The following is a 262,197-nucleotide window of genomic DNA, read 5'->3' on the forward strand; positions in this document are numbered from 1 at the left end:
TGCCAGGCACTGTGCAGATTACAATAGCATCCATAAAACCAGCCCATACCCCAAAACACTTGCAGAATGTTTTTAAGATGCTGTCATTGAGTAGCAAGAAGGGGAAAGGCAAACAGGGGTCAGTACCTTGGGTTTGCTATCTGGAGTGAGACAGCCCCACCCAGTCACCCTCACACCAAAACCTTTGTCTCCCACCTCTCCCTTTCTTTAGCCTCATATGCCAGGTGACACCAGTTATCCTGTTTGAGGCTGACAGAGACCCTTTCCCCATCATATCAGATCACTCAAAGTGCTTGGGAGAGAGAAAACACATCCCCAGGTCTGCACCTGATTTCTGATTCTCCTGTACAACCCCCTCTGGAGAAAAAACCTTGGGATTTGGCATAGGTAAATGCTTCCTAAAAAAAAGCCAAGGACCTCAGGATATGTCATAGGGATGACAGAAACCTGTGGCACAAACAAGTGGGCAGATCCAGTTCCCTGTCTTTAGCTCTATCTGCAGTGGTGCAGTTTTAACAGAATTGTTCAAGCTCCTTCTCAAGGTGTACACTGACAACGAGAGATGAGTTCAACGCTTGTTAATTTTATCACTCACTGGTGGAATGTCCCAATGTCCCAGACATCTTCCAAAAAACTTCAGGAAGAAAACCAAACACTTGCTTTCTCCACTTTCTCCTTAATTCAAATCAGTCACATTTTTTCTTGAGGTGGCTCAGCTCTGCTTCTCTGTGGGTAAGAGAAACTCTTGTAAAGGGACAGAAAGAGGCTTGATGTGTCCTGAGAACTGCAGGTAGTTACCATGCAGCCAAAAATCCTGGGGGCAGCCATAGGAGAACAGCAGGTTTATGCCTACAGCAAGCTGTGGCAGCTCCATCCCAGGAGCCTCAGACATGCCAAGACTGAGCCAATATAAAAATCAGCTCAATAGAAATGTGTCTCAGAGCAGCAGCTCCAGTGCTCCACAGGGGCAAGCAGGGCAGCCACCAAATCCAAAATCCCCTGCAGGACCTATCCAAATGTCCTGCTGGGACAGGACCTGAGGATGTGTAATCTCTGGTGAGTTGCTGAGAGTCCTCTGCTTGTGTGGCCCCTAGTGAGACCCCCAGATCCTCATCCCTGCCCAGGAGGTTCTTGTATACTGGTAAGGTCAAGACTTGGGCAAGCAGGAGCAGGGGCACTCAGTATCCAGCACAGTTATGGCTGTAGCAAGTAAGAGCAAATGTTAGTGTGCTAGACACTGTACATAAACATCTCCAATAAAAAAAAAATCTGAATATATAGGTTGTAAAACTGTATGTAGGACATTATATACGTAGAATACCAAATTCTGCACTAGAGTTCCCCTTAGATTGCTGAAATGTGTCAGCTCCACTGTGTTTCAGACACACTCAGATGTGAGCTCAGGCTGGGATGTTTCCCTCCTACTCGGCAGTGTAGCCTATCCTCAGGGAAGAGTTCAGAGAGAGGTATTCCTCACTGCAGGGAAAACAGCAGTGCATTTTAAACCCACCTCTAAATAACCCTGACAGGCTCTCAGAAAAAAAGGATTTGGTTTTCTTTGGCAGCAACGTCTGCTGCACACCCAGATGCTTTCTGTGCCCACCCCAGCAGGCTCAGCCCAGCCCAAAATCTGTCAGAGTCTCTGACAGAAGCAAACACCAAAGAACAGCCCTTCACTTCTCCTGGAGATGCACAGAAAAATCCCTTCCTCTGCAATGCAAATTCCAGTTCTCTCCACACCTTTCACACGCCCTCCTCTCTGCTACCGTCCCTGAGCTCAGCTGCCACCAAATCTGACTGATGAAAGGTGGCAGCTCTATTATATTAATTCCTTCCAGAAGACAGAAAAAAAATCCTCACATGCTTTTCATATCAAGCACATAGCACATTTCAGAGTTTCTCTGCCTGCTCTGACTTTTCTTCTGCACGAAACGTGGCCATCGAGGGGAATGCTCCGCAGACTGGGAGATGCTCTTGTCAAACAAATGGCAGATTTTCACTTACTGCTATTTTCATATTAGATTAAGATTAAGTATGCTTTTTGGCTGATCCAGTATGATAGCTGCCTGCAGCTGCTCCAGTCTAATGGACCCAAGCCCTGTCTGGGTGGCCTGAAGGTGTGCTTGTAGAAGGCAGCCTAAGTGGTCCAGTACATGAACTCACACCAAAGGCAAAGTCTTAACAGAAAATTAACAAAAGACATACCCCCACATTTTCCCAAAGTAGGAATTTTTTACATACAAATTCTCATGCTGCATAAACTCAAATTAAAACACCTCCTGTAATTGCATCTTTATTTTAATGACAGCCTGCTTTCATCCTCATAATCTGCTGCCCATCGTACCACTATGGATGGTTTTTACAGCTTAAGCACCATCTTGACATCAGGTAATTGCACCAATCTGTGAAAAGTTTCCCCACACAACAGTAATTCCCAATAAACAGTCATTTGATCATCTGTATCTGTATCATTTTCTTTAGTTCCCTTTTACAAAACCTGTGCTATCTTTTGTCCCAATACTGTGCCCTGAGTGTTGGCAAAACCCCTTCACCACAAGATTAATCACAAGGAAAGGATCTGGACCAAAGAACCCATCTTGCCTGATAAAAAGGTAATTTATGGACAATATTCACAATTTATTCAAGCCAAAACACACTCTAGTGTCTTTAGGATTTAGTGTTTCCCCACACTACATTTGCTTTCTAAGCAAGGCAGCTCACTCACCCCCTCACCCTGGACTGGGTCTTTCTTGGAGGGCATCCTCAAGCTCAGAGCCATCTTTTCAAAACCTTCCCCACATTTCTGACCAAGCCTTCTGTCTCCAGAACAAGCTCAGCCACAGCAGAAGCAAAGCAAATGTCCCCAGGACACCCAACCCACGTCAGAAAACTGGCCCAGGCAGCCAGCTTTGTAATGAGCACAAATCAGCCAGAAAAGCTGAGAACACTTGACCGTTGTCTTCTCCACCCTGTATAAAGGAAGGAGCAGAGCTCCCAGACTCCGGTCACAGCCGGGGGACTTGGAGGCACAGCAGGTCCCAGACGAGCCCCAGAGAACACAAGGCAGCAGGATATGGAAACTTCCCTTGGCATCCAGACATGCCTTTTACAAAGGCAGGGGAACTAAGTGCATTTTGCCACTCCTCAGTTTTGGGCCAGTTCCCAAAGGCTCTTTGTGCCCTGCCGGGCGGAGGAAGCCGACCACCCCCAGGAACAAAGGCTGGGGGACAGCCCCGGCTTCAGGCTGGTGCCGCTCTCCTTGGCAGCAGACTGTCCCCTGAAAATCCCCACCAAGCCTTTTCCTTTAAGACTTTGTCCAAAATCCTCTGCACACCATTCAATGGCCTTGGAGCCAGACCCTCCTTTGCATTACTCTACTGGCCACAGCAGTAGGGAATGGCTCTACAGAAATTCCTGGGAAACTGAGAGGAAAAGCAATGGGTGGCCAGACATGCATCACCTCCTTCACAGTTTTCTGGTGCAGGGTCCAGCCCTGCTGCTGGATGTAGGAGTCAGACTCTGACAGAAGAGGATTATTTTGAAATCTAACAATGAAAGACTGTTCTTCTCCTTGCAAAGTGAAAAAGAGAGAGAGAGAGGGAAAATCCCTTCTGCAGTAGTTTCTCAGGCAGAGAGAGAATATGAACAGGTTTTGCAGGAGCAAAAGGGGAATTGGGGTCACCCCGTTACTCTTGTACAATACTTTGCCATGGAGAACAGCTGCACATTTAAAGAGTGATTAAAGTGGATGCACATATAGACATGCCCATTTATTCAGCACTGCTCCTTGGGGCACTGCAGCCTCAAAGCCCACACAGGGGTGTCTCTCCCTCCCAGCATGGTTCCCACACCCAGATGGGCTGGTTTGGGTCCCCAAGCACACAGGAAAGTGGGTCTCACCAAAATGAGCACTCTCCCTCTCTCTCCCTCTCTGTCAGACTGTATCTCCAGTTTCCACTCCCCAGCACAGCAACACCTCCCAGCCCACCCAAGTAGCCCTTTGACTGTGTCAATGAGATCAAAAACCTAGAAAAGGACAAGGGGAACACATTAGGTTGTTTTTACAGCAAGGAAAGACCCAAGTAACTTCACATTGCCAAGATGGCCAGTCAGAGAGCAGCCTTCACCCATTAGCCAGCTCTGCTGGCCTCAGAGGAGAGAAAAAATCCCAAAGCTTTTGGATGACAAACTGGAACATAACTGGAACATCTGCATCTAAGCCAAGCACAGGAGGCAGTGTGGGTGAGCAGAGGACAGGGAAGCACTTGGGGACAAATGTTTCTGCCATGGCTCCAGCACTGCTGTACCAGGCAGGCACTCCTGTTCCCAGGCTGCTCCATCCCAGGCTGCTCTAGCAGGGATGTGTTCTGCTGGAAGCTGGGAGTGACCTCAGCTGGAGTGGGTGCTCACATGAATTTACTGGTTCAGGAAACTCATTCACCAATTTGCTGAGGAAGAAGCTGCCACACTCTCAGGTCATCCAAACTCCTTTGTCAGGCCACTGCAGCATCACATGTCCTACCAAACCCAAATCTAAACAACATGGAAAAAAAATTATTGACAGCCACAAAAGTAAGAGGATGGTAAAGTAATTCACTTTGGCCAGTACACTTTGAGTTTGGGAGGTTATTTCCTTGTTCCTGGGGAGATGTGGTAGTGCGGGCCACACAGCCACACCAGGCAGTGATTACGGAGGGGTGAGAGTTTGCAGCCCTCTCTGCGAAACCTTGATCTGATTTATTTAGTGTATCCTCTCTGTTTTCTATGTTAGGTGCCTGGCATTACTCTGTATTAGGAGTAGCAGTTCAGCCTCTGACTTGGAAGAAGTGGGGAAGACCAGGGTGGTGTTTTTTCCACAGCTGAGAGATCCCACATGCCTGAGGAATTTCCCTCTCCCTCTCTATTAGTAGCAGTAGGAGTGAGTGATGGGGGCAAAGCTGTTATCACATTACACTCTGAAGTGCCTGTGCTCTCTCCCAGCTTTCCCAGTGGATGAGAAGTGTAAACACCTCTCCCTCCCAGCCCGTGCCCAGCACAGGGAGAGCAGCAGCTCCAGCGTGGAGGTGGCCAAGGAGACAGTGCAGCAGGGGCTGGGTCTCCTGCCAAGGGAGTGCAGGGACAATCCAGCACAGTGAAAAATGATCTGAGGGGCTGCACTTCAAACTCCCCCTGCTCTGTCTCTGTCAACTCATTCCTCATCCAGCTGCTAGGAAAATACTCCTGGAGTGCTCAGAGGTTATGTACTATGGTTTGGCCATTTGCCAATTCCATGAGGCTTTTTTTTTTTTTTAATATTACAGCCTTAAAACTACTATTAGGACTGGGTCCTACAGCACAAACCTCATTGCTACAGCTTAGCTGCCAAAACATTGCATCAGCCATCACAATAGCCTGGCACCAACCAGAGAAATACAGCATCTTCTCCTTGTGCTCAGCTCAGAGCACAGATGTCAAAGTCATCAATGGCTGGAGCTGCTTGGAGATTTTGGGATGAGAATAAAGTTTTGTCAAAACATTCTTGTTCCCTGGAACAGGAATTGTTTTATTCAAAGCCTCTTCAGTCTGATAAACATTAGCTTGGTGCAAGGCAGAGGTTTCCAGTAGGTCAGCAATGAGAACTGGGACCAGTTCAAAAGCAGGTGATGGATGCAGGCAAAAGTGCAGGGCCCCAGCCAGCTGTATAATGTCATTGCAATGTTGGCCACCATCCTGATAACAAAGCTGCTTTACTGAGCAGCTGCATGGTCTAGGGACATCCACTTGCCAGAAAAATGGAAATATTTTACTAATGTTCATAGTGAGATCAAAAGCAGACATACAGAAACCAACATTTCTGGCCAAAGAGACAGCCTAGTTTCCAGACAACTGTCTTCACAATCTCAGATCCAACTCTCTGCCTCCAGTCTCTTTGCATTCCCTGCATCCTCACTCAGACATCTCACCTTCCTGAGGATTAATTTTCCTTTGGCTTCCATGCTACTCTTCTGTCCTGTTTCTACTCATACCTCTCACAATGTGTCTGAAGATCCTCCTCACCTCCCTTGTCTCCTGATGAGAGGACCCTGCTCTCAACACTGCCTTTTCCAAGACCACTCCCTTCCCAGACACAAGTTCAGCAACCCCATCCATGCAGGTGGCTCCTGGTCCAGCCCTGACCCCAGACTGCTCAAACAAAGCCATGCTCTGTCCTCCAGCTGCAAGCTTAGACCACACCACTGAGACAGGCTCCAGCCTGCCTCTTCTTTCCACACCAGAGCCAGCAAGGTCACCCTCACAGGGCATTTCCAGCTATAGATTCCCCCCAGGATCATCACTGCCAAGCTGAACCTTCCAGGTTTAGTCCTAATACTGCTACACAGGCATGGCCTTTTCTGCCATTTTTACAGCCAAAAACCTGGCCAAGTTCTCAGCTTCTCAGTTACTGCAGCATCATCTCTTCCATCCCTCACAAATGCAATCCTCTCCCCTCCAGAGCCACTCTGAAGGCTGCTGCAGAGACACCCAATTTGCCTCTCTGTGCCCTCAAAAACTCACCCCAGAGCACCAACGCCAACAGAGCCCACTTTCCTTTCTTTTCCACCCACTCTCCCCCACTACCTATTATCCCTGGGCCAAGACACCACCTCCTAAGAGCTCAGCCTGAGATGCAGCTTTCCACAGCCACTCTTTCAGATGGGTACCCTGGTGCTTTACATGTCTGAGCTGATCTTTCAAGTTCCTCTTTGCTACAACACCTCCAAGAAGCTGGATCCTTCAAAGGTTTCTGCTGGCTGGCATCATGGCACTGATCCTTTCTGCTGCCTGATCTGTCTGTCCCCACCCACTGCTGCTAATGCTGCATTTAGGCTGCAAACTCTGAACCTGACACCAGCAAGTCCTGACTGAGTTAGGAAAATCAACTGATAATAATATCATCATACACCTATTCTGACTGCTGGACTTAATTCAGTTCTTGAAAAAGCTTTAAGACACCTTGTATTTTACCAGCTCCATGGCCTCCCTAAAGCACTCTATGCTGAACACACCACTCTGGTCCCAGGGCAGCTTCCTGGAGCGCATCAGCAGTGGAATCACAGCAGAAACTGTGGACATGCCCACCTGCACTGCACTCAAATCAGGGAGAGGCAAAGCTCCTGTACCCTGTTAGCAGTTCCCAAGTACCCAAGAAAGTCCTACAAGGGAATCCAGCCTGCTTGAGAAAAGTGTTATTGTCCTACAGCTAAAGTAACATTTTATGGGCTTTGATGGTGTGCTGGGCATGGAGTTTCATGAGTCACCACACTTGCAGCAATGTCATTCCTGGGCAGGAAATAATTTGGACACTGCTTTAGGCTGTGTCCAAAACACTGTTGCTCATATTTATGATGCACAGTGTCTTAGTACAACAACACCAGGCATTTTTCAATGCACACAGAGTTGAGCAGAGACCAAGCTCTAAACTGAATTTTTTTGGGGTTGGCACAATTTGGGTCTTGCCAAGCTGTCCAAGCTCAGGGTTGGCCAGTAGCTGTCCCCCATTTTGTGTCCAGGAAGGCCAGAGGTAGCTGTTCATTCTGGCTTTGCATGGCCAACCCAGCTGCTCCCTGCTCCATCCACTCACCATCAGACATTGTCAGCTTGGCTTCTGTGGGACCCACAGGGGCAGGAATTGGTCTGGAGGATGACTGGGGTGGCTGCAATGGCTACACAGTGCCAAGCTCTCTGCTCCTCATTGGAACAAACCAGCAGGAACTGCAGTGCAGAGCTGCACCAGGCAGAACATTTTTGCTACTGAGCAGGTCCTGGCCCTCAGCATGACCCATCCATCCCCCTTCCAGGACCAGGCTGAGTTGCTGTGCAGCCCTGTGCCAAACAGCTGTGTCATCCTGCCCAAAGGCACCTGGTGAGCTCTGACTCACATCAGTTTGTCTGATGCAGACGTGCTCTCAGCCAGCCACAGCCATGATCCTGCCTGGAAGGGCTTTCAATGCCATCAGTCAGACAAGCAAATATGAATTTGGGTCACCTCTGCCTGTAGTATTTTTTCCTCATTCCAAATGCCCTTCTTCTCTCCTTCTCTCAGTCCCAAGGACTCTCCCTCCTTGTTGTTTTAGCAGGACAGGGAGTGCTGGAGCTGCCAGCTGGGTATGTACCTTGGCTGCATCCTGACCTTGTGTTGGAATGAAACTTGTTTATCCAACTTCCTGCAACATCCATGTTTCCACCAGAAAAAGCCATCCAGACTTGGAAAATTGATTTACAAGTCCAAAACCCAAGTTTGTTTCCTGTGCAGGGCTAGTTTGCCTTAGCTCTAACAGGGATGCCTGCTAGACCACAACAGAATGACAGTTAAAGCTGTGCCCTTAGAGTGGCCAGCAAACACTGCAGCCAGCAAATCAACACAGACTTGTACCAGAAATAAATAAATAGATAGATAGATAAATAAATAAATAAATAAATAAAAGTCACCTCAACCTGCTTCTAATTGGGAGAGTTGCAGAATGGAAAGAACTTGTGAGAAGCATTAGGAGCAAAGCAGGGCAGAACAAATGCCTTCTCCAGACACATTTTGGAAAAAATTCTGCTAATAAAGAACCCATGTTATTGTACAAGAGAGTCTCTGTCATATTATTCCCCAGCACCTGATGCACAGAACAGCAAAGGGCCTCCTGTATAAGCAACAACTCTGCCCAGACCATTTTTAGATCATGAAGTTGTTGCTGCTTCTGAGCCTGAACTTCAAAGCAGCCAGGGCAAACAAGGTTCACACAAATGTACGTGCAGAGAAGGTAAACTGCCTAGGAAGCCAAAAAGTAAAGTCCAGGGAAAGGAAAATATTTTATGAGTTTTCTTGTAAAAAGAAACTTGCATGGATGGAGGAAACAATTTGGCATTTAGCTGAAAGACAGCACCAGATAAATGAGAGAGTCCCATAAAGACTTCACCCAAAGAGAAATGACTGCAGAAGGCTGATAAATCACCTCGGCGAAACGAGCTGGGGTGCAAACAAACAGGCAGTGCCACTGAAAGGAGATCAGCATCTGAGTGTGAAAGAAAAAGGCCCCGCACTCCTCAGCTTTCAGACAAGACCAGAGTGTGCAGCCAGCTCTCAGGCAGAGGAGGTGACCATGCCCAGACCCAGGGACACCAGAGCAGAGCCCACATCCATGTATATACACACAGGTGTATTTCCATACCTGAGGAAAACTCACTGCTTTAATCAATGGCACCCAAAATCTGACAATGACAACCTGGTGGGTGTGCAAAGAGGGGCACCAGGTTATCCTTTGGGTTTCACAGTAAACACACAAAGAAAATATTGCACAAGAGCCTTCATCCAGCTACTGCATGGAAATTACCCACAGCTGACACCACAGCTTCTCCACCAGGACAGTCTGAGATGGCCCTTTTATAAAATATTGTCAACGTGCATCAACAGTTGTTCAGATCCCCAAGGCCTTCCACAAACACATTAAGGCTGGACAAATGATGCAAGGTAGATCTCCAACATCCCACCTGCACACCAATACTCCATCTAATGCTTTTTGCCACATCCAGATAAGATCTCTCCTGAATCAGGTTTTGCCAGTGTTTCCCCCTTTTTGCTGGAAAGGGGAGGAAGTCTGTCCCCACTGCTCTCAAGTTGACTTTGAGAAATACAATCGTTTTGTCTCAAATCTCCTCAATGTGTTGTATCAATTCACCTCCACTGCCATAAACCCTGTGAATGGGCCTCGGTGTGTGGGAGACAGACAAATACAGAAGGAGCAATTCTCAGGCTATGAAAGGAAAAGACTTGGAAAGCTCCCAAAAAAAGGTCTCGTGCAGGTCAGTACAGGAGGCTCAGCTCTGCACCATTGAGGGAGGAAGCAGCTTCATGTTACTGATAGGTGAGGTGTGTGAAAGAACAATAAAATGCTTCAGTTGTGGGACACTTCAGGTTACACTGGGACGTTTCATGTCACACCTAAATTAGCACACGTCAGAAGTGACATTTTCAATGGCACTAATGCCACTGAGCTGCTGCAGCAAAAGCTCAGGGTTTTATTACCCAGGGTTTTATGGAGCTCTCGCTTACAGAGAGGCCCCTTTACGCCTGTCTGGCACTGGAGAATGGCCCTACAGTGGGTGCAAACAACATCACATTCATCCTTGTGCCCTCCACACTGGCAGAGGGCTGCAAAGGGGCCCTGTAGCAAAAACAAGACCTCAGTCCAAACCTATTGTCTCGAGGAATTATATAGCCTAAATCGCCAGAGTACATATTTTCTTCCATTAAAAACTAGTTCAGAGCATGGTTTCACAAGAGACAAAACTTTAGTATGTATAAGCTGTAAGATGCTATGTCAGTTTTTTCATTGGGTCATCACAAAAATTTCCGTCCCTTTGTGCAGCTTTGCTTTGTTAGCATGTTTTTAACATTGCTGATGAATCCATAGAGCACCTTCCAGATGTGCAGCTTGGTATTTCAGTTTAGGGGCATCAATATAGGTGGAGTCTTCCAGCTGAACTTGCTTTCCTCCAAATTCAGAAAAATAAAATATACATACACATATATAAATAAATGCAGTAGTCTTCCCTGAGCTTAGGGCATTTCAGATCTAGGTTGCTTCTGAAAAATCAGTCATATTCATTCACACATATACATTCAATTTCTGCTTTCCCAGATACTTCAATAAGAGTCTTCCACCACCAGCCCCAAACTGCCCTTCCTTCCAGGCAGCACAGTCTGCTTTTGGGTAAGGCATACTACTACAGGCAGAGAAGATGTTTTTAGTGTAGCTCCCCCTCCCTCCACACACTCCTGCACGCCCAGCAGTGCTGCTGCCAGCCTGTGCCTTCAGATCCAGATCTGTGAGGACACCAGGAGCAGGACAGGGTGCCCAGCGAGCGTCTGGCTCACAGACACAGCCACGTTTGCACCAGCGCTGGGCTCGGGAATTGGGTTAGCACTGATTGGGGCAGGCTGGCAGGAGCATCCTTTGCTTTACCCATAGACAGGCTGGTCACATGAGGAACAGCTGGAGTGCACACAGAGCCTTCTTTAATTAAAGTGCTACTCGCCATTTTTCTGGCAGCGTTCCCAGAAAAGCAATAAAATGGCAGCAGAGAAAACAAATACTACATAACACACTTCCACTCTCCTTTATGTTCCCAAGACCCCCCCTTCTTCCCCAAGCCTAATCTCCTTACTTTCTTTTTCTTTGTTTTTTTTTTTATTTTTAATTTTTATTTCAGTTAATAACCATTCCTCATTTGTGACAAGCTAGGAAAGGAAAAGGTCAAGAGGGAAGAAAAAAAGGGTCAGGAGAATTGAAGCAGCCATTCACTGCTGTTCATGATTAAACATGTGGAACAATGTACCTGCTTATTAGGACATCTCCTGCTCCCAGAGAACATCTGCAGAGCACACACACCCTTCTCAGAGCCGCGAACACCTCACGGGAACATCACAGCCTTCACGTGCCACTCATTATGGAAACATTCTCCTCTCCCCCCTTTCCTCCCTTGGATCCACTGTTTAAACAAGCTTGGGGTTGTCAACACACCAATAGCTGTTGTCTTATCCCAAATTAGCCAAAGCTGGTTGCGTTTCTCCAACGCAACCCAAGGAGAGAGGAGCGGTGCCTGTCCTGCAGCACACGGACATTTCACAGATGGATCTGCTCCCAGTGAGAAACCTGTGCAAGGATAATAATAGCCACAATGCTATTTTTGTTGTTGCTGTTGTATTATTAGGCTGTCTCCAGCACAGGGCACGGAAAGAAAAACACAGGGACGCACAGAACAAAAATGTGAAAGCAAAGACAGGTACACGTTGCTCCCACGATAGAGGAAATGCATAATCATCTTCTGAAGGAGACCAAGGTTATCAGGGACAGAGGTGCTGAAACACAAAGGGTGTTTCACTGCAGGAAAGCATGTTTGAGTTGAGAGAAATCAGGAGCTAACCCAGTCCATGAAGTTTAACTGGAGTGCAGTGGGAGATGGGGTGTGAGAGCCAATCCTCTCTGAAGGCAAGGAGGGAAGCTGGACCTAAATGAAAAACCAGTCCCAAATCCTCAAACCCAAAGCCCACAATGGAGCTGATCTGAAACAGAGAATGTCGGAAATCTGGATTTGAGGTTTTCAGCTTGAGCCCATCCCTGTGTCTGAGATTTACAGTTTGACATGTTTATATTGAAACAAGATGGCTATAAATACAGTATAAATACAGTATATTTTTCTCCCAGTAGATTCTAAGAGAGGAATGTTTAAAGCACTCAGCAGGGGACTAGCACAGCTCCCAGTGAATTTAATTATAAACTCTCCCTGCTTTTGCTCCAACTAGTTTAGGCTGGGAGTAGTTAGACTGCTTTTGAAAATCCCGCTTTATTTTTGAATAGCTGCAAATCATCTATATTTAAATAGCTGGATGTGCATCCTAAGGACATATACAAGAACATATTTTTTATTAGCACAAATCAGAAATTTTCCAAGCAGAACTTTTTTAATTTAGAGGGTAAGGAAGAGAGGACAAAATTAATTCTGTGCATAGGGGGGAAAATAGCAATTTTGACAAAGCAAATTGATATTGTGACTAACCAAAGGAATTATTTCACTTTATAACAATTGGCCTGAACCATTACCTCTCAGAACTGCTGGCATAGCCTCAGGTGCTGTGGATGGAGGGATGGACCTATTCTCTGCCATGGGCTGGGATTTCTGGCCAGACCACATGCCCAGTCATGCACTAGTTTCATTAGTGCTTTAAAATCAGCCAGGTATCATTTCTGAATAAAAGCAACATGGCTATTAACTTATTGGGCAACACTGGCCTACTAAAGAGTTTTATCAGATCTGTCTGATGATCCATAGCAGGGACAAGAACCTCTTGCAAAATTTTATCTGTGGCCATGTAATCCTGTGTGATTATTTTTTCTCATTGTCTGAGCAGAATTATTTTGTCTCATAAGCATTTCTGGCATTTCACTCTGCACAGAATGAACCAGTTTCAAAAATGGAAAAAGGTGGAAGGCAAAAAAGCTATTGTTGATGTACAGCGTCTTTAATTATAATACTTTACCTTTGGAGAAAACTATTTTTCATTAACTGAACGGGTGGTGGTATATGATGGTGATTAAGTTTAATGGAGCTGAGTCCAAGGTGGGGAAGATAAAGTTACAACTGAGAATCCACTTTAAGTGCAAAGCCAGCTTCTGTTTGGAGAGGTGTTTGATGGAAAACTGCACTGCTTCTAACTAAATGAGGCTTAGATAGGTATAATTTTGTATGTATTAAAATTAAGATTCCTCTAGGTATAAACTAGGAAAGTTTCCACACAATTACCACTCTTGAGGAGCACAGAGAGCACACAGCATAAAGAAAATGTCACTTTTTGATTTAATAAATGAGACCAAACACATGTTTTTCCATTGGGAGAAGGAAATAGAGCCATCAATGAGCCAGGTTTAACCAAAATAACAGAATGAACTTCAAAACCATTCACTCCAGTGAATTATGCCAGTTCCAGTCTAAGGGAAATGTTTTTCTTCCTCACCCTGGTTTTCCTGACTTGGGCTGTCTCTCCTCCTGCCTCCTGTGGACCCTCCAGCCCCTAAGCCCTGGATGGAGACTCAGGGCTGTGTATGAGCATGGCCTTTTCACCCCCCTCTGCTCCTGATTTAATCCAGAGGTTTATCTCGGGGAGGATAAAGTGCAAGTGGGAATTTCTCCACCCCAGGCTCATCTGGAGCCAGCCCCCTCGAGCCAGGCAGTGACCTGCCCCCATCTCTCAAGCACCATGAAACACAGAGAAAAAGGCTCCAACTTCTCCATTAACCATTGTCAGCACAGGGAGCAGAATAAAGCAGGGAAAAGGTGGGGAGGTAATAAACAGACACCATCTCCCAGGGATGTCTTGACGAGACAAATATCAGACGCCGAACAAAATGCATCCCCTCTTAAGTGGCATTTCTATATTTAACACCATCTAAAATGTGATAATTTACACTGTCACAACATGTCTCTTAGAAACAGTCCCATTTTACTTGCAGTCAGCCAAAGTCTGGAACTCAAATTCCGACCTCCTTTCTAGTAGGAAAAAAATAGAAGGAAAGGAAAGAAAAGGAATAAAAAATAAAAGGAAAAGCTAACATCTGGCAGAGCTGGGTATTTATTAGACTTTATAAAACTCCACGCTTCTGTTGTACATAAGACAGGCACAAAAGGGGCCCCCAAAGTGTTATTTCCCCACCAGTGTGAAACAAGTGGCTTATTCAGTAAGTTTTCAAAGAACAGAGGCAAATGGATTATCTCAAGGAGAAGTTAAACACAGAGAAATGCACTGTAGCTCACTGTTGGGTTTAGCTGCCTGCTGGATGTGGAGGAAAGGGGGAAATCTATAAAATCTATCATCGTGGTGTCCAGCTGAGACTTTACACTTCTCAGGGAAATCTGAGCTGTGAAGCACCAACAGCTGCTTTTCTCCCAACTTGTGAAATCACCCACAGAACGAAAGTGTTTTCTTAAGAAATTCTCAAAACACAGCAAAGAGGAGCTCACTAAATCCTCTGGCTCCTGAGGCCGGGTCAGGATGACAAGGTTTTTCCAGCCTAGCTGTGACTGTCAGGCTCAATGAGGTGTGATTTGTGACCAGTGTAGCTGGGCTGGTGAAAGTCCCAATCCTGGGAGAATTACACAGGCTTTTGCTTGTTTTCCTTCATCCACCCTCTCCAAAACACAGGTTACCTGCTCAAAGCCAAGTTCTTCTCCAGGAGTGCTTGACCAGCTCCAATCCAGGGAGAATTACACAGGCTTTTCCTTGTTTTCCTTCATCCAGCCCCACCAACATACAGGTTACCTGCTCAAAGCCAAATCGCTCTCCAGGGGTGCTTGACCAGTTCCCCACTCCCAGCTTTCCAAACAGGGGCAGATCCAAGGTAGGATTGAGAGTCCTCTTCACTTTGCAGCCTGTCTCCTTCCTGGGATCTGCTCCAAGAGGTGTGCCCAGCCCCCAGATCACACACAAACCCAGTGTTTTCTTTGGTCTGTGGGGTGAAAGAAGCACCCTTTAGGTAAAAGTGTTCAGTTGTAAAGTCCAGGCAGTGAGAGCCAGGACCCGAGAGTGACCTGGTAACAAGAGCAATAATGTTCCTACCTAATTCAAAAGCAAAAAAAACTGTTCAAAATTTGGATTTGTGACTTATCTTTTGTCTTGCTGAGACTGAGATGTTTCTGATCTCTTCAGGATGAGGGATGCAAGGGAAGGCTGAGAATGATGGATAAAAGTGAAGGATGAGCAGTCCCATGGGATGATCAACACAGTACTTGGTCCAGATGCTGTTTATAGGGCACAAAAGTAAGAGAGTGGTACCAGAGCAAGGCAGAGCTGCTGGAGAGCGAGGGACAAAGTCCAGCCTGACCATGACACAAGTTCCCCAAACCCTGGGGTCAGCTCAGGGAGCTTAGCTGAGCCCTTTCCTGGCAGAACCCAGCAACTCTGTGCACTGTCTGGGCTAATTAGTTTTTCTTTAGACCAGAGAAATTCTGGCTGCCATTTTCCAAAACAAGCAGGTCCTTAACACAGAGATACCATCAACCAGTAAAATGAGTTTGAAGATTTCTGCTTGGCACAGCAGTGCAACAGGCTGGAGGAGGGAGACCTGATATGTGAGAAAGCAATTTTTTTTTTTCAAGTATACAGGGAAGCTACTAAAATATCCTGCTTCAGCCAACCTGAAACAGTTTGGGTTGCACTTACTGAGTACTCTTAAATGTATAAATAGTTTCAGGGCATTTGGCACCTTTCACAGATTGAGAGACACAGCTGATGTCTCTTCTGCTGCAGCATCTCAGGCATTAATCTCAGTTCAAATCACATCCCTGTTGAATTCAAAGTCTTTTTCCTCCAAAAATAGCCTGATCATGCAGCTACAGGGCACGTCCAGGGGTGGGCACAGCAGGGTATTCCCACACAGGGTAATCAGAGTTTCTTTCCTGAGCTTGGCTCACCAGACAGAGAGATGATCTGCCTCTTCACCCTTCTGCCCATTCATGTTTCACACAAATGGTAAAAGAGATGGAAATCAGCCCAATGCTTCATGGAGGGCAATGACTGAGACCCAAGCCCTCCTCCCAGGGTATGGTAAGAAAGGAGAGGGTCATGACAGGTATTAGTATCTGTTCTGAATGTCCAACCTTTCACTCTTATTTATAGGACTCAATTTTGGTCAAATAAAGCATCCATTTAACCCTGAAACACCTTTTTTTTCTTTTACTCCGCAAATCCCAAACCAGTCAATTTGGGGCCAATCTAAGTAATTACAATAATTGGTTTAATGTTGAGCTATTCACTCAACCTAAAGTAATTTGTTCATTCCCCTTCACCTAGACTGCAGGTTTTACAGCACCCAGCAGGGGTGACACCCAGTCCAGAGTGCCTCTGCAGGGTCCTACCCCCGCCCCGAGGATGGTCCCCACAGGGAGCACCTTTGCTCTGCATCAAGTCGTGTCAAAACATCCAAAGAAAAAGACCAAAATAGCACCCTCAGTCCTTGTCTTACTCTGTCTGCAGCAGAGATGTGCCAGTTACCTAATGGCATCAAATTAACAAATGAACAGGTCTGGTAGACCAATTAGCAGAGAGTGCAAGCAATTTTCAAACAGGCTGCAATTGTCAGCTAATGACCTTGGAAAAAGCTTTTATTTTTCTGGCTCCCTCAGAAAAGCCCACATTTAAATTGTTGATAGCTGCTGAGTGTCACTTTTTGGGCTTTCATGTCATGGAAGTGAGCTGGGTAAAAAAAATTATCAAAAAAAGGGGAGGCCAAGTAGGTGTAATTCAAGCATCATCTCACTGCCTTGCCAGTCACTTAAGAGCACTGCATCTTTGCTCAGCAGGCATATCAGCTTCTCTCTAGGCCATTAACTTCTCAACACCCAGTAATGCACCATGCATCTGCTGGAGCACCACAGGACAAGCTGAAAAATCATCTCAGCTGCACCCTGCTCTTCCAGGCATCACTGGGGCTTTCCTTAGGGAAAGACAGCTCCCTTCTTATGCTTCTCAAGGAAAAGCCTCAAACTGAGTCTTTCCCTCTGCCCCTCCTATTTCTTAAATAAAATCAAGCCAGTGTGTTGACCCACAGATGTCCATCCCCATCCAGGAATTGATAACTTGTCTGTTCCAAAGTTTGGTAACACCTCAGTGCCTCCCAGGAGAATGCAGTGCTGATCACAAGGTGGGATAAGACAGATTTCTGCATTTCACCAGAGCATTTCATGTGGGACCATGCTGATGTGTCACTTCATCTTACTTCATCCTCCCAGGAGCTGCCATCAGTCCTGGGGCAGCCCAGGAATTAACAGCCAGTATCACAGGAGCCCTCTGGGCTGGAGAGGGAAGGTTTCCTCACCCAGAGGAAGCTGCTGTGGTTCTGTTGGAGCCAGCTGAGCCCCAGTGGTTTGCAACAGGGAAGGGACATGACCTCATGAGGAAGCAAAACCCCAAGTGCCCAAGGCATGCAGGTTTTGGTCCTCATTCACATTCCTCCAAGGTGGCCCAGCAAAATCTCAGTAAGATGGCCAGAAACACAGAGCATGTCTTTGGTTGGCTTGGAACTCCCCAATCCCTTCCTCAGGCAACTGGAGCCCATGACTCCCTGAGAGATCCCTCTAAAAAGGAGAGTGTAGAGAGGCAACAAAACAGTCCAGGAGAGCAGAATCACTGCTGGTTATTTTTCTTGATTTTGCCTGTGATTTTGATATATTCCTTTGCAACACACCCATGATATTTCAGGTGCTCCCCTCTCTAGCACCGAACTTTGGCACACCTGGGAAGGTGACACTGGAGTCTCTGGTGATGATCCCTCAAGGGCTTCCTCGTGCTGCCAGTTCCACAAAACTCCCAAGATCTGAGTGTCTTTGAGACCTCCATGCCTCTGTCAGCTGCAGTTGGAATCAACTGAGAGGCTCACCCTCATTAAAGGTCAAGAAGAAAGACTGTAGGTAGATAACTCCTGCAATTGTGTGTGCCTTGTTCCCTTAGGAAAGCAGGTTAAAGATGGAGTAGAAGGGATTAAATTCTCTGAAAATGCTTCAGAACATGCTTTTCTAAGAAATATACTGCATATCCACAACTCCTAACAGCAAAGAGCAAGATGAAAAGATTTTAATGGTAATTTGCCTCGGAGGAACAAATTATGAATTACTTCTGGCTCAGATGCTCCTGAGTAAGGGATCAGACCAAAATGAGCCTGACAAAGCCTTTGTAATTTCTCCCTACTATGAGGTAGTAATAGCATCATCTGTCCTGCAGCATCAGGGTCACAGATGATTGTGTAAATCTATAAAGTAGACAAGCATCTTTCATCTGAATCAGCTACTCTGTGTGCTCTGTTTATTTGATACCTCTGTGACTCAGAAAGCTTAATTCCTATTCTGTTACTGGACCTGGCCCAATCTCCTGTGCCTCAGTTTCCTCACTATAAAATGGGGATATTAGCATCAACACAGTTTCAGAGAGGGCTTGAAAACAGACGCTGATATTAAAAGGTGACCATGACAAATCTCCTGCTGTCACATAGCCTTCATTGTTCCACAATTTGCTATTGCAATGAAAAAAACAGCAATTCAGTACATCTCCACACACAGGTGTTGACAACCTGTCCTTTAGGCACCCTGGGCACTTCCAGAAACAAGAAGAGATCAAAATAAAGAGCAAAAATGGGCTGCTACCCCCTCCTTTAACTCTGCTGTCTTGCAGTAGGAGACTTGAAGGTGCCTGATGCCCTGGGCATCATTCCCAGCCTGGCTTAATCCCTCTCTGAGGGTGTTGGGATGCATCCAAAGCTTGGCTGTGGTCTGTCCTTCTTCTCTTACCGAAGAGTTATCAGGGTTGTAATGAAATTTCCACAGGCATGGCACAGAAATTGCCAGTCCTGGCTCACAGCCTGGGAATCAACACCAAAACTTCATAAAGACCCTCCCAGACTCGTTTTCTCGGGTCTGTTTTGGGCCAGGCATTTTCACACAGGCTCCATCCCCACATCACATCTGATAAGTAAAGGGCCAAATCATTCACCTAAATAAGAAGTGCAAGCCAAGAAGTTTCAAGTAAGAGAGAGGACGTTTTCTGCTGAGATAGGAAGAGAGATGATGAGCTGATAAGTAGGAGAGATTTCACGCGGCTATGAATGCGTTGTGTTTATATGGCCTTACACCATAAGGATGAGTTAATCAACAAGATGTGCTTATATGGCTATCTCTCATGTCCAGGTGGTGATAAGTACATTGTGATGGCTAAACTCTACATCCCATATAACCAGATTAAAAGGCATTGCTTCTTTTAGCAACACACTGTACTCTTTCTGGACATAAATTTACTTTCTATTTACTATTTATTTATCATTTACTTGGTATTTATTTGGCATTCACCGCGTGTGTGTGTGCGACAACGATCACATTTCATCCATTTCTCTCTGTTTGCATGCATGTACTTGTACCCCTACTGCAGACTTATTCAAACCTTCAGGATTCAAACACGCCCTGCTCCCGCTGCTGGAAATTTCACCTGCACACCTCACCAAAAACGCTGGGTTCAGAGCACTGCCAGACTGGGTTCACCACGTCAGGGAAATGAATACCCTGATTTAAGCTCATCATTTTCCAATCACACTTAGCACAAGCCAGGTTAAATTAAGCAAACAAACAACGTGTTCCAAAATTAACCATAACATTTCAGAAGTCCATAGAAACATCCACCACCCCTAAAAATAAATAAATACATAAATAAATAAATAAATAAATAAATAGTCACTTCTTATAGTCACAAGATGCAAACTGAGAATGCAGAAGTGCATTCACACAGTAAGGGTGAGGGGAACAATCAAGAATTAGTGCAGCCTGTTGCTCCCCCTCCTTAAACTCCAGCTCCCTTTGGTCCCAGCACCAGTGATGCCCCACCAAGAGGAGCCAATTCCGCCAATTTTCCCGCGGGGCTGGGGAGAGCTCTGCTCTCTTTGGAAATGCAAATACGCCCTTGGGTGGCCAGGTGCAGCCATCTCCTGTGCTGGGAAGCCTTTAGCAGGTGATTTAAGCGCTGGAGGAGAAGCTGCTCATTCCCATCCGGCGGGAAGCCTTCCGCACCCTTTGTCCCGGGACAGCAAACTCGGGCTCAGCTCTGTCCCCGGGCATGCACATATGCTAATGCTCCCAAATGCTTCTCCTCCGGGCTGGACCCACCGGGAACCTGTCCCTTTGGGATGCAAATGGTCCTTGGAGGGGGCTGATACCCCCATTCTTATCTGGGACAAATTCTCCTGCTCTGTTGGAGATGAATCGCTTGTGCTGGGAAATGTGTTGCAGGTGTGAACACCTGCAGAAGGGTGCCCGCCTGTATTTTCCTTTGAAGTCTATCTCAAACAGCATTTATCATTCATTTACAATGAAAAAACGATTTCTTTTTTTTTTTTTTTTTTTTTTTTTTTTTATTGAAGTCCGCTCGAAATTTCCTGCAAATCGTGGTTTTATTCCTCCTGGCACAAGAAGGGGATCTGCAAAGGGGATGAAGGGGAATTTGCAAAACTGTGCTCATTTTCAACTTTCTTTCCTCAAAAATCTCAAAACTCCTGGCACGTTCTCCTTAGGTGTAATTCTGAAATAAGTGTTCTGGTTTAGAATTCAATAACAGTAAGTTTTGTTTTCTTTTAAGAGCATTAGCCAGGGGTTAAAATGACAAAAAGATCCCTTAAGCAACAGCTTTCAAATTTCCTTTTTTTGCAAGGAAGTATAACTAACCAACCCATTTCAGATAGTGGAATATTATAAATGATGGAGGGAAAATGCACACTTGGGTATGTACATGAAAGCAGTGAGTTGCCCCAAGGACAGCACTGCAAAAGCCCTTATTTTATACTGCCTTTGGCAGGGGGAGAAAATGTTTAAACACATTAACCAATTTAAATAGGCAAAAGGAAGGGAAGTTATTTCCCTTAGAAACGGTAATGCACTGTAAATCAAAGAAACTTTCTGGAAAATGTAGTAGACATGAGATAACAGATAAAAGACAAACCAAAAGAAACTCAACTAATTGCTATAGAAAACAAAAAAAAGTACATTCAAACTCTGTTGTGTTAGATCCCTGTTCCCTGGGAGCACGATTTTCCTTCAAAAAGAGAAAATAAAGGGGCATGTAGATCTGGTTTCTGTCTGCCTCAGTTCATCCAATGTGTGCCCAAAAGATAACCAAGAGAGTTTGGTCTGTGCTGTCATCCATCTTTAGCATCTCAACTAGCCAAGGGGATGCTGAGGATGTCAGGGAAAAGAGCAGCCCTGCTGTCCCACCTTTGATCTTTCATATGTGACTTACACAAATAAAACACTGCACATTAAAACTGGCTTGGTCTTTCCATTTTCTGTGATGGAGAGGCAATGCTGAAGCACAGAGATGGCTGAAAGGAGAGAGAGTGCTGGGTCAGAGGACGCAGAGCTCGTCTGGAGAGATTTAAAGACCATTTTATGAACCAGGCTACAGCTGAACTTCATAGACCAATTTTACTGCAGTACTGCCCACTGAGCCACAATTAGCAGAACTCCTGTGTGGGGTGTAGGTTTCTGTGTCTGCCAGGTTACAGCCCATGATATCCCTGAAAATTGTTGTTCCTCTTTGTTAATGTCTTCATTATTGAAGAAATCCCTGAGAAATATGGTAGCTCAGGGACTAACAACCTGTTCAGCCAGCCCTGATTCAGAAGGGTCACACCAGGCAGAGGAGCTGTGTGGATAACTGTGGGTAGAACCTGGTTCGCCTGCCTCAGCCCACCCTGACAGGTTGCATGTATCACAGCTTGGTTTTGCCTGTCTTCACCTGCTTTTATCTACAATGTGGGAGAAGGATTTGTGATTTAAATGTCTGAGACCATTCAAATCGCACTTACCCCTGCTGAGAGCCTGAGACAGGTGCCAAGGATGCTGTTTGATAGTCAGCAACATCAAGGCTGACTCAGATGATGAGAGAAACCTGTCCTCTGCTGAAATCAATGAGAGCCTTTGCAAAGTGCCCTACAGTTCTGTTTGTGAAGCATGAGACCCTGGGAATACTGTGGGGTATATATATTTTGTTGGCATGTTTCATTATGTAGCCACTTGACATTTCCTCCAGAGCAGCATTGCTCACCAGAACAAAGGTGTCTGAGCACTGAGTCAATGCCAGCCAGCCAAGAAGAGCATTTACTGCCTCCTCTGTCTGCAAGGTTAGAAAGCTGGGAGGAGAAGAGAAATCTATTTGTTCTAGCTGGGATCGTGGTGTCATCACCACTGGGGATGTGCTCAGCACAGCCCAGTCCCCAGAGGTCTATCTAAGGTTAGAAAGCTGGGAGGAGAAGAGAAACCCATTTATTCTAGCTGGGATTGTGGTGTGATCACCACTGGGGATGTGCTCAGCACAGCCCAGTCCCCAGAGGTCTGCTGGGGATGAGGGCTGAACTCTCTTGGGTACCACAGGACAGCGGGAGCTGAGGCAGGTGAAGTCCTGTGACAGTTGAGGTGCCCTGCAGGGAGGAACTGAGGCTCCTTGCAAACCTCTCAACATCTCTCCATCCCTCCATCGCTCACCTGGCAGCAACAGGCCCAAGAAAAACCCAAGAGAGTCAAAGCCAGCAGGAGCTCATGCCTGGGGCTGTGTGTGGAGCAATAAGGAGCCAAGTGTCTGCAATAGCTGCTCAGTAAGTGAGCACCACCTCTCCTCAGCTGAGACAGGCTTCAGTGGAAGAAATAGGTTGTGACAGAGCAAGTGGAGATGATATCATGGGCAATTAGGGTTGCATGAGCAACCCTGAACCTGGCTCTCCCTAATTCTGAGACCTGAGCAAGGCTCTGGGAGCAGCAGTGGGATTTCTGGGGAAGCAGCAGCCCACACTTAGTGTAAGAGTAATCACATGGTGAATAAAATACCCAAATTTTCTGGTTTTTGAAACCTCCTTATTTTCCTCAAAGACAGAGGGATATAGGACTTTCATAGCACCATGTTGCCACATTTATTACACAATTCCTCCCAAAAAATATTGCATTACACCAGGTCACATAGTCCTACAACATGCCAGATAACATCTAAGGCATGGGGCAAGCTGGATATCTCTGCTTTTTCAGCCAAAAAATATGCATTCACTGTTGTCCTAGGGCTTCTTCATCTGCTTGACTTTCCTATTCTTGTCTCAGCCCATAGTCTTCCAGAAAAGTAAAGGTTTCTGGTTAGAGGGGAAGGTTAGTTTGAGGTGTCATGCCCTGGTCTTAGTGCCCCCTGGGATAACCCTGCCATGGCCCAGTCCACAGCCCTTCCCAAGCACACCCAGCTCATCCAGCAGTGGGATTAAAACCCAGAGGTATCTGTGGCCAATAGGACCTTTCAACTCCAAGCTTCAGCTCTGAACAGTTGTCTAAGACTATCTGGGTCTGTGAGTCCTCACCTTTACCCTTCCTCTGGAATGAGGTTTCAAATCAGCTCAGGTTTGTTCTCTCTGCAGACACCAGAGGACCCTCCTCTGCCACAGTGCATCAGGAAAAGAGATCAGTGAAATGGCTGAGACAAATCTAAATACAGCATCCTTCTCCATAAGTTAAATATTTTTAATAGCAGTCAAAAAGTCTAGTGCAAGTCCAGATTGTCTGGCCACCTCTTCCTGTTCTCCAGGCTGTTAAAGCAATGCCTGTGCTGAGTTGAGTTTTACTTTGTTAGCAGTAGCTCTTTCTTTTTTTCCAGACCACTGCTTCTCTTCTTCTTGGGGACATTTGCCATCTGTTCTATAATTTCACCATTATCTGATGGTAGGACTCAATGACCTTTCTAGACTTTAATTAAAGTTTCTTTCTTTTTAAATCATCTTCATCAAATTCATGTTTCCAAGCCACCTCTCTTGTGAATATTTTATCATCCTGACTGGAAGGATTACATGACAGAAATATATTAATTACTTTTTATTTTATCAAACTGATGAATTAATCTGTGATTGGGTATGAAAAGGGTAGAAAATGTCTCCTGAAGTCTACACAGATGTCATGTTAGTCATTCTATGAGTCACTTTACAATTTTTACACTATTTGAGTTTTCAACTGCAAATGCAGGCTTTAGCAGTTCAAACCCAACATGTGAGCACCCAGTTCAGCCTTGTTAAGCATTTACCACACTGAACCTGGATCCTGCACAGAGCAGGGGCATCACTCTCCCCTGCAGAACGTGCTGGAGGTGGTAGAAAGGAGCCAAGGAGGTCATTGCCTACCCCAGGTGGAGGGACCAGGATGGGATCCCCTGTGTCGTAGACATCTTTCATGAAAAATCCTTTCCTTAGGATTTTTCCTCCTGAGAAGCTGAGAGGCCTCAGGAACAAAATGTAAACAATGATTATTTGCTGCTGTGGAATGCAACACGTAGATCTTTGATTGGTCCATGTTGGATGTTTCTAATGAATGGCCAATCACAGCCCAGCTGGCTCAGACAGAGAGTCCAAGACTGCTGCCTTTGTTCTCATTCTTTCCTATTCTAAGCCAGCTTTCTGATGAAATCCTTTCTTCTATTCTTTTAGTATAGTTTTAATGTAATATATATCATAAAATAATAAATCAAGCGTTCTGAAAAATGGAGTCAGATCCTCATCTCTTCCCTCAACCTGAGACCCCTGTGAACACAGTCACACACCTGGGACATGAACTCCAAGTGGGTGACCTCTGAGCAGGGAGATGCTTGCCCAGAGCCAGATGGAGCCTTTCCTGGTGCTCACTGAGGCCCTTTGGCCAGTGCTGCAGGGCTTCTCTGCATGGAGCAGAAATGCTCAGTGACAGGCTCCTTCCTCCACTGTGGAATTCTTTGATGGCTGCTGTCAAGACAGTCAGGCTGAGCTTTAGCATCTCTGCTCCACTCCTCATCCATAAAACAGAAGGAGAAGAGAGGAGCACACTCCTGTACGTCCCAGGGAGCTGTGGATAAACACATCAAACTCTGCCGTGCTGTCAGGCGCGGTGTCTGTGCGGGGACATCCAAAATCACCAGCTTAGAAAGTCAGCCTCTGCTTTTGAGTAATCAGCAGGACAGGAGTGATTAGTGTCCCCCTCTGCTAGCTGCAGACACAGACACTTCCCTCCAGGCTGGGGAGGAAGGGAGGAACCTTGGTTGCTCTGTTTCCTCTGCTGAAGGCAGCAGAGCCCCAGCGATGAACTGTGAGTGCAGGCTGGGCTGCATCTGTTCACCTGCTCTCTCTGCCAGGGCTGCTGCTGCCCCGGTGCTTCCAGGGCACACAGCTGGAAGGGAAAACCTCTGCAGGGGCTGAGAGGTGTTACTCAAATTAGGAGCCACATTTATCATTGAACCACCTGGAATACATTGATCTCTTTATTGTGCTTCCACAGTAGCATTGCACAGAAGTGTCACAAAGTCTGTTTGTTTAGTATTTTGTATTGCAGAGTGTGAGGTTTTACAAGAGTATGGCCAGAATGGAATTAGAGAAATAAGTAGCCTAATGTTCAGACTGATAGTTAAATCATGAAAAAAAGGAACTATTACTCAACAAATCTCTTAGGAAAGCAAGGAGCAGGTGAGATGAGTCCATCCCTCTCTGATCCCAAAGTATTCCATGGTCTCATGCAGCCCATCCCTGCCAGCAATGAGGGAAGGACTCTGAAGGCAGGTCTGGAGCAGTTCAACCTCAGGTGACACTGCATTTGTTCTGTGCCATTCTGTCCCCTAGAAAAATCCCTATGGCAAGGAAACTCCACCTTGACTTAATAGAGGTTTCCAGGTTCACCTGAGGGAAAGAGAAAAAGAAACTAGGAGATTAAGCCCTGGATATTAAAAATGGGGCCCTGGAACATCACAGCAAGTGTCCAGCTCCCTTACACATTCAAACACCACTAACAGAGTACATGCACACCTTGGCATGAAAATGGTCAGAACAGAGCTCAGGGAAGGAAGAAATGTCTTTCTCTGGCAGGGAGGAGCACACCTGAACCCCAAGGAGTTTGTGAAGGACACCAGTCATTTCTAACAACCAAAAGACCACCCACTGCTGGTACACCCATAGAATGCTGGGGTTTGGGCTGTACTGAGCCCCAGCACTGCACTCCTCTGTCTCTGTATCAGCTCTCCTTGGAGAAATCTGCCTTTGTCCAGAGGTACAACTGTACAACTGTGTACAGCTCTGAACAGCTGTGCAGAGGATACCTCAGTTATGCATGAAATGTGCATAAATTGATGCTTCAGTTGGGAGTTTGGCACAGAAGGAGAGCCCTGGCTTTATGAGAGGGCGAGACCAGCAAGGGAACAGAGCATGGGCTGTCTCTCCTCAAAGGCATTGGGCCTCTCAGGGTGAGTGAGAGCACCAGTAGTGCTGGAATACCTGGAATACCTGGTGGTGAGAGGATCCATGGAGGCATTCTGTGTCATCTGGAAGCCAGACTGATGCTAACTTCCAGTACACAACCCTCAGGGACACTTATGTCTTGGAAAATGTAGATGTGAAACTGACTTTAAAACTGAGGGAGCAAAGGGATGCTGTTTTCACTAGAGCAGGACAGGGAGCAAGGATTCCTCTGCTCTCTTCTTTGGTTTCCTCTAAACCATCTGTGCTAATTGCTGAATTGTTTTGTGCCTTGGTTTCCCCTCCACCCCTGAGAAGTGTCCTAGAAGTTCACAGACCCTCAATAGGGACACGATGTTTTCTGAACTCTTCTGGCACTCTAACCAGACAGTGCTGTGCCTGTCCATCTGTCCATCCATCCCTCCATCTGCAGGAGGCATCACTCAGGTCTGTCCCCTTGCTCTGGCAGGCTGTCTCTCTCCATGCACCCTACTGTGCCTCTGCTACTTCCAATTCCCTGTTTCCCTGCCCTGACTGCAGAGCAAAGGATTCCCTTTGGGACTATGAGCTGCTCTGGAAACAAACCCTTCCCCTCCCACGCTGGAGTCTGCCTCACATCCCAGCACCTCGGGGAAATAACTCAGCTCCAGTGCCTGCTGCTCACCTCCCTGACCAGCTGATCCCACTGGTGGTTCCCTTTCTGCTGAATTTATGGCACACTCCAAACATGTTGCACTTGGGTTTTTCCCCTCTTGCGGCTGCAGAAGGAGGAGTAATTGCGTTTGTCACCTCTGAGGGCACACCCAGAGCCCGGGGAAAGTGAGCCATTATTCTCATTTACAAACAGGTAGGTAATCTCTTCTCACACGGCTTCAAAAATCTTTGTGCTATCGGAGCAGGCTGTGCAGATCAGCCGATACTGGGAGATTGTCTTCAGCAAAGCAGTAAAAGCCTTAAGTGCACTAGATTGGTTTTTGATTGACTTTTGGAGGAATAGTATATCAGAAGAATCCCAATATGCTCTCCCTGTGGTACTTTAAGTGGATATAATGGTCAGAACTGACAGACAGTAATGAGCCTTGTAGACAGGGGCAACTATGTTATTTAATTTCCACTAAAGAACATATCTCAGCATGGAACCTCAGGTCTAAGACAACACACAAACACTCAACAGCCAGATTTTGTTTCTAACACTGCTGAAGCACAGGCTGGTGCAGTTCCCTCTACTGCTTAAAATTTGGGGGCAAAAATCCTATATGTCACCAGGCAAGGAATGCAAATAAAAAATTACTTCCTCTTTGGAAAGGCTGAGTGAGAACTCTCTCATACACCCCACTTCCTACCGTCTAATGGCCTTCACACAGATCATTTCAAGCTGAAAATGTGAGATCACTGATTAGTATCTGGGGAATTTCAGCTTGGATGTGGGAGAATGAATCCCCTTTGCATCAAATGTCAGACAACAAGACACGGACACCCTGCAGCCAGGGATACTGTGGGGTTTTTCTTTGAAGTTGTGAGACTTAAGTAGAGTTTCTTAGAGAACATGGGTTAATTACCCTGTTAGACACTCCACACCAGGTCTCAGGAGGGTCTCCTTGGCTTTCCACTATCTCCTGATTCAGAAAGAGGAGAAGCAAATTTTTAAATAACACTTTAATGAAAATTCCGGACGATCCATAAAACATTTGCTAAAATAAACAGCCCTGGTTGGGTGCTTTCATCCACTCTACCAAGATGTAAACAGACTCCTTTCTGACTTGCAGCACTGCTGTTTTCTCATGGTTTCTTCCCAATGGACAGCAGGACACTGAATTTCAGCTCTCTCTGGCAGGGTCAGACGGGGCTGAAGGCAGAGCAGGCAGCTGAGAGGAGCCACTGCCCTGTGCATCCCCATTCCCAGGAAAGAAGTGGAGCCAGCCCAAAATGCCTGCACTGCTCCAGCTCCCAGCCCATGGCAGGGTCTGTGTGAGCTCTGCTCCCAGCAGTGCTGCAGTCAGCACAGTGTCACCATCATATTTTCTGGAAAAAATCCCCTTTCCCAGAATTTCTCTCCTGGGAAGCTGAGAAGCCTCAGAGAAAAAGGAAAACAACATTATCTCATTGCTTCTCCTCTGTTTTGCTTGTGTGGAATGTGTTTGGAGATCGTTTACCCACAGGTGATTGTTTCATTGCATTCTGGTGTGAGTGTTTTCACTCATTGGCCAATTGGGGCCAAGCTGTGTCGGGGCTCTGGAAGGAGTCAGGAGTTTTCATTATTAGCTTTTTAGCCTTCTGTAAGTATCCTTTCTGTATTCTTTAGTACAGTTTGGTTTAGTATTCTTTAGTATAATATAGTATCATAAAATAATAAATTACCCTTCTATGAATATGGAGTCAGATGCATCATTCCTTCCTTCGTCTGGGAACCCCACAAATACAAGAGCACAGCAAACCCTCTCTCCTGAGTCCCCTCCCAACACCTCATCCCACTGTCTGGCAGACCCCATCCACCATCCACCGCTTTTTCTCATGACAGGGCCTTTGAAGTGGCAGGGGAAAATATTACACTGCCCCTGTTCTCATAGTGTTGTAAATAGTTTTAATGGATTTATGACCTTCCCTTCAATTTCTATAGAGTTTGCCTTATGTGGCCCTAAAAGCTGGAGCTATTTTTGATGTTTCTTCCTGGTTTTCTCATATTCCTCTTGGTTGTCTCAGCAGTCACCCCATCGGTCTGTGCTGCAGCCCATCCACTTACTTCCCTGTCCTCTCATGTCCTCTTTTTAATTACATGCAGACAAAGATGTTAAATCTCTGACAGATTTGGATAAAATGAGCCTAAGCCTGGAGGTTTTCCTTTATGGCAGCTACAGCTTGTCCCCTCACCTAAGGTCAGTGCCAGCCAGCAGCCACCACGCCCTGCAAATGTGCTCAAAGTCCTGACACTGTTTGCCACTCGGATGGGGACCAGACTCATCCAGCCTGCTGTGGGAGGCACAGCAGATAAGAGGCTAATGCAAAATCTATAGGAAATTAGAAGGCAGTAAATCTGCTTGTTTAATGAGAGATTCGGGTGCTGAGGCTTGGTCTGCTTTCAAGAAAAGAGGAATTAGTCGCTGCTCAATCCGTCTGCTGCTGAAGCAGAAAGACCAATATTGAGAAAATGCTGTTTGTGTGCTCAAGATGTGTGTCCAAGGGGTTCTAGCCGAAATGCACTGAAATGTGTGGAGCCCTGTGCCAGTGACTGCCTGTGAGTCCCTGACAGCCCTGCCTGGAGCCACACACAGGGACACACTGTCCCACAGCAACCCTCAGCCCTCGTGGATTGGGTGGATAAATGATTCTACATGTCCCCAAGGGAAGGGGGACATATGCCATATATCATTCTATATGTTCCCCAAGGGAAAACATCCTGTCAAGGAACTCCAGTGGAATTCAGGGCAGGCCTCAGCATGGCTCTGCGGAGTGGCCTTTTACTGTGCTGTTTTCCTCACACAGGTGTGAGAAACAACCGCTCACTTTGAAAATTTAAAAAGGTTTGTTAAATTTTAACAAAAGTACAACAAAGGACTGCATAAGGAAAAAGCTGCAGCGCTGGGAACTGCCCACGTGCATACCACAGTGGCTGGTTCATCTTCAAGATGGATGCTCAGTCTTTTATACCCCTGGGGGTTGCATCAGCCAGGCCTGACCCCTCCCAAAGTCTGTCAGTCAGCTCTTCTTTGCCATTTATCAGTGGAGACTGCTTTCTTGGAACTGAGTTGGAGGTCAGGTGTTGCCATGCTGCACCCCCTAAGCACCCCCAAGCTTTTCCATTCCCCACTGCCCCATGCCAGGGACACATGTGCAGCTTCTTTGTACCTGTCCTAGACAGCCCCAGCTGTCTGATGGTCACAGGGGGGGAAAGGAACTATGGGGAGAACAGAGGACATCTAAACTACAATAACATAACTGTATATCACTAAAGCTTTTATTAATATTCACACAATAGTTATCTTTTAATTGAAAGAGCCAATAATCTCATTATCCATCTATAACACAGGCAGGAAGAAGCCAGGTTGTGGCCAGGGCTGGCCATCACCTCAGGGCTCAGCTGCTTCTGCAAGGGCTGAAACCACCCCTGCTCAGCTACAGCTGCTCTGAGGGGTGATGGCAACACCCCAGCATTTCACCCCCTTGTGCCATGTTTGTCCATGTCCTTCTTTCTGCTCATGTGCAAGTTCTGAGTAAATTAATTCACTGGTAGTGAATTAAGGGGTTAAAGGCTGCCTAAGAAGTGTATTTCTAATCCCACAAAGCCATCACAAGCTATTATTTTTCTTCAGTTTAATGTTTTACTTAATTTCTTTGATTTTTTCCCCCCAGGTTTTGCAGCATTCTTTTCTCTCTAGAGATGGTCTGAGACTTGCTGCTTGTATGCCTGGGGATGCACTGGATATCTGTGACCCCACCCAACACAATCCCATCCTCCAGCCCACATAAAAACCCAAATCACATTTGCTGAACTGAGCCAGAGGTGGTAGAGAGACTTTTCTGGTTCTCTGGGGTAGCAGGGGGCTGTGGCAGCTGGGAGACCCAAGAGTCTCCATGGTTTAAATGGGTTTCACTGATCAGACAAGAGCTGCAAAGCCAGCACGGGCAGTTCCAGAGCTTGCTATGACTGTATGTAGAAGATTTAAATAACAAAAGACACATACATAAAACCCCTGGTTGTCCTGCCTCCTAATTACAATCCCAATATCCTAATACCTGCCACAGCATTCAGAAACAAAAATTCACCCAGGAGCAGTAATTCAAGACACTGAGCTAGCTACAAAAATCTCCTTTCCACACTCATCTCCTGGTGCCTCCCCTTCCCCTCCCAGCGGGATGGGAGCTCTCACCTTCCCAGAGGCTTTGCAGAAAACCTCACGGTTTGTAAATTCATTTTTACCAAGCTCTTCATCCCTCAGCACTGGCTCAATGGGCCTTGTCCTTAGAGGAAAGTTCAGGGAAATTAACCCACACAGGAAACAGCTAAGCAGGATTTGTCTTGCCTCTCACAGCTCTTGTTGGGAGTTGAATGACAGGGGAGATGTGATAAGGCTCTGAAAGCTCAGGAGTCTGGAGAGGCTGAGCAGGGACTGATGTCTCATTGCCTTCCACAGCACAGGAACAGGATGGCATCAAACCAGTGGATGAGTGGATGGCAGGTTAAAAACAAACAAAAAAGAGGGCTTAAAAAAACAACAACAGCAAAAAAAAATTAAACCAGCTCTGGGAGTTCCTTGCAGCACTGCCCTGGGGATGCTGAGGATTTACCTGGCTTCAAGGAGAGAATGAAAGAATGAACACATCCACAGCAAATAACTCTGGGGGTGGGTAATCAGGCTTGGGAAGTGCCTGGTAGGGGCTGGGGGTTGTTGAGGGGAGCCCCTCTCTCACGTTTGCTCTGCTCTTACCCTTCTGCTGGTGTGACCAGGATCCAGGCATCCCTGGGGGACCCTGGGGCTGCTGCTGTGTCAGACCCAGCCATTCCACGGGCTGAGCTGGAGCAGCCCCTCCAGAGCAGGCTCTGAGACACCGCAGCACCAGAGGCTGCAGGCACGGGCTGGTTCTTCAGGAGTGTCCACAGGAAGCAGGAAAGGCACAGATCCATCAGATGGACTGAGCAGGGCACAGCCAGGGCTGCCAGGCTGGGCTGGGGCTGCCCCCACACCCAGACACATCCCATGGCACCATCTCTGGCTGGCTCCATCTCCAGCTGCACACTCAAAGGAAAAACAGCATCGAGTGCTTAGATAGTGGTTTTCACGTTCCACCACTTTTTAATCAGTGACTAATTAATTCTCAATGCCCCAGTGAGGTAAATATATCTGTTTCATGCATTAATACATATATATATTATGTTTGATCTTTCCTTAACAAGTCCCTATAGCCCTGGAAATCCACACTGAAAACTGAGAGAGGGGGGTAAAAACAGCATCAGCTTTGAAATCCAAAAGATCTTCATTTGTATGTGAGATTGAAAGTAAAAAGAAAATAGTTATTTGGCAGGTCTGTTTCCACTGAGGGATTGGTTTGCCTCAATTTGTATTTAATAAGTGTACCACCAAAAAGTATTTAATGCATAATGTATAATATAATACAACTAGCACTACACTAAATAATATCCTCTGACTTTAAACATTAATGACTGTGTGTGACTATTTCTTTTGAATTCCAAACTACACAGAAAATATTTGTCAGCAGTAAAAATAAGCTTGTGATGGATAAATAAAATATTGGTGCAATAAACCCGAGCCATGATGTGCCTATTTAAATGCATATATACCTCTGTTTAATGCACAACAGTGAATGCTGTTTTTGGATAATATTCTACTAATGTGTACACTACAATATAGTAATATTCAACATCTTTTTCCCTTCAGCTGCAGAAGGATTGCCAATTCAGTACAACACTTGCTGCTGAAGGATATGTTTATACCTTCTCATTTTTATAACTTCTTGGTTTTATGCAAAGATGAAAGAAATTGTTTCACCCACATACAGACAGGAGATTTCACACCAAAGAGTATTTAGATGACATAAATCCAATTATTGCCATTTTATTTAACTGTAGTTTTTACATTTCTGGGAACTGTGCACTAGGCTCATTCTCTTTACCCAGGGAGGCAACAGCTTTCATGGGAGCCTTTGGGACAGCAACAAACTGAGCTCTGGAAAACACATGGGCATTTTTAGGGCCATGCTTAGATCCCGTTTAAGTGCATTCCTAAGGCTGGGAACACATTTAAGTGCTGTCCTAGCTTGGGCTGAGTTCTCAACTTCACGACTGTTATCTGAGCTGGGACTTGAGCTCTTCTATTTTTATTTTTATTTTTTTCCAATTGGATCTGATATCACGCTTGGCTGGCAAAATAAGATGCAGTACTACAGCAACACACAGGCTTGTCACTCTGATGGTTATGTAGATCAGAGCCTCAAAGTTTGTCCCTCCCAACATTTTTTAGTCCTTCTGTTGTTCAGAAAATTCCTGGTCTCTGGGAAGCGGCCCTGAGCTGTCACAGGAGACCATCCTGAAGGACCTGATGCTTTTCAAGCCAAAGTCACACTTGACAGCACAAATGTCAGCTCACCCACAGCTTTCACATGGGGCATGGTGCCAGGGGCAAGACTTTGGGGCGTAAGATTGGGAGCTCCACACAGGAAAACCGGCCAGAAATATTAAGGTGCAAAAAAAATTTTTTTTTTTTTTAATGAAGTTCTTAAGATGGCCAGATTTTATTAGCTTGGACTGAACTTCTTGGGTATGTTCCAAATTAAAAAAAAAAAAAAATGAGGGGAGTGGAATTCTTGGAAATTCAAGCATGAAATACATGGCTTTGTTTCAAGCTTCATAATGAAAAAATAACAAAGTCAAGTACCAGAGCAGTCAGACTTTATGTTCTCAGTAAAACAAAATATTTTGCTTAATATTTCACCTTGCAAAAATACTTTTAAAAATCTACTTTGAACTGATCTAACCTGAGCTTCCTTCACATTTTGGGCAAAGAACAAAAAATAGAAATCTAGTATTTGTACAGTTCCCTTGTGTTCATGTGGGTGTTCTATTTTGTTCTGACCCAAAAAAGATCTTTCAGTCCTCTGATACTTGGTGAAAGGGAGCACCTGTGCCTCCCACCTTGCTCTGCTCAGGATATGGAACTGGGCACAGGCAAGTGTCTCAAATGTCTTAAAAAGCCTCTAGAAATTCTGTTTCCAAAGAAAAGTTTAAAGTGTGGAACAAGCACAGGTGATGCAGAAATATTTCCTTGAGTGTGCTGAGAGGCTGGAACAAAGATCTGTGGGGTGCCTCTCTCAGCTGATGGAGAGATGGTTCTTTCTCCAGCTCATCAAGGCAGCATAGGAAAAAATAACTAAATGTATAATCTGGCAATCCCTGTAAATAGCAGTAGGTCAAGGACATGCTCGTTTTGGTACAAGGAGGCCTTTACAAGGCACTCAAGTTCTGAATGCTGTGAAAGTGCTGAGTTAACCTATCTGCTGGTAAGTGCAATTTTAAGCCAGGGTGCAGGCATTCTTGTGGCACACAGTTGTCAGGGTGGGGTCAAAGTCAGGAAAAGATGGTTTCTGAGGCATTCAGGTCTGTGCCACTGCTTTATTACATGAGAACCAGTGATAGCTCTGAAGTATGGGCCACATGCTGCTCTCTGTTAGACTGGATTAAATCTGTAACCCATAGGGTGCTAAATCTGGGTTTACACTTGCTTTGAAAATGCAGAGTCTGGTCTCTGCCCCTGCAGAGCGTCAGGAGGTGCAAACACTCAGACAGTCACTGCAGCATCCCTGGACCGCACTGAATGCAGCATCCTCTGCAACTCAATCCTCATTCATGAGCACCCAGCCCATTTTCCAACCAGCCTATCAGAAAAAAATGGCCACAGAAGAGCAGAAGTATTCCCAAACCATGAACCACTCAGTGTTTTCATTTGCTGCTGGGTTGATTTTAATGAGATTTCTTCAAAGAGCTGCAGTGGACACTGTACTTTTACAAAGAGCTGTGCAACCTTCATCACCTGAACTTCAATTATCCAATTTCCCTGGTACCTGGAAAGGCAATGCATGGTAATTACACTGAAAGTTATTTTAGTAACTCAATCATTCAAATTTCGCCAAGCTCCTCATAAATTCAGAGAAGCCAAGGTTATGCTATAGACATGGGTGTGTTCACATGTCAGCTTTAGGTATCTAAAAAATTAAAGACTTGACAGCAATTTAGAAAATGAGTTGCTGGGTTTTTTCAAACCCCAAGCAGATCAAAGGACTGATGCAATTTGGGGAGATGTTGTAATCGTTTACTATTTCAGAAGGGATCTCCTAGCCAAGTGCTCAGCTTGAGGAATTGTTTGGAAATGTACAGGATAGCTCTGCATCTCCCAGCCTCAGAACCAGCACAGAAATATGCATGGGATTTACTGTGACAGGGAAAAAAACCCTTCTCATTTGGAGTTGGGCTAATCTCAGAGCAGGACAGCTGAGGCAGGAAAAGCCATTTCAGTAATGTCGTGTTTAAAAGGCCTGCTCTGACCTTCATCTCTATCTGCTTTCTTGCAGGGCTGCCTCTGAAGTGCTGTACAACATAAATAGCATCTGCCCTGGGATTTTTGCCTGAGCTTAGCAGAAATGGCTCTGGTGGCTGTGCTGCACCTCTCACAGTGATTAGTCACCAAAGTTTTCCAGTTCTTCTGCCATTTGGGGCATATGTTACACTTCTATTTATCCAGACATGATTGGGGAGGCTGCTGATTAGTAGTGACTGAGGGCACTCTTACTCAGCAAACCTGTGTGCCAGATAAAAATAGCAGAAAGCACGTAAAAGGGGAGGATGAGAAAGGGCCCAGAGAAGGCAGCTTTAGGACACAAAGTTTTCCTTCAGCCCCCAAGTCTGTTGGAGTTCAACTTGTCTGCAGAGCCCAGTGATCAGACTGGCAGGGACTGCAAGGACTTTGTTGCTCCCTCTGTAGCACAGGCAGCTTCCTAGGGTGAGTTACACAAGAAATTGCTGTTGCAGGGACTTCAGCATTGCTGATTTGCTCAACCTCTTCTGCACCTTTTCTGATGCATTTACTCTTCTTTAAAAAAAAAAAAGTCCTGGGTCCTGGAGGGTGTCAAGAAGTTTCTGTAACCTATGGCAGGGTATTATGTGGCTCCTCAAGGTGACTGCCTGGTTCAGGAAGAGGCCAGATGCAGGATCCCTGCAAACTTTTATGCACAGCTCAATCTGCAGCTGCTGCAGTTTTCGTAATGCTTCTCCTCAGTTCATCACCTCCTGTCTGATCACGTTTGCACCATCATCCTTTCTCTGCTCTCTGAGTGATGTGGTTGTCACTGTCATATTTTTTGAAAAATCCCTTCTCCAGGATTTCTTCTCCTGGGAAGCTGAGAAGCCTCAGAGAAAAATGTAAATAATAAGTATCTGATTGCTTCTCCTGTGTTTGGCTGCTTTGGAATGTGGTCTGGAGATTGTTTACCAAGAGGTGCATGTTTGATTGGTTCCATGTGAATTGTTTTAGCTTAATGACCAATCAGCATCAGCTGTGTCAGACTCTGAGGAGTCAGTCACAGCTTTCATTATCATTCTTGTTAAACCTTCTGATGTATCCTTTCTCTTTCTTCAGTACAGTTTTAGTATAGCATTTTAAAATATAACAATATAATATAATATAATATAATATAATATAATATAATATAATATAATATAATATAATATAATATAATATAATATAATATAATATAATATAATATAATATAATATAATATAATATAATATAATATAATATAATATAATATATATCAGCCTTCTGAGAACATGGAGTCAGATTCTCAATTCCTCCTTCATCCTTGGCACCCCAGCAAACTCAGCAATGTGGTCACTGAGTGGAGCTGGGGAGCAGCAGGGGTGATGCTCACTCTTCCCTTGCACTGCACAAAATGTCCTGCAGCAAGGAAGGCAGAGGGGGACCTGCTGCTGATGGAGAGGGGGAGGAAGGGAGGGATGCAGAGCCCTCCAGGGATGCCCACATGGACATCAGGGCTTGGTGCAGACACAGGAGCAGGGATGAGTCTGCAGAAGCACAAAGGGAGGCTGATAAAACATCAAACCCTAACTGAAAGCAGAGCATAAAACAAACGGAGTGCCAGGCACAGGGATGTCCTTATTGGCTTTAACAATGTTATTCATTCATTTAAAAGCAAGCACACACACACTTTCCAGCCAAGGACCTCAGAGGGGCTGGCAGGCAGCTACAGAGCCTTCTTGGACAGGGCCTGGAACCAGAGGAGCAGCTCTAATTCCAGCAAAGATTTTGGGACAAATATTTCATGACATTTCCAAGCTTTGTCTGACCTTCTGGGAACCTCACAAAGTTTCTCAGAGCACTGGCAAGGACAGACTATATATTAAAGGCCTTTTAAAAGCCCAGCAATTCTTAGCACATCCAGCAAGCTGCCAGCACCTGATGGAGCAGAATCAACAGTCCTGACTGGACAGTGAAATCACTCAGAAACATTCAGCCTCAGGCACTCACTTGTAACAGCAATCTGGGCACTGAACAATTCAAGCATTTCTTCTCACCACATCTCACATGTTGTACAGGGGAAAAAAAAACAAACCACCAAACCATGAGACATCTTCTTAGTGCAAATCTAACTTGCCAAGCCTCTAATCCAGAGCTCTGGACAGCCAGGGACATAATTTCTCCATAGGGTTACCTAATACACCAGGGGGTGGGATGATCCCACATGTATCCTCTGGGAAATCTTGGGATCCCCATTAGATATTTCTAAATCCATGCCTGAGCTTTCTCTTATTGTTCCTGCCTGGACATAGCAGGGTTTCTAAATGCTCCACACAAGTCCACAGGCCCCTCCTATGATATCTCATCCAGTCCCCTGGATTTACAGTCTCCATCACCCAGACAATGAAGGAGGGGTGAGGAAAATTGCAGAAGTGAGGACTGAGTGAAGATTAAGCCCTCAGTTTTGAAATCCAGTTTCCAAAGTTCCTCCTTCCCATCGGACCCCACAGCTCCAGCTGCAAACAGGGCACTGAAATTACCCCAGGTTTGATCTGGTTTTAATTTAGGATTAAAAGTACATGTATCCAAAAAGGATATCTTTAACCTGGATCAGGTCAGAGATTCAGTGCTCAGTCATTGTCAGGGCAGAGCAGGGCATTGTGATCTGACCCTGACATGTCCCTGTTTCTGCCCCATCCAGACCTGGCCAGATGAGCTCCCCCCTGGAGAACCCACAAAGGCACCTGGTGAGCAGAAAGGGTTTGCAGAGCTAGCAGAGACACTGAAGAGCATGAAAGTACTTTGGATTTCCCTAAAAATCAAAACACTGCTCAGCCTGCTGAGAACATATGTTTGGTTGCTTCCTTCTGCCAAGATGGAAGTTCACATCCTTCTACAGAAAGACCTGGAGCAATGTGTGCCTCATCCAAAGTCAACTGTCATGAATGGGAGCTGGGTATTTACTGCCAAGGCCAAAAGTTCCAGTCCTTAAGCAAACAGAATATGAAATACAGACAGAAAGTGCTCACCATCTCCAGCATGTTTTCAAAGAGCAGTGTTCACTCCCTGAAATTGAGGAGAAATCTCACAAAGACAACAGGAAGAAGTTAATAAAGTTTTTCCACGTGATTTTTATTTGGTGTCAAGTATCAGCCAGTTTGCCCATCTGGGATATTAATAATGCAAATAGTGCTAAAGGTTGCTTTGCTCAGAAAAAGCCACAGGAACTTATAGAGTTCATTAGACTCCCATATTTCCTCTCCTCCCATTTAAATAAAGAGAGGGGACGCCATGCCGTTTCCTTTCACACAAAAGTGTTGGGCTTTGGCAAGGTTTTTACATTATTTAATTAGCCCACTCAAATTTCACTGAATTGGGAATATTCTAGTGACAATAATGTCCCTCTCCAGCTGAGTATCAGAAGGTGGAAAATGAAAAGCTCTGTCATGCAAATGCAGCCTCAGCAAAGTGCCTAAGGTGGTTGGAAAATACCGTTTAGTCCAATTATTCTTCCTGCAATTCTTGTGAATTTGGGGAAATGAAATGAACCCGAGATGTTCCTTTCTCTGAAACCTGCTGCTGCCTCACCCCATGAAAAAAGCCACTCCACAGATCAGCCTTACCCACTGTTGGTGCAGTGCCCCAGGAACCCCTGCAAACACACCTTGCAGTCACCAAAAAGAAAAACAACCAACACAACAGGACCCAAAATATGATTAGCAGACAAAAGCCCTATCCAGAGCCTAATGTAAAATATCCTCCTGCCATTCGTGGGAGTTAGCAACAGACAGATGACTCACTGATTGATATATTATCCTGCCCTGCCAACACATCTGGGTACATGGCAAAGTGGAAAACAGTGCATTAATCTCTGTCAGAGGGAAATCAATGGGAATCAGGCACCTAATTCCCTTAGCTGCTTTGGGAAGTCCCGCCCTTTCTCCACTTATCATAAATCAAATTTAAAAGAAAATCTTTCTCTGCCTGTGAACATACTGCATCTGCCCAGCCATCATCTCTTCCCTCTGAAATTCATCCCTCAGCATCTGCTCCTGGGGCCTGAGGACCAGGTGCCTCCATGGTTCTTTCCAAGGTCCATGGATGATGCTGCAAGAGGCTGTTATGGTTTTGTTCCCTGAGTGAGAGGAGAGAGTCACCTCCTCTGCACCCAGTTTTCCCTGAGCTGGTAGGTACAGGGAAAGCAAAATGAAGGTGACACCTTAAAATAAATATAGACCTGAGAATCAATCATTAATTTTGCAGTCAGGTACCTGCTGGCTGAGCTGTTCTGCTCCTCCAAGCGCTGGAGCTTCTGCCTGCGGTAGGAGCATTAGTCAAAATCACTTTTGTTATTGGCCTGGTATCAGTTCAGGAATTTAGATACATATCTATGAGCAATCACTTCCTCATTCCATGTTCTGGGCAAGATTTTCATAAGAAAAGCTGATTAATCACAGGAATTTGAGGGTAACAGAAGGGCTGAGCAAGATGCACACCAGGTGGATTTGTCTTCTGCACAATATGGAGCTGGGTCCACAGAGTGGCAAAATGTATTCCCTGCTGCCAGGCTGCTGAAGTTCACACCCAAATCTGTGTGTGGTGGGCTGAGCACATGCACATCCCCCTACATTTCCCACAGAGGGAAGAGTTACACATGGAGGAGGTTTCCTGAAGAAGAGGTGGTGTTGCCTTCAGACAAAGAGGAAAGAGATGATCATCTGTCCACCCCCCTTTCCCACACCTCTAGAAAGCATCTCAAACCAAACTATGAAAGCACAGGGCAGCCAGTCTGGGGCCAAGTGGGCTTTACACCCAGCTCAGCCATGTCTACAGAACCCCCCTAGCCCTGCTTCTGCTCAGATCCCTCCACCAGAGAAGATGTGGGTCACTTCTAGCCTGGGCAGCAAAATCAGTCTCCAGTATCCACTGCTGAACAGCAGTACCACCACCATGCTAAAAGCAAACACATTTTCTTTTTTTTTGGGTCCTCAGGTGGTGGTGTTTTGTTGTGGTGGGTTTTTTTTTTTCCATCTTCAAAAGATATAAAGACATTGATTCATGTTAAATTGTATAGAAATAATTCTCCTTTCACAGCACTGCCAAAGTCCCTTTCTGTCACAAAGTCCCACCTCTATAAAACTGTTGGCTCCCTGCCTATTAATTTTCTCCTTCAGAAATCAGGAGATTTCTGAATCAGGAGGACAGGCAGAAGTTATCCCTGCAGAGATGTGAGCTCAGCCAGGAGCAGAGAGCACTTTAAGGCCCCAGCTGCACCCCAAAACCACAAGAGCTTCGATAAAGAACAGTGATTTCTTATTTTACACTCTGATATTGCTGCTGCACCAAAGGAGCAGCAAAAACTTCCCAGACAAGAACAAAAGGCAGGAGAGGAGCAGGGGCATCTGGTGGTGTTGGGGGCAGAGGATGCAGAGCAGCTTTCTCAGTGCAGGAAGGAAATGCTTTGTTCAGAGCTTATGCAATTGAAAATGCAGATTCAGACAGACCCAAAGAGTTCACAGATGCATGTCAGGCTGGCTAAAGCAAAAGGGAGCTGGAAGGGTTGGCTGACAAAGGGGAGTTTGACTACAGTATAATCGATTTTTTTAAATTAAGTTTTCTTTGTGAAGCAGTGTTTTAAAAGTTTACACATGATCCCTTACTATAAATACTAGCGCAAGTGTGCATTAAATGAAACTTACATTTCAGGTGTGTGTGTGTGTAGTAAATATTAAAAATTACACAGTTTCTCTGAAGTGAAATCAGATATCTGGACTGAGATCAAAGGAAATGTTTAGAACAGCTTTTCTTTTTCTTTCCCCTTCAGTGTTTTAGCTCAGCTGGCAAATCTGAGCATCCATCATCGCCCTGCTTATTCTTCCGTCCTGTCTGATAATGCATCTCCACATGGGGATCAGAAGCTGTGGCTTCCCATAAAGCCCACCTTCCAAAAGCACAAGTAAATCAGCCTCAACAAGCCCCACAAGAGCTGCCAAGGAGCAGAAAAAACACACACATGAAAATGAACTAGATCAAATCAGGAGCTGTGCATTCGTTTGACAGGTTGTGTCCTCTGTAGTTAAAATAAACCTTCTGTAGCAGGGATGTTTTCTCTGTAGTGCACAAACATCAAGTGCTAAGAGCATTTCAGTTTATTGCAAAGAATCTGTTTCCCAGCAGCTGCTCCAAATCCAATTGCATTTTTCTCTGATCTTGCTATTTTTGCTTCTATCAGAGACTTTAGTCTCCTGCTACTTCTACAGGATCTTAAACCTGGCTCTGACAGGCTTCAGGAAGCAGGACAGCCCTGAGAAACCCCTGGCAGAGCAGGCCCTCCTCCTGCAAGCTGCTTTCCAGTTTGTTTGTGCTGTTGCTGAGTTAATGAGGGCTTGCAGGCATGTAAAAACCAGTGCATCTCAGAACCAGAGAATCACAGATTGGTTTGTGTTGGAAGGGAACTTAAGGATTCTTCTAGTGCCAACCTTCCTGCTGTGTGCAGGGACATCTTCCACCAGACCAGGTTGCTCAGGGTCACATCCAGCCTGGCCTTCAGCACTGCCAGAGATGCAGCATCCACAGCTCTCCTGGGCAACCTGTGCCACAGGCTCACCACCCTCACAGTAAAGAATTTCTTCCTGCTATCCAATCTAAACTTATCCTCTCTCAGACTGAAGCCATTTCCCCTTGTTCTGTCACTCCATGCCCTTGTAAAAGTCCCTCTGCAGCTCCCCTTATTTAGGCACTGGAAGGTGCTGTAAGGTCTCTCCAAACCCTTCTCTCCTCCAGGGTGAACAATCCCAACTCTCTCAGCCTTCCCTCACAGGAATGGTGCTGCAGCAGAGCAGTGTCCTGAGGGGATCCCAGCTCATCCACACCTCATCTTCACGGCAGAGCTGATAGCCCCTCCATCTTCACAGCCTTTCCTGAGTGTGCAGTTCATAAATTCAGGAGAAAACATGAAATCTAGCACTGTTTTGTTTCCTCGAGCCTCTGTGCTGGCCCAGCCCCAGGCCAGTCCTGTCCCACTTGCTGGCAGAACAGCATCATGGCAAAATAAGGATAAAATGCTTCCCCCAGCCATCTGAGCCTCCTCTGGCTGCTTTCCTGGGGGCAAAGGGATGAGCTCCATCAGAATAACAGTGCTGCCTGCATAATCCTACAGCAGGAGTAAACATTCAGGCTTAACTGTTTTGCAGGCACAAACTGAGCTGGCACAGCAGGAAGATGCTACCCCAGTGCATCAAGACTGCAGGTGGCAGGGCTTATCCCCAAGAACCTGAGCTCCTACAAAAGGAAGATAACCTCATTTAGTGTGAGGATCTTATTGCAAGTTGGGAAACTCCTGTTTCATTCATTCCAGCAAAGTCCCTTTGCCCTCATCCCTTGCAGAGCCTGTGGCAGCACAGGGAGGGAGAGTTCTGGCTGGGATATCACTGCTGGCAGGGTTTGAACCAAAGCTGGGGACACAGCTGCAAAATCAGATGGTGGCTTGGCAAACAGAATTAACTGAGTGTTATCACCTTCCTGGCCTCAGAGTGGCTTCCACAGCACATCAGCATTCCTGAGTTTTATCCCTGCCCATCCACAGCATCTCACCTTGCCTTTGTTTGCCAGCTCTGCTGCCATGGCACCCTGGCACACACCTGGAAATGCCATCAGAACTGAGGAAGCAAGGAAAAGTTTTTGCTTGAAAAAGAAATAAATGCAAAATAGGTCAAGTTCTTTTTAGGGAGGCTTTTGCTCAGGCCCCATCAGTGGCTCCTTCACCAAGTGATTGGTGTGAGGCTGCAATATGATGTGTGCTAGCAAGTGGTAGGTGGGAAAAGAGCTGGCAGGGAAAAAGCCAAGAGCTATAAAGGTGCAGGGGGAAAAAAAGGAGGTGAGATTTCAGCTGTTAACACGCAGTTTCATGTGTGCAAGCAGCACTTGGCACCCACAGTGTGAGGGGTGGGAGTCGTGCTCATTGCTTTCACAGGTCACCCCACCAGCCCTGCCCCTCCACTGGGGCCACAATCATGGCAAAACTCCATGTATAGTCAAGGCAAAGCTCCATGTAGAACCCATGGATTGGGTGCTGCAGGAGATCTGCAGGCCAGAGACCTCCATCTCCCAGGGGCTGGAGCCACCTGGGGTCCCACTGCCCTGGTGGATGGGCCCTGTGGGGACTGGATGCTGCTCCACAGGAGGACAGCTGGCTGAGAAACCTGTGCCCACCACAGAGCAAAACCAGTATTTGATCTAATTAATGCCAAGAGTGATCATGAAAATCAGTGCAATCACGTCCCTCTTCCTGTGACATTGCTGCATCCACTTTAATTGGCTTTTCTGTTGGCCCAACATATCTTGGCTTCTAGGCAGGAGAGGTTTTGCATCACCAGTGCTTGACCCTATTGAAGACACTTCCAGGAGCCAGCCCCAGGCAGCCCTGGAGGTGGGATGGAGGGATGGTGATGCCTATCAGGGGTGCAGGGCAGGGCCCAGGATTGTTCATAAGCGCTTTCATTTTATGTTGCTGCCAGAAGCAATCAGCAGCAGGACAGTCAGAGATGTTGGCATGAACATGTTGGTCATTACATTCCAGACTCATTCTCTGGGATTCAGAGAGAGCAGCCTTTATCTCCCTCTCCTGAATAAACAGAACATAAAACCAGGAGAAACTCCCCAGAATACCAAAAAACCTTCCTGTTTTCAGCCTAGATTACTTCATGGTTAATTTATTCTTATTTATTCTTATGCAACCTTGGGGTTTTTTTGCTTTCTATTTTCCCTGGTGCCTGCCCCTTTGAAGTATTTTTAGACTGAACTCAGATCCCCTCTTTGCCTTTGCTGGGTAAGACAAGACACACTCTTCTGAGTCTCTCCTAAGATAAATGCTCTATTTTCCTACCAGTCTGCTCTCATTAACAGCCACATCTCAGGAGTGACCAGGACATGAGATCTGCTAGTCCAGGGTCAGTCTCACACAACCAACTCCTTCCCCTTTGGGGCTGCACTTCATGGTGACTCTCCCTTGCTCAGCATCCCATGGGCCAGACATCCCTTTTGCAAAAGGGTCCCAGGCACTGGAGTGAGGATAAGGACACAATTTCTGTTCTGAAAGGTGGTCCTGTCACAGAGGCACAGCATGGTTTGGACTGGGACAATAAAGATCATTTAGTTCCAAACCCCCTGCCATGGACAAGACACCTTCCACTTGTCCAGGTTGCTCCAAGCCCCATCCAGCCTGGCTGAGAACACTTGCAGGGATGGGGCACCCACAGCTTCTGTGGGCACCCTGTGCCAGGGCCTCACCACCCTCACAGCAAGGAATTTCTTCCCAATATCTGCTCTAAATCTGTCCTCTTTCATTTTAAATCCATTCCCTCTTGTCCTATCAAGATGCCCTTGTAGAAGGTCCCTCTCCAGTTCTCTTGTAGCCCCTTTAGGGTGCTGTAAGCTCAGCTCAGTGCCTTCTCTTCTGCAGGCTGGACAGCCCCAGCTCTCCCAGCCTGTCTCCATCAGCAGAGGTGCCTCAGCCCTCCTCTAGACTGGCTCCAACAGCTCCATGTCCTTCTGTGTTGGGGCACTGTCCTGGTTCAGGGCAAATTTAGGAGAGAACCCCCCAAAGGAGCTCCTCTAGGAAAGCAGATTCAATCGGCCCCTTCCCACAGCTGCTCCGGGTGAAAAATACCTCCTTGGAGAAAAGTGGAAAAAAACCTGTTTATTAAACAATAAAACCTAAACAATATTAAACTATAGAACCCCTTGCTGCTCCAAAAGAGGTGACAAACTGAGAAAGTCCCTCCCCAGGTTGCAGCTGAGCTCACTCAGTCTCTTGATGATGGAAATGCCATGGCCCAGGCCTGGCCTAGTGGGCCTCAGGTGGAGCTGTGGGTGCTCCTCTGAGTGTTCAGTCCAGAGCAGTTTGAACAGGCCCAAAGAAAAGGGAAAAAAAACCCCAGTCCAAGGAACTTCTTTGCCTCAGCTAGCTAAACTAACTAAAACAAAGGAGAGCTCTGTCCCTCTGTCTGTCCATCCACAGACAACACAGTCCAGGAGCAGGAATGTGGAGGAGTGAGTGCAGTGTCTGAAAACAAACTGCAGCTTCTCCTCTCCCCCCTTCACTCTCTGGAACAAGTCTTAAAGGTGCAAAATTTATTATTCAGCATCAACAGAACAGACAATTGGGGCTAAAAGCATCATAGAGTCAACCCAGGACAGGGCACTCCAGAGCTGGGCCCAGTGCTGCAGGTGGGCAGAGCAGAGGGGCAGACCCCCCCCAACCTGCTGCCCACACTGCTTTTGATCCAGCCCAGTTCATGTTTGCCCTTCTGGGCTGGGAGCACACATTGCTGGGTCACAGTGAGCTTCTTGTCAGCCAAGACCCCAAATCCTTCTCCTCAGGGCTGCTCTCTGTCCATTCTCTGTCCAGACTGAATTTGTCCCTGGGATTTTCCTGACCTTGCACTTGGCCTTGTTGAACTGTGCCCACAGCCCAGCAGGTGACTGGGAGCTCCTGAACCAACACCAAAGCTGAGGAAGGGAAGATGCAGAAGATCCAGGGATGCAACCAGGAACACCCAGCCCTCCTTTCTGCCAGCTGCTGTGACAATCAGTGGTGGATGTCACCAAATGCCCTCTTGCTGCCCCTCAGGATCCAGTCCCTCCCAGCAGGATGCCCCAGGGTTTGCACAAAACTCCTCACCCAGAACCTTTTAGTGGCTGCCCCACTCAAACCCCAGCAGCTCTCAGCTCTGTGGTCCAGTCCCTACACATCTCATCTTCTTCTCTCTATCAGGAGCATTTTTGAGAACTTCACAGCGAGGCAGCTCCATGGTGCTCAGCAGTGTTTGCCTGGGAAAGAGCAAGCAGCAGAAATGGTCTAAATACTTTCAGGCTTCTGGCCGTTCACAGAGCAATACCCCAGGCAAAGAAAAAGATATCTTGATTAGAATAATTATAATTGTCTTTTCCTTCGTTCTTTCTACAGAAATTCCAGTCTAAATTATCATCTAATTTCAGAGAGCTCCATGACCAAGATTATCTATGAGTCATTTGTAATTATGTGCCAGATTGTATTAAAGCATGAAAATACAAAGGTTTCTCATCAAATACTAAGGGGGTTGGGGAAAGAGAATCAAATTACATTGGAGCAAGATAACTGTTCCAGCCACTTTCTGATTCATGGCATCCAGCAAATGCAAAGGAAAAACATGGAGAAAATTGTCATTTTAATAATTGTATAATTGTGAAAACCGACAAATTACAGGAAATCTCAGTTTAAGGCTGACATGCCATCCCCTTCCAGTGCTACTCTAGAAAACACTGCAAGGAGCTTTAGGACTCTCCCATTCTGACTCTGCATGAAATCCCATGGGAATTTCTGCAGCAGCTTCGCCTTGGGCCTGAGTTTAGTGTTAAAAAGTGGATAAAAACTGCCTGTTTAGAAATGCAGCCTGTATCTATTCCAAACAGTTTTAGCTGGGGACAGCAAACACAGCAGCTGTCTTTCTGCACAAAAGAGAACACTCCAGCAGCAGGAAACATCCTGGGACTTCTGCATCTCTCTCTGGAGCCTCCCCAGCCCAACTCTCCTGGGACAGGAGCTGGAAAACTGGGACTCCTCTCCCACATCCAGGCCCCAGCTCTGCAGCACCAGTGAGGAGCCCCAGGGTCAATCCAGACATGCTGCAATTGAAATACCCAGAGGGAAGCAAAGGAGAAAATGTTCTCCATGTGGGAGGAGAGGAAGGAGGAGAGGGGATATTGGAATGAGGGTCATTGGCTGCAGGGCAGAGTTTGGGGTTATGTGTCAAGGGAGACCCAGATGATGGCCTTGACAAGGCTCTAATGTGTTTGCTTCATAAACAAATGCATGCATGAATTATAAAAGAAATATTAACATACTGTAGAACTTGAATGGGACCAATTGTCCTTCCTGAGAGAACTGAGTCCTGTTTTCCCCTTAGTCCTAAACACGGAAAAGTCTCAAATCCCAACAGCCATGTAAAAAGAAGGCACAAGATGATGAGAGCTTCCATGTGACACAAAGGCCTGGGATGAGTGTCCCCACAGATTTTCACACCTTTGGTTAACTTGGATGCTGCCCATCCAGCCAGGGCTCCTGCACCTGCCTGCCACTTTCCATCCAGGGCAGCTCACACCTTCCTCTGCTCTCCACAGCCACAAACGTGGCAGGGAACTCATCCTCACCATCACAGGCACAGCTCTTCCAGAGAGCTGCTTGGGGAGGAAATGAACTTCTCTTGTTTTCCTTGACTTTGCTGATGGCCTCTCACAAACCTGCAGTCGGAGCTGTGCCACAACCCACAGGAATTCCCCATCACCCTGGGAAGGTGTTGCACTGGGATTCCTGCCCTGGAGCCCTGCTCACAGGTTTGCCCAGCTCCAGGGAGAGATCAGCTGTAGGGTTACACAGGTGCCTTCAACCATGCTTGGCTCACACAAGCCAGGTGAAACCAAGTGCCAATAACAGCACTTGTTTACTCAAGCAGCACCATCACAAATCTGTTTGTAAAATCCAGGGAGCAATTAAATTAAAAAAATATTGCCATCTAGCACCCCTAGCTTGCCATGGGAACCATCTCCCTCATTCCTGGGGGTTACCCTGTGCCTTAAGCCACCCCTGCCAGCTGACCCCATGACACACCTCACTGTGGAAAGGAGAACTCTCCACATGTGCCCATAGCACAGCTTTGAAGCCTTCCAGGGGACCTGAAAACTTTGTCTTTTACTCAGAAACTCAGTCCCTTCCAGCTGCCAGGAGATATCCTGCTGTTTTACTCCACTGAAATGAGGACAGCTTGTTCTCTGTGGGATCAAGTGTTTCCTGGAGCCTCAGGTACCTGCCCCGCCCTTCAGTGACCCCCTGGCCCAGGGAAGGGCACTGACTCCCCTTTCCCTTCCCCATCACTCTGGTGTGCCTGAAAACAATGAGATCTTTCAGGTGAAGCATCATTTAAAAAAAGAGTTCCAGAGGCAGATGGAGCAGTCGCTTCTGGAGGGATCAGAGCATCCTGGGGATCTCCCTGGACGGCTCCTGATGAGTCCAAGCTGCAGCACATGGACCCAGGCACCACAGCAGAGAGCCAAGGGACAGGCTGAATGCTGACCCACAGCATTCAGGATGTGGCTTAACTTGGCACACATGAACTTCAGATTTCACTGATGGAGCCCACATTAAACAAGCACAGGCACCAGGATGTGACACAACTTGAGTAATAAAGCTTCAGTGTGGGAACTGCCAGAGGAAGGAGCCAGCAGCAGCATCAATAAATGTGCAGGGCAAACGGGCCAGCTGCAATTTATTCTGCATGTGCTTCAGACATTTCACATTGTCTTCATTCCTCACAAAGTTTTTGTGATGCCTGTCTCATGAGCATGTTCTAAATGCCAAATTTAGCTGCGATAAGCATTGCTTAGCAGCCTTGTGAATGCTCCCCCTGCCTATTGTGGTGGGGAAAATAAACAAATTATTAATCTGAGATATTTATGGTGCAACATTTTACAATGACTAGTCAGCCTGGCTATACATTAAAAGCTCTTTTGTTTTGTTTTGTGGCTGGTTAATAGCAGGAGGGAGGCACTCCAGCCTTTCCTTTCCTCAGAACTATTAGGACCATAAAGGAAAGGTGAGGCAGGTGGGAATGGGATTTCCTCACCTCATTCCTGGTGCCTACAAGATTGACACTCTGTCCCAACAACTCACCAGCAGTTCCTTTACATTCAGTGGAGAGCAACAGGCAGCGCAGGGAGTCACCAAGCTAAGATGGATGGCTTTAAATGAAGGAAAATGTTCCTAGAGAGTAGACTGCCATATGTCTATCTGTGGGTGTGGCTGGCACTGCCACACCTGAGAGCACAGAATGGTGAATTTGGAAGCCAGTGAGATAAAAAGGCCACATGAATGGTGCACAGTCAAAACAGAGCAAGAACATGAGTCCCTGTATGTTTTTGTGTGACCATGGAGACACAGGTCTGCTTCTTCCCAGAACACCCTGGCATGGAAGCCTTCCCACCTGCAAAGGTCTTTCTTCACTCACCTGAATGCAGCGCTCCTTCCTGCCCCTTTGTCCCCTTGCCCATCACACAAGCCAGCACTGCAATCTGAGAGTTGGAAACCGCAACCTCTGCAGTGCCAAGCCTGGCAGAGCTGTCAGGAGTGGGTTGACTGGAATTCTGCAGGAATCACAGAGCTGTGGGGGGCAATTTGCTGCTCATCAGCCCCGTGGCCACTTGAAGGCTGTATGCCAGGGCTGAGAGAAGCCCTCATCATGTAGGGCCTCTGCTGCAGGGGGCAGAGATGCTTCTTGCCTGTCCCTGGCAAAGGGAGGGGTTGTGTTTCTCTTGGCAAGTGACCCTTCTTTCAGGACAGGGCTCCACAGAAACACCCTCTGTTGGACAGAGAAAGCAGCAGAACATGACAAGTTTTGGTCTGTGCTACCAAAGAGCTGCTCAGGAGCTAATGGGGATGACTGCAGGGATGGTGACAAAATGACAGAGGATGCTTCCTATTTGGTGTTAATATCACAAAGCAGGGGAGAAGATGAAGAGCTGGTGCTTCCCTTGATACATCCCTTCACTACTGGGATCCTGAAGGGCAGCTCACCCTGATCTCCACTTCCCAAGCTCCTCCTGAGCAGCTGGCAGGGAAACATTGCTTTTTGAGGAAGGAAACTTCATGACAAGTCTTTGAAGATCACAGGGCTTTTCAGACCAACTATTATTTTCCTCAGGTCTCATAAGTAGATAAATTCTCCTCTGCTGAGTGTTAACATCCCAGCAAACTGTCCTGTTTTCCCTTCTATGCATTGGTCAGGACATATCTAACAAGTCTATCACTAGAGCTCCTACACACATTAGAGATGTTATTTCTTGCTGGTGTATAGTTGATCCTACACACTCTATCTGGAGAGAGAGTGGAAGGATTTCCTTGAGGACCTGTGCTTAGCTGTGAGGCTCTTCCAAATCTGAAAATAAAGCCTTTGAGATCAGATCAGCCAGATCTAGAAAAACCTGAAGGACAAAGGTCCCCAGCAGTGCAAAAAGCTGACACTGAAGCTTGGCCAGATGTGACACGGTCAGCAGTGCAGGGGAGGAACAAAGGGTTGGACAGCCTAAGGAGGCAGCCAGGCAATTACTCATTTAGGAGGCATTTTTAATTGCTTTTGTGAAGCATGATTCATCTCTCAGTATGTGCATGGACAGTGGATCCTCTGGCTGCGCAAATGAATCAGCACACACTCCCCTCTCCCTGCTCCCATGAGGCTGAGACCCTGCACAGCCCAAACCAACCCTGGGAAGAAGCAGGTCTGAGAGTCAGCAGCTGCTCACAACACCACAAACAAGAATTCACATGTTTAAAGGGATAGAAACCCCTCTTGTCATGGACTGGGTGTTGTGGATGTGAACATATTCCTGTGAGGCAGCTCGCACATCCTAAGAGCGTGGCCCTGCTTGCTCAAGAGGGAAATACAGAACTGGAAGAACCATCAAGGCCTTGAAAGGGCTTTTTGTCAGCCATGTTCCTACCTGCTTTCAGCACAAGCATCTTATGCCTCAGGAAATTTAGCCAGAGTGGGATAAGAAGGACAGGTTTTCATGGACAGGGTCTCAGTGCTCTCCAGCCTCATTTATCTCATCCCCACATGCTGCTGGTGCTGACAGCCAGAGATGTCCAGAGGGAGTTGGCACACTGCTGCACTGCCTGTCAGGGGGCTGCCTCTAAGCTTCCCAAAAAAATGCCTTGACTGCAGCAAGGGAATGAGGTGAATATACAAGAAATGTACTGTTTTTCTTGAATTGCTTCAAGTTAATGATATTTTCCTCCCCCCTTGCATCTCTGTAAATCAGCACGTGACTGTGGGACTCAGCAATGTTACACTGATGTAGAACCACACTTGGGAGGGGACTGGTTGGTGTAAATCATCCCTTTCTATTTCCTAGTACATAATCTGGTGCCAAGTTCTGTCAAAAACACACAGAAAACATTCACTAGATTTTTCCAGTGGCAATAGTCTGTCTAAACACAACTTTAAATGCCTGCCATTAAAGTTTTCTTCATCTCATTAAAGAGACTTGCAAAACCATCTGCTAGCTAATGAAGAGTTTTTAAAGCTTTAATATTTTATTTTATAATGAAATATACAAAGGGGAAAACAGGGCAGGTATTTAGAAAGACAATGGCAACAATCTGCTGTTCTTCCACAGAAAGCTGATGATGTTCACTCCCATGGCTAATTAAAGTGACTGAACACTTCAGCCCCTTGAATATTCCTTGTACAAATAATGCAATTCCTATTCTCAGGATACTTGCCTAACACACAGCAACTGAAAGCAGCACTTCCAGGAACTATTTCTCAGCATCCTTCTCTTCCAAAAATACCAGTGACTGGTACATTACAGAGAAGGGCAGTCAACATTTCTGCTCAGGGTCTACGTGCCCTTGCCAAAATCCCTTGGTGCTTCTGGATTCCCTCAGCCCTCCCATTCACTTCCCTGAGTTACTCAGAAATTGAACGAGGGATGAGAAATCCTGGTGAGATCATCAAGGACAGTGATCAGCCAGACTCAGAGCAGAGGCTGGGCCAAACCCAAGGGACAGCACTGCTCTTCCCAGGATCTGGCTGTGATCACCAGTAGGAGGAGAACAAACTGGGTTCATGGCCCTGTGAGCAATTAATGGCAAGGAGTAAGGGAAGTCATGGGGAGCCATCTGAGATGGTTCCACCACCCTCCTTAGCAATATTAGGGAACAGAGAGCCCATCTCAGAGCTGAAATGAGGAGGAATTTCAGGTCACAGCCTACCAGACCAGGTCTCCTCCACTTGCTGCTCGCTTCTTCACCTCTGGTGTGGGACATCCCTGGCTCTGATACCTGGACCAACTGATACTTTCACACTTCATGTCTCACCATCATTCTCTGTTTCTGCTGCTTTCCCCTGCTTTTTGACTCCTTTAACATCTCTGCTCCTCAGCAGTGATTGCTTACTCCTGCTGAGCACCAAGGACTCTGCTCAGAAGGAAAGTTGCAATCCTAAGCATGGTCCTTGCAAAATATGGCAATAAAGGGAGTAACTTAAAAAAACCACATACATCCCACCCCAAACCCCCCCAAGCACTTTCTTGGATAGAAAGCTACCCCATTGCCCTATCAACCAAAAATATATCCAAGAATTTAATGACAGCTAAGCCTGACTCTGAAAGTAGGCCTGAAATTACCTGGCAGAGCTACAGCCTGCCTCCCAAAGCTCTGCTAAATCCTGTAATGGCTGAGTCTTCATCCTGCCTACTGCTGATCTTCACTTGAAGTGTCACAGATAGCCTTAATTGCTTATCTCCTTCTGAGCTTCATAGATTAACAGATGGGACTGATCAATGGGCTGAATGCAGCCCTTGGGACCCCCAAACTCCCTCCCCACACAGTGAGTAATGCAATGGTTCTCCCCACTCACACAAAACTTGTAATCTTCTAACTGAGGTACTGTCACATCCCACCTTTGGTGCAGCCCCCTTCACTCTGTGCCACCTCCACAGGCAGTGACAATACCTGGGGCTGTGCTTTACAGGGCTGGCACTACCCCTGCTGACAGAGACCATTTGCCCACCAAGAGGCCAGGGGAGATCACAAAGTCCACACTTGCACGTGTGCCAAGAGCCCTGGCCAAAAGTTCTTCAGATGGCATCTTATTCATGCAGCCAGCAACTCTGAACCAACATAAATTATACGGGGAAGATGAACAAGATGAAAGATCATTCATCTTACCATAGGCAGAAAACACACTCAGACTCTTCCTCATGGTGCCTGATGGCCCAGAAAGAAACACAATGATTCACATTGTGCTGATTTGCTGTTGGAGACCTCAGAGCTTATGGTAGATCCTCCTGATTTAATGCACCATGCAGCAGTAACTAACAATTTCTCAGTGGCCTTGTGTAAGAGTTTGTTTGAAAGCAGAGAGCAGAGTTTTGAAAACATTTGCTTTAGCTGTATTTTATGCCATGCCAAGCCATGAATCTTACCTGAATGGTGCTGGTGTGTGTTGGACTCTCCTCTGCTGAGCTCCCAGAGCGTGGCAGGAATCACAGCCAAAACAAGGATTAATCTCTTTCCCACGATGCTGTGCTGAGGAACTCTTGTTCAATTACAGCACATCCACCTCAGAGTAAGGCTGTGACCACCTAGAAGGTTCTGACAACCTCAGCCATCCCCATTTATATTAAAAGCAGCACAACAGATAACTTCTCTTTGCTGTTTATTTAGGCATGGCTTGACAGAGTAAGAAGGAGACTTAGCACAGTATCTGATTTACACCAGGACTGGTTTTACCCACAGTACTCTGCTTTTACCCCAGAGCACTTTTATCCCCTCCTTCACTACTGCTACCACCTCTAGAGACTGCTGGTAACAGCACAGATCCTGGAGTGATGGAGCAAAAAGAGCAAAGCTCTTCCTGCCTCCTGCTCACTGCTCATTGCACAGCCCAGTGCACATCATAACAAAGAATATTCCCTCATCTTTCTGGTTTTAATGCAGCTTTTCTCCTTAACATCAAACTACAACCCTTAAACTCACTCTAAATAATTAATTCTTTTTTTTTTTTCACTTGAGAAACAATGATAGCTCACCATCTCTTCTTCCTCATCTGGCTTGGTGTCCTACCTCTTTCAGTACCCTCCAGTGGACTGCTCAGGCTATAAATGATGAATATCATGCAGGATACACCATGAAACAGAAGAGTCTGGAACTCTTTTGTGGAAAAGGGAACAACACTGCCTCACCTCTGCTGCTGCCAAGATGCAGCTTTTGCCCCTCTTAGTCTCTGTGTACAAATCCCTTCTACTTTTCCCACAGAAGAGCACTGAAGAAAAATTACCTGGAAATCAGAGTGCTGGTGCTGTTTCTTTTCATTGCTCTGTTCAAATTACTTTAATTTGCTGTATTTTTCTGCTTTTAAAGAATTGAGAAACTTTACTAGGAGCACTGAGAGCACTGAGAAAGCATTCTTGCTGCAATTTGGCAATAGAAATGGATAACACAGTGATTGCCATCCCTGTGCCCAGTACTGGGTGACTTACTGCCCTCCCACACAATAAAAAATGTACAGTTCAGGCTACAAGTTGTTAAATCCTGTGCTCCTGGAGTCCCACAGCAAGAAGGGAATTTCATTTTGCATTTTTATGAACTGTATGTGCCTCCCTAATTTCCATGAGAATGCACAACAGGTCTTGTAAGAAAAAATAATTACAACAAAGCAACTCACCAAGTAAATTTGTTATGCTCTAAGTCCTGAATTCTCACTGAGCCTCCTTTCTCCTGTACTTAACTCCTTTTGTTAAACAACTACCACTCACCAAGATCACTGCCAGGTATCAGGGTGGGCAAAAAAACCCTGAATAATGTGCTGTAACTCTTTTTATAGACAAGACAGGAGTAGAAAACAGCAACAGCCTCTTCTGTATTACAAAACACGAACAAAAGAACAAATGTGCTATGACCTACTGGTGACAAATGAAGGTAATATAAAGCCTCGTAAGATTTCAGCTTTATTAGCATTATTTAACTTCTGAGACCATTAAAGGAGGCATATTTGATGAATGCAGCTGTGGGGACAGAATGGTTTTGGTTATGAAAGCCTGGTGTGGCACAGAAGAGAAAAATGAGAGGACAAAGCCAAGAGCTGTACAGCTTGGAAGAGCAGAAAAGATGGGGCCAAGGTGGTCAGTACTTATTAACAGCTCAGATGTTAGCAGGGAGAGGGCAGCTGTGATGGACACTGCTGGAGAAGTTCCCAGCTCCCAGTGGAAATGGCTGGAAAAGCTGAAGAGAAATTCAGATAAAAACATCCCAGTGTCAAAGAGAGCAGAAGTGTGCCTTGATCACACTATGGGAACATAGTGAAATGCTGGAATGACACATACTGCCTTATCAAATCTACTGTTAATCATCCTTTTATAGGCTAAAACTTTGCAGGAGACACTCCTGAGGATCCAGCAGTACCTCTTTTTCCAGCAAAAACTAAAAGGAGCAAACACCCATCTGTACAAAGGGCAGATGTGGATTTTTGTCTCCAAACTGTGGCAGCCAGATGTTGATAAAATAACATGATTTTTAACTCAGCACACACCTTATTTATCAAGATACAGCTTTGAGAAACAAGCACTGGAACAGTTCCACTAAATACACACACCATATATTGTTCCCACAGTCAGTTAATTACACAGCTTAGTGGAAAAGCCTCGTTAATGTTATGCACTTTACAGAAAGCATCTACATCTATCAGTGGAACAGTATCTTGTAAAAAACACTTGCCTGATTGCTGTGTCTTCCCTTTTAGAGACAAAAGAAAGCTCTAAATGACAAATCTTGGCCACGACCAACCAATCATGCAGCAATCAAAACTGAACATTTTTAAGAACTAAGACAGAAAAAATCAGAAATCATCAAGAGAGCATCACAGTAACAGATGGGCTATGTAAAGGTTTTATTTTTTATTTACAGCAAATATATTACAGTAAAAAAGGTTAACATGACTCGTGGTTGTGGAAGGATGGTACATATGCATACATCAAAAAGGTTTCATTTTCTTGGCACTAACTGAACTGAATACAAGGATTCAACACAAAAATAAGAAACAGAACTTTTATTAGGCAAACTCTAACTGTACACATCTGCAACTGGGGTTTCAATGCAATCCAAAGAACACAAACAAGTCATCAGGATGGCAAAGATGAACTTTTTTGATGAACATGTTGAACCCTCAAGACAAGGCTGTCTGGCACCATTTAAAAGCTGCTGTACTGAACACACTGATTTTAAAGAAATGTCACAGATGATTAAGACACTGAAAATGCACTCAGCACAGTGAAGAAGCCCATTATTTTCCTTATTTCTTTTTCTACTCCCACAGTACCAGAGTGTTAAAAGGCTGCATGGCAGACAAGCTGGATGCAACAGCTGGAGAATTTTGCCTGTCAAGCAAAGTGACTTGCAGCAAGAGATGTGCTTTCTGCAACAAACCCAATGATACACAGCTTGTGTGGCTTCAAGGAAGAAGATCTAAGAATACCAAATGTTGAAGCCTTATAAGCTCTTTACATCATAATCAGAATCCTGAGAAAAGCAGGATCCAAATTACTCCAAGTGAATTCGGGCTTACTTATACACAACAAAATTGTCCAGATATACCAACAGTAGTAAACAGAGTTAATGCAGTGTTAATCCTTTTACATTTTAATGACTAGCTATAAAACCAGAAACTAGCATGTTCAAATCTGTTTACATTTCCTGAGCTTAGTTAAATGAAGAAGGAATGAACGTTACAAAAATCCCGGTAAGTCACCAATAAATTAAAAATGTACATAAACACTACAGCTTAAGAAGCTCAGAGTGAAGTCTGCCTATCCAATATCCTTTCTTTAGGAATCCTGTACAGAAGCCCTGCCATTAACTTCACCAGCAATATTGAGATGCTATGGAATTGTAGGTCTTTTTTTTTTCCCCTTGCTCTTCCAGCAGATTGCCTGATGGCCTTTCCTAATCAAATCATATGAGAGCATTCAAAAACTGCAACCCTCTACTTGCAGTGCACAAAACAGTGTTCTCAGCAACACAATGTACTACTGAAATTCAGATTTCCTAGCTGCAGTTATTGGGGTGGGCTCTCAGCTCTCACACACACCACCACCACCCTGGCAGCAGGTTTGGTACCCTTTGGGAGAACAAAGCAGGAGACTGGAGGAAAGACCCTCAGCAATATCCATCTAATTAGCCCATCTTAGAGGTTTCTTTAAGAGCCAACATCTTGCATTTGAGAAAAGCACTCGACCTACATGAGTCATACACATGTTTATTTATGTATGTTTATTTCCTGCATAGAGAATACTGTGTACCTTGGAATAAAACCCAAGTCTTGAGAATATACTGAGAGTATATTTGTAGCAGTGCTATGGAAGATTAATTCAAACCCAAACAATCAAACTCAACAGTCTCAAAGACTTGCAGAGCACAAAGTTTGATAAAACAAACCACTTTTTAGAAAACTGTCTGCTTATAGCATACTTCTATTTTATGGTGTAGATAAAAGAGAGGTAGAAAGGTTTATCTCCTCAGTATCAGTTTCTGTGCAGTATTTATAAAATGTCAGAAAAAAAATCTATAGCTTTTCAGTGAAAATGCCAGCTTTTCTCCTAAGAATTATAAGGAATCTCTTCTTTCCACTTAAGTGCTGTAAACTAAGTAACTGGAATCTGGTTCAGAAGAGCTATTCTTTCCAGTAGCCTTACCACACCAATTTTGTTACCAAGTTCTGCTTCTAAGAAGTTATTACAGAAATACTCCTATACAGGGCTCAAAAATCCCTCACAGATACAACCCACCAAGCCATATTTACCAGCCAAATAGCATCAAGTCTGCTCCTTAAAAAATCACTCACTCTTGCTCAACTTGCATGATCCAAGCCACCAAGAGGGACAGAGAAGAATGGAAGTATGGAAGGCTGTGTGGCCCTTCCCCTCTTTAGTGATGATCTCAGATGTGAGCACCATCATCACCCTGTCTGGCAGAGCATCCTGAAGCAGCTTCTCTTCCTGTCACAATCCAATCTCTGTAGCAGGAGGATGGATGGTGCTTTAGTAACCAGCGCTCCTGAAAAAAGGTAGGAAGGAAGACCGGACCAGGAGACACAGCTGAACAGAAACTGTGCTGGTAAGATAAATATCCATCTTTCCCTGGTGTTAAGAGAAGCCTACAGCACTACAGTTTTCATGATTGTCACCAGATAAGGGAGAGAGATGGAAACATCCAGAGTGTGATCCAGAGTGCCGTGCATTTCCCACGGAGCCGAGAGCCTCGGGCCCAGCAGTGCCAGGGGAAGGCAGGTCAGAGGCACCAGGGTGGGATCTGCCCACAGGGGCTCCACTCCTGAGCCCTGCTCTCATGGCACTGCCAGAACTGATCTAGCTGTGACAGAGGACCTGCCTGCTGACATTTCAGGGCACACAGGGCTGGAGCTCCAGCTTTATTCACATAGCAACGACTGTTCAAGGATGGGATTTGAGCCATGAAAGTCAGGCTGCTGCATGGTGACCTTTAATTTACCCAGTGAATGCTAAGCAAATTACATTAAATTAAATTCAGTCAAAGCAGATGCTAGCTTATTTATTAAAAAGCTCAGCTTTCTCTTTCTTTCAACTGGTTTTAGAGACCAGCAGCTCTTGGGAGCAGACCCTCACTCTAACTAAGTCAGGCAAGAGCAGCTCCACAGAGATGGCCTGAGTGACTCTCCTGCAGCAACACCAGCCTAAAGAAGACCTGGCTTTCCCTAAGGATGCCCAGCAACAGCTCATGAGCACAGCATCTTTGCCTCCTTGCTCCCTGCACTTCCTACCCAACCAAGGTGTTCTGCCTCCTTCCACAAAAACCACACCGGACTCACAATGGAAGACAATTCTTCATTGCCTTCTACTGCCAGATATTTTAAGAAATCTATGAATTTACTAATATAAAGAAGTATTTACTCTGTTTCAGAAAACCAGTACTGCTCTGCAAATATATAACTTGTCATTAACTTTTGACAGGGTTGGGTAAGGGAACTCATATACAGTAACATGGTCACATTCACAATCCAGGTTGAAAACATTTCTTTCTGTCAGCTGTAGCATGATGAGACTGACTAATTTTCCTGTACTCAAATAATCAACAGGCCCTGTCCTTCAACCTGCTCCCTTTCAGCAGTATGCCTAAAAGCAGTCACATAAATAAGAGATGTGCTGCTTTCAGCCACACAGGCTTCATGCACAGTCTGTTTTGTCTCTTCTCTTTTGTTCTCTGGAAACATTACTCTCATTAATTTAATTCTCCAACTATGATCCACCAAAATAAAAATAAATTCAAGTAGGAATCCAAACTGGTTATTGCTGGGTTATGGGTCAATGTAAACTGACCAGACCCAATGCCAACCTTGAATTCACTTTACAAAAGTAAGGATTGTTCGATTACATTTGCTGACCATAGACAGCTTCTTTCACTATTCATACAGCTTGAAGACAGAAGATTTGCTGAGAACAAGACACAGTCCATGTCCCCTGGAAGTAAATGGAGCTAATAGCCATCATCTTCATCCATATCACAGCCATAATCTGAAACACACAAAGACAAGGGCATATAAAAATGCAAATATTCTGGGTAGATGGAAGACACAATAGAAGTATTGCTTCTTTAAGGTTGTTTTCTTGCTATGTAACTACAGGATAAGTTTTGCCTTAGGCAAGCATTTTAAAAATCATCTATTTTCTTAGGCCTAAATAAGTTCTTGCATGTACTTCCCTCAATGAAATAAAATTATTTTTAAGCATGTATGTGTAAATATCTCCTCTCACTTGTCACTAGACTCTCCTTTAGGAATACTTGGCACATGTATATGTGAAATACTTGGTTTAATTTAGAGGCAAAGGTGATCAAGCCTGATTGTCACAAGTGACTTGGCACACAGTGGCTGATAAGCAGCAGCATTAATTTACAAGTAGGCACGTTTTTCACTAGATATAGGCACCAAGGAAAAAGCTGGTTTGTTTATATTATTCATGGATTTATGAGCTGAAATTGCAAGGGTTCAGAGATAGCTCAGAGTTCCCATCAACATCAAAAGAGGCATGGAATGAATCCTGACCAATGCATCTGACTCAGATCTCCCTTATCTTCTAACTTCTAGACTTAAAATTTTTGCCCAGATTTCTCAATCCAGTTTTGTTTTCTTAAACAATGCTGAGTGCAAAGACTGTGTGCTGTGTGTCAGAAGGCAAGTCTGTATGCTTCTAATGCACCTCTTTCTCTTCTGTGTGCTTCTGAATGCACTGACACAGATACTTTCTGTTGTGTAGATGAACCTATGGATAATTATTGCATATGAGCACTGAGGAAAGTTAAACTTCATATTCCAAATCCAATACAGGACAACATCTCACCCAAAGAGACAAGCAAATGCTCAGAAGCAGAATTAAGTGTAATCTATAATGATTTGTGTAGAATGGGTGAAGTTCACCATCTGTAATTCATGTTGTTATTCCAGGCAGGCAGGTCTAAAATCCACAGAGAAAGCACCAGGAAAGAGTTATTTGCTGTGGTGAGCAGCTCTGTACACCTGCATCTGAATTCTGGGAATACTCCTTTCCTTTTCCTTTTTATTTTTATTTTTTAACTCTAATTTTTCAGCTGTTGTCCAGGCCAGACAGGGAGTAGTGGAATGTTCTCAGAATGGTTCAAAATTAGTAACATTTACAAAGAAAAAAAACACAGTGACCTTTATTCTATTTTTGTGGGGGGTTTATTAATAAACATAGACCCACCCTCCCCCACATGGATGCCTTTTCTTGGGAACGTTATTCTAATAATAAATGCAGGCAACAAACTGTTTTTCCTACAGTTCAGCAATTATTTTCCAGCAGAGAAATAAATTTAAAAGCAACAGACACTTTTGTGAAATGTATACAAATTGTCCATGAAAGCTAAATGAATAGTGATGGAAAGATTTTTGCAGTAAATAACATTTCACTAGGAAATTTATTCCCATCTTGAGTCTTCACAACCCATAATTAGCAGCTCCCATTTTAAAAATAATTTTGTGTATTTTCAAAGCTTAACTTCTAAAGGGAAATTTTTAATAAAGGATAAATGTGGATGTGTCCAGCTAGGAAAAACCACAGTGGAGAGGAGACTGCCTTTTCCTGCCAGCAAAGAAATCTAATTAAACCAGTGGCTTTGCTGGGTAACCCAAAGAAATTAGCACACATCTGTGTACCATACATGCACCACCAATGCCATTCCTGCACTTGGGGAACAACTGCTTCCTCCTAACACCTTCCCCAGAAACAGAGTGTGATGATTTGTTGTGTTTTGAGCTGGACAGACACATCCCCAGGGCTCACGGACAACCTGGACATCACTGCAGCCTCCACTGAGGAGGCACAAGGAGAAGGGAGGGGAGGCTCAGGGGCCCCAGGCACTGCTAATGGAGGGGTTACTCACCTCCTAACTCCTCAGATCCCCCTAAATAAACCTAACTCTGGAAAACACCCCACACTTCAGTTTGCTCTTGAGAAGATCTCTTAGCCTAAAGCTCGAGATGCAAAGGTTGCTCAGGAGGAGCCTCCAAGGTCAGGTTTCAGACAACGGTGACTCCAGGCTTCCCACAGGAACAGGCAATGCTGAAAAGGCAGCAGGAGCTCTGGGACAGGGACAAGCAGGGGAACCCTGTGTGTCCCCACCCCTGGAAGAACAAAGCCCACAGCAGCAGAGATGGTAACCCCAGCTCACCATTTCCTCCCATTAACTGCAAGGCGCTCATGCAGTGATCTTCATCTTCTTCCACCTCTTCCTCTTCCACCTCTTCATCGGGGTTGTAAGCTACTGGGCCACTCTCCACAAGCACAGCTGCTGGTTTTTCTACATCAGAGGCTTCAGCCTGTGCATTTGGAAAGGTAACCTGCACAAAAGAAGAGAGAACAGTAGAGCAGCCCTTCCTTTGGTCCAATATTTGTACAGAACTTTAGCAGCTTCCAAACAATAAGGACAGGAGAGATGGAAGCTCATGTCCAGTGCTACAGCTTCAGCTGTTCTAATGGAAGTCTGAATGAAAGTCAGGCAAAACCACTCAGTTTTCATTTAGTCCAGAACCAGGCAACTGAAATATCCTGTAATGGTAACAGCAGAACAAGGATTCTCTGGCAAGCCCAAGAGAAGGAGAAATTTGGGAGCGAAGGCTCCTCTGTAGAGTTTTGTGTGAAAACAGTAGAGCTCTGTGGGAAAACTTAAACCTCTCCCACGGTGTGCTCAACTCACATCAGGCCTATTACAAAATAACAACGTTATTGACAATTTAATGGTAGCAAAACTGTACCCTTCAAATCAGAAAAAGCCCAACATGTATTAGTTTTGACAGCTCTGGTTGGATTTATTTGGCGGCGCAATGAGCTGTGGAACAAATAGCACTCTGAAGACAGCACTTAATGTGATGGCAGAGCACTCAGTTGATAATACACACTGGCACCTGTGCCATTACCTGTGGAATTCAGCAGAATAATGATCTCCAAACACTACCTTGGGCATCAGTCATGGATGGGACCTGTTCTGTACGTGGTCCTCCCCAGCTGCTCCAAGGTTAGGCAGGACACAGCATGGAGGGAGAGAAAGGGCAACACCACAAGGGAATAGAGGTGAATTTGGAGTAGGTAATGCTGTCTTTGGTTCACTAAGGAGAGATATGGGAACAGGGCAGGAAGCAGCAACAAAGCCTGTGCCAGCACAGCTTAGGCTCTGCTCTTTCTGTGTAAGCTTTCTTCTCATTTTCCTGGTGTGCTCAGTTTGGAGCTCCACCTCCTTCTCTCATCCAGGGAAGAAACATCACAGGAGCTTTACCTCCATCAGCTCTGTAATAGGGTACTTTCCACACCCATTCTGTACTTGGGACTGTTGGGGTTCATACATTAGAGCCCATGGCACACAAAACCAGCCAATTAGCAACTGGACGAACCTTAAAGATTATCCATGAATGCTGTGTTGTCATGTGAAGAATTCTGAGAAGGGAATATTGACAGTACCTGTCACCAGTCAGCTGTTACCAGCACCAAGTCATCTTCCCTAGTAAGAAAGATGGAAAAGACTGGGACCTCTTCCTTGGAAGGACCAGTGGTGAAGTGCTTCTAAAAATGAATGGTCCAAAGGAGACCAAAAATCCTCAACTCCTCTGGTCCATACCATGAGAAAAGTGCCACAGTGCTCTAGGTTTTAAATTACAGTACACAATTATGTACTGCTGCATGTTCTCCACTTCCACTGGCAGCAAGCTCTGATAAAATGCTGCAGTTTATTTTTATTTATTTATTTATTTACAAATGTATTTACTTGGGATGCAGTAGCTCCCAGAATCCCTGTAACTGCAGGCACTTCAGAGATACACCGTAAGAGAAAATCCCTGTACCAGAAAGTTGATAGTCTAATTATTCAAACATCAAAGCTGCTCCTGAACTTGTCATACACCATGACAGTCAACCTAAAGAATCTGCCTGAGTTTTTCAAAGTCACCTCAGGGTTTGCTCCAACAGCTCATTAATGGGGCAAAAGACACCCATTAATTTTAACAGAAAATCAAGTATTTAGATATTCGGATCAGTCAAAGACAGGTTTTCATTATTTTTTAATGCTCAAATTAATCATATTATTTAGAGGAACTTCCCTCCAGTTTATATTTCTTACCACTGCTTTTACCTCTGTGATCAAATTGAGTCTATCTTGGTATAAGCAGAAATAGACACAAGAGTTTGAAATAAATCAGCATCATAATATACATCAATTTATATGTTTAAAAGTATCCATCTGCTCTGAAAAAGTGGGTGAATATAAAGGAGCTACAATTGAGTCATTATTTTTTAAAATTGCTCCATGCTAATTAAAATGTGACCTTCTTCTAATTATCATGTCCACTTCCAGACTGCTGTACTTCTAAAAATGTGCAGAGTTTTCTAATGAGCATAGAATAAAAAGTGAAAATGTATTTCCCTAGGCAGGATATCAAACTGTTTCTGAAAATCAATGACTTTTAGTCATGTTAAAAAAAAAGGCAGTCAAACAACACCTTTAAATAGAACTTCCTGAATTCACTTCCAGACATCCTGGACTGGAGTTTGGCACTTAGCTTTATGTATGGATGGGCAATTGTCAAAGGTGTTAAACTACCTAAGGGACCTGGTTCACTTTCAGAAGGGTGTCAGTCACACATTCATGGGCAAGAGGGACAAATACCTTTGATATACTGAATTTTTAGATATGCAATAGACATTTTGTTGTATGCAAAATGCCTGTGAACACTCTGTATAGTGTGAAATTAATAGTGAAAGAAAGCAGCCATCATTGTCACCTGGTTTCACTGAAAATAGTAATGATCTGAAAATAATCATGATCCCTTTGGGAGGTGCACAAAGGCACACAAGGAGGGCTTCTGGCAGCGGCCAGGTACCAGCACCAACTTTTCTGTGGCATTATTACATTTTCAAACTAGACAAACAAAGAGTAAGTCAGGCTGTATAGGGCAAGCTCTTTCCACACTGGTCTCTGACAGAAGCCCAGCCCATCCCTGGGGTCAGCTCTGGCTGCACAAAAGTGGAGTTTGCAAAGTCCTTCTCTGTGAGGACAGTCCAGGTGCTGGGAAACAGGCATGAGCTCTGCCCTCTCCTACTCCTCCTGACCATTGATTTGACATGGACCTTTTTAGATGCTTGCAGGGAGTTTTCTCTTTTTTGCTGTCCAATGAAGCATCATGAGGCTGTGCTAATGTTCTTGATGGATAAGTAAGGCAAGTCTGGGTTAGAAAACAGGCAATCTCAGCTTTGCAGTGTTCACAGTAACCAATTTCTGGCCTGATCAGACAAACAAGACTCATTTTTTTTACCCTTATCTACCACATGACCAGAGCCAGGCTGAAAATAGCTTGTGGGAACTTCCAAACTCAACCTCTTGCACCAGGTTAGAGAAGTGCTGGACTTTTCTTACCTCTTCAGTGGCAGCCTTCTTAGCAAACTGGGTTGAAATCAAGGGTCTCAATCTGCAAAGAAAGAAAGAAAAAATGTTGAACATCAGAAAAGTTGCACAAGAGTTTAACACAGAGTATTCATTCTCCTAACAGTGAAAGCACTTTGCTAGTGTTATGTTGTGCAATTACTTTTTTAATGATTTAAGATAAAGAGCAGAGAGCCACGAATGCCACGATAATTAACACACGCATTCCCTTGGAAGAGTCTGTCCCAGATCAAGGTAATAATAAAAGATGCCAGAACAGTAGCAAAACCTCATCTCAAAGTGCAGCCCCAGCTTCTCCCCAAGGTCTTTGAAATAGCTGTGTTTGTCACATTTTACAAAAATCAAAAGAAAACTGATTTTTGGAAGAATGCAAACATGGCAAGACTGGGCCATGCTCTGATTACTGGTCTGCAACTGCTTCTCTGCATCTGATGACACACAGAGGATACCAGTAAGATTATGCATGCAGGATACCATAACCATCACAGGCAAGAAGTGAACATCCAGCTACAGAAATCATAAAAAAAAACCCTGGGGACCCTGAACACCTTGAATGAGAAATGACAGAAATTGAACATAAACATTTTTAAAAACTCTGCATCAGATGTGAAAGAGACCTGTATGTTTGGGGGAGAAGAGCTGGATCAGTATAACTTTACAGCTAAGTGTTAAATATTATTACTTCTGAAAAGCATTTCATAGTCTGTTGTTTCCACACTGCCAAGGAGGCTGTTCTCAATCCATCATTTAGTGTTACTTTCTGGTCTCTCCTGCTCATCTAGATGGATCTAGTCACGAAGAGGATGACTTGCTTTCCACAGAAACACTGCTCAGACAGCTCCTCAAGCACGTCTTTTAACCAAGTCTAGGCAAACAACTTAATGAATACCAATTTATGCCTCCAGAGATACAGTCTTGTATGAGAAGCAGTATTTTACTCTCATTTTTCTCTTAGTCATTCCTCCTTAACACACAGAAACTCGTTGTTTTCCTACTTATTTATTTATTTCAAATAATCAGCAGGAGGAAACAAAACCCCAGAGAATGAGCAGGGGAGACTCAGATCATTATCTCTGATGGTGGAGATAATATTAAAATACAAGATATTAGCTAAGCTCCAGAAAGGTTCAAAAACTGGTCATCTCTGAAATGCTTTGCAGGACCCAAAAGGCATTTCAACAACTCAAGTAGCTGAAGGTGCCTCCTTCCAGCAGATCAAAACAAAAAGAAGCTAAGGGAATGTTTCAGGAGCAGTGCCACTGAAGAATCCAGAACACATTATTCTGCTACAGATACTTCTTGTCATATTACATAATTACAAAGAATTTCAAGAAAGAGATTCACTTGACCTACATAAATATCTATTACTTACAAATCCTGGTCGATTTCTGGGCTCAAAGAGATTATATTTGAAGACATGGACACACTCCTCCCTATGTGCTCAGCCTCCTCTTTCCATTATCTAACCCCAGTTGTAGAGTTTTCACCTTTAAATGCTGTCAAGTCCAACCTGCTGCAAGGAGCAGGGATACCTTCAACCTCACCAGGTTGCTCAGAGCCTGTCCAACCTGACCCTGAATGTTTCCAGGGACAGGGAATCCACCACCTCTCTGGGCCTGTGCCATTGCCTCACCACCCTCATAACTAAAAAGTTTCTTCCTTAATTCCCAAGATTTGAGAGTACCTACCTACTTTCAATCACTGTTTTCCAAAAAATCACCCTGTTTGGATGCTTATAAACTCATGGATGCAGCAAAGCCAAAAGGTTGCATAGCTGAAGGATTCTAATTATCAAACAGGTTGTGTTTCATTGACATGACTGAAAAACACCCAACGTTGGTAAGAAATGAAAGACTTTTATTTTAAATTCATAGTCATGATTATTGCAATTAACATTGTACCAAAGATAGCACCTTTTCCCTCCTGCTACCCAAAGACATCAGACCTCCCTGGAGCACCCTGAAAATATTTCCTCCCCCCAATTAAAATCAAGCTGTTGAGTAAGACTCACAAGGTAATCAGAAACTGCTGACATTTCTTTTAGAGCAAATTATACATGTGCTCACACAGTGAAGAAAACAATCACAGCTACAGGAAGCAGAGTAAACATTCCAGTTTCATTTTAATTAAAATGGTCCCCTAATGAAAATAAAAAGATTCACGTTTATGAAAAGCCTATTTGGAAGAACTTTAGTGCTACATCCAAGAGCCCTTCTATACCATTTCTCAGCAGCAAGGGATCCTCACACCCAAACTGAAATTAAAGCTGTATTTCTGTTCCACGAGAGCCACTCACAACGTGCACATCTTCACTTCCTTACTACAAATACAGCACTGTCATCTGATTTGACAATACAGTTTCTCTCTCAGCATAGTGTAAAATGCATCCAGAAGCAGTGGTGTGGATCCTGCTCCTGCCATGGATGGTCAGCACCTGCTGCAGGCCAGATCCAAGGGTGGATCTCATCACCTGGGTGGAATGGCTCAGCCCACTGCCCCTCCATACTACCTGCTTCCTAAAACACTAAGCCACGACACTGGAAAAAGGTAAAACCATCACAAAAACTTATTTCCCTGCTGAAATAATGGCTTTGATTCAAACTACAGCTATAAAAGTTATAAATACATAACCCCCTTGGCTCTCCTTATGCCTAGGGAGAGCCTTACTATTACTGTACAAAACCATTTAAGAAGGTTTTATAGTCGGGGGTGTTGTTTTGTTTCTTAAATGCCCCAATGTCCTGACCTCCTTAAACCAGAGCAGCTGCTGCCACACCAGCCATATGGAGCAATAAAGTACTGGCTGCCATGGCTACAGATACAGGCTCCTTCTGCTGTCTGGCTGCACCTCAGAGGGTGGAAAAAAGTGTCTTCATGGAGAAGCACGACCCCTTTTGAGGCTGGGACAGGTCTGAGTATTAATGATCAAAAAGCACCTTGAAAAAATAAGTAATTGAAGTATCTTATCCAACTTTCACTGGGCATGACTCAACCTCTATAGAAGGCTACCAAGGGACACACATGCACAGAAGAAAGATCCTGTCCATCAAAGTCCAGACTGAATTAGAGGTTCACTAATTCAATAAATAGCTCAATAAATAATAACAGCCTGCATTAAAGTACAATTCCATATATCCTGAAGTGACAACAGCATCCATTTAAAATGTAATGTTGTGACTGGGAAATAATGGGGCTCCTGGTCTTCCAAAGTGTGTCAGTTGTCGTTCACTATTTATGATGACTTTTAGTTTGGGGTATTTTCCTTTTGAACTTTGCAAATTAACACAGTACCTTGTGGGAGGGAAAAACAGAACAAGCAACTTTCTGAACAGCAATGTGATGCGTAAAAGGGGATAAAAAAATTTCACACAGCCCCAAGTGTGTTACATCCACACTTCAAACTACTTCAAAAATTATGCAGATCTACTAATGCTCATGTCAGCCAACACACATAACACTGGAAGCAGATTATCTTGACATGTTTGTGACAAAAACTAATGGCATGGTACAAGGCATCAGAGGCTGCTCCCTGCCGAATCTGCTCCGCTCTCAGCTGAGATGTGCATGATAACGTCTGGGTTTGTCCTCCAGCTTAACAATTTAAAAGAAGATTCAATATAATAGCTCCTGACAGGGCTGGAGATCACACAGACTGAACTTTCAAAGTGTTTTTCTCTGCAAAACAAGCTGGCTGTGACAAACAACAGTTTTTATTTTGCTTCTTATTTAATAACAAAAGATTACACAGCATAGTACATAAAAGAGAAAGAGCAGCGAGAGGTAATAAACCCACCTCACTTGCATCAGACTGTTCATCCACCAAAAAGTTTGACAATACCATAACAATCTCCTCAGTGCAATCCTACAAGTAATTTGGAAACTCACCCAAAGCTCTTTCCTTACTGAATTTTAATTTAATCCACCCATGTAGGGAACATCTTATTGCTGCTTACCTGCCCATACTAATTTTATACACGGATGGTCCCAGAATACACAATGGGAAGCAGAGATCGAGCAGAGCCCACAGCCACAAGCCTGCAGTGTAATTATGCAGGTCATCCAAGACAACTGCCCATGAAACCTATATATCCATGCACAGGCCTTTCATGTGCAGGGACAGAAAAAACTATTGAGAAATGACTCAACAAGAGACAGGTCAGGTTCTTCACGCTGGCCGAGATCCTCCTCCCACCTGAGGCCAGATGGTTTTGCCTCAGGAGGTCAGTTTACTAGACATCTGTGTGAGAAGGAAATTAATACAAATGTTTACACAGGCTAAGAGTGCCCTTTAATTAGGTACCATCAATGTTATCCTTACCGGAAAGCTGGGAATTACCTCTCTGCAAGGATTTAAATCTCCTCTTGGAAACACAACAGCATCAGGAGACATTGCCTGCTGTCCTGACATTGGGTCAGGACAAAGGGGTGACCCTCCCATACTTGGATGACTGCTGTTTTCCAGAGGGCAAAACAAAGGCTGCAATGATAACCATAACCCTGGAACACTTCAGGGTTTGCACATCCAGCTGTGGATCCCACCATCTTCTACCTCTGCTTCTGCCTGAGAGCCAGATGCTCACAAGAGCCATTCCCTCTGCTCGAGAGGAAGTGGAGGCACCCAGCCAAGGCCAGGGCTGGCTGTGACACCCATGGACAGCAGCATGATGCCCTGAAGACAGGGGCTGGGGGTCAGGGTGCACTGCACCACCTCAGAAGTTCAGATGTAACCACAGACACCATCATGCTCTGCAGAATGACAAAGCACCTGTGATGCTCACACCTTGAAACAATGTGTGCCTGAATGTGAGGTAGGCAGGTGGTTTTGGCTTTCTCAAGACCAGGCTCTGTCCAGCTCACCATCACTGTGAAAGCCCCAAGGAGTTTCCCTAAATTGTTCCCCCAAGTGCCAGGACTGCAGAGACCCCAACTAATGGCAGAAAGAGCATGTCCAAACTGCAATGAGCTCAGCTCCCACACAGCTGGTCCCTTTGGAGATGGCTCAGTGCTGCCAGCTGTACAGATGTGACTGATGGGCAGCAGGCAGGGTGCGAACCCTCCTGGATACCAGCAGACAGCTGAGCCAGTCCCTGTTAACTCTGCTCCAACATCCCTGTGTGAACTCCAACTCCACCAACAGTCAGTGCCTTCATCCTCTTTCCGAGCAAGCAACACCATGTAAAGAGCCATTTCAAGCAGGAAAAAAACAAGCTGAAGTTGACACCAAAAACTAAAGTGAAATGAGGAATTGTTCCCACTTCTGATTCCCACTCAGTCCTCTTTCATGCTGGATCAGAGGAGCTTGGCTTTCATCAGTGCAGCACCAGACAACACGGCACTGAGAACATCTTCAGTGCTAATGAGAGCAGCCTCTCCCAGCAAATGCCTGGAACTGAGCACTGAGGGACCAAAACTCACAGGAGGAAAATGGAAAAACAGTAAGAACCTCTATCATTCACGAAGGAATAGATTTTCCACTGAGGAACTAAGCACCTACATCAGTCACCAGCAGGCTTTTGAAAAGCAGGAACTTTGCTAGTGTGTCGTGAGTTAAACACCTACTCCAGGCTTTTCAGAGAGGGGCAGGGGTTGTAACATCTGTCTTCAGTAACCCAGCTCTGAGTGGGCAATATTTTTCTGCATAGCTGCAACACTTTTTCCTCAGTTAGATGCTGGAAAACAGCAACTTGCTATTCTTCCCACTGACTAAACCAACCAGCCTTTCAACAGCAAAAATGAAAAGAATGACATCTAAGGCCACCTCACTGGGACCAAATGAAATTATGCTCCTGCAGCAGATCCCAAACAATATCTCCACATATCTGCTTCTAAAGGAAATTGCTGCAGACCATGGGAAATTACAATTGCTTCAGGACAAGACAAGCTGACTGATCTAATATTTCTGGTTGACACACCTTCTTCCTGGGTTTGTCAATAAAGACACTGATGAGCTCATCTCTCCACAGGTCAGGAAAATATTAGTTGAAAATATGTTATCCCTTTCACCATGTAAATTTTTCCAGATGAAATGATGGCAGCAAGGCAAATCTGCACCTTGCTGAGAAAAGCTACTTAAAATAAGGAAGCTATGAAGCATTTTAATGAAGGTAAATGAGTAATCATAATGGTCTCAGTTAAGCAAGTCTAATGGCAGTGTCACTTTTAAAACATGGGCGTGAGACAACTCATGTGGTGACAATCCATATGCCTTAACTATCGTGTAGTGCAGTCTTTCAAATGGCAACAGTGCAGAATGCAACTGCTAGGGCAGAAAGAGCCATTATTAGCAGATAAGACAAATAAAAATAAATTTCAAACGGTGCTTGAAACTATAGTAACAAGAAATTTACAAGAAATTTTTGAAATTTAAAAAGTTAAATGAACACATTATCATCTCAACAGAAGGATTATGCTATTGAAAAAGTCTCAGCAGTAGCACTGCCGTCTGTTTCTGGTGCAAACGTATTTTTCTAGACTCAAGCAAGGAGGATTACAGATATTTGCTTTTGGACAAGTGTTTTGATCAATCTTAACCTCATGAAAGCTTCAAATGAGGCAAAAGATAAAAAGAAAACACCTTAGTAACCTGCAGTCTCTGGGAACAATTCATTGAGGTTGTTATACCCAGAGGTGATGCGAGATCGATCGCTGCATCTTCCCTGTTGACATTACAAGGACAAAAATCATGCCAGACAAAAGAGGAACTCACTTCTTCCACACCTCTAGCAGCCTATACCACGGGGCAAACTCAGCTTCTCTCATCCAATTATGGAGGCAAAACTAATACTTCAGAATTCAGGCAACTATAGATTCATACAAGTAGTCCATCAAGGAATAAAGATGGATGACTGATTTTTTTTTTCCTTGTGTCTAGTCTATTATACATTAAAGAACAACTTCACTGGCAGCCATCTGGAAACCAATGTATTACAAGCTTTATTTTATGATTACCAACATTCCCCTTCGTAGCTCATTTCTAATTATAAGCAATAAATCATTCCTTCTTGCTTGTAATTTATAACAGCCAATTATGGCAAACCTCTTATTTAAATAGCAAATCTCACTGTAAAACATCACATATTTTGAGGTATGCACAGAACATCTAATCAGGCCAAATGGTAGAATGATGATTTAATGTGGGTTTTGCAACCACCAAGAAGGCACAAGTGGAAGAATCCACCCTCCCCTGTGACCTGTACACACCAGAACTTTTCAAAACTGAAAGCACAGGCCTCATCTGCCTGACTTGATGTAGAGGAGAACTACATGCAGCAATAAGAGAGCCAGGACACAACTCAGAGAAGGCTGGTGTCAAGGATTCCCTTTACATGTCCGGAAATGAATAAAGAGGCTGTGGCACAAGAAGCTGTAGGTTGGTTAAGTAAGAACTTCTGGGCAATGTCTAGTTTCATTTTAGGAACTAATAGTGAAAGAACACAGCTCTAATATTTAAAAAAAAACAACTCAAGTAGCTTTTCCCATGTCTGGATTTGTGTTTGATATGGGCTGGCCTCCTCACCCCAAGCCAAAGGACTCCCCCATGCACTGCCCAGGTGCTCAACATCACACCTACTCCCTGTTACACAGGTTTTGTAGGTGTTAACATGGAGTATGAGCAAGGCACTCACTCAGATCACTTCTCCCCATCCCTCCCAGCCAGGAGAGAATCAGGCAGAACAAAGGAAAGAAACAGTAGGCAGAGAAAAAGTGTCACCAAATAAATCCAGATTCTTCCTTCGGGGAGAAGCCTTTAATGGTGGTTTGCTATGGCAACCTTTACCAACAGAACACCAGCAAAGAAATGTTGTGGAGGATGTCAGATAAGACCAAACAGGGTCAGTCCAAAAGCACAGGCAAGGACACAGAAAAAAATTTAGTTATATTTGTTCTTCAGTGTAGGTCTGAGTAACAGGCATGTGAGTGCAAACACAAGAGAGAGGCTTCTTATAAATAGCTCTGCTGGGATTTGTCCGTTAGGAAAAAAACCTCACTCTTGTCAGAAAAGTATTTGATACAATTCTGGATACAGAATTTATTACATGAGAAACTGATCTCAGGAACGTGGAAGTGGTTCCCACTGAGATTTTATTCGGTCATCACACAGCCCGAGTCTGTTCCAGCTTCACATTGTGTCATCTGGTAAGCGTTTACAGTAGGAATCTAGGGAACTGGATTTGGAAAAAATCCATCACAACTGACCTAAATCTGATCTGACCTGAATAATCAAACTAAATACCAAATTCAAAAATGGCTAGACAAGAGAGAGGAGCGGGAATTCTTCAGCTGCAGAAGTTATCTCACGCTCTCCTCAGCCATACACTGGGTTAGGCACTCCACTTTTCCCAAACAGCCATGGTGATGGAGGCTATGGGAGCATCCCCTTGTTCCAAAGGTGTCAAAGACAAATGCACAAGTGCTGCAGGCTCCACTGTGCTCCCTTTCCTTTTGAGATACCATCCACTCATGAGAGAACGTGGTGGTGCATTCCTTCCTGCCAGGCTGCATATGATCTAAGCGACACACCTGGAAATGGGGAATGGAAAAGAGCAAGTGAATAAGAAAATCCAAAGAGAATGCTTTGGAAGGGCAGTGGTGACCCTGTCAGTACCACCTGGCTGTGTCTTTGCCACAGAGTCACCCCAGAGGGTGGCCTTGGCTGATGAGGTGCTGCAACATCCACTGGGGAATGTTTTGTTAGAGCCATGGCCACACCAGCCCATCCTACAACCACATGTCAGAGTCACAACTCGCCTTGTCACCAAGCCCTGCCTGTATTGCTGCTCCAGGGGGCTACACTGCCAGCACTGCTTTATTGCTACACACTGAGCTGAGGATGTACAGGTGCAGCACCACCTAAGCAACACACAGCAACTCTCCATAGATGGATCACTATTCAGAGACCTTGCAGTGATGTGTTCAACAAAAGGTTTCACCACTTTCAGGATTCCTTATCTTCTTTTTATGAGAGATCTAAGTATTATTTGTTAGTCTTCTCCACACACAAAGCTCAAAGGCATTTCAACATCTGGTTTACTCTCTCAGCAGTGAGAACAAAAACACTCTGAAGAAAACTAAAAAATCACTGGCTTGATGTCGGTGAAACTTGGGTAGTATTTCTGGCAAAAACTTTGAACAAGGATGCAAAAAACAGCCTGTAGAAATCTGAAGGGAGGGAGAAACAGACACCAAAGCCTATAAATTTCATTTTGAAAATAAGGCGTCATTCTATTATGCCTGTGGATGTGTATCTTCCCCATACAAAGTTTGAAAAGCTTTATATAAACTACACTTCTAAGCAAGCTTGTAATTAGCTAGGGGCAGGCTTGGCTTTAATTACAGCTTGGAGAGGCACACATTATGGAAATACTTAGCTAATAACCACAGCCATGCTCTGCTGATGGCTGAGGTCAGGCCAGCATGTGATTGCCGTGGAAGCACCTGAGTCCTTTGTGTCCTGTGTCAAGTGAGCAGGACCGGTCTGTCAGGGCTCCCTCCCTGCTCTGGCACACAGGCTAAGCCAGGCTTTGCTGGCAGCAGTGCTGAGCTGTCCTGAGTGCCTGCATCTGGCCTCCCTGCTCCTCACAAGAATCCTGTGGGATACTTGCTCTCACCTCACCTGGAGATGCTGTGCAAAAGGAACCTGACAGAGAGAGATGAGACTGCACCATTTCAGCATCAGGCAAGAACAGCCTGCACCCAGTGCATGAACTGGTCAGGCATCAGCATACACTGTGAATACATGCACATTAACCTGTACAGCTTTGTTCAAAGTTAATATGAGGTTGATCCCACATCCCATCCCAAAAACCCAACAGGACAGTCAACAGGAAGAATAGACCTCTAACATACAAAATTCCTGCAAGTTCATACAGCTCTCTCACAATTTTGGATCCAACCTTTACTGGCATAAGAAAGGACCAGAAAGCAAACTGTTCTTTATTCCAACCTCAGAAACTGCTTGCCTGGCAATCTCTACTTGGGTATAACTATGCATGGATAATGAAGTGCAAAACCAATACAAATCACTGGGAAAATGGCTATTTACCATTGAATATGACACAAGCTTAAAATATGCATTGCTACACACTGTGGGTGCTTGCTCATACACTCTGTTATGAACCAATGAATTGCTGAAGTGGGTCACAGAAGCCCTTCATGATCCAGAAGTCCTGTCTCCTTCACAATGCATTTGGTACAGATAAAGAAACGAGTATAAAAATGCAGCCACATTTTTTTTTACAGAAAGAAAATTCCAAATGGAAATGTTATGAAGGAAAATAATAATAATTGCTGTTTTAAAATCTGTGTACAATAAATGCAACTGCTTTTGAGAGATGAGAACACTGCTGCTGATGTGGGGAGCAGACAGCACCATCTTCTCCAGTGTGTGTAAGGTTGCACATCTGTGGTGAACTTAAGTGAGCTTCGCAGGGGAACCCATGGGTAAAGCAGACTTACTTGATAGTGTTTTGCTTTAATACAGCTTAATACTAGTGTTAACAGATAGAATTATCCAATAGAAAGCTCACTCTAACTGCAGGGGAGATGGCTCTCACAGCTGCTCACACTGGTTTAACTGGATCCATTGGAAAACCTGTCCAGGTGAGGACACAGTCAGCTGCACGTGGCTGGTGAACAGGGGGCAGCTCTGGGCCACCAGTCCCTAATCTGGCTCAGTCAAAACAAGCCAGGTCAGCCTGAGGAGAGCTCTGCTAGCTATTACCTTTGAAATTGCTGGAGTTTTCACAATCAGTTGAAGAGCACTTGCACAAGCAGGTCAGGCAGCTGATCTGAGCACGGAGAAGCTGAGTTCAGCTGGGAAGATGTTTTCCTGACCTTGGCTTACAGCCAAGGCTCCCAACTCCTCCTCTGCACCGAGCCCTCACCTGGAGAGGGGGAAAGCTGACCCCAATCTCCAACACTCAGATGGCCAAAATTTCTGTAACTGGGAATCAGCCACTCCCCATCAAAGCAAACATGGCAAAATCCACGTGACGAGATCTATTTAAAAACCTTACTCCACCTCAATTTTTTACTGAGCCCTTCCAAGAAATTGTGGCCCCTTGTGTGTAGTTTTTCAGCCAACAAAAATCCAGCTTCTGAGAAGGGCCAATGTAAAAGCCAGGCAAGCAATTCCTCTTGCTGAACATCCTCTCCTCTACTTCACTGTAGCTATGGAAGATGCATTAAAAAGAAAATTACTGCAGCTACAAGGCTCCATTCAAAAACTGCTCATGCACATCCTCAGCTCTGTGTACACAGAAATACTGAGGGGCTGGAGTTGTCCTTCAGCATTGTGCTGCTCCATCTGAGAGGGAGTCACATAAATGCTGTGTAAGCTACACTCCTACCACAATTACTAAGATACGGGCTGTGAACACTAAAAGAAGTTCAACTGACCATGAAATGTGCAAATAATACAATAAATAGATATTTATACACTGTCTTATTTATACAGATTTCCTCCTTCCCATCCAAGCATTCATATTTTGTCACTGTATTGTGTCTAGTTTTTCAGACACATTTGGACATACAACAGATTTTAGAACAAGTGACAATGTGTAAAATCTTAAACAAATTCTATCCATCTCAAGTAAAATCCCTGCTTTTTCCTTTGTACTTAGCAGAGCTTACTCTCCAACCCCGTCGTGAAATAATTGCATTGAACAGAGAAGACAGCAAATTCCCACTGTAGTTCAAACCCCTCTAAATACTAACCTATGTTTGAAGATCAATTTAAAAAAAAAGTACTTTCAGGTTAATCTTCTGCCTCTTTTTTTTTCTTTTTTTAATATTTTGAACTTCAACTCCTTGCAATAAAAAACCCCAGCAAAGGAACCAATACTCCTGCAGGACCTGGGCTACTTGCAGTGAAGTGCTGAGCAGCATTGTGAGGCTGGGTATGCACAGCCCCTTCCCAGGCTTTGTGCTGCATGCACCCTGTCCAAAGGCAAGGGGCTCCCTGCTGCACACAAAGACCAGGCTGTTTGGGCTGAAGTCACAACTTCAAAGACCAGCAGCACAGAATTTGCCAACTCGCTTGGCCATTCAAGCAAATGTCAACTGAAACAAAAGCACACCGAGGAAAAGTTGTTACCAAAATGCCACGCTGGGAAAATAATGCAAATTTGTATCAATGATCAACTTAGCTTTAACTGAGCCTAATGAGCAAGCTGTTTATGTTCTTTTTTTATTTTTTTTCATCACCACACTCATTTTCCTCTCTAAAGGCATTTCTGAAGCATCCGTTTCAGAAAAAAATTGATTAAAAAAAAAAAAACAGTGACACCTTCCCCGGCTTTTTTAAGAAACTTCAATGCATAAAGTTAGTTTAGATCTCCTACATTCTGTACTTGGTCAAAATATGCAGCAAATGCCTAAGAAGTGCTTGGCCCCAGGGAGACAACAGTCTGCACAGACTCACTGTAACACACGCCCGCCTTTCAGCTGTTTAATCTCCATACACTGGATTTCCTTTATCAGCACCACAGCATCGCTCCACTCTGCCTTAGTTTTTTGTGTCTGCAAAGTATCGTGAGAACATCAATACTTGGCAAGCCAACACTTGGGCTTTTAGCATGACATCACAGATCTCTGGGTTACTTTGCTCCCTTGGTTAGTAAAATGTTACAGCAAATAAATAGTCATATAAAAGAGGGGGTTTTTTGTCGTGTGGGTTTTTTTAAAAATGCAATTTAAGTGCTATATTGCAACATAAACACTTTTTATTGTGCATGTTTTTATAGAAAAAGTTTTATTGAGTAAACTGCTTTAAAGAAACTGAATCAGATTTAACACACGCACAATAGACTTACATTAGAAATTAATTTGGTAGCAATTTATCATCCTTTGGTGTGAATTTTCACAGTCATTCTTAGAGCAAGAATGTATAAGTTCATAAGTGCTATGTTTTGCCTGGCTTCAATGGGGAAATTACAGTTCTAAGGTTCTTGTTACGTCTGGGCTTCTGAGTATTAATAATTATTTGAAAATCTTAATACAAGAGCACAAGAAAGCAGCCTAACCTCTTAAACAAAATACATGTTTCTACCATAAACACATTTCACACAAGGGTGCTAAAACCAATTGCCAACACTGGCAGAAGTTGATCAATCCAATCTGAATTCATTTACTGCCTCTACGTCCTCCCATTGAATTCTGATGCCCATGCAAGCAGTCCTAACCTTCAAATTCCCCATCCATCTCACAGGATAAATGATAAATATGAAAAAATACACTTCAGACACAGCATACAAGTGATGTGGTGTTTGCACCAAATGGCAGCACCACGCAGAGAGCCCGGGAGCAGATTTCTCTCATCTCCCAACAAAAGCAGTCTGGGGAGGTGCTGTCACTGCAGTTGTGCCCTGGGCTCCTGGCCCACCAGCCCTGCTGGCAGCACAGGGAGTGTGTTTGTGTTTGGCAAATCCAGCCAGGAGCAGCTCCCCTCGCCTGCCATGCGCCGCTCCCTGCGATCCCCGCAGCCCCCAGTAACAGCTGCTGGTGTTTAATGCACTTCACAAAATCCATGGGGTGTTCCAGCTCCCAGGAAGCTCAGGGCACAGGCTCTGGGATCACCAATCGCTCTCCTGTAGACATCACCTGAACAAATCCTCCAGGATGATGCAGGAGAGGCCAGGCTGATGCTGATGCCGATGCCTGACTCACCAAACCCAGCTCTGCCCTCCTCCCATTTCCCAGTTTTCAGGAGAGGTCTCCATCAGACCCACCCCAGCATCAGCAACAGCATCTCAGACCCAACCAAACCCAGCTCTGCCCTCCTCCCATGTCTTAGTAACAGCTGTTGGTGTTTAATGCACTTTAGTTCACAAAATCCATGCGGTGTTCCAGCTCCCAGGAACCTGGGAAGCTCCCAGGGCACAGGCTCTGGGATCACCAATCGCTCTCCTGTAGATATCACCTCAACAAATCCTCCAGGGTGATGCAGGAGAGGCCAGGCTGATGCTGATGCCGATGCCTGACCCACCAAACCCAGCTCTGCCCTCCTCTCCTTTCCCAGTTTTCAGGAGAGGTCTCCATCAGACCCACCCCAGCATCAGCAACAGCATCTCAGACCCGACCAAACCCAACTGCTCCCAAATGCTGGTATCCACCTTGGCCAGCAAGCAAGTCCAAGTGTATGCCCTCTTACACAACCAGCATTTTTGCAGCTTGGCTTTTGCTTTCCTTTCCCTCACACATTTCAACAGCACAGTTCAGATGAGAAGATGTGAAAGTCCCCTTACATTTTTTAAAGGATAACAACACCCTGAGTAGGTATCTTTAGCAGCAAGAGCTAAAAAGTGAAGACTCTACATGTCAAACTGCAACTCAAGTTGGCTTTAGTTCTGACATGAACAGCATGCAAGCCTCATATTTATTAAAAACAGATGAAACAAGTCCCAATTCTTTTTGAATAGCAAAACTACTGACGAGACGTGGTGGAGTTTAGCACAGTGGGAGGTTTAGTTGTCTATCACCACACGTTTAAACACTTGAGGTCTCTGCAATAAATGTTGAATTGAATTCACCATCAAAAGACAAAATCCATGTTCTATCTGCCAAAACCTTTAGCAGCCTAAACAGAAAATGTCAAAATTGATTTTCAGGGAGGTATAGAAATAAAAACCAACATTTTCTAGTCTTTAGGGGACAGATAGATAGACAGATAAACAGCATGACAGACAGATGAATTTATTGCTACAGGTAATTTTTTTATTCCTCCTAAGCAAAAATTAGGCTTCAAATGGATTGTTACAGCTAAACAGATTAAGAAAAAAAAACCCAACTAATGAGTAGTTTTATAGTTAAATTCTCTGGTCTGTCACAACCATTGGCCTAGAGGTAGAAAGCAAGCAGACTTTTTTTTCTAAAACACTACTCTTTTATTTGCATTGAGGTTAAAGAGCTTCCTCTGTCCTTGACTGGTGTCAGATATAGTAAAATAAAACCATTTGAAAGGAGAAAAAAACCCAAAACCTGCCCGGAGAGAGTAAAAGTGCTGTTTTGGAGGCTCTTTTCCTCCATCTGCACTTGTCTGACAAAGTCATGAACTACCTTTGGGCTCACTTCACACCACAGAGCTGCTGCTGGGCTTTGTCTGCAGAGCCCTCCCAAACTCCATCCCCCTCACCCCCTGGCCAGCTCCAGCTCTCTCTGGCCAGGAGATGCTTTGCTGGCCATGCAATTCCAGCAACTGGAATTCCCTCTTCTCTCTAAATTTAGCCTGGGTTTAAAACTCCTGATTTCAAGAGTGCAGTGAAATCCAGAGCAAAGGAAACACGAGCCAGTGTCTGTAAACTCTCAAGGTTGACTCCCAGCATTTACTGAACACAGGATGCTGCAGAGGCTGCTGAGCTGATAAGCAGTCTGCTCTGCTCACAGCCAGGCTCCCACGTTTGAGAGGACTGTGAAATAAGCAACTTCATACACTGCTCTAAGTGAATTAATGCCAATATTAGAAAAACTCATCTGAATAATCAGGCTTTGCAAAATGCAGGCCTACTAAGCAGCAAGCTGGACCACTTTCAAAGCTACCACATAACCTGTTTTCATACAACCCTTTCAACATGAAAACTGACCTGCACCCAGCATCAGATTTTAGTTTCCCCCTTCTGTTTGCTACACTAAAAAACCCAAACAAACAAACAAAAACCTTAAAACAACTGCTCCTACTTGAAATGGTAAATCATCTGTGAGAAGGGCCACCAGACTGGGGAAATAATTAGCTGATGATTTGTTTCTTTAGGACTAAACCCACTTTAACAGGGTCAACAGGAGCAATGGTGGACAGAGGTCAAGACAGCTCCACTTCACACCAGCACAGCCCAGGGTTGCAGGCAGGAGCTTTCAGCTGCCCCCATTCCAAAGAGCATGTGACAGCCCCACTCATGCAGGAGAAACAAACCAGCCCTGGTGATTTACAAACTCCTTTTAAGATGTTTTCAAATCCCTTTTGCACCTCTACTTGTGTGAGTAGCCAGAAAAAAAGAAACTTTTCAGGTGCTGACTTCAATGAAGGGAGATGAAACTGGCCCAGCCTGGCATCCTCATCCTGCCCTCTCACCCCTTAGTGGCTGGGACATGCAGCACCCTTTGACTGACACAGTGATGGTTCACCTCCAGCTACAAATCATCCTTGGAAGTGAATAAATGCTTCACCATCACCACTTATCTCTTTCTTCCAGTTCATGAGTGCACTAAGGAAGAAATTTGGACTTTGTCTAATCAGATACAGCTCCAAAAGGAGACAAAGACCTTAATTCACTTCAGTATTTCTGATCTTGTATTTTGACGACACTGTCTTCCAACACAGCACCCCACTTACCACCACTGAGATTCCTGCTGTCCCACTGAAATCAGCCTTTTCCTCAGCTGTATCCCAGCTCTATCATGCCATGTGCTGCTGTTTCCATCATCTACATCCCAAAAGCTTGCACACTTCCCTGTCTGTGGGCTGCTCACTCCACACTCTGGATGGGGCTTCAGCATTTCCTCCAGATCAACACCACTATTTTCTCTCCTGCTGAAACCACAGTAATGACTCCCATTCTCTCATCTGCAGAGGCAAATGGTTCTCCAAGACAGGCCTAATGCCTCCCTAATCTGTCACATGCTGTTCCTCCAAAGCGTGGCCCAAATTGGTCTTTTTGTAGAGCCTCATATCTAATTTGCAGTCCACTATCTCTTTATCTTTTTCAGCCTTATGGCTTTTACAGCTTCTGCTCCCATGTTCCTCTGCATTTCAGATTGTATTTCTTTGGATGCATTAGCCTGGATGTTTTCCAAGATGCTCTTTTTTATCTCCTACTCTCGGTTATATTTTTTTCCTTAGCAGCTCTACTTTGCACAGCCATTTTCAGTCGACTTTGCTGTATGACTCACTTTATTGTCTCCTGCAGATTTCATTAGTGAAGTTCTCCAAGTCATTATGGGGTAGGACTGAATTTGATGCATTGTTCAAGCTTTCCACAAAACATCTTCTTGCAAGTTAGCACCCTCCTTGCTGTTCACTTTGGCAGTTGTGGAACTGCTCCTCAAAAGGAAAGATTTTGGGGTAAGAGAATCTGCCTAAACAGAGCAACTTTCCTAAAGTGCTAGGAGGAAAATGCTAACAGAGGATCTGGGTGTGTTATCACCATTAGCTCCTGGAAGACTCTGGTTTTTCCCATGACCTGTTTTGTTAGGTATTTGAAGGTAACTCCTTGCCAGGAACAGATGGTGTTCAAGCAGACAACTGGCAAAGGATCCAGAAGAGTGCACTGAGATGGTGGTGTGTGAAAGTCTGGCCCATTATCCAAAACAACGGTATGAATACAACAGGAGCTGCCAAAAGGCATTGTTTTGGAAAGAAAACGTATTAAGTAGGACAAAAAACCCCTGTAGGTGACGAAATTTAAGAAACTTTCTGATACAAGGATGGTGCCTTGGCTATTAGCTCAATTTTTGAATTTGTATCAAATAGTCTACAGATGGTTGGAAGTGAGTAATGCTTTGACACGTGCCTGCATAAAAGAATATGATAATGATCTTCCACAGATGTGATGGCACAATTAAAACAGCGGACAAGAGAAGCACTTTTTGAGAAACACTTAAAACCAAACAAATCTTAATGCTCCACCAAATGCCTTCAAGTGGCTGAATAAATTTCCTCCCCGTTTTTACTCCAATATTACCTTACTTCAGACCAAAAAAAGGATAACACAGGAGACCTTCAAAAGAATTACACTATACATTATGTATGGGTTTCAGATAATTCCTGCTAACTCCAAAAACATTTCATTTTCAGAAATTGCATACTTCCCCAGCATAAACATTTCTAATGATGCAAAACAGAATCAGAAGGGATCCATCCCCTTTCTAATGCTAAATATTGCACAAGTAACTACCATCTTTGTAATCTTAATGCTGCATCAACACAATATCCAAAATAGAATACAAAATTGAGAATAAATTGTTAGGAGATTACTCGTCAAGAAAACTATTGCCAGTAAGCTCCTAATAAGACCTGTCACTTTGACCTTCACGCATATTTTTTAACACCTTCACTTGCTGCAATGTTTGTGTGAGTCTGAGTGCAATGAAGAGCCCATTTAGGGAGCAGTCCCTTGGGCATTATGCCTCAGCAAGCCACAACCTTGAAATACCCATGGAACCATTTAAAATATTTACAGCCCCCAAGGTCAAGCTCTGGAGTGCCTGGACAGAAATCTATCACACTCTGAGAAATGGAAACATTTCTGCCAAACCTCCCTCCCTGAAAAAAGCATGGTTAACAACAATGTCAAAGAATTGTTTTAAGCAAACCCAGCAGACACAAGGAAACTCACATATTCTTTCTCATAACTCACCTCTCTGCAAAACACAGGTAACATTAATCTTTAGAATGCCCCCTATAAAATTTAGAAGGAAGCAGTCCTAACCATAAGATTTCATGCCTTTATTTTGAATGGCTGTATTTCTGGGGAGCAGGGGATGCTGCAGGTGGGAAGCCAGGGCCAGCATTACAACTCCAAGTGCCAAACACAGCAGCAGAAAAGCCCCATAAAGCTGTTTACCAAAGACTGCCCTGTTACTCTATTACTCATCAGGGGGCAGTGGGGCCAGAGCAGCTGCTGCATTTCAGGCTGTGATGTAACTCACTGTATTGCTGCAAAGCCTCCCTGAATGCCCTCAGGTGTCATCATCCCTTCATGCCAGCTCCATATTTCTCTCCTATCAGTGCATGTATCTACCATGTAAGGGACATATAGGCAGCTCCACACTGTGCAACATCACAATCCATTTAGAATTCACTTTTTGCCCCTTAAGCATCCCTCCCTGCACATCATCTGTAAATTATTTTGATTAGGGCATCTTAAGCACAGTCAAATGATTTTGATTATGATATGATGTTCTCATAATTGAACAATTCAGGGAAAGTTCCAGTTTTATGCAGGCACCATTTTGAAAGAAGCTGTTCTCTCTGTTCCTCCCACTTAAACAGCAAGTTGATCTTTCTCATCCTAACCAACAACTGAAGGCTACTGAAGAGCTACAAAGCCCACAAAATGATACTTGCATGACCATTAACTGGATGTTTGCTGCAATCAAGGCAATAATTAAAAGCCATTAAAAACAAGCCACAGTCTGACCTAGCATCAGTCTCAATCCTTTCAGGCAATGAGAACTGTCACTAGAAGTGACAACTTTCTGGCTCATCAGGACACTGGCAAAAAAAAGGCCCCAAGAAATCTCGTAATTTTTTTAACAAGATCCTAGTCTATCTCACAAGTGAGGTTTTCCACTGCCAGATGGTCGATAGGAATGCTAATGGAAAGAGTTGAAGCTGAAATAAATCTGCCACTTTTAATCAATCACAGACAACCGTGTCATCAATAAGGGACTCGTGTTATGACAAACTCCCTTAGGTTCTCTACAAGTGAAGTTGATGAAATGCATCACACCTATGTATTCATTACCAATATTGGGCAACTCTAACATAGATGTTTTTGAGGGTTAAAGGTTATTTTTGAGATTATTCTTCCCCTAGCAATGCAGTGATTTTGGATTCATCCTGAAAAAACAACAGTTTCTAAATGTTAGAAGATATTTAGATAGTAAATCAGTTGGGGGAAAAAAAATGAACAAAAACCAACAAAACCAAACCTCACACCACTACAAGCTCAGAAAGTCCCATTAAATTATAGAATCATAAAACAATTTAGGTTGGAAGTGACCTTTAAGGCCATCTAGTCCAATCCCCCAAAATCAGCTACTACTTAAAAGAAATGCATTCCTTATTTCCAAGTCTTTGCCCACACAAACAGGGTGCACTCTCCACTGTTTTGAAAATATAATTATGCAAAATATAATAAAATATAATTATGAAAATATAAAATATAATTATGAAAAGATAACTATGCAATATCGTGACACTCCATCTATGTCGCTTACACTCCGCTCCAACCCTCCAAACATCTGCTGACCACAAAAAACTATAAAGGCAGAAGTCACCAAGATAAACAAGTTCTATTGTGAAAACTGGAAGTACAAAGGGGAGATTCAACAGAGCTCCCACCCCACCAAAGAGGAAGGAATCAACCACATCCCACACAGCCACCAGCTGTGGAACTGGGGATCTTGCTTCAGGAAAGGAAGGGAATGACCAAGGGAAAAAAGATGCCAACCAAGTCTAGAAAATTAGACTTTGCTACTTCCATTGCTGACTGCTTGTTTTTCAGACATATTTTTAACAGAGACTTCCAGATTCAGCCTCAGTACGAATTGTGTCTTTTTGCTTTCACTGACAATTGTCTATCACTGTTTCCAAATGTAATTGCAAAACCAAGACTCTACGATTAGGTGAAGGAAATCTAATATTTTCCCAGATTAGAGGCAATGTGGGATTCAGTTGCTTGAAAGAAAAAATAATAAATGACCAAAGTTACTATAGCACAGGAGCAAACAAGTCATTTCAAATCCATTTACAGAGACACAGGAAATTATAATTAGCCCAAACTTCATAACTTGTCTATCAGTACAGCAATAAATACATCACTAAAGATGCTTCTCCCTCCTCAACCAATTACAAACTCACAGTATCTAACAAACAAAGACCATAAGTCAACAGAAAAAAATGTGAAGGTGGATTTGCAGCTCTCACTGGGAAAAACCAGGCTGACACAGACACTCCTTTGCCTTCCCTTCATCAGCCAACTGAGAGATGACATCTTTGCAATGATGAGCAGCAGAAATGAAGCAGTCACAGTTTGCTTGGGTTTCTTGGTTTTTTTTACATCCCCATCCAAGAGTAACTGTGCTGGACAGGATCACTGGAACAGCATGACCATCCTTCAGTATAATTTTGAAGGAATATCGAACTGTGTCTGCACACAGAGAACACCGTGGATCCATTTTATGAAATAATGAATGCCAGGATGAGTATCCTGATATCTCCAAAATTTAAACCCAACAATTTTTATTCCAGTAATAATACTCTGAAAGATAATATGTTGGAGTTATTATAGACTCCTGCAGCATCATAGATTAGTTTCACAGTATTGATTCTCAGGAGACCAAAATGGCAGATACGTGAATGTTCCCTACAGTTAAATCAGTGAGCCCCTTTCAGCATCTCTGAATTATTTTTCTCTATTTTTTCTATTTAATTTTTTTATGCCTTTGAAGTTCTAAGGGAAAGAAAAACACAGCTATTTTCTCCTCTTCATGCAAAATGAAAGGTTCTTTTTCTAGATTTTGAAAGAACTGCAGTCAAAAAAACCATGTTTAGGAGCCTGTTAGACAGAAAAATAATAAATCACACTGAGATATACTTGGTAAGAGCTGAAGAAAGATCATTAAAAACAAGGGTGATGTCCATCCTAAAAAGTCTCACAAAATAAGAAAGGAAATATTTGCATCAATTGAATAGACAGCATTTACAGTAACTTAATTATCTGAGAAAGCTGTAGCATAAACTGGCAAAAATTCAGATGTTTTAAAGTAGGTTGTTTCACCATTTTGTCCCAAAAGCATGCACAATGCCTGAGTACCTCTACTCAGTCAAAGGGTTGCCTTGTAAGGGACAGAGCCTCACCATTTTGTGTGGTGCCTGTATACATGCCAAAAAATCTCATATACATACCAAAATACTCCAAAATACACATTGCTCAGGGGTGACGGCATGAACCAAAATCCAAGGTCAGTGAGACAAACTCCAGGCCGAGGTAAGTACAGAAAATCTTCAGGTGATCCATTAACAGAAGATTTGGGAGATTGGAATCACAAATCACTTACCTAAAGCATTCCTTATCTCATCTTAATGACATTTTAAAAGCAGCTACATCTAAATACCTCCTCAAAAATTCTCTTGAGTATCAGTGCTTCTGCAGCTCCTGGCTTCAACCCTTTGGTTATGGTGGTAAATTGAGAGTGTTTAAATCATTTCAAATTTACCCTATTAAGTGAATTTAAACTGGAAGCTGGCCAGATATCTCTGGAGCAGTGATGTGGAGCAGAGTGCACAGGCAAGAGGAGCTCTGCTGTTCAGAGTGCTTTAGGAAAAGATAAGTCTTCCAATAAAAGCCTGAAAATCTTCCTCAACTTTGAAAATTACTTGGAAGTAGAGCCTGAAATGGGTCACCTCTGCTCCACTGTGTCTCCCACAGCATATGGCAACACCCTGCCCAGCACAGGCAACCACAGCACAAACATCAGCTCCTAAAACTGTGGTCTGTAGAGAGGTAGGGTATTAAAGGTCTTGATTACTGTGCTAGAAAAACCCTTAGCTATTTCATTTGGTTTAAAATGGGTTTTAAAATGAAATCAGCAGATACTGAAATTGAAAAGAGAGGGAAAGTAATTTAGACAAAAATGCATCGGTTCCTGTGGTTGGCCTCTTACAAGCACTCTGCAAAAGCCATCTGAAGTCTGGACTTCCCTCAGTTGCAAATCCTATCAGCAAATGCTGAACCATAAACTTGAGTCTTCTAGTGTCTGGACTTCACCAAAAAGTTAATATAATGCTGTGCTTAATACCTGTGAGCTACTGAAGTAGTAACAAAATAATGAATATATACTATACTGCAAGCTCACTCAGTGCCTTGGATCTCAGGATTTCCTACTGCTTCATAATTTAAGACTTCCTTAAGCTTTAAGGAGTAATGTTAAACTGTGACCCAAAGCTAACAGAAAACTACAGCCTAGTAATCACTGGATCTCAGAAACGTTGTCAGTTCTCCCCACGAGATAGAAATAAATGCATGAAACCTGCATTTGCCTCCAATGAGTATCTGAAATTTTTTTTCTGTAAAAGCTCTGTGTGTGTGTGTGTGTGTGTGTGTGTGTGTATAACTGCATATGTAAAAATATAATTTCTGTAAAAATCCAGACTCTGGGGATTACCATGTTGAAAGGCAAACTTTCAATGTGATGCAATTATATTTGTCTTTTCTGCTTTTCTGCCGCTCAACACAGGAGTTCTTTATCCACTCCTGGATAAAACACAGGAAGCACCTGAAAAACGTTGGCTCAATAAACCCAGCAAATCTTCCAAACAAGTTTGGGCAAATGAATCCCGGAGTCGGGTTTCCCATCCATCATGTCAGGAGCGGTGGGTTGTTTTTCCAAGGATGGCCAGGCTGACCTGCAGCCAGGGCTGCATTGTTGGTGCCAGCAGGGGAAGGCTCCGGAGCAGGGCCAGGCTGCTGCTTCCTGAGAAATCCCTCCTGAACACAATGGGGCTCCGGGACACAACGGTGGCTACGGCTCCTTTTGATGTTTGGAGTTGTTCTAATCTCTTCAGGTTAGATTAAGACAGAGGCAGCCAGGGTCGGCAAAGGTCAGCGAGATGAGGTTTATTTTTACAGAAACCTTTCCCTTCCATCCAAGATCTCTCGAGCTACTCAGTCATTTGCTATGTAGTTATTTTGCATTATACAGAATTTATGATTCCTTACAGCTTACACACACCACACTTTACATTCGACTCAGTTCACTGGTTGCAAAAATGTCCAAACCTCAGTGGCTTTAAATCCTTAATTAGTCCTTTTTCTTTGTCTTTCTGCCCTTCACAGGCTTCCCCACCCTCTTTTTTTTTTTTAATAGAACACAAGTAACTATTGTCATCTCATGCTTTTAGGTTTGCTACAGCAAACCTAAATTGGTACAGCATTAGGTTTATTTTCATGAAATCTATGACAAGGTCTATCTGAGCCATGCAAGATCAATGCATGAAATCCAGTTAAACCAAATGATTTCATTACCCCACTGCTTTGCTCTTGAAAAGGAACAAGAATGTTTCAAGAAATAACAGGAAAATGAAAATAAGAATGGATAGAAAGTATCTCTATTCCTACAGGGATTTATGGAAATTTAAGGTATATATACTCTGGAGTTTTCCCATGATGAGACTAAAGCTTTCTCAGCAAGCTTCTCTCTTGTACTGTCAGAGTATTTATACTCTGACTTGAAAAATAAATTACATGTAATCTGATAGTAAGGCCCAATAATATTTTATATTCCAGACTTCCCAGGGCTCCAAATCACATTTGGACTAGACCAGGTTGGTTGTAGGCAAAGCAAGCTCTTAACTCACCAGTGCCTTTAGATGGCTTTAGAGGTGGGGCAACAAATGAACATGTTGGCAAACAGCAATTTTTCTGCACTGCCACATCACTGAGAGCCATTGATGATCCTAATCTCCTGGACACTGTCCAGAGGTGGAGGAGAAAGCTCAGAAGGCACAGCCTGACATGAGAACACCCAGACAAAGCCCACAGTAGGCACCATCAGTGATATGAGCAACCCAAGCTGCTCACCCAGACATCTTGTTCCACAAACAATCCACACAAAGGAGCTCACTGTTCTGCTGCTCTGTTCCCACCATATTTCTCTGTAATATTTCAATAGGTATGAATAAAGTGCAAACATGTCTAAGACGTGCTGTATTTGCATATCAAATTTTAAGCCAATATTGCTTGCACACAGTTTATCTGGCAGGAAAAAGAACAAGCTTCTAAACCACCTCCAGTTAAGTAGCACCTTCACAGGCACAGAATTAACCCTTCCATTGACTTACTAAGCCCAGAGTGGATAGTCCCACTTGTGCCTCCCAGAACAGGGCAGCAAGTGACACTGCCCCATAATAACCTGCTGCAATGTTTTAAACTACCCTGATTTCTGTCTTGCTTCTCTTCATCTAATAATTTGATTCATTGTTGACTTTCATCTCTGTTATTAATTCATCAGATGACTGATTGATTCAACTACAGCTTTAATCTGATGATTATCTCGCTCAACTTCAGCAACAGCTTTAGTCAGGATTCCCAATTATTTTGTTTCTTTACTGCTCCACGATAAAATCCATACAGAAGTGTGCAAAGCCATTTTTCTCCTAAAACTACTGTGTTGCCCCTCTAGACAGGCAAAGATAACCTCACAAAATAAATATGCCAGCCACTTCATTCCACTTCCAAATCTGTATGCGTGTCCTTCATACTTCAGATTAAATATCTCAAACCACTCAGATTAAATATGTTGATAACTTCTTAAAAGAACACTATGCTGTAACAGCATGTATTTCTTTCACATAAATACCACATCTAAAACCATTTCAGAATAAAGAGGTGACAGACTACTTAATACATATCTGAATACTGCTATTCTGCATGTGGCCTGAGAGGGCTCTCAATGTCCAACATCTTTCAGTGCTCCAATTCAGCAGGAAGGTTACACTCAACTCTGAGTATAAATAAAGATTTAAAATCTATCACACCATGCCATGCTGTGGGCTGTTACAGCCTTGCTGCATCCTTTAAATTGCCTGGGTTTTGACAGCTGTTGAGCCAAGCAACGCCTGGGAAGAGTGCTCAGGGCCAGAGGTTCTCCACTGCACATGGACAGCAGGTCCTGAGGTCCACACATGCTGTACTCTACTCTGTGTCTTCTCATCTGATCTCTGTGGCGGCAAAAGTGTTCTGTTCATGGGCAAAACTTTGGGGGAGAGCAAAAGATCTATAAGAAGTTGGTGGTTTCCCTCCATCATACTTTGTAGGTGACAAGGAAGGGGCCTGTATGAGAGAAGAGGAGAGGAGCTGCTCCAGAGCAGGTCAGGAAGTGTCCTCGGCTCTGAATATCCCAAACACAGCAATGGGTTTGTTCAATCCATGGTCTTGCAGCACTGAAGGAAAGGGAAAATGCTGGGCAGAGATTTCTGACTCACAATAAATTGGAAATCCAACGACAGAAGAAAAAGTTAAATTTGCTGCATATATCTTCCAAGACCACATGTAAAGTTATCTCAGAATGTTTCAACCTATATTTAGCAACAACTGCAGCCAAGGTAAAATAGAACTCAGTGAGTGCACCAGCAGCATCACTGGGCAATGGAACAGCACTTACATACATGACTGAGTTACAGCACACTGGCTGATTTAAAACTAATTATGTGGATGCTGTTAAATATCACGTGAGCAAATAGTTCTTCAAGTTTTGTAACAAACTGCTGCAATTTTCCAAGCCTTTACCCTGCCATGGGGAAAGAACTGCACTCCTAAGCACAGAATGGTGCCAGCCATCCCATCTGGAAATGCCTGCACACAGCAAGGAACAAGAAGCTTTGTGTGACTGCTCCCCTGGCTTGGGTATTGGCCTTGGTAAAATAATGTATTCCATATTGCAATGAGGGAAAGTTAATATTTTGTTTGGTTGGCTCCTTTCCCTTCAACATTTTACAAATACTCACTGAAGACTCAACTTCTCTGACACATCTAAAACACATCAGACATTCACTTCCCGTGGTTTAAACCGGAAAAATGAGCAGACACACACTGTAAAGATCAACAAGCAGACCCTGTTAGAAAAGGGGTCAAAGAAAAATCAATTCAGAAACAAATCATTTTCCACCCATGAAAAAAAGAAAGAAAAAATAAATCAGAAAAATCTACAGACTGAGAACAAGCATTTCACAGTGCTGAAGCCCTCTCAGCCACAGGACATGCACCTCCAGGGTTTGATAACAAGACACATAACACTTCCAGTTTTTTGTTTCTTCCCACTCTCCTCATCCCTGCACCACATATAACCATGTAACTATTTTTGCTAACACACTATAAAGTTCAAGAGACTGCACATACATATTTATATTGTCTTCCATTAGACCCACTGAGTGTAATTTGGAAGAAAAAAGCTCGCAGAGTCTTTTCTTATAACCAACCTGAAAATGAGAACATAGATAAACAAGGCACTCACAATCCAACTGTCACACAAAATTATCTTCTGGGCTCAAATTGCTCCTATTTGGTTTTAAAATGCAAGAAGAAATTATTTCAGACAGTCACCAAAAACTCCTCTGCATCTTTGCGCTGCCCAGCCACCCTCCCCTGAATTCAACACAGGGATGACTTTCTTGAGTGGGAGGCAGAAAAGAAATATCCAATTTATATTAAGCAAACAAAAAGGCTGCTGTAAAAATAAGGAGACTGACCTGGGTCTGGGCCACAAGGTCGAGCTGGATCAATGCCTTTTTAGTTCTAAATTGAAGGCATTCTAATAATCTGGGATAAATGGCACAGAGCACTGGATTTGGCAGATTCTTGTTATTCCTGAAGCACTCACACAAGTCAAGATGTGTCCTCAACCAATCTTGAAGGGTTTATATATGTATATTTCTCAAAGGTTCTCATAACTCCCAGTAAATGACAGCTCAGGAACACTCCTCTGCAGTCCCAGCAGACAATGCTCCCTTATCCTTATCCTTACACTGAACCACATTCTGACAGCATTAGAAGTCTGTACTATAAAATTTGAAAGCTCTTAATGAATGATGTACAACTAGGGATGGATGATTTGCAGCATCACTGAACTTAAATAAATTGGTACAGGTCACATCAAGGAGGCTTCTTTACATTATTTCCCCTATCACTAAGCTATTTTTTCTCCAACTTTATTTTACAGAGTGAGGATATAGGTGGGTTAATTGCCATCCTGAAATTCTGGCATTTCATTCCAGTATTCAGAAACTAATGAACCCCAAACTGGGATTTCTTAACAAGAATACTCATTTTACTAATATAACAGGCTAGAAAATATTTTAAAAGTTGATTTCTCTTGACTCACTGGCAGAACAGGCAAGAAAGGGGAAATGATTCACCTCCTACAGAAGGAAGGAAAGAACTAAGGGATGAAGGAATGAGTTTTTTTGCTAACCTCACCCTAAGAAACATGACAAAAAGTTCAGAGATGCTGGAATGAGCAGGGAATGACTGTCAGCAGCAGCTCCTGCAGCAGGCTGGGGACACAAGCCATGCCAGGCAATGGCTGGGAGGGAGCTCCCTTCCCAGTGATGCACTATCCATACATGTTTCAGAGTTTATTGCAGCTGCATTTTGAGAGGTACTGAGCCTGACAGATGTAAAATAAAAATGCTATTGTATTGGGGGAATAAGGGAATTGATCCTCAAAATAGTCTGAATAATAAGAATAAACATCAATTCCTGACAAACACCTGACAGCTTCTCTAAGGACAGGTTTGGGAGAGTTGGGGAGGGGGTTGCTTTGTTGAGGCATTTTTTGGTTTTGTTTTGGGAATTTTTTAAAGAAAAAAAAAATTCTTTCCCCTCTTTCTGTCGTGGCTCAGTGCCAAGAGATGTGAATTTCAGGTAAAGTAACAACCTGCTGCATCACTGCCTGGACCCCAAGCTGGCTCCTGCCTCCCAGTCTCTCAGTGGCATTTGCCCAACTCTGCATCCTCTCAGAGAGTGGTGTCACATGCAGATGATGCCTTTTTCCTCCTGTGTCCTCACTTATTGAAGGAGGAAAGACTGCTGGTCATCACATTTCAGCGTTCAGACACCGAAACCACACACTCTCCTTTAAAACATGTTGGGTCAGATCTGTTTCTCTCCCATTCCTGCCTCTGCTTTATCTCTTTATTACAAAAGGCTGCTTAGCTCACAGCAACAGCAGTAACCTGCAGCATTAGCCAGGTTACAACACTACAGGCTCGAGCAGATCCACTCCTCAAATCAACTGTGAACAAGCAAACTCCAGTGTCAGCTCCTTTCAAGGTCACTCAGGAGGCTCTCCCCCGAAGAGCTGACTTCAATAAGGAGATGCATGACTTAAAAGGCAGAACCTTGGAAGCCTTGAACTCATTTTTTTTTTCCCTTGGCTTAGCTTTTTGTAAATAAAATACTAAACATAATTGGTATAAGCTTGCCCCTCTAAAAGTTACAAGATTGGAAAATACTGGTAGGATTTATTTAAAGTGGAGGTACTTATCAAATGTCACCGTTTTCCTGTTCAAAACGAGTAATCATTTTGATTAACCTTTGATTTAAATGATTATATACCACAGCAAAGCAGAAACACACATGAAAATACACTCCAAAGAAACTCTCAAAGCTTAGATCACATAAGAAAACAGTTATGTCCAAGTGGTTAAGAGAATTTATTCCCCATGTACACAATATTCAAACCAAAAGCTGACTCCTCACACTCCCACCATGTGTGCCCAGGAATCCCAGTCTAGCCAGAATCCTGCAGCCAGCATGAGACTGCTTCCATACAGAACACTAAATAATATCAAATAACAACTAAGCTATAGAATAAACTCCTAACTACCATCTCAGCAAGGAATCACAGTATCTTCTGTAAGGAATTTTATTCCAAGTGGGAAATCACTGTTACCCCTTTAGTCACATATAAAAAGAAGGTCTAAAGTAGCACAAGAAAAGAAATAAAATTTAATATCTCACTTTGAGTAAATACACATGAATTCCAAACCCTGTAACAGAATTCAAAGCAGAGGGAGAAAAACAGGATATCAAATTAAATTAGACAAAGAACTAAAGGCAATTCTGAAAAATAAAAATATATGGTAGAAAATTAGAGCATATTAAGATCTCATCTGAAAGGGCCCATTTGTAGAGAGAATGACCACCAAAGCCAGCACAGAAAAGACTCTCAAAAGTTTCATTTCTATCGAACATAGGATCTGTCTCTCTTCAGGAGCTCTGCTTCATCACCAAATGCCAACCTGCAAGGACTGGTTGCAGACACCCACCAGACTCCACTATACCACTTGCAGAGAAGGAACTTTTAAAATACCCATTCCCAAACTTTTAAATTATTACTGCAATGTCATTTTTCTTAACAAAGAAGGTTCTGAACCAACAACTCCCTTCTTGAGCTCTAACTTTTGTAATCACCTGGTTTAACTAATACAAAGGTTTTAAGATGCTTAGGAATCCCTTTGATTATTCAAGCTGAGCTTTGTTTCGTGCTGTTTTGGATTGGCCTCAGTCATTTGGGAAACATGAGCTGATGCTCCTCCCCTCCACAAGTATCAGTCTCATAATGCAGAACTAAAAACATTGTACATGGAAAAAGCCATTTCCTTTGGTTTTATAAAAGCAGTGACAAGACATGGCCAATGGAGAATAAGCATTCATAGAATCATGGAATCACAGAGTATTTTGCCTTGGAAAGGACTTTCAAAGGTCACCTAGTCCAGCCCAAGGCTGGACAGCTTTCACCAGACCAGGTTGTTCAGAGCCCCATCCAACCTGGCCTAGAACACCTCCAGGGATGGGGCATCCACAGCTCCTCTGGGCAGCATTCACACTTGCAGCTGAGTTTGTAGGACTCAACCTTACAGAGCAAAAAACCCCATCCTGGACACCAAAAAGGGACAACTAAAAACAAGGGTGGAAGCTGGGGGAGGCAGCTGAGGGCCTCTCATTGTTTCCCCAGGCTCCCTGGCAGTGTGGCTCCTTGCAGGCTCCTCCAAAGCATCAAAATTAGGCTTCTGCCCATATTTTACTCTCCAGGGAAATATGATTCCAATTAGAGACCAAGAAAGCACCAAGCAATTTATCAGGGTAAACAAGATGTCGCATGCAAGGCTGCAGAAAAGCATCTCATACATTCTCTCTAATAAAGAAGATTTCTCTGGAGTTGTGACACCCATTGAAAACCTAACAAAAATTTAGCTGGAGCTAAAAATTTAACTAGAGCAGGAACTTGAGCAGCAGAACAAGCCCCTGGTACTGAGAGGGCACAATTCCCAATACCCAAATCCCATGGCTCTAAAGCACAGGTGGAGCCATGCACCAAGCTGTACTGGCAATATGGACAGCCAGCAAATACCAGTGAGACTGAGGAGACAATCTGGAGGTGAATTTTCAAATCTAATCAGATCTGAGATCACTACCAAGGGTTTTTGTCATACTCTTAGCAGGCATGATTTGCTTTGCTATTATATATTCATATGGTTTCATTCAGAACAACCTTGTTTCATTACCACGGATTCCACTGTGCTTCACAGTCCTGCTTCATTTCTTCCAAGGCAAATTCTTCAGGAGATTAACCTGACACATTTACTCCCCTGATAATGGATCCTGTCTTTTCTGATATCATTACCAATTTCAAGCACATAGCAAGAAATAGGCATAAAATTTTTTAAAAGTAGTGACTTGAAAGCTTTCTTGTTTCCACATTTTCTTGGTACAACACATTTCACTTTACATGTAATGTTGTAAAATTCAGCTCAAGTAAATATAAAATAAATTATTAAGCTTCTAGCCAAATACTTCCAGTCCTAAAACCCTCTTTACTGAACTAGAAGTGCTCCAGTGCACAGCACAGCTCTAACTAGAGTTCAGATTTTAAGGAGCTTGAAGCTGCAATTGTTCTTTTCTTGGAGTTCAATGTATTATTCTTATGTTTCATATGCACAGAAAACATTAGTGAAGATAAATTGTGCAACTGGTAATTGAAATTAGAGCTGCAACATCTATTATGGTAACATCCACTGTGCCACATCTTCCACACACTGGGAATGAAAAGGATTTTGCATATGAAGCACCAGTTGTGATACTCACTGGAACAAAAATGCAATAAGAAACAGAATAAAATACATTTACAGAATATAAAGTTCCCTAAAATTACTTACATTGTCATTACTAGTGTTCTACCATCTTTACAGATAAATTAAGTAAACCCCCAGTCCAATTCTGGGACATGTGTCTGAGGAAAGTCAGGCTCTTTCTAAAGCTTGAAAAGTTCACAGTAAAGAAACCTGTTCAAAACATCAGCTTCCTTCTGAAAATACAGATGTATATAATATCTGCCCACCTAACAAAGGGAAACCTGCATGATCTTTGGAAGAATTCTTTGAACTACCTTCCTACCAAAATTGCAGAATTTACCAAACATTTCTGAGATTTCAAAACTAGGATTTTTGATAAAATAAGATGTAGATAAAACTATATTGCCTTTGAAATCCAAGTAACCATTAAGTGATTATAGCATCAACAAAGCTCTAATAAAGGGCCACCAACTGAAGACTATCCACTTCAAGCATATTCCTGGGACCTGCTTAGCATTTCAGCTCTTTATAAATGTCTTCCAAATCAACAACTTTTTACAAGACTGTAAAATTTGCCTATCATTATCACATCAGGAAACAAAAGCTTTTCTGTATTTTAACTGATTATCACAGTAACTGCTACTTCATGTGATATTAAAAACAGGAAAAAAACCACAAAACACACAGACATTGCACCCTGTCTGGTTGGGGTACCCATTCTTTGGGGATAATCTAAAGTCTCTGTGTGGAAATAACAGCACAGACTATTTTAGAGCAAAAAGCAATTAGAAATATGGAAATTAATATCAACTTCCTATTTTCAGAGTGCTTCAGACTGTATATGAAGATGATTTCTAAAACACATGACAAACTTGGCTACATCATCTGTACAAATCTGGTGTGGTAAGTAAAATGGCTTAAAAGGAAAGCAAGAAAGATATTTATCTATAAATATAAAAAAATTTCCATTTTTATACCATTACAGGAGCACTGCTTTAATCACCAAGAATGAGGATTCATTTCCCATCCTGTAACTTGGTACTGCCTGTACTGGCATCTTTTAATTGGGATCAGGACTAAAGAAACAGCTCTTTAAAATCTGACCACAACTCCAATGAACTAAAGGACTGGATCAAAGCCTGGTTATCCACAGTAATATTGCACTCAGATGCAGCTTACTAAATATTTAAAATACATAAAGATAAATATGCAGGCCTGTAAATCACTACAAACCAAAACAAGAGATGATTTTTAAGGTCCCTTCCAACCCAAACCATATGATCCTATTTCTGCAAATGCCTCCTGGAAAAAGACAGATTATCTGCTTCATTCATTTTCTAATGAGCAATGTTCAGGAGTTTTATTATTATTAATTGCATATAAATTATCATGATTTTTGTATCCCTGGGAAAGTATTTAGCCATTCACCTCTCAAAGGAACAGTGCTGAACAAAGGCAATGAATGCAAGGCATATAAGAACAATGCAGAACACAGAAATTTATGCATGCCATTTAAAAGGCATGGCATTTAAAAAAATCAAAAGTATGTCATAAATCTTTAATTATAAGGGAAAAAAAAAACCCAACTAATGTTTGTCAAGTCCTTGATAATATTTAAGCAAGAGCACTGCCTACTTCAGGAGTGCAAAATCTTCTTAGCTCACTTATCTGCATGTATCCTCAACCTCCTCTGAAGTGTTCTGCTGCAAAATTCATTGTATCTGAGATCTGCTAATCATCATCAGGAAACTCTGTTATGCATCTTAAGGATGTACTTTAGGCTCTCAAGAGGAAAAATAAATACGTTTTATTAGCTGCTTTTGCAAAATACTGATTTGTATTTATTTAGAAACCTTTTCAAGTTGCACCACTGTTAAATTAAATATTTATGGCATGATTTTCCAAAGGGTTTAACACCTGTTAAGAGTTTTACATGCTGAATTCAACAGGAGTTCCAAGGGCTCAACATTTCTACAAATCTCAGCGGTGACAATGCTGGGATGGAGCTTCAGCTTGGATGACATTGCTGAGCTCTAAAATGCAACCAGGATCCTGCCCAGCCCCTACTTCCCACCCAGCAATGCATTTCAGACAACTGAATTGGTCCTACTTCACTTGAAATACCAGAAATATGACTCATTAATACCTGTTAACTGCAAATAAAGCACAAGCTAAATGCTCTTAAGTTAATCCTCAATGCATCTTCCCTGTCCTTTACCAGTGTAAAATTTACGTGCAACTTACAGGGGAGCCTAAAATCCCCAGTGAGTCAACAGCTGGAAAGCAAAGCTTTTGATACTGAGAATGAGAAGCTGAATGGAAGCTAAAAAATACAGAATAAAGAAGAAAAGATGTCTGATACACTGTAAAAACCTGTATCTGGTGACAGTGGGGCCAGTGTCTTTGGCATTTGGCTTCTCAGCTCAAACTGACGCCTGTGCCTCTGGCCTCATTGTCAAATGAAGTTAAAATAAGGGGTTAGGTTTTGCCATCCTTATTTTCCTCAGCTTCTGAGAGATTTGCACTTAGTATCCTCCCCAGCATCATGTTTTCAGGTACCCCATGTATCCTGTTCTTTCACAAACAGATGTTTTCTCACACCTTGTAGGTGGCTGCTCTCCTGCCCTCCCAGGTCCCTTATCCAGCTCCAACACATGCCTAAATCTAAACAACTGTGCAGAGACAACATTTTATATTTAAAAATTAAATACCGAGATATCCTTGTGGCATTTGGCCTATAATTCTGGCAGTAATAAATAATAAATAACATCTAAGTAAGAAATTACTATATGTCAAAATGATTCAAATGATGATCCAACGTGACTTCATAAACCCCAGACAGATAAAACAGTAGAATATTGCAGATTGGACACATCAATCTCCTTATATGTTTTACTGCACACTACAAATCTGCCCAGCAAGTTCAGCATTTCTCTCATTAAAACAGGAGCTTTCATCACACTATAAAACATTTTCAAATGCAGACCAGAAAACCAACAAGCATATTTACTGTAAAGCTTTGTATTTGTGTCATCAATTAACAACAAAAGTTTGGAATAAAACTAAAATAAAAGCTAATCAAAGCAGCTAGCTGTCAAAACAGATGGGAACTACAGTTTTCAAATCAAGCAAAAAGGAAAAGCTTTCGAACATTTAGTGTCATGTCAGCTCACACAGACAACTTAAAGGAAGGACAGCAAATGTCAGGATTTTATCAAGAAAAGGTGCCCCTGACTGATATATTCACATTTATGAATTTCCATTGATGTTGTGGGTTTTTTGGCTTTGGGATGATTAACCCACACCAAAGCAAACCTCTGAAATGTGAACTATAAATAAGGTGTCGCCATGACAGTGCAGGCAAAATAAATAAAAACAGAGCCTCAGCATTATTTTAGCCTCAAACAAATATTTCAGTCCCTACATTGTCTGGCTCAGAAAGATACATAGACAGTCTCACAGACAGAGATATAAATGAACAATTGCAGTACCTTTTTCCCACACTGTTTACAGGGTTGGCTATATTCCTACTGGCAATAGATTTTCTTCTTGACAGCTTCTTGGTGTTGGTGCTGTCATCAGTGCTGTCATCCTCTTTCTTTGGTGTGTTACTTCCTTTGCTGTTCAGGTCCCTTAGCACATTATAATTAATTTTACTTGAGATTTTCTTCTGTTCTAACATCTTTTCAATTGCCTCTCCTGCTGTGCTGGCTTGAATTGGCTCCCGCTTCTTTGCAGATTTCTTTGGCTTAATTAAAATATAAAATTAGTGATGTAGGTACAAACAAAGTTTCCACGTAGCAGAGGGGCAAGCTGGAGTGCAGCAGTCCTGGCTCAGGTGCTGCTGATGTGATGGGGGGTGCAGGTGATGTGCCCAGGCTAAGCCAGTGCTCCCTCTCCTGCCACTCAGTGAGATCAAAGGGTCTCTTTTCTCCAAGAGATGAATGTTTGCTTTTTTGCCAAATGCCCAGAGAGTTTATTAGAAATTCTTTACTTAATAAAAAGAGAGAAGAAGGATGGGCCATTTTTCATGTATGGAAAAAAAAAGGGGGAGTGATCTCCTGTTACAGGAATAGAGACCTCACAGCATCACTCATCATGGAAATAAAGAACCTCCCCTGCTAAAACTGCCTTTAAAGTGAGAGTGGAGCTGGGTCACAACTCCCCAGAGCACTGACAGCACCACGGAACCGCGGCCGTGTTTCAGACCAAATCTGAAGGCAGCGTGGGACAGGCTCTGCCCAACTCCTCCTCCTCGCTGCCAAGGGCCCAGAGCAGGAGCAGCAGCAGCTTCCCAAGGCTGGGATGCCATGGGACAGGGAGCAGGAGGCTGCAGGCACGGGAGCTCTGTCACCTGCAGCTGCCTCTCCCAGGCACAGGCTGATGCTGTGCAGAGCCAGGCAAGCAGGAATGACAGCAGAGAACCCTTCCAGCCGTGTCCCATGCCTGGGTAGGTAGGAAAAAGAAAACAACCCAGAAGCACTGTTTCTCATTTGGCATTTTCCTATTCAAAGGAAGGTTTTAACACCAAGCTCTGCAGGAGATTTATTTTTTAATGGATAATAGCCCCTCTGTTTACCTACATGGGTCAAGTGCTACCTTGAAATTGGAAAGCACCATATTAATCAAGTTCTACTCGAGCTGTCAGAAACAATAAAAGGTTAGAGAAAAACTCCTGTGTTGTCCGAACAAAAAAGTGGGTGTTTGGGCTACTTGGCAGTGCCAAGGAGTTATACAATTTTGAAAATTGCTGGTAGACTGCCACGTCTGCATAAACGCAGGATGAATGAGAAACTCTGAAGTCTAAAACAGTGTTTCATTGTCTGGTTTTGTTTTTATTGTTGAAATACCTAGGGGAAGCAGGAAACTCTGCCTTTCACATTAGTCAGAAAAAAAGATAGATGATATACACGCTAAAAACTAACATGGGTTTAGCTGCATGTGGAAGATTGGAGTTGTCACTTGCTCAATTACACAAAATACTAATGCTGTAAATCGTGAATATACGGCCAATTAGGCTGCTTTAAACTGCTAAACATGGAGACAGGACATGCCATTTGTTAACATAACCGTTGCATTCTTTATGAAAGGTAGAACAAAATACCCCTTCAAGTGACTGTAACAAGGATCTGTTCAGTTCTTCATAAAGAAATCATTATTGTAAGAGCAAAGAAAGCCACTGAAGTTATGGCAAGTACAAACAAATTCCCCATGCACACGTTAAAAAAAAAAAATCAGACGTCTTAAAACCTGTATTTTAATAAGCAAGCAATTAGAACAGCAGTCATAAATGCAAAGAGCTAGCTCTGACTTTGACGTGCTCAGAATTTTCTCATAATAGCGATTTAAAATAAAAGTTTGGGCAAGAAAGTGTTTTACTCATCACCTAAAAAAATACAGCCTTGCAATTCAGTAACAGCTGGATGTACTGTCGCTTTTGCTCCTTTAGTGGTGACCTGTACCACTATGCCCACACATCTACATGGAGCTGATCAGCAGATATTTCCAAGACATTTTCAAACAGACACAATTAACACATAATTTAATACCTTGTGTTCCTTATAAATCCCAAGTTCTTTCTCTTTTGCTATTCTTGCTTCCTTTTCTGAAAGATGACAAAAGGGTAACCAGCATGAAAATTACACAAGACTGCATATTTCAGCAACACCAGCCAAAAGGCAAATTTCAGTCCTACATATTTACCTTTTTGTTCCTTCAAATAATCTGCATTTTCTTTCATCCATAGCTCTGCTTTTATCTGAGCTTCAGCTTCATTAAGTATATACTAAAAGAGAAAACAAATTTATGTACTTTCAGAAATCAAACTGAAAATCACAGAAAAAACTGAACTGAAGAAACACTGGCAAAGTCACTCCATGACCATTTTTAAAAATACATTAAAAGAAAACATGAGTGATATAAGACAATCAGAGAGTATTTCTAGTAACATCTGAAGCTGGCACAAGCAGCAACAACCTGTTTTCAAAAAACAGTGCTTGGTTTCCAAACTATGATGATGTGACCAAAAACCACCCAGGACTCATTATACATAGTCTGTTAATTAAACAAAAATGATCCTGGTTTTATGATCTCTTTCAGATGATACAAGAGGTTATCATGACAACGTGGTTGTCTGCAAGTAATTCTGTGTGTTGATGGTGGTCTGTAATTCAAAACAGGATGGGAACCATTGCCCTGTGCGACCAAAACAAAAACATGTGTCCTCTGGGTAGGTTTCTGTGAAGCTTTACACTGAGATTATTAATTCAAAGGCCACATCTGTGTGAAGGGAACCAGCTCAGACTGCTGGAGCTTCAGCCCTGTAGATTTCAGACAGCTGGGTTCAGTAACCACATGTAGACGTTTTGCAGTTAACTCCACCTAGTCTCAGGTAACATCTTTAGTGGGAATGGAGCTGTAAAATACATCTAGGACTATTCAGATGAATCACAGAAATAAATAGACAGATAGGTAGCAATTACTTAATTGTAGATGACCTAAATGTAAAAATTAACCCAGTATTTAGCACAATTAGCAATGAAACTGAAGTTCTCTACAGGTGATGCTGTTTGGGAGTGAAGAACAGCAGAATGGAGAAGACAAATGAGGTAATCCATCATGAACAAGACACTTCAGTTTTAAGCAGTGCACCTGAGACTTGCAAAATTATGTTTAAGTGCAAGAAAAGCAATCTGAGGTTGCTCCACTTTTGGGTCTGAGCATTCAAGATTTTCTCCAAAGTAAGATGTACATTTAGGATTTCATAAGAAAAATAATTCCAGTCAAATGAAACTAATGCAGTCCTTCCTCCAAGGGCTAAACAGGAGAGCGAATGGCTGTGCAAGTCCTGGTTTATCAGACCAGTATTTTCACTCTTTCATCTGCTTCTATTAAAAGTGGGCCATAACAGTAAAATACACTTTTCCCTAGCTCAGTTATTCATCCCTCTTAGGCTTTCAGAGATTTCATAATCTTGGACTTACAATATTACAGTCTATTGCCACAGAAATGAACATGAAGTCATAAAAGCAGAGTTATGACCTCATCACAGAGCCTAGGAAGAGCAGAAAATGTGTTCTTCCCCTGTGATTGTTTTAATTATGGACTGGCTGTAGTGAAAAACCTCAGCCTTTGTGCTCCCTCCATTCAATGTCTGCTCAGACCGTGAGACCTTAATGCCCAGCCTAGCAAATCCCACCTCACAGCTACATTTTGGAGATCAGTAATTCCTGTGCAACCTCATCAGTCTCAGTGATTTTGTACCCCAAAGTGAGTTTTTAGCACTGGCATTATCTGTTCAGATGACTCTGTAAACCAGTATGGCAGCTGGAGAGGGCATCAGGCTCAGAGAGCTGGACTGTGGCGTGTCCATGTGCTGACCAGCTGTGGGGCCTCCAACAAGCCCTTTGCACAGCCATGTGTCTGTCCCACTCAGTCTGTATGTTAAATGGTATTTTTTGCTGCCACACAAATAAAAATAAATCCAGGAAACATCACAGAGATCTTTGGAAGTATGTAAGAGCTGCACATACTGGTTTTACAGTTTGGTTTCCATGGCAGCCTCCTATGTTGAATCTATCTTAATTAAATAATGAATGTAGAGCTCCACCAAACTTTTTAAAGTTCTCCTTTGGAATAAAAGACATTCTAAAACATAATTATTCCAGCATGTTAAAAGCAAGCAGCAGCAGCAGCCTCATAAATATATATATATATAACTTGGGCAAGGAACACCAAATTCACAGGTTTGCATGAACATTAGATTTCACATCACTGAAATTGCTCAAACCTCTCTATAGATCAGAGAGAAGAGGCAGTTGCAGAGAGGATAAACCAGCTTAAGGACCATTTTGTCTTTCCCAGTTATCCAGACAACCAGGATAAGAGACACCAGGGACAGCAGGGCACCTTACCCGATCTATTTCATTGTCGTCGATGCCACTCAGATCTAATTCTCCATCCCCTGTGTTCTCACCTGGAGAAAAGAACACATTTTAATCAGCCCATATGTTTGTCCAACACCTATTGCAACTTAAGTTCTGCAGTAATGTAACACTTCAGGACTGTCCTTCAGAGATTTGCATCCTTCTGCTTTCATCTGGGAGGTTTAATGTGTTGCTGAGTATTTTCACTGCAGAACTTCATGCACAGAAATTCACCACATTGGATTAATTTAAAATTCAGGAACCAGCACAGTCTTCATCAGTACTAAAAATCTGCCAGAGACTTCCAGTCACCTTTTTTCACCCACTTTAATTTACAGCCACAAATGTTCAGCAGGAAGCTGGGGAAACCATTTCAAAAAGATGACCACTTTTCTTTCATCATAACAAAAATTTCTCTGTTAGAGCATAGAGGTCAGTAATTTATCTGTATATTATGACTTAGGAAATGTTTTCTATTTTCAGGGAAGCAGCACAGACCACTGCTGACAGTTACACCACGGCTTTCTTCTTGACTTTCTATAATTACAATTTCACTGCAATTTTGCTAGTTTGGTAGTTATTAAGACTTCTGAAAACAAATTTTCAAATATTCCATCCATTAAAAAGCATAACAGCACAGAACTGAGGCTTAATTTGGGACTGGAACAGTGTACAGCTGCAAAACCTGATTTTCCACATCACATTAAAGAACTATAGCAATACACTATTAGGGTAGTCCAGGTAAAGAAGAAAACAAATTATTTAACAAAGACTTATGCTGGGGAATGAAGCAATCTTCTTGGTCATCTCCATTACATCTAATAAAGATCAAACAACAGATGACCTCACCAGTTCACTTGCAGAAAAAATATAAACAAATTAAGTTTCAACAATCAACAATAACAAATTAAAACCAAAGTGGTGCAAAACAGCTTGGCTTGTTCACAGCTCCCACTCCCCAATACTGGGGATGTGCCTCCCCACAAACCAAGACCTTTGCTGGATTGATTCCCCAGCCTGATGCTCCTGCACAGCGCTGGACCAGCAGAGGGTGATGCCAGGATCCAATGGCAGATCATGGCAACCAAATGATAAAGTCAAGCAAAGCTTGGAATTAAAAGCATACCCAGAAGATAAAACAATGATCTGCTTGGCAAAAGTCAGGGGTTTAAACCAGTAGCCTGAAGTATGTGAAATAACAGGGCTGGGTATCCAACCAAAACACCAGGTTAGGAATGAACTCTGAGCTTCCTGAGGTGGTACAAAGGGTATGGCTGCTCAAATCAACAGACATCCCCTGGGATCAGCCACTGAGCACTCACAAATGTCTTTTCAAAATCCACCTTAAACAACCAACAGAAAGTTTTATACTTTCCACCCCAAGCCACAAGCAAAAGGGGTTTTAACCCCCCAAAAATGTCCCATCACAAGGAACAGCATAGAACTACAGAATGGTTTGAGGTGGAAGGGACCTTAAAGATCATCCTGTTCCAATTCTCTGTCAGGGCAGGGACACCAGAGCAGGTTGCTCAAAGCCCCATCCAACCTGGCTTTGAAAACTTCCAGGAATGGGGCATCCACAGTTTCTCCAGGCAGCATATTCCAGTGTCTCACCATCCTCACAGTAAACAATTTCTTCTTTTTAATATCCAGTCTAAACCTTCTATCAGTTTGAAGCCGCTCCCCATTGTCCAGTCACTCCATGTCCTCGTAAAAGGTCTCTCTCCAGCTCTTTTGTAGCTCTTTAAGGTACTGAAAGGCTGGATCTGAGCTGGGTCATCCTGAAGCCTTCTCTTCTCCTACTGAGCTCAGCAATTTCAGTTTTCTCAGCCCTTCCTCAAGCAGAGGTGCTCCAGCCCTCTGTAACACTATGGTTCGATTTTTTTCCTGATATTGTCTCATAAAAGTAATATCAAGTTTACCAGCTCAGATAATGTGGTGCTAATTTGACCAAAAAAGCTTTAAAGAACATTTCTCACTGTCGTCACATTTATAAATCTACCACATTAGTCCCAGGCACCAGATTTACTTCACAACCCTTTTTCCCCAAAATACTTTAGAAGTGCAGAAGATTTTATAATAACTACATAATTGATCAGTACATATGCTTTTCTTCTGCTCTGATCTCTGCACAGTGCAGTAAGAGCAGAAAATTTCTGCACCAGTGCCAGCAGCTCCTCATGCAGGCACCCTGCTCCCAGCCAGGCAGGGATGCACCCCAGGACATGGCCAAGCACTCCCTGGCTTTAGGATGGGGAGGAAAAACGAGGTGACAAAACACATCCTGGTGGTTTGCTGCCTTTTTAATGCAACTGACTGACATTTTTTTTAGCAAAGCATAATCATTCAAAGCGTGGAGAGGAGTCACCCAAGGGAGGGCAGGGTATTCTTCAAGACAGGACTGTACATCTCTCCTGCTGGAACAGAGACAGAAACTTCCAGTGAGCTGGAGTGGCTGAATTTTCACCAAGGAAAGGAGCAAATACTGTAGTCCACTGTCTGAGAAACATTCCCAGGAGCTGGTCTGCTTGGGTGAAAGAAATGCTCCATCACACAAAATAAAACAGCTCAACAGCAGAGTGCAAGGGGAGTCCAGACCAGGATAACCTGGCTCCTAGGTTCAAAGGAGTTCATACAAAAATGGGACTTCAACTGGGTCTCCCATATTCTGGGTAGCACTTTAACCACCAATTTGTAGGACAGAAGGAGGGATGGCCTCCACCTTCATTACATTATCTACCCCTTTTTTCCTCCCAAAAAAACCTCAAATTTTCAATTTGGTTTACCTGCACAAATAAAGGATTTATTTTTCTTCACTATTCATTGTACCAGATAAACTAAATTGGCCTGCTATCTATAAAGGCTTGGAATTATCGACAGAGAAAAATGGAGCCAATCTTGAAAATCACCAGTAAGTTCTGAAAATCACAAATTACAAAACCAAAACTTGGAAGTGGTGATGAACATACTCACTGTTCAACTTTACATAAATTGATCCCAATATTTATTGTAGTAAAAACTGCCAAAGCATCTTAAAAACAATAAAAGAGTAGTATCCCACTGAAGTGTCCCACTGAAATCAAGCTGCCACTGCTTTTCATCATTATACACCTTGCTCCTCCTATGCCCTGCTATATTTTTGGATGAGAGGTTTAAAATTTAATATGTCACAGTACAGTAGGTGCCTGTTTTCTTACACAGCCCTAACATGCCAGACTGAAAACGATGCAATTTCAGGCACCATGAACAATTTCACTTGTCATTTTAAATATAACTTGTTACTGAATTAGGTGCCAGTTTTTCTCATTGGATCAATTAGCAACAGGGACAGAAAACTCATTCTCCAACTGTTAAATTGCAGAGAAGAATCCAGAAGCAAGTTACACATAATAAGCATTTCTTAGACCCCCGTAACAGCAGCAGAGGGAGTAATTGCAGGATATCCCTCTGCCTGCAAATCTTCCTTTTTCCTGCCATGGCGATAGGCATTCATTAAATGGGTTTTTCAGAAGCCAAGGTGCCTTCAAATCCCTACTTTAATGCTTTCACTGAGAAAAAAAAAATGCACGTTTCATTACAGAATGCCAATTTGAAATAAAACACATCCATTTCGGCATGAAAATTTCCATGGCAATCGTTTCCAACAGGAGTAGACCCTACCAGCCACAAATATCTGTCTGCTTGATGCTACACAGCTCACTGCAGAGCATGGAAATCAAACCCATTGCTTTTTTATAAACCAGAAAGATCTTCCTAGCTGGTAAACTTTTCAAAATGATTTCTAAATTATCATTTTCTCTTTTAATAAAAGGGTCGAAATGAAATGTTCGACGAAATAACAACACAGATGTGGCCAACATCTGGTCCAGCCTCTTAAGAGCTTATTTAAAAGCAGAAGCATCACGTGGCACAGCTCTGAGACATCATGGATTTCTTCTGTTAAGAAAAACAACCGCTTTACTGCAGGGCACAGGCAAAAAATAAGTTGGGCATTAAGAACAACACCCCTTCCCTCCAAATCCAGTTGTTAAATGAAAGGATCACCAGGAAGAGCTTAGAGCAAGGACCAGCCTAGTCCATCCTCACCCAACAGCTCTGTAGCAAGTGGAGGAGGACAGGCACTTCAAGAGCTTTCTATCAAGGTACTGAATCAGTACATTCATACCACCTAAAACCATCAATCATCCAGCGAGCTCCCCAAAAATTTAAAAATAAACTCCCCCCAAAGCCCTCCGTTTCCAGCCTTCTAACATCTTTCCAACCAATTCCAGTAGACATGAGGGCTACAATCAGACACTGGGGATTAGGTTTGTAAACCTGTAGGATTATTTACTGTTCTTGTCATTACTAAATACCCACTAAATCATCTTTTAGCACACACTCTGCCCCTCTCCCTGCCTCTGTGCAGCCAGTTAAATGTATACATAGTGCACTATTATGGGGATTTATTACAGAAGAATCATTCCACCCGATATATTTTAAACCCCACATTTTTAAAAACAGCCACGTGAAGAATATGTTTTTTCTGTTTCTATTACAGGAGGTAGCACTATTTATTGCTCTGCCCAGATAAGAGGATTTCCTTACAGACAGAAATGGAGGCGAACACTTCCCAGGAAATCCTCTAGAGCAGATATAATAGAAAGGCACTTGGTCCTCTGGTCCTATGGAGCAAATTCATCCTTCACCACAACGTTTCACAGCAAGGAGTTTAAACAAAGAACCTTTCCACCTATTTGGCACAAAACCAGACACTAAGCACCTCCAGTATTCAAGAAATACTTTGGGGCTAGAGCACAACAAAATCTAAAAGGACTTGGGAGATGCATTTTCAGTGACAAAAATCCTTATGCAACAAACCAAACAACCTGAGCCCAGTGCAGCAGAAACACTGGGAATGATTGCTGCTCTCCAGGGAGGGATTAAATCCAATGGGAGCCACAAAAAGCTCCCACAGACCATCAGAGAGACCCAATGGGCAGAAATGCTTTAACATCTCAAATTGATGAGCGATGCCGGTGCCACTTTGGGGAGCTGCAGGGAGTGAGAAGGGAAGGCAATGGCTTGGAGTCAAAAGAGGCACTGCACAAGCACGCCAGGATATAATTGATTGGCTGATCAGAGGGGACACAAACCCATCTGGAGGGGGAGATAACTGATTTACCAGGGGGAGTGAAGAGAGCAGGCATTGAGGGTGGGTACCTGGGAGGGGAGCAGCGCCGGGCAGACAAAGTGCCGTGGTGATGGCGCTGCAGGGACCAGGCAGGGAAGAGAAATGGATGTGAAAATGCTGCAGCAGCAGCAGCAGCAGCAGCAGCACAGGATGAAGTACAAGGATCGATGGGTGTGCAAACGAACACATCAAGCCAAGAGCAGAGAACACTGTGAGTTTCACTAACACAGGGCAGGAGCCTCCCTCCAGAGCAGGCTGGGAGGTAATCCTGGCTGGTTTAAGCTGTTGCCAACCCCATTGCTCCAGGTAAGGAGCCTCTTTGTGCAATCCCAGCCGCCCTGCCTTGCTCCCATCCCACAGCAGGCACCCTGCAGCTGCCAAGGGCTCCAGTTCCCCCAGCTCACCTTCGGCAGTGCAATCATGTGCTGTCACAGAAGTATTCCACAAAAACAAAACGTAAGGGCAGAACAAAATTCATTGCATTTGCTAACGAAATAAGGTCACAAAACACAATGTGTATGCTTGTATTTAGGAGAAAATGTTTTTTACTTTATTGTACCTGGAGCCACCTTGAAAATTACAGCCTACTCCTTCACAGTGCCAAATCACAGTGCCAGGATTTAGGTCTGGTGGTGTACAGAGCACACGAGGCCACGCACACAGCATAAAGATAAATGAAGTCTGTCACTTTATTATTTCCTTCTGCCAAGGCAAGGTTAAGGGGTCCTCTCCAGCCAAAGCCAAGTTTCCAGCCTGCTAGTTCCTCAGAGAAAGCAAACACATCACACCACCCAGAGTGAGGCCCCATCTTCCCAGAAACATTCATTCCTGCCGAGGGATGGTGGGAAGCGCTCTGGGCTGGCACCCGGCTGCCCAGCACTGCCAGGGCACACAGCCTTGCCTCTGCAAGGTGCCCACGGGCCACCTCCTCACCCTGGCACCGTGAGAAGTGTACAGGCAAAGCCCAAAATGGTGCAAATGAAGGGCAAAGAGGGAAAAGGCACAATTTTAAAAAGGCATAATTAAAATTAAAAACAAAAGAAATTCCACCTACTCTGCTATTGCAGCTGTGCAAGGTCAGCCTGTATAAAAGCTGGGATGTACAAGCTCATCAGCTATTTCCTCACTCCTGTCTACTCAAAATAGGACTTTCTCACAAAGCAAAGCAGTGTAACAGCCAGGGCCAGGGCACTGCATCGGGCTCATCTGCTGTAGGCAGAAGATGTTCCTACAACACTGGGCCTTAATGCAGCACAGAACTAGAAACCCATCCTTATTAAGTGCCTGCTTCCATTTCCCCACACTGAGACTCGAGCTGCAGATGTGCTCTGTCTGTCCTGCACAGCTGAGTGACACCCAACAGCCTTCCCCCATCAGCCACCTTCCTATGGTGGTCTCAGAACCATTACCCCGTCACAGGAACGGAATTTCAGATTTCTGCGCTTAATGATATATGGGAATAAATTATGAAAAAGCTTTTTCCTGCAGTCAATCACTCTCACAGAACTTTCATTACATAGTGAACGTATTTTTTATAAATTAAATTTCAATTTTGAAAAAAAAAGCACCTAACCACCAACCCTGCCGCTTTCCTGAGAGCACATCCATACTGAAACAAATGCTATTGTTTCACCTCATAGTCCATGGAGGATGAACCAAACCACATCCTCGTATTTTATATCCAGTTAGAGGTTATACCACTCATCTAACAGACATGGAAACTTGTTAACCTAAACTTAATGCTTCAGAGAAACAGTTAATCTCTCCATTCTTTCCAGAAATCCTCCCTGCAATATATATTTCTTCAAAGCAGGTAGTACAAAACCAGTCCAGCAATAAACAAAACCCTTCTGATTCTGAAGAATTTTCTTTGAAAAGGTAAGCTCATGTTCATTGAACTACATAGCAACATAAAAAGCCCTTAAGAAAAAAAACCCTTTCAACCTCCCAAAAAATAAATACAGCTGAAAATTAGGCTTTTGAACAGAAGAACCTCTTGACACTGTCCTCAAAACCAGCAGCAGATGTTCTTCTTCTGGAATAACGTTCATGTTCCCCCAACACCTTTGGAAAACAATGAAAAAGAGCACAGTTTATGCAACCTACTTGTTGCAACCTGTCGTTCTCTTCTGATCTCACAACCCCGCTGCCATGACTGAGTGCTCAGAGAACGGCTGTTCTGAACAGTATCAAAAGAGTTATCTTGTGCTGATGGAACCAATAACCAATAGTCAAACTGACCAATACTCAACAGGAAACAGACTACCTAACTACCACAAATGACATTTTTCAGGGCCAAACCCTGGAAACTGTAAGAGCTTCCATGCACAGACACAAGTCTTCTCCAGCCTGTGATTTCTGCACCCAGCAGCGCCAAGACTGACCATGGCACTAGTGCCAAAAGTGCCAGACACTCACACCTCAGCCTACATTCACATATCCACCTCCTCCTGCCTGAACAGTTATGGGCTTTAAACTTTTTAAAATGAAAACTATAAAGACAGATTTCCCCTGCTTATTGTGCTTTTCCAGCCGATCACAAATTCCCTGCTGTATTTTCCTCCTTTGCCTTTTATGCTGCTCTTGGCATCTTTTCTCCCCTTTCCCTTCCCCCAGCCTTCATTTTTTTTGGTGCCTTCTGGCCTGTATTTTCTGCATTTTTTAAAAAATCTGTGCAGGGGGATCCAAGAGTAACAGTTTATACAAAGGGAGAGAGCAAGGAGGAGAACTGATCAGCATGTGAATCAGCTCTTCTCTGCAAACCCCACAAGGGCAGAGCGCTGCCGCTATCTCTGGCAGAGGGCGAGGGCAGCCCAACACCCTGGAGAGCTGACAGCAAAAGCAGCCAGGCTCACATCCCACTCCAGCTCGCTTTCCCCATCCTGACAGAGCACTGTGTACAACAGCAAGAGCACTTTACACCCGAGCCAGCCACGGAGGGAACAGCTGGCTTCGTGTTTAAGTGCTGAAGCATCGTTTCTGTAACTCGCCAGGTCTTGCTGCGGGCGCTAAACGCTCTGCTGCCCGTCCCTGCAAGCCCAGGGTCCTTGGCTGGCCAGCACTCAGCCACCCCAGCACATGTGTTAGTGAGAAGTAAATCTCCTCCTGTAACCCCCCCACAAAATAAAAAACAACGGTGAGCTCTGCACTACAGAGAACTTCAAAGCAAATCCTAGAATTCTGCTTGGACTAGTATAGTTTGGTTTGTTTTTTTTTTTTTTTTTAATTGTGAATCAATTTCTGTTCCACCAGGAAAAAAATTTAAATGTATACAGCCATATAGCAATAGAACATACACAACTTGATCTAGTGGGTGGCAACCCAGCCCATGGCAGGGAGGTTGAACTAGATGATCTTTAAGGTCCCTTCCAACACAAACTGCACCAAAGAGCTGCTCCAGGTCAAAAACAGCCTACCAAAATAACTTGCCCAGCTGAGCAACAAGGTGAAATGAGTTGAACTTTCCACTTATAACTTGCATCTAGTCACCCTTACCATCTCTTAGCAAAGGTGGGATGATTTCTACCCCCTCCTTTGAGGTTCAGAGCTCATCTATGGTCTATCTTGTGACAACCTCAGCACCAGCCACAAGCCACCCAGACCACAGAAATATTTCAGCAGAAAATTATTAGCATTAAGACAACATTAAAACATAGAGTATGAAATTATATACCCAAGTCCTTATTTAGAGGAAAAAAATCAATTTGTGGCCTGGCCATTTACCACACTGTCCGGGTGGGCTGAATGGTGAGAAGCTCTTAACTGAAAGAAAATTATTAGGTAAGAAATTTCTCATTTTGTTACCCAGCTTCTTCCTTCCTTCATTGCTAATGAGAAATAGCAAGCAGGGAATTACAGAGATGGGGAGAGGAAAGAGAAGATAAAAAAAATATTCTTATTATTAAATAGAGCAACAGACAAGAGCAGAAGCTCCCCTATCAAAAGCAAGGTGGGAACCTGGCCCACAGGAAATCCTCTGAGGTGGATGAGGGTTGGACTCAGAGCAGGTACCAGGCAGAGTTCCATGTTGCCAGGACCATCAGAGACATGGAGCAGAGAGAAAGGACACATAAGATCTTGACTGGTTTGGTGATCAGGATCACCAGTTGGGGTTGACAAACATGGAAGTAGGAGACACTTGGTTTGAATTCTCAAAAGGTGGCAGCTACAGAAATGCGGATCTGTGGTGAGAGCATCAGCCATTATGCAGCAGAAACCTGCAGCCAGCACAGACCATATTTTAAAATAAGAATTACAGCAGTTGCACTGTCTCTTGTCAGATGAAGTGCTCTCTTTTTGTCTCTGACCATGCCTAATGGCTGAGAAACATGAAGGTGATAAAGTACTTCTCTGTCTTGCTCTGGACCAAAGAGAGCTCTTGTAGGAGCCCCTCCCCAGGGACCAAAGCAGTTTTGTGTCCATTCAGGGAATTATCTATATACATGAAGCATATAAGGATGTCTGCAATCCAAAGTTTAGGCATTGCCTGCATGGCTCCAGGTGCCACTGGAGCACAGCAAGGTCCCTTGGCCACCTGGGCACAGCACAGGCTGCAGCAGGAAGCTCAGCTCCTGCAGGAGCTCCTGGTGAGGACGGGCATGGGCTCTGCCCCTCACCTCCTCCTCCTCCTCCTCTACATTTTAGTGACTGCAATGAACCTTTTCCCCAGTGCACAGTAGACAGAGGAGAAGGATTTTAACATTTTGCCTGCAGCAGCTCTGAGGCCTTGGCATTTGGACAGACTGATCCACAAGCACAGCACAATTAGCATGTGTACTCCATATGCTTGAGATCCATCCATCACAGTGCTGCAATGCCCTCTGACACTGCAACTCACCAAAAGAAGAAAGTTCTGGAGAAGTTCCTGAAGAATAATTTGTCTTATCCTCTAGGAATAGTGGAAAAAGGCACTTTTGTGCACAGGAGGTTTTGGTGGAGCTGCAGAAAGAACCTTTTCCCAACAAAGCCCAGCAGCATGATTCACCTATAAAGCATGGAGCTGGTTTCAAAGCCAGCCTTTCAAGCTAATGGCTATCAGAGAGGCCAGCCATCTGCTTGTGCAACCTGTCCTTATGATTAATCTCAACATCTGACTTGTATATAAACTTTATATACTAACAGGGCTATACTTCATATGCCATTTTAGCTAAATTCTGCATTGCTGATTACAGTTTCTCCTCAATCTGGCCATCCTCTGCAGGTTACAGGCACACAAAGAACCCTGCTTAAATGTTGATTAGATGTACAGCAATGCAAAGATTTTGGAAAGATTTTACTAAATCTCAAAAACTCAGTAAGCATTTCAAGGAGCTTATTGGAAAAGATAGGTCCCACATCCACATGTAATTAATTCTTTATTTAAATGTATTAGGCCTCTACTTAACACGGTGTTGCAAGGGCAGAAAGTAACAAATCATGTCTCATTCTGAAAGACTTGTGGCTCTTTCTGCCATGCAGCCATTTGATTGTACAGCATATGGCATAGTATCTCAGAGTTGTTCTTCTTTAACTGAATAATGATACTTTCTGGAGCACAATCCAGGTCCTCCATAATACACAGCATTTTAGCACCCATTTTCAGGAACATGACTACATGTCCACAGCCCACTAGGAGAAAGTGATGTTCTTTCCTTGTATGAATTCATTTAAACACATTCAGCACCACGGGTAACTAATCTCTCTGAAATCAGGAAAGTTTATTTTGAATTAATGAAACCAGAGTTGTCTTTTGAAAATAAGTTCTGAATTACATTTTATAATTTCATTACAAAATCCTGACAGATCATTATTTCAAATTCAGATCTACCATCCTCTTCTATGGAATAGACATTTATTTATATATTATTTCTTTTGGTAAGAATGGATGGATTGTTCCTTATGCTAGTTTTAACTAGGCAAATTATTTCCACAGCAAACTTTAGCATCATGAGCTGTGCAGTGAAATAAGCCCAGGATAATGAGCTGACAGAAGGGACCAGTGAGGGAAGAGCTTGCAAGATGCACAGACAAAAGCCCTGTCTCTGAAGGAGTAAGATTTTAAATCTTGCTAGCAAGATAAAGCAGAGAATACTAAAGTCCAGACAAAACACTCCCATGCAATTCCCTTCACGCCATCAAAACCAACATAAAAATCATTAAATGCTAAAATAAAGCCAAGCAAAGGAACATTTCTGTCAGCAGCTGCCAACTGAAATGAATGACCTGGGTTGAAAGCCTTTGCTGACGTAGCTGCAAGTTGCCACAAAGGCTTGAGGGCTGCGGCAGCAAACTGGTTTGTGGAACAGCTCAAACCAGGGACCCAGGGGATGAAGCTGCAGCTTTGCCACTCAAGTGCCTTTTGGGAGCAGGACCACCTGCAGCCCTCCCTCCAAACTGGGAGTAAGAGACCCAACATCAGGCCAAGTCACTATTTCAGGCAGCAAAAGGAGAGATCCCAGGAGCTGTGGCCTTTGCAGGTCAATGACAGATCTGACCTTGTAGCTCTGACCCCCTGACAGGCACCGGTGGGGCTGTGCCAGGAGCTTGGTACCCCGGCATCACCAGGGAAATCCAGCAAAGGAGCAGCCAGAGGCTGTGCCAGGACCTTGGTACCCCGGCATCACCCAGGAAATCCAGCAAAGGAGCAGCCAGAGGCTGTGCCAGGACCTTGGTACCCTGGCATCACCCGGGAAATCCAGCAAAGGAGCAGCCAGAGGCTGTGCCAGGACCTTGGTACCCCGGCATCATCCGGGAAATCCAGCAAAGGAGCAGCCAGAGGCTGTGCCAGGAGCTTGGTACCCCGGCATCATCCGGGAAATCCAGCAAAGGAGCAGCCAGAGGCTGTGCCAGGACCTTGGTACCCTGGCATCACCCGGGAAATCCAGCAAAGGAGCAGCCAGAGGCTGTGCCAGGAGCTTGGTACCCCGGCATCACCAGGGAAATCCAGCAAAGGAGCAGCCAGAGGCTGTGCCAGGACCTTGGTACCCCGGCATCACCTGGGAAATCCAGCAAAGGAGCAGCCAGAGGCTGTGCCAGGAGCTTGGTACCCCAGCATCACCCAGGAAATCCAGCAAAGGAGCAGCCAGAGGCTGTGCCAGGAGCTTGGTACCCTGGCATCACCCGGGAAATCCAGCAAAGGAGCAGCCAGAGGCTGTGCCAGAGGCACGGATCCCAACACCTGCAGCCACTAAAGTTTAATGCTCAAGGTGTTTCTCAGCTGCTACCCAGAGACAATTTCATCACTGCAGTGACACTGCAATCAGCCAGCTGGGCTGACAGAAATAACACATCTACCGGCCATAAAAACTTACAGAATATGTTATTCTGCATTTTGCCCAATAGGAGAGGACAGATTTGAACAATACAAGTCATATAAATCACAGCCTTAATTGTGCAGGCACTTAAAAAAAAAAAGGAAAAGAAACAAGAACAACAATTTCAGGCTTTTGTGTTAATTTTAGATGTTACATTTTCCTTCACATTGTAGTAAAATCAACATTAGAAATCTTTGGATGCAGCAAAGAAAATGAGGAAACTTGCCAATTTTTGAAGAATCAACAATTAATATTACAGCAATTAATTCAGAAGAGTAACTACATGATATTGTAGGGTTCTATGCAAGTGATTGCTTAAAAAATATTTTCAGCAACAAAATGAAGTAAAAAATGTTCTGTTTATTTTTTTTTACCTAAATTACCAGCATTGCAAACTCATGCTGGTATTTGAAAGTTAGTCTGAGCTCTCCTAGTTATACATCCTTATTATCATAAAGATTCCACAATTGGAAATTACTTTTCGTGACACTTAAGCCAAAAAGAAAATAGCTCTATTGCATCTGCAGAACCAAAAGTAGTAAATTGTAATAAACATTCATCTTTGTCAGTGGCTCTGCAAACCAATCTGTTCAGCACGAAGGTGCCATTTTTACACAGTTGCTTTATTACTACATAATTATTGATGGATCAGCCAAGTGCTCTCTCAAGGAAGACCAATCTTAAAAACGAGCTTGTTAAAAATTTAAGTGTAAACCTTGGGATAGAAGCTAGCAGTTAGGTTTCATCTGATATAAACTTTTAAAGAGGGGAAAAAAAATAAATTGGAGGGACAATTTTGAAGAATGCTACGTTTGAGACAGGCATGAAATTGAAGCAGACAAGAAACTTTAATGTGATAGAAAGAAAGAATTGGGGACATCTGTACTGAGAATAAGCTGTAAGAAGCAAGAGGAATTATCAATCTAGTGATGTGCCAGCTCTCTGCATTTCAATTGCTTCACAGGCCATACCATAAAAATTGTTTGCAATGAAAGAAGTATGAAGCATCCCCAGATTTTATTGCTCCCAGTGATATTTCCCCCATTTATGTGTGTACACCAGTTGCAGCCTTTCAAGTACAACACTGTTCCATATTAGTACCTGTTTAAATTACCTGCCCACAAATATCGTTCAGTGTTCAAAATGCCTCACTATTAAATTTTCTGTTTCAGTCAAAGTACTTCAAGAGTTTCTATCAAGCTTTCAAAGGCAAGGAAGTTTCATGCAAGTTTTCTAAAAGTCAAGATAAAGCAATAAACTTTGAATTTAAAAGGAGGCTTTTTCAGGAGAGAATTTGGTGTACCTTTTTGAATTCCCTCCCCACCTTCTTAAACCAAACTTCTTCACTGCTCCCAGATTTCTAAATGTTGCATTTCAGGAGCTGAACTCCCCAGCAACAACCTTACTCTCTAAAAAGACCCTGCATGTAAAGTGACCTTGGGTAAGAGCATACCTGAAATTGCCAATTCCAAGTCACTGACAGACTGCAAAATTTTTGCAGCACTGGAACCTCAGCACAAGCACAAATGCCACTCTTAGCCCCCAAAACACACGTTCTTTGCTGCTGCAAAGACATGCTGTAAAATGCTCTTCCAGCCCCAGCTGAACTGGGGGAGCTGGTTCATTCCCTCCTGACTCAGCCCTGTTCCCCTTCCTTCCACTGCACCTGCCAAGGTGTCATTCCCTGACACACATCCATCAAAACAGCCCTGCCATTAAAAACCTGCACAAACCTGTGACACTTCTGACAGAGCTGGGTGAGGGAGGCAACACACATGCACTGATGCCAGCAGATAGGAGGGGATGAGCCACTAGGGCAAGGAACCTCTTAACCCCAACCAACAGCACCCACAACATCCCAAAAAATCGGCTCTGCCTTAGACTGGGGCCAAATCCAAACAGTGCATTATAAAATAGGGAAAGAACTTGGGACAGGAGCTTTGAGGCAGTCTTGCAGCAGCTACCAAGCCATGAGACACAAAAGAAGTGCTCCCACTAAGAGCAAAAAACTCTGGGTTGAAGCGAAAAGAGAGACTTCATGGAAAAGCAACTTCTCACTGAAGTATGTTTCATTTAATGGAAGCCACTGCCAGAATATAATTCTGCCACCAGTGACATCATTTCATGTTGCTCAGATGCTGCTGCATTTCAATATGTGACTTTGATGGTAGTGTGGATTTGCATTTTTCACTTTTAGCTGGAAATTATTAAGAACCATTAAGCATAACTCCCCAAATCAGCCATGTGCCCTGATCCCATGCTAGTGTTAAGGATCACAGAGCCCCATCTTGCTTCCTTCCCATCTGTGAGCACACAGTGGCTTCCCCACCATAACTAAATCAAACCTGGCATGTAAGTAGTGAATTTGCAGGAAAATGGTACCCTCTGCCCCCTGCACAGCTGTTTACTTCTGGCTTCTGTGCTTAGACCTGTCTCAAGAGCCCTGTTTCTTGCTCCAAATTTCTTTCCAGGTACTACTTAACAGCATTATTTACTCAGTCTTATTTCATATTCATTCCCTTATTCCTGCTACACAGTTGTAGATATCCAGGCCTTTCATAACAGAAAACAACTTCTACACTCTTATATGTTCATGTGTGTTTCAATAGGAGAGCTGAGCTTTACCTTAAAACTGCTAAATTCAAAAATAAAGTATCTTCTGCTTCCTGTCAGCAAAACTTGGCTGCAGAAACTCCCTAGAGGCAATTGTTTGCAATTTTCCCTTAATTTGCAGCTACCCCTCCCTTGGCAGCCTGCCATCATCTCCTCCTCTGACCGCTTGGGACATTGGCCCAACACAGTCCACCCAACCCGAGATAAAAGATCACAATTTTTGCTATTAATAACCAACCCAAAGTTGTTCTTATCTGCCCACTTCTTCAGCTCTGCACCACTGTAATTAATGAACACCCAAAACTCTACCCAGAATTTTTTCAGCCCTGCAGAATGCATTCTGGTGAGTGCCTATGAAATAAAATTGAATTGAAAAGCTGAAGACTACAGTAGCCTCATGCTGACAGGTCACTCTGATTCCAGGTCAAAGCAGACTCTATATTTGGCTGCTTTGATTATAATTGCTTGCAGGATAAAAAATAAATAGCAATTATCTCATTGTCACACAAGGAAAAAAGACCTAATAAATGAACCAATCCTAAAATAACACTGAAAAACAAATTATTTCAAAATCAATCAGGAGAGGTAAAATTCAGTTTCCAGGATTGTTTTTAATTGCTAACAGTGTCAACATTAATATTCTTCCTATTGGATAATAAATCCCTTTCAGTTATGAAAGCATTTAGCAAACTAAAAATGTCAAACTACAATTATACAAGGCTAAACTCAGGGCTGTTTTCATCCTGAGCCCACAGTGCCACAGCTGAAATCCCTAATTACAAGGGTCATCTACACAAGTCACAGTCCAGCCCATGCATCCTGCCTGCTGTGACAGTCCCACAGATTTAAGATCAACAAACAAAACAGATGAAGTGTTTAAGGGTGTGATGAAGTTAATCCTTAAGAGGATAGAGGAATTAGTTTTTCAAACTAAATTCAAAGCTACTGAACAAAAGCAAAACACCACAACTGCTGCACAAAACCATTAAAACCTTGCAGAAGCAGCACTCCATTTGAAGGGTTTACTTTGGTGGATTTTCAGTTTCCAGGTACCGCCTTCACCAGCTGAACCTGTACCACGAGAAAATAAAGCTCTAAATGGAGGATTATTTTAGTTTTTTCAGACTAACCCAAGTGGTCAGGATCCACCACAGCACTGCACACAGATTTATTACCCACGGTGTTAAACCCAGAGTAGCTAAGCCTTGCAAATCTCCCCATGCTGTATTTCCCTCCTCCAAGGCCACGTTTTGTGGCTCCTTGACCTGGGTTAATAAGTCTTTATTCTCAATAACAACTGGGACCATGGAGACTCCCTGAATTGAACCCAGGCCTCCACTCCTGACATTTCAGATACTGTGATGAATTGCTTGGGTAACATCCCCCTCAGCAGTCAGCTTTCCCTGCAAACTCACTGTCCTTTCCGTAGCCTCCACACATTTCACTTTCCACAGCTCTCTAAAGAAAAATTTTGGTTATCACTTGAGTTTTTTGATGACTTTTCTTCCTTTTAGGCAGAAGGGCAAGGCAGGAATGTCTGTTTCTTCTGCAAAGGGGCCACCCACCAAAATAATTGTGTTAATGGGCTCCAGCTCTGGCAGGTGCAGAAAAGGATCAAATAATTCTTATAGCAGCAGGGAGTTCTTTTAGCCAGGTTTTCTGAGTGCCTGTAGGTGTCTGAGTCACCACCACCAAACATCACCTCCCCAGTCTTGTTTCAGTCTGCAGTCTATGGGGCTGAGGGTGGTAAAACACTGGAACAGGTTGCCCTGGAAAGGGTGGTGGATGTCCCATGCTTGGAAACATCCAAGGTCAGGTTGGATGGGACTCTGAGCAACCTGATCTTGTTCAAGACGTCCCTGCCCATTGCAGGGGGCTTGGACTAGATGACCTTTGAAGGTCCTCTCCAACCCAAACCATTCTGTAACTCTATGATTCTATTTTAGCCAAGGTTTAAGAACAGGGTAGTGATTCTTTAGATGGTTACACTTCCACACTTGAAAACTGACCCCCAGAAAGACAGGAGAAATTATAAATGCTCCTGAAAGTATCTCCCATGCAGAGAACCAGCATCTTTTCAGATGCTTGGGAGTGCAGTGATGAGAGAACCTTGAAAAGAAGCCCCAACAGAAGGAAAAGCTTAGACTGGCACCTACAAATGCTGAGGAATGTAAGTGAACCACAGAACACAACCCTCCCTCAGTGTTTGGGGGACAATTGTTTATGCAATTCTGTTTTTTAGGTACAGAAAAAAGTCTATTTCTAAAGCCCCAGCTGAGCTTCTCCTCCCTGCTTGCCCAGCTCTGTGCTCCTTAATCCTAAGCCTAGAGCAGGTACAGCAAAGCTGGACTTCCCATCAACACAATGGAAAACAATGGATAAAAAACCTGCTGGGGCTGGCTGCTTCTCCTTGCTCCACTAAAGCAGGATCAGTGCCACAGCACACACATGTCAATTATCTGCCACAGAATGACACCACAGAGCCCCTTTTCCACACATCCAACCTCTCCAAGCCAGAGACACAGCCCTGCTGCCACCTCCTCCTCCAAAGGGCCCGTGGCCAGCAGCCAGCTGAAGCAGCCAGAGGAAAAAGCAGCTTTTTGCCCTTTTTTCCCTCAAGCAAGGGAGGATGAGGCATTGAGAGGCTGGTTAGATTCATCAAAGAGCAATGCAAGGCTTTTACGCTACTCAAACTGAAAATAAAGCTCATTTTCCACCATGCTTTTATTAGAGAAATTCAAGACAGAAAAGACACTGCAGTCACAACACAGCAGGCAAAAAATAAAAATAAATAAAAAAAAATCCTAGCCTGGAAAATATTTCAGGATTTTAATATCCTCCATTCCAGATCAGAATTTTATCAAACCAACAAACCAGATAGCAGGAAGGCAAGAAAGAAGAAAGAGAATGAGGGAAAGAAAGAGAGAAAGAGAAGGAAAGGGAAGGGGAAGAAGGGAAAAAGAGAGGAGAGGAGAGGAGAGGAGAGGAGAGGAGAGGAGAGGAGAGGGAGAGGGAGAGGAGAGGGAGAGGGAGAGGAGAGGAGAGGGAGAGGAGAGGGAGAGGGAGAGGAGAGGGAGAGGGAGAGGGAGAGGGAGAGGGAGAGGGAGAGGGAGAGGGAGAGGGAGAGGGAGAGGAGAACCCTCTGCTCTAAAACAGTTGGGGTAGGAGGGGGATAACAGGACAGCCAGGCTGGTCAGCCAGGTGCTAAGGGCCTTTATTCACAGGGAACACAGACAAATAAGGTTTAACAGATGGGTCTTCTTCACTTGGCTCAGGAACCTGAACCCAAATTTCCAGTATCTTTTCCTGACCCCAGCACCCATTACTCCAGGGCACTTCTTTTCGACCAAAACTTCTGACAAAAATGACGCAAATTTTCCTATAGGGAGTGTCTGTATTGACAACCAATCCTTTGGAAAATTCATAAAACAGCCACAAATGCTATAAAAATGAATTCACATGATCCAGCTTATGCTTTCACTCAAATTTATCCCCTTGATGGCTCTAACAAACTGCAGGTCTCTCTCCAAAACCCCTCTCTAAATTTGTTTAAAAATCCTTCAGCCAAACTCTATGATTAGTTTTCATCCCTTAACCTTTCTAGTTACTCAAGGCATGAATATGGAATGAATTTATGGCATTCCTATCCCTTAATGAAATGCAAAGATCCTGCATGAAAAAGCACGCACATAGATTCTGCAGTGAGACACGCACACGCAGTACTTTTGAGTACAGTGTGAGTGACATACATAGCCAAGTAAGAAAATCCTGTCATCTGTAATTCACACCCAAGACTCCAGGTATCAAAAAACTGCACTCAAAGCAGCTGGTGGTCTTGCATTACCGTGCTGGCTGCAGCAAGCTCTTCACATCTCATTAACGGCGTAATGAAGGCTCAATCAGGGATACAGCCTATCAACCCTGCCAAGCACAGGCACACAGAGGCCAGAGGAGAAAGATCAGCTCCTACCAAGGTTTTTATTGTTTAGATCTTGGAATTGGGAAAGAGCTAGTCCTGCCACAGAAAATATTTTCCAGTGAGCAAACGGAACATGGAGACAAAGATCAAGCCCTCAAAGTGCTTGGAAGGTTGCGCACAAGGAAAGTGGCACCAAGCAGGTCATGCACAGGGCTCATTTCCACAGGTGGGGCATAAAACCACTGAAGCAATGGGGGTGCTGAAGCCAGAGGCCAGAAGAGCAATCAGGATGGGGACACGCACGCTTGCACTGATGACCAAGTGTCCCTTCAGTATGTAACACAATTAGCACAGCAGCTTTATTTCTCATGTATGCAGCCATTATTTGTAGTAGGGCTTCCTAATGTTCTCTCTACTGATTAGATCATAGAATCAAAGGATAACAGGTTGGAAGAGATATTAAGGATCATCTGGGCCAACTTTTCATAGTCTACACAAGATGGCCCAGCATTCTGTCCAGGCAAATCTTATGAGTGTTCTATTTTGGAGTATCCAGCATTTCCCTGGGGAGATTAATCCAAAGGATGATCTCACCATGAAAAAAAGTTCTCTTCTGTCCAATCAAAATCTCGCCCATTACCCCTTGTCTTTTCCATTTGACTCCTTGGACAAAATGAATCTCCATGCTCTCTGTAGCCACCCTTTAAATACTGGAACATGGTGATAAGCCTCCCCTAACACATTTGTTCTCAAGATTGAACAACTGAAACAACTGAACAACCTTTTGTATGTAACATATACATCTATACATTTCCAAACAGATGTGTTCAGACAAAATCCAAGGAAGAAAGGATGCTGGAAGAAGAAATCAGCACAAAGAGGGATCCAACACCCAACCACTGATGGAGCAACAACAGCAGCAGCAGTGACCCTGCTGCTCACCACCCTGCAATCCATGCTGGGATCCCAGGTGGGGTCAACAACTCTCCTTGACACCGGCCTGCAGACCCTCAAGCATCCTTCCATGGCAGCCCAGACCCTGCCAGAAATGTCACATTTCTGCAATCTCCCCTGCCCACGGTGCTGCTGGCACTGGTCATCTGCTGCTGTCAAAGAAAGGAGGAGGACAGAACACACATGTGTTCTTCTTGCTGGGTAAGGGAGCTGAATCTGCTCACAGAAGGACTGGTGAAACCCCAAGGCCAGGATGAAGTATGAGGTGGGAGCTGGAAGCTGCAGGGGATGAAATGCAGAAGACAAGAGTAAGACCCAGGAGGAGAAGCCCATCCCCACCTCATATCAGATCACCTTTAGCCATTTTTCACATCCTCCTTGAGTAAGCAGCTGAACAGACTGGTACAGAGGGACAAGGACCACGATCAATGAGCACTGCCTGCACGGGGCCTTTAACACCCCCAGAAATCAATGGAAAATCTTTCAACCTCAGCCCTGCCAGATCAGGCTTGCAGCAGTAACGGAGGCGTAAACACGAGCAGCAATAAATGAGCAAACTGCTAATTGTGAAGCTTTCCCATGTCTTGTCTGTGAAGCAGGAGTGAGTGCAGGGTGCCTGAGCAGGCACATGATGGTACTTGCACAGGGATTGCTCACTGCTCCAGCTGCTTGCTTTCATGGGGACGTGCAGGAGCACGTTACCACCCACTGCACACACTTTACTTGAAATTACTGCCCTGAACGACTGCATGTGAATTTTGACTCAAAACAAAACATAAATCAGGTCTCAAACCTCACCTAGATTATGAAGGGGAAGTTATAGAAAGTCATTTGGTAATTTACACCCTGTATTTTACCTTTATCTCTGCTATTATCAGACCTTCCCCACATTTTTATTTGTGTGGCAAGAGATGAACTGGCAGTGTACAGCCTAGTGTGGGAAGGACAAGGTGACAGCCAGCAAACAGCAAAATGACAGAAACACCAAGAAAGATGATAAAATATTTGAAATGGTATAAAAGAAACATAAAATAAATTGCAGAGAGAAATTTCACACTAAAGGATGTTATTTCTTGAGAACAAACTCCATGATATTGATTGTGGTAGTCTCCTAAAAGAAATGGTCTACTTTTTTTGGAGGAACTGAGAATCAGAAAGAGCATGTAGAGTGTGGAGAGGATGCTGAGATGCTGCATGGCCAGGAAAATGGACAGACTGATGCACCTGGTCTCAATCTCTGAAACTGAGATCTCACCATAAAGCACTTTTATCATGAAGAATAAGAGAGAAATAGTTTGCAAAGACTCAAACAGTTTTCAGCTTAAAGTCTCTGCAAATTAATACACTTTGTAGGAAAAAACAGTCAAATGCAGTGTTTATTCTAAGCACTTTACTGCCTCAGACTCATTAACCCAGTACCTTACATGCTGTCTTTGTCATGCAAATTTGTTAAAATACTGTGCTTTTCATAAAACATTCATACAGACAAGCTCACACTGCACAAATACCAATTTTAAGTGGAGCAAAAATACTTACTTTTTCCTAATATTTCAGCTCTGCACCTAAGTCTTATCCACATAAGCAGTTTGTGAGAAACCTGCTGCTGCTGCCACTGTAGCACAAAGGTGGAAGATTTCCCAAGCAGCTGATGTAGGCAATTATAAACTGAATACCCACATGCCAAAGCCAAATGAAAAGACTTTGTAGAAGGTACCTGCAGCAGAGGTTTTTTGAGGAAGAGATCATTACAGAGAGGAGGAGGAGAGATACCCTGCACTTAAGGAGGCCAAACATTGCACATACTGCACCTGCCTGCTGAGCTCCTATTTAGGAGCCACCTGCCCTGTAGAGTTTGCTGGGCATCCACACCATGCAGCACCAGGCATGCTGCTTCCAGCTGCTGAACTGGCTGGACAGGATTCACCCATCCAACAACACAGGGAGCCCAGCAGGAGATACAAAATCATCTCCATAAGGGCTCCAGCCAGCCTGACCCACACAGTGAGAGATGACTCAGGGCTGCAGAGGGTTAAGGGAAGGAAAAGTTCCTGATTTACAACTTACACAGCTGTGGAGAAGGACCAAAACATCACCTTCAGGGTTCAGTGCTATGACAGCACTCTCCCTCCTCCAGTGGACTTGGATCTTGGAACATGAGCTACCACAGCAAAGCCATGGCCAGCTGCAATTCACAATATAAACTGCACTAAACCAAATTCAAATACACAGGATAAATGCAGGAAATTTTGTGAGCTTTTCCTCCTCCCTCCACACTTACAACTACTTTTGTTTCAAGACAATCTATAACTGTGTGTGCTATCTCAATTCATACTCTGAGCAACTGCTCTCATCCTGTACTTGGTTTTGAAAACTGTCATTTCTTTTTCAGGCCTGAAAAAGGGCCCACAAACCTGGAAAATGTCTAAGTTTTACAACTGTAGCAGTTGGTTTGACAGAAGAAAATACTACCTTCCCAGACTTCCCAGAGCTATGAGGCAGAACTCAACAACACTGCCTGAGGTGCCACAATCATCCACGCTGGTTTTCATCAGGTTCAGAGCTATGACACAAAGGTAACCAACATGAGGCATCTTAACAAGAGGTTTTCTTTGTTCTGCATAATAACAAGCCAACTGCAAGCCAGGTGTACCTCCCAACCTGTCTGCTAGACCTGGTTCCCACTCACCCAAAACACAAGGTTCCATTACTGCTCCTGAGCACAGATGACTTCCCAAAGGAAACCAGGTCCTCAGGGGGATGATGCACAAATCACTGGGATGCACCCACACCACACAGGCACCACATGGCAAGGGCCTGGAGACTGGGAACTGCACTCAGATTGACTACCCTGCAGTACAGGCATAACCAAAGTGAATTGCACTTAACAGAGAACTTCTAAAATGTTAAAATGAATCACCAGAGTCACAAAACCAAACCAAAACACAACAACAAAGAAATCCACCCAAAATTCCCTCAAACACCCTCCTCACCACCCAAAGAAAAACTCCAAATCCAACAAAGATTGGGGCAGGATCTATAATCAAAATAAAAACAAAACAGTAATTTTGCATATGTGCTTCATAGCATGTTAAGAAAATAAGTACTTGTTCAAACACCTGCAATGATTTCTCAGATGCAGGAGAAGAGAGTGAACATACTGAAACCTGCTGGGTTTCGAAATTCAGTTCATTTGGCACATCCTCCACTTTTGCAAGAAAACAAACAGCAAAGGCAGACAAGCCATGGCATGAGCAGCCCTGCACTCTCCTGCCCACCTGCCTGCAGCCCAACTCAGAGGAACCTCCCTGGCTGCACCAGCTTAGCTTCATCTTTACACTCAGTCCTCAGCCTGCCCATTAAAATGGTCAATAGCAATGCCAGCTGAGAAATGTCCATCACTGGGAACTCCTTTTTACAGGTCACTGGCCAACCAGACAACAACAGCTTCTAGCCATGAGTGACCTCTCTGCGACACGAACTGCTGATTTCCAGGAGAGAGACAAGCCATGAGCCATCCATTTTCTTAATCGTAATTAAAACAAAACCAAAGCCACTCAGCTGTTTCTATATGAATTTGTTTGTACAAAATAAAAACGTGCAATCATCCTGCTATGCTCCTGGAGACTGAACACTAAAGTAATAAGAATCTGAATGTGTTTAGTTCATCTACTGTTGAACAGAAATCAGCATCACGACAGTTTGGATAACAAAATGTTCTGCTGCACAGACCTCCAAGTAAGCTGACAAAACAGATTCAGATGGGTGTGTCTTATGATGGAAAAATTAACTATGATAAAGAATAAAATGCCCCTTAGATATGTTGTTTTCAGTCATTAAGATGCAAAAGGAATTTAAAAAAAAAAAAGCCATCTCCCTAAAGTTCAAGCACATGTACGATAAAGCAAACAAACCTGCCTGGATGACTGACTGTTTGCAATACTGGCTCTGGCAAAACTGGCTTCTGTAGTTGATCAGTCCTGCTCCCACTGTGCTATACAGAGTTGTATGATGCAAATAGATCTGTGGGTTTTAAGAAAAATGGAGCAAAACCAGCACAATACACATTGAAGTTCATATCAAAGAAAAAAGCATAACACCAGTTATTTTCTCTTGCAAACATTTTAAATGTTTGCCATTTGCAGAGATTCTCAATCAGAGACAGACTGCATCATGTTTGACTCCAGTAAAATGTCTCCTGAGAAAGTCTGCCTTGATCTAAGATTCTCATACTTGGGTTTTAATTTCCAGTCATATTTACAGGAATCTGCTTCCTCCAATTTCCTAACTGAGAGCGCATGGCTTGAAATATGCCCATCAGCTATCATATGACTGCAAATCAACTACCAGCTTAACCAAGAGATACACATTCTCAGGCTTCAGAAAATAATTAGTCACCCCAGATTTTCCTGCAGCTTCCAGAAGAGCAGATGTCAACAATCACATCAACAACCAAGACCACTGGTCCCATCCAGCCTCGCAGCTCCTGTACCCAGACATCTCAGTGATTCACGGAATTGCTACCACAGTAACCAACAAGATACATGGAAATGACACAACAAACCCACAGCTGGCTGCCTGAGTCCAGTTTCTGCTCTGAGCTGAACTCCTACTCACCAGGCTCTTGGTCCTTTGTGGATATGCACTCTTTGATGGACTCTGTTATGCCAAGACTAGCAGCGGTGGGCAGTGGGCCAAGCAAGGATTCCAGTGCAGGGGGTCTCACAAGAGTTTCACTTCCATTTCTGCATTCCCCATCTTCATTTCTTTTACCTCTATCCTTCTCATTAAGTTCATCATAAAAGCTCTTGTTTAAGTGATTAGCAGCTGCCTCTAGCTCCTCATCTTCTGCCTCCTCCTCTCCAAAAATGCTAGAGGCATTATCTTCTATAGAATCTGTAAGGGGAAGAAACCCAACAGATCATTGCATACCATCTGTTACAGAAACTAAATAAATAGGGAGACGCTCACTTAAAGAATAAAAATCTTTAGAGGAAATCTGTAAAAGAAATACACAATATTTTAGTTCAGTGTATGAATACACTGGAGTTTCCAGATGCTCTTCAAATTCATTACCTTGACTATTAAAATGTATTTTTGTGACTATAGTCACCATTTAAAATAGAAAGCATCATCTTATCATATTAGGTAAAAGGGCTTTGTGAGAGAAGTCAGCTATTTCCTGGTATAATTACAAATTAAAAATAGCCAGTTAAACCAGCACAAAGCCCTTCCATATGGGAAGTCACCTGGGGAATTTGGTGACAGAAGGGTCTAGATACTGGTCCACTGCCCTTTTAGTGATAAAAAGAAACATTCTCAGGTGCCAGTGCCAAGCTTATACTGCACCAGGAGAGAAAAACAACTGAAATCATTAATGAACTATCCCTGCAATGAACAATGTGGTTGTTTTGAGGACTGATTTATGAACCACCTATTTGGCAGAGAGAACCCCAACGTAAGAGATCTTGTACTATGCAAGATATATATGACCACATTTATCACCATAACATTCATTCACTCCAGACTGCCAGACCTGAGCTCAATACTATTTAAGGAGTCATAAGACTTTATAGACTTACCATCTTTAGTGAAATTTGCAAATACACCTTTTGCTTTCGGTCTGCTGTTTTCTAATTCACTCTCTATTTCATCTTGGTAGCTCGATATTTCTCCTGTGGTGTTGAAATAAAAATAAAACTCAGCGATCATCGATGCAATATTGAAGAAATGAGTGATATGTTACACTAAACACAACTCATACCTTCAAAATCCTCCAGCTTTTTTGATAATGCCTTTTCAAGCTGAAATGACAACAGACAAAATAAACATGAAATTACTAAAAAAATATGCACAATTTTAAACTGTTTGTGTGCTGTACATAGAGACAGAGAATGGCAGGGTATTTCAAAAGCATAAGCAGGTTTTGAATCACCACTGAAATTACTTTGTAGTGTCAGACAGGCATGACAGACAGGTCTCAAAACACTGACCAATTTCAAAATGTTATCTCCTCCATCTTTATACTTCAAAAAGAGCCTCCAGTCTGGCAAGCTGTAAATAAAAGGCCTCATTCTCCAGCAGTCAGACCCTGTGACTGTGCCTGTAGATGTGAGAAGTGCAAGGACAGGGCTGAGACTGGAGTGCCCACACCAGACAGAGCACACTGGTGATGGCAGAGTGAAGCTCTGACCTACAGCACCTGGCTGGTTCTTGAGAACATCACTAACACCCCTACAGACCTTAAATGATAGCACAATTACAGCAAGCAAAAACCCTAACAAACCAATAATATAAGAATTGACTAGGGCAGCAGTAAAATCTTCTCCTCTGCTGCCAGCTTTAGTTCATGATTTGTAAAGAAATTAGGCCACATGAGAACTAATCTCTGTGGAAGTGGGTGCTGTACCACACAAACCCACCAGCAGTCTCATTAAAGTAAATGGGTTATTGTTTTCATATTTATTTTAAAAAGTTCTCTGTAATGGCACTTCTCCTAACCACAGGTATCACCTTAAAAACAGTGCATGGTTTATAATCCCATGACATTTTTCATTTTTAATTGGGAAACTATTTCTTTGCCAATAAACAAAAAAATATCTTCAGTTAATGGGTACCATACACACTAATGCTCATCCCTCTCTCAAAAACCTCAAAATAAATGTACTGAATCTCACCAAGGGTTGGTCAGTTAGGATTTAGCATTAACTAAATTCAAAAGGAAAGGCACAGAGAGAGGGGAGTGGAAAGAACCACAGAGAGGATCCAATTCAGGATTTACCTGCTGTATCTTCAATTTTTTTTGACCAGCTGTAAACGAAGGAGGATCACATTCTTCCTCCAAGTCAATCTTCATAAACTCATCTATGGTCAGCTGACTGGTTGGTGTATCTTGAAACTCTGTCAACCTACCAAAGCATAGAGCACATGACCAAAACATCTATAAGAACTCCTCTGAAAGTAACAAAAATTGCCAGCTGCCAAGCTATGGAATAAACATGTCACCCTCAGCAGCTCTGGCTCAAACACAGACTGCATTAAAACTGAAGTGCTACTAATTGTTTCATCTGCTGCAAAAAAAGTATCTTTTCATATCCCAAATTAGCTTTTGATTTATTAGAGTATGTAACATACTTTTTTTTTGATGAACAAAGACAGAACAGAAATACTGCAGCCCCTACAGTCAATTAAGTATAGACAAAACTAAGACAAGAAACACAGCTCATTCCTCCCCTCTCGTTGCTTTTGTTATCAATAGCAACAACAAAATGGATTCACCAAATAAAATATCTGTCATCCTGGTTTAGGAGTTTCTCAAAAAATCTTGCTGATATGCCATCATGATTAATTTACACAAAGCAAATGTTAAAGTAACATCTCTTCAGCAGGCTGGAAGAGGGACAAGAAATAATCTTCCCAGGACACACAGAAGTAGTGGTAAAATAAATTGATCATTTGCACATCACACAGATTAAATAGATGGATGAACATAATTTGACAATAATAAACTTTGGATTTGTTTAATGTTTGCATTTTTAAGTTCCTACCTATGTGAGAGATCGGACTGGCTCCATGGGGAATTGCCATGAAAGCAGATGAGTCTTTCACAGGAATTCAATCTTAAATAAGACCACGTGGTCATAACTTAATCCACAAATACCAGCATTTTATGCAGGTGGCTGAGAATAAGCACATCCATTTTACAGATGGAGAAAATGAGACAAAAGGTTAAGTACAAAGCCAGGTCAGGAAACGTCTGGCAGAATGCTTCTCTGACAGAAAGTGCCCTTTTAATAATATCAACATTTTCCATGGGAAAATGGCAATGATGGGTCTGCAGCTGCTTCACTGGAATATTCCCATCTTTCAGAGGAAGCAGAGCTGACAACAGCTTCCATCTGCAAAGATAGGGAACTAAAAATGGTGATTCAGTGCTCTCAGCACAGGACCTTTCTGCATTTCTCTCCCCCTAAAAGCAGTTGTGGTTTTCTCCTCAGTTCTCTCCTCTACCTTTGGTTGCAATAAAAGTCTCTCTGAAGAGGGAATTTTCTCTAGGACAGAAATTCAATTTCTAGCCAACACCAGGGTCAAAGCCAGGAGCACAGGGCCACACTCTCCTACTATATCCTCATCAGTCTCTGTGTTTCTTCCTTTATAAAGCGAGGAGCAGCAACACAAGACACCCATAAGGAGGGGTGTAGGCAGGCTGCAACTGCAGGACACTTTGCCTGGAGACATCCCACTCCTGGAGCAGGGGCCAGAGGCCACAGGCAGCATCTCATGTCATGAAATGCACAGAGAGAGCCAGGCACCTCTGTGTGACTCCAACAGCAAGCAGCACACTAAGCCCATGCATGGCTACGCCAGCCAGAGTTAGTGCTGCTGCTGTGGAGAAGAAACCCTTGAAAACCAGACTCGCTTTTGGAATTCAAGCATCTCCACAAAGCCCCAAATTAGCCATGTACTTAAGAGTGACTGACAGCCCAAACCCTTCCCTCAGAGTACCAGGGACCAGCTCCCTCCTCCTCTCTTTCAGATCAAATTGGAAAGGAGAAGAGGATGCTGTTGGCAGCAGCAGCACCCAGCTTTTAATTAAAAGACTAGAAATCTTTCTTGGCGTTAACGGGCTTCCAGCACACATTACCCACCTTCCAGGAGGGAGCCACATCTATCAGGTTAGAGGGAAAACCTGGCTAGGGCACTATTATTGTTGTTGTTGTTGTTGTTGTTGTTGTTGTTGTTGTTGTTGTTGTTATTCAGTATTCTATTATTATTATTATTATTATTATTATTATTATTATTATTATTATTATTATTATTATTATTTAAATTCAGGATTCACTTAATGCCAAACCCATGTATCATTTGAGGAGCATGGATCTTCCCAGTCACAATCATTAAAGAACAGCCATCCATCTCTCCACGAATGAATCATGGCAGCCCTACTTCAGCATGACTCTTCCTCCCAACCAGCCTCACCTTACTAAAATACTCTCCTCCCAGTGTTAAAAGCCAAGGTGCACTTTGGCAAAAACACACAGTTTATTTATCCAACACTTGCTCTGAGCCTGAGATGAGCTGCCAGAGCCCCACCGAAGCAGCACCACCTCTGCGCATGTCGAGCAGCCAGGAAAACAGCAGGAGCAAAACCCATGAAGCCAGGCTGGGGACAAGATGACCATGCTGGGTGTCAGCACCTAAGGCCTGCAGACACCTCAGGCTCTGTCTGTCCCTCTCCTGCCCAGTGTCACCTGACTCATGTCACGTACCCTGCACCCATCAGACATCAGCCCTGCGGTGAGGCAGCGAGCCGGAGCTGGCACGAGCTCCAGCCCAATCCCCAGCTCCACACAAGGCAGGATGGGTCCCTCCCAACACCTTCAGTGTGGCTGCCCTAGGACAGGGCAGAGCTACATCATGGTTACTGCCAAGGAGCTCAAACCCACAGCACAGCATGGTTCAGCCATTGACCAGGCCACCAGCACCCAGCCCCACAGCCCTGCCCTCCCTCCTTTCCTAAGTCCTGATCCAAGCCAAGCAGGCCAGGGCTGACCACCCCAGGGGGATGGCTGCCAGCATCACAGTGTAAGCACAGGCTGGTGGTGATGCAAATTTAGAGAAGAATATTATTTTTTCACTTCTCTCAAGTCCTGTCCCCAAGGTTCTAACCCTTCTCCCAAAATGAGGAACCATTCCTGATGGTCAGGATCCAGCTTGAGCATCATCTCCGTGGGAGAGCGAGCTGCACACTCAACATTTTCTCCTTTACACTCAACATTTTCTCCTTTAACTTGATATAAATAAATACCTGTGTTTGCCAACCACTCGCCTGCCTCAACATTTTACATTGGCTGATATCCTGTCTACATATTTTTAAACATTCTTTAATTTTATCCACTGTTTGGACACATGCCACCAAGGCAACAAACTGATGCTGCAGCAGTCTGCACCACATGAAACAAAGCAACATTAGTTTGGCAGTTAAGAAAAACTGACACAACCTTAATTATAAACACAATAATTTCAGGGGCAAGGGAGTGGCTTCATCAAAAAAAAAAAATAGCTACAGGCTATTTTTTAAGTCCCACATAAAAATTCTATCCAAGTTCATTTTTCACTTTTGTTAACCTAAAAAAATCTAATAAGAGTTGCCACTTTAAGTTATGCACAGACAGAGGGAAAATAAACAGATATACAAATTAAAATATTATTTCCTTGGCACAAATTCAAAAAGGCTTTAAAAACTGAAATTTGGCAGACAAGGATTTTCTATTTATAGTCAAGGCAGAGGCAACCACTAAAGCTCAGGCTAAGATTCAACTTCCAGTATAAACCGTCCTCTTACAGTTTCTCACAGCAAACTCTTTCAAGAAAATTCCTTTGGGAGAAAAGTTTTTCCAGAACCTAGTGTCATCTGCCTCTAACCCCAACCATTTTTAAAAAGAAAAATTTCCACAGTTGTTGTTTCATCCATTTACAGACAAAACCACACCTCTGCTTCTGATAAAGCACTTTGCACTTCTGTGCACAAACCAGTAAACTGATTCTATTCACACTTAATTTAACTCCCAATAAGGGAAAATGGGTCAATCATTTTGAAGTTACATGCAATGTCCTTTTTACTTTGTTTTGTTCCAGGGATACCCTCCAGTGGAGACTCTTGAATCCAGTCTGCAGTGATAGAAAAAACAAGATTTGTGTGTGCAGCTAAGGGCTCAGGTTTAGTGTTTAATTCTGCAGCAGTGGGGTGTGACAAAGAACACAAAAGAACAAGGACTTCTGGACTCCAACTCACAAATCCTTCAGGAGCCCAAGTTCAAAGCCCAAGAGGGACTTCTAAGCAGAGACTATTCAGGAACAGCCACGGTGTCCTTCTGCCTATACACAATCAGCATCCAGCTCTAGAAAGCAGGCAGCATGAGCAGAACTATCTGCATACAGAAGGGCAAACAAATTACAGCTGCAGAGAGAGCTGTTTTGTTAAAGAGGGAACATGAGGTTTAGCCTGAGCCATCAGCCTTTAAGTTACCTGTTGTGAGAAGTCTTTTTAAAGTACTTCAAGTATTTTACCAGTGGATTAGAAAAATAATAAACTGAATATGCCACACCGTTAGCAGAAATATATGAAAAAGAATCTTTATTGCAAGATAAACTGGTGCTAGCAACTAAACTCCCCTGAGTTTTCCCAAATTAACAATATAATTAAAACCATAAGTAATACCGTACATGATATCTATAGAATCTTAACTGTGGTATCAACTACAAACATTCTAGCAATAGATCAGCTGATTTGACACCTCAGACAATTCCAGACTCTGGAAAAGTAAGGGATTTACTTTTGTGTCTTAGTGAAGAACCAAAATACTGCAGAACACCCCCACTGTTTTAATTTAACCCTCATCAGTGCCTCCTGCTACTCCAAACCTGTGCACTCAAGAGAAGCTCAGAATTCACACTGGTGTTCAAACCATCTATACTACAAAATCTAACAGTCTGTTGCATCATCCTTCTCTTCTTATTTTTTTCCAAGCCATACAATGTTTACACATGAACTATTTATGGAAGTTTGTAAACACATACCCTAAAAGTGATACTTAATATAGAACATATATCTGAAATAGTTATTAAATGCTTCCTACATGACATAACAAAAAGTTTTCCAGCAGCCACCACTAAGTAAATAAATAGAAATCTCCTGATATGTGAACATTGTACATATAATTAATTTTACTTGTATTTGCAGTAATATAAAAGGTAGTTTTAAGCCTGTATGAATGAGTATCTCATTACTAAAGGTAAGGAGAAAATCAGAGGTGATCCAGTTGCTGTGGTTTTACAACTTACAACTTATCACCTGAGCTGTGCTAAATTATTTTGTCTGTTCCCAGCCAAATGCAACTGTTAAAGAGAAATATTCTCCCTTTACACAACTTCCAACATTAATACACATCACCTCTTTTTGCAATGGACTAAGAGCATAGACGTGGTCATCTACTTCCAATTAACAGATGACTGGTAATTTATGGAGCTCATTTGCTGGCAACTCTCTGATGTTTCTCTAAGTATTAAGAACAGGTACCTCTAAAGATTGTACTGAATAAAGCACCCTTTAGAATTAGTTCCTGTTACTTGCTCACACCAACACAGAGATTTAAAACTGTCACAAATTCGTAAGCATAAATTTTAAAGCCCTCATTCTACAAATGCTTACACACAGAGTTAACTTGCATTAACACTTGTGACCCACGATCAGCCCTGGATAATCCCACCAGCACCTCCCTGGCCATCCCAGAATTCTGTCAGTCTAAACCACCCAAAATTTTTTGTTCTTTTTTCCCCCTCTGATTCAAATGCTCACACCATGCTAATGAAACAAAATTTGTTAGCATTCCTTAAAATTCTGCTTCATTAGCATGTTCCTTTACTGTGTTCTGTCAAAAGCACTCTATGATCTCCTGGAAAAGAAAAATAGAGCTGTTTAATTTCTCAACAGCCACTCAGATGAGGAAAGTCAAACACAGGAAAACTATTTACAAGATCTAAGCCTGAGTTAGTGCAAACAAGTTACTGATTGTTTCAAAAGTAAGAGTCACCAAATAATTTTGAAATTATATCTTTAAGTATGATGTATTAAAATATATTAGGAATCTAACTAATGTATTAACTTGCTAACTGTATAGAAGCTAGATTTATAAAAAGGAACATTGCCTGTGAAATTGGATACCTCAGAAATAAAACCTTTTTTTTTTTTAATCAGACCATCCAACTTACAAAGGTATGCAGTATCAGCCCACATGGATCAAGTTGTATTTTACTCACCATACTAGAAAGGTTTCTGAAATCATCTGTAAGCCACTTGAATTGACTGAACTGGAGACATGAGATATTTCTCAATTTAACTTATGGCAGCCAGCAAAGGAGCTGCTCAGTTGCTGAGCTGAGATCAGAGCAGACACCACCACCAGGTCCTTTACATGAAATAAATCTCCTGGTGTTCTAAAAGCTTCTCTCCACATCACACTCCAAGCAAGAGCCCTTACATGACTCTGACATTCTGAGCATCCTCAGCCCCTCCATGCTGAAACATCTCAGGAGGCCAGCTCTCCCTGACCCACTGGATACCCTCCACAGAATCTTAGCAAGGCTGTACTTGGATCACAGCCCAACACTGACTCCTACACACCTTTCCCTTCAGTCCTGGCCTTGACAGGGCTTTGGTGTTTTGAGTAACAACCTCACAGCCACCTCACAGCTGCCCATGTCCCTGTTACCTTCCCTTCTCATCCTGACTCATCTATGGCTCCTCTCTTTGCCTTCTCTCTCAGGCATCCATCTGTGCAGCTTGAGAGACACAAGGTTTATGCCAGCCACACATTACAGAAATTAAAAAAAAAAAATTAAAAAAATCTGCAGGCAGTACATTGAGAACACTTATCTCTACACATAAATCATTAATTTTTCCAGAAAATGATCACCTCAGTCATTGAAAGAGCTGTTACAGGGTCCCCAGGATTTAAGCAAAGGACCCCATTTATGAAAGTCCCTGCAGCATCTACAACTGGTAAGTGAAGCTCCTTTGTAACAAGTCTTGTCTTCCTTCCCAAAACACTATGAGGTTGTGAGAAAAAAACAATCACCCCAAAACCAAGCGATTTAAACCCATTCCGGCCTTTCATTCCAGTTTCTTCTAAATGAAGCTTTACTGCTTCTAAAGTTCATCACAAAATAAGATTTTTAGCAGACAGGACTTTATGGAACTGAGAAGAAGTATTTTTTAATGCAAAAAGCAGTTCAATTTAAAGATAAAGTGAGCAAGTCAAAGCAGCAAAATGCAAATGTTAAGATAAGCTGTTTTTTTTTTTAATTCTATGGAAGAAGTGCCTAAGATTTTCAAACAGGCATAAGGACTGCACAGTATTAGATAATGCACAATGGACAAGTATCACAAAAATTACTCTTACTGAAGGTAACACAAAATGTAGAACACAGAGAAAGCATGCAAGAGGTGAATAAAAAGATGAAGGGGCAAAATATTTAAAGGCTAAAAATACAGAGGGAAAGACAGGTGCATTGAACACAGGCACAAATGTGAGGACTCAACTAAATAAAAGGACTGGGTTTATTAAAAGTTAATTTCTGCTACCTCCACGGATGATTACATAGAAAATAACAATTTGACTAATTAGCTAATATTTGTACAGTACTTTGAATATATGAAGTGATATATAAGTTAATATAATTTCAATTAGACTGGAAATGAGATAGAATTATCAGTGCATTTATTAATATTTAATAAGTTCGCTTTCAACAACAGCAACAAGCTTTACATTTTAATTGTGTGCTTCAAAACCTAAAGCTAGAAGGCCCTGCAAAGTGACTTCAAAGTTTTCTCTACCAATACTACCAAAAACCCACTCACATTAAAAATAAACAAGAACTGCTTTTTAACCAAACCAATGCCCAAATTAAGAACTCTTGGCTGGAGGATGAGTGACAGCACACACAGGCTGTCACTTTTTCCTTCAGAAAGGAAAAAGTGAAAAAAAAAACCAGACTCCCCTTATGATCAGGTTGTGAATTTTTATGACCTGAAGATACCTCACATTTTTGTGAACCTCCTCCAGAGCTACTCCTCCAGCTGAGAGCAGAGAAAGAGGACACAGCCTCCGGGCAGGAGGGCTTGGTGCTCTCCAGCTGATGGACAACGGGGTGAATTAATCCAGTCCCACCAGCTGCACTGCCAGAACCAGAAACAGGGCCCTTCCCAGGGGAGGGCTGCCACCCCTTGCTGAGGGTCTTTCCCAAACATTCCCAGGAATTCCCAATCAGGATTTCTTAAAGAGCATCGTTCCTGCATCCTCATCCACACGTTCCTGTCCCTCCCAGGAAAACACACACCACGTGGGACCTGCCCTTGCAGGTTTCTGCCATGGGTACCAAAGCAAACCCAGCTTCCAATGGTCTGTGCTTCCCCAGGAAGGCAGCTGGGAGCTAAATCAAACTACACAGCAGAACCTGCAGGCTGGAAGTGTCAGCATTATCTGGACTCATGTCGGGTTTCACTTCTGGAGCTGTCAGGGCAAAGCCATCAGCAGTGAGCACAGCATCCAACACCTTCATAAAACACAGCAGCAGCTACTCTTTACCAACCAGAGTAACTATAATTAAAAGGAAATAAAACTGCACATCAAACTGAGAAGTAAAGGAATTTTTAAGAATGTGAAATAAGTTCTTATTCATTTAGACAAATTCTATTTGATGGCATTTTGAAAGGAATTCTTGAAAGAAGAGGAAAAAAACTAGAGTGCAGAAAGAGTTATTCAAAGGTATTTTTTTTATTTGCCTTCCTTAAGTACTATATAACGTGCTCTTATTTGAAAAACATCAATCAAATTTATAGATTCGTGATAAATAGTTGTAATTATAGCTGCCTGAAAATAATTCAGCTGTCACGTTTACCCTGTCAAAGTAAATAAGGCTGTCATTTTAGTTGATGTGTGTGACTTGAGTAAACATTTCAAAGCATGAATTTTGAAGTAAGATTTTCTCGCTTGAAACAATTGTTCAAATTAATTTCCCTTCCAACTCTAATTTATTATGCTTATTTTCTTAGTAAGTACAAACTCTTGAGCTATTTAACCAAAGCATCTTGGAGCAGATTGTGATGCATAACTCATTAATCATACAAAATGCACAACTGAAACACGTGACCTATTGGCCAGAGAAAAAAAGGTGGCATTGGTACTGCTCCATCCTCATGGTTGTAGTACCTGGAAGCATTTAAAACACTTTATACCACCCATGCATAGCTGGAAAATAGCATCATTCCTGTTCCACCAATGAAGATCTGGCAGAAAACATTTTCCACAATTAATAAGTGAATATTTTTAACAAGTATTATGTTCAATTGGATGTGCTTAAGCTGATCCCAGCAAGGTGAAGAGAGACACTAAGGAAGCTTTCTAAAGACAGACCTTGGGGGAACAAATATCAGAATATATTGGTGATAGAAGAATTTCCAGCTGTAGGCAACAGAAATCATGGCATTTCTGTCAGGTCATTTTTAACTCAACCTATGGGGAAAGAGTATGTTACAACCTTTCAAAAGTAAAATGACAGAAACTGGCTATCTGCTTGCATCATTAAACTATGGAAAATACTACTTGATCTTTAAAAAAATAAACACACAAAAGGTACTTGAAAAATTCCCATTTTCAGGGGATCCTTCACTGAACTTATAATTAGATTCACTGTGCTGTCTTCTATTTGTTAGCAGCGCAACACTACCAAAAATGAACACTTCAGCAAAATATTTTGGAAAGTTCTGTTCGATAACAGCTTAAAGACAAGACTTTTCATCACTTGGCTTCTGGATTAATGAAAAAAAAATCTCACAGTAGACTGTCAGCTTTGAGAATCAATAAATTATTTTTTCTGAGGACATGACAATACTGTTAATATTACTGACACAGCATTATTTTGCCCTCAAGTCTTCACCTGTTAAATAGGCACAGTGGTCCTTACCATCTTTGCTGAGCATTTGAGGCCTTACATAAGAGGCAAGGTGTTGGTACTTTAAAATGACCAGCTAAAACATACACTTATTTGATTCATGGCACTTACAAAAACAACCTGGTTTTCTCTAATATACATTTATTTTAGACTATATCACTGTTCAGTACTGTAAACCAAAGATAAAAGCAGTAAGACTGCACTGACCTTTTCCTTAATGTGGACTCACAAACCTTCACCACCCTGATGACCTCTTTAACAGTCCGTCGGAAATCATGCATTCTTGCTGCCACTAGCAGAGCTAGAGAACAAGCAGGGAAAGTTAATATCAAAAAGAGGGAAATTTCCTGAAGAAAAGCAGGAAACAGTCAGGTTATCTTTGTCCCTGCCTTCAGCTAAGGAGCTGTAAATGCCCATGGTCAGCTATGTCCCTGAATATTGGTGATGGACCCTGACTTCACAAACTCTGCTTTCTACCCACTAAGCTGAGTGCAAGTTGTACCCTGAAAAATTCTGTGCTTTAACATTTGGGCAAGAGTGGTTATCTACAGCACAAGAATATTTCAATGATCACTTATTTTCAGCTACCATTTTTTTAGCAGGACTCACTGAATTCTGTCCCAAATAAAAAGATCTCCAGAGAAACACTGAATATGCCTAAGCTGGTCTCCTCATTGCTGCCACTACTATCCTTGTCTTGCTGGTGTCCAAGTGCTCTCCTGCAGGACCCTCTAAATGCCAGATAACCAGTTGCATTTACATGGTATCTTGATTCAGAGCACCAGCTCTGTTTTGAAGTACCACCCCACTCATCATACAGTAGTAGCTCGGTACACAGAGCAGTTTTAAGCATAAAAAAATGCTTTTTTATAGAGGAAACTACACCAGAGCTCTACTTCTGGTATGTGTTTAGAGTGCTCCTAACAGGAACATCAGGGCTGAACTAACAATTGGTCATTGGAGCTGTGTGTGGCACAGACTTTTAAGCCAGGAAACCAAACTAAACCCAGTCCACAGTCCAACACATGAGCTGCATATTGCATGGATGGATGGAGGGGGCTCAGCACCACCTGCTCCCATCTATTGATCCATGTCTGTAGAATTAAATTACTTGCTTGTGTGGATACAGCCCATGTAGCACATCAAAGAGCAGACTGCTCTCCTATAGCCTATATTCAAATTTTTAGCAATGTGCAACATCAAGTTGTACCATTAACAAAAAGGGGCTAGAAATGCCAAAAAAATATTGCATAGTCCTGGGTTCTCAAAGGTTTGAGCATCATTCATGCATAAACATGTAAGATCTTTCAAATAAAATAATGCACATACATGAACTCTGTGACTACCTACACTCTTCATTACTCTGACCCCACTGGCTACTGTCTTTTAACCTGGCCCTCCCAAACCCACAGGTTTTATGCAAGCATCACGACAGTGATGGATCTTGGAAAAAGATGAAGAAGGAGAGAAAAATAGTTTCTCACAAAACAGGTCAAAGAGGGCACTTCTTGCATAAGACTCTGTGTAAAGACACAAATCAAAGTGCTTGTACTAATGGTGTCATTTTAGCTGACAAAAAAACCTTTTAGCAGCTAGAGCCTGCAGAGCAGGGGCAAGAAAAGCACAAGAAAGGAGCTTAAAAAAATTTCAAACTGTAAGCTACAAAGGGTCTGAGCAAGTACTGTAGGAGCAAGGGCAAAAATGAAGTTATAGTTCCAAAAACTATTTCCATGAAGACCTATATAATCTGTAGATGCCTGACAGAACAAAACTCCTAGAAGATGGATATCACCAGTGAGAAGGGGGGAAGGGGCACGGCCAGGCTCGGACGTACCCGCCCCGCAGAGCCCCGAGGGCCGGCGCCCCGTGTGCATCCAGTCCCTCTTCATCCTCTGCAGCAGCCTCAGAGCCGTCATGGACACCTCGTGGTTCTTATCCCCGAACTCCAGCATGTGTGCAAAACGGGGAATGTACAAACACGGATCTGCAACAGAAAGGAACACAGTTATGCCAAGCCCTAACATGGATTTAGGAAATGCAGCGCAGCAAGGCTGCCGGGCTGGTCTGGCTTCACCTCAGCAAACAGAGACCGTGCTGCTGGGCAGATCCTCTACCACTAAGCTTTAGAAGCTTTTTTAGATAACCTAAAACAAAATAATTTCTTGCTCTCTGCACAGGAGATCTTTAAAGCACTGCACAAATATTCCTACATGCTTTTCAGCATCCAAGGCTGCACATGCTGACAGTGACATGCGTGCAGTGTTACTGGTATCAGAGAAACCATGTCCAAAGTGAAACATTTACAAAAGCTTTTGCAGAATGAGGATACAATTTAGGCCCAAAACTTCTAACATCTCTCCCAAAACTTCCAACATCTCTCAAAAAGTAACATGGTAACTTGCATGTTTCATCTCAACCTAACTACCAACTAAGCTTGAAAAAAATTCATTTGCTTAAAATCCTCCTTAACAAAAATCTAGTTACTTTCCAAGATAATTCCAGCTGCTTCTCAGACTCACATTCCAAGAATACAAAACACTGCTTATTACAGACACTAAAGCAGACTTCCATCAGTATAAAGTGCTGGAACCCAATTAACATCATTAGCACTATGACAATTTACATCGGCCACAGATCTGCCTCCAGATGTATAAACTTACTTCAAGCGTTGGTGTTAAGAGCTTCAAACTAACCAAAATATGTCAGTACAGACTGTGCTCTGCCTAAACCAATTTATAATTTATCAAACAATCTTGTAAAAGCTACGCTTAACACATGTTTACTCTTAGTTGAGATATCAATTTCTCATTTCCTGCCAGCCTTTTATCACTTGACCGAAAATCCATGATGTACGGTAAATTGTTAACTATTAGTCTCAACTCAATTTCCTCTGCTGATCCCCTACGTGGGCACTTAAACCGATAAAGATGAAAATTCAGCTCAAAATACTGTAAAAATCTTAGGGATTTACAACTAATCAAAGCAGTTTCATTTAGCACCAAGTCCTAACAATGATGCCCCTGTTGCTATCCATAATTACCAAGATCACACCATAGGTGATAATGCCTGTCAGCCCTGTAGAAGCATTTAAATGAAAGCACTTATAAAGCAAGAACTTCCAACCTCAAATTCCCTCAAAACTGAAGAAATTCCAGGCTGCAAACATGACCCAAACATGCCTCAAAAATCAAAGGTTTAGGAGAACTTTATCAATCCCCATGATTCTAAGGACAGGTGTTCTGCACTTCCAAGTATGACTTTATGAAGCTCTACTCTAGAGAAATGACATATTCCAAATTCAACAACAAAAACCCAACCTTTCAGAAGCCATAGCCTGGGGTTCAACATACATCTAAACTTTGCTCTTGGTACTACAGGAACATGTAGCAATGCCTCGTTTGCTTTTCCATCTCTTCTTATCCAGAGAGTGCCCAGCCTGCAGCTCCTGCAGCTGCCAGAATGGAGCAGACAGTATCGTGGCCACATATTGCTTTAAAAATACATCACTTATTCCATCCCCACACTAGGTTGAGAATTACAAGGGGAAGGAATTCCAACATCAATTCAAAGGGAGATAACTGACTATGTCCTCTGGGTCTGGCCCTTATTCTTGCCAAAGCCAGTGGCAAGAGTTGTACCCATGACATCTTAGTATCTATCACCAGCTTCAAAAGGTGTTTCTTTATTTCCATTTATGTCCATTCATTCTTTCAACCCAGCCCGAGCTCTGGGGGTGCCAGGGGATATGGAGGTTCCATTGTATTCCTAAAGCACTCATAACCCCTTGAAGGATCGTGTAAAATGAGTTCCCCTATCTGAGTCTATTGCTTCCATAATCTTGTATCTTGGAATTATTTGTTCCAAAAATACTTTAATAACTAATCCTGAAGTTGCTGAAACAGTTGGAAATGCTCCTAGCCACCCTGTTGGCTAACAGACTATTACCACAAAATACTTGAACCGTGCCACTTTGGGTATTTTGGTAAAATCCACCTGGCATCTCTGGAAGGGACGTATAGCCCAAGACCTCCCTCCCCTGGCAATTTTCTTTGTAACCCTGTTATTGGTTTTTGCACAAATCAAGTAACCTTCAATAGCTCACTTTGAAGAGGTACAACAATTACACTTACCATTGGTAGAGGTACTCTCTAGAAATTGAACTGAATTAATAATAGTAATACACAATGCAAAGAAATAGGCTCACCTTTAGGAAAACCCCCTTTTCAGCTTTCATTCCTCCATCAATCCGTTATTTATATGGAGTCATACTTCACAGGACCAAACTTTGGCCAGTTTAATAATACTAGCAATTGGACCAGAACTACCTCCATTCTTTTCACCACATACCTCACCAGATTGCAAGGAGCAACTCTCAGCTCTGTCTCTGGAGCTGAGTTTCAGAGCTGAATTTCGGGAGCATTTACACATTTGCATTGTAGCTGTTCAGACATTTGTGCTGGCATTCATGCCCACAGGTCATTTGACAAAACATTGCACATCGTTAATTTGAATTCTGAAGCTACCAAACAGTCAGAAAATGAATACGTGGGTGGGTTTTAAATAGCAAGCCTTAAAGAAACCAAATAAAGTAGGACAGTGAATATATAAATCAGAGGCCAAGCCCAGGTTAGCATATACAGGTCCTGCATGGATGTAAACATTTGAAAATAAATAAATAAGAACTGTTAAAAGCTGCAAACCCCAAACACATTGCTTCGTTCCAGGGGCACCAAACCAGCAAGGATGCACCTGCTCACAGGAGGGTCCCTTTGACTTTGGGTAACCTCTGGGGCTGCAACTCCACACACGAGAGCAAGTTACAGTCGGGCCAAAACCCTGTCGGTTTCCCTCAAAGGGGATGTTGGGGGCCGTGAAGTAGACAAGAAAAACATTATTTCATGTTTTAAGCAAGGAGCATGTGTTTTGCTGAAAACTCCCTTCTCTCCTGATCCCAATTCTGACTTGGAACTTGGACTTTTGGAAGAACTTTGTGCCACATAGTCACTAAGAGGGATGTAAGAACAATTTCGAGTTGTGCTCCGAAGAGCGCTCCCCACCGAAAGCGGCAGGGCCCGCAGCGAAGCGAGCGCCGATCCCTCTGCAGGTCGCTCCCAGGGAACGGGCACAGAGAGGGGGACAGTCCTCCCCGACGATCCCGGAGGACGGGCGGGACGGCCCGGGCGGGGACGGCGGGCACAGGGAGGGCACAGGGCTGCGGGGAGAGGGGTGGAAGCCCAGCAGCGCGTCCCTCATGGGGAGCAGCCCCGCCGCGGCCGTGCCCCCCGCGCCCCGGTGGGCGGCCCCGCGGGGCAGCGCTGCCCCCCCCCCCCCCCCCCCCAGCCCTCCCCCAGCGCAGCGCGGAGCGGCGGCGCCCCCGCCCGGGCCGCCCGGGAACGGCGCTGCGCGCTCGGGGCCGCCCCCTCCGCCCCTGCCGCGGTCCCCCCGCGCTGCTCCGCGTCCCTCCGCGCCTGTCCCGCTGCGGCCGGAGCGGGGACACCGGGCGGTGCGGGGGGACCGATCGCGGGGGACCGCGGGGCTCGCTGCCGGCGGGCGCCCGGCGCTGCGCACGTAGGCGCCGGGGGGGGGGCGGATGACGGGCGGGCAAGGGGCGGCCCTTTCCCCGCCGCGCCCCGGCGCTCGCCATTGGCGCGGGAGACCGTGACGCGCGGCGCGGCCGCTGCCTCTTAGTGCGGGAGGCGGAGGCAGGGCCCGGCAGAGCCGCGCCGAGCCCGGCCGCGTAGCGCTGCATCCCACCGCCAAGGGAGCGCCCAGGGCAGCGCCGCATCCCTCCCGCCCGCCGCGGAGGAGCCGGGGCGCCCCGCGGGCCAGCAGCGCCCCTGGCGCGGGCGGGAGGAGCGCGGAGGAGCAGCAGCAGCAGCGACGGCGGCGGCGGCCGCCGCGGGGACCGGAGCAAAGTTGGTGCGAGCGGCGGCGGGGCCGCCCGGGAGCGGGACTGCAGGGAGCCGCCGCCTCGGCTCGGCCCGGCCGCCGCGGATGTGCCCCCGGCGGGCCGGGAAGGACGGAGCGGAGCACTGGCAGCGGGGATCGGGCGGCTGGCTGCGCTTCACCCTCGCCGGGCTGCTGCACTCGGAGGATTTGTGGATTGACTCTCGCTCCTGACCCACCGCCTCTGCCGGATTCCTGGGGTTTTGTTGCTGGATTTTGGATTTTTTTTTTTTTTTTTGGTTTTTCATTTTTTTTTTTTTTCATTTTTTTTTATTTTTCTCTCCCCGTTCCTTGGGGAAGGAACTGCCTGCCGGCCCCGCTCGGGCTCCCCGCTGCAGTCGTGGCAGTGCCGTGGAGGCTGGGACCCCCCCACAAGCCAAGGTGAGCGCTGGCACTGAACCGACACAGCATCACCCCTTTCCCCCCGGAAAGGTGCGTCGGGCCGGTAACCAAAGAGCGGGCACACACTCCAAAAAAACCAAAGGCCACCCTGCATCTAGAAGCGTACAAAATATCCTGATAGTGGGACTCGCATTTGGGATCTGTTAGTTCTCTTGCTCATGCCACTGCCCCCTGGTTGCCTCAATGGCAGGATCATGAAGTGTTTGACTTTTTTTCTTCTGCTTCCAGAGACCTTAAAGAAGTCCAAAAAGAGTGTGAGGTCAAACGGCAAGGTGCCAGGATGCTATGAGATAGTGCCCCTGTCCCTGAAGAAGAAGATGGCTGCAGAACTTTACCCTGCCAGCACCAACACTAACATTGCAAACAGCAACGCCGCCGCCGCCGCCACCGCTGCCAACAGCAAGAAGAACGCCCTGCAGCTCCAGCAGAGCGCCCAGCCGCCCCCGCCGCCCCAGCTCCAAAACCTCAACAACAACAACTTGGAGAGCGCCAACTGGCAATCCTTCCATCCCACGCTGCGGGAGAGGTAAGGGCCAGGCCCGCCGGACCCTCCCCGGGCGGGCGGGAGAGAGAGAGAGGCGCCCGCCCGCCCTGTGCACCTGCGCCCCGGCCAGGCGAGAGCGCAGGGCTGGGCTGGAGCCGCGGGGGCCGCCGGCGGGAGGCTGGGGCACCGGGCGAGGGCAGCCCGCGGCTAACGGGGCTTCTCCCCCCTCCCCTGCTTGCAGGAACGCGCTGATGTTCAATAACGAACTCATGGCTGACGTTCACTTCATCGTGGGCCCGCCAGGGGCATCCAAGAAAGTTCCTGCCCATAAGGTTTGTGCAGATAATTTTTGGCGTTTTTAATGCTGCTGTGCAGGTCGCCTTTTCCCCCTGCCTTACAACTAGGCACCTTTTTTTTTTTTTCCTAATTATAGCTCTTGTCTAATCCCAGAAGTAATTCGCATATACACTGCAATTAAAGGGAGCAGTCTAAGGCAGTGTTCTCTTTCCACTGCAGCTTGTAACTTTCGCTAAATGTAGCTTTTAGGAAAGCCAGCACGCTCGGCTGTTCCTGATCCATGTTACTGAGGCTTCTCTCTCTTTATTTTCCAGTATGTTTTGGCAGTTGGTAGCTCTGTCTTCTATGCTATGTTTTATGGCGATCTCGCAGAGGTCAAATCTGAAATCCATATACCAGATGTGGAACCTGCAGCCTTTCTAATCCTATTAAAGTAAGTGGCCACTACAAGTCTGCTAATTACATGGACAGAATCAAAGTAGCTTATAAAATATACATCTCCTAATTGACATTGTGCAATATGCACTTATTGCTGTTTACTTAATGTGCTGACAAATACTGAATGTCAGATTCACTGCCAGCAAAGACGAATATAGATTATTTTCATGGCCTACTTTTTTTTTTTCCCTGAGAAACTAATTTTTTTTTTTCACCCCTCCGTCTAGATACATGTATAGTGATGAAATAGACCTGGAAGCTGACACAGTTCTGGCTACACTCTATGCTGCCAAGAAGTACATCGTGCCGGCCCTAGCAAAGGCTTGCGTTAATTTTTTGGAGACCAGCTTAGAAGCGAAGAACGCTTGTGTCCTGCTGTCTCAGAGCAGGCTCTTCGAGGAGCCAGAGCTGACGCAGCGCTGCTGGGAAGTGATTGATGCTCAGGCAGAAATGGCACTGAAGTCAGAGGGCTTCTGTGAGATAGATCAACAAACACTAGAGATCATTGTAACCCGGGAAGCACTCAACACCAAGGAGGTGGTAGTTTTCGAGGCCGTTCTCAACTGGGCAGAGGCTGAATGCAAAAGGCAAGGGCTGCCGGTGACGCCACGCAACAAGAGGAATGTATTAGGGAAAGCTTTGTACTTGGTGCGGATTCCAACCATGACTTTGGAAGAGTTTGCCAACGGAGCTGCCCAGTCCGACATCCTCACCCTTGAGGAGACTCACAACATATTCCTATGGTACACAGCCGCAAATAAACCCAAACTAGAGTTCCCCCTGACGAAAAGAAAAGGACTCGTGCCTCAGCGCTGCCACCGGTTTCAGTCGTCTGCGTATCGCAGCAATCAGTGGAGGTACCGGGGCCGGTGTGACAGTATTCAGTTTGCCGTAGACAAACGGATATTTATAGCGGGACTGGGATTGTACGGGTCAAGCTGTGGCAAAGCTGAATACAGCGTCAAAATCGAACTGAAGCGCTTAGGCGTTGTCCTTGCTCAAAATCTGACAAAGTTTACCTCCGACGGCTCCAGTAACACCTTCTCGGTGTGGTTTGAACACCCCGTGCAGGTTGAGCAAGACACGTTTTACAATGTAAGTGCTATTCTGGATGGGAACGAACTCAGTTACTTTGGACAAGAGGGAATGACTGAAGTGCAGTGCGGGAAAGTGACGTTCCAGTTCCAATGCTCCTCGGACAGTACTAATGGAACCGGAGTACAAGGAGGACAAATACCTGAGCTCATTTTCTATGCATGATGCATTTCACCTTGATTGTATTCCAGTGCTGCAATGATGCACATTAAGGGATTTTTCGGTTTTACTACAAACTCTGCAGCAGTATGGAATGTTATGCTACTTACCTATCTGCTACATCAGGCTATACAAATAAGTGAAGGAATGCTCTTGAATTTAATCTTATTTTATTTATTCATAAGCTATTTGACTTAATTATTAAGACTGCAACATGCAGAAAAATGTTAAATTTTGCACGTACTGTGCATTTATTTTGTATATAGATAACTAACTTGCAGACTGCAGCTGACTCAAACAGAATGTTCTAAACTAGAGCAGTTTACGGATCTGTGAAATATAAAACATTTTTACTTGCCCTAAATCTTGTGTACTTGATCTTTGCTGACCTTATGGCTCGTGTGTGTTAATTCATGTACAGCTAACAGGGTGATGACACTGTAGTCTGGTCCCTGTGTGCATCCACACCCAGCAAATAGGAAGGTTCCCTCTCTTGGTAACTGAAACTATCCATCAGCAGCCTTTATCTTCCCTTCAGGAGAAAAGGAGCTGACATTTGAGGAAGCTCAGGGTTTTTTGTGTGTTGCCCAAGCTGAAGCTAGACAAACCATCAGTATAATCAAAGCTGATGAAAATCATCCTGTGGTTATATTTGAAAACTCCTAATGCCCCTTCACATGCAGCATCTCTGTTATCCTCCAGCCTGCCCACCAAACAGCAACACTGCCACTGCACCTGTCAAACTATATCCCCCCTCGAAAGGCCAGAGTCAAGACACACAGATGAAGTTAATTAATTCAGTGACAGGGCTGCATCACAAATTTTGCCCAGGGCTGTATTACTGGCAGACACTATCTGAATTTACATCCTATCTTTATACAGAGCAGCAGGCATTAGAAAAATACTTGCAAGATGGTGTTAAGGTTCACTTAAGATTACTAATTAGAAATAAGCCACCTAAAAAAAAAAAAAGAAAAAAAAGCTGTTGGATCTTTCCTCCTGCTCTTTTTTGGAAAACACAGTCCCAGGCATTATCAGCAATCATTCTCTGCTAGTACTTTCCTCAGAAAGTGATAAAAGTTTTTTCTCAAAGGTCTCATGATGATAGCTGAGCCAATTAGAAATATTTACTGGATTTTGTAAATCTTAGGATGGGCTTGGAAGAGAGTGCTCAAACAGCAGTCTAAACCAGTATTTTTTCCATGTATAACAAGTACCTCTACATCTAACAAGTTTGCCTTTTCCCAAGCTGCATTAATTTTCACCTTGAAACTAAGCTGCAATGCAAATCCTGCCTGTTTTCTCTCTCTAAAAAAAGGACCAAAAAAAGTAAGGAAAAGTAAGAAGGGGAGTAGATTACTGAGAACAAGACCTCTGCAGCAGACCTGAGCTGTGCGGTGCTCTGTGTGGGAGCTGCTGCTCCCCTTGCTGCAGAAGCAGCAGCCCTGTGCCAGCCCAGAACAGCTCAAGGGGTGTGCCTGTGTTGTCCTTCTGCAACACAGCCATCTGATTCTCTTGGTACAGATGAAAGAGAGTGGGAGTGAGAGTGGGTAAAGATGCAGGCAGATAATTCCTACACAGTGGTGGGTAACAGTCACAAGACCTCGCTATAAATGCACTCTTTTAACTGGAATTGGCACAAATCCCCTTGGCTTAAACCCACAACCTAGAGAATGGCTTGTATACCCTTTTGACAGGTTAAACCCCACCTTCCTATCACAGTTACAATTTCAGTGTTGAGTTGTTTGAAGTTATTCACATGTTTGGAAAAAGTTGCTCATTTTCCACCAAGCCACTCGTATTTCAAGCACTGAACAGCCCAGCTACAGGTGAACGACAGATAGTAAATTTGGCAAATACTTACCAAATGTTGCAGCTGTGGAATTGAAGCATGACAGGCCTGCAGGAGCTTGCTGACACACACAAATTTGTTACACGTCAGTCCATTGTCTTAGTATAGCCCAAATTACTCTTGGAAAAAGCAACAAAACTATTTGCAAAAGAAAACAACATCTAGTTCCAAAAAAGCTCTTCCATAAAGGAGAACAGGCTCTTATAGTCAGCAATGCTCCTCGGCCTGGATTGATTCCAGCTTCACTATAAAGTTTCTACTTGAGTATTAACATACAATACTGTGTATATATACATACATACATACATATTTCTTTTCAAGTAACCATAGGAATAAAAGATTCAAATAGTCAAAAGTCATATCATTGAAAAAAATACCTATGGCTGGAGCATTTATGCAGAGTTCTCTGGCCAACACAAGGAAGGTTTTTCCCAGCACATAGACATTCACCTATTAAAAGACAAAAAAAGCATTATGTAGATCATAAACCACAAATGTTTTTAATAGAACATTTATATGGAAAGGAGAAAACCTCAACTTTCAAAATCTTAACCTGTTTAAAAAAATTCAAGTTATACAAGCAATATTCATATGTACAGGATAATACTCAGTGCCTGTCAAAATCTGCACAAATTAGCATTGTAAATCAAAGCATAAGTTTATATTGAAAAAATTATAAAAAGTTGTTCATCATGCTCTTCAGTGGGCTCAGTGCTGCCTCTGTAGTACACTTTTTCAGTTGTCACATTACATCATAAGGCATTAAGTAGACTTCAATGTAATATCAGTATATATAAAGTGTCATTTATCTTGCACCATTACAAAACCTGAGCAAGTACAAGTCAGTACAAATTGCAGTTCTGCATCATCTGTAGTGGCATAATTAAGTATTGCACAAGCACACACCAAACTTTTCACCAAATCAAGGAGTGGTGCTACGTGCCCCAAGGGTTATCTGTCAGATCTTGCTATTTGGCTATTGCCTCAGATCGCATTAAAAATATTAAGAAGAAAACAAAAAACAACACAAAAAATAATCAGAAAAGCCCTAAACCACACCAAACCTGCTCAGGCATCAGGGACAGAGCTCTGCTCCTATCCCCTCCTTCACTGCTGCACCCAGGAGGATGTAAATTGAGGGTAGGAGTTACTCTTCATACTCTGATTTGCAATTTATAGCACAGAGAGCCATATTTGTATTTTACAAGTCTGAGGAAGTTTTCTTTCTCTATCTTAAGTTGTGTTTTTGTGGTCAGCAAGAAAGGCAGGATGCACTCCAGTTCCCAATCAGTCTCAAACATTCCCATGGAGCTCCATGAACACCTTGCTTCCCCCAAGGCATATGTAAAGGTCAAGGTGAGTATACAAAACTCCATCCTCCTACAAGGTTTTGGGGTTGTTTTGAACAATGGTATATGCTCTGCTGCTTTTATGGAACAAAACTGCCCCTCTCTTTCCTATGCCTGGGTAGTGAAGTGTTTACTTAGCAGCCAATTACACAACTGAGTGATGATTATGGCACAAGCCAATGGAATTAAAAAAAATATTGCTCTTTCCATTTCATCAAAGAGCTTTGCCAACATCAGGTTAAAAGCAGACTTTCCTCCCAAGTGTATAGATGGTTCTACCAACCTAGCTAAAATATATCTATCTCAACAACAACCAAACCCCCAAACAACTGACATATTTTCACCTAGCCCTTCAAAATGTTTACGTGAAAATGTTCTTAATGTGTATTTTTCTCAAATATATTTTGCAAATCAGAACTTAGAACTTCAAAGATATCCTCAGAATGATCATATATCCTGAAAGTGACTGTGCTATCAATTATACATGAGATGATGGTAATTCATTCCATATTTAGTGAGAAATGAGTGTATTTCATGCTGTGTCTGACCAATGGTTGGAGTGGCCTACAAGATGCAAAAATATAGCCTTAAGTTTCACTGCCCTTTTTCTTCCTGAAATAGCAGACAACATAGAAGCACTATTCTAGGGGAAGGAAAAGTGCAAAATATACCCTCTGAATGAGAAGTCTATTTTCTAGGAAATAAGTTACCAAATTTTATGCAGAAAAAAATCCACACCTACAGAATCTGGCAATTGATACTGGAGCCTGAGAGTGTGTGACTTTCCATGAGCCACTGAGACAGAACAGATATCACTAAAGCAAAATGTCTGCAGCGTTTCAGCTGGCTTTAGATTCACTGCAAACTCAAAAATGGTTGTTTTGACCTTTTGTCTAAAAAATATTAACATAAAGAATGAGTGTTTGGCTGCAATTTCAGCCTTCTAAGCTGGCAGACCAAGTTACTATAAATCTTGAACCTCATCACTTAGATCTTGTTCTGCAAGGACGATTTCACTGCACAAATCAATAAAGCTACTTCAGTGGAGCCAAGTACATATGATGTTTCTATTAGAGGCTTCACAAACTCAACTAGTTCTCTCATATTAGTCTAGGGAAAAAAACAACATAAAACTCTAATCCAAACAAGTATTTTTTCCTTCCAGCCTTTTTCCTTGTCATGACATCCAAACACTTGATGGTTGTCACCATCAAACCACATCACTGCCTAAAACTCCTCCCAAGCAAACTCTCATAAACCCAATAATAAAGAGCAAATAAATATGAAGAGGCATAAAGAAGTATGTATTTTTTTCTAGTGAAGTTCTAACAATCAAAGTGATTTCCAAATTAAATCTAAAGCAAAGACAAATGAATAATAAATGTGCTCAAATACTATTTATCCTTCTTTCCTTGGACTAACTAAAAGTCTCCTGATCTATGGTTTATTTGAGAAGTAATGCACTTAAATCTAACCTGCTTTTCCACTTCACCCACATCATCAGTGTTTTATGACTGACTTCAAGGTGCAGGCTATGTATTTGCACAAAATAATAAATTAAAATAGAAATGGTAAATGAGGGAATTTCTTTCTTTTGCTCACAAGCCCATTTCTTTGTAGTTCCTGGTTACTACCTATTTAGAAAGAAAGCAAAATATACAGTACAGTCCATGTTCTGTATTGTTTTCCTCATGAAGCTCACATATTTTCAATGCCAGGGTCACAAAAAGAATCAGGAATATTTAATTGCTTCCAGTTTTTCTGGCAAATCAGTAGGAAAAATGACTTCAGGCCCTCTCAAACAATATGCTTCTCAACTTTGAAAGTTAACAGATATTCACGGGTTCTGGGGCACTTCTCATAAATGAAAAATTAAAGATGGCATAAAGTTCACTCAGAAATCTATAATGCCACTGAACTCCTGAAACATGATATTTAAGATCTCCTGGGTTTAGTGGAAGGTGGCCCTTTCACTAAAATTTTATTCCTCTATCACTGATTTCAGCTATTACTCACATGCACACACAGATCCCGTGACAGAAGAGATATGATATAAAATAGGCATTTAGAGAGGTCTTTCTTTACTCTCATCATTTGGTTTTTCTGCACTCCATTAAGCTTAGAAAATTAGGAGAATTAATTTAGAGGCCTACTTTAATTTCTAGTTCTTTCTTCATTAAGAACTTCTTATAAAAATTCATATACTCCAATCCATCAAAAGCTTAACGTTCCAAATTTAGAATCATATGACATTTGCATTTATAAAACCTAATTTTATATGAGTTTTTAGAATGGTGAATAAACAAAAATGCCCTTCTAAAAGGATGTCTCAGGCTTAAACTTGGATTGGTACAGCTTTAAAGCTTACCACATCAACTTCAGCCTCTTTTCCCCTTAATTTAAAAGGATCATACTGAAAAACAGTATTTCTCCAAACTCTCCCCAATCAAAACTGTTGAAGTGAGACAATTGCTTTATACACTTTCATAAGACTTGTGCTCTTTTTTTGCAGATTTTCACCATATATTAAAATGTAAATATAATTTAAAATTAAAACTTGATGCAATCACTAAGTTTAAGCATCAACCTAATGCAAAAGAGGGGTGTCAACCTCTGCTAGAGGGGAGATTTTAAAATATCTGCATACCCTGATAGTTTTTACCATATTCTCTTACATTCAACTCATTTTTAACAGAGTAAGTTTACAAGCATGTGAATCCATCACAGATTAAAAATTTAAAAAAAGGGCAAAACAAAAAACCAAGTAGCTTCTTTAGCAGGAAGACATTTTTCAGACAAAGTATGTGCTCACCAAGGCACTGCAAAAACCTCTTTTTAGAGGAGACCTTAAGATTCTCTAAGATGTTGTCCTTTACCAACAGTTAATTTCTGCTCTCATTATCAAACACATTATGTTAATTAAAAGGGGCATTTAGTGAAGGATTGGCTTCCAATTATTCAGTTACATCTTCACAACAAGATCCTTCTACTTGTTATGCTCTTTGCCCTTCACAGTATTTTTTGGAGACTGTCTTTTCATTTCACATCTGTCAGTCATCAGACACTGATTTCAAAGGGACACTTCCAGGGAGACTCTTTATCCTTTCATCATTTCCTCTTGCTTTCACATCATGCCTGATCTGTTCACAAATACCAATATACTTCCACTTTCAGAAATAGCAACAAACACCTCATTTCCAGTAACACAGGAATTCATCAGTCTAACACCTTCCAGAATTTTAAACTCTCCTGGGGAAACAGAGACTCTCCCATTCATACAGTTACCAGGTTACCAGGTCACGTTAACTTCTGGAGAGTAGCAAAAAATAAAGCTGCTACCATTGAATGGAAGTTTCTGCTGGACTGTAAGTTATAAAACAATAACCCCTCTACAAGCAATTTCCAAAAAGGCTTTTCAAGACCACAGTGTGGCATTCTGGCAGAGTACAACAAATGGTGACAGTGGTTAAGATATTCCTCTGGAAAGACAAAGACCGGGCAGTTGGAACACGATGAGAATTCACACTGTGAAACATCCATGGCTGCTTGCCTAAATAATTAAGCAAGCACGAAAAGCAAATGAGTTTTTAAGGAGAGTGTCTGTTGCTGGGGAAAGAGGCCCCTGTGGTTATTTGATTCATTATTAACATTTCTAGTGTAGTAATGCCTGAAGGTCCCAAACAGGTTGTTTAAATTAACTCAATCAACAGCAATTTGCATAGGGGCAATAAAGGCAAATACAGTCAACATGTTAATAACTTTAAATGAACAAAGGGTATCAAAAACTGAAGCAAACCAGTACAGTCTTTAAAAGAATACTCTATTTTACCTTTCTCCATGTAATAAACTGAAACATCCTATTTTTTTTGATCCATACTGCATTTAGAGCAGTCAAAAGGTAGCACACAAAAATACAAACAAGTACCAAACTCAGCTTGTCAGGCTGTCATTCAAAAGAGACACAAATCAAAACTAAGCAGCTTCCCTCTCATACTGGGCTTTAAAGCACTGCCTTCAGTCAGGGGACTCCAAAGGAGACTCTCCTTCTGCTAATCACATCCATGGCAGTCCTGGAGTTCCTCCTCCAATACCACAGCAGTACAGTAAGCCATTATCAAACCATCTATGCAAGAAAGTCAGAGAGTAATAATTTGCAATAATCATAGAAGAGTCAGGGAGCCCAATGCTGCCTTTAGATTAAATAAATGAAAATAAGTGTTCAAAAGTAATCCACAATAAAAATCCTTCTAGACAAGCAAGTACCAGACAAACTGCAGATGAAGAAATAGGGGTGAGAGTTCTGTTCTGAAGTGGAAGAGAGACCAAGCAAGTACTAGTCACTGATTTTCACTTCTTGGGCATCCCTCTTCCCTTACCTAGAACCACAGTGTAGTTCAGGTGGGAATGGATCTCATCAGGTCTCCAGCCCAACCTCCTGCTCCAAGCAGGCTCAGCCACAAGAACAGACCAGGTTGCCCTGGATCTTGAGAGCCTTGATGGATAAAAACTTCAAAACTGCTCTAAATGACCTGTTTCCACACTTGGCTGTCCTCACAGTGAAAAACCTTTTCTTGATATCAAGTAGAAACATCCCATTTTAATTAACTACATCCATTGCTGGTAATTTTCCTGCTGCACACTCCTATAAAGAGCCTGGCTCTTCAGATGTCTGAGATCTCTTCAGTGAACACCAGCCTTGTTTAATAACAGGACACACCATAAGGCATGCTAAAAATTATATTCTACTAGGCTGAAACTGGGGATCAGAGCAATGCCAAACCCTTCCCCAAAGCCTTCTGCGACCCCATTGCAAAGACCATGACACTGGAGATGACAAGAGACTAAAAAAACCCCCAGCAATTTCTGAGGATGTGAAAGGCAGCCTTTCACCACACTGAGATGAAACTTCAGCCAAACAGTTCTCCAGGTGCAAGGAATGGGATGCTTGGAAAGATGGGAGAAAACCTAAACTGTTCAGAACTTGGCCAAGGCTAGACAGGCTTTGCAGCTCTCCTAAACAAGCCAGGCCTGTTGCTTACATTGGACTAACAAAAAAGCAAACAAAAGGCCTGATTGCAGACCTCTCTAAGGACTATATTTGCAAGTAAAATGCAGGATCTGAAAATATAAGCAAGTACTTTCCCTGTCCTTCCAACTCAATCAACAAGCAGCACGACTGCTCAGCACAAGGAAGGCGCCTGATTTGTAGCAGGGCTCTGGACATTTTCAGATCATTTCAGATCCTGCTTTGAAGTCCAAATGTATCAGAGGCATTCTGGATCCAACAACACTTTCAACAGGAGATTTCCAAGATGTAAGATGTATTTTACATGAAGATAAAACACCCAAGGAAATTGCCTTTCCAATTAAAAAAAAAAGACAAAAAAAAAGACTTTTTGTCTTTTCCCAAGATGGCAGCAATTTTGAAGCTCCAAAAATTCTTATGAAAATGCAGCAGTTCCCCAGTGGAACAAGACAAACTCCCACATCTCAGTCATCAGCATAAGAGGAAAACTGATATGACTTTTTAAACAGACTGCCATTAACAGTAAAAATTAGTCTCCTCTATTGCTAAGTTTTAGCAGCACAATACTATCCTAAAAGCACATTACACTGTAGGGGACATTTTTTAAAATTATATTTTATTTTTATTTTTTTATATTTTTAAGTCCCAAAGTAATTCAAGAAAGACTGGAAGAGGGCTTGTACAACAAGTACAAACCACAGCCTAAGAGGGCATTCTTAGAATTACCTCTACCACTTTTTTTCTAAAGAGCAGCAAGAGAAAAAGAATATAATATATGTCATTAAACAAGTACTGAGTTGTAGGGAACAGCAGATTCAGGACTTGGTTAAATGGTGGACATGGTGGTGGTTGATGGCTGGACCTGGTGGTCTTGGAGGTCTTTTGATTCTATGATTATTTCACCCTCAAATGCACTGAAACCTATTTCAGGGTGCTCAATAATTCAGTCAGCAGCCTCCATGGAGACAATCTGTAAGGATGTTTCATGTGGTGACTTTCTTAACAAAATTCCTGCAGCCAGATGACAAAGGGCCCTGCAGGTCCCTCACCTCCCACTGCAACTGAGCTGCAGAAACATCCTTCCAGATTGTCTCCATCAGGAACATTCTGAAGAAAAAACTCAGCATATCTCACCATTCACTATTCGTTTCTAAGCCAGAGTTGGTGCAGGTCAGCAGTAGCTCATTTTTTAGACTTCAGATGTGACTTTTTTGTGATATAAAATCAACACCTTTCTCATCTCACTCAGAAAAACAGTTACCTGGACCACTTATGACAAATCTGGTACAGATGAGTATGAACAAATTAAGTAGTTTGGAAAGTAATTTGCTGCCACCACTACTACTGCTGCTCTGAACTCTTCTTCCTTAAGAACATTTATATCCCAACTTCAGGATAGCAGAGTAGGCCTTGAAAAAAAGAGGCTCTTCAAAGTAAAATAGTATCATCTAATGAACTGTTTTTGAAAAAATAATTCTTTTTTAGGTTTTGTGGGCAAAGACTTATCTAAAGCAGAATGTACTGAATGTACTAAATTTACTGCCTGGGCCACAAATGTTTTGCTATCAAGGTGGCTTGGGTGGGTTTTTTTGTTGGTTTTTTTTTGGCTCGATTTGTAGTTGTGGTTTTCTGTGTGGTTTGTGGCTTTGCTTGTTTGATTTTTTTTTTTAAACAGACTTGTGGAGGAGGAAAAAAAACATCAAGCTAGAACCTGAAAAACTCATTTATGTATTCTTAAACAGGACTTTCTGGATAGGTAGAGTTAACAATAACATTCAACATTCCTGTTTGCTCAGATTCACCTTAAAGAAGCCACAAAGTAGAGCTCATCAGAAGACAGTTAAATGCAAATCAAGACACTGAAATCTTGGATTTTTCTCTTTCAGGAGTTGATTATTTCCCTACTACTCATATATTTCTGTCTCTCCCATCTCCTCAGTTACCTCTCTTTAACCTTTTGGTCCCCCATAAGTTCCATCTCAGAATCTTTTCTGGCTGGAATGCACAGAGGGGAGAAGACAAATCAATTTTTCTTGTCTGTTTCTGCTGACAATACATTTTTCTTTTTCTTCTTACAGATACAATATCTCTTCTTCTAGTTCACATTGTGACTGTTCTTCATATTACTGTGATCATTCTATTTCAAAACCATCACCATGAAAAATTACCTGTGTTTAGAAGGAAAACAAACCTTCATTCTACACATGCACTGTTTGGTCGTGAGCAATCAAAATAATTCAATCAGAGTTTAGAAAAGAGAAGAAAGTTACTAAATTTCAGAATTAAAGATGCATTTGATTATTGCAATTCCAGCAGATTGCTTCAAGCAATAAATAGTCTTCAGAGGGATGCCATTTACCAAGACAGCTGGGAGGACAAAAATAGATGCAAGTAACCTACTCTCATTGTATGTAAAACAGTTGTAACAGAGAGAATGAGGGTAGGACAACATATGTCAGTAGAGCTCTCTGTTTCTATTTCCATTTCTATTTCTACAGACAGAGCAAGTTCGTATTTCTCTCAAAATACATTTTATAAAACACAGTTCTGAAGTGCACGATACATTTATGCAGCATTACCTACCAAAAAGGTTATTTCTGTCGTCAACAACTGTTGTTTTAAAAATATGCAGCATCTGACCCTGTGCCACTGCAGTGACTCTGAATCCTGATGAAAGGATCATACCAACTCCTTCTACATTGTTTGCAGCATTAAGAGCAAAAAATTTTTCTGACATTTAATATTACTGGAAAATTACTCAGATTTCCAAACCCAGTGATTTTCCACTCAGATATTTTAAAGAAAAATTAAAACAAATTTAAAGTTTAAAAAATTAAACTTTAACAATTAATAAAAAAGTCAAAATAAAAAAGGGTACAATACCTGAAGAAGGTCACTGAGGTCAAGTAACATGTCTGTGAAAGAAGTCAAGGAACATACATGCTTCTTGACTGTGACAGTATTTCTTAATTTCATTTCATTAGCCAGCCAAAGTAAGGGAAGAAATAAACCCAGGTTAACTGTTAAAGAAACCAAATATGGGTTAGGTCAGTTCACCACTTATGCTAACAGCCAACATCCAGTTAATTGTTCAGCTGCCTACAACACCCTGCCAGCACCTGCTGAATGTACTGCTCAAGTTGACAGTAATAGAATGATCACAGTGGTGAGATGGTCTCAAAGAGCAAGCCATCAATTTGTGTGACCTACAACACTCACCATATCCTGCAGCCCAAGAAAGACCCAGGGGTAAGGGAGTCCTCTGCTCTGCTCAGACCCCACCCCAGCCTGGGATCCCAGCACAGGAAGGACACTGAACTGCTGGACAGAGTTCAGGGGAGGCCACCAAGATGATCAGAGGGATGGAGCAGCTCTGCTATGAGGAAAGGCTGAGATAATTTGGATTATTCAACTTGGAAAAGGGAAGGCTTTGGGATGACCTAATTGCTGCCTTCTGATACCTGAAAGGAGCCTACAAGAAAGATGGAGAAGAGCTTGTAGTGACAGGACAAGGGGGAGTGGCTTCAAACTGAGAGTAGGGTTAGGCTGGATATTGGGAATGAATTTGTTAGTGTGAGGGTGCTGAGGTCCTAGCACAGGTTACCCAGAGAAGCTGTGGATGCTCCATCCCTAGATGTGTTCAAGGCCAGGCTGGATGGGGCTCTGAGCAACCTGGACTAGTGGAAGGTGTCCCTGCACAAGGCAGGGGGTGGAACTGGATGACCTTTAACTCCAACTCAGGCCATTCTGTTATTCTATGATAACTAAAAACAGTAATAGCATCAAGATAGAACACCCTTATTACACCTGAATATAACATATCATCAGTCTCCTATGCCAGCTTAAGAGCCCAGAAACACAGATGGAAGAGCAAACTAAGAAAACTGATATAAGTTTCTATGAGGTCAAAGATCTGGGAAGGGAAAGCTGCTTTGGCTGCTCCCTTCTCCACCCAAGCAAATCCAGTGTTACCTTTCAGTTTTCACTCCCTTCATGATATCCTGTGCTGCTGCAAAATATTAGGTCACCATCTACTCATTATGGGCACACTTGGAAAACATAATAGTTAAAAACAAGCCAAACCACTACAAATTTCCATTAGATTTAACTGAAAGCAAGCACACTTATGGCTGCATTGTCTAAACATTGTCCAAAACAGAGGAGGAAAAAATAAAAGAAAGCACCATGAAGCCCAAGGTGCAAAGGTAGCCCTTTTGCTGCTGTTAATGAGCACATGCTGGATATCCTATCAGCTAATCAGGTGTGGCTCACATGTTGTAAAAGGGCTTTATCATTAAAAGGAGTGTCAAGGTAAAGTGTGAGAGAAGGGGAAAGAGTGAGACATGCAAAGAAAAAATGTATGCAGGGCTGTGTGTGAGTTTTTGCATGCAGCAATGTGCTAAGAAATCCAGCATTAAACAAAATGCAGGGACGCCAGTGTAGTTTGGTGCATGTTGTGGTAATATTAGTGTATTAGTGACTGTTCTTCAAGTAATCCAGGGTAATACATTTCTCCTAAACATTATCAGCTGTGTAAAGAGAGTAATTCAGATAACGTAATCAGTTTATACATAAACATTTTCCTTGCAAAGAACTTTTATCCTTGAGCATTTCTACCCTTAGTTTGCATTTGAAATTGTATGAATGTACTCCAAATTTGTTACAAAATTTAATACATTATGTTAATATTATTTGGTGGAAATTAATTTCCACATTAAAAACCACAGCAATGCTGGGTAGTTAATTAGCTGAAAATTCACTATGGCTCTGAAAAAAAAAAATCAGAAATCCATTATAGGTAGTATTATGCAAGACATTACATTAATCTGAAATTTTAACACAGTAAGGAAACTGCTAACAAAAACCATCTGTAAAATACACAGCTTAGAAATCTACACAGAGCAATACTGAATTCAGTGCAAATTTTTTGTAAAAGTGAAAAAAGAGAAAATGGAAAGACGTTAGCAATGCAATTGCCAAGGAACCATAATAATTGTCAGCTCATCAAACGGATCTAGGAAGAAATCACTATGCCAATTTTGTGCTCAAGAAATATTCTAAGTCTGAAAATGTTCCCAGCTCATTATTGACTTGAAGTGCCTGATTATTCTATGCCCACCCTGACATACTGGCCCCAATGAGACAAAGCAAAATTATTACTCATATCTGATAGATCTCACCACATTTTAGGAGGGAAGAAAACCCTGAAACACCAAAAGAAATGCATCTCATAGGTTATTGAGGCAGCTTATAGGTTATTGAAGTGAATAACTGAGTGGTCCTAGAGCCTGGCTGCTGTCACTGGAGACAGAAGAGGAGTTGGAAGGAGCATCAGTGCCAAATGCTAATTCAGATTTTACGTGAGCCAGTGAGGTGCTTTTCTAACCCAGGCATTTCAGTTACAGTCATGAAATCTGCATACCAGAGTATTCTTCAACCTCCTCAAACTGTTGAACACACTTTGGTAGAAAATCTAAACTTACTAACACATTACAAATGCTGAGGCTTTATTACTGCAACGAAAACAAACCCACCTTTCTATGCATTTATAATGACACAAGATCAGAGCTAAGGATTGGGAAATTCACAAGCAGGATTCAGGCAATTCTGAATCAATTTAGAGCTACACTATAGATGCTTTAACATACAGTTCCCTTGCAACTTAGAGAAGTTAGTTCAAATGTCCACCGAAATTGTAAGCAAAGGTCACAATAAAAATGTGGTGCTTCTGGATTTCATTTAAGGTAGCCCCCAGCAATCTCTCTCCCTGATTAGATGTGCAGCTACTACAGCAAAGCAAAAGGGGAAACTTGAGTCATGCAGTAGCACTGGGTTGGCCTTTACTATGAACATTGTGGGCACGATTATCAGCAGGAAGTGGTTGTAAAAACAGGCTGTTGTTTTCAAACTCCTTTTCAGAGCTGGAACAGTGCAGGAGAACATACAACAACAGCTGAAACCAGCAGATAATACTTAATATGTATTCAAAAATTATACAATCGTAATACAAATGTTTTCTTTGAGGCTGGAAGAAAACAATGATCATTTTACATATGGAGACTGCTACCCACATGGAAAAGCTCCTGAAGGGATGGAAAGCTACTGGTACTGTGGATATACCCATGCAAAAAACAGGGCACAAGGGGACTTAGGCTATAAATGTGCCCAAGTTAAAACAAATAAATGGAAAAGAAAAAGCATTAACAGTTTAAACTACTTTTCCTTTGCTATTAAGTCTTTAGGCAAGTTTCACCAAGGTATGCAACTGTCTGTCCATCACTAGAAATGTCTAAATCAAGATAAATCTAAAGACATCATTTCAAAAAATTAAATTGAAGGGAATCCTTTGGCCAACATGATGCAAAAGGTCAGACTGAGTGGCCAAAATGTTCCTTTTCTGCCTTTATAATGTGGATAATACGAGAACTCCATGATTCACAGCAATAATGATCTCATTCTCAGCACCAGAGGAAACAAAAGTTCATGAAGAAATGAATAGTACCGGAAACCTAAAACCCGAAATACCAAAACAAGCATGCATTTGTACTTCAGAGAGACCTGCATTTTACATATTCCAGCAATCCTGAAGTACTTGTGCAGCAAAATCTCCCTGATTTTCAATAATAACATCTAGCAGGAGGCAAATCTGCCATTTGCAGGAATAAATTGTGCAAGATACTGTTAAAATAACAACTATCATTTACAATACAGTTGTTACCCCTCCTAAAGAAATCTTTAAAAAATTAAAATCTTTAGTGTCTGACAATCTACAATAATCAGGAAATCTTTAGATTATTTCATGCTACTGTTCCAAAGTTCTTCCACTGAGTAGCATGTTGGATCTGGGAGACACAGGCCAGTATTAAGAATCAGGGAGAAGACAAAGGGTCTAGCATTTATTTAGTTAGTTAGTTAGTTAGTTAGTTAGTTAGTAGTTAGTTAGTTAGTCAGTCAGTCAGTTAGTTTTTTTAAGTTACCCTTGGACCATTTTTGACTTATTTTTACAAGCTTACCACAAAAGCAGCCATACCATGGAAGGAGGACTGGTGTCAAGGAACTGTGACTGCAAGCCACTCAGGAGAAATCTGTCTGACATCCATAAAAGTCCTGCTGACTGTAATAAAGTGTCACCTTTATTCAACTTAAACTAAAATGCTTTCTGTTTCTCACAAAAACTAAAACTAGATCCATTAAACATATAAAATATTTAAACATAATCTCACTTTCTGTACTCAAGAGCAGCAATTCAGCTGGTTGCAAATAAAAAAAGCAAAGCCTAATAGGAACCATGTCTGAAAAGTAAAATAAAAAAAAAAAATCTGAATATTACAACAAAATTTTCTCAAGTTCTTAACAAAAAGAAATATTTGCAATTTCAGTGTCAGGGTTCTGGATAAACTACATAACAAATGGGAACTTCCCAGAAGCACTTTCTTTAACAAACACACGGAGAAAAGACAAAAGGGAGTGTGAACACAAAAGTGGGGTGATACTACCAGGGTGAAAATCTAGGGACAGCACTTGTCTGGCCCAGAACCCAGTTTCCAACCTTTCAGATCAACGCCCAATTCACAACCTCCCCTTTCCATAATTTCATACACCATATGATTTCTGATTATGACTTATCATGATTATACCTCTGCTGCTTTACAAACTTTCACCATTTTAATTAGCCATTAATTGAGAATGACTGACAATGCTAATTGTTTAAAGTAAACATTTCTCTTTCCAATGACACCGAACTAAAACAATTAGAAAATAATACCCAAACTCAATTCTTTTGTAGAAAACTCATTTCTGACAACTCTAATGAAAGTTTTGCCTCAAGGCTGAATTCCCACAGAGCCAGCTTCCAAAATTTCTTCAGTCTCCAATTTTGCCTGTGCAAAGAAGTCCACACAGCACAGGCTGCACTTGAGTACACAAATAAAAACAGCACTTAACAAATGAAACTGCTAAGCACAAATGCTGTTTTTATAAAAAGCAATCTTTATTTATGTGTAGATTAATGCACGATAAAAAAAGAACTGCTTTTTGGTCTGAGGGCTTTTTTTCTTCTTTGCACACAGCTGTATGACTGTGCTTCCTAAAAGTGTATTGCTCCAAATTCTGCACTCTAAAATCCCCAATTTGAAAACAAAAACTCCTTCCCCATGTCTACCAGGATGTTTCTGCAGCAGTTCTCTTCCAGCACGTGCAGCCTCACTGCCTTCAGAGCCAAGGCAAAGTCAGCAGCAGGAATTCAGCATCGTGCCAGCACCAGGCACATCAAAGGCGTCTGGGGCTGCATTCAGCCTGCCTGACCCCGTGGCATTGACAGGAGGGTTACAAGGGGGCCTTTCTGGCTCACCTAAGACCTGAAGAGCCTTTGACACCAGGTCTCCCCACCTGCCTCTCCAGCAGCTGCAGACAGGAGGGATGCAAGCCTGAGAGCTACATCAGCCTCCAACACACGCACAGTTCACTCTTTCTTAAATTAATGCTGCAGCTTTTCTTTCTCAATAATTGTCTTCAGAGTCATTGCCATTTAGAGGAACGTTTTCCAAAGCACCCAGGCTGGCTGAATATGCAGGGAGCATTCAGCACTTCTGATAATGCTGCCCTTGGAGAACGTGGTCTCCAAAGGACAGGGGCTAAGCTGTGCTCCCAGTGTTACTGACTTCAAGTGAAAAAACCTGCTTTGTGGGGTAGTGCCAAGTATTTACACAGTTAAATGTAAATTTTTAATAGTCACATATACACTTACAGCACAGTGCAACACAACGGAAAAAAAGAAAGTAAAAAATATATTTCTTGTCTCAGAATGCTTGTACAGTCCACTTGCAATTATACAGGGTATCAAAGGGATAAAATATGCAAAGAATATCCATACTAAGCTCCTGAAAGATAATCTAGTTAGTATATTTGCTTAGGGCAAAGAAAATTTAGGCATAGAATGAAAATGTAAATATTAATTTAAAAGTTCTGAGAGACATGAGGTTAATCTTCAACTTGAATGATGTGGCCATGTATAAATAACAGTTGGCTATATTCAAACAACAAAAAGTCTCCAAACAAGAAAGAGAGACCCCATCCCCTGAACAGTAAATTGAACAAGCACTGGCAAGGGAAAACAAGAGAGGTTGCTAGGAGAAGCAAGGTTTAAGGAAGAACTTGAAAGAGCAGGGTTGGCAGATGAGAATGGGAGAGAGGCAGCAGGAAAGGAGCAAAGCTCAAGCTGCAAGGGGAAAAATAAACCAGAATAAATTGTAAAATCACTGCAGAAAACACAAGCAGGTATGAAAGTGCACAGTCCAAAAATCTGCACAGAGTGACAATTTGATAATAAAGTGGGCTTTTACAAAGAAGCTGGGAAGGAGGACATTGATAGTAAAGATTTAAGTAAATGTAAAGGAGTTCAGTTCTCTCTCTTTTCTGTGTGTACAAAGTCTATAAAGGTTATGACTCTTGTACCAACAGTGAAAGAAAAGTTCCAAAGAAGTCAGAGGTGCAGACTTAGAAGAACTATTCTGAGATGGCTCTCAAGTATTCAGCACAGCAGCAGTGCACACATTTGGAAACGTGAAGCAGCTGGCCGAGAGAAGCAGCAGAGGAAAATCACTGCCTGCTCAGAGGGGGCACAGGAAAACCAGCAAAGTCATCAGCCTGACACTCTGCTTTTTCAGAAAACTCCAAATGCAAGTTTGGAAAGATGTAAAAATATGAAAAAATAAAAAAAAAATCTGCCATAACTAGCTTGATTGCAGCTCATTACCACCCCCTCCCCATGGCTGCAATTTGTGCAGCAACCTGGCAAACCAGCCAAAGCAACTGTCTGAAATTAAGAGTCTTGTCTTTTTGCCTGTTTTCAGCTGGATTAACTCCCCAGCTCACACATAACTGCATCAACACCTGGGCTGATAGAAGGCAGGGGATAGAAGGGAGGACTGAGAAAGCAAGGCCAAAGCAAGATAGCTTCTTTCTGAGGCTGTGCCAGCTCACAGTGGCTTAACACATTCTCCAAAACTGGAGCCTGAGACAATCCCTCTGTCACCCATCCTGCCTTCTCAAATTTCTCTTTAAAGTTTGCACAGTTTTTCCCAGCTTGCTCCAAAACACAAAGACCTACCTTATCTGAAAGAGAAGCCTTAAAACAAGTAAGGAGGAAAAACAAGTAAGCAGTTACTGCAGGGTAACTGCTTTATAGCAACCCAAAATGTTACAAATTGATAAAACCTCCCTTGTTTTAAGTACAAACACAGTTCCTGTGTCAGAGTTGTCACAGTACCAGTCTGGTTTTACCCCAGTAAGCCCTCACCTATACCTCTTTAAAAAGCAGCATTACAGTGCTCAATTAAATCAGAGTAAAACCAAATTCTGTGGACACAGAATGTTTTACATTTCCCACGCCAGAAGCCAAGTGTCACATCTTAGCTTTCATACCCACACTGAGGCAAATGCACTGGTATTAAGAGCTCCTGGGTGAATTATCTCAGCAGACCTTTGCTGGGATGGGAGCATGGCAGCTGTTGTCCCTGCACTGGGACACACACACACACTAACTCAGATGCTGCTTTTCTGCCAGGATCAGTGGAGTTGATTTATCCAGGCATAGGCATGATCTAAAATCATACACATAAAACACTGCCACTCATTTGGCAAAAAATAAAAAAAAAAATTTAAAAAAAATCTGACACTAGAGCCTTTGTTTTAAGAGAAAATAAAGCTTCAAAAGGAATTAATTGCATCCTTGCCCTTCCAAGGCTGCTGGCTCTTTAATGGCCTTTGGTGGGAAGTACAACAATGGGATGTGTTAAATTTCCCACTCTCAAAGGCCTTTAGAGAACCATCATATATCACATAACACAATGACAAACCCTTCTCCATCAGATGCCCAGAGGCACACACCTGCAGAAAAAACCTTTCATTACCTGAACTGCACCAAAGGGAGCCCCTGTGTTCTGGAAGTGGGCACTACAGGAATACCTTTCCCCCCCATGGTGTATTCCTGCTGATCAGGAAACCTCACCTGGGCAGGTGGAAGAGCTCTCTGCCTCCTCACCCTCCCTCACACCCAGAGCACTCCACTGGGAAATGTCAGGTGTCAGGGCTCCATGCATGGGTGGAGCAATGCTTCCTCAGATGCTGCCAAACTGTTAATTACTATTCTTGCAGTAATCAAAGTTTGATTAGAGGCATTACAGTAACTCACAGCAACTTCCCCAATCATCTGTGTTTCTTACAGAACTTGAACTCAGCATGGAAATGGAAACAGCTCTCAGGACAAGCTCACCAGCAGTGCTTGGAAGTCAGGACAACACCCCACTCTTACAGTGGCTGAACTCCTCAAAGCAGCCTGGTTTAGGAATTATCAATAAAATGAATACAAATACATGAGGCTGAACTGATGCACTGCATTGGTGGGTTGAAAATTCCTCAGCCCATGCTTTCACCTTAAGAAATGCCTACACTAAACCTAAAAAAAGATTCCTGCACGCTCACTGTAGCAGCAACCACGTAAGTCATGGCAGCACTGAGGTTTGCTGAATTTGGTTTGTATTACAGAGCTGCCTTATGGTTCATAAATAGCAGCATATCCCAAATGAGTTACTAATAAAGCTTTTCCCCAAATTATATAATAATGTATCTTGCCCTTTAGAGTACCACTAGAGGAGTGTTCAGGGGAGGTTTATTGGGCAACAGGAGAGGAGAAAACTCAAATTACCTCCAGCATATCTTGGGAAATGGTAACAGACAGAAGCACTGAGTTAGCACTCAGTCTGAAGTTACCAACCTATGGACAAGATGCAATACACAAACACATCTTCACTTCTACTTCCCAGCAATGCACAAGTGAGACACTGCCTTTAGCTGTCACTGCCAGGGTAAGAAGATACTTTCACTGATACTTTCTGTTCAGCCCAACTGAGCAAAGCTCAGTAAGAACTATAAAAAACCTAAAAAGAACTGCAACGGCTTTTCTAACTTTCAAAATACCAAATAGCAATTTAAAACACCTTTCAGGGCTAGGGAAAAGTGATGCATCATACTTTGAAATGAATACAATTCTCAACATGACACATTCTCTTCAAGGACCTAATATACTGGATTTTAAAGTTAAAACAAATTTATGTCTCAAAAGCTTCTCTCTAGAACAAGATTAAATTTGGTCCTTGAACCAGCATAATAGAGCAGGTGGAGGGAGGAGTTTGCATATCTGAGATTTTAAAGGCAGCTAACTTTTCAGAGAGTTAAATTACAAGAATAAATCTTTGAGGTGATCTATTAAGCAGGGAAAATACAGTCACAGGCATTTGATACACTTCGTATTTTATCTACACAAAAGGATGGGAAACAAATGCTTCCCTTTGGGAATCTATCTTTCCCAAGAAATTGAAAGGCACAACCCAGAGGGACTCTTGGCTGTGCCTCAGGACTCTGGATTTCTGTTTCCATTTTTGCCACTGCCCGACAAAAAACATTCCATCCTTTATAATGTTTTTGTAATGAAGATAACAGCTTCCCCTTCCTTGGTAAAATGCTCTGAAATATCCTGATTATCTATCTACTATAATAGTCGACTATTTTGACTCTGGGGTCCCCAAGTCTCCCCAAAAGGTCACAGAAACAAGCTTTCAAATGTATTTCAGCTATAATACCCCAGCAGGCGACTAACTTTATGGGCAAGAATTCTTTTTCAGACCAGCTCTCTGCCTTTGAAAGACCCAAGCTACAGCCTTTCTATGCAAATCAACAAAGAAATCTGTCCCCCTGTGCAAAACATGCAAAAGGGTTGAACAGCTAAGAGACATCCTGGACTTCTTACAATAAAGAGATATCACAGATTCAGTCACTCCTTTCAAGTATGACAGTCCTAATTTTCATGCTTCTATTATCCAACACACATAGCTAAGCACCTCCTACAATAACTTTAAAATCCTTTATTCAGTTTCATATTTAATTCGATTTTGCATCAATTTGCTCTAAAATCACTTTGTGAGCACACATGTCAATTTTCAGTGTTAAAAAAAAAAGATTAAGTGAGTGTCAACTCCTTTGTTATTGGCTACACATCTTTAAGAAGGAATCATTAAGGATAAAGGAAAACTCTTCACTGGGGCAAGGTGTGTGGGGAGAACGGAGGGTAGGAAGGGGACAGAATACCCCCACTCATATCCTACTGAAAACTTGGGTATCCACGAAGCAATCTGGTACAATTCACTTGTCAAAGATATCGGAATTCTGTTGGCATTACTGTCAATATTTCCCTCACTTAGGTAGGAACTCTCAAAGCATCTCAAGACATTGTTGCACAGCATCAGTTAGTGAACATACTGAAGTTAATTTACTTGCAAATGGTATTTCCCATATTCTTAAAAGTTAACAACTTTCATTAAATAGTTTTAATCAAGCTGGAAAATAAGGTGTTTTCCTGAAGTGTCATTTTAAACTCTTATCCTTTTATTATCTTCTTTTGAACACTGCAGCAATGGCAAGCACTTATCTCACGTCTCTCTTACAGCACAGAGACTGCTCTGTCATTATCAGTTTTTAAGAAGCTGTAAACTTATCTCAGTGGCTGGAATTCTCCATGAGAGAAAGCAAAAAAAAAAGAAAAAAAGTCAGTAATGATGTACATATCATCTGCCTCTGGGAAAATAAAAACTGCCAGTGATATGCTGGGAAAGATCTCCTTAGACGCCTTTCAGGGCGTCTTGCAGCAGTTTTATTGTAACCCAGCAGTGTGATTTCAAATAACATTATCCAGCAGGCTGATGGCAAGCTCCTAAAATACAGCTCTGCTCTGAACAACTGAGAATGCTATTGTGAGTCTCATGTTTACAGCTGCTCACTGATTGTGTCATATTTGCAAAGCTTTCGAAAAAAAAATGATAACTTTTTTCTCACCAGTGAGATTTCTAAATTCAGCCTAGAATTTAGCTAACAAGCTCAGTGCAGAATTTGCTCCTCTTGGAAATTTTAGCTAAAAATTCCAACATATTTAGACAATATACTTGGAAAAGTATAGTCTAGCATCTTAGAAAAATTAAACACAAAGCAATATGTACAACAGGGCTCCTACATTATGGGAGGCAGCAGTAAGAGGTGTAGATGCACACAGGACACAAAAATATCTACATCTTGATGAACAAGTCATTTTGCTTCCCTTCTATGCCTCAGTTTCTCCAATCAGAAAATGAGAATACTGACCTTCTCCATAAAACAATATAAATTCTACACCTCCACCAACAGGACCCTCAGCTGGGAGAAGGCAAACTGGAATTACAGTCCTACTGCCACAACTGTTTATTAGGTCAAGAGAATAAGATATAATTAATACATTTGTAAAAAAAGAAACACACAGGAGTAACCTTAGAGAAAGAAGCTGAACTAGGTATACCCACCCCCTCTCTAAGTTTGGCCATTCACCTACAAAAGATTCCACTTGTTTGACTTTCTCCTGGCCTCACAATTCCCATGTTTCAGATTGCACAGCAGCAACAGCCTCAAAAGGAGAATGGGCAGTGTTCAGCCCTGACTCCCCTCTCAGCTTTTAACTCCCTTTACAGATGTGAATCTGGGGTTAGTGCAAGCCAGGAACAGCTTTTAGTCACAAGTACTTTAAAAAAACCTGAAATTATATCAATGAGCACCTGCTGTGTTGCCCATCAGAAGACAGACAGCTCCAGACTCTGAGCAAAGAGAAATTCTCCATGCAGAGCACCAACCAAAAAACCTGCTCTGTGCAGAGACACAGCTCAGCTGCACCCCTGTGCAAAGTGTCACCTACCCATGAGTTCCACATGGCCCCAGCCAACACCAGCTCAGGGACACTGGCACTGCAATGGGAGCTGCTCACTGTGACTTCAGCAAAGCTGAACACGTGGTCTGCCACTGTGCTCCTAAAGCCAAGGTGCTGAGACATCATGGCCTGGCTTGCTGGCCTGGGCAAGCATTAAATTGGCTGCACTGCCAGGTTTGAAGGGCTGTGGTTAATAGAACAAAGTGCAATTAGCAGAGAGCTGCTGCAGGCATCCCCTGGGGACAATGGTGTCTCCACCAGCAGTGAGACAGGGAGGCAGAGGCACCCCAGGCAGGAATGCAGATGGCACAGAGCTGGGAGCAGTCCTGCAGCACAGGGTGGGGCTGCACTCAGAGGGACTGTGGGCTCTCTTGCTGCTCAGAGTGACCCCAAGAAAAGCTGCAAAGTCTCTTTTCCCAGCCCAGGGCTTGAAGAAGGAGTCAGGGCTCTTCATTTCTCGGTCTCAAAGTTGTTTATTGCATCTTATCTATAAAATTCTTTCTCCTGCCCTGCCGAGGTCCATCCAGCAGGACAGTTCCAGGCACTCTGCCTGCCCCAGGGACAGTGTTATGTCTTTATACTAAAACCTACCTGTACAATGTTTACAATTACTTTCCAATACCTATCACCTATGTTAGACAGTGAGCTTCTACTCTAAACCAATCTAAAAGTGCCAACATCACAGCAGAAGATGGAGGCCAAGAAGAAGAAGGAAGAAAGGCTGGACATGCCCAGATCCCTCCATCTTGCCCTCTGAATCCCCATTCTAAAAAACCCCAAAATCTACTTTTTTTACCTTGTGATATATTCACTATCATTCTACTTAATTTTTCGTGGCTTGCAGATCTTCATCTAAGGTTGGTAACTTGCTCCAGGGGTCATAATCAAACCCACAGGGGCATCTTGGGCTCTGTGCCAGGGTCTCTGAGCCCCCTGGCAGGGGTCCTGGCTGCTCAGGACAGCCAGAGGGATGTCCTGGGTCCTGACAAGGGACCTTAGAGGCTGAGGAACTGGGCTGACAGGAGCTGCATCTGTCTTCCAACTTCCTAAAAAGCCTCACACAAAGACAGAGTAACCCTTTGCTACAGTACTGGGGGGGCTGAGCAGGGAAAGAAGAGCTGGCACAAAGGAGCTGCATGTCCCACAGAAAAGCTGAGCTGGCACAAAGGAGCTGCATGTCCCACAGAAAAGCTGAGCAGCAGCCAGCACTGGGCTCTTGCATTGAGAAAGGCCAAAAAGGTACTGAGTTGTGTTAGCAAAAGTGCAGCCAGCAGTCCAGGGAAGTGGATATTGCTCTCTACTGACTACCAGTGAGGCTGCACCTGGAGAGCCTTGGTCAGATCTGGGTTCTCCAGTACAACATTAGAGTGACACTGACATGGTTGAGGGGCTGGAACATGTGATTTGCAAGGAAAAGCTGAGAGAGCCTGGCTTGTCAGCCTGGCTTTAGGGGACACCTAACACTGCCTGTCTAATGAGAGGGTACAGAGGAGCCAAATTCTTCTCAGAAGCAAACTGTAGCAAGAGAAAATCTGTTTATATATTTGGAAAAAAAACCCCTTTGGCATGATGGTAGTAAAGCCTAGAGAGAACATGACATGTCCATTGCTAAAGACAATCAACATTCATCCAGAGCAGGGCTTCAGGAATCTACTGAGGATGTAAGCAAGGAATGGAGAAATTACTTCCATAGGCCCCTTCTAATCTAAATTATTCTACAATCCTGCATAGGGCACAGGCTTTTCTACATATTTCATCACCTTCAGATACATTACCTATACAAACATTTCCTTGTATCACACCTCTGACTGCTGGAGTGGAAAATACACTGTATTGTCCTTCATCCTGCCCTAGAGCCTGTCAGTAGGCAGGACTGTTGTAATAAAACACTTTTGTCAAGCTACATTTTGAAGCTTCTTTTTTTGATGCTGCCCTCATGTTGTGGATAGTACCTCTCAGGCAATGTTCTCTGCTCCTGATGGTGCTCCCAAATTCTCCAGCTGAAACAGGAGGAAAAGTGACCAATTCACAGCTCTGCTGGGAGGGCTGCCAACATTATCAGCAGAAATCAAGGACTGGAGCATTCTCTTGTTTCACCATTGAATGACTGTGAGAAACAGCTGAGACACTGAAGCCACCCATTCAAAGCCTGAGGAATGAGAACAGCAGCAGAACTCAACACTTGAGTTGCTTTCCTCTGCCACAGGAGAGAGAGTCTGGAGTCAAGGTGAATGATAATAAATATTAAACTGGACATTGACAAAAAATATTTTTCGCTGAAAAACTCTAATCTGAATATGCACTGGAAATAATTATTGGCAATGAACTGGGTCCTCCAGATGTGACAAGAATGCAGTGATCTGGGAGTCCCTCAGAGACAGCAGCACAGATGCAGTCCAGCTGGTGCATCCTCTAGAAGACTGATCCTTTAAGGACCAGAAGTTTTCAAATGGAAAGGAAAATTCATCTTAGATTCTGCAGAAGTTAAAAGCACTCACGTGGGAAAACCAAACTTTGAACTCCAGATAAATACAAATTGAATGTTCTCTGATCTCAGGTACCAAGTGAGAGGCAGCAGCTGCAACCTCCTAATGTCTCTTTAAAAGAAGACTTCCTCAGTAATGACTAAAAATTATTTTGCACTTCTTTCCTCATGTCCCTGGAGATCAAGGATGGTCCACTGCTGATTTCAATGGCAAATTTCAAAAGAAATAGTCTCAATTTAGACAGCCCAGCTCTTTTGTCCAAAAGCAAGAAAAGCATCTATAATCTCACAGCCTTCAGAGATGGATAGGCAAAACTGCATTACTCTGAAGCCATGGATTCATTAAGGAAAGAAAAAGTATTTTTAATGCAAGTGAACTAAAACGAGGAAAAACCTTGCAAAGCAAGGGCACAGTGGTGCTTTCTCAGAAACAAGCAGGTTCAGGTAACCTCTCAAATTTTCTGCAGTCTAATTTAAAACACCAGCCCCTTGTTTGCCCTAGAGTTGTGCCACACATTACAGCCCGTGAAATGACAAAACCAACTTTGTTTTCCCTTGGAAGCTGCAAGGCAACTACAGGCACAATAAAAAGTTGAAAAGACCAATTGCAGAAGGCAAAATACTGTAAAACAGATAAGGTGAGAATTTCTCCTGACAATAAGATAGAGGCAATGTTTGGAGTTCTGGTTTTTATGTAATAAGGATTTTCCCATTTCAGTTAGTACATGTCATGTTGCTGAATATGCATTTACACTGCACACTCTTCTCTCTATATTAAAAATATTATAGCCCAGTAGAAGTTACATGCTATTTTTTGTCTACACTAAAAGCCTTCTTTTTATCAGTCTGTATATCTCCCCTTTTTCAAAATTTGCTTTCCATTATGATATATAACAACATAAAATATATTGTCCACTGTTCCTCCTTGCATATCAACACTAAAGGAATGTGAAGAGCACTCAGATTTCTACTCCCTGCCTAGGCATAAGCTAAGATTTTATTTTTGGGAGCCAAGCTGCTCCTTCATTGAAGAAACAGCAATATATCTCCATTTAAAAAATACTGATTAGCAAATCTTATAGCACTTTACTAACACATCAGCCAAAACATCACTGAGACTACTGTGTTTCTCCCAAACTGGAAGGATGTTGAAAACTTAAATGATTCACTTACAGCTGATCTAAAGATGAGAGCTCTGCAATTTATGTTTTATTGTCAAATGTTTAAAGGATTAAATCTAAATAAAATACACAATACACAAGCTTCGGAGCACACGTTATCTTTAACATCTTATTTCCAATTAGCAAGTCAAAATAAAGAAGATATGGGGAACATCTGGCTTCAAAAGAAAAGCTCTGGAAGAAATCAAGATTTTGGTTCTTTTGGGCCTCATTTAAGGCTGCTGTTTTCCCAGACTCTTGAAACTGGATGAGATGGAAAGATTATTCTCTCTCTCAAAGAGGGGAAAATAGCAGACATACCACCATGTGATTGAGTATTACATCATTCATACTTACAACAATACTGAGCCAGTCTGGCAGTTGAACTGAAAAGACATTTTCTTTGCCTTCGAGGAAGGACACGGACTCGCCGTAAAGGCAGAGGAACAGGGGAAAGTTAGAAAAGGCTCAGCTCCCCATTGCACTTGGCATGAGTTACAAAATGCTAAAAATGTCTCATTGACAAGCAATTCCAGTGTGAGCTTTAAGAAAATTCTATCATGCAAAGAAAATCCTAGTGACAAACATCTGAAGGAAAGAAGGCAGCTCTTGAGAAGGACCTTTACCTGTTTTTAAAAGGCTTATACTTTACTAGGATGTGAGAAATCATTATCAAGACCACTTTCAAGATATAAGGCCGGGTCAGGTGTGAGAATGAATCCTGTTTTTACAAAACAAATTTGACAGGTAATATTGTTTCTCTGATATACCTTCACTTTGTTCTTAAGACATCAAAAACTGCCAAGCCAGAAAAAGCTGCATAAGACTTAAGAATAGGATGAAAGTGGACACAATTTGAGAAAACCTCAAGCTAAAATATTCGCAGATAGCAAGCACAGAAGGGCTTATAGGTCTCAACACACTGGCTTTTGTTCACCCTATTTTGCATAACTGATCTTAATTAATCTAATAAAATGAATTTGTGTTCTGAGGCAGCATTCTTACTGCATTAAAATTCAAATACACAATCTCATATTTTAATGAAAGAAAGCATTTAATTCTCTAATTGACTTTTAAAGTATTAAAATGCATAAAATATTAGTGATGGCTACAACCAGGAATATTTTTCAATGACCGAATCAAAAACATCAACCATAATTGATCATGTTTGCTACCAAGATTTATTTAAACAAAGCATCAGCTTCTTTTTTTCTTTTTTTTTTCTTTTTTTTTCCTTTAAGAGGAGCGTGGCCATGCAGGGAAGGAAGGGGAAGAGTCTCCTCCTCATTCCACACCACATCCAGCATATCCTCTGACAAAAGCAAGAATGTGCTGCACAATGACTGCCTGTACCCCACTGTTTTTATTCAGCTGGTGTTAGCAACATATTAGCTCCCACCAGGTCAAAACACCACCCAGTTATAATTCTGGTTTTGCTGACATAAGCCCCAAAATTCAGATGCAGAGATAAACCGTATTAAGCAGAGAGCCAACTTAATTATTTCCTCTTTTAAACAAGCTTTAAGAAGATTGTTAAATATTTATTTTCCCAAGCATGCAAGGATCGCTGAAGGTCAAAGACATCAGAGGTGTGATCCCTTCCTTATCATCCCTCCTTTGTATTTATTTCCCTGGAAGGAGGCCTCCCTGCCATCACACTTCCCTCCCCTCATCCATCACCCAGAACTCATCCTGGCGTTGTTCCTGTGTTATCCCCCCTGCCCTGGCCACCACCTTTCAGCTTCACCCCCTCAGTGCTGCCAGTGAGGGCTGTCCCCTCTATTTCTACCCCAGAATTACTGATGTGTTTGTCTCTCTCCCACTCCCTGCTTCTGCTTCTCTCCTTGTTTCACCTTAACCATGAGAATGTCTCATCACTTCAGACACCCCAAACTGGAAGCTAATTACTAAGAGGACAGATCATGCAATTCATTTCATTAATTATTATTTCTATGCATGCAATAACAGGCCAGTATTGCACACATTAAAAATCTGGCTCGGATGTTTCTGCTGTAAGTATTTATGAGTTACACAAGGCCTGACGTGGTGATGGAGCACAGGGTTGCCAAACACTTCTCCTACCCACCCATCATGTAATTCAAGCCCACAGTCACCAAGGCTGCAGTGAATCTACTCCAGAACCCTTCCCTTCATTTCAAAAGGCAACAGTGATTCCTGTTTGTCCCAGCACAGGAAGGTATGATGGGCAAGGGCAAAGGACCTCCAGAATTAAAACAACGTAGGTGCAGCAGCTCCACCGACTGTAAACCCCAAGGTTTTCAGCAGTCATAGAACATCCTGAGTTCAATAGGACCCACAAGAATCATCAAAGTCCACCTCCTGAGCCTGCACAGAACCCTCAACAATCACACCATACGTGCAAGAGCATTGCCCAAGCGTTCCTTGAGCTCTGTCAGGCTTTGTGCTGTGATCGCTTCCTTGGGCAGCTGTTCCAGTGCCCAGTGACTCCCTGGCTGAAGATCCTGATATCCAACCTAAACCTCCCCTGCCACAGCTTCAGGCCACTCCCTTGGCTCCTGTCGCTGTCACCACAGAAAAGACATCAGTGCCTGCCCCTCCTCTTCCCCCATGAGGAGGTTTTAGGCTGCAATGAGATCTCCCCTCAGCCTCCTCTTTTCCAGGCTGAACAAGCCCCGAGACCTGAGCTGCCCCTTGTGTGGCTTCCCCTCACAGCTGCTCACCATCCTCGTGGTCCTCCTTTGGACACTAACAACTTCATGTCTCTTTTATATTGTGGTGCCCAAAACTGCACCCAGGACTGGATGTGAGGCCACTCCAGTGCTGTGCTTTAAGAAAAAACTGCCCAGAGAGAGACTTGAAACACTCTGCTCTGCAAAGCAATGAAGTATTTCTGCAGACAGATTTCAAAAGAGTATTATTTTGACCTCTACTGTTTAAAATTTCCCTTAAATGAGGAAAACAAAGCTATCAACACCAGCCAAAACCTGTAATCTTGATAGGCCATCTTGTGACCCTGTCCCCCTCTCCATCTCTGCAGATGGTTTGTTTAATGCTGCATTATGGAAAAGCTGACAATTTGAGCCACCTGCTGTGTACCAACATCCTGAAAGGAAAAAAGTTGGTCACCCCTCTACACAAAAGCTGGTGAGAATTTCATCAGTGAATTTAATGGGGCATGATCAGGTCTCCCCTTGGCAGGACCAAAGGTCAAGCTCTATTTTATCCAGAGTTAGTAACAAGTGAACAGAAAAGCAAATTTTCAGAGTGTGCAGTTCTTAAACAAAACACTAGCCTGAGCACACACATATGCGTGCAAAATTGCAGTCCTCCTGCTTCTCTTGGATGATATATTTAGAAATCCTATTAGCTGGAGAGATCAACATTCTTATCTGAATTTCCAGGATGCTGTAACATGCAAAATTAGAGCAGCTCTCTTAAGTGGGTCAATTATCACTACTGCACTTACAGCAGCTTTTCCCCTCCCTCCCTGCAGCATCCGTGATGGGCATTTAGCACAAGGATTTAAACAGTCAGATGTTGAGTTGACACAAACCACAATGTAAAGTTCCCTTCCCCTTTTATATTTTCAGCATCTCAAAGGAACAAAGGAAATTACCCAAGTACAGAATCTCCACATTAAAATTGCAGGCTCCCAGCAGAAAGCTGCAATGATTCCCGAGCAGGGCACCCTGCAGGATAATTCCAGTCAGCAATCACACTCACTGTTCTCCTGCCACATCTGACTCAGGTTTATGGCTTTCCCCTCCAAGGGATGAGAGGAGAACCTGAGGGCCACTAATCATGTCCCCAGCCCTGTCCCCCAGGGTGCAGACCCACACAACCAGTTTGAAAGGCTTCAGGTTAACATCTCCTCAAGAAGGAATTCTCTTTAAAATTAAAAACACTGCAAAGCATCAGACACAAGTGGAGCAATTCAAGTACCCAGCACCACTTCAGATGCTACAAAGACATCCAGAGGAAACACAGGCTCTTCTGCAACACAGCTGGAGGCCAGGTGAGATATCTGAGAGGCTCCTTCTGCCCCACTGCTGCCCACCCATGAGCAGCCCTGGCAGTAAGGGGATGCAGCAGGGAAGAGGACAGAGCCACACAGTGGAATACACAATGTCAATGAGCACATGGAAAGGAAAATTTTACTTTCCCAGCAACTGGAAACACAAAACACGTGATTCTCTCAGCACCACACTCGCTGTATACATCCTTCTTTATAGGGAAAAAATGTGTGAGGCAGCAATGCAATTGAAAGATGATATGATTCTCCTTTATTCCATGGAAAAGCAGACTGGATATGCAGGCTTCAGGTCATGAGCCCTGCTGTTGAAATTCAACAGATCCAGCCCTGGCTGGAGGAGAGGGTGATGGGGAGAAATTAAGGTGCAGAAATTCAATTTCTATTGCTGTCCCTGGCTGCCCTCTTCCCTACATCTCCAACATTTTCTCCTGTGGTACTAAATAGGAATGATCTCAAAAGCCAAGCATTACCAAACACCAAACTCTTTGGAAATCTATGCAAATGACATGGGGCAACAACAGCCACACCCTATTTAAGGCAGCAATTTTTTCTTAATAGATGAAGCTCTTCCAGCTAAAATCCATCTGCTCAAAAACACAGCAATTTTAAGACTTCATTTTGAAATTAAGTGAACAAGGGTTTTGCAAGCCTTCAAGTTCAAGCAAATGCTGCATTAGGAAACATTTCTTCACCAAGAATGTGGTCAAACACTGGAACAGGGTTCCTAGAGAGGTGGTCAAAGCCCTCAGGCTGTCAGTGCTTAAGAAGCATTTGTAAAATGCCCTTAACAACATGGTGTAACTTTTGGTCATCCCTGAATTGGTCAAGCAGTTGGACTGGATAATCACTGTAGGTCAGTTCCAAATGAAAATATTCTATTCAACTTACTATGAAGATCTTGGCATCTCTTTCCACACAGTGAAATGAAGTCATCTGCCTCAGTAAATATTATATGTATTTTAACTGTGCAATTTAAAATCCATTTTTATTCTCACATGTCCTTGTGACACTCCACACTTGAACAAAACACATTTTCAATGCAACACCAGTTAAGAAAAAAAAAGTAAAAGGTCAGTTACTAAAAAGAAAGTCCTTAACCAGAAAGAAATAGAAACTGCTTTTATTAACCTCCCTAACCACAGCTTTAAAATTTTCGTGATTAAAGCCTAATTTCAAAAGTTAACTTTTTAATCAGGAACACTAGGGCCTGCTGGCTCCAGGAAGTTTTAGTAGAGGTCAAAAGATTGCTGGAGATATAATTTTTCATTTCTAATAAAAAAGGAAGTCTTGCCCTTTTCCTTGCAAAGACAGACCTTGAAGTGTTAGTAGAGAAACAAAGATTTGTATCCATCAAAGGTTCTCATGGCGAGGCTGTACAAAGCTCCCCGAGACCACATGGAGCTGACAGAGCAGCTAATGCTTGCAGAGAATTAGCTGAACTCCTCTTGCAAAGACCAACATGGCAGAAAAGCCCAGGAGCTGCTGCCTAAGCAAGGATTAAAGAGGCCAGTTCCTCATTCCAGCACAGATTTTCTGGGTAACTCTGAATGTGTCACTTAGCCTCAGTTCTGCACCTGGAAATGAAGATAAATACTCCCAACTTCCCTTTCTGTGACATGAAAATAAACACATTAAAGCAGGAGACTTTCAAATAGCTTGGCAATAAAGTACAAGTACTGCAGACAGAGAGGAAATAACAAAGTGCTGCCCCATTCAGCTGCCCAGCTTTTTCCCAAACCCTTCTTGCCTGCTGGGATCCAGCAATGCCTTCGTGATCTTCCCTCAAACAAAGGGAGGTTCACAGGGCAGAGGAAGCCAGGGAGGAAAAGCTCCTTGTGCTTTCCCACCCAGCTCAAGTTTACATCTCAAAGACTTGTAAGCACCAAAGGTTCTCCTGACAGCCTTCTGCTCCCCACACCCAAACTGAAGAGGTCATTTTTCTTATACAGTTCTCAGAAATGTTCTTTTGCCAACAACTCAGGAGAGAGGCCTCACTTGGTTGCCTTGGTCTGACCGCGGGAGGATCCCACCTCTGTTCTCTGACCAAAAAAAGCTACCAAAAACCCCCTGAATAATTCAACCTCAGTCTCAGAGGCTGCCCAGCCCAGAGCCCCCATCATCGAGACTGATCAGCTTTACTGGAGGGAGAAAAACCTGCCCTGAATTTACCTTCAGAGGCAGAGGGATATTTACACAAGATAGCTAGTGAGGGAAATTTGCAGGGACTCTTCTCATGTGGAAAAGGTTTTATTTACTAGGCTCTGACAAGACAGGATTTGGTTAACAACTAAAGGTGCATTTTTCAGAGAGCTTCAAAGGAAAAGAATAAATAAATAGTATAAAAAAGGTGTATGTGTGTGTGGGATAAAAGACATTTACCATGTAAAATGTTGCTATAAAAGACCCCAGGTGGTAGCACTGGAAAACATTACACAAAGGAGTGGACAGTTGTACAGTTTTTCTAACTGCTGTGTACAGTAACAGGATCACAAACAGAATGAAATGTTCCTTGATTAAAACAAACTGATATCCCACCTGGAAAATCGTGGCCAGGCTGTCATTGTTCCTGAGTGAGCCTGGGGCAGGCACAGGTGACAGCTGAGCCCATAAGTCACTCAGACACCCTGCCTGCCTCTTCCCAAATCCCCTCTCTCGGGAACGGCGACATCAGCTACAGCGCGCTTTGTTTCCATTCTGACATGTGCAGGGGTGGAAAAGCTGCTCAAAACATTAGAGAGAAACAACTCTGGGCTGTTACTATTCCAAGAAACAATTAAAAGGCAGAGTCTGAGCTGCCCAGAGCGCTGGCAGTGCCAGACAAAGTCAGACATCACTGGAAAGGCTCAGCATCACTCAGTCCCTGGCAGAGGGACAACAGGTTCCATCACACCTGAGGGTTTAAAAACCACTGTCCCCTTCAGATGGAATTTTTGCATTATATCTTCTCTTCTGACACTGATAATAAAAACACATTGACACATTTTATAAAGAGAATAATAAACTGAAGTTTTTATAGGCAACTCATCAGAAGGATGAAACACCTCCTAGATCCAGCTAATAGTTAGCAAGCTGTTTTCCCTGGAAAACATTAACACTTACAAGCAATAAAGGAAGGCAAATGAAAAGCTATGCCAAAGTGGCTGCACTGGGAGGGTTTGTGTCACATAACCTAATAAAAACCATAAACTGATGCAAAATCAATTCACATCTCAAATAATACATACAAAACTTTCCAAAGGATTACAAATAAAAGCTGCTCTTCAGATTAATAAATTTTTATTTTCTCCTTAAGTTGTGGAACTATTTTTTCAGATCAAAAAAATTTGAGTTACCAGAATATTTTGCATTTTTGCATTAATTAAATAACACATAAGAACCAAGGAGAACATAATGTTTTCCTATTTCAGGCTGAGGTTTATTCAGGCATCATTCAGACTGCACTAGTAGACTTGGGCCAAAGTATTCTTCACATTTTCACAGAGGCTGGCTGGCGACATGTACATTATAAAAAAAAGAAGACTAAGCAGATAACCATGTCAGATAAATACATTCCACTCCCTCAAAGTGAACTTGCAGACACAATTACATTCTCTTTTCCCTCTCCAAATGCTTCCCACTCCTTTGGTTGTGCCACAAGAACAGAACATTTCTTGTCACTTCAGTCCTTACTACATCTCCCTGTACCTCCCTAGACATTTTTGTTCCTTCTACCACACAACTTTTTCAGAAACATGATGTCTTCTACTGCTAACACTCTTCTGTTCCCAGGTAACATCTCTTGCCTCCACAACTCCCAGGTCACTTGGATAACTCATTTGGGCCACCCAAAATTAGTGAGCTGTCCCTCAGTTCTGAGGATGCTGCTGCCCTTCACTACTTCTTCCACGTCACCTCTTTCCTCTAAAATATTTCACCAATCTTCAGTTTTTAACTTCCTTTTCTAAATTTCTCCCACATTTTTTGTTAGAATTCTAGAATGAACACAATGACAATGAACACTTTAAACTCAGGAACGTGGCTGAGCAGTGTATTTAAATGTTGAAGTGCTAAAAATACTGCAATTCTCCTTTGTACAGAATTATTCAGTGTACTGCTCCTCTTTCCAAGCCCTCCTTATCACCTTCTCCAGAAGAACAAAACCAATGGCAAGTTTATTATCCTGAATATGGATTTTAATTCTTGTCAAAGCACTTTGTCCCTTGGCCATCCTCTCTACACCTGCTCTTGGCCCCTCTGCTCCAAAGGCCCTGGGCACACCCCTGCCTCCTGTGGCCCAGGTCTGTAGTGCCAGATTTAAGCTGGGAACAATTATAACATGCTGATAATGATCATCATAATTAATCTACGGAGCCTTGAACATATTCGAATTTCAAAGGTCAGCAATTTGCACCCGTGGCCCTCGGGTTTTCAAGTTTCTTCTGAAAGGAGAAGATACCAGAAAAGGAACTTGTATTTCACTGTTGAGAATCCATAATTTATTTGGGCTTTGTTTTTTAAACTACACTGGATTTTAAATAGTAATACAAAACAAAACAAACAAACAAACAAAGCCATAGCAGAACACAGGTAGAAGCTGAATGAACTCCCTCTCCCAAAGTGACAAAGGTTAAACTCTTAATATCAACTACAAAATGAGGTTTATCAAACAGATTAAAAAAAAACCAAAAAAAAAACCACAAAACAACAACAAAACAAACAAAGAAAACCACTAAAAAAATTGAGCTTTATGGACATGCACAACAATCTTTTCATTCCCAGGCAGCACAGTAACTGTGCAAATGAGGGTGGATATTATTGATGTAGAAAGACAGAACTCATCTTTGCAGTTTTATTCATACTTTACTCCTAGTGTTTTATGTGAAGTATCACACAGGACGTTATCTCCATTTAACAAAGAAAGCTGGGAAATTCATTTAGGGATTTATTAAGTGTCAACCAGATCAGTACATCTTGCACATAAGTGAGATACATGCTGAAATACTTTAAAGAAGGTTAAAAAACAAGTAAATTATTTTTGCTTTATTTGTTTGCTATGTTAGCTGCACTTGCTGCAGAGATGGCTGTACATTGCAGTGCACCTACCTGCCTCTTACAGCCCACATTTCTTCAATGCCTTTTATCCCTATCAGTGGGGAAAAATGGATTTGGAAATTACAGCTGGGCTATCATTCAGAAGTATCAAATAACAACTGTAAAAAAAATTACTTTTAACATGACATGAGCATAAATATAACACAGAATCATAAAAGGGATCTTAGAGATAATTTATTTTCAACATCCCTGCTGTGGGCAGGGACACCTTCCACCAGACCAGGTTGTTTAAGCCCCATCCAGCCTGGCCTTGAACACTCCCAGGAATGGGGCAGCCACAGCTGCTCTGGGCACCCTGTGCCAAGCCCTCAGTTTCCTCACTGTTAAGAATTTTTTAATAGCTAATCTAATCCCACCCTCTTGCAGGCAGTTACCTGGAAGATATATTATCAAAATACTGGTAACACCTTAAAATCAACACTATCTTTATGGCAATGAAGAGTGCTAATGTTCAAAGTTCACATGGAGACTTTACAGTAGGAAAAAAAACAATGTACTAGGCAAGCCTGCCTTTTAATTCCATTATTCCTGCAAAACCATATTTTTTTAAACATGCAAATACAATTACCACAACACTACTACAAGATCAGAAAGTACTACTTTTAGAATACTGAATATATTTTCTGAAATGACAAAAAAAAATCTCAGTCTTAAAAGGAAAGCTAAACTGTTCAACTGCAAAAATATAGAACGAGAGAAGCAATCTAGAAAAAGCATCAAATCAGAATACTGAAGATGTGAACATACTATTTTAAAGTAGAAAAAAACTAAAGACAGAATTGTAGAATGATAAAATGATAGAATGGTTTGGGGCTTGGAAGGGGCTTTAAAATACATCCAGTTCCAATACCCCTGCATAGGCAGGGACACCTTTCACTAGACCAGGTTGCTCAGAGCCAGAGCAACAGAAGTAATTGTTTGATACTAAACTCTGAATTCCAGCAACTAAAACACAACATAAAAGAAATTAAAATATATAACAAAAATTAATTTGGATGGTCATGAGTATTTAAAGCTTATGTGGATTTTAGTTAAGTTCCCTAAGACAAAAATAGGGATGGTAAAGCAGGGAATACTCACTTGGAAATCTGTCCTGTGTGCACCTCCAGCCACTGATTTCCTGTATGATTTTTGAGCAAATTTCAGAATTTATGAAACTTTTTTTTTCAAGAACTAAAAGAGGAGTGATACTGTCCTTCCTGCAAGTATCAGAAGAAGGAAATCCAAATATGTTGATCAAAAACCCACTGGAATTCTAATCTGTTCTTTGATGCTGACACTGCAGAAGGTTTGCGGATAACTGTCATTTACTTTAAAAGAGAAAAAAAATAAACAAAAAAAAAGTAAATACTCCACAAATAATAAACCCTAGCAATGCACAGGGGAAGTGCAATTTTATACTTGAAGCAAATGTTGCAAAAGGAGAAATTCAGAGTTAGTGATGAGAGGCAGAGTGACATTTATAGCATTAAATACTAAGTATTGTACATTTAGACAGGGAACAAATTTACTTGAACCATGGGAAACACTCCCATTCACTTCCATGTATAAACCCAGCCATGACCAAGCTAGCTCTTCAACACTTACCTTTTCACATTTTGAAACAAGGTCTGACTGGGATAGTTGACTTGCTAAAAGAGAGTCTTCTGTTTATTGGTATTTTCTAACTGTGAAAGGATACGAGGAGTTCCCTCTGTCCTGCACACCAGGTAGAGACAGGCAGCGATGACGTGGGTCCTCTTTCTGCCCCGCGTCAGATGTTTGCTCACAGCCATCTTGAAAAAATTAAAGGCAGTATCCAGACAATGCTGATTGAGTTGGAGCTGGTTTCCCAAGTGGTGAATCTGACGCTTCCCTAGGAAAATTAACAAGGAAAACAACAGCTTAACGACTATGCTGTCAATGTGTTTTTAGGCTGGGGTCTTTTAGTGTTGGGGTGATTTTTTTAAGACAAAATTAAGGAGGCAGATTTTGGATTTCATCTCTTTGTGAAATACAATGACCTCTCAAGTTTCAGGAACTATTCAGCCTGAACTCCTCAGAACAAAACAAAAAAAAAAAAAAAAAAAAAAGCCTTGTTTTGTTTTGGACTGCTAAAATTGAAACACATGCAATCAATGAACTCTGGAAAACTAAGCCACAAACATCAGTCCCACAGAGGATCCAAGCCATAGCCAAGACTTCTCAGACAAAAGATTATGCCCCTCTCCCTTAGAATCACTTGCCAATTAGCACTTGATCAGCTGCAGCCAAAAACCAGAGGTCATGATGTGTTTGACACTGACGTTTTTGCTGCAGCTCTCCAAGAAGGGATGGAGTTTGCTGTTCCTCTGACCACAAATGAAGTCCACAAGGACAGAGCTCTGCTCCTGCCTTGCCCATGATCCCAGTGAAGGGAGGCACTTCCTTCCTCCAAACACGTTCACACCCCAGCCTTCATTTGAGGCCTGTCTGCCAGACTACTTAGTTTAGCCTGTGGCTTCAGGAAACAAATGTGCCTTCACCCTTAAATAAAACAATAAAAAGAAAAAAAGTGTGTTTGGGATGATTCATGGCAGGAAGTGGTCCAGCTGCTGGGACAGATGCGGGAAGCCAGGTCCAGCTCGTCCCCACAGCCCCAGCTTCAGAAGGATGTGCTGAAAAGACAGCTTAAGAAAAAGATGGGGGAAGTCATGAGGAAAACAGAGCACTCGAGTTCCTCAGCATACGGGGTCAGACAGCACATCAAGAAAAATCCTTTAATTCAATGTGCCGGGCAGATGTTTCCAGCACATGTATTTACAGGAAACCCTCATCTGCTCCCTTCAGACATGTCAGGAGCAGCTTGTGGAGGGGCACAAAGGTGCCTGCCATGCCCAGCACTGCTCACAGGAGGCAATGGCAACCACACAATGCTTCCCAGAACACCACCAGCTCCTGCACAAACCCACCTTAATTTAACGCAAACCCCTAACCATCATCACTAATACCACGGCAAAAAAGCTTCACCTCTGAGCACCCTTTTGCCAAAGATGTTGGTTTTAACAAGAAGTGGCTCCAGCCAGGCAGCTGGGGCCAGTGGGACTCCAGCCAAACAGGAGCTGCCACAAAGCAGCAGCTTCTCCTTCCTGCACACGTGGCAATTGCTGCACTCACCACCAAGATATCCTTTAAGGCACATGGGTCAACCAGGTGTGACATGTTTGGACAGTGAAGTAAGAGCAGAGGAAGGATCCATCACCCTCCAAGGGAGGTGTGGGAATGATAAGCTCCTCAAGGGTAATCCAAAGCCCAGCAGGTGAGCAGCTTTTCCACTGCCATCAGCAGGCCCTGGACTGGCACTCACCAGCCTTGAATACAAATACCACATCTTCCTAAAATTAAGGTACTAACTAGCACCTGGTCTTTCCAGAATTTTACGTCACTCTCTACAGTCTGTATGCTGCTTCTTCTGTCCCTAAGAAAAAAATCAGTTTATACTTATTTGGGGGGAGAAAAAAAATGCACTTGAGTACTAAAAACTCATTTTGCAGTGGCAGCAAACCAGCTTCCCTTCAAAAACAAAGAACACACCAAAAGAGGAAAAAAAGAATAACATAGAGGAAGATACTTGAAATTAATTTCTTTCATAAGCTATTTTCAGCACTGAGCTGTTCCCATCCCCAAGCTACCATTAATATTCTGAGTATTTAACCTTTTCCTAATTTCAAATGTTAAAATATAATTAATTCATCATAATCCATCCTAAGAAAACAGTATGCTGGTTTGAGTAATACATGCTCTTTTAGCTGAACTCTTCATCCACCATCAATATTTTAAAGTAGAATTACTTTAGGGGTAATTGTCTACTTAAAAAATACCAAAGAGATCTAAGAGAAAGGTACTTGTCTACTTAGGAAATGCTACTGAATGCTTTACTCAGCCTTCTACAGACAAGAGAAGGTTTTAATTCTGTGTTCTAGGACTCCCTCAAGCTGCCCTGTGGTATTATATCAGTCATACAGTCTGTGGAAAAACAAGACAACTGTTACACTGCTGCTTATCTCCAAAATGAACAACTTAATTCAGGACAAGAATCATCCTAGAAATTATGTGTATCTTGATGACTAACTTGGTATTGTCCTTATTTGTGAAAAGAGAGAAAGAAATGTACTGCTTACAGCATCATCTAAGACAAACATTTACATTCTGCAACCAGTCTCCTATTTACTAAAGAAAGATCAAAAGCTTTGTTGTTTCCCCATCACCACCTCCACCCCTTGAATTTAACATGACAACAAAATTCTATTTTTCTGGTATCTTATGTAAGACTAAGAAAAAAAAAATACCTGGAAAAGTTAGCATTAGCAACTGTGCTTCTAGAGTTCTGCACAGGAAACTTCAAGATACCCTTCACTCCTTCTGGTTCCTTCCCAGATTCAAGAATGCATTTCACAAAGCCCAAGAAAAGGCAGGTATCAGCTAGATGGCTGTCACCCAGTACTGCAGTACACAACCAAGCCATTGTAGAGTGCCCTCACCCTAGTCAGATGACAACCAAATGTATGTCATTTTGTGACTTCCAACCTTTTCTGCCTAGCTGGCCAACCTGACATTTCCAGAGCTGAAAAATGTGCCTCTGTAATATTTTATTTAACTATAAATACAGTGATTAATCTGTTGGTATCTGAAGAGCAGATGTTCATACATAGAGAAACTGAGCTTTAAGAAAACAACTGATCAAAATAAACTCTCTATCCAATGCTTCAGTTACTGCTTACAAACAAGAATAGAGTCCAAATACTCATTCATACTGCCAGTGCTCAACATGAGAAGTCCCCAGAAGTGAGCAGTGGCAGCCACAAGCCCTGCTAAGCATTGGGATGCTGCTCCCCCAGCAGCAGGGTCAGTGCAGGGAGGAGCAGCTGAGCAGCTGCAAGCTCCAGGGCTGGGAAGATGAGCAATTCCCTCCAGGAGACCTACAGCACTGCATATGGCCCTCAGCCCTTGAGCATCCTCCCACTCCCACTGCTCCCTGCTAGCTGGGTGGCATTTCAGAACCTTGCATTTGCTGTTTCCCTCCTGTCCCCACCTTTGCTGTGACTGCCACTCTCACCGTGTGCTCCCAGTGAGCTGCAGGGATGCAGCAAGCCTGAGCATCTGAGGATCTCAGCCAAAACAGTGGGAATATCCAACAACACAGTGCAGTTTATTAGCAATCTGCTCCACTCAGTGTTCACCTGATTCCATCACAGTGTTACAAACTCCAATGAATTGAGATTCTCTACTGGATGGAAAAGAACTGATACACCTTTAAACCCTATCATGATCTGGGTTACAGAACACTCACAACAACACCTTCCTGACTCTCTTATCCATTTTATCCTGCAGGACAGCTTTTAAAAAAGTTTCAATGTGACCCTGCTCTAAAAACCTGCAGCTACTAGCTCAGTACAATAAAGCAATATCATCACGTGGAACAGCCAGAATTAATTATTGCTTTTTTTTTCTGAATTGCTATGTAGAAGCACAAATTATAAGACAAAATATATAGGGGTAAAACAAGTCTCTTAGTAGATGCATCTTTTATTAGTAACTTGCAATAAGCATTGTCTCTTTTGGGCCTTACAGGTTTCTGACAGATGCTGGGATTCTTTTTTTAAACAAGAAATAGCACCTTTGAGGTCAAAGCTTACACTTCATGCTGCCCTTGCAATTTAGTGATGGCAAGAAAATTGGTATCTAAGTACCTTTGGGAGAAGGGCAGGGAACAGTGTCTTTTTAAAAAGGCAGGACAAGCCCAACAGCAAGGTTTCAAAAATTCTCCCCTGTCCCTCACCAGTATAAAGCAATAAATTTCCTTTTACAGAGCAAAAGAACAAAAGTCTAGAAACTACAGAAATTTTGCAATGCACAGAGCACGCATCACGCAATTCCCATTTATTTCTCAAAGGCTCATCATACCATCGGGTGGAGGGGGAGGCAGGGGGAGAAGTGAGAGGAAGAGAGAAGTTTGCACTTCTGTAATCAACACACAAAATCAAGTTCCCAGGCTACCAAGTAGTAAAGTTTATCACGCTCCTGAATCTGCAGCAAAAAACAAAAGGCTCTTTTCAGCTCTTAATTCCAAGCCTACTAAAAAAAAAAGTGTTTCTACCCATCTACTCCCAGCATGCTGAAAGAAACACCATCATCTTCTCATCCCATGCCAACCTCAATGCTTTGAACTGGCACAGCAGACCTGAAGTGACAAGTTCACATAGGACCACAGAACACTACTGTCCTTTTATTTCAGATAATTTCCATTCTTTTGACAGAGGAAACTGTGGTTATTACAAAACAAAATGCGTAGGCCAGAAATCACTGTCAAAAAAAAAAATAGATTTGCAGAATATCTTGGTTCTATTAAATGCTTACACAAGAGACAGTTGAAAGCAAAACTGAAGCTTAAGTTATAATAGAAGCTAAGTAGAAAAGGAGGGAAAATCAGACATTTTCTTTACAAGCAATTTTCTTTCTTTTATGATCTCGTTACTACAGAAACATCTTGTTCTCTTCCCCTATGGAAGAGGAATCATACCTTTTTTTGGACCCCTTAAAAGTCAGTAATGTCAAGCAGCTACAGCTCTACATTACTCTTATCTGGCTTCTGCCTGCTCATCTGCAGCCCTCCCTTCAGTCTGACAGAGGCTGTGACACTGCTATTTCATATATTTGCCAGGATGAATCATAAGTTTCTAGGGAAATAACAGGCAGTACAAAGCCAGAGCCTAAATGAATTGTTATTACGATACTAAAGTGCATCATCAAAATCCAGGCACATGAATTTTCCCCCCTTTCTGCAATTTGCTCCAGGGGCCCTGAAAACGAGTGCTACCTGAAGCAGGGAACAGAGTCATGTTAACAGCACTAATCCTTCTTTTGCAAAAAGGATTGTTATGGTAACAAACACTAGATTCTATTAAAAGAAACATTTCGGATGGTTTTCACTTGGATAGTCATTTCCAGCATTTGAATTGCTTTACCAACTGAATTTTATGTGCAGATTTTGTTCTGCATTTGGGGTTTCATCCCTTTTCTTTCTTTGAAAAGGCTGCCCAAAAGAACTCCAAAAAAAGGGGAAAAAGAGCAGTTTTTATGTGTGAGCATCCCTGCATGCTTTGTCACATCCTTCAATTTCAGCAATTCCCAGCTCAAAGCCTGAATGAATTTCCTGCTCTTTGCTCTATGCCAGGCTTCTATGTTATTTGTATTACAAATCAGTAAAACAAACAAACAAAGGCACAAAAGGGGTAGATCAGTGGGACTACACTCATGAAGGCTGGTCCCAGCAGCCTAATCAAGGGGAGAGTCCTGTGATCAAAGACAAGAACACATTTAAAGGGAGGGAAGTGAGGCTGCAGGGCTCAACCGAGCATTTCCAGCCACACATGCAGTACTGGGAGCAAGGAACAGCTTCATCCCTGGCAGCCTGTAAGGAAAAAGGCCAGTGAGCAGTAAAAGTAGCAGCACAGCAGGACACTGCAGCAGTGCTGACCCAGCACAATAACAAGTTTAATTTTATCAAGGTTAGCTAAGAGTTATTCCCAGTAACACCTAATTGCCCGTGAGGAAAGTGATGACCACGCTGGCCTTGTGCCCACGCTCTGCCTGGCTCCAAATCCTTATCCTGCCATCTGCTTGTGGGGGTGCACCCCACATCCCAAACCCAGCTCTTCCACACAAGAGCTCCCCATTCCCCTATGGGATGTGTCACTCCCCAGGCTGAGCAACCTGGAGCCCGAGAACACTTGGCCCTGCTCTGATGGATGCATCCCAGTGCCCGTGTCACCGGGCAGAGCTGCTCCAGGGCTGCCCAAGGGTACACTCTGTTCTGTTATCTCAGCAGAATGAAACAGCTCCTGGCCCTTTCCCTGAGATATTTCACCAACTGTGCCAGCAAAACTGTTTGTGGCAATGAACAGAAAACCAAACCAGTAAACTGACCTGTGTTAAAAACAACCTTGTGAAATAAAAAAGACTTAATCCAGACCTGTTTACTGAAGGATTGATGCCTCCTCTTTATCTCTGTATGACCAGACCCAGACTAGCTGAGTGCAGAGACCTGTATTCAATTTCTCTGCCTGCTGACAACAATCCAACCCATCCATTCTGCCTCCCATGAGAGTGCCCCATCTACCAGGTGCAGGTCCCTTCTGTCCTGGTAAAGCCCTTCCAGAGCACATCAAAGGCTCATTCACTCATTCAGCTAAAGAGAACAACCATGCATCTTTAAGATTAATGTCTTAAAAATTCAGATGGTGGTCACTGCTGCAACCACTTTTTAAATATTTGATACTAAGCTACTTTTCTTTCACTCAGAAAATTTGCTGTTAACATCTTTTCTCAGCACTTCCCTGTACTTCTTTAAGTATTCATTCCCTCAAAATTGGCCCTTGTATTCCATTAATGCCAAAACAGGCCTGCAAAGCACCCACACAACTTCTCCCACCCCTCCTCCTCAAGAACATTTTCTATTCCCTGATCCTATGATACCACTCCCTCTTTGCACATACAGCAACTGTCCATTTGAATTAATTTGTTTTAACCACTCTGAAAAATCTGGCATCACAAGTGGTTCCTCTGATTTTCTGCATGCAGTTCCTGGAATTCTGCTTCCCTCACAGGTGGCACTTCTCCTACTGCCATTTCATTCCCATTATCCATCTAACTGCTACCCACGCTTCAACAACAGACTAGAAGCCATTCAGCTGATGCAGGGGCTGCATTTAACCTATTGCTAATCTTGCCCATCATCCTCAAGACAGCAGCTTGCTCATTTCTTAACCCTGCTTAATTATTCTTTTCAGCACAGCTCAAGAACTGCTTGCTCATAAAGTCCTTACTGAACTTCATTTATGGTGTCATGTTGGAAAACCACAGTCAATGCTGACATTAAAAGAAAACAAAAGCAAGAAAACCCCAACAAAACCCTTATCTGTTGAGTCACCAGCACTGAAAGAATTGGATCACAACTGTTTTAAGAGAAGCTCAAGCCCAACTGTTCCTGCAGACAGCGTTCCCACCTCCAACGTGACATTTACATGGCCATACACTAACACAGATGAGGGAATTTGCTGTGCTGAAAATCAGCCCAAACAACGAAAAAAGCTGAATTTTCATTTGGACCAGCTCCCTCATGTAACTCAACCAGCAGCCTCGCAAGCCCTAACGGCGGCAGAATGTGGCAGGGGCGAGGAGGAATCCTGTCAGCAGCCACATACACGTGGATCAACTTAAAGAAATGTGAGACTGAAGCCTAAATGGGTCAAAGAGAAAAGTACACACCATCCCTACGCTTCCTCCTGCTTCCCTGCTACTGCTGCCAGCCCTCCCTGCTCCTCCTGTGCAAGGCAGCTTGCACAAAGTCTGATTACCACAGTTTAAACAAATGCTATCGAGCTCATTAGTTATTTGTCTATTAGAATGATTCAGGTCATTTCAGATTCATTTTGGAGAAAGCAAATATGGGCTTTTTTTATATCCAAAAGTTTAGCTAACTGAACTTTTTTTACTCACAGAAGATTTGCAGCTGTTTCAAAGTTGAAACAGCTGGAAAGCTGCACTACTGGCAAGAACTGTGAGCACATGTATGATTAATGTAGCATAACCCTTACCTGTCTCACATTAAGGGAATTGGAAAGAAAAAATTTAAATACCAGGAACTTTCAGACAGTGGTAGCTTTTGGACATGCAAGATTTCCTTCTGAAAAGCACCACCAGTTAGGCCTTGCTTTAATCTTCCTCTGTATTGTTTGGCCAGTGATTTTTTTTTTTTAGATTACATTTTAAAGGACAGTTTTTCTTAGAGATTTTTCTATATATGTATATATGTAAACCTTTTCCCTTCCACTGATCAATTACCAGTTGTTACTCTTGTCACAACAAGGAATTGAGCATTTCTGCTGTCACACAGCATTACTGCTGATCCAAACACTACCTTCAACCACCCAAAATCATTTTTACATCACTGCAAGAAAAATAAAGAAAAATATTTTCTCATCACATAATCTGACAGTTTAAAAAAAATCATTTTCAAAAGTTTTAAAAACCTGCAATTCTAGCATTTTGAGAATGATAGAACGTATTTCAACGTACCTTTTACAACATAAAAAACATTTAACTAACAAAAAACTGTCATCAATCTACCCAGCTGGAAAAATCCATGAATACAGCACAATATAGGAGAAAAATCCCAAAAGTTATCAAAACCTTTAAAACAAAACCAAAACGAAGAGTGAACACAAAGGGCTCCATTGCTGCAGTGGAAAACTTTGCAGAGGCGAGCAGCATATAAATCAGTGCAGTGTTATCTGCTCCCTGACAGGCAGCTCTGCTGCCTTCCCTGCAGAGTGAAAGCTGACAGGAGCCATTTCTCAGCCCTGCCAACGCCACGGAGCCGACAGGAGCCCCGGGAGTCACAGAGCAGTCTCAGGGAGCAGGAGGATGCAGGGGCTGATGGCATCCCCTGCCAGAACTGCCACTGAGACCAAGGGACAGGGACAGGAGCAGAAGTAATTGAGTTACCACAGCTGAACAATTACCACTTCCCAGCTGCACTGCAGCAGCCATTAGATAAGGTCACACATACTAAGATTGTCTAAAAAAAACCAACAAAACCAACCTTCCTGTTTAATCCATATTCCCTGCTATTAAAGCCAGTCCAGCCTTTCCCTTTTCCTGCCAAGAGGCCCCTGTATATCCCTGTGAATCTTCCCTACTTTCCTTGTCCACCTTTAACACTCACCTTTTATAACATGTCTGAGAATTTACTTGTCCTCTGACACATGCAGAACAATTCTCCTCTCCTAGAGTTCAGCCCTGCTCCTCTGCACACCAGTTGTTCTGTCAAAATACAACTGTCAGTGCTAAGTTATTTCCACTCTCCATCATCCAACTGTGCAGGCAGGAAGGACCAAACAGACAGACACTAATACCCACTCTGCTCTCAGCCTCTACTTAAGGTTGCTGCTGCTTCCTCAGGACTGAAAAAGGCCTGAGAGCCCAAAGCTACTTTCAGGCTCTGATTTCCATTGTGGGGTTTGTTTTTTGGGCTTTGAGGTTTTCTTTCCTTTCTCTTCCCCTGTAATTCACATACACATCCAACAAAGGGCACTCTCTCCACATCCAGACCCTACCCAGCTGGCAGTCAAAGAAGATGACACAGTCATTTCCTAAGTAAAAATTTCATAAATATAAACTAATTGGCAAATTTCTTAAATCATCAAAACACATGGAAATACAATGAGAAGATATCAAGGTAGAAGGATGCAGAGAGAAGTAGTTGAGGGGGTGAAGAAAAAGAGGGAGTTATTAAAGATATCAAAGGGATAAGAGATAAAACATGATCTAAAAATGGAAGCAGAAAGAGAGAACTGAAATCAAGCAGGGAAAGGCACAGAGCTGTTACAAAGGAAGAAAGACTGTATTAGGTTAATACTTATTTAAGGTATTTTTATATGAAGCTGACGAGTGGTCAAATACTTATTCCTTTATACAGAAGGGATAAGAAACCTGGCAGTTAGGTAAGACAGCATCAATCTTTATCCAGGCTGCAGCTGAAGAATTAAATTCTGCCCTTAGCTTGTCCCTGGCAGCTGAGTCCATCAGCTACAGCATTCATGCAAGCAGAGTGATTGTGCAGGGGCTGCTCTCCTCTAGCACCACAAACGGCCTATTTAGATCAAAGCTACAGCTGCCCCTGGTAATTGCACCTCTGTCCTGCCCAGAGATGACAGAAGACATTATGGATAGGGCTTCAGCCTCTATTTTGCATTTCCTTCCCTTTTAAACTAAGCATAACTGAAGGTTGCCACACATCTCAGCTAAACCATGCAGTGAATCCGTGATGCCATTTATCAAGCCAGTCTCTTGTGGCACCTACTTCAGCCTGGAGTTGGAAAGAGATTTATGTTCAAAGACAGAATGCACATATTTCAGGAACAGCCTTGTATTTCTTTAAACAATAACATTTGTATAACTAAGATGTACAGACTGTTTCAGTAAGGAATTAAAACTACAATGCCATTTACATATTTCTAGTGAGCCAACACGGCTCTCTTAGAAAGTATTTGGCATATCTGAATAATATTTATCTGTATGTTTGTGATGCCTTCCATTTATATGAGGCTACAATTTATGTATGGGATGTCATACATCAACAACTGTTTGGGATGAGGAAATTCTCACCAGACTTTGTTCTTCTCCTCTGGAGCCCTGATCACCCTAAAATAAAAGATTAAGAGCATGGCTGGGAAATAGGGGGTGGATGTTTAAAGACCCAGAGTTTGAACTTAGAACCTCCACCTAATTATCAGACATGATTTACTAAGAGAGATCACTAGATCTCTGGAAGATGAGGGAAGTTTAAGCCATAAATAGACATAAGCATGAGTTCATGCTTAAGGGCTAATAACATGAAATTAAAGGAAAATATAAGCACTATGTTAACAGGACCTTACAACAAAACTCACTGGACCTCATAATAGTTTCCCAAGGGAACTGGTGGAAACTCCCACTGCTTGGAACATATGAATCCAGTAAGGGCAAAACACAAGAAAAATTCATGATATGGAATGATGCTATATAAGAGAAATAGGCTAAGATGATTTACTTGGTTAAAGGAAGTTCTTATGCTTTTGCAAAACTGTAAAAGAGAGGCTGCTTTGCATGACAGAATCATTCTGTATTCTGAGTGGTCAGAACAAGGGAAAAAATCCCTCCACCCTTTCCTCCCCAAGTGGCCACCACTGCTGACTCTACAACAGCCTTCAGCCTGCTCAGTTTGACCCAGAACAGCACAGAGCCACTGTCAGTCACACAGAACAGCCTGACCTGGACAGCAAAGATCCACCTACTCAAGTTTCTGCCTCTTAAATTCTTTTTCCAGTCACCATTCCATTCCAGTTTTCCTAAATTAAATATTTATTAAGTATTAAATGGCATTCATTATTTATTAAATATTGTATTAACAGCTCATGCCACCAAAAGAACCCAAAAAATCTCAACATTTGCTCATGCAACAAAATCTGAGAAATTTTCTCCATAACCAAATCCTCAGATACCAAACCCCAGATACTTTGCTCTTCTAGATAATCCACTTACCTCCTGTGTGCCAGTCCTTAGTATTTAAAGGAAATTTTAGGTAAGCACAATTACATTTTTCTGTTCTTTATGTGCTGAACCTCAAAGATCAATTACAAAAGGGCTTTTTTTGTGCAGCCTGACTCCAAGATAGGATGTGAGATCATCCATTAAACATACATATCCAAGACTAGATGCATTATTAATTCCTTTTCCTCTAGGTAATATGGTATGGTGAAAAATAGCTACCAGAGAACATACTGACTACTAAAGACTTAAACAGAAATCAGTGGATTTATGTGATGATTGCTATGTAGCATCCTAACGGATCTCATTCAAGGAGACATGGATTCTTCTCCCCTGATACTGCCACTGCTCCTACAGGATGCTCAGCACAAGAAAGAGTATTGATTGCAGCAAACCCCCAAAATAGTTCTGAGACCAGCTGAGAGAATGATCTATCTGAATTTAATATTGCCCGGGTCTGACTACAGACAGGTCTAAATTTCACAGCATTTTCTGATTGGTGACTGTGTTTAGAAATATTTTTTTTTAAGTGAGATGACTATAAAACGAACCTGCCTCAGCATTTCAATCAGACAGGTGCTGTGAACACCAAAATGAGCTTTTTCTTTGACTTTGTGGAGCTGTAATCAAAGAAGCTGCCCTAAGGAATCGCTTAACATCAGCATCATCTTGTACCTAACTAACATATTGCCTCAATGCAGTCCACAGAGTAAATTCTATTTACTGACCTATTCCAAGATCCACAAAAATAAACAAACACTTCAATCAGCTGCCTGCCTCAGACCTGTTTATGCTACAAGCAGTTCCTCACTGAAGGCCTCAGAAGTTCTATTGCTACATTAATCAGCCTCAAGGACCATGTTCTCCCTCTGCAGAACAATTATAATCTGGCCCTTCCTACCTTTTGAATTTTACTTGAGTGTTATGAAAAGCAGACAGGCTGATGAAATTCTGCCTGGCTTTGTGCAAGATAACCTTACATCCAGGTATCCATGTCCCTGGCAGCTACAAAAGCAACAGGACACACCCAAGTTCACATTTCTCTATGGTCAAATGCCATCCTACAGCACTGTCCTACAAGAAGCATAGGTGCTGCTTTGTTTAACCCAGCTTTTATTATCTTAAGCACTCAATTCCTACTGAAAGCCGTGCCCCTATGCATGGGAAGCTGAACTTGGTACAACCAAACATTTCTGAGGGCCTCAAATCAACTGTGGTTTTACCCTCTAGTAACAGTGCCTGTTATCATTTTGAAATCAGAGCTCTCAAACTTTAACAACATCTTCTTGCAAGTGGCTGTTATTATGTCATCTCCCTTTTATGCTTTCTACAGACTGAATCAGGAATGGATATGTGACACAAGGATCCTTCTTGGCTTAGCAGGGAACGAGTGCTCCTGGAGGAGATGGAAAACCACACACAACGATCCCCTGCACCAGGCCATGGAGGCAGGTGACAGCCCTTGACTTCTGCTGCAAAATGCAGAGGACACAATTCATTCCAAATGTACTTTTCTAAGAACTTGATTTTCATTTCCATGTGACTGCTTACATTCCCTTATGCTCCCTTTTTCTTCTGCTGAAGTTTTCTTAGGATATTGAATTTGGTATGCAATATTCAGTGTCACTGTAATCCCACAGCTTGACTTTGCTGGCATGACAAATCAGTGTTTCTCAGAAATCCAAAACAACCTCAAAGCTTTTTCTCCCCTCTATGTCAAAGACCTTGATCAACATCAAGTTTCCTCTTCTTCTTAAAGCTGGAATCAAACACTGCAATGATCTCAGAATGAAATTTATCGTACATGCCAGATCGAAAAGCAAAGAGCAATGTTGGGGGTAACAAACTACCCACACATGCAGTAGGAAAACTGTGTACCTGATGGCAAAAAGAGCATCTGAGCACCACTGTAATCCTGCAAAATGAACTTTTTCTTCTATTCCCAGTTCCCCCAGATCTATAGTAGAGTGCAAACTACCCTTGAGGAGACCATGTGCCATCAATGCATGGTGGACTCACCATGGACAGAGAACACAAAGAGACAGAAGTATGTTTATGATCCACAGGATGTCTAACAACTTTATTTTGGCCAAAGCTACAGATACCCATTTGCTCTCAAGAAAGAAGCTGGCAGCAAGCAAGAGTTAACTCTTAGTATAGGGCCAGCTGGAATAACACAGACCACTCAGACAACAAACGTCACCTCACAAGCACCCTGGATTTGTTCCAAAAATCACTTGAAAAGTGGTATTCTTTCTTGACACACTCAAGGACTGATTCAGCTTGCACCAGAAGCAGTATTTTTTTTTCCTAGTGCTTGTCAGGAACCATAGTTTCTAAATCTACTTTGAGATGCCTTTGAATAGTCTCAAGATACACGTTTTTCCCACAGTATCACTAAGCAACCTTGTAAATTATTTTCCTTGTATTTAATTTTAAAAACAAGACTTCATGTAGCTAAATATGTCCGATTATTTCCCCACCTCCTACCTTCTAAAAAGAAGAAACCTTTAGATATAGAATTTTTTTTAAGGTGGAAAGGGAGTGCATTTGCAAAGCTAGTCACCCACATTAGTACTGCCGTGAAATCACAAGATTTCTGCTGACATTCAATAATTTTATTTCTAGCTGTTTTCCCTGAGCTTTCACAATGAGAGAGCAAGCAAACAAAACACCTGCTTGGATTTGGCAAGTTGCATGGGGCTCAGGATAATAAGGCAACCCCTCTAAAATCTCTTAATTTATAGATGCTGATTTGCTGACAATAGGAGGACAGCTTCATCCTCACCTTTGAAAATGAGGATGAATTTGGATTAGCAAATTGTGAGGATTCATCTCACATTTAAAATGGAGGCTGGTAATTAGAGAGGAGTGAATGATAAATTAAGAGCTATTAGTGATTTACTGCATTTTCAAATAAAGTCTGTTTTCCTCTCTTCACTCCACAGCAAATGCAGAGTAAAAAGCAGGAGAGGACACACAAAAACCTCAGCCTGAAGACTAGATTCAACTGGACCAGCTAGGCCTGTACTTTGCATCATTTTATTTTTTTTTGTAAGAATACTTTCCCTATCCTTCTTGGATTAGAATAAATCTACTTTTTTCTTTCCTAATAAATCAGGTAAAATAGCAGACGATGAAGCTGCTGGGGATAGTTGAAGGGGGAAGTCCAACATCCCCCCCTATCCATCCCATCACCACCCCTGGCACCAGCTCCCAGTGCTCTGAAGATTTTGTGCTGAGACACAACCCAAGGAAAAAAGACAAAGTTCAATTTTCTACAGGCATCAGCCAGAGCAAGAAAGAGAAGTGAGACAAGCCTTGGCAAGAAGTGCAGCCACAAGCCTTGAGTGAAGCTCATCAGCAGCGCACAACTTCTACGCTTTGTCCAAGGTTACAGAAACATCATGGGATCACAGAAGGGTTTGGGATGCAAGGGACCTTAAAGATAATCAAGCTCCAATCCCCGCTCCCATGGGCAGGGACACCAGACCAGGTTGCTCCAACCTGGCCTTGAACACTTCCAGGGGTGGGGGCAGCCACAACATCTCCAAGCAGCATCAGCCACTGTCTCATCACCCTAAAATGGAAGAATTTCTTCCTAATATCTAATCTAGACCTAACCTCCTTCAGCTTAAAGCCATTCCCTCTTGTCCTGTCACTACATGCCAGGAGCAAAGACATCCATCTCCTGATCTAATTTACAAATTGTCTTTTCCCATGTAAAACTATTTCTGTGCATCTGAGCTTGCACACATCTGCACACGTGCCCAATGGAAGCAGGAATGCATCAACTGGCTCTGCCAAACTCTGGAAATAAGTACCAGGATGACTTCTAAGGATGATCACTCATGCTTCAGCACCTGTGCAAACCCATGAGAGTGTGGCTGGAAACCACATTATTTATGTCCCTCTTTTAGACAAGATAATGTGATGCTTTCTAAAAAAGAAGGACATTGAAGGTGGCTTTGTCTTATACATCAAATTTGTGAGGACAGGAAACAAAAAAGCAGCCTCAGGTTCCATAGGTCTATACTGTTACCTAAAAAGCCCTCAAGCCTCAGACCAGACCTAATGACCAGTGTCTGTAGAGCAACCCATTCTCAGAAATTCACCCTAAGTGGATGGACTACAAAGCAAAGTAGCAAATTCATGATTCCTACTGTAAAAATGGACAGAGTGCTTTCCCTGACTACTGATTGATAAGAGCAATCAAATAGCATATCTAAGGTACAATGGAAACACCAATCAATACTTTCTCTCTATGGAATGACAGCCATACAGGAGAAGGTGTGGGTGTAATTCCTGTATATCCTAAGTGATTCCACAAACCCAGAAACTGGAACTGTGATCCTAATCTGTTTTCTTAATATTATGCATTTAATAATATACTACCCAAAAGTACCAATAATCAACTGAATGACATTAGGGCACATAAAGGAAGAGTATACAGCTTTCTTCTAAAAACCCCATTTCTAATTGATTTTATTAAAAATGCATTTATATGCTCATTCACATAATGTAACTTCATAGGGAGTCACACATTTGGATATAATTAGCCACTTGTTTTGTGTCATTCAGTGCTAATGACCTTTCTTTGAAGAAAGATCCACGTTTGATTTTTCTATTGTTCAAACATAAGAGAAGCCTCTTTGGGTTGAAAAGGCAGGAATCCTCTGAACTGACATTAAACACCTAAGCAATCAATGGCCTTTCCAATTAATTTTCACTGTGTTTGTTTGGGACAGCTTTGTTGTAACAGCATGAAGGCTTTAAATCTTGGTGATTAAAGCCATCTTCTAGCTACATACTTGGTGTCCCAAGCAGCAATGCCAAGCAAATACAGCTCCTGCTGGCAGCCAGGGCAGGTTTACACAGCATGGATCAAAACCAGGCTTAAGTATGCTAAACCCAGCTTGCCACACTGGAGCCTGGGTTTGAGGAGACCTTCTCTCTCTGTTTTTTGTGTCATTTGCTTATAATGTCTATTAGAAAAAAAAGTTAAAAGCAAAATCACTGTGTAGGAAAATAATTTCATTCATTTTTCAAGTGTTACATTCTTAATGTAGGAAATTACATCTAAAATTACATCAATAATAACGCCTTCAGGAGGGGTATGCATTTGAGAATTCTTCCCCCCTCCTGCAATTACTTAAACTTCTTTCATTTCTATCTACATGTTTAGCACTACTTAGGTTTAGTCTAAGTAGGACAGCCTAGTATTTAGCTGCTTTTATTTTCCAAAATGATTCAATTATTTGAGTACAAAGAGGGGGAAAACGTCTTCATCTAAAGGAAGAGTTTGCAATTTTAAACTCATGATTCCCCATTCCACATTTAACCATAAACAGTTCTGCAAAGCCTTAGGAAAAAAGCAACTTTCTTTACAACTCTTAATTACTTCACAACTGCTGAGGGGGAAAAAATTACTACATTTTATATGTATGTTGCAAAGTTTTTTTCTAAATAAGAGAAAAAGCATTACATTCACTGAAGACATTGAGAAGAAATTGTACATTAGGAGCCTGGATTTCTTTTTTTTTAAGAGAGTTCTTTCCACACCAGACTGGAGTTCTTGCCCTTCCAAACTCACCAGGTTAAATTACATCTCATTCATTAAACAGGTTATGTCCAGCTTATGAAGAGACATCACTTTTCAGCATTTCACTTTTGCCAAAACATTCAGTATTTGCATATTACACTCCTTCATTCCTTACTGCAAGCCTTCATAATCTCAGCACCCAAGAAGGAATCACACTGGCTACAGTCCAGACATGGTCCCACACAGCCAGCACCCAACCTCCTAAATTATCCCACAAAACATTTTTACATCAAAGATGGTCATAAACCATGTGAGAGAAAATTCTGCTCTGAGCAGCTCTCACAAGAGCAAAACCAAAATTTTCAGGAAAGGCTCTACTTTTAAGACATGGTTAAAGAAAGAAATTCTCTTTCTCACCACTCCTCCCATGAAATTACACTTGAGTAAGTATGGCAATGGTAGAATTGAAACTTATTTTCCAGGCATGTTTTGAGCAGTGTGTAACAGCACCATCTGGTGATTGAGGCTGTACAGGATTTTGAAAACATCCACAAAGTTAAGGCATAATCATCAGCACAGAAGAACAGCTTTTAAGTCTGGTTGGGTATAATTTGGCTTTTTTTCCCATTAAAAATACATGCAATTTTTACCAGCAAATGCGTATCAAACTCCTCAGATCTAATCAAATCCTCAGACCTAACATCAGCTGACTTCTGATAGTAAGTTAGGAAAACTCTTGTCATAGGAAAACTCAGTTGAGTAAAATACAGTAATTGGTTCAAATGTTTGAACATATTAGGTTAACCAAATGATTGTTTAAAGGTTTGCTTTGTAGTTCAGACAGATAGAAAAGCTACCTCAGAACCAGAAACAGTCAAGCCTGGGTTAATAAAATATTTGAAAAATATCAAACTGGATGTCATGTATGTTGTATTTTCTAAACTGATTAATATATAAATAGATTAGCATCTTGGTCCTAAAATGCATCACAAATTTTCCTGCTGCTCCATCGAAGCATCACAGAACATCTAATACACATTGCTGGAAAAAATCCTTAAGGATCCTGAAATGAAAATGTGCTCCCCAAAGATGTCATGAGCGACAAGAATTCTATTAGAGCTGAGCATTTCTTCTTCATCACTCTTTTAAGTTGTGACTAAATTAGCACAGCCTGCACACTCCGGGGTGTGTGCTGGGAGGAGGGAGGGGGAGAAAACGGAAGATATCAAGGCCTGAGGCACTTCAAGCGGAGAGCATCCATCTGCCAGCAGCAGTCAATGAACAGAACATTGCTAAAAAGTCTTCCCACTCATATTAAGTCAAGCCAAAAGAACAGAAAACACCTTCCTTCACACTGACTGTGCAGGACTGAACGTAACAGGACAGCGAGTTTTAAATAAATGTTTAAAAAACACTAAGAGAAAAAAGGAGAGAGAGAAGCTCACTGTGCAGCTCTGCGTTCAGCCTCTCGTCCTGCAGAACGGGTTTCAGAGGCTCCTGCTCATCTCTGCGTCACCCACTCCCTCCTCCAATCTCTGGTGGCATGTGGAGGAGTGAAATGATAAAAGGAAAACAAGGGTTGGTTCTGGTTTTTTTCCTTTATTTTGCTTGTGAAACCCAGATCTTTTCACTGCCCCATAAAGAGGTGCATTGCCCAAGCTACAGCCCAGCACATTTGGATGAAGGGGTGGGAAGGGGCAGCTGAGGGATGGGAAGGGCTGGGACTGAACTGGCTTTGCTGTTACAAGGTGGGCTGGACTCCAGAGCTGCAGGTTCTGAAGGCAAAACCACCCAGAGGAGCTCCCAACCCTTTACACAACAGCTCCTTCCACCCACAGCCTGCACCAAACCAGCACAACCTGCAGGGAGGGCAGCAGAGCCCAGCACTGCAATCACCCAGCTCCAAGAGAACTTGCTCGTGTGCACAGAGCTGCTGTCAGGCTGGGGCCAGAGTTTGGTTTGGAGGTTTTTGGTGGTTTCTTCTTTTGAGCAGGGGGCTGACAGAGGTCAGTCTGCTAATGAATTTGCTGGTGGTGCTGTACTGGATACAGGAAGCTCCCACTGACACACATTTCACACCTGATACAGAAACCCAGTAGTTTTTGAATTTTTTTTTACAGAGGTCCAGAAGTTTAATGCTGTGGCCATTATTTCAGAAAAGCAATCTTCCAAAAAATGCAATAGCTCCAAAAGCAAATCACACTTGCAGACCCTCAGGCTTAGGGAATGCTTTCCTGTGCTGACACATCACCAGCACTCCAATTTATTCCACAGAGCAAAACAAAAAGCACTTTCAACACATGACAAGAACTCAGCGCTATCAGAGATCACAGCATTAAAAAGCAACAACAACCTTCCTCCTCTCAGGTTTTGAGCCACAGTGCCTATAAAATGACACAAATACTTCAAAACTCACATTTCAATGATTAAGACAGCCCTATGCCACAAAAGTGACGTACACATTCTTTCATTCTCAAGAAAGAAAGCAGCAGTTACAAGGAACTTAAACCAAAGTTATATTACCTGGAGTATTACCTGCTTGTCTGACAACATTGCAAAGTTAAAATGGCTTGATTCAGATGCTTGTTAGAAGAAATCTAGCTCTGAAATTTAAAGATATTACTAGAGGGGGAGGAAGGAGAGAGGCAGTCACCTATTTTCTGCCACACTGTACAAGAAGGAAGACAAACCTATTAATACCCAAGTTCATTTCCTTGTGAATAGTACTATAAAAAGCAAATGTTTTAAAAAACATTAGCCTACTAGGTAAACTATCTTTAACTAAAGAATTGCTCTCAAGAGAAATGACAAGTTTCAATTACCTACACAAGGCTGCAGGGAGATAAATCTCCATCAGTGAATTCCACAAATGGGATCAGTATCATGCTACTCTGTGTCAAAGAGAAACTGTCAAATTTAAGAGACAAATCTGGAAATAAAAAAAGGCCAAAACTTTAATATCCAAGCCAAAAATTTCACAAGTGTGCAGAACTTTAGAGGGCATTTCTTCCCTTGTTTGATAAAATGAAGGAGAGATTTGTGCTTCCCTGCCACAAGAGCTCTCTTGCCCACAGTCAGCTAATAAACCAAGAGACAGAGCAGAGACCAGAGAGGAGACAGAGCAAAGGAATCATGAAAGATGCTTTTAACTCCAGAATCACAAACAGGCCAGTTCAAAGCAGCTGAACATGCAAATATTTCTAGTTATTAGTTAAGTCAACCCAAGTCATGTTAACTCATTTGATTAAGACTGCAATTTTATTTTTTTTCAACTTCAAAGACAACCTTCAAAATTAAAAGAAAAAGTAACAACAGAGACCATTCTCAGTCACAGGACAATCCCTCTGTTTGCTCAGTCACATACAGACTGAACCAACACCTCCAAGGAATTTCAAAAATGCCTTTTCTAATTTTTCCCTTTTCTGGCTAAGCAAACACAGGAACAAAGTTAGGAAGACCAGCAAAGCTTGATTCACATATTTCAACCCAGTGGACTGCTGTGCTCAAAGTTTTAAGTTGTCAATCAGCCTCTGGGCAAAATCTGGGCATTATCTCCAGCAGATCCTCTACTCTTCAAGGATCCCAGATCTTCTTCTTAGAAAATAACAGAACTCATTAAAGGACACAAGGACTCTTCTCCATTAAACTGTCCCTGTAAGGATAAAGAGCAGATCAAAAGCATCTCCAAGAGAGGTACTTTATTCATCATTCCCCAGCAAAACACAAAAATGGCCAAGATTTAAGATAATAAAAAGTTTCAAATTTCGACTCAAGTAGAAACTAATTAATCAATGTATAACCAAAAGGTCATCCCTGATCAGCTGAGGAATTCAACTGGTCTTTTAACAAAAGAAACTGGAGATGATGAAGGACAGGATCTCATCAGCAAAATGAGATTGAAGAGATTCTCCATGTGCCTAAAGAAAAGCCAGAGTACCAACCAGAAGGATCCCAGCTTCCTCAGAGGCCTCTGAATCAAATTCTAGAGTAACAGGGAAACAGGTAGGGAAATATAATTTTCTGCTTTTACCCAAATTCTTGCAGTAACTCTTGCTGGCTGTAGGTTTTCTGCCCCTGAGGTTTATTGTTTGTTTTCCTTAAGTGTTTTTTCCTATCTGTTCAAGTTTTTGCTGATTAGTGCAGTTGTCTGCAAACCCTGGAACACAAAGCTCTGAGAAAAGTGTGCAAGATACTGAGATACCCTGAAGATTCAGCCACCAGGGAGTCCAGCATCAAGCTGTGGAACTTACCAGAGCCTGCACTGAAGCAGAGGACCAGGAAAGCCCACACTTACTGACATCCAAGCAAGCCTCAGAAGCACAGAGGTCCAGCAAGCTGGAGGTCAAACACAACAGCCCAGTAACACCAGGGAAGTTCCCTGTTGAATTGTTGTGTGATCAGTAACAGCAATCACAAATGTGAAAAGAGCAAACAAGCGGGGAAAACAACATTCCTTTAAAAACTGTTTGATGAAGAAGTTAAGGACCAAAGAATTAACATTCCAGGTCACAACTTTTCTGCATTCCTGGCTCTGGAGCATGTTCTGATGAGAGAGAAAGAGTAATGAAAGTCAAGAAACACTTATTCAAGAAACAAATATGTGAATGTTATGGCTAGGACACATCCATGGTTTAGCAGACACTGGAGAGGGTGGATCTACAAGACAGGAGGAAAGAAAGCTGTGAGTGGCCTCAGTGGGAAGAAGTTTGAACTTGTTAACATGCAAAAGGCCAGAACAGTTGGATGCAATTTGTAGTTCAGTTCTGGCCACGTTAACTCTATGTCAACAAGGAGATACACAAATACAGACAGATTCAGCAGACACCAAAGCCTACAATTCATCAGCCTTATCTTCAGAGATGAGTGACTGGGCTTAGTCAATATAGACTTCCTTTCAGTGAGTGAAGAGAAACAGACGCTTCAGAGAATGAGTCATTGACTTCCTTTCGGATTAAATTAATCACACCCTAAATCTGTCTGCCTCTATGCAGAGCCTCTGAAAGGAGATGAGAAACAGGAGCTCACACAGACATCCAAATTTTGCCACCCATGTCCAGCCATGACATAGGACTAGATGGAAGAGGTATGTTGAGGTTGAAGAAGTTTACCAAGGGAAAATGTTGCACTTGAAACATCAACCAGCAAACAAAACAAACAACAAAAAATCCACCACCCAACCAAACACACTCGTACATGAAAAACATGTAATATCATCCCAAATGAAAAGGAGAAGATGCCCCCTCATCCTCCTTCAAAGAGAGATGGGGGAAGTTAACATATGAAATGTGAAGATGAAGGAAATGGATGAGAGAGAAATTGCTAATGGTAAGAAAGGACTTGTAAGGGACAAGGCAGTAAGCGGATCAAAGGGTAAAACTGATGCAATGATCTGGCTAGAAGAGGAAGTCTTTCAAAGCCTTAGTGAGTAAAGAAATTTAGGAAGATATGAGGCAAAACCAGAAAAGAGAACTTTAAGCAATTATAAGTTTAAAAGACAACAAGAGAAAACTCGATGTGGTGCTAATAAACACAGAGATGAGAGGATTAGGATTAGCTTCTATCACAAGAGAAATGAAGGCAAGGACAAGATGATGGCAGAGAGCCTAGACCAGAAGTTTCATTATTGAAATCAAAGCCAGGGACAGGAATTGATACAGGAGGAAGAGTCAAAGAAAAGATTGCATCTAATGAAGGAAACAATCTGGAAGACTTCAAAGCCTATGCACAGCTGCAAAACTACAAATTCACTGGGGAGTTACAGACACACTGTGGAACAGCTCACGTGCCTGGAGTAAGGAGATGGATGCTGACAGGCTGCACAAGGACAGACAGGGAAGGTGACAGGGATTCATTCTATACAGAGGAACAGCCTGAAAGTGGGAAGCTCTGCTGAAAAATGATTGACAGGCCAATAAAAAGTAAATAGGTCTGGATGAGAGGCAAGGCCAAAAGAAACAGTCACGAGCACCTGCCATAGACCATCTGATCCTGAAGATGAAGCTTTCTTTAGAAAGCAGGAAGACCTCCAGGTGAACTGCATCCACCCTAGCAGCTGCTGTGAGGAACCACAGGGGGTCACAGGCAATCCAGTGGAATTCCAGAGCACATCAGGAACAGGTCAAGCAGAAGCTGTGACCTAGCACTCTTTGGAAAGGAAGAAGTGGCGGAGGATGTGAAGTCTGATGGCAGGCTTGGCTACAGCAACCCAAGATAAACAAGACCTTGAGGGGTGTGAGGAAGATGGGTAGCATAATTACAACACTGGATTTCAGAGGGCTTCAGTTGGTTCAGAAGAGGTAGGCAACTCTCCATGGTAAAGAAAGACTGAGCAAAGGCTCCCTTAAGCACAATCTACACACACGAGTTAACTGGACTTGGTGGCACACATCTGAGAATGCAAAGGGACACAGTAAAAAGAGTAATCTCTGCCATCTTAAAAAAGTTGTAGGAATTTAAAGAGGTTCTCTCTGACTTGAAGGCAGCAAGTACCAGGCTTCTCTTCCAGAGGAAGGAAGTAGGACTCCAAAGGTGAGTAAGGCTCCTCTCAGCCTCTTGGAAGGCTACAAATCTACCTGGAAACCATTTCCAGACACACAAAACGCAAGAAAGTAATCAGGAATTGCCAGCACAGATTCAATGAGGGTAGGTCACGCCCAGCTGCAACAGCCAGAATGCAGTTAAGATAAATTCTAACTACAGCTCTTCCCTCATCCCATTTCATCTTTCTCCCTGGTAGCCAAATTGCAGAGATCTGGACTAGGCCAGTGAACAGCAACCTGAGTGAGAGACTGGCCTGGTTCAAAGATAGTCCTCAGCACTTTCACCATCAGACTTACACAGGGATCAATACTGTTTAATGCCTTTATTAACAACATGAACAACAGGCCAGGAGGTTTCCTTTGCCAGCCTACAGATGATATCCCATTAGAACAGTGGCCAATATGCTGATGGGCAGAGCCACTATTCAGAGGAATCTTAAGATGCTGCAGAAATGAGCTGACAGAAGCCTCATGAGCCAAATGCAATTTTTCTGCACCTGAGACAGAAAAATGGCAGGGCAAAATCACAGGCTGGGGACTGCTTGACTTTTTTGCAGAAAAGGGTTTAGGTTCCTCATGGACAAAAAGCTGAACATGGCTCAGCAGCACCCAATCACAGTGGTGAAGGTTAATTTCATCCCAGAGCCACATTATTAAAACTGCAGCCAGCAGGTCCAGAGAAGTGATTATCATCCCCTGCTGAGCACTTATGAGACTATATTTAGAGTACTTTGTCCAGTTCAGGACTCCTCTGCAGAAGAGGCATTGCCATATTGGAGCAAGTCCAGCAGAGAATCTCTGTGATGATTTGGAGACTGCAGCACGTGGATGAGGCTGACAGATGAATTTGCTGAGTCTCAAGAAAGCTGGAGAGGGAGAATTCTCTTTGGTGCCTTCAGCTTTGCAGGAGGAGGTTATAAAGATGCAGCCAGAGCTGCATCACCAGAGATGCACAGCAAAAGGACAAGAGGCAAGAGTTGCGTTTCATCAAAATAAGCTCTGACTCGACACAAGGAAAAAATTCCTCACAGTGAGGGTAGCCAACCATTGGAAAACAGGTTGACCAGGGAAATCCTGTCATATCCTTCCTTGGTAAAAACTGGAGCTCAGCTGCCCTAGGCCCTCAGCAGCCTAATGCAACTTCAAAGCCACTGTTTTGTCAGCCTCCAGAGGTCTCTTCTAATCTCAGTTATTCTAGGATTCCACTATTCCCCCTCCCTTGCTGTTCTAGTTTTGTTAAACAGTGCTCTCTGTTCCTCCCCTTTGGATACTTCTGTTCTTCACATGTGTAATATATTGTCTCTTCTAATTCACAATGTATGGTTCTGGGAGGAAGCAGATCCCTCCATAATCACTTGTAACCAGCTATAAAAATGAGTGATGACAACAAATGTTAAAGAATTAAACAAATAGTTTAAATGCAAACAGTAAAAAATGCATTACAGACCATCTCAGAAACACTTTCCCGTTCAGCATTAAAATACTGTTACTTATGTTTTGGTATTTAAGAGGACTGAGGGAAAACACACATTCATTTAAAGAAATAACTAAAAACACAGCACAACAGTTCAGAAATTGGATTAAGCTAGATGCAGCTGCAATCTTCAAACTTACTTTAGACCAAATTTGAGTATCTGCAACTGAAACTTTCAATAATCATATAATATATATAATCATGCCATTGACCCTCCTTGCCCTGTCCCTTTTCTTTTTGGTCACTGAAGACTACTGAAAGTATCAGAGCTCCAAGTCAAGAACAACTCCCTTGTAACAACGACTCTGACACTGATACAGCGAGAGCAGATTGCCTGCAAGGAAACAAGAATAAACTGGCTATTTAGAGAGATTATGTAATGCAGCACAGAACTGTAAAATGGGATTTAAAGAGACATCACTCTGCATTTCAGCTCTGGAAGTAACTGTAAGTGTTGGCCAATACTGTAAAAATTTGAAGAGGCTCAGGAACAGAGGAAGATGTCTTGTCAAAGTCTCCCCTCTGAGCTGGTATTTTACTCATAATTCTTCTTTTTCAGAAAAGCAGTAGTATTTAGCTATTTTGCCATATCCATTTAAACAAAGTTGAAGATGAAACATCACGTCATCTCACAGATGTCCAGGTTTTTACTACAAAAATGAGGTCTGTATGTACAGATGCAAAACATTTTGTGGGCCTGAGCCTGTTGAACTTGTGGAGCTTCATACACTCAATTAGCACAGTACTGCACTCTGAAAATCAAAGTGATTATGAACAAATACAACAGTATTAAATCTTCTCTGCATAAATATTTTAGCAAGTATAAACAAGACTCCAGTTTCTGTAAGCAGCCATTCCCAAACAAACACACACAAACATCAGCTGGTTCAGAAAAGAAAGGGAGAAACTGAACAGCCATGCCCTGCTGCATTATAAATAGTGAGGAAAGGTACAGCAAAGACATGTGTGGTAATGGAGACTAGTTCTGTGTAATGGACATTCTTACACAAACCTGAAAACTACAAAATGGTCAGGGTTTGCCCATGGCTTTGTTTAGAGCATAAATATACATATTTATAAAAACGCCAATGCACACCATGATTTTGTAGAAGAGTCCGGAACTGATGAGCAGTTGCTGGCAGATTTTACTTTTGCATTTCTTCACTTTAGAATGCATGGAAAAAAAGTTATTACCTTAAGCATTCTAATGCAAAAACTGTTCTTAATCTAATTCTAAACATCCTTTCATTAAAAGCCTCAAAAAAACAGCAGCATCATACACTCAGCCAAGCCCAGCTGCTTTGCTGGTAATTAAGTAAGAGACAGTGAGTCCAGATCACCTCCCTTCCACCTCCCCTGGAAAGACAGACTTTACAGTAAAGAATAATTTGGCCCAAAGCACATGGGGAAGGAGTGGGGGGAAGGAGGGATAGCAGGGGAGGTGGTTGTTGTTTAAAACCCAGCGAGTCCCTGCTCCACAGCCGGACTCTCCCCGCAGGTTGCTGGCGAGCAGAGCAGGCGCAGAGCGAGAGCTGCCAGCGCTCTCAGACCACACACGGGCTCTCAGCTGCTCCCCAGCACTCTGGGGACTGCATCCACAGCCCATCCCTGCTTCCCAGGGCCTGGCTCTCCCCTTCAGCAGGAGCACTGATAGTACAGGAGAGAAGAAAGCAGCAGCAGCCTTGACGTAAGAGCCACGAGTGGCCGCCCTCACAGGCTGTCCTGCGCCAGCATCCCCGCGGGAGCGAGTTCAGCACTTCACCTGCAGCACAGCTAACTTTGGAAATGCCAACAGAGTGGCACCAGCAAATAAATAAGTAGCTCAGCATTTTATATAACTGTGCATTTTTCATACAGCCAACTACCAGTGCACTTCAGTTTCATTCAATGAACAACTCCATACCTCTCCTTTAAAATACAGTCCAGTAATTTAATTTACCTTGCTACACTTTCAAGTCTAACCATGATGGATATTTAACATAATTTCACCCCAAAAAAAAGCCATGATCATGGGCCCACAGTGACAGGGTGAGATTTTGTAAGCTCATTGCCATAGCTCAATTTGCAATTAAAAACTATGTAAAGACAGAAGTGTGATTAAAAGCAGCAGACAACCGGCTCATTATTCAGCGACAGAAAAGAAAAGCCTTTCAAACACCAATTGCTCTACCTGAAATATCAGCTGCTGTTGTCATGCCTGGGACTGAGCAAGAACAGCACTTAGCTCACTGAAAAGAACTTTCCCAGAGATAGATTGGCAGCATGACAAGTGCAGGTTGGCTACAGAAATCAAAGACCAAACACTTGCTCCTTATATAAAGGATAGACACAGGAAAAAAAATAGAAGAAAACCTGCAAAGAGCTTCAGAGAGGTGCAACTAAAAAGACAAATTATTTTCCTGTTTCAAGACTGTTTGGGAGATAAGTTCATGTAAAGCAAGTAAATGTTTTTCTCTACAATGCTGATATTCTTTAGCCAAGTCACAATCATTGTTGTTGATCAGGGAGGCCCCCCACACAAAAGCTGTGGGGAAGGAAGATGCTCAGACATATTCCCCAGCAAACACTCATCCAAGAAAAAGCTGTGTTTAGATTCTAGAGAAACGCCTACGCTCTCTTTACTTGTGATTACCTTTTGGCATAACCAAAAGGGCTTTTGAAGGATTCAAACACTCCACGAAGCAACAAGACAGATTTCCTTCCATCAGCATTTTACTTTTTACAATTACAGACAACTGTGAAGTTCTTATGCACAAAAAGCCAATTTATTTTTAAAATGCCTGTTCAAAATTACAGTTTTGATTAAAGTGCCTTAATCCAAAACCAGACTTCATTAAGTTTAGTGGCTTTATCCCACTGCCTATATAGGTTACATGCTAGACAGGAAATTTAAATTCCAAAGATAGTAACTTCAGACCTGACACTGACACTAGCTCACCTAAAGTGCAAGCTTTACTTTGCCAAACAAACAGGGCTCAATACTCCTAAGTAAAAACAGCTGAATAAAACATTCTGTATATAAAACAACCTGTATATATATCAGCTGAATAATGCTGAGTAGAGTAATCTGACTATACTTCAATGACACAGATCAATCCTAGTCTCTCTATACCTATGAAGTTATAATATCAGATCAATCTTACTCTTCATATACCTACAGAGGCATAATATAGGCAAGACTTTTCCGTGTTGAGTTGCAAATGTAAGACTGATTTAGGAAAACACCTTTCTCTACAATATCTCCCCCAAATGAGTATCTTACCAGTAAAATCCATTTACATCCATGGTTAATTACATGTCAACTTCTGAGACTTTGCTATGACAGTCCATCAGCTGTCATCTCCAAGAGTCATGAGACAGGAGTATTAATTAACCAAAAAATGACAACTCCTGTCCCTTGATATGAGCAACAGCAAACTGGAAGACCATTCTGCTCCTGGAATAAAAGCTGGTTTTATTCATCCTCTTTAAAGAGTGTAGAATATGAAGATCTCAATTAAAATGTAAAGCATGTAATGAGAATATTTATTTTAATGTCATCTGTACGCTAAAACCTTTTTTCCATTTTTCCTCTCTCTATTCAATGATCCCATATTAAGCACATGATTACTTATATGCATTATCTCACACTTGCATTGCTTAAGACCAAAAATATTTGAAGAATTATACTTTTAAATAAACATGAATAAAGTATTCCAAGAACCCTGAAAATGGACTAAATAAAAAGCCACAATAGGTTTAACAGATAATAAAAAGGTGCAATGGACGTGTCAAGCTTGAAAAAGCCCTTTTAAACCACAGTAATATTGTCAGGTGCCATTACCCTTTGTCAGTCAGCTGCATGAACTCATAAATCAGGTGCAGCAGCCAAATGAGAGCACAATGAAAAATCAGCACTAAGCAGACTTGTCCACTGAATAATGAGGGGCCTGCCAAGGTTTTGAGGTCACATTCAAAACTAAAAATTAATTGCATCAGCCATATTAATAAAAAGAATTCATATCAGCAAGACTAAAATTTGCTAGTACCATTCTGTAGAGTTTTTGCTCGTGACTCCTTTCCCAGGTTGGCGTGGAATCCTCCTCCTAAAGTCGGTGTTTTCCCTGCACCTATTAGGGGAAAAAAAACAAACACCAGACATGTCAAAGAGAATAATTTAATTAAAATATTAAAATAAAACTTATTTTGCCAATATAGTCAGTATCTGTATCATCTACAACATGCCAAACTACATTAAGAAGGCCTTAAAGTACTTAAGACATCAAGTACCAATACTGTGCAAATTATTTCTTCTTGAGATACCATAAGAATTACATGGCTCCATAAGCCCTCCCAATCTCAGTTCCAAAGAAACTACAAAAATCTCCCAATGTCTATTTTAAGCAGAACATGAAAATCAGTACTGTAAAACATTTCTCAAAATAACGGAGGAAAAACTTGCTTAGTTAGTATTTTTGTCTGAAGAATATTCAATGAATAATTTACAGAATTTTAATAGGTAATTATTGGCTTTACAGAATATAAAACATGTTTAGCATTCAATAATGACTGTGTTGGCTACTACAGACCTAACACTTATTTTAAAGTAACTTCAGTTTGTCATTAGGTAAACACAGCAACACTCAGGCTACAAAAAACTGCAAGTCTGGAACTGCTACTTTCACACCCAGAAAGGTTGGAGACTTAAAAGAAGTCTGAGCTGTAAATCAGCATAAACTAGAGGCTGGTTTGGCCATCCATGCCAATGCTAAGCAGCCTGAATGCAGAGATTGCTGGGAGTCAGTGGAGCTACTCATGCAAACCAATCTTGCAGAACAGGGAATTAAACTACCAAGGACAAAAATAGTCTCCCACTAGAGCAGGAAGGGTTTTTTTAAAACAATGAGGGTACCTCAAGCAGGATATCTGAATCTATCAGCTTAACAGCAAGTGAGACCAAAAAGCTAAATTGCACAGGATTGAAAACAAGCAATTTGTTAGTTCAATTTGGAGTTCTACTTAATTCAAGTCTTCAGGATAGGGAAAAAGCCATCTTGTTGTCTATGATGCCTACAGCTTTTCCTCAAGTTCTTGTGGCTGTTTCCTCTCTCAAGACTTGCTCTTCAGAACAAACTAGAAAGGCTTTGGGATAGACAGAGAGAGGGCAATGAAGTCGCTCTTTAAAGCAGTTCAGGGCATTTCTGGTACAAACCTGAATAAGATATTTCCATGGCAGGTACAACTGATGAAAAACTGTAACCTAAACTGTTCACTCTTACTAGACATTTTAAGCTCTAGTCTCCTCTCAGTTGCACTTAATGTACATCAATACTGAGAAAAACAAACAAACAAAACAAAACCAAAAGCCAGAAAAGCTAATAAGCTAATATTCCTGCAGAATTACTATCAGCCCTCAAAGCTTATTTTTCCATATAACTTTTAAATTAGGTTTCCAGTGCTATCCACAACAGAAACCAACTTCACTTCATTAACAGATCCTTTAACAACAATAATCAGCTCTTGTGGCAGTGCTGTCACACTGTAGCTGGTCTGCAGCTGGACAAGGTAAATCTAGCCATAACACAAATCCAATTTGGCTAGCCTGGTTCTTTCCAGAAAAACAGATAATGGTCCCCAGATAGGCTGGATTCAAACCTATACAGGAGACCCTCAGCCAACCCTGTTCAAGCCTAGGTACAGAAACACCCCTGGCCAGAGATCTGGGCAGAGAGAGATCCCAGCTATCTGAGCCTGGGAAATTCAAACTCCCTATAAAAAGAAGATTTGAACAATAAAACACATTGTCCAAGACACTCAGTGAGTTTGTGTCATCCCTCATGTAACAAGCTCTCACCTAAATGCCCCACAGATTAAGTGATCTTAATCTAATAATAATCCTAATAAAAAGTGAAAAACATTCAATAGTGATCTCCTCACTGGGTACAGAGGTAACTCTCCCAAGTCTGTGTTTGACTACCAGAGGCAGCAACACCTTCTTGCCATTCTTACAGGTACAGCCTTGTATTTCCACAAACACTTGAAACACTAAAAAAAGCTAAAGCAGCAAACCAGAGAGAGGTTACCACACTACAAAAGAAGGCATAACATTTTTTGTGTACATTTAGTGAGAATGGTTTACCTGGCAGAAAATATATCAATTATGGAAACAGTTTTACATTCCTTTTCTTCAGTAGCAAATCTAAACAGAAATTCCACCTCCCATTTTCCTTTTTTTTATTGTTTTAAGGTTTGCTTTTCTACAAGCTTCCTCACTAGCCTGATTTGCAGCAGGAGAGCCCACACTAGAGCATCAGTAGATGGGAGGAGGGCACCAACCACAAGGCAGGAGCAGGAGGAGCAAGCAGCTGGAGGCAGAGGGCTCACCCAGGACCTGTGTCAAAGGCACTGTTGGCCCATCCTGAACACAAAAGCTCCACTTCTCAGTCCCCTCTATTCTTGAATATACCAAAATACTGAACTGCTTTGGACTATCATTGGCAAAACAGTACTTTAATATGTTTCCCTGTTACTACTAAAAATCTTGCACAAAGCAGTCTTACAGTGGTGATAAACAATACTAATAACTAAATAATTTAACTGACTCTGGAGTTAAAATCCAAAATAACATAAACAAAATGGAATTAAGTCAAGATTTCAATGATTTTGTTCTTTAAGACTCTTTTTCATTAGCTATCAAGCTATAACATCATACATAAAGTAATTTCTTTCCAAGCTATAGAGACTGCAGCAGATATCAGCAGAGCTCTCTGAAAGACAGATTCTGCTATCAGAATTGATGTACCCATTTTTCAGCAAGTTAACTGGAAAGGCTGAACAGCTCTACTTAGCATTTGTCTTTGAAAACTGACAGAGAACTAGTCTGTTGAGCACTTACACTCTCAGAACTGCAAACTAATGTTGCCATTGACTATGAAGTCTCACCATCAGCTTTAATCTTACAACCAAAATGCAAACCAAACTCATTATCATAACTGTTCAGCTGGGTAATAAAAAGATAAACTCTTAAAAAAAGAAAACTGAAATCATCAAATTCATTTAAAGACAAAAATCCCTACAAAGCTAGCAATTTAAAAAGTACAAAGGAAAGGAACAGCAATTGCTAGGCACAACCAAATTAACATCCCAGCTTAACTGCAATTTTTACATTTCTTGACCTTTTCCATTCTTCCCCCACAACTTCAAAAGTGAATTAAGCAGGCTTTTGGTTTTTCACATTCAGCTTTCAAGACATACAAAAATATATCTGAGAAGTATTTGGTGTCTCCAAGTACTGCCTGCCAAAACTTCAACATTAACACTACCATTTCCCTAAGGCAACTCAAGTGCACTCCTTCAGGAGGTGGTGCCTCCCAAGGTCCATCGTCATCTACTTGCTCGTGCCACCTGCTGAGGAGGGCCAGCTGTGTCCTGGGGACATCACCAGAACATCTGGGACAGCTGTGTCCAACATCACCAGCCGGGTGAGGGACAGGACTGTCCCACTCTGCTCTGCACTGGGACAGCCTCACCTCCAGTCCTGGGGGCAGTTTTGGGCACCACAATGTTAAAAAGCCATGAGAGTGTCCAAAGGAGGGCCATGAAGACAGTGAAGGGCCCCGAGGTGAAGCAGCAGCTGAGGGCACTTGGTCTGTTCAGCCTGGAGGAGATTGAGGGGAGAGCTCACTGCAGGTACAGCTTCCTCCTGGGGGAACAGGAGGGGCACACATTGAGCTGTTCCCCCTGCTGACCTGTCCAGGACCTGAGGGAATGGCATGAAGGCCTGTCAGGGGAGGTTTAGGTTGGCTTTCAGGTAAAAGGTTTTCACCCAGAGGATGGTGGGGAACAGGAACAGGCTCCCTAGGAAGTGGTCACAGCACCAAGAGTGGCAGAATTTAAGGGGCATTTGGACAATGCTCTCAGACATTTGCTGTGATTCTTAGGGTGTCCTGTGCAGGATTTTCATGATCCTTGTGGGTCCCCTTCCAACACAGGATATTCTATGACTCTATGATTACTTTTAGAAACTCACTCAGATTTGCAGCTTCACGTAACTGAAGCTTCAAGTTTGCTTCGGACATTTACATGAAATTTTGGACAACAGAAGGTGTGGAGAGAGGTGTTAGGCAGCTCAGAAACACAGCTACTCCAGTTTTTGTGTGGTCCTCTCAGTGGGCTACACTGCCCTAACACAACAGACCTGAAGATGCAGGAGATCATGCCTGGAAACTTGATGGTACTCAGTCTAAGCTCACACAGGTCCAGACCCAGACCATAACCCTGCATCATTCAAGTGTTAAACTACTTGTCAGAGCTGGGTTAACATCTGGACTCTACAATCTTAAAGGTCTTTTCCACCTAAACAATGGTTCTACAGTGAATATCCCTCCATCAGCCAAAAGCAGCCATTCCCACTGCTGTTCACAGCACAAGCACCTCAGCAGCTTCTGTTTTGCTCCACCAACTCCCCAACTAAGTCACATCACTCTGCTTCTCCATAAAAATGCTCCTCAAGCTGTAAAAGGTGCAAGCAAAGCTTGCAGTCTGGAGTAATCTTGAACAGCAACAAAACCCCACAGGTAACAGGAACAGCACCTATCAAATCACTCCACACAGTGGAGGCAAAGAGCAGCCACTCTGACATCTGCAGCTTAAAGGGCACTTTTCTGTCAGGCAGTGACATGATGAGTTTCAGATTCCAGATTCAGTCCCAGCATTACAGATTTTGCTTCCTCTACGTAAATGAGCAAGTGAAGACAGGGAATGAAGCTGCTTGTAACCTGAACTGAAGTGTGCCTGCTATCTGATAGGACCAATCCTACCAAAATCCTTCCCTGTAAAATTAACTCCAAAAGCCACCAGTCTTTTCTTCAGGACAAGGTAGGGGCAAACCTTTTATTTCAAATATATGCATTTACAGATCCAGCATAAAATCTGGTAAAGTTTAGTAAAGAATGCAAACTGCATCACACCAATGGCTTCATAACTGGGGAAGACAAGGTAACCTAATGAAAAAAAAAACTAATGAGCTTCCTACTGAAGTTAGACCATAGAAGTAAAAAGGAGGGTAAGTAAACCTCCCACTACAAATCTTACCTATAAAAGTCAAATTATGTGACTCAAGTTCTGAAGTTTGTAACTGAAACAATTCTTTTCTCACTAATTTTCCAGGAAAATGAACAGGTCTGCAGGCACCAGAGCTTGCTGAAACAGTATTGCCACTTAAACTTACAAACTTTAAATCTATTCCACCATAGCTTATTTTCCTAACTACCAACTGTAGAGCTAAATATATCTGCATCCACCACAACCCAACTTAGGACTGCCAGAATCTACGAAATCAGTCTGCATCCAAGTTATGTGCACTACTCTGCACTGCCACAGCTGACAGCAGCACCCTCTGTTGCTGCCATCCCAGGGACAGTATGGAAAAGACTCAATACCAGAAAAAGCTTCACATTAACTCTGGTGCACGATTGCCACCTGGAGGAATTGGGGAGAGAAGCAAAACTGATTTGATTCCTACATATAGCAGATGATTTTCCCCCTCTTCCTTCCCAACACAGCATGATTATGAATTAGTTTTGTAATCTGGCACAGGATAAATCAGGTAAATACTCTCCAGGATTTCCATCAAAGGGTCTGAAAATCCAGCATACTTATATTTTCTTTCTCTGTATTGCAATTGAGATCCTGACCACTGTGCATAACTTAAAATGAGCCATGAATTAGTGTCATCTCTAAAAAGCTGGGCCACAAATACAAGGAAACTTGTTGGTATTAATATTATTTTTACTTTTCAGTTCCAAGTGTTTCCATTTCAAGTTTAGCATGTGTATTATTGGCAGAGCCCAGTTCAGGACTCTTTGAGGCTGCACTGTAGGAAACATTTAATATCAGGACTTGGTCTATCAATACCTTACAGGGAAACCGATTAACAACTACAAATTAAAAACAAAACCCTTACTCCTTTCACTTTTTTAATATTTGATAATATTTGAAAATACACAAGAATCCTTTATTGTACATAAGAACCAAGTAGACAAAAGCACAGAATCCTACACAAATACAGAGTTCATCCCCTTTCCCAACTGTCTCACTAGCCATCACTGTGACAGGAATTGATCATCTTCAAAAGTTCTACAGGAAAAAAAGGTAGAGAAGATGAATGACTAGTAAGTTCAGCTTAAATTTTACATAGGTTTTTTTCTCTGTTAGTCAGTCCGTCTCTTCTTTCCAGTTTGCTGACCATAACTTTTCATGTCCACAATCCCCAAAAGACAAATATTTAGATCAAGGCAAACTCTTGTCAAGTTCTGCACACGAGGTCAATGTAGCTCACATGCCTTGATGTAAAAACAAAGATTTTAAGGATAAAATAGTACAGAAAATACTTCAGTAAGCTTCCACAGGTATACCTAAAACACTGAGCAAACCACAGCTTTACTAAAGAGCCAAAGATACAGTAAATCTGTCATGGGATACTGAAGAGTGTGAGTACACATTCAGGATTTGTGGCTGTGCTAATGGGTCTCTGTAGTAACTTCCTTATAAACCACTTGCAAAAAAAACCCCTGTAATAATAGAAATAAACTCTTCCTTGATGTTCTAAAATTTGAACCAGGCTACTTACAAATGTTGTAGAACCTCCTACACCAAAAACTTTACCAAACACTTGTTGGTGTGTTAAGTTCACAACTTCCCTTTCCCACTATGAGCAAAAGCAAGAAGATAACCTCCCACCAGCCTCAAATTAGTGCACTGCAAACTCATGTACATTTGGAGATGCAGAGTGTTAATGCATGTTTGCTGTACCAGAGCCAGAGAGCCTGACTCAGTGCTGGAGAACTGATGCTGTCAGTGCCCACTGCAGAATCCTGTTTCTGTGACTGTGCCTGTCTAAAACCTCCAGGCTTAGTTATTACGTAAGTTAAAAGATCTGTTAATAATTCTTATTTAAATTTGTACTAGAGATGTGACTCTGAATTCTATAGCAGGGCAGGGACAGGCAGAGCTGAGGGCATCAGGCACCTCCATGGGTCCAGGGATGGGCTGAGGCCAGGCAGGACATCAGACTGCACAGGGGGGCCAGGGTCAGGCCCAGCAAGGGGAACAAGGCCAGACACAGCCCCAGAATGTCCAAACGGGGCCACAAGGATGGGCTGAGGCCACACAGCACATGGGCCTGGCTCTACAGGGTCCATGGGTGGGCAGGGCAAGGCAGTGGGGAGCTGGAGACTGGCCCTGCTGTGCAGTCCCTGGGACAGGGGCTGACATCCCTGAGGACTGGGATGGGCTCCTGGGCCATGGGCAGCCTTGGGGGAACCCCAGAGAGAAGGTGGTCAGGAACAGCAAGAACCAGCAGTACCTGGTTTGTGACCAAGATGCTGATCAGATCTGTTTTTCTCTACTTACTGCCAAGCATTTAAAGGGAATTTCTGGAACAAAAGAAGCTGAGTTTCCCCAGACAGTAAGCTTGGGGATCACAAGCCCAGTACACCTTGCAGCATTGTTTCTTTGTGCTGTATTTCTCAGTTACATCTTCCAACTTGCTGCTATGCTACCTGCACATCAACCTTCCCAGCTGGGACTTTTCTTCTCCCTTGATTAACGTCAGAAGTCCCAGCCTTCACCTTTCTCAGCTTCTTTAAACAAAAACCTGAAGAGAGATCTGGGCTGCCAGGTTTGCTCCATGCTCAGCTTTCTCTCACTCTCTTCAGCTTCAGTTTTAATCCTGTCAGCTTAAAAAAAAAAAACACTTGTGAAAACAGTTCCTCCCAACAATTACCACAGGACAGGGGACTCCCACCCAGACACAGGGAAAGAGCAGAGAACTCCAGACCTTCAGACATGGCACACAACTCTTAACTTGCCTTTCTACAAAAGCAGCAGCCATCAAACCAGTGCAAACTGGCAAAGAGCTTGGTGTAAATCCATCCTCCAGAATGCAATTATAGCATAATGGAGAGGGAGAAATGTAGCTCACTCTCAGACCCTGTATTGCTGCACTTCCTGCTGGGATGTGTTCAAATGTAGCAACTGATAGGCTGTTAAGAACTTGGGTATGAAGAAAAATAAAAAGCAAGACACATTCATTCCAATTAGCAGGATTCAAAAGCTCTCCAAATTTAAGTTAAGAAATCAGAGCAAGCAATCTATTTGGCTAGTCTGAACTGGCTATCAATTATAAAGTGAATAGTTATTGTTCAAAACTAGACTCAGCTAGGAAAAGCTCATGCCTCAAACACTTTCTGTGCAAGCAACAGAGTTCCTTGGAGCTAAAATAAGCATGGTAACGCTTTTCCACTAATTGCTGACTTATCCAGGGTCAAATCAGTCAAGCTCAGAAACCAAATTTCAAGGCAGCCTTCACAAGCTTCAAGACAGTAGCACAGGTAGGGTGCAGTGTTGAAGCTGGATTCATTCCTGACTGAGCACTCACAACAGAATTAAGAATTACGACCAGCTAGACCAGTATGGGGCATATCAAAGCTTTCAGAGGACTTTCCTCTCAAAAGATCAACAAAACAATACATAGCAGCTCCTTCTAGAAGGGGTTATTCCCTTGCTAGTGAAATAACTTACCAGTTCACAACCCAGGAAGTGACAAGTACCTTGCAAGAAGAGCTGACTTGCCAGTGTTTCAGACAGACAGCATTGAAAGGAATGGTGGGATTAGCTCTGGAAAGCTCCAAGAACATCATCTTCCTGTGAAGTCTCAAAAGAACACCTGTGCCAAATCAGACTGAAAGACTAGTCCAGTATCCTACCTCTGAATGAGAAAGCCCATCAATATACATGCCTGCAAGGGTAGCAAAAAATACAGGAGGAAAGTTTGTTGTGATAGTTCTCTCATATAGTCTCCCAGTTTCTAGAGATCTGTGGCACAAGGATTTCCTGAAGCAGAAATAATGCATTTTATTAATGGCCATGATATGTTTTTATTCTGTCTGCCCAATCATTTTAAGCTCATGTAAACTTTTAACATCCACAACTTCAGATTCACATGGAGTTTCTGTAAAAACCAAAACCAACCAGACAAAACCTCCTAATGCTTCTGAACCTCATACCCACTACCTTTGCAAACAGTTAGCTGCTTGATTTCTTAGCATTCCCCAGCTTTTGCATTATGTGACCCTGAGCAGCTGCTCATCGTTGCTGCGTTATTTTACTGCATTTACAAATCTCTACTATGGCCCCATTCAATCATCTCTTTTCCAGTCTGAAGAGGCTGAGTCTATTCAGTCAGTCTGAGAAGCTCTTCAGGAAGCTCTCCTCTTAATCACTCCATATTCCTCTCTGTATCTTTTCTAGTTCTATTAGAGCTTTTCCTGTGGAGGGGCAAGAAAAGAGAAACCCACCAGAACTGCACACAGCAGTTGGAGGTAATGCTGTGTACAGACATGCTGCATGTGCTCTTTTAACTTCTAACATTCCCCTCCCCACCCAGGGTCTTTTGCACCATGAATGAACATTGAGCAATTTGTTTTTATAAAGCTATCCATTATGACCTAGGGATTTCCTTCTAAAGTCATCCTAGTCAGTCTGGATGTAGAAGAAGAAACCATCCCACATGTGCAAGAAAGGAAAAATGCTAACTCTAACAGCAACTCTTCAACCCATCTGCTATCCTACCACCCATCCACTAAAAGCAACAGGTCCTTCTGCAGTCTTTACTACCCCAAATAATTCAGTACTGCCCACAAACCCCATTAACTCACCAGTCACCTGTTTTCCAGATCATCAGTCCAGATTCTGTGGAATTTCAGTATATTTGCTATCATTTGAAGAGCTACTCCGCTCTGCAAAGAATTTTCCTTATCAATGACAGCTCAGATTCTATAAAAGCTTCTGGTGAAAGAACTTGCTGACCTTCCTTTGAAAATCCAACCATCTGCTTTGCCCTCTTAGCAACTTCCTCAGAAAGCTCCAAAGGATTTTCAAGGCAAGACACTTTGCCAAAAAGCACTGTCACCCTATATTTACCTGTGCAGAAAACATAATTTTTGTCTTTCACTACTTCTACCTTCTTGGCTCATCCTGTGCATGTAGATGTGGCACTCAGGAACATGGCTCAGTGGTGGACTTGGCAGTGCTGGGTTAACAGTTGGACTTGATAAACTTAAAAATCTAAAAAAAACCCTAAGAAAATCTTCTCCTACAACCTAAATGATTCTGTGATTCTACCCTCTTGTCCAACACACTTAACTATGCTGCATTTTCCCAACACTTCATGGAGAGCAAAGCAAACCCCCTCATTCACAGCCAAGCACAAGCCCAGGCTTTCTCAGCACACCAAAATCTCAGCTGCTAAAACATTAAAAAAAAAAAAAAAATGGAAAGAAACTTTCCAAAGGACTCACACATCTGCACTGGAAAACACTGGCTACACCAAACTTCTCTTTGGAAGGCATCAGTGTTGAGGCTTCCTACACCAGGCACATAATTAGATCAATGTAAATACTGCCAGAGAAAACTTAACTGTGATCTCACACCTTCCTCCAACCCTGAGAGAGTAAAAAGAAGGGATTTCCAATGTTTTATAGGGATTCTACATGACTTATTAGCAATGACTTGGCCATTTCATATTAATATAGAGAAGTAGAGGACTCACTCCTTCAGTAAACAGATTCAAGATTCTGAAATATTAACATGTAGCTTGGCTGAATAAAAGGTTTTTCTACATGTAAAAAAGAAAAAAATCAGTGTCTCAGGATTTTCCACTCCCTTTTGCTTTTTTATGATGAAGGTGAAAATAAATGATTAATAAATGCATCTGTATGCAAGATGTAATAACTCACCAACAGAAGCTGCTGTGGATCTTGAAAGGATTTGAGGACTATTTTTGCACAACCAGTAGCTCTGAACTCCACAAATACCAAAAGCCTCATTCAATTCCCAGCCCTGCAATAAAGAACCTGACATCCCTCATCGTTTGCAAACCTCAGATAACATTCTCCAAGACACCCAGCCCTACTAACCATGAGCCAGGGACTCAAAAACAGCACCCCAGGCACCTCTGACACTGCAAATGCTCCACAAAGCAACACTCTCTGAGATCATCAGACCACAGTCCAAGGAGCCTCAGACCAAGGCATTTCATTCAATTTAGTGTAAATTTACTAACATAATCAGAAGTCACTGAAAGGTGTAACTTACCAGAAAATGTTGCTTTCAGAAAGTACGTGGTTTCTGACTTAAAAGAAATATATATTCCTTTGTAAATTCTCCACTCTTTGGGGAAGATACAAAGTCCTTCTTACACAGTAAATTGCTTTACTCCCCATTCCAGAGGATTTTAATCAGTCATAAACACATTAATAGACAAGCACACATGATAAAGACACTGTTATTGCAGCACAAATATATCTTTTCAGATTAGCTTACATCAATCAGTTTATGTTGAGGAAAAAAAAATTCACAACAGAAGCATCTGTTTTGGAATGTAAAGAACTGCACCAGCATAAGTCATCCATATCCTAATTTCCTTAAAATATTTCTGGTGTGAAACAGGGCCTGCACTCACAAAATCACAGACTCAAGACTTACAATCACATCTCAAGATTTAGACAAAAAGAAAGGCTATACCTTAAAGAAATTTTATTAAGTACTGTGCAATTCATCCACTAAAAAGCCTCAGTATGGTGCATTTCTTTCTTTTCCTTAGATTTATTTTTTAAGGATAAAGGCATCCCAAAATGAGCTCTAGCTTGCATGCCATCTGTCCTGCATAATTTTGGGTGGGAGGGAAAAAGCAGAACAAGCCTTAAAAATGTAGTCTCCACATCAAAACAGGAAAAAGTGAAGGATGCAAGAGCTGCTTATAAGCTGTAAAAAAAGTAATGCCAGCAGCCTGAGTTGGAAGACAGGAATGGCATCAGACAACTCCTAGCCTACAGTAAACTCCCAAACTCCAATTTGCAGAGCTGCATTCTCCACTACAGAAAGAATTCCTCTTTCTTCCCCACAGCTATACAATCCATCAGAGCCACTTGTTTCATTGCTAAGCTCTTTCCCATGCTTTTGCTGATGTTTCTTTCTCCTTATCCACCTTCCCCGTACAGATTTTCCATCTCTCCCCTTTCAAACACTACATCCTCCCCACATCCATTTTCCTTCTCTCCCTTTCTAAACACTTTTGTCTTCTTGATGTGGCCTTTTTCCATGTTTTATCCTCCAGAACACTCACACCATCACCCCAACCCATCTACAGACAGGAGACTCTTGACCCTTCATGTCCAGCCTGTTTCTCCTCCTTGTACCCCTATGTGTTCCCTCTCTCAATTAAACACCCAACTCAACCTTTCCTGTCCTCTATCCCAAGTAATTTCATCTACCTCCCCATTTCCTGTGCACCCAACCCTTCCACAGAGCCCCAAACTTTCTCACACATCTGCCCCAGTCCCTCACACATGTACTCCATCACACTCAGAGCATCTCTCTCATCCTGCACAGCTCTTTTCTATTCATTGTAGCCTCCCCCACCCCATTTCTGTCTCACCCTGCACAGCTCTCCTTCTCGCCATGCATTGCCTCTCCCATTTCCACCCTGTGCAGCACCAGCTCCCACATGCACCATCCATATCCCTTCTTTGCCCCACATGGTTTTCCACAGTCTGTCCTCACACCCTTTTCCCTCTACATTGTCCTTATCATCTCCCTATAAGCACGGTGTCCTTATCTCCCCTATACATTGTTCTCACTCCCCTGTAGCATGGCCATAACCCCAACCTCTGGCACAGCATCTCCCCATCCCTTTCCCCACATTGCCCAGTGTTCCCATGCCCTGCCTCTGAACTCACAGAATCTCACAATCAATGAGGTTGGAAAAGACCTCTAAGATTGCTGAGTGCAACCTATGACTGAACATCACCTTGTCACCCAGACCATGGCACTGAGCACTCGGCCAGCCTTTCCTTACACACCTCCAGGGACACCTCCACCGCTGCCCTGGCCAGTCCATTCCAATGTCTAATCACCCGTTCCACAAGGAAATTCCTTCTTATGTCCAACCTAAACCTCCCCTGGTGCAGCAGAAGACTATGTCCCCTCGTCCTGTCACTTATTCCCTGGCAGCAGAGCCCGACCCCCACCTGGTTCCACCCTCCTGTCAAGGATTGTGGAGTGGTAAGGTCCCCCCTGAGCCTCCCCTTCTCCAGGCTAAACAGCCGCAGACTTGTGCTCCGGACCCTTCCCCAGCTCCGCTGCCCTTCCCTGGATGTGCTCCAGCCCCTCAATGTCCTTCCCGAATCGAGGGGCTCAGAACTGGGCACATCACTCAAAGTGCGGTCTCAGCAGTGCCCAGCACAGGGGTTCGATCACTGCCCTGGTCCTGCTGGCCACACTATTCCCGACAGAGGCCAGGATGCCACTGTCCTTCCTACCCACCTGGGCACGCCTTGGGCTCATGTTCCGCCGCTGTCGATCAGCACCTCCAGGTCCTTTTCCGCTGGGTCCCTGATCCCACACCGCAGCCCCTTCGCCCTGTCCCTGCCCACGCCTCTTCCAGCGCCCTTTCCCTCCTGCCATGTGCCCCATCCCCGCAGCACCCTCTCTTCATACACCGCCCGCTATTCCCCACACGCCGCTCCCTGTGCCCCCGGGCCCCCGCCCCGCCCCGCCCTGCCCCGGCCCGGCCGCACTCACCGTCCAGCGACACGAACTGCCCCACGGCGGAGGAGCCGCCGCCGCTGTTCTCCACGAACTGCACCTCGGACACGATGATGTTGTCCTCCAGCACAGAGCCGCAGCCCGTGCACACCGCGTCCCCGCGCGCCGCGTCCACCTCGATCTCCGCGCACCCGCAGGCGCCGCACACCCGCCCGCCCGGCATCCTGCCCGCCGCACCGGGACGGGCCCGGCCGCCGCCCCCGCCGCTCGGCACCGCCCGGCACGGCACAGCCCGGCACGGCACAGCGCGGCCCGGGCCCGCGCAGGCCTCGCTCGCCGGCACCGGCACGGGGAGGAGCGCGGCAGCCGCCGCCACCCCGCCCGCTCTCGCGAGGCTTCGCCCGGCGCTCCCGCCCCTCCGCGGCGCTCCCGCCCCTCCGCGGCGCTCCCGCCCCTCCGCGGCGCTCCCGCCCCTCCGCGGCGCTCCTCCCTCACGGCCCGCGCGGTGCCCGTCCCTCGGGGATCGGCCCCTGCTCGCCCCCGGCTCCTGGTTCCAGCTCTCTGCCGCGGGCAGGGATGCCTTCCACAGGGTCAGGCTGCTCAGAGCCCCATCCAACCTGGCCCTGAACACTCCCAGGGATGCGGCATCCGCAGCTTCTCTGGGCAACCTGTGCCAGGGCCTCAGCACCCACTGGGCATCAATCAAATTCATCACTTAAATCTATTCAATCGTTATGTAATGCTGAGATGAAAGTTGCTGAGGCCTAATGAATTTATTTCGTTACAGCACTTTGAGCCCTGCCTGACAAAGGCAGCATAAAGTTGAAGTGTGGTGTTTTGGAACTCTTGTTTATTATTGTAGAATTACAGAATGGTTTGGGTTAGAAGGGACCTTAGAGATCATCAAGTTCCAATCTGTCTGTCATGGACACTTTCCACTATCCCAGGTTGCTCAGAGCCCCATCCAGCCTGGCCTTGAACACTCCCAGGAATGGAGCAGCCACAGCTGCTCTGGGCAACCTGTGCCAGGGCCTCAGCATGGCCACAGTAAAGGAATTTTTGCTAGTATTTAATCTAAACCTACTGTGTCTCACTTTGAATCCATTCCCCCTTGTCCTGTCGCTACATGCCCTTGTAAATAGTCTCTCTCCATCTTTCTTGTAGAGTCCTTTCAGGTACTGTAAGGCCACAATTAGATCACCCCAAAGCTTTCTCTTTTCCAGGCTGAACAATCCCCATTCTCCCAGGCTTTCCACGTAGAAGTACTCTACCCCTCTAATTGTCTTGGTGGCCTCCTCTGGACTTGCTCCAAGGGGTCGATGTCCTCAATGATTCACAGAATCACTGAATCAAAGAACTCAGTTTTCATCCAAGTTATTGCTCACTTTAGCACTCAGCCCACATGTAGCAAATCAGCACCATAACACAGATGGGAAGGAAGCTGAGCAGAATAGCTGCTGTAGCTGGATGTTTGTATAGACTTCCATCTGTCGGCTTTTGAAATGCAGAATTAATTAACAATTAATGCAGAAGCAGAAATGTTCACCTTGTAAAATTCAATACTGTCAGTATCTGTCTTCCACCAAATGACTCAGATGCAGCCAGGGATCAGAATCAGCACCTCCATGAACTCCATTTGTACCCAGTACAAAATTACTTGTTCATTTAGAGGCACACACTAAAGCAACATCTTTCCATCCAGAAAGCTGAGCATCTTATAGTCCTCAAATTATGTCATTTGCCTAAAAATCTTAAGGTTCTGTGCTTTGGAAAAGAAAAACAGCAATATCATAATGGCGATTGTGCCACTATGTACACAGCTGGTCTTTTTTTATTCTATTCACAGAGGTGTATTTTTTAAAATAAGAATGTTGGGTATCTCCAAATTCCTTCTGCTTCTGGAGGTTACTTCCGTCCTGAAGTTCCTCCTGCTGATGATGAGATAATGAGTGCCACAGTAGCCAAGCATGATCTCACAAAATTATACACTGTGTAGATAATATCAGGGGAAAATTATATTCCTGATAAGTAATCCCTGATAGGCTCTGACAAAGGCCAGCACGAACACAAGAAATCCTGCAGTGAGCAGTTTTGAAATATTTTTCCATTTAAAAATTTCTTTTTACCTCACTTAGGTAGAGACTAATGTAGTCCTGTCTCGTGAGGACTTAGGTTTTACATCCCTTTGAAAATTGCTGGTGCTTCAATTAAGTGTTGCAAGACTTTTTTTTTTTTTTAATCCCAAACAAGTTCAGAGTGTTTCACTTTGAATGTGGGCAGCAGAGGGCCCTTGTGAAAGCCTAAGATACAGCTGCTGTCCAAAGAAAGAATCTCATTTAATGTCATACTGAAGAAGGATGTCTGTTCTAATTTTTATCTTATAAGGTGAGGTTAATGATGATGAAATAAAATGGGTTCCCAGTCCAGGAGACTTCAGTCTTTGCCTCCCACTCATGAAAGCTTTCATATACAATACCCTTAAATATTTCAAACATTTCCATAGGACTGTTTTCTACCAGCCAAAACAGAAGTAATTTTTCACCTCTTTAAGGTCTTTTTCTGTTCTGCTTGTTAGAGGATTAACTAAACTTCTTTTGACTTATGGCATTGAGCCTGCTGAATTAATAACCCCTAGGTCAGTTTATGTAGGCTAAAAAAATAACCTTTTAGTAAATTGTCCTAAGCCTGAGAGTAAGAGCTGGTCATTAAAAATTTGTATTGACAAAGCTCCTTTCCCTGCCTTATTTTGTCCTTTTAGATAAGAGGAGGAAAGGACCTGTTTTCCATTTCACCTACTCATGTTTGATATCTCTTATTTTGGCTCCTAAGTGTGCCAAAAAGTGGTGATCAGGATGTCTGTTAGCCAAGACCAACCAATTTCCTTTCTGCTGTGCCTCCAAAAACATCAAATACAATCCACCTCTAGGTGTATGGTTTTGACATCCACTTGTTGAGGTTTCAAAGAGAAGAACTGTTCTCATTTGCTTGAAAATTATATATATATATTTTTTCCCCATCTGCTCTTACAGCATCAGGAAGAATGCAAATAGGCTGTACAAATCCAGCCTGGAGTGTGAGGGAATCCTGCTCCGCTCCTGCAAATGCTGTGCAGCACATCAGGAAATACACCAGGGCAAGCTGATGAACTTCCACAAGAGACAGATCCTCCTCTGTGAACATTAAGATTGGAAGCAGATACTTCAGTGCCATATGACAGAAAAGCCAGAGAAAACAGAAAAGCCTTTCTGGCTTTTTGGTTGTAACTCACCTTTCTGGGCACTGAGTTTCCCAACACACCAGCCTGCATCGGAAATATTTTCATATTTGATGTGAACAAAACTTAATCCCTTGACTTGATCAGCTTCTGTGAGCATCCTCAGCTTTCTGGCATTTCAGCTGGAATTGTTCCTCTTAAAATCATGCCTAAGAGTGTTGATGAAGTCACTCAAGAAGTTTGAAAATGCACAAAACTTGAGGCAAAAGACAAGCAGAGAAAGCCTTTTTTGGTTTTGGACAGTCCAAGATAAGGCATAAGCTACGCACTCAACCTGAAAGTTTACACTTTGGTGATGAAGTCATAGGATTACTAGACAGAGGGGTGGAAAAAAGGATTTTGAAATGAATTAACCTTATATGGTGATAGCAAGTGGATACTTGGGGTTTTTTGTCCGTGTCAGTTCAAACTGTAGCATTCGGCTACACTGCTGATGGACACGAGGGGGCACCCAAGGAAATGAAATCGTCGAGGAGCTGCAGTTCTCCCAAAGTTTCAGGCTGGTTTTCCATCTGTTTTCCTTTTTTTTTTTTTTTTTTTTTTTTTTGGGGTTTGTGTATTTTGTAATTATTTCCTCACATTGTTTTCATGACGCTCATCAATGAATGATAACTGAAAAAGGTTTGAGGGGAACATTCCAAGAAGAAAAGATTTTGACATCTACTAAATCACATCATTGCTGACCAGATCTAGCACTTGATGGCTCAGCTTTATTCCTGAGTGTGTGGCAGAGACCCCCTGGCTTCTTCCCAGGTTCTGTGCCTGGTACAACTCATAGTACATGAGGATAGCAGAAAGCACAAATTCTGTCACTTAGAAAATCTGCTGAGAAATTAGCAGAGGAAAAGTCCAAAGGTATTGAGCACAAAGATCCAGCAGCTACCACCACTTGAGGAAGTCTCTCATAAGCTGGAAGCTGTGAGCAGCTATTTTGCTCTGAACATCTGCCCCTGCCAACACACCACTTGAAGATGCATGACTTGTCAGTAGGTGCTTTTAAGAAGGATGTAAGCAAAGTAAAAATAGATGTGTCCTCCTGGTTTCTAGCAATCTGCAACTTAAGGATTCACCAGCTGAAGACTTATACACACTAGCAGACTTTTTATCTCTTTAATCAATTTTTTTGTCTGTGTATGTTTTCAAGAACTACAACATCTGGTGCTTTGAGGTGTATCACAATATAGCTGGGTAGCAAGGGAAAAAGTTTAAAAATGGCCAAAACATTTTACTTGGCAATCCTGTTCTTGTGCTACAGTCAGTGGTGAAAAGTTGCTCCCATCACACTTCTTTCACATCACGTGGGACTTTTTACTCCTGTTTATAGCTTCCCTCAATCATGATCACTTCACAAGAGCATCTCTTTCTCCAGATAAATAATGTGATGCTGATCAGACAGTCCTAACACAAAATAATCTGTTCAAGGAGTGATTTAACAGGAAGCCCTTTTAGTGAAACATTGGTTATATGCTGCACTGAATAACTGCAGGCCTCCATCACTGGGGGTTATAAACACAGGCAAATAGTCTTGTAAAAATGCAATTCTGATTGTCTGCAGCTCTTGTATTCTGAAGAAAAATATTATTTATTATAACACTAAGGGATTCATCACTCACCATCAGAGAACCATTCCAGTCAGCCAACTGCCTGTTTAAGCAACTGTCTGCATAAGGAAATGGTACTGAAATGAGGAAATTCCAGGTTACAGGTCTCATTTTTGTGTGTACACTTGATACTTCGATGCAGATATGTCTTCTGTACAGGCTAAAATGAGGCCTTCACTAAATATTGATATTCATGTGCAAGGGCAAAAAACAGAGACTTGACACTGAATGGTTCTGCATGCTCAAACACAGAAGCAAACCACAGATCTCACAGAGTGTTCCTATTGTTTTCCCAAATTTGGAACAGAAAGCCAGAAATTCAGACTAAATGATCTGGAAGCATCAAAAACTAAATATGAGCCTCCTTTAGTTCTGAAGAATAAGTTTGAAAAAATAGCTGTGTAGTGGTTGATTATCTGCTTTAGCATTGAGGTAAATTCAATGCAGTAAATTCAGTGCAATTAAAAAGTATATATACTATAAACTCTGTAAAGTACCTAAGATAGTGCTGACCATTTCTAAATTATACCTGGCAAGTTGCAAATAGGATTAGGAGAAAAGACAGCCACTTAAACAGAAGCTCACTAGCATTGAGTCAGAACATTATAAACCCTGCTGTCACCAGGCAGTATTAATAATTAAACTCTCTTTATTGGCATTTCTTAGGCAGAAGTCTGCCATGATCAGAATGAGTGTGCTGGCATCGAAGGAGAGCATGCCAGTCAAGTGTTATGGAAGACCATGAAATGCCTGTGTGTCAACATAGACTCAAAAGTGTGTATTTTTTAATGTCATGAGCCCTTTGGCCATCAGGGGCTCCCTTCAGACTGAAATCTGCAGTGATAAGAGAACATTGCTGCAGCCACACTCAAGCCTCTCCTGCCAGCATGGAGGAGAGGCTGGAAGCAGGATAAGGTCACAGTGTCCTCCTTCCCACAACCCCTTAGCACTGGGGAAAGTTATGGTGGAGCAAGGAGCTTGGGTGAGTACAGGCTGGCCTGTGGGTGAGGCCACTTCTTGCCCTTTGGGTCATAGAGGGCATCAAAGTATTGTCCTTTGAATGAGCCATGTGTCATTGCCTGCTTTTCTGACAGGAGAATCCCAGTGCCTCAAATATGCCAAAGTTATCCAAGTGCCAAAGAAACCATCAGTCAAAACTGCAAGTTGCTGTCTACTGTCTAAAACTATCAGCAGGCAAAATAAAAACACCATTCAACTTAGAGAAGTCACAGTGTAATAATTTCCTGTCACTGGAGAATTTTCAAGAATTTGGCAGATTTCCTGGTTTGAATTAGTTGAATAAATTAGACAAGTAACATTTTTCAGAGGGCAGACATAAAAATGTCTTGAGTAAATCAAGTTGTTCCATACCAGTAAATTGAGTCAGCTTAAATTAAAAAAAAAAAAAGAAGAAGAAAAGAAAATCACTTATATTTTCTTTAAGTGTGGAGTTATCAAAGGGAAAATCTGAGTCAATTTTCAAAATGAGACATTTATCATCAGCTTAGGTCTCCATGAATGTATTTTGTTTAAGTTATAAAATAGTTGAAGAGCAAAATTTTAGTACTGTGCAAGCACATTTTTCCTTCCTCAATCTTACCCCAGGGTGGGAAGTTTCTTAAACAGGATCCATCCCCAAAGAGGCAATCTTGCCATTTCTTCAGAAAAAAAAGACCACATCAGTAGCACAAAGGGGGAATGCTGTCACCACAGCCATGCCAATCTCAATCTCAAAAAGAGCTGCAATCATCTCTCTCCTCTGTATTTTACAGTTCACCTTAACTAGTTGGGAATTGGGAGCCATAGAACTGATAGTGTGAGTGAGAGACAGGTCTGTTGGTTCACATCTCTTGGCTCTCTGTTTCCAGGTGCTGCAGATTCACACTGCCACCTGTGCCCATTAAAATCACAGTTTTGTGTTCTTCTTCCCCATCTCATGAGTTAAAAATGTATTTTTTTTTCTGTAAATTAAAAGTGGGAATCTGATATAACAATATGCCAGTAAGATCTGGAGCCTTTGGTTTGCCCTTCCATTGTCTGTGCTTCAATCAGTCAGCTCACACCAAGATTATAAAAAACCTGACCCAGGAGTTTACAGTCTGGAGCCCAAATTGAACAGAGCAGTCAGCAGATTATGTATTCGAGCGGACAATGAGGTCTTCAGTCCCTTTTTGCACCAGTTTTCATTGCAGGGGTTATGTTTGTATCATATTGCTGAGAATTACACAAAACCATTATTTTTGAAACGAGTACAGTAGACAACAATGTTGTCAATAATGCAAGTTGTTAGTAAAGTGTCTATAGCAGCATGAGAAGTATTTCAGAGAGCTCTTAGAATGTTTAATTCCACATCCACATGCATGCAACATTTCAGAAAATGTAGAGCTTAACTACTATATGTTTTCCTTTGGAAGGGAAAGCTAGAAAAGAACATTCCCATACATTTTCTACTCATGATATTTTACATATGGAAAGCCCCTACTGAAAGGGCCTTTATATGTGATGTCAGTAGAAAGGATGTCCAAAAAAAGAATAAAATTATAGTGCTGGCATTTCTAACAAATAAACTATCTTCCCTTCCTAGTTTATCCCATTCTAAACAGTAACTGTGGAACTTTCTTCCTAATAAAGCTTTAGAGCTACTACCATGACTTCTCACCCATGCTGCAGAAATACTATCCAGATGACCAAAGATTTTGTAATGCAGCAAGCTGCAACAAAGATCCAGCTGAAACAGCAATTTAGTGGACTGAGAGCAAAACCAAATTATTTTTATGGCATATAAAATTATGAGGAGCCTTTCCCAACATATACCATGACTAATGATCATCAGCCTCTACAACAATGACACTTTAGCCACTCCCTCTGTGGTCACCTTTCATTTGCAATCACCAAGTCTGCTAAAAACAAGAGGAGAAATTGCAGTTTAAAAGTGAGATTTTATCAGCTCTCTCAGACAGAACCAGATTGGGAAAGAAGAGAGAAAGAAAACTTCCTCTCATAATTTAAGGGGTAAATTAGCAACTAATAAACATTCTAATTTAATAAGTGCACATATCCTGCTGACAAATTTTCTTTTGAATAACAGAACTGAAAGGTTGATGTGGTGTTTTGATTTTGGTTTGGTTTGATTTTTTCCAAAGACTAAAAGCAAATCCAACAATAAAATTATAGCAATCATGAAAAAAAAAAATTGAGCTATGTGCACATAAAGTATAAACTGGGAAATCACAAGGCAAATATTCATTTTCCCGTCTGGAAATAAATCCTAACCTGCTGATTTATGTTCCCTCCACACCATTTTTCACTCAGTGAAAACAGCACTGGCCTGCATTGAGAATTCTCTTGAAAAGCCCATGAACCTTGAGCAGCATTGCTGAAATCCTGCATTTCTGCCATAACAGGCCTGGCAGCCTGGACAGAGCTGATGTAACTGGCTCCAGACATGTATTCTCCACATCAACAGAGCTTTACTCTGCTGTGCTGCCATGGGGCACAGCTTGCCCTGGGTCCCCTGCATGTCTTCATTGACCCAATCCAATCCAGCAACTTCTGGGATTGAAGGTGAGACTTTTCCAGCCAAACTCCTCTGCAGATGAGCTCATAGCACACGCTCTGAGGTGCCAGGCCATGGCCTCTCTCCTTCTGTACCTCTGGCCTCCTGCCCCACGATCCATGGACAGCTACCTCTGCACTACAGGGTCTTGGAGGGAAAGCCAGGGCGCCATCTCACTCCATGCAATTCCATTGGGTAGCTCATGCATGGTTTTCAGCCTCTAATTTGCCACAGGATCATGACCCATCAGAGTTTTCCACCATCCACAACGCTGCCACTTCAGCCTGTCACTGCCACATAATCCCCTCTAGGTGACATTTCCTCCTGGGTGTAAGAGGTTTTCTACTAGAAAAGGTCCTGAGAGACCAAAATGACAAAAACTAACCAGCCCTGGGGAGGTCTGAGAGAGCAGCAAAGTCCTGATCAGGACATTCACCAATATAACACTGTTGAGTCTTCTGGGAAAACTTCATCAGAATGGGAATCTTAATGTAAACAAATGACTACTTCTGGATTCTTCCAGCCCAGCAGGCCAGAACAGGTAAATATCTACTATCTCAGCATTCCAGCAACTATTAGAAATAAACAGATAGGTTTAAATCATGCTTAATAATTAACAGTAAGGAAGGGTGTTTCAGCTATTTTGTTAATCAACAGGTGCTAAAGGAATACGACCTTTTGGTGGCAAAGTTTGGCATAACAATCAAATTTTTCCATGACACACACTAGAAAGCACAGAAACACAATCAGCAAGACCACTTTCTTGCTTCAAGTCTCAGTATTTGAACAAATGAGTCACTGATACATGCTTGAGATATTCCTACACTAAAACTAGATTACAAGTCATATGTATGAAATCCACTCCTGTGCTATAAGCTGCCTATGACAGCTTTTCCAAATACTGACCTAGAGAATGTCTGGTATGTTCAGACTGATCTAAGAAGTCTGGATTTTATATTCATGATCCCAGTTTATAAGTGAATGTCACACAAATGGATTTGTCTCAGCACTGATTTGAAGAACTAAGGAAAATGCAGCAACTGAAAAAGCTTGGCTGATCCATTGGCTGAAGAAGCCAAATTTCATCAGATGTATATGATTCCATTGCCCTAGAAAAGGGGAAACATGAATTTTTCTGGCAGCATCTGAGTACAAAATAAAGAGTTCATGACTGAAACTGTTAAATATGCACTATTCATTAGTACATGCAGGGAGAAGTGTAGAAAAGAGCTGTTAGAGCGGCTCTAATGACTAAGATAAGGGTCTAAGATTCAGGAAAGCTGAATAAAATTGCAGGCTCTGACACAGACTTTCTTTATGACCTTGGGCTGCTCACCAGATGCTGCCAACCCCAGGTTACCCAGCTATACACTGAAGATATGTTTAGTTCAAGACCCCCACTCCATGTTGGTTGGTTCTCCTATATTGTTACACAGACGACATGGACCAAGAGGGAGATTTCTTTGACCATGAAGGAAGGAAGGGATGAGGTGTAAGAATCCTCTCAGAGTTTAATGTGATTTGATCCAAGAAACAAGCAAATCACAGCTCTGGCAAGCCTGGGGGCTGAAGGAGAGGTTTCATCCATGCAGGTGGCATGGAATTGGAGCTGAGGGACATTAGCACTGTAGGGATGACAGATCCACCTGGGAGGAGGGTGTAGGTTTTACTATCAAAGCCAAAATAATCTCATTTGACTTAAATAGAGCTACAATGATTTGTACTAGAAAAACAGCTGGTTCTGAAACCAAAATAGCTCCTTAGTCAAGGGCATATTCCAGGGCTTGAATCATCTTTAGCAAAGGAGAGGGGCTCAGTGTCAGAGAGTTTGACAGGGAACATGGGAAAAGCTAACTGACCTTTATGGAGAATGTCAGCAGAGGGAACCAAGGCTTAATCCTCAAAAAGCCCTGAGGTATCACTCTCACTGGTGCCAGGAAATTTCTGCCACTCTAAACAGGCAGGCACACTTACCAGCAGAGCATACAGGTCCAGATGCTGTGTGTGCCTTGATTATTGTATAATATTACCAAATGGGATTTTTTTAAACCTTTAAAATGCCCTGCTCAAAGAAATCCAGCTTCATTTTTCAGAGGTCAGTGAAAGGACCAGCTCATTTCTTTGACATAAATATTAACTGAGGCTGTTAAATCTGCTCTCTCACAGAATCAATTCTTTCCCAAAGAGAGTAAAATGATATGTTGTCAGACACAATGAATTTCCCTTTTGCCAAACTGGAATACCATCACTAAAGCACTGAGTGAATTGATCTGGGATAGCTCAGGAAGTACCTTTAAAAAGTGCAGTATCAACAAGCTTTGCCTTGTAAGGGTGAGGAGCCCTTAACATACACAGATCTCCAAATTTCCTATAAACTTACCTGATTCCTTGTAAAACATTTTAATTCTCTTGGCAAAACCACTAAGCCGTTATGGGGATGTCTTGGTGGCTTGCCTTTTTGAGCTCCTTCTGTTTCTTTTCCAGGTAAGAGCAAGTCAAGAATTCAGAGTTCTCTGGTTCTCTGATGTCATCCCTGGACACTTTGCCACTGACAGGCACCAGTTCCTGCATTTTGCTCACCTCTGCAATTGCCATTGCATTGAGAATTATTGACATTGCCACCAGGGGGGCTCTAGCTATGTGAGTATAAATAAACACAGTGCTAGGAAAAGACACTCAAGGATAAATAGCAAAGGTAGTGCATTGTGTGAGACCAAAATAACTCCATGCTGTTCACTGACAGTACCTTCCCCTGGCTGTCATGTACTGGCTATTTCCAGCCAGGGCCCTTGTCTTCTCCTGAAAGGCAAAAAGCATGTGTGGCTTCAGAAGCCATGGGGCTCCTCTCTGTCCCTCCAAGATGGTGACACTGAGAGCCTGGGACCCACTTATGAGTACACTGCCAGTAGCAGTGCTGCATATCCAACTTCTGCCACATTCTGAGGGCTGTGAAGATCCCAGGTAAATTACCAGCACCTGTATGGACTCTTCTCTCTCTCCCTCCCTTGCACTCACAGGGTCCCTTCAGCAGCTCCCTCTGGCAGGGTCCAGACTGGGGCTTTCACCCATGCTCTGTACCCCCAGAGGAGGCTTATGGATGGCACAAGGGAGCTAAAACATACAAATGATCTCATTGAGAGGCAGAAGCATCACAGAAAGATTTGGGCTAAGTCAATTGTGTATGTTCCCTCAATGTATCTCACCAATCTGAGTGAGAAGGGTGGGTGCTTGAGGCTGTGAGGAGAGAGAAGGATGCAACAGGTCCACAATGTCCATGTTATGATGCAGTGGGGGGCTTGAGTGAGAGCCAGGGGTCTGTTCTGCAAACTGGACCAATTAAATACCAATTTGATCCTACACTAATGGATGTTGAAAGAGCCACACTCCTGGCATGTGACACCATTGATATTAATTCATCAAGGATGAGCTTGGCTTGGATGAGAACCACAGAGAAGTATTTTGTCAAAATACAATACATGGACAATGGAACTGACAAAGATTCATATTTAGAACTCATTGGAAAGCTAAAACAATGTTTTGGCATTTATATTGGTGATTGTAAATGTCTTCTTAGCACTTGAATTATGTTATTTTACTCTACGTAGTTACTATTCCACTGATTCATTTTTTCTTTGTTTGTTCTATTTTAAAGTAGAACATTCTGGAGAAAACCAGAACTCAAAGCCAATTCATCTGTTTTGCTCACCCTGGTACAGCGATGTTTATTTTGAAAGGAATCTGTTAATGATCTTTTCCAATTACAAAATAATGAAAGAAAGACAATTCTTATCCTGCATTAGTTATTGCATTACATGTAAGTCCTTTTAAGCAGTAAATTCTTCATTATATTAAAGCTAGATTCCTGGATTTTTACCTGACTTCTCTGCTTTGCTACCAACCTTCTGCTCAGTGTAGTACATCAGCTTTCCCTTTGAAGAGAATGTTCCCTCTTTAGTGGTATTCTAGTCACAACAGTCAGGTATTACAGACTGTGAAGGGAAGGTCAAAAATCAAAAAATAATATAGTTCTACTCATGCCAAGGGGATAGTGACACAGCAATCAAGCCCTGTTTGGAAATGAAATTAGAATAGCACAGAAAGCAATTATTTTAATGCAGATATGCTCTCAGCTAGGTTTCTCACCTTTCTGTAGTCACAAAACTTCTGCTGAAAAATTATACCTGGACATTTGGGCTGTCATTAACCAATAGTTCAGACTCAACATTAAGAAGAAATACTACTCTTCAAAGAGATGATCCAAATTGTCTATTTAATTTCTAATAGGGACATGCAACTTTGCTTAAAGTTACATCCTCACTACAACATTAAGCTCAGTTCTTATTGGGTTTTGCTCCACCAGATTTCATCATCCACAGAGATGGGTCAGAAATACTGTGAGTTTTGCTCCAGGACATTCATGGCTCCATGTACTTAGTCAGCAGGGGATGCAGTGTCTTGCTTGTCCAGATACACATCTGCTGCTTCAGGCCTGGAAAATCTGTTCGTGCTTCCAGCCAGAAGTCTCCAGAGGATTAAGTAGCCTCCAGCAAAACTCTTCTGCAATAGTGTTGAAATAAAAAATGTTAACATGTCCAAAACACTGATTAAACCCAAATTAATCCTGAAGCTGTTATGGCAGCCCTTCTGTGCATATGAACCTGCTGAACCAGCAACTGTGCAACATCTGAAGCAGCAGCCATTCATGGACAAAGTAAAAGCATAACAAGAAATCCAAGATCTGCTTGGGGTGTGTTTCAGAGAGCTTGTCTGCTGCTAACTCCTAAATAGCAAGTCCTTCAGTGCACTCTGCTGCTATTGTAACCTCTGCCAGCTCAGTGAGACAAGAACAGATCCACTGTCAGCAGCCACAGTTGATCATGTTGATGTAAATTCAGTTTCAGAGAGGTCTCAGCCCACCCAGGACTCATGAAGTCCTTCACCAGGACCTTGAGCACTGGGATGTTGAGGCCAGGAAGTCCTGCAGCTCCTACAGCACACCTGAAGGGTGGCAGATTAGAGTGGAGCAGCAGAGAGTGCTGCTAAACCCTGTAATCCTCACAACCACAGGTTAGAGACCTTCCTGGCTGCTCTGGTTCCTGGACCACTACTACCACCACCCTCTCATTTAGATTCCCATGTCACATGGTGATTTGGGGGCTCTGTGGCATTTAGGACATGCTGCATTCAACATTGCACAATTTAAGGCACATTTCCAGGGAATTCAGCAGTGGAATTTTCTTGGTCTTCTTTTCATTACTAATGTACCTGTAGAAGCCCTCCTCCTCCTAAAATGCACATATCCCATCACAGCACTTCAGCTCTCACAGTGTCTAAGTACAAAGGAGCAATGAGTGGGTCAGTACCCTGCCTACCCAGGTCTGAAACACTGGGAATACTCTGTCTCCCAATGCAGTCAATATGGAGATCCAGGCATTGCCTCAATGTGACTTGCTGGAACACCTAAATTAGATGGTGTACCTTCATCTCTTGATTATTGCTCTGAAAAATGATAATAATAGCCTTGGGGCAAGGCTTTAATCCACGTTCCCCACACATCCCATTATAGTTACAAACACGTCATGCATACCCAGTCAGGTTCAGTATAATACTATTCTTTTCCAAGGTAGATGAACAATGGAAGCCCTCTCAAAGATCCAGTTTCCATTTCCTTCACAAAGTCAAGGACTTCCCTGCTTGCCCAGATACAGTCATGGTTTATGTGCTTTTGTTGGCTTCAGATAGGAGAGAAAAAAGGAAGGAGCCAACAGAAGGGAGCCCATTTGAGGTCAGACCTCATCAGGACCAGCAGACTTGGGAATTTGTGTCCAGAAGTGTCTTGTTTGTGTTTGTTTCTGCTGTATTCAAGGAAAGGGGAAAAGACTGTTTATTCTTCTGTAAATAACAAAATCACAGGGAGAAATACACTACATTTACATGATCAATGTCTCTTACAAATAGAAAGGCTGTGACAGGTGACAGCATACTTACAGCCTGTTTCTTGACCCATAGCATGATCTCTTTCACATGGGAGAACAATTAGGGAAAGAACATCTTGAAATTCTTCAAATTGCAGTTTGGTTTCTTTCCTTCAAGCTGTAAAAATCTCACTGCAGATATTTACAATTCAGTTTGAGCCACAGGAGCTGTAACTAGTTTGTGTTTTATCCTTCCAGTGCAGTTTCTTTAAAGGATGAAGGTCTTAGTCCCAGCCAGCACAGGAGCATATATCACCAATATTTGGAAGCAGGAAAATCTAGAAAGGAAATCCAGATTTTAAGGAAATCCAGACTGACAACCTCTCTTCCTGCAGCAAATCACTGCCTGATCCAGTTTCCAGTTTGACTGCTGGAAAAAAAGCAATACAAGCAACACACCCATTCCCAGGTAAGGAGCAAGTGAAGTGATGGTGCAGCTGTGTCTGTACAAAGGAGCTGCTAATGGTCCTCCTTGAGTGGAGGATGGCTGGTTGGTTGGTTGGTTGGTGCAGTTCTGGCTTTGAGAGGGTAAGGGAGACAAACCACAGAATAAACAGGAGCAGTAAGAAGCATCTTTAGAGCTCTGTCAAAGAGTGCTTTGTCTTATCTGTGAGGGGAACTAAATGCATGAGCTAAAAAATATTTTTCCCCCAGGCAGAGAGGAAACACTGGCAGGATCAGGAAACACGATGGCATCTTTAACTGCTGCAGCACCCAGTGAGTCCCCATTTTTAGGGACAAAAGCCACATTCCTTAACACATATAGAAGTGTTAGTTCAGTGATCTCACAAGAGCTTAGCACTACTAAAATGTCTCTGTGATTACAAGCAAAAATAGACAAATACTGTTATTTTGCTGATGAAATGCTGGTTTTGGCTTGCACAGAAAAATGTGCTGTTCAGACTACCTTGGTATTCCATGTATATTAGGTAGTGGCCCCTAACAGGACAAGAAGAACAGTCTGAACCAGACAGACTGGAGACAGGGAACCTGCAGGACCTCCAGGTCTTGCCATGCTGGCTCACAGAGAACCTGCTGAGCACAGTGGGTGCTGCCTTCATAGGCTGCTGCTCCAAACCCACCTGCAGTACAAGTAAAATGGATGTGAGCTCACTTCACTTTTTTTCATACCTCAAGACACCCAACTACACATGATGGCCACCCCAAATCCAGCTGACCTCCCTTGCTACACTGCCCCCTTTCTCACAGCTGCAAAGTCTGAAACTCCCAAGGACAGAGTTTCCGTAATTAATCATCAGGCAGATTTTTTTTTTCCTTTTCTCTGTCTCTTTTTCCATTTCTGAGTTGCAATATCTCCTGCCAATGTTCAGCTTGGAATGAATTTCTACAACAGAGCCATATAACTTCTGAAAATAGATACTTACACTGGAAAGCCTGACACACCCTTTATGGAGCCTGTGAGTGGCAGAACCATAATCAAAAGATAGTCAAGACACCAGGTCGTGCTAGCAGCATTCAATTAGGCTCTGAGCAAAGCAGCCCTAAGAGAAGAAAGTAAATGGGAACTCTGTAAACGCCCCCAGGCTCTTTTCATCACGCAGAGGCATTTCAGTTCGTTCTCTTTAGGGTGACCCTAACTCAGGAGAGTTATTCCAATACAGCTGGTACGTTCAGAACTCCTTGAAAAATAAAAATTCTCAGAAGCAGCCAACTGTCGTGATTTCCTGATATGAAACTGCGTGTAAAACCTATGGGGGAAAGAAGCCAGGAGTCATATGATACGTCTGAGCTCTGCCTATCATTAGCAAGGGTGGGTTTTTCAGGATAAAATTCTCCTGGGCCAAATAACAGGAGAGTGATAAATAAAGCTTGTCAAGTGCCCTTTCTGACTCACTCTCTCCTGCTCAAGGGTGACTCACTGTCATGTGTGAAAGGCTGCCAGGTCCTCCTTACATGCTGAAACAAGCATGGGTTCTGTGTTAGACACACATAACCTCAGAAAAAGCAGACACTTGCTGCTGAGAAGGCAGCCCTGGAAAGGACTCTGCTGACTAAAGGACCTGAACTTCAAGGTATTTCTCAACCCTTTCTGAAAAGTTCAAGGTTGTTGTTAGATTACCAGAGAAAACTTAGATGCAAAGCCATGGCTGAGGACTTGGCTGGTGAGAGCAGTGTTTAAAACATGGCTTACTAGGACCATGAAGGTTTACCAGGTAACTCCTATGCAGTGAGGCAGCCAGCACGTTCTAGGTGCAGACAGAAGTAACCGAGACCCTGCCTGGACTAGAGCTGCCTTTTGTCCAAGGAAAATGGCATGAAAAAAAGCAGTCCATTGTTGTTCACTATTTCATGGGGCTACTCCCTCAAGGAGCTTGTGAGGAGCCTGCCTTGAATCTGCAGAGGGGCAACCAAAGCACGTTGAACATCGTCTCTGGGTGTGAGTACTCACTGAGTGTTCCTGAGCAGCACCAGGAGCTGCTCAGCGCTCCCTCCTCTCTGCACTGACAAGGACCTTGCAGGTAAGTGCACAAAAAGCTTGTTTGCACCCAGGAGCTATACTGCCTACGTGAGTGTGTGCTCCACCCTTTGGTCTCCTCCTGTCATCCCGGGCCCACCACCGGCCAAGTGCGCAACTCTGTGAAATCTCTGCCCCAGGCACTAATAACAAATCCCAGTTATTAGCACATACCACAGTCTGCATTGCCCTGCAGACAGGTGGCAAAGGACACCTTGCCCTTGAACCTTTGGAAGGCTCCATGCACTGTCTGTTGCCGCGCTGTGACACAGCAAGGTGCTTCTGCAAGGACAAGCCTGCTGGGATGTCAGCCCACAGGTCCCAGAGGGCCCTGTGCTGCAGCTAGAGGGACACAGCTGCACCTGTCCTGTGGCACACAGAGGACTCCCTAATGCAGGAGCTGACAGGTTTCTCCCAGGACTAAGAGGGGAAGATGTTCCCTAGCCTTTCTCAGCTCCAGGTATTGGCCAACATCTTTCTGCATCACATAGGGAAACCATGCTGCCACAGGGCAGTGACAGCACAGCTGCCTCCTGCATGTCCCACCAGGTGTGCACCATCCAGGAGTCACCCATGCAGCTGGGAAAGCCACTCACACGTGCTTTGGCCCAGAAAAATTGCAGCTGAAGCCCCATCTTAAGGTCTCACTGTTGGAGTCCTGGATGCTGAGAATTTTAAACTTTCTGTGCTGAAGGGAACAGACCCGCCAGAAAATACTGTATTTGACCTGAGGCTGTGGAGAAGGCTTCCAAAATTGATTAACAGCACTGGGATTATGGGTGTGTAGTTTGATTGGAAGTGTGTAATATCACTGGGTGGAAGATTTAGAGTTTAAGGTTTTAGAATATAGCAATATACATGGGGCAAGATGGAGGTTTTAGGGCAGTGGCTGGTTGTTCTTCTTTCCCTTCTTCTTCCTTCTTCATGGGTGGTATTTTGTAATTGGACAGAAAAGTCCCCATTGCAGACTTGGAGTAATTAGTTATTGGGTTAAAAGTGAAAATAATTTCGGTGTCATTTCTCAATTGGATAGTTTAGCCTTAAAAGACCTTGTAACAAGAGATTGTTAGCCATTTTGTAGCTTGTTAGTAGAATGCTGTAAAACTCACCACTTGTAATATAGATAAGAAATAGTAAACACCTAAGCCTGAATGTGAAATATTGTCTCAAGAGCTTCAATCCTGACTTGACAGAGGAAGAAAAAAGAAGCCAAAAACCAGCATCTCACCACCTATTTTTCAGATCATATGATTGCTAACCTGTCTGCCTGGAATGAAGGTGTAACCTAGAAATGTTAGTTTTGAATAGAATCACAGAATGGTTTGGGTTGGAAGGGACCTTAAAGATCATCTAGTTCCAACTCCCCTGCCAAGGGCAAGGACACCTTGCACTACACCAGGTTGCTCGGAGAATAAAGAGTGAACCATCATTTATTTGAGGAAGATATAGAAGCCACACACAGTTCTAAATATATCTTTTATACTTATTCTTCTCTGGAAGAAGGTTTCCATCCCCTAAAATTTCTAGGAGGTCATATTTAAATATTTTTGCTGTGTACCACAATGGATGTCTAATGAAAAGTTTAAAGAGAAGCTGCAGGCCACAGCAGCCTCCTCCAATGGTAAAAGGACTCACCTGACACATGGAAAACAAGCCTAGGCCACAATGCTACTTAGGCATTTAATACCACATGTGCCAGTCTAAGTGAGAAGACTAAATATTAGCTGTGAACCTGCACTCCAGGTGTCTGTCTCAATCAGGCAGTGCAGGGCCATCCCACAGAAGTGATCCAGTCCCTGGGCTATTGGCTACTCCAGAAGAAGTACATTTGTCATCATAATTGTGCTGCAAATTTTCATCCTTTTAAAAACTGAACCACATATTGCAAGGGTAAAATAATTGTATTCTTCTTATTCTGCATTCATATATTTTACTGAAAAACTTCCAAACTGGCACGAATGTGTCAAATTTCTCTTCTTAGCAATGATGAAATATTACACCAGTGGTTTTTTTGACTGTTTAAAAATCCATTATTTTTCCATTTATTTTTATCAGCTATTACCAAGTCAGGATTTCATCCTTGCTAAAATTTCCATGCTAACATTTTAATATTTGGCATGTACAGATAGTTTTATAGATAAAATAGTCATAATTAAGGTTAATTCTATCCAAGGAATAAAAAGAAAGATAGGAAAGAAAATTAAAAAAAAACAACAAGTGAACACAATATATTAGAGATTCTGGAATAGAATAGCTTCCTTCAGAAGAAAAATTTCACCAACTTTTTGGCTCTACTAAGTTATGTATTCTGGTTGTTTTGCTAACTCTTTAGAAAAACAGGGCTGATATTGAAATCAATAATCATATTCATCTGCAGGTGTCAAAGTAGTTGTCAAAATCAGCCAGGAACATAATCTTCTCAAAAATGGCCCCAATGAAGGCATTAAGATGAAGGACCAGGAATTACAGCCTAGATCTCCAGACACCCAGCCCAGTCTCTTGTGTGTCAGACTTCCCCAGCTCTGACAAATGAGTTGGGCATCTTAAGCTGCAATTTCAAAGTGATTTACTGAGCAAAGTGAAACCGTGCTGTCCCACAGACACCACTGCTGCCAGCTGCTCTGACTGCAGCCACCTTCTGCCATTGCTCTCTGGAGCACAGCGCTGCCACTGCTCAGCCTTTCTCTGGGCCTTCTCAGGGGGGCAAACTGAAGTCATCTGTCAGGGTAGAGGAACCACTCATCTTTGTTCTTGTTCTTCCTCTTCTTCTTCTCCTCCACTGTCCCATGGGGTGTGTGCATCCAGGATTTTAACTCACTACAATGAGCTCCAGTGGTGTGCCCTGTTAGAAAATATCATGTTAATCTGCTTGACACAATGAAGAAAACAGGAGAGAGTGGGACAGGTCTGTAATGTTTCCTAGGAAAACCAGCAAAGAATCTTGCCTTTTTAGCAAAGAATGCCTGCTGTGCCCCAGGGGAAAGCAAATAACCATGCTTGTACCCTCAGCACCTTGAAAACCCCTTGTGTTCATGTCTGGAGTGAGCATGCACACAGCATGGATTGCAGACATCCCACTGAAGCTCCCTGAGAGTTTGGCTCCTCTGCATACCAATTAAATGACTCTGTGTGTAAAGTATAAAGCCAAGATGCTCAGGATGCACCTGATGATCCCAGAGGATGCACAGAACAATTACAGGAGTGTGTGCAGCAAATTTCACACTCTCAAGAAATACCAGACTCACTGGTCATGTGCTGGAGACATGTCCAAAGGTTTTGTATGTGCAGTGCTGTAGCATTCATGAAGACAATTCTTAATTTCTCATTTCAGGCAAAAGAAGAGTTAAGTCTTAAAGGGAGCTTTCCATACACTTCAACAGAGCAAAACTGATTTACTGATAACTCAGTAGTCCTGAGTTTTACTGCATTTAAAAGTACTGCAGTGATACTGCTGTTAACCACAGCTGGATGGGAAATGGAATTCCTCTCCTGTGGCATATCCAGGCTTGAAAGATTTTGTGTTTATCATGAATCAGGAGAAAAGGTTCTGTTTCTATTACCATCAAAATTGTAGGTCTAAAGTACAATGTAGTAACAAAATTACTTTTTTGGAATAAAGTATATCAGTAATTTCCAATCAGAACATTATTAAAAACTAAAAGTTAAGAAGACTGAAGAAGTTGGAATGAATCATGAGCAAGGAAACAAACCCCATTTTGATTTTCAGAAGTTTTGATTAATTTCTGCTTAAGCTTATATTAAGGCATATTTCCTTTCCACAGAAAACATATGATTTTTAAGCAAGCACTATGATTGGTGGTAGGTGCTTTGCCATGGGATAACCAAGAGAACTATCTCTGCAAGCTTCAGGCTCTCTCAGGCCTCTCAGAACCCACCCTCCTGTTCCTCCTGTGCAGACCAAATCCTCAGTCCAGTGGCCCCTCTCCCAGTGAGAAAGATTTAGGTTTCATCCTTCCTTAAAGCACTACCAAATCCATGCATGGACCAGTGAAGATTTGAAAGCACTGGTTTTTTAAAGGTGTGCAGACAGATGAAGCTAGAAACAGAGTGAGCTCAGATGGATTCCACCTTGCTCAACTCTGACCAGTTTGGCATAGTCTTGACTAGTCTAACCTGGGATCACCACCCAGTTTCCCTCAATAATCAATGGAAAGAGACTGATGAGATGAGTCACTCTGTGGGGGTTCCTATCACACACATCTCTCTCAAGAGACAACAATTCACCCTTTGGCTGAGCTTCTTTATTCCACAGTGGCTGTTGAGGCAGCTGAAGGCATGGTCTGACTGGACAGAGAGTGTTTAGGCAGCTGCAGGCAGACAAGATGATCCCCACCCTGAATGACAGCATTATTATCAGAGAAAATATCACTACCAAATACCAGCTCATTGCATCTCACCTCCAAGTGTCTGCTTGCTGATTAAAAAAAACAAAATCTGGCTTTTCACTCCTATGTAACATTTGTCATCCCTGGCATAAACTGAATCAGCTCCCTATGAATCTGATCTCTACCAAGTCTGTTCTTGAAAAGATGGCATCACTGGGACTGCTGGGTATCCTTAGAACTAAATCCACAGTTCCACTCTTTCAAGGAAAAGCTTCCCAGTTTATGAAGTACAAAGTATAATTTGGGCCCAGATATTCTGTATTGATTCTGCTGAAGCCCTGCTACCTGGCAAGTCTCACAAATGGCTGCTGGAGTTGTATGTGGCAGGCCAGAGGAGCTTATTGGCATCTAGAAATGTCACCAAGGGCAATGGAAATGAAAGACTCTGTAGGTAAGAAAATTTCTTACCTACAGAGATGAAACAACGAGGCCAATGATGAGAAGAAATCTGTAGAGCAGACTTCCCAGAGGGACCTCAGGCTGTGGTGGGAACTGTCTGGAGTCCAAGAGCCACCAAGGGACTGAAACTCCCCAGCTTAGGGCTCCAAGGGGAAAAGGTTTGGGCTGAAGGGCAAAGGGATGGTATTTTACAGGGACACCCAGGCCCTGGAGGTCAAATTTTATTCTATGCACACTGCCCTACAAATAAACTACTGGGGGAATAAAAAAGGAAAGGAGCATTTGAGTGTATGTGCAAGGCAGGGACATGCTCTGGGCTGACACTCAGGCACGCTCTCTGTTTATCTTTGTGACTTCTTTACCTCAAAGAAGCTCCAATCTTTGTGCAATGATGTTTTTCTCCTAAGGCAGCAAACAAGAGCACAAAATTAATAGCAGCAGTCGTCCTTTCAGTTCTCAGAACAGAGCATTGAATATGACTCATGGGGCTATGCCAAGCTGGCATTCCACCAGGGCAATAAAGTTGTTGCTGGTAGATCCTCATTAGCAGCACGCAGAGACCCACTGGCCAGAGAAAGACAGGACTTCTGCCTTGCCTCTGAAGAAGAAAATGCAAAATATTGTATGGCTGAGTTAATGAAATCTGACAGAGAAGAAAGCTGATTGTGATGAGCAGGCAAGGCTCCCCTGCTATTCTCTCTAGACTGAGCTCTCTGCACGGGCCCCTCAAAAGTGGTCAGCACTGATCTAACCCAGTTCCCACTGAAGTCAATAAAAAACTCTTCCTGACATCACTGGAAGAGCAACAAGCAGAGTTATTGGGGGCAAAAAGCCAGGACAACACTGAGACAATAACCTTGAAAACCAGGAAGGAGGTGCCTGATGCATCTCCAAGAAGAAATGTAAAACATGCCCAAGAACAGCAAAGGGCCTTTGTTAAAGAAGCAGCAATTTGCCCAGTGGAGCCAAAGAGATGCTGTCGCCGCCCTCTTGAGCCCAAGATGGTCACACAGGGCCAAGTGACCGTCCCTCATGGAAGTGGCCATTCAGCAGAGGGTGATGCACATACCCCAGCAGCCACTCTGCTCTCCTGGAGGTGGCACAACTCACCCTCATGGGAATGCAAGCACATTTTCCCTGCTAACCTACGGATCCCCACAAGTCCTGCCAATGCACAGGAAAGCCTGCCTCCACATCAGCTCACCAGCTCCTCATGTGTCCCTTACCTTCCTGATAACATCAAGACCTTGATTTCCAGGTGCCATCACCCCAGAATATCAGTGCAGAGCAGCCCATGAAGATTGTACCTTTCAGCCCTTTAGCTCTATTTACTATCCCTGGACTTCTATTTACTGATTTTTTGATCAAGAAAACCACTTATCTCTATACCTAGTTCCCACCAGCCACAATCCTGCTGATGTTTCACATATATACAAGGGAAAAGTGGCTTGATTGTGCATGTACAGCATGGCCCTTTGCCAAAGAAAACTCCCAAAACAGCTCCAATGATTTGGGTTCCTTATGGATTCTGGTAAAGAACAGCATTCTGTCTTCAGAGTACCAGAGAAGAGACACCTAAAGTGACCCCAGGTACTTAAACCTAACAATGAAACTCAGATTCTCCTTTTAACATTATACAGCTCTTGTGCTGTCTGGGAGCTAAGATCCTATTTTAGCAGAGAAACCTATGTAAAAGTCAGGAACACAAAATAACACTAATAATTAGAGACAAAGAAGGCCAGGGGTCTTCACCCTTCTTTACCCAGTTCTTTCTTCCCTGAGGTGAAGCACTAAGCCAAAAGACCCTGAGTGAAGTAAAGTTTCCTAAAATAAGTATTGAACTAGAAGGCACCTCCCATGTCTAGGGCACAGTTGCTAATTAGGAAAATTCAAAAAAGGGGTCAAGAAAACATCCTGGAGCAACAAGCTTCAGCACAGGACTTGTAAGAAGTTTGAAAGAGTGAGCAAAAAGCATCATGGCTTCTAGTAACATAACAATATTTATTCTAGAATTGACACAGCAATATTGATTTCTCAGAGCTGTGAAGGGGATGAGGTGAGTTCATGCATAAAAGAAAGAGGAGCACAGCCCTGTTTGCCCCATTGCTGCAGCTTTGGGAACACTCTGTATTGTTCCCATCGTGACAAATGCCCATAAGGAAACTGGCACTACAGAAAGGTTGCACAATCCTCATCACTTAAAAGGAGAAAGCCAGACACACCTATTCCTTCCTTAGCATTGGAGGCACAAAAGGACTAATGCTAGCATATACAAATAACAGATCTGCAGGAACTCTCAAATTCCAGTCTGGAATAGTGTCAAGACAGGATTTTAATGCTGCATTTTACAAATCATGTAAGTGTTTAAGCTGATCTCCACCTAAACATCCCTTTTTACAATTTCAGGGAAAACACTTCTGTGAAACATCAATAATTTCATGTAAACACACAGACATTTGGCAGATCTGGCAGAGAATGCACTTTACCAACATAGTATAAGATTTCATTAAAATGTTGCTATGGTGTATTGGAATGAAAAGCAACAGCTTCAACACCACCATGAACCCACAGCTGGGTTATAAGGAAATACAGCAAAACTGGGGCTGATACACCATCAAGAGTGTCTCAGCTTTTTAATCTAAACATTTTTCATGCTAAAAAAATAACTCATCAGAAGTAAACTTCCCCACAGTTTCCATTTCATCCAAACCCATGTGTGCTCAAAAAATTCCGAACCATCTTATAATTAAGAGTGTTAACCAGTTCTGTCCTTCAGCTCTTGTACTTGGCTGTTCATATAATGGTCTGGGAGGATCCAGATAACATTTAAGACTGGAATGAGTCAGCCTGGAAAAGATTATGTTTATTTAATTGCAGCATGGTATGGGAAGTGCCCTATATTATAACAGGCTCAGCATTAGCCTAACTCTGAAGGCAGCTGTAGTCAGCCACCCTGTATGAGTAACTCAGTGAGCCCTCTCCTCACACAGCACCTGCCTTACATCATGAGGGCTTTAAAACACAGCTCTTTCCACAGCCTGGACACCAACATCCCAACCCAGCCTCCAACCCCCACTGGGATGGAAATACTCAAGAACATGGTTTCACTCCCGTGCTGGTGGTTTTTCACCACTAGAACTCTTGCTTGTCTCAATCCTTCCCTTTCAGCAGGCAGCAGGAGTGGCTGAGAAGGCAGCAGAGCTAACTCCCTGTTTTATCCAGCTGCATCCAGCTCTTAAATCCAAGTTATTGCAATAAGTTCCTCCAACTGATTCTGATAAGCACAGACATTAGCACAGACAATGAAATGCTGCCATGACCCTCCCTGTGCAACCAAAGAGAAGGTTGACTCTGCTCATCAGGCTTTGGGAGCAAGAATTTGGCAGAGAAGGCTGCTCCCCCAGTGCCTGGTGAAGAGCTGATGTGTCAGGATCCAGGGGAAACACATTCTAATCCTGTGTCCAGCACCTTTTGGTATGGGACACGCTATGATGGGAGCCCTGTTGGGACAGCAATTTCAGCCCCCTTTGACTCCATAATTTTGTGGGTTACCTTCTCCTCTTGATTACAAAGCACCCCAGGTTCCCCCAGCCAGCCAGGAGCAAGGCTGCCTGGAGCAGTGCTGCAGGAAGACAGGTGCATGTTTGTGGCTCCTCTGGGGGACTGGCAGCAGTTTCACACCAGCTGACTGAAAGTTTTCATGAAGCTGCTCTGAGAGGATCCCAGGGGACTGGAGTGCTGTGTGGGGACTGCTCCTTTGTATTGCCAGGGAAAGGAAATATTGTGTGAGGACATGCATGGCTGAGGAAAGAGTCCCTAACACTAGTACTGTGTTTGATCTCTCTGTCATTTTCCTTCCATTAACGATTTTTTTTTCTGGTGTTAGTTGCTGGTCCGGGTTAAACCACACCATCCTCATAACCAGTTAAAAATCCCCTTTTTCTTGTCCTCATCATTCCCTTAGTTTCTCTCCCTTTTCAAACACCCTCTCATCCTCTCCTGCCTTCTGGTTCTTTCTCAGATCCCCCATCAGTTTGTCTCCCTTTCAGCCCATGGCTGGGACCATCACTGCTGAAGCCTGGTTGGTCTCCACACTCTGAAATAGCCAAGCACCACCTCCCCCACTCAGAGGGGGATCCTACACTTCCAATGCCCAAGCACAGCCCCTTCTTACCTCTCCTCCCTGCACTTGCTACCCTTCAGGTACATTGTCTCCCTCCCTTGCTAGACTTCTCTTTATGCTATCTCGACTTGGCGGAAGAGAAAATTTATGCAGGCATGAATGGCAACCAACAGGCACCCAATGATTTGCTTTCAAGATTAAGTGGAAGAGGCAGGGGTAAGATTCAGGGCTGCACTGATTTTTGCCCTGCTGACTTTCATGTTGAGTCCATTAAAGTTTTCTGCTCCATGTCTTCAGCAACACTTCTGCATACCAGGGCTACAGCTCTCCAGTCTGGTATCCAGAGCTCTGCTGCAATTCATTGTGGCCAAATCAGTTGTCAGCAGCTCACCAGAAACACTTTTGGAATTGGTTATGAGATGAGACAGAGCTGCAGGAAGATCAGGACACTTCTCTGTCTCGTGATCCCATAGGTCTCTGTTACCCCTTGGCTTACAAGATATTTACTGTCCTGGGCATTCACTTGTGTCATGCAACAGAGACCTTGACCCTGGGCTACCGAGGCCCCTGACAGAGTCCTCAGAAGGGACTGGCTTGCTTTGCACTGGGCATGTGGTGCTGCTGTGCCATTCCTTGGGGATGAACATACAGTACACCTTGGCAAGGTAGGCCTGGACACCCCTCACTTCACCAACACATCTTCTCTAAAACATCACAGTCCTTTTTAAAACAAAAGGCAACAATGTTTTCAGGGAAGGGGCTCTGGACAATAGGGAGGCAGAAAGAGGGACTGTTCCTGAGAAGTTGGTGTGGATTTTAGGCACCCAAACCAGCATTCTGGCTGACACCACCCTGAGGGATCCCTCTGAGGCATGGTTCAGATGGTGGGGCCACAGGGGCTGGGGCCTGGGCCCAGACTGCCTTTCTTACCCACACAGCACACAAGGTGCAGCCAGGCTGCTGCTTTGATCCTGCACAGCCTGTGAGCCCTTCCTGAAGGCAGCCTGGGGCAGGGATCCCCAGGGCTGCCTTTGTCACTCGGTCAGCCCGGAGCTGTGGGTCTGGCTCTCCCGGAGTCACCACTTACTGCTCTTCAAAAAGGCCCAGGAAGCCCTCGGGAGCGCCTCCAAACAGGACAGGCTGACACTGCAAGCCTGTATTTTAAACCAATTCACATCAAACACTAAGGAAATTCCAAACCAAAGAGCTTTCTGTTTCCTCTGCTTCCCCTGTAATCCACCCGACTGTCTGCCAGTTCTTGGGAGTGCTGCTGGCCTAGAAGCTTCCAGCCTCTTCTCACACGGGAGAATTGGTTTTATCTGCCCTTCCTTGATGGGCTCCAGCTCTAAAGCTTCCTACCCAACCCTTCCTTAATAAATTGAAACAATTACTCTGGGCTTCTCAAAGATAATTGCTAATAAAATTCAGCAGATTTCCCCCAAAATACATGAAAGGGTTGGAAGCAGAACCAGAAACTAAAGGAGAAAGAAAATGCAGGACAGAAATAATAGCCCTTGTTCCATTCATGTCTCATCCACTGCTGGTGAGTTTTTGTTCTTAGAGTCACATATTTCAGAGATGAATCCTCCCAAGCTGTCTCCAGTGGGGAAATGCCTCATGCTCACTGCTTTGGAAAACTGGTTAGTTGTTTTTATTGTTATTTTATAAGATCTTCCTGAATCTAGAAAAACATCGTGAAAGCCTCAGGCTTGGATTTCCAAAGAATCAGCAGGGCATCAACAAAGGACAAAGTCACAAGAAGCAAAAGATGTCCAGATTCATCCTGACTTTCTCTGACAGCACCACCTTCCAATAGTTTATTTTCCAAAGACAGTTTAATGCACAGAAGGAATGAATTCTGAAGCCTGGATGGTCTTAGGTGCTCCCTTGAGGGACTGTGGACTCTGATACTTCTACAAGTATCAGTGGTTTAGGTTCAAGACAGCTGAGGAGCTATTCAGACCATCAAGTCTGGCTCATTATGGTCAAAATTAGACCCAACAGATGAGTTAAGCGTCTCAAATAGGCAGCCCAGATGGCAGGAACCCCTAAACACACCAAGGAGGAGCAGGAATAGCCAGCTCTGTTTTCTGTCTTGTTAGGTTATCTCACTGGGCCTGCAAGAAGAGCTGCTGGAGGAGTGCACAGCGTTGGATGTGCCTGTCATGGGTGAGCATGAGGCTGATAAAGGGCTGGGTGGGTCACCAAGCCCTGTCTCCAAGTAATCTGTCTGTTGGTTTAACTGGGAGCAAATTACAGGCACCACGAAGGAGAAACTTGAAGTGGCACTGGCATGTCTTGCCTCCAGCCTGTCTCTCCTTGTGGCACATTGCCAGCACTATGCAGGGAAGCAAAAGAGCCTCTGAAATTAAATTATATCTTGGAGGAAGGGGGAGGAGTTTTCTCCCTGAGCAGGTCACTAGCAGCAGCCCTGAGCATGGGATTTATGTGGGATAGACACAGGAAAACAAATGACTGTGCAATCTTCGTTCACGTTTGCCCAAATACATCAGCATATCACAAACCCCAGGATTCTTATCACAAGAGTAATTTTATGTCATTCCAGTTCTATTCTGTAGTTACGAAATCCCTTTCACAAGCTCTCAGAACTCCACCTTCAGAACTACACAGTAGTTTTCTTGCTTGCCTCCACTACTTTCCAGTGGAAGATCATTCCGGAATTTTACTCCACAGGAGGGGAAAGACAGTCTTTGATACATTTGATTTGAAATACAGCACATATAAGTTTGTAATTGGACCGTGTGGACAAGAAGAAATGGGAGGTCTTGAATAGGGAAAGAAGATGTAGTACCAGAAAGCTCTTCACAGCATGACTAACATGCCCCTGCTTCTCCAATTCAGCTAGGACACTAAAACAATTAAGGTTGAACTTCAACATTAAATAGGACCTAAAATTGCCTTTTGTAATTTTATTTTCCTTACTGGTATTTATACTTCAGTAGATCAATATCCTGAATTCCTGTTTCTGCATGGTAAGTGCCTGTTCTTTAATCTTCTCTTAACTCTCCATTCAGATAATCCTGACAAGCAAGCACTTCCCTTCAGGGATGGTAGTGAATCTAAATAAAGCCCTGTTGTAGAAAAGGACAGTACTCAGTATGTTTCCCACCAATATGCAGGACTCACTTTGAGAGCACTGCATGGCACAATGCACTGAAAAGTCTCATCTGACAGGGTTTATCCAGCAGCTTATAGCTGATCCCTGCTAACCAGAGATCCCTTGATCCAGGAAACACAACCCTATATATTGCAGTAGGTCTGAACTCCCCTTTGTTTCAGTCTCTTGCTGCATTTGCCACACCAGTCAATGACAGAGTGAGGTGTCCTGACCCATGGCATGGCCTCCTTGTCCTTTACCAGCCAAGAGCAAGGAAATCTTTTTGTGAACTGCAGCCCAGAGCACCTCAGCTGAGTCTATGACCTTTGTGTACTGAACTGTGCTGATGGTTTTCTTTATTTATAAATTGTTCCTTGAGCAATGAAAGAAACATCTATAAATCTATGGATGTAGAACAAAGCCATTCCTTAGGGACACCAATCCTCCCACACTCTATTCTTCAATCCAGATAAATCTGCCTGTCTTTATATCAAGGCTTCATGAACTGTGAAGCAGGTAATCATTAAGTGATTTAGGAGAATGGTGAACCAATTCCAGAAACTATTAGAGTCCAGAAAATCACAGAAGTTTGTTACAATCACAGCTTGTAATTGTGCAGTGCTTTCTCCCAAGGCACAGAACCCTCCAACACAGCAGCTCCTGATCTGTTCCCCTGGCATCCCCACTTCCACTCTGCAAGGCAGCAAATGTGGTCACACACCCTAACTTGGGAACTGCTTTCCTAGCACTTATTCCTCATGCTGGAACATGTTTCTAGCACCCAAGAGTCATCAGAACCTGCTTTGCAAAGTATTTAGAAATGAAGTCTTAAAGCAGTGTCACCCACAGCACAAATTAACTCACAGCAGACTCAGTTGTGACTATTTGCTGCTCTGTTTTGCAGGCAGATATGTCTGGATGCTAATGTTAATACTGGGAAAGGGCATTAAGGGATGGTCATTTGGTCCAGAGGACTGACACAGATTTAACATCAGTGGTAGTAGAAATTATTCATTCAAATCACCTTGTGGACCCAGATTATTTGGTGACCCCATTGCAGCAGGACTGGACCCTGCCACCACCCTGAGCAGGAGACTGTGGTGATGCTGTGGCACGTGGACAACAGAGCTCACCACTCAGGGAAGGGCTGAGGCAAAGCAGGGTTCAAACCCTGCCAGAAAATCTGCTCTCCCCAGCCAGAAGAGCCTGTGTCCTGGAGAGCAGGGAACAGGGAGATGGGAGACATAAATGGTGAGAACAAGGGGTTTCTGTAGTATCCCATATATCCCAACACAGCCAGCAGCTCCTCACAAGCAGAGTCCCACAGATTCTGACCCAAAAGGCTGATCTGTGATTCCAGATTTGCTGAGGCAAGCTCTGTGTACTTATACCCCTAATGTACTCACAAAATCAAGGATCTGCATTCCTTTTCCAGGTAATTCCAGGGCATTTTTTCCCAGGTGAAAAGGTAGGCAGAAGAGCAGGGCCATGAGGAACTCATCTAGTTTCTCATTCCTAAGTAGAAGGTGGAATGGTCACTGTGAAATTTCCAGATCTGCAGATAGAGACACCACCAGACCATTATGAGAAATAACAAAGTCTCTGCTCAAGGCCTGCATTATACCAGATATGAGCAAAATGGCTGAGACCTATTTGTAGCAAGCACTCCACCCCACACTAGGACTTTGAAGGTTTTAAGAGAACTACTGACAGTTCAATTAACATGCTGAAGAGTGGATTGAACTAGGTATTACCAGAGCTATTTCCAAGAAACATATTTATTTTCTGCACTTCACCTTCCTTTAGGTAGCAAGATAGAAAGCTGTCAAACAGGTGATAGAATTATTTCTTTGCATGTGTTCAACACAACATGAATTCAGTATTGTTTCCCACTGAACTGCACAGCTGAGAGATTTTAACCTCTGATATTTCTCTCAATCAGAAGAGCAGTCCCTCCACATCCAGCTACACACAAAATTCTCAAAATGAACTCTACATGACATACCTCACACCAGCTACAAAAGGCAATTTGATGTGAGTCATTCACTTCTTTCAAAAGCAGAGCAGCATCTGAAAGCATACAGAGGAGAAAAACAGTATTTCCTCAAAAAATTACCAGTGTCAGCAGAAACAGCTTTCTAAGTTGTAGAGGCAATGCCTTGCTGATGTGAAATACCAGCAATTACTCACATTTTACATCATCCAACGTCACCTATTCATGTTGTACCACTTGGACAGCCTATGCAATTTTCCTCCTTTGTCAGCCAGCCTTCTCTCAAGGAGCATGGCACTGCAATCCTCTTGGAAGCTGCTGGTGGTTGACCAATATATAACATTCAAGGACACAGTGCTCATTCCAGTCTGAGAATATTGTCTGCCTGGCACATGTTCTCTTCATTGCACTCAGTTTCAAAGGGACAAGCAGTGAAATGTGCTTGGCAGGTATCCTGAACCAACTTTCAACTGTTAGAACTACAAATCAGGCTGGGGATGTTGAGAGAAACAGGACATTTCACCTCTAAGGTTGCATCTGAAGTTGCTCCTTTAGTTGCTAATATAATAAGTTGCAACTGTATTATATAGATCAAAGAGGTTTTAAGTAATGGATGAAAGTCAGCTATACCATGCTGTGAATTTATAAAATTAATAACAATAATAATAATTTAATCTTTGAAGTGCCTTACACAGATGAATTAATTACCTCACAATACTCTTTGGAGTAGATGAGAATTGTTACCTCATTGTGAGCGATTTGGAAACAGCAACAAAGATGCTGAATGACTTTACCAAAGTCAGACCAGGCTGAGCCTGAGCTAGCATTCAACACCAGGCATGTCTGGCTCTGTTTTTGTGTTCAGACCACTCATCCACCCTGTTGAAATGACAGCTGGCTTCCTGCTTCATGTGCTTTGTTCAGACATGATCCTCAGACAATGGGTGAAAATATTCCCACCCAGATGATCTTGTTTCTTTTTGAGCTAGGCTAGTCGAATTGAAATACCTCTTTAATGTCTTAACATGCATTTCCTGAAAGAGAGCAATTTTTTCCTTCCTTGAGGTTTTCCTCAGCTGCTGGATTGGAGCTGAAGTACAGAGTATGAGCATGCAGCAGTATGATTTTAAATTACTAGCAGCAGTACTGGGAGAGGTCAACATCCCAGAACATCAAGATATATCTATTTTGACCTCTAGCTGACACTAAGAAAATATTTGGGTTGTGGTGAGGCCATTGTGAGATGTTATTTTCAAGACTACAGAAGCAAAGAACAAAGGGGCTTCTGAGGCTCTCTTGCTCTGTCTCCTGCCCCATATGCCCTGTGACAGGTAAACCCTTTCAGCAGTGTCTCAAGTGGCTTTAGGAAGATTTCAGATGCCAATTGTCCCATTCCAGAGCTCTTCTTTGGGATCACTGAGGGAAGGTTGGGCAGAGGTCACCACAGAGCCCGCACCTCTCCCTGCAGAGCTGCCAGGCAGAGTCAGCAGCATCCCAACCCCAGTGGAGAAGTTGGCTGAAGCTGCTGAGGCACAGGCCATGAAAGGTGTCTGCTATGGCTGTGTGACCAGGACAGAGGGGAGCAGCCTGGCTCCAGCCAGACAAAAGCTTGGAAAATGCCCAGCAGGGCAGGAGGCAGCAGCAGGCAGCGTGGCTGACCCACTGCTGCCACACTCCACTGGCTCCTTGCCCCTGAGAAAAGAGCAGGGGGGGATGGTTTGGGTGCTCTTAGGTTTGGGGTTTTTTTCCCCCTAATGGTTTAAATGGCCTAATAATGCCCTAATCCACACCTGCCACAGACATT

The 262,197-nt window shown here is 42.9% G+C and overlaps 2 protein-coding genes across 3 annotated transcripts; one reads left to right on the top strand and one right to left on the bottom strand.

The window, feature by feature from the left end:
- Window positions 1-55,807: 55,807 nt before the first annotated feature.
- BRF1 (BRF1 RNA polymerase III transcription initiation factor subunit) lies at window positions 55,808-229,772 on the bottom strand. Its single transcript, XM_036383304.2, has 18 exons — window positions 229,509-229,772; window positions 215,915-215,995; window positions 186,906-187,079; window positions 160,575-160,606; window positions 151,694-151,766; window positions 142,478-142,627; window positions 140,851-140,944; window positions 130,913-131,039; window positions 129,896-129,935; window positions 129,714-129,806; window positions 128,749-129,027; window positions 104,172-104,233; window positions 101,962-102,043; window positions 101,808-101,863; window positions 99,750-100,006; window positions 64,884-64,935; window positions 61,653-61,821; window positions 55,808-59,479 (listed from the first exon to the last, which is right to left on the bottom strand). Exons 1-18 carry the CDS (start codon window positions 229,693-229,695, stop codon window positions 59,442-59,444), a joined length of 2,046 nt encoding a protein of 681 aa, XP_036239197.1. The 5' UTR covers window positions 229,696-229,772; the 3' UTR covers window positions 55,808-59,441.
- BTBD6 (BTB domain containing 6) lies at window positions 146,843-149,828 on the top strand. Of its 2 annotated transcripts, XM_036383306.2 has the most exons (5): window positions 146,843-146,970; window positions 147,220-147,517; window positions 147,717-147,807; window positions 148,087-148,205; window positions 148,438-149,828. In XM_036383306.2, the coding sequence occupies exons 2-5, from the start codon at window positions 147,309-147,311 to the stop codon at window positions 149,468-149,470; spliced, it is 1,452 nt and encodes a 483-aa protein (XP_036239199.1). In that variant the 5' UTR covers window positions 146,843-146,970; window positions 147,220-147,308; the 3' UTR covers window positions 149,471-149,828. The 2 variants fall into 2 exon arrangements, with proteins under 2 accessions (XP_036239199.1, XP_036239198.1); XM_036383305.2 differs by having other exon boundaries at window positions 146,851-147,517.
- Window positions 229,773-262,197: the final 32,425 nt, after the last annotated feature.

Source organism: Molothrus ater, chromosome 6 (assembly GCF_012460135.2).
Source record: "Molothrus ater isolate BHLD 08-10-18 breed brown headed cowbird chromosome 6, BPBGC_Mater_1.1, whole genome shotgun sequence".
NCBI lineage: Eukaryota > Metazoa > Chordata > Aves > Passeriformes > Icteridae > Molothrus > Molothrus ater.

What these genes read in the sequence shown, in the direction of transcription:
- BRF1 (XM_036383304.2), bottom strand. Translation starts at nt 229,695, where the DNA reads ATGCCGGGCGGGCGGGTGTGCGGCGCCTGCGGGTGCGCGGAGATCGAG. An exon ending in CTCGGGGCTCTGCGGGGCGG is followed by an intron (nt 140,945 to 142,477) that starts GTACGTCCGAGC and finishes CTTGTTCTCTAG; the next exon opens with CTCTGCTAGTGGCAGCAAGA. An exon ending in TGCAAATTTCACTAAAGATG is followed by an intron (nt 129,028 to 129,713) that starts GTAAGTCTATAA and finishes TTCCCCTTACAG; the next exon opens with ATTCTATAGAAGATAATGCC.
- BTBD6 (XM_036383305.2), top strand. Translation starts at nt 147,150, where the DNA reads ATGCCACTGCCCCCTGGTTGCCTCAATGGCAGGATCATGAAGTGTTTG. An exon ending in CATCCCACGCTGCGGGAGAG is followed by an intron (nt 147,518 to 147,716) that starts GTAAGGGCCAGG and finishes CCCTGCTTGCAG; the next exon opens with GAACGCGCTGATGTTCAATA. An exon ending in GCCTTTCTAATCCTATTAAA is followed by an intron (nt 148,206 to 148,437) that starts GTAAGTGGCCAC and finishes CCCTCCGTCTAG; the next exon opens with ATACATGTATAGTGATGAAA.